The sequence below is a fragment of the Gasterosteus aculeatus genome, chromosome 15 (genome assembly GCF_964276395.1).
Source record: "Gasterosteus aculeatus chromosome 15, fGasAcu3.hap1.1, whole genome shotgun sequence".
NCBI classification, from domain to species: domain Eukaryota; kingdom Metazoa; phylum Chordata; class Actinopteri; order Perciformes; family Gasterosteidae; genus Gasterosteus; species Gasterosteus aculeatus.
In genome coordinates this window covers 8,406,437-8,689,659 of record NC_135703.1, presented here as the reverse complement: position 1 = coordinate 8,689,659, position 283,223 = coordinate 8,406,437, and the positions used below count along the sequence as shown (strand labels likewise).

Sequence of the window (283,223 nt, the reverse complement as noted above, 5' to 3'; positions counted from 1 at the left end):
ACAAAACTCAGACGCCACCTTTTTAATTGGAGGGCTAGAAACTTAGGGAGTGGACTTGGGAATGCAAACCAAATCTAAAAAGGCAGTGTTTCAGTTCTGTGTAGATTCCTGGCTCGTTAAAGCTATTTCGAGTGGCATGTAGGGGGGAGTGCTGCACGTCAGGCTCAGTGAGGAAAGTTTCGAGACCGTATTGGTTTGCCAGAGGCTGTTATTCAGTTTGAATCAAGTTTCGGGTGTCTCAATGTGAGATAGTATTGCTCCAACCTGAGAAGTGAAATGAACATAAATAAATCACTCAAGGTCGCACATGACGAGACAGACGGTTGTCTCGCTGACTCACCTGTTATCCTTAGTCAGGCCGTGAGAAGACTGAGCATAACTACTATAACCACACTGACGCCTACTGTGAACCTTGTGACAGGTTCAAAGACAAATGACGCAAACACGAATCAACCATCGATTCGGCAATAATGAGTTCCCACTTTTTTTTTTTTTGCTAACTTGTACTCTGGACGTTGGCGGGCGGGAAGGCTTGACTGTAGTTGGATTCAGCAATGCTGATTATTTGTTTCCTTGTCATCTGATGCAGTCTCTGGAGACGGACCACACAACTCTGCAGAGGATGAAGAAAATGATCAAAGCTATACATTCGTCTGGACTCTGTAAGTAGACATTGGTCACGTGATAAAGTCGCTTGTGATTTCATCAACAGCACTTTGAGGTCTTCTAATGCACGTGGGCTTGAAGTTATGCATGAAAGTTCATTCTTGACTTTGACCAAACGATTTCTATTACTAACTCGCTTTTACAAAGCTTCTATCAGGATCAGAAGAAAGCTCCACAAAACCGCTCTTTTACCAGGTCAAGAATGGACTCCCATCTTATAATTTGTAATGTGTACATTACTGCAATGCAAACATTTGACAAGTTCTACAATCCACGTCTCTCCCTAAGCGTGTCAGCCCGACATCTAGTTTTGAAGTAAAAGTCATTATTGTTGCATGAAGCTGATCAGTGTGACCAACACTTGAGATGACATCATGAAGTGTTTATGAGGGAGGCCCTTTGTTATGGCACCAGAGTGCATGGAGTCATTGTGTTTATATCGTGTATGGTTTTGTTGTGCAAATAGCGTGTGTGCTTTTAGCTACAACAAGCCGTTGGTGTTGGTGTGTGTCTGTGGCCGCTACAGCACGTTGCTATTACTCGCCGTCGATCTATCAGAGGTGAACATTCCCAGGATGTGAGTGTTTCCCTCTGAAATGCGCGGGAGAAACAGATCCGTAAGTTGTTATTGTGGCCTGCCTTTACAAACTTCCCATTTCAGGGATACAGCTCCCTAGTTTTAGATGTGTCAGAGGCGGCTTCCCAGAATCCATCGACCACATATGATCGTCAGCGATATTATCTACGTCCTTGCTTCCCCTGTGTCTAACCGGTAATATGACTACTGGTGTCATTATGTTTTTAACCAGCCCGCTCGGTCCCTCCCCCACACTAGTCTAATGGTCCGTCACTGTTTCACACACACACACACACACACACACACACACACACACACACACACAGACCTGGTGAGACGTTCTCCTCTTTCGATGTCTATTCCCATCAACTGCTAAGTACCACTGCTCTGCCAAGACTCGTGTGTTCTGGCAGAGGAGTCGAGGGGTTGAGTTCTGCTCTGCTGGTGTCCTTTTCTAAAGGTCATCCTTAAAATCCTCCCCTCAAGCTCCTCAGCGGTTTGTGGTTTTGATAGTTGATTGTGCGTTGTTTGTTATTTATGTTTCTTTATGCCGTCACCGAGGCTCCGTTCTTTTACTTCCCCTTTGGCTTTTGTCTGCCTCGGACACATCTGCAGATTTCTGCCCACATGTGTCTTCACCACTTCCTTAAGTGTTATGCAAAACAATAATTGAATTAATTTAGTTTTGCCCCTAATGTTTTGCATGTTTTTTCAAGGTCGCCTGAGGTGATTTCCGTGGGGCTTGAATTGTAAATTGTTTTTATTGACGTCCTTATCTGAGCCTCACTTTAAAATAGCAGTAAAACTGACCGTAGTGAAATGTGGGCCAATGTGAAGCCAGCAGGAGCTCGGATTATTTCCCATCAGCCTTTTTCCACATAATTGAAACAGATTGAGAGTCCATTAAGGGGACGACCCATGGGAAGGTGAAAGATTAGTCCCTTTAGGGTAGAAATCAGTATTCCCTCATCTTGTCACATGCTCGTCTAGTTGAAATACTGTCGCTGCAACAGAGAAGGTTAATCGGCCTTGTTAAGAAACTTCCCCACACGGAACTCAAGTTGGAGTCGCCATTAACCGTCGATGTCTCTTGGTGTCCGTGTGTGTGTGTGTGTGTGTTTTCAGCCCACGTGGAAAACAAGGAGCAGTATGTTGAGGTGCTGGAGAACCTGGGGAACAGCCACCTCACCCAGGACAACAACGAAGTCTCCACGGGGTTCCTCAACCTGGCTGTGTTTACCAGGGAGGTCACGGCCCTCTTCAAAAATCTGGTGAGGAAAAGAGGAGACGAGTGCCTCGGAAAAAGGGGGAGGGAGAGGAGAGCTGTGGTCCAATTGGCTGTGCTAAAAGTTAAAAGCACATGTGCAATATCCGAAGGCCGTAGGCAGCAAGGGAATTCAAAAAAAGTGTCAACAGCATGTAAAAATACCCCAACAAAAGATATTGTGCGTGTGTGTGTGCACCAGAAATAGGAAAGGATGTTTTCAACAGCTGCGCGCTCCCACCTCTTGACTCAAGAAGCCGGGGCCGTCCCGGAACCCTCCCACTGATAGTTTCTATGGCGATGATAATTCATCCCAGACCTCCACGTGTGAGTCAACACACACGGTCTTGCACACTCCCTCCAATGTGTCAATCAAGGCCACACAGGGGAGACCGGGTCTCACAGATGTGAAGGGGAAGTGGGCCCAAAAGAAGGGTGAATTTAGGAGTCGTACCAAATCAACCGGAGCGTGTCCCCTAATGATACGCACGTGTGATGTGTCCCCTGGCCTGATTCTTTTTTTTGTTTTATCATACAATATGTTGACATCATTTAACTTGTTCCTTTTCTAAATACTTATTGTACAACACATGCATGAGGCAGTCAGCTAATCTGTACATTTCTTCTACTTATTGCACTATATGTCAACATGACCTCAATCCTGCTGGTTGACCTCGATGTTGCCCGTTGTGTTTTCATTCTTTCCTGTTGTTTTTTTTGCCCATGATTTCATAATAAACTGCAGGGTTTTTCCTGCCATTGGATGTTATTGTTAACCAACCTTGATAGTCCATTGATAGATTTGGTTGTGTGGTTTTAATTATTTAGGTTTTATTTATTTAGAATGTTTTGACCCGCATTCAGTGGCATAAAGTTATCATCTTAATGTGAGAATGATATTGTTTATTGCAATTCTTTCCTAAGCAGTGTATGATCCAACAAAAGGCATTATTGTCATAGGCGTACTGGTTCCACTGTTCATACAGGCATGCGTCATTTGTCAAAATGTTGACACTTTGGGAGTAGTTTGTGTCAGAGGGCCACGTATTATCTATTCGTTACCTCAGGTTTTGGATGCCAACCAAAACAATCCTTCCTCCAGGCCTCTGTGTCAACATCTGAAGGTCGGCTCTGCGGTCGATTCACGGAAGTGGGTGGACATTATTTATGTTAAAGAGCAGGAGGCTTTGTGGTAAATACGTGTCACTATAAAGCGCCACCTGTAGGTGTAATGCTGGTTGTTTTACGATCAACTCTCCCCAGATCCACAAACGGTAATAAAAGTCAATGCGTCATCTAGATGGTGGCTAGATGGTGTAGATTAGCGTTCAGTGTGTTTTGATTTTCATGACCCACTAGCTGAAAATGACGCACTCGCCCTGATTTGATTTAATTTATTCCCAGAAATGGGGGTCCTTAGAGAAATAGGAGGGTTTTAATAGCATGTGCACATGTGTGTTTGCTTATACTGCAAGACAAGGGCCACATGTAACATCATTACATTCTTTTGAACCTCTTTCCCCATTTGCTTTGTACATGTTTCAGGTGCAAAACCTCAACAACATCATGGCCTTTCCTCTGGAAAATGTGCTGAAGTCAGAACTCCGGGACAGCAGACTAGTGAGTCGTCTACATTTGATTATAAACGTATCAAATACTAATAAACTGCTGCTTAAAGAGAAGTGAGAGTGCACCTATTTACTGCTCACTATTTCGCAGTTTTCATTTATGAACTTTAATTGTCAAGCTCTGTAGCGAATTAAGGAACAACTATCAAGACGGCACCCGTGATGAATTAGTTTGAATGTGGAGCTTTTGTTGCCCCTCTGGAACATGGTATAACATATTTGTACCATTTGTAAAATCCGTTTTAGGGTGGATTTCCTCATTCAGCAGGTAATCCTGTCTGTCTCCGTCGTGGACGGAGCTGATCCTGCTAAGCTATTGGATAAGATAAGGGTGTTTATGCAGATTAATGATTAAGACTGAGCTATGTTCCAATACTGAATCTGTCTCGCTCAGTGTTCTTTACCTTTTGCCTTGGCGACAGACTATTGGGAAATAATAACAAGCTTAAGCTTCAGCAGGCTGCCGCTACTGTCTCCCGTCTTTGAAACAGCTGATTCGACAGCTGAACATTGCTTTACTGTAACTGCAAACAGAGGCAAAGCGCCGCTGGAATCTTGCTCAGCCAGATAGCAGAGTAGTTAGCATAATGTGAGTAATCATGTCTCCGTGCCTAACCTGTCTGGCTCCATCCAGATCTTTGCACATAACCAGTTCTAACCAGACTATTGACGATTTCATCTAAGCCGCTTCTCTTTTATTCTCTTCTTTTCTCTGCAGGAGCTCAAGAAACAAATGGAGAAAAGTTGGAAGGAGTACGACATAAAAATGTAATTGAGTTACCTCACATTCATATGGCGCCTTCAGTCTGATTTCTCCACGAGAGAAAACGAATTAAAGCCTCAGACAGTTGTTTTTGCCTGAGAAGAATCGCGTGGTACATATTCAGTTCTTGCCAGTGTTTTATGGCATCATAGACGTTGATGTAACCGCAGAGGTTAATGGGATAATAGTTCCTTCCCCATGGCCTGTATCTATTGCATTGCTATGAAATAAAAGGAGGTATTGCACTTGCAGCCATTATTTGATCTCATTGTAACGGTGCGCAGGGAGTTCGCCGCTCCCCTTTTCCCCCCCCTTCACCTCACCTCCTCTACTTTCTCTCTGTAAGGCGAACGAGTAAGAGATAGCAAATGCTCAAAAATGGAATCATTACAGAAAGAGAGACGATCACAGGGGTAGAATAATTGTACACGTTGCACAACAATGACTCTCTTTAATTTTTTTGACTTACTCTTTCCCCCTCACTCTCCCCTCCCCCATCAGAGGAAAGCTAGAGAAGGAGAGGAAGGAGAAGACCAGGCAGCTGGGCCTCATCAGGACCGAGGGCTCTGAAGGCGGGGAGGACATGGAGAGAGAGAGAAGGACCTTTCAGCTGCAGATGTGTGAGGTGAGGGATTAGTTCCAGTGCAAACATCCATACCCAGACACCCCTACTGTACCTGAATGCAATGATTTAGCTCACACGGGTGGTCCTCCTTTGTGGATGCCATTTTCCATCCACGCTCTGCCAGTGCTTCAACATACAGCTTCGGCTTAATGTGTTGGCGCACATTTAATCCTGACCGAGACCAGCTGTCGAGACAAAGAGGAGAGGCTGGGAAAAATGGAATTTCCACTTGTTGCAAACCGCTCCAGCCCTGCCTTCTTTCACAGTGCGTACATACTCGCAAGGACAGAAACACTTCACTGAGCCGGGCGCCGCATCAGCTGCAGAGAGCCCGATGGATTGAGACTTTGAGGTTTTGCGCAGCAGAGAATGTAGTCGTTTCTTCCACTCGGAGAAACAATTCCTGCTCTAGTGTGTCTGTGTTATCCGACACAACGTGAAGAAGTGACCTAGAAAGTAATGAGCTACGTATTCAAAACACGCATGATAATTAAAGCTGTGTCGTCTTAGGTGACCCATAAAGGGGCGATTTTAGTCCTGGTTGATATGGCAACGCCCCATTTACCGGTTGTTTCCGCAAAGGCAGTTCCAGGCTCACCGTGGCCGCTGCTTCTTGTTCCATTTCTCCCTGCAATATTTCTTACTAGAACTTACTGGCTGTCAACCTCGCATCACATTTCTATGCAGAGCTGCCATTTCTGAATCTTGTTGTTTATTCTTTCAGTATCTCCTGAAGATCCAGGAGCTCAAAGTGCGTCAGGGCCCGGATCTTCTCCAGAGCCTCATCAAATATTTCCAGGCCCAGCTCAGGTCAGTCTCAGCCCATGTTGCCTTTATGTTTTTACCTTCTTTCTTTTTTTCCTGGCCTGAAAAGTGCACAGACATCTTTTTGAGATTTTGCTTTGAGTTTGAGTTTAATTCATGTTCCTTTACACGCTGTTGTTAACCATTAGCCTGTTTTTAATCATACCATCGGTTTTATGTGGGGACAGAGTTGCTTATGCTGCTTGGGCATGTGATGTTTTTCTTGGCGTGCACAAGGATGTTTGGACTGTTCCATGACTCTGCATTTTTTTCTTTCTCTGTTCTCAGTTTCTTTCAGGATGGACTTAAAGCTGCAGAGAATCTCTCTCCTTTTGTTGAGAAGCTTGCTGCTTCTGTTCACACGGTAAATACACGGAAGCTGCTGCTTCCTACAATATACCACAGAGTGTGTGTGGTTATTTCCCAGCTTTGTCACGATTTCAGAAGAATATACATCAGGATTAAGAAGGCAACGGTTAGGGTCTGTGGTAACTGCCGGTGCCCTGACTGGCTCAAACAGATGTTTCACAATTCACTAGACATCTGCTTGTACTGTGCATATTAATGTTGCCCTCCCTCCCACTTTACTGGTTTCATTTGTCACCCTCCTTCTCGGTCTCAGTAGTCACAACTGCGTTTAAGAGGCCAGTAAGAGTTCCTGTAGCTCATAGAGCCCCCTTTCCTCTGTTACCCTCTCACCAAAGCCCAAACCTACAGGCAGAGAATCCTGTTGCAACGTATTTCCAGACATGCGTCCAAAAAGATGAAACCGAAGGCATCCCTTCTTTTCCTTCCTCCCCCTGGAGCGCACCAACGTCTCCAACCACTGCGCCGCGTTTGCAGTCCCTTTCCTGGTTGCAGACCGGGAAACCGACTAACTGTGACACTAAGAACGTTAGAGGTTTTTCTGGTTCCGCGTAGGCCGAGAACAGACCCGCTGAGACACGCCAGTCTGAGGACTTAAGAAGGAAATGTCCCACGGAATCTGTGTCCTGGCTCCCTGGAGAAATGCGGACATCCTTGGGTTAGACAGACTCATGTACCATGAAAAAAATGAATACAACACAACCTCCTAGGACGACACACCCCTGCACTTAGATCTGTTCTGCATTATCTAGGCCATTGCACAAAGCTCTGATGTCATTCCACACCCAATTCCTGGAACAAACGAAGAAAAGAAAACCTGTTGTTCCTCCAATAACCTTTTTTATTCTTGCAATTGAATAAAGTGACTTATGTGTTGTATGTTTTTAGGTGCGTCTGGACCAGGACGAGGAGGTTAAACAACTCACTCAGTTGAGGGATTCTCTCAAATTACTTCTACAAGTGGAGGGGAAAGAGGTGTGCTTGGTTATAACGTATCTTTGCTATGCACATTATATATAAAGTACCAGAATTAATAACTTTAGTGATACTGTTTTGTATAAATAAACAACACGTGAGCTCTGAAATGTTCCGCGGCTTACGGCTTTAATTGATGCTATCGGATTACTTTGAATGCTGGAAGGCCAGCTCAAGACAAAGTAAATAAAAAAGTAAATCTCTTTTTGTATCCTAGGAGTATCTGAACAGGAAGAACTCTGGCAATGGGTACAGCATCCACCAACCGCAGGGCAACAAGAAGTATGGGACGGAAAAATCTGGCTTCCTGCTCAAGAAGAGTGATGGGTGTGTAAAAGCATTAGTTACAGTGTTCAAATATCAGGTCACAGCCAGTCATATTCCAGTATTTCATTTGAATGAAAAACACAAGTATACAAGGTTTGAACAACATCAACAAGCGCTGTAAAGCCAACAAAGAAATTCTAACTAAAAAAATGTAGGAATTGTAAAGTATTCAGTTTTACTTTTATGTCCAAAGTGATAAACCTTTCTGCGGCGAGCAGTAAGGAGAGAGGATTGGGTTATCCAGACTTGGTCTACCCCACCTGGTCTTCATTATTGTGAGATGAAGACTCAAGCAGGGGCCCCTCCTGTGGAACTTATTGGCAGCCTCGCCAACTGAACGGATCCAGCTTTTGCATCATGCGCTCGCACACACACACGCGCACGCACACACACGCAGAGCATGATCCCGGTGTGATAAGGAGAGGGGATGTGGTTCAGTAGGGTAAATGGAAGACGAGGGAAAACTTTCCCCAGGCCACTGACATGTTCTCAGCCATTTAAAAGGATTGAATCAAGATAATGAAAACGTAATGAAGGGCTGTGAACAGAAGTGCGCTTGGCCAGCACAATTATGCAAATCAAGGCTGCATGGGAACACTTTCATCACTTAAGGTACGGCACAAAAACCATTCAGCTCTTGTCCTCCCCTTTTTTTTTAAACCTTTTCCCCTTTGGTATGTTTTGCTGCAGGATCAGGAAGGTTTGGCAGAAGAGGAAGTGTGGAGTGAAATTTGGCTGCCTGACAATCTCCCACAGCACGGTGAGGACTCATGTGCCAAACCGCCACCAAGCGCTACGGTTCAGATTCAAGCGCGCGATGACCTGAAATCTGTCCAGCTCTCCAGCGCTCACACTGTCACGTCTGTGTCCGTCTTCAGATCAACCGACCGCCGACCAAGTTGAACCTACTGACCTGTCAGGTGCGGCCGAACCCAGAGGACAGGAGGACCTTTGACCTGGTCACTCGTAGGTTCCCTCTGAACTTTTGGCCTTCCGCATGTCACCGTTGAAGACTCTCCAGAGTCATGTGCTTTGCAGCTGTGTGGACGCTCGCCAATTTGGTCACCACATTAAATAGAAACCGGGACCAGACACATTTTATGTGCGATGGATGCCAGAGATTTCTTATAATTGATGTGCTGTTGTGACGTGACAAAGGGAGGATTCTGTTTTATGCCTTTTCCATTTCTAAAACCTTTTCATGGCATGACACTTTTTATGTCTCTCCCCAGATAACCGCACATACCGTTTCCAGGCAGAAGAAGAGCAGGAATGCACGATGTAAGCGAACGCAATTCACTCTTTTCTTTGTCGAAGCGAGTTGTTACAATTTAATGCTCCTCTCGTCTCCATTTGAAAGAAGTATGTGATGAGAAGGCACAGAAATTTACTGCAGATGATAATACAGGAAAGTATTTAGTCTTACCGTTGTACGCAGCAAAGAAGAGAAACTGAAAGCTGAAAGTGCTGTCCTCTAGGAGGCCCCTCGGCCCAGCTGGGTTTGGGTGGGACTTCTCTTTCCAGAGACAGCAAGCAAGGGAACTTGGTGTTTTCTGATGTGGGGATTGAGGGGAGTGCATGTTGGGGGGGGGTATTCTGTCCTACTCTTCCCTTGCACGTGGGCGTCCGGGCAGATTGTTTGATGTGCTGTGTGGATTAATGGACTCAAGGGTTTGAAGGGAAATAAAGAACTGGAGCTCCACGAGGGTCGGGAGATACAGAGTGCCAGAGAACCCTGAGAACACTGAGGAAGTGAGAGCGATGATGACTTGTCACTAGACAGCGAAGCAAAAACACATGGTTTGGCTATTTTTAATCGTCTGAGGAATCGTCTAAAATCATCAATCTTTTGGTTTCACTTGGAGACTAAAAACTCTGCGGCTTTTCTTCAAAGTGAGCGTTTCAAAATCTTTTTAAAAACAACAACATCCCTTTATAACCCGTTGATTTCTGTATGTCCGTGCCCCCTTTACTCCAGCTGGGTGTCAGTGCTGCAGAACAGTAAGGAGGAGGCCCTGAACACGGCATTGGTAGGCGACCAGCTCCACCTCCAGGACAGCGGCCTCCAGGAGCTCTCCAGGAGCATCATCGCCGAGCTCCGACAAATGCCCGGCAACGAGGCCTGCACTGATTGTGGAGCACCAGGTCGGCCGGTCATTGTTGTCGAAGATCGTTGTGCAACCAAATAATGAACCACTTTAGTCTATGTCATCAGCATGGCCGTATTCACGGACTACATCAATTCCAGCTGCGTTTTTGTGGTGGCGGTGGTGATGATGGGTTTCACGGGCTCTTGACTTCTTTGTGTCTGTGTAACTCAGATCCAACGTGGCTGTCGACCAATTTGGGGATCCTGACCTGCATCGAGTGCTCTGGCATCCACAGAGAGCTGGGTGTCCATTACTCCAGGATCCAGTCACTCACCCTGGACCTGCTGAGCACCTCTGAGCTCCTGGTACTAAAAAGATTCATGGAAACAAACCATTCACACAAAAGCAGACACAGTCAGTTTAGCCTTATCTGGTTTTTAATTGAAATGCTGGCTAATATCACACCTCTGCGTCTGAATTGTTTGTCACTTTTAGTTGGCTGTCAGTATTGGCAACACCAGATTCAATGACATCATGGAGGCGGGTCTTCCAAATGACTCTGTCAAGCCACTACCACACAGTGACATGTGAGTCTATGCTTTCCGTTGAGATAACAGTCTAAATGTGTCAAAATGCATGAAAGACGATTGCATTATTTCATAAAAATGTGTCAACATCTAGGAATGCCAGAAAAGAGTACATCGTGGCCAAGTACGCCGAGCGTCGGTATGTCCTGCGTAGAGAGGAAGCCGACCCCGGCCGGCTGTATGACGCCGTGAGGAGTCACGAACTCGCCTCCCTCCTGCAGCTCTACGCCGAAGGAGCGGACATTTCCAAACCGCTCGCGACGCCCGATGGACAGGTGAGGATCATTTACGGCCGCCAGTGGGATTCCGCACCAGCATTTCTTCCCCAGGGGTCTCCTGTTGGGCTGTGTGGTAAATCTCCTGAAACATTGTTGTCATTTATCCCTCCCGAGGGGGGAGGCCGCCCTCCGGGCTTGTTTGCGGTGGCTCCTTACGCGTTCATGTCATTTCAGGACGGAAATGGCCTAAAATAGAATCAAATACAGAATGTAGGTGGTGTGCGGATAGTCAATCTTCCCCTCTCATCTCATCCACTGGTCTGGTTTCCCCGGCCTTCTGCCGTCCCTCCTCTACTCCTCTTGTCTTTAATCACGTTCCACCCGGCCCGTCGCACACTTCCTGCTCAGCTTGAGCGGTTTGCAGCCCGGGCTGAATCCACTGTGCGCCTATGTGTGTGTTTGTTGGTTTTTCGCTGGGCCCTCGTTTATTATTTCAGCTTTCAGGTCAGAGCTCGCGTCTCTTGAGGCAAAGCGAGACGAGCTCATTGAGTTACGCAGGCCCTTCTCGTCCTTTTGCACTTCACACACATAAACAGTTAATGCTCAACGCTCCAGGTATGTTTTCACAAACGCAAATTAGTTTGTTTCACGCTCACTCAGATTCTGGCTCGTCTGGCGTTGTAGTTGCATTTACTTACACTTGATGGTCAGAAACCAGAAGCAGCCACTGGATGCACCACTTCAATTTAACCTTTTTTTTTTAAGGGGCCAACAACTTTGCCTCATTCGAGCTCTTTTCTTCCCGTCTAAGGGGGTCAAAGAGACGGCTCTTCATCTTGCGGTGCGTCTGGAGGAGAGAAGCTCTCTGGCACTTGTGGATTTCCTCTGCCAGAACAGGTCAGACACTCACGAGTAGTCCGGGGAATGATTTGTATTTCCTCTGCATGTAGAGGATTAAACGCTTTCTCTCCGTATTGTACATTAGTGACACATTACATTACATTACATGTCATTTAGCTGACGCTTTTATCCAAAGCGACTTACAATAAGTGCATTCAACCATAAGGTACAAACTCAGAAGAACAAGAAACAAAAAAGTGCAATTTCCTCGGTGTTGAGACAAGACTAATGTGTCCTATATATATGTGTCATATCCGTCACTCCACAGCAACTGTCTAGAGAAGAGAACGGCAGAAGGAAACACCGCTCTTCACTACAGCGTCCTGCATCACAAGCCCGAGTCTCTCAAGTTACTGCTCAAAGCGAAGGCAGCCCTACACACAGGTAACGTGCTGTCATTTTCCTTCGACTTGTATGAAAATGAAATGAATACTTCAACCCTTTTCCTTTTTCTTTCCATCCTCTGTAGTGAACTCTGCAGGAGAAACGGCCCTCGATGTTGCGCGCAGGCTGCAGCGCGCGCAGTGTGTCGAGCTGGTGAGACTCCACTCTCACCGCGTACTTTAATTCGGCTTTAAGATTTATTCCTTTTAAATCTGAGAACATCCACAGTAAGGAGGTAGACGAGGTGAACTGAGGAATTGAATCGCCACATTAAAATGTCTTATCAGAAAGCCAAATGCTAGAAACAAAACAAGAGAAGACTTCCACGGCTGGAAACACTACCTTGAAATAACTCCCCGTGCAACAGAGCTATGCGAAGGACCCGCTGCCAGCACACGGAGTCGTATCCCCATCAGGTCGCAGTGTGTGTCATTCATAAAGTATTACTATTTTCTTACCGGCCATCAGCCCTACTGAAACCGATAATACATAATACACAACCTTTGTTTATACAAGCTAGTTGTTTAGAGATCACACAAATGCTGCTGAACTTGTTTTTATCATATCATTTAACGCACTTTGCATATCATTTAACTAACATCTGTTGAGGTCACACCGTTGCAATCGTTGGCAGTCACTAGTTTCCTGTTCATAGTTTTTTCCCAGATTGCAGAAGGAAGTGCGTCACACTTGTTTTTAAAGGGTTTGTGCTTGTGTTTGTATTTCAGTTGGAGTTGGCCCATAGTGGGAAGTTTAACTCCCAGATTCACGTGGAGTTCATGTGGGAGACGCAGTCTCAGGAGTTTTACGACAGCGAGGATGACCTCGATGAGCGGGTAAAAACACACACACTCACCCACTGTCAAAAATGCCTTTTATAGTGTATTTGGGAAGAACGTTAGATGGGTTTACCGCTACAATTTTTCTATACTAACGGAAATTAAGCCAATACACATAAATGAAACAAAAGTAAGTTGAAGAGAAACTAAAATTGACCTTGTGCTCCTTTCCACTTTTTTTTCTAGGTGAGCCCGTTGCCCAAAAACCGCTCTCCTCCATCCTCAAATGGAGGGGGTGGAACTTCCTTTTCCCGCTATAGCGTGCTTAATGGTGCCAGTGGTACTGCTGGGAGTAGGCCTTGTCAAACGTACGAGAATCTAGACTTTCTATACAAAAATCCTCCCGCCAACAGCGCTCCCTCTGGGACGTCATTGGCTCCACCACTGCCAGCTAAATCCATTCAGAGAGGTAAACTACTGCAGTGTGTGTGTATATATGACATGTACAATTCAAATAAAACACAACGTACGTGGTCGCGCTCCTTCAAATATTTCACAGTGCCTTGTCCATGCGCAGGTTGCTCGGACCCCCAGATTTCAATCACAACACAGGAAGGCAAACCCCTGCCACGAAGTTGCTCCATCCCGGCCTCCCACTCCTCCAGTCCTCCGACGCAGGCGAGACACGGGCCCCCTTCGCCCAACACAGAAAACCAACGGTTGAGACCACCCAGGTCCCCGCTCGGCCAGGCGACTCTGCCCAAGGCACAGAGGCAGACTTGGGATGGCCAAGCTGGTGTCCCGCCAACGTCCACTCAGAGCTGCATAGGGCCGGTCAGGTGAGACCGCGCTGCTAAACAAGCCCCTGGATAAGACGGAGGCCTCGCTCGATCCCTCATATTTTCGTGACTTCTCTGCCTTTCCAGTTCAGGGAAGACGACGTCATATCGTCGGAGCAGCAGCGGCGCAGGCGCACAGGGGAAATGTGGTGTGTTGTCTCCGAGTTGTATGAGCAGCCAGGAGGAGCTGTACTGCAGCCTGGTGGGGAACAGTCCAGGCCTCACCCCAGCTGCTGCTGTCCCAGCACCCCCGTCCTCACCTGCAGTGACCTGTATCTCACGACCCCGCAGGAATGCTATGGTAAAAACCCATCGTCTCCTTCCATTGCATTCGGCCTGTCGGTCAAGTTCTTTCGTGTCACAATCTTCAACTTCACCAAGCGTTGTATCCCTGTGGATTATTGAAAAAGAGCCCGGGAGATTTCACAGTCAATACAAATCTATAACGTGTCTCCTTCAGGCCTCTGGCAGCAGGCCACATCTGAAGCGTGTCAAGGCTTTGGTGGACTGCAGAGCAGTAAGTTCTGAGCAGCTCGCCTTTTTCAAAGATGAGATCATTGTGGTCACAACCACTACTGACGCCTTCTGGTGGGTAAGTACAATGACAACAGTTTGACTTTTTTTCTTTGGAGACTTGTAGATTAAACAGGAAGGATTAGTCCATGCAACATATACCTATGTGATCACTTCATGAGTATTCGATTGCTCACTCGATGTCACATCATCCGCGACTGCACTTCAACTAGAGTGTATTAATGTGTTGGGCAGTTTAATGTTTAATCCTTAGCGTTGCACATTGTGGATGAGTACTGTCTTAAGTTCTTGTGCCCATTATCTTTGTTTTCCGCTCGAACCTTCGGTATTAATAAAGTGCTCTTTTTGTCTCTATCCTAACAGAGCGGTCACATAGAGGGGGACCCATCCAGGTGTGGGACGTTTCCTGTCAACTATGTCCACAAACTAACAGACTGAAGCGACAGGGAAATAAGACGCTACTGTTCATACACAACAGAGGAACTGAACCAGCATGGGATGCTTACTGCAAGTCACGCCGTAGACTTACGGGACGGCGTTAATCTCCTTCGGAGCAACGCGAGGAAGTTTTGTTTATTTACACGAGGATATACTAGACACAAGACACCTCGGGATAAGTGGAACTGTTTAAGGAATTTTCAACTCATTCTGGAAACTTCCAGAGCCCCATAAAACCTCTCATTCGAAGGACAATGCAACCCCCACCCCCCCTTACCTGCAGTTGTCTTAACACCACCATTCACTATTAACAGGTACAACGTTATTGGTGGTTTCTCTACAAACTTTTTTTCTGTGTGCATTTAACTATTAATTATACATTACATTGAAGCTGTTTTAAATTGTCTATTAATCTGGGATTTTTCACCTGATGCAAAATTTACCGGCAGGTCCAAACCATCGAAGGCGCTTTAAACTCGCTGAGGATAAATCTTCTGGCGTGTTGGCAGCCTGGTTAATGTAAATACTCAGAGAGCTGCCTGTTGAGTCGTAGTATACTGAGACTTGGATCTGTGCCTGCCAGTCTGTCTCTGACACGGGCGGCGCCTGTGCAGAGATCTGAATACTTTGCCCCAGCCATCTTGACTCTGGGCACAGCTCACTGCCAGCTGGGGGGGTGAGAGGTCCGGTTTCTTCTGACTGTAGGCTTCTGTCTCGGGGGAACCTGAAATACAGACCGCGTGTTGGAGAGAAACAAAAGACTCACTGCAGAAAAGGCACCTAAAGTTAGCTTGTTAGCCGCATTAGTTCTTTCAGACACACACACACATGGACACTACATAAGGTATACAAGCACACTCGCACTTCCATCACACAGTAGAGAAACTTACAAGATTTAGAATCCTTTAAGGAAGAATGGAGGGCTGGGAAAAGGTTGCCCTTTTTTTTACATTACATTATGCTATTACACATCATTTTTGTTGTATAAACATGTATATAAATGCCCACTGCTGTATAGTATATATCTCTTGTCTGTCATGCGTTATAAAGGATTGTATTACTACAGTGGGTTTTTTCTGATCATCTTGGTCTCGGTTGGTAATTACATGTCCTCTGTTCTGTTTCGTTACTTGTCTAAATGGGTGTTTGAGAGAAAAAAAAGACCTAGTTGCATCCACAGTATTTAGAGAGGATTCCGTTGTAGGAAACTAAAAAACGAAAACTGACATTGAGTAAATGCAGACAGGAAGCATGTGTTCACTTGTGTTGAATCATTACTGGAAGTAAAGTTAAAGTGTGTAGCATTTAAAGCATAGTTGGAAGTTTATCATAGTTCATCACCTGCTAATTACAATCATGTTTATGTTGCCTTAGACTTATCCCTGTGTGTTTTTGCATTGACCACCCGGCACACAGGAGATATTACAGCTGGTTCTGCAACTTCAGCGGCAGATGCCACCTGACGCTTCCATAGCTTTGTTATAGTGTTGATGTATTACGCAAACTCCATTTAAGTCCATTTAACTGTGAACAATGGTAAATCAATTAATTGTAGGTCTTATTTGTAAATAGATATACATGTTTAATAAAGTGCCAAACAGTCCTATAGTGTGAGGTGATATTTTCCTAATTTATTGTGGCCGGCTTTAAGCGTAAGCACAACTACAGACCTTCATCCTCAACACAACACATTGCTTAAATGATTAGTGAATGAGGGAACATTTCAATTTACTTCCTATAAATGTGCATACAACTTCTGTACTAGTCTTTGATAGAAAATCCATAGACTCAAACTAATTTATGAACATGATTACAAATGGATTATAAATGTGCTTGAGTTTATACAGATCCTATGTAGTCTCCTGACACCGGCGACTGTGGGTGAGTGGGGCGCACGGTCGTCCTCCAATCACAGGGCTGACCCGCATGTCGAAAACACTTAACCCAACATTGCGGCTGTCGCTGCGACTACAGTGCGTGAATGTTAGTTATTGATGGGCAGGCGGCTCTGTGTATGGTAGCTCCTGTCCTCAGTGTATGAATGATGTCATGTAGTGTCAAAGCGCTTTGAGTGGTCGGAAGACTAGTAAAGCGCTTTACAAGTACAGTACATTTACCCCACGTACACATTCCCATTAATACTCTGATGGAAGAGGGAACCCTACTAGGTGCTCATCAGGATCTGATGTTATGCTTATTCATGCACGCACACACCCATATGAAACCAAGACTTACAAACTAATTTGGTATGTATATGTAACGTGATCCTCTTGCAGGAAAGCCCTAAACCCAACACGAAGTCGCCATATTGTGTTTTATGACGTATTTTTGCTGCATTGTACTTTTGCGAACTCCTAGAGATTGAATCTGATTGTCTTTATATTCAGTCGTTATGATCTTGAGACCAGTGGGGAAAATATACATGGCGGGGAAAAAAACATTCGCCATAAAACAGGTTATTGTAAGTTGCCTGTATTATCTCAAAATGTCATAGCAATGTCATAACCTCGGGATCAAACATTAATATGACCATTTAGAATTGAATGTGCATCTTTCACATCCTCCTCACAGATGAATTTTGTTTAGTTTGGCTCAATAGCGCCCCCTACTAAATCTTGACAAAGCAGCTCTCACGTTCCCATGATTAACCCAGATATACAAATGACGTAGGCCCATGTTTACTAGGTAGAATTAATAACATAATAATTTCGAATTATGCACTAAACAGCCAGTCGGCCCATTTGTATTCCTGTGCTTTAACTCCTCGTAACGAGGTAATCGGATCACCCCCAACTTCGATCACTTTTCATCACTAAGGCCTCTAGATTGTACTGACCAAAGGTTAGTCGTTTTGTGAAAGGTTGTTGCTGTGGCGACAAATTAAGATGTTTTTGGAGGGCTTCAAATGCTTGAAACAGAACTAAACATTCCATACACATTTAGTCCTAAATGTAGTTATTTCTATTTTTATCTATGGTTTTATTTTTATCTATGGTTTTATTTATAGTATATTATACAATATAAATGTCACAGCATAGTACGTTACTTGGACTTTTCATGGCAAAATGAACTTTGACTATTTTTATGCATCATGGTCTGTAATCTGTTTAAGACGTTAACATTATAGAGGATGTTCTAGTTTTCTAATAACCTAGATATTCAGATCTGAAACCCATCTACTTTAGTAATGGCTTTCATTAAGTGAGCAAAAACAACAAAAAAAAAACATCGGCTTAATGTGTACTCACAAATCCTGGCTTGCATTAATGGATACTTGGAAGTGAGATGTATTTCCAGTAATTCTGTGTTTTTCCATCTGAACAGGCTTATTCAACCTCCATGTTACCAAATAGTCAGCTGAGAAGAGCCATCGATGGGCAAGCACGTTACTTTAACGTAGCCTATGTGCATGACTTTTATTTTTTGGGTATTTTCACAGCTATTTACAACAATGAGTAGTTTAGTACTGATCAGACTGAGCAGGGTTGCAGCAAGATGACCCTAATAAATCCCACTCCTGTAGCAGGGATGTCATTTAATATATTTCAGTTTGCAGTTCCTTGAAAAATCCCAAGGAGAGACTCCAGCCTAGTTAGGATTTTCTCTTCAGTAAAAGACATGAAAACAAAGAAGCTTGAGTCACTGTAATTTATTTGAATGATTCAGCATGTATCTTATGAAACCTGATAATATTCTAAATGAAGTGTATCGTTTGATATTTGCTAGTATCTGCTAGACATTGTAGCTCTGTGGTGAAATACATTTTAGTGTCAAGAAACTGAATTAGCATCAAATATAGAAGAACATTCATTCTTAGCCGGTGCAGCAGAAAGAAAAGCATTTACAGAAGCAGTGTTAGAACGCACACGATGTGTGGATGACTAACTTGCAATGCAGTAGATTTTCTTTCATTTGAGTCCATTTCAAAAAAAAAAATCCCTCACAAACGTTGAAAATTAAGGCGTTATGCTTGGCAAAAAGCTGTGGCAAACCAAATTGACTTAATGTTATTTAACAGTTGCACACAAAATTAAATTTGACCCAACATTCATGAAATAGAATAGACAATTCACAATCAACAAAAATATCAGCAGAGTGTTAATTAGGGTATAAAACATCTAATTTGAGGAACATTTTCTGCACAACATAAATAAATAATATATCCTACATGAGACATTAACAAACTAAATAATAGAGTCTAAAGGAATAATAAAACCGTTTTTGGACCTGTGTTTGGCAAGCTTGAGTGCCATTAAAGGGCTGTGGTTGCTGTGTGTCTGGATTGCCGTAGTTTTTAGTTCTCCAACAGTTGTTTGTTTGGGCTTGATGGTTAAAAGGACTTTTTATATCAATACAAGGCCCCATACACGAATAAAAGAGGATTATTTGCCAGCCACAGGTTCAAACATTGGATGTATGCTTACATCTGTGTTATAAATAAATGGATATTAAATAATAGTTACATTCAATCTGCTAGTGGCCTCCAAGATCTTTGGGAAACTGCCTTTTTTATTTGTAGAAAAAACACAAAAAGGTGCAGTCACACTTTTCCTCCATATGATTATGACCTATGATGGTCGAGAGTTCAGCTGTTTAGCCCTTCCTTCGTAGTCAGTACATCACCAAATCATCACTGCCGTGCACCAACACTGGATAAGGCATACGAAAAGAAATATATAGGCCAGCTGTATATTCAGTTGTAACTCTAGCTATATACATGGACCATCAATACCCGTCTGAGGCCTACGAGACCCTTTTAGGCATTCTGCCAGCAACTGGCTTGACTGAATTGAGTTTGGTATCGATGTGCTCAAAGAAAACAGCACTTCCCGTGGCTATATGGAATAACATTCAATGACAAGGTCATCGTGGCTATTAGGAATATGAACGCTGATAAAGTTAACATTGACACAACGATTCTGTGACATTTCCTTTGCTTGAAGCGGTAGTCTACCCCGGCAATTTAGTACTGCGCTTCTCTGTTGTTGGGGGACCCATGGGACATTTTAAATGTCGGATCCAGACAAAGTACCCACATTAGTGCTGTGGATACATCCGAGAAAATCAACTCATATCACAGTGCCCATTCTCTAATGCATCCCAAATGATGCAGTAACATGTGAATCGTGTGAATCACATTACAGTTTCAATATAAGAGTTACTTTATGCTTCTCTAAGCTATAATTCTACTATGCGTCAATAGCCTCGCTTTTTTTCGTCAGTGAGATTATTTATGAGCAAGCCAAGCTTCACTGAGGCTTCTACAATGGTAAAAATCCCTGTTAATTCAAATTAGCTCACATAGATGATTACTAACATGCACTCACGTGGATTGATGGGATTTCTCCCAACTAATGCTGCATCCAGATTGAATGCCTCTCTGCCATAATCATTGAATGCCAAAGATAGATATTCCTGTTATATTGGCGGTTCTTTCTACACACATCTGTACAGTTGAAGACAAAAAGACAGTCATTGCTAATCCCAAAAGAAGAGAAATAAGAGACGAGAAGAATTTTTTTTCGAAATGATCTATAAGAATAAATCGGGTCACTCTGTGCATATGGAGCAACGACACTACTGTGTATGTGAAGCAACAGAACAGCTTGATCTCCCAAATCTTCCCTAAACCACAAAGAAATAAAAAAAACAACTGATAATATCATCAGCGTTGTTCTGCACTAGACAAAAGTGCCACTCTTCATTCATAACAGACCGTGATGGCCTGTCATAACTTCCCTTGCTCCTGCATACATGGCTCAATTTCCAGTGCAGCCCCTTATCAAAATAATGAACAGGTTGAACAACCGCTTTTGTCAAGAATATCTGACTATAAAGCCAGTTCTAAATGTATCCCAAATAAATGCAGCAGAATTATTAGTCCCTGAACCCTTGATAGGACCTCTACGGCTGTCTGGTATTGTTGTAGTTACAGCGCTCGGCTGGATACATGCTGTCGGTTGGTGGGATCCGATTTAAAACAGAGATGAGTGGTTGCTAGGTGACTGGATAAAAAGAGGCCACAGGTGGAATCGTCCCAGTTTGAACTTGTTTACCAGCTCTCTCGGGTTTTGCAGATTACGCTGCTGAAAACAAGGCTCATGGTAGCGGAGGAGCGGTCACAGAGAAACCAAAGCACGTTTTCTGTGCAAGCTTTAGCCATTTTAATTACACATCTTCTTTCTCTATTCCAGACTTCTCTCCCTTTCCAAAACCATACAATGCGTGCTTAGCTCCACAGCTCCACCTCAGATTCCCTTTCCCTGCCCTTCAATTCTCATGAAGGAGAGACAGATGGTTTAGTATTTTTATTCCACCTGATCGCTTTGCCTTTTTAACCTCACTCACATTACATAATTACAATCCTGATTGCTGCGTAAGTTAATCGCACATAAAAACCAAGCTGTTTGCCTCACTGGCCGAATGCAACCTCTCCCCTTACATCCCCTGAAACAAAAGCATCTATATTGATACACAATCTCTCCCTGTGAAAATCTAACACTATCAACAAAGTATCTGTGAAAGTAAACTAAACAAAAAGCTCCTTACTAGCATTTCTGATAATTGCAGGCACTCTAAGACCCGGAGGACCAGCCTCAGGATACAGGATGCAGAGTGATGGAGACTAAAGAACAGCCCTGTCAATGAGTGATAGCTGAAGTTCGGCGGTCTGTCCTCCCGTTGATGTGAAGCGCATTTCGGAAGCGATGGTGGGACAACGTCGTCCTATTTGAGCTTCACGGGCCAGGGGAGGCACGTGCGCAGTCCCAGCATGGAGGAGAACACGATGGTGGGCCGGTGTTTCTTGAACCTCAAGCCTTTCTTCAGCCGTTGGCCGTTCTCCACCGCGTACACCTCCCCCTGCTGCGCCGCGCCGGATATCCGCGACACCACCTCCCCATGAACCACCACCTCCTGCTCCGAGCGCACAAACACCTCCCTGAGCTCCTCCAGCCGCCGCTCCATCTCTCGGACGACCCGCTGACGCTCCTCGACCTCCAGGAGCCGTCGTCGTGCCGCCGCGAACTCCATGCTCGAGCTGGGGGTCACGAGCTTGGAGGAGGGGGCCGTGGCGGCGGTGGACGGCGGCTCGGAGCCGGTGAGAGGAGCCCCCGTCACCCTGCGGAAGTCTCCCATAGAAATGGATCGCCTGGTGGCCGGTGAAGCCGGCCCCAGGAGAGCGGAGGCCGACGTGGAAGGCGCCATGGCTGACTGAGGAGGAAGGGGAGAAGACGACGAGGGAAAAGGTGAATCCGGTGGGTGGATATCAGGATGGGGGTCCTTGTTTTTAGTGGCTGCAGCTTGGTCCTCGCCATGGCGGTCCGTGTGTCTTTGTTGTCCCTTCATGGCAATTGTTTATCTCTTCTGGTGCTGCTGCTGCTGCTGCTGTCCTTGTGGTTGCTATGTCCCCCCCGCCCCCTCTCCTCCTGTCCTCGTGTGCCACAGTGGAGCTCAGCCGAGCAGACAGAGCAGGGATGTGCAGTGATCCAGCCTACGTACTGCTCCATTCATTATTAAGTGACCTGAGCCGGGCTATTGCTGCCTCTGCATCCGAGTGGTTGTGCTGGGGAGGAGCCTGCAGGCAGCTCATTGGTTGCTGAACTCAGGAGCACGTCAGCTGATGATTGGGTGGCCCGGCCTGCGAGCTGCTGATGCTGATGCTGGCAGGCTGTCGTCGTCGTCGTCTTCTTCTGGAGCTGTGCTTTGATCGAGCGAGGCAGAATGAGTCAAGACACGCAGGTTCCGCTCCGCTTTGCTGATGCCGTTCGGCTCGCTCTGTCATGCGCTCTCTTCATATCCCTCTTTCTCCCCTGCTCTCGCTCGGATGGTTGCCCTTAGCAACACGGTGGTAAAAGCCGGAGGGAGAGATGACGCTCACATTTCTCCCTCCCCTCTATCACCTTGGTGCTCAGCGTTACCACATTTTCCCGGTACTCACTCTCGAGCACATTCCCGCCCCCTTTTGACCCATTTGGCAGCTCAGCTGTTCCTGCAAGCTATATTTTTCCCATATAAGTAACACTGGTTCACAAAAAAAACAAATACATGTCCAAGAACCTACAAGTGTAACTGTGCACTGGGCAACTTGTCATTTACCTTTGTACTCAAACGGTATGCAATAAAGACTCACTGTTGCTAGGAAACTATTTGCAGAATATCTGGGGGTTGACTCTGGCACAACACATTACATGTGAAGTGAAAGGTGGATCTCTACTCTCACAGAGTAGTGATCTCACAATGCACCTTTTTCAAAAGGCATTTTACCAAAATTAAAAGCGTGCAATCCTGAATCCTGCTACTCCTTCTGTAGCCAATTGAAGGTGAACAAGTACATCTGCCTTTGGTTGTTCAATCCCATGCAGCAACATGAAAAAAACAAACCTGAGCTCATGTTTCATACCTGAATGGTCACATCCATTATGATCTGATCTCATGTCACCATGATGTAATGCCTTGGTTCTTCCATCATCCTTCTCTCTCCTCACTATAATACTTTCCACTCCATTAGCAGCCCGTCGAGACAAGTATTGGTGTTGTGGCGGCATTGCAGAAGTAACATGATAAGAGTGTGAGACAGAGATATAGGTTCTCACACACACACACACACACACACACACACACACACACACACACACACACACACACACACACACACACACACACACACAAGGATAACGCTGGTAAACTAACAAGTGATGTTTTAAATAACTGCTTTTAGCAAGTGTGAATCCAAACAGTGGTGCTTTTAGAAGGGTCAGAGCTCGTTCTCTGCACTCAAGCACACGCATATTTCAGCGTCCACTTACCCCTTTGCTTTTATCGGAGGATTGACATCGCATTAGCGGCAGCACCAACAGCTCTCCCTCCTCTTGGAGCTAGACTGATCCTCAGACAAACGGAAGCGCAAGGAAGAGAAATACAACGAAATAAAAATGGACAAAGAAGCAAAAGCAAGACAAACACCAGAAAAGAGACCTTTGCTTTCAAAGGATAAATATAACGCAACGTATTTAATGACGTTTAAGACCCATGAGGATGTTGAGCATCATGTTATGGGTATTACCACCAGTAGTATCCACTGGATTGAAAGGTTTCCCTTAGATTTCTAAAGTTGTGCATGCCTCTTGGGAATTTGGGGATGAAGACGAGATGCTTTAGTGGAGCACAATGCCCATTTCTGGAAGATTCTAGTGGTTGCGCAACATCCCGCGGTTAGAACCACTCGCTGTTAACTAATCCCACTTGGTGCCTGCAGAGCAACACAGAGTTCCATCGGCATTGGCAAACACGTGGAGCAGCAAAGACGCTAAACAAATAAACCTTTTGTGATGGTAAAGTGGTAAACATTTTCCAACATTCAAAAGCTGTAAGTGTGGGGACGCACACACACACACACACACACACACACACACACACACACAGCAGAATTAATAAAAGGCTTTATCCTTCCAAAATACAATTATCTCCAACTCCATTTACATCTATTCCTCTCCCTTTAGAGCTAAAAATGAGCTGAAAGCCTGCTGTTAATCTCTCCTACCCCAAACTGTTCCAGATTACTTTAATCTGTGCGGTATGTGTGTATTAGACGTACACGTGGAGGAGTGATGCCATCTGTGTGCCTTCAGTGTGTGTAGTTCATCAAGTGTCAGGTTTTCCTTCACTTATGTCATAAGCATCAGAGTTGTGTGTGCGTGTGCGCAGTACAATTGTGTTGTAGTGCAGGGTTAGAATGAATCAAGGGTAAGCATTGTGTTACCATAAAAATACATTACTTTGGATAGAGGAGGAGCAAAAACAAGTTTCAATCATTTTTGTGTATACATGTAATTTAACGGAAACACAGCAGCATCGGCCAGAGAACTCAGAACAATCAGAGAAAAACTCAAACAACGTTGCATTAAAAAATTCAGCCCAGGAAGGTGTCCTTTTTAAGATCATATCAGACGAAGATCGGGATCCCTTGGTATCTTTCACCAACAAAAACCCAACAGAAGTCTGCCCCAATTCAGCAGAGATGCATCACCAAAAATCTGCTGCAAACTGGACAGACCCAAGAATAAATCTGCAGCGCTTCTATTTAGAGCAGAAAGCCGTTAATGGCGACGATGCCAGGTTGCTGCTGTTCTCTAATCAACTGCAGGTGCCTTGTGCTGCCGCAGGCTGAGTCAGTGATATAAGTGCGTACGAGTGTGTGCAAAAGGGCAGGAAGCCGGTCATTGCACGTGCATTCCTGGTAGTACGGTGACGTCAGAGTGCAGATCCTAATGGGAGTATGAATGTGTGACTATATAGACAATGTAAGACTAAAGATGTGTACAGTTTATCTTCATCACATGTATTATCAGTCGTACACAACCACTGTTAGTTGGTACTGTAAAGCGGAATTTGGTGCAATGGTTCATTGTGCTACTGTTTGCATGCTGTGGGAAAGAGATAGCAGGAGGAGGATAAAGAAAACAATTACAGCCAAAAGGTTACAGGCAAGAGGCAGATGGCGAGGCTATGAGTCATTAACATACAGAGCCTGTAAGCGGTCTCCGTTGTGCTTGTACAAACATAAATCAATTTCCATCCAACATGACAAATTGTGCATCAGTCATGTTAAACTACCATTTCAAGCGGAATTTTAAGCATTTTGAATGAGTATATTACCGCACGAGTAAAACCAATAGTTAGAGAGTAAAAGACTCTGCTTTAACAGTCATAATCAGAAAAGCATTTAACTTGGTAGCCACGTTTTATTTTCAGCATTTGAATAAAGCATGAACTTTATCTCCCTCCAGTGACCAGCTGTGTAAATACCCCCTGCTGCGTGTCCTCAATGAGGCATAAGGAGGAATGGAAGTTGCAAGTTGATCCATTTTGTGGATATAAGTCAACCAGCACAGAACTACTACTGATCAAATACCCCGGGTCTCCCCTTTAACGCACGGCTCGCCTGGGGTATTTTTCATGAATTGAAAGTGAGCTCAAGGACGGGCAGGTTGGCACATTGGTCCAGAGTCCGTAAACCGGCAGGAAATGTCACTGCAGACCCTTCACACGCTGTTCCAACGTCTTTCCCTCTGTCCAAGAAAAGATACCAGGCAAAGGCCTTAGGCCCTCACTCTGACTAACAGCTTCCATCGATCAATTTATACATGTGACCAATAAACCCAAATCAGATTAATGGGACGATTGTAAAGGACAATAGGTCAAGTTTGTTAGTGATGTTGAAAAGCTGCAAGAAGTGACACAATCCACTTTGGCACATTTTATGCAAGCGATGATAATCTGACTGGGCACATACCTGTTCTTCTCCTTGTTGTTGTACGGCTGCTCAATTCTCTTTTAGAGGTCCTCTGCTGTGTCAGTTTGGGTAGCAACTTAAGCTCTGCTGAGCGTGTCCTGTATCTTTCATGTTTGGTAACCCTCTCAAAAAGGATTGAGAATCCACATTAAATGTGACATTATCATTGTTGTTATTTTACAGCGGTTTAGTATCCAACATGTCATTATCTTCTTTAAGAGATGGACTTTTAAATTTGTGATATAGAAGAGAACACATTCGGTCAAGCGTAAAAACAAATGCTAACATCTAATGAAAAAATACGACTTGGCAAATAAGAGAACAACGGCAAGTCTAATTTAAAAATCAAACTGCAGTTGATCAGCAGGTAAGTGGTTACAAGTGGTTTCAGAAACTCTGACATCCCATTTCATTAACTAAACTGTAGGTCAGTTCTTTTTTTTCGAGATATGGGACAAGTGATACATAAAACAATAATCATGATTATCTAAATGACGCAGTTCCAATTGAAACCTTGAGTCGCTCTTACTGGAATACAATATTTAGGTGTTCTGTGGATTTCCTAACTTTATGAAAAGTGCAAAACTGAATAACTTGAGTGAGAGCTATATCAGATCAAGCCAGACGGTTTGTTGTAGCAACTGCATTTTTAATAGTTGTAAGATATAAAAATCTTCATCTTTATCATACAATAACATTTTAACATAAATTTAGTCAAAAGGAGGGATCGTTTTTTGCCACCAAACAATAATCATAACTATAGACCGCTGGTTCACCGATCATTGAGCCACACAGGTCTTACCGCCATGGACACGAGTTCAGGCCTTTTGGTTTTTCCAATGTATGTAACATACAATGTATGTAACAATGTGAGCCCAGGCACCGAGCGGAAAGCAGGACCCATCATGAAAAGTCACTTGCACAGAGACACAATTACTCTTATTTAGGATGCCTCAAATTGAAGGTCAATAAAATGAAACATGTTATCTAATCAACAGAATTCCAATAGAATGCATGAAAGAATTACACACAAGACTGCTGAAGGTCTGTGTGATATTAGCAACCAGTGATTTGACCGTTTTTAAGGGTTAGAAGAAATGTTTGTGCTGGAGTGCTCAAGTAAAGACGGAAGTCTTTCACGTCCCAAAACAGAAAGAGAGACCGGTACGGCTTTAAGTACACAGACTATGATGTGCTCAGCGTGTCTTTCATTATTTTATCACCACTTTCGTTGGACAAAAAGAAAAACAACAAAACAATCAACAACAAAAGCAGCAAACACAGGAAACATTATTCAATATGCATTACCCAAGAAACACAGATGGAAAAAAGAAGAAAAACCGAGACAAATAAGCAAATATAGAACTTTAACATGCCACATTATTCCTTAGGCAAGTTTTCTCTTTCACAGAAAGCCACCTATTTTACTAGTTTTGTTGTAATAAAAAGAATAGTCGATTCAAATAGATGCCAGCAAGGTTGACCAAGCAGAGAAAAAGTGAGCAGAGAGAAACGAGGAAGCCACATGACATCATCACATCACCGGACCATGCACATGACCCTACAGGCTCCTGCAAGACAGCAGACATACACACTGACTGCAAGTCATGCGACACACACACACGCACACACACGCTTTCTGTTAAACATAATTTGACATTAAACAAAACATCAGCATTTGACATTTCCCAGAATCCACATGTCCTGGCTGTACCAAAGCCAAAGAGGCATTTGTGGCAGAAAGGTTTAATATTCATTTTAATAATGCTCTTTCCAAACAGCAGTTGGACAGTACTGTGGTTTAGTGCTGTCGGCACAGGTTGATTTGGCAGCACAGCCGCTAATATAAAGCTCATCAACTTTGCAAAGAGAACGGACAGACAGACAAGAAAACAGGCAGACTGACAGGCGTGCAGCAAGCCAGATGACGACCAATCACAGCAATAATGAGAGAAAACTGAAAGATTGTGGCTGCATCCACTCTGCGGCAAGTCACACACACACACACACACACACACACACACACACACACACACACACACACACACACACACACACACACACACACACACACACTTTTTTCCCCCTCATAGCCTCAATTTATTTTCTCAATCTTTAGCTAGTCTACGGAGAATGGTTTGCAGCAGCTGATGAGCCCAAAGGAAGATGATCGCCATAGCGGGACAACTGATTTCACAAGAAGGGGGGGCAGGACAACAGTCAGTGTTCCTTGGCTGGTAGACACTTGGATCCCCGTGCAAGCCGACAGCGCGCTTGGTCTGGTTCAGTCTCCCGTGAGCCCGTTGGTTGTTGTTGTTGTCGTCGAGTCTCTACAGCGAGGTGGACGGAAGCTTCTTGACGCGCCTCTGAGCTAGGAAGGAGCAGTCGATGGACTTGAGCTCCGGGGTTGGCTGGGAGTTCTTCAGGGCCGAGTAGGTGGCCGCCATCGCCCCCTGTGCACAAACAGTAGCATGGTGATATGAGCCCAAACCACCAGCTGTCCAAATTGGGGGGCATAACAAAACAGAAAGCCCTTCAGCAGCACATTGTAAGACATCATAAGATCTGTCACCTTGACCAGTTTGGGGTCCTGGTGTGGGAGCTGGCTGCTGGGTAGCTTGTCTCTTTGGACGATCCAGGGATGTTTGAGGACCTGCTTAGCGGTCAGTCTCTGATGGGGGTCCACGTGTAGCATCTTGGAAACAAGGTCCTAAAGGGAGTGCATATAACAACATGAAATTGTGACACAGGGAGGGAATGGCATTTAAAAAGGAGCGGTCAGTGAGATTTGTGGCTCTACCTTGGCTGCGTCAGACACAGTGTCCCAGTTAACTCCGGTCAGACTGAAGTGGCCGTTGCCTATCCTGTTCAAGATCTCATTCGGGGTGTCCTCAGGTCCGTTGGCAAATGGGGTAAAACTGGTGGAATGAAAAGAGTTGACGTAGTGAGTTTGAAGAACAGTGAGATAACAAACAAAAAAACAAAAAAACAAATAATCTGTGCAAGGAAAAGGGGACGCTATTCACCCGGCCAGCATGGTGTAGAGCAAGACTCCCAGACTCCATATGTCGCATCCTTCATCATAGCCCTGACGCTTCAACACCTGCAATGACATTTAACTCTTTAACACGGCTTCGATTCCACATCATTCAAGACGCAAGACTTTAAAAAAAGGGACTCTGCTCACCTCAGGAGCTACAAAGTTAGCAGTGTAGCACGGCGTCATCAGCAGGCCGTTGTTGGCACGCAGTTGCTTAGCGAAGCCAAAGTCACAGATCCTGATGGACTCCGGATTCCCCGACTCGTCAACATAGAGGATGTTGCTGGGCTTCAGGTCTCTGTGCACCACCTGGATACAAACAGGACGGGGGGTGGGGGAAATAAATAAAATGCAGACGACTGAAGCACAACAAAAGGAAACTGATGATGGAGACTGATAAGGTATTATATAAAGCTCATTGGGTTGTGATATTACGGATTTTAACAGGGACGTTGTTAGAGGGGATTTCCGAGCAGCGGTTTGGTCCGGAGAAGACACCGTTATAGTAATTCCAGTTGTCCTCACCCCCTGGGAGTGCAGGTACTCCGCAGTCTTGGTGATGGTGTGAAGCACAGCGCTGGCCTCCCTCTCCGAAAAGGACTTCTGTTTAAGGATCCGATCCAGCAGCTCTCCTCCACGCATCAGCTCCGTCACCATGAACACCTGCTTACCGTTGTCATACACCTGAGAAAAAGAAAGCCGGTTTCTTAACACTCACGCTGACACTTGACACACCTAAAGGCCACTGCAATTTTTAGTGTGATACGAGTGCTTTTGTACTCACATCCTTCAGCGTTATGATATTTGGGTGCTGGCCGTATCGAAGAAGAATCTCAATCTCCTCAGAGGGGTCTGTGCTGGTCTTGTCAATCATCTGTCATCACCATATAACAATCAGATTACAGTTCTACATATGAAGATGAGGCCATGATTGTTGTGTGTTTTCCCGGTGTTCTTTTTCTCAGCGTGTGTTTGTTCGTACCTTGACAGCGTATTCAGTGTTGGTGGCTTTGTGGATGCATCGCTTACAGACGGAGAAGGAGCCCATGCCGATGTCTTCCTTTAAAATGTAGCCATCACTGAAGAGCAGATTCTTCCCGTGTAATTGCTGCAGAGGAGGGAGAGCGTAGTAAGTAAAGGTGTTTCTACAGCCGTGTGCATAAGCAATAAATTTGAGCAAATCTATAGATCTTTTTAAACTTGAACCGGATCTCATTTTAGTCAGTTCACATGAAAAAAAACACAGTGAAGTCCCTGCATGTCCTGACCTGGACCACAGGGTGCGGCGGGGGCTTGACAGACTCCACCGAATCTTCCTCTTCCAGCAGAGTCGAGGCGATAAAGCTGAATCCTCTGAAGAGCTGGTGAGCGCCAGCACTGGGGGGCACGCCAGGGGAGTCTAGAAGACAACGATAATTGAGTCTCCATCCTGTATCGATGTTTATAAGCACAGACAGGAAAAATACAACCACTCCCCAAGGAAGAGCTTTCAGGGAAGAAATGGAACTGGAGCCAATAGTTAATAGCTTCCATTCAGATTTGATCCCTGACCTTTTGGGGTGCGGGAGGTGAACTCTGAGTCGAAGTAGAAGGTGTCGTCCGGACGGGCCACCGCTGGTTTGAATGGAGGTTTTAATTCTCTTCTGAAGAGTTTCTGAAAAAAGTGAAAAATGTTTTTGTCAATCACACCATAAAAATGGACCTCCTCACACTAAGATTGATTAATAATGTAAATGAAAACAACACGCGTGTTTTATACTGTGGCTATGTTGTTACATCTTTGACCGTCACTCACATTCCAGTCGATGGTTGAGAAGAAACCGTGCCGCTTGATCTCCTCTGCACCGTCAGCACAGGATCCTGTAAAGAAACCCCATCTAAATCTCAAGCAATGACGAGATGAAGAAACACAGGCAGAGCACACAGGCTGCCATTACTGAACGTTCATGAGATGATACTAACCCAGTCTGTTGGTGGGGTTCCTCTTGAACAAAGCCCTGAGCAGAGACTGGGCCTCTGCACTCAGGAACTGAGGCATTCCCAGACGCGCCCTACGGGGAGAGACAGGCGGCGGGCAGGCAGCACAAATTATTTAGATAAAAAGGCAGTTTTTAACAGCAGCAGTGTCCGGCTACTGGCTTCTACGTTGCATTGTTCTTCCGCCTTGAGTAGACTTACTTCAGGATCAGGCCCATAGTGTCTTTGCGGTCCTTCCCTTGAAATGGCAGCGATCCGGTCAACATCTCAAACTGGGACAAAAGAGATCCACGTGAACATAAATGCACAAACCATTGTCGTGTCAGGGCTCGGATCAATACAAGCACTGATTTATGTAGTCAAAAGGTTCCTGCTCACCATTAATACTCCAAATGACCACCAGTCGGCGCTGTGGTCGTGTCCCTGCCGGTTGACGACCTCCGGTGCCATATACTCAACAGTACCACAGAAGGAATACGCTTTCTTCTCATGATCAATGGCCTCTTTACACAAGCCAAAATCTGGAAACCACACCACACAGTCCGCACATCACTGAATGAACACTTTGTCAGCCTTTTCCCCTCGGTGAGAGTTACTGTATTAGGCGCCTCGATAGTCTGAGGACACCTTTGATTTAAAGGCGTAGTAAATAAAAGGCAGAGATTGTGGATGAAGGTAAAAGGAGATAAAAATTGTAATAATTAATCTGGGGAAGGAGAGGAAGGTGTGTGGCAGTGTGACAAGAGAGACTGGGTGTGAAGGGAGGAGCAGGAGAATCACCTGTGAGTTTGATGTGTCCCTCCTCGTCCAGAAGAATGCTGAAGAGAAAACACAAAATGTTGAATAATCAATCTCTCTGCAATCAATCCTTAAGACATCACAGACTACTAGTGATGATATCCATGACAACTTAAAAAGGTACTTTGTAGGAGCAGCATATTAAAATGGAGAAGGACCGCAAGCTGATGAATACAATGCAGGGTTCCCCATTAAAAAACGCTTTGAAAAATGTTTTATGGATGCAATTTGGCAATTATAATATTTTTATGGCCTAAGGAACATGAACAAAACACTTTGATGAGGAATGGTAACTAGATTTGGTTTAGGTGTTAATTGAAAACTTTATTAGCTGCATTTAAAGTCAGAAGAATGATCCTTCGGATATTATATAGAACTTTGTTTTGTCAGTGATGATGTTGTCATGCACAGGACTAGCGCTCCATGGTTTGCGATCCTACAGCTATGGTTCATCAAAAATGCATTGTCTAAATATGTTCGTCTGCGCTTACTTTTCAGGTTTGAGGTCCCTGTAAATGATGCCCAGGCTGTGGAGGTGGTCCAGCCCCAACGCCAGCTCTGCTAGATAAAACTTTACGTCCTCCTCTGTGAACATCACCTGGGAGGCATCAGATTCAGAAACGGGGGGAATGAACAAATGAGACTGAACCACAATACTGAGACGATGGAGAAAGGATTTCATACATTTTCATAAAGTAAGATAAACGCCTGGAGATTTTGGATCTGCATAAAACAAAAAAAATCCGAAGTATGACTCTCACCTCTTTGGAGAGTCTGGTGAAGAGATCGCCTCCTCTTAGAAAGTCCAGGATCAAGTACAGCTTCCCTTCAGTCTGGAATGCTACAAATAAATACAAGGTTTCACTTTAAATCGGACAAAAAGGAAACACGGATGGAGAAAAAGAGTAATGCATTATGCAATATATGCATTATGTCAATTTTAAGAGGTGAAATGAAATAAATATTTAAGCCGACTCACCATAGTGCAGTTTGACAACAAATGGGTGGTTGACATCGGCAAGGATATCTCTCTCCATCTTGGTCCTCACACGGTCTCTCACTGAACGACGAATGACAACCAACAAGTTAAGTGCTGAATGTAATGAACAAAAGCCCTCCATTAGATTCCTATTTAATCCCTGTGCTCTTGTGGCAAGGCCGAGTTAGGTTAAAAAGATTTGGTTTCTAATTGGCTTCAAAATAGATCGATCGATACATGGCTGAATTATAATTGAAGAGGCTGGTCGGCCCACGCAGAGTTTCCAAGTGGTGAAACTAGAGCACCTCCATTCACGGGACCACGTGAACAGATCTCTTGCTCTGATGTTTGTAAAAGGAGAACGAGACCAAATGTGAACAAAAGTTAACAAATAAAAAGAAGCTCGGTTTGTCTTCCTACTGAATAATTACATACTAAATGTATGTAATTACAGGAAGAGGTACATCAGGGTAGTGCCCCTTTTAAACAACAAAATACAAATCAAATGTATACACCCAAACCGCCTACAGACAACAGCATTAGTAGTTGCAGCATATAGTGAATGAAAACAATGCTTTGTATCAACCTGATCCATTCTAATATGTAACTCTGTCTGTTCTTTATGGAGAGACTGACAAAACGGTTCTTTGCCTCCTCCTGCTTCTCTGCTCTCAGATGATCTCCAGAGAATCAGGCCAACAATAGGTACCTTTTTTCTTCATCAAATGGTCGATCTTATTCCTATCCACAGCTGTAATGCTGCCAAACCAACACAGACTGCAGCATAAAAAAAGAAAACGTGCCAAGATACCGTCCCTTGATAAAAATAATTAAAAAAAAAAACCTTGCTTGCTCATACTCATTGACTCGTTTTTGTGAGCACGGGATCAACGTTTATAATCAATACATACAATTGATGAGCGAACATCCGTGTGTTGGGGACTATTCCAGCACATCACAGGCTGCAATACCTTTGAGCGTGGCCTTCTTGAGGACCTTCATGGCATAGAGCTGGTTGGCATCGGGGTGGGTCACCTTTCGCACCAGGAACACCTGCGGTTATGGGAGACCAGGGATTGAGCGTGTGAGAGTGCAAAGGCCGATGTCGCCCAGAGGGAGGAGCTCAGGCTGCAGTTACCTTCCCAAAGGATCCTTGTCCCAACACCTTGAGCAGCTCAAACTGAGAGGCATCAGCCTTCTCGGAGCCCTCTTTGACCACGTGGGTAATGTTGATCTCCTTGATGTCTCCATCTTCCTGAAGAGGGCAAAATAGAGAGGATCAACCCGGTGAGTACTCGCAGAACAAAAATGGCTAGAACAGAGAGGATGCGGCGTGTTTGTGAGGATTCCTCGTGCCGAGGATGCTGGAGAGAGATTGTTTGCTGTGGGAAATGAGACGTTGTTTCATTGGAGTGTCTTCTGCTGCCAATAATAACATATGAAAGTAAAGACGCTTCAGAAAGAGGAAGTCATACAAAGTGTGATGTGTTTCTGTAACACTGAGCAATGACACTCAGTTTTTCTGGTCAATGTTTAAAAAAAGAAAAAAAAAAAAAAAAGAAAAAAGGAGTTTCTGGAAATGATAGTGACTACGTAGAAAAGCTTTTCATGTTCTTGCCTGGGTGGAGCATTTCTACAGCTGACAACTCAATCACACAAAAAACACACTGCTGACCTGGTGTTAACCTCACCCACAACACATCTACTCCCTTCAGAACGCATCAACGCCATGAACCACCATGAGTCCCTTTCTTCAGATACCTGGTGGAAAAACATCCATTTTTAATTTGTTTTTTTTACCTCAGCCCTGGAGGGTTACAAAGCGTATTTTCAAAACTAGGGACTGCAAGGTTGGACATCTTTCCTAAGCCTAACCTTGTGCCTTAAATGTGTCCTGTGCAGACACAAGATGCAACCTTATCACACATAACCATTTTACTTGATACATCACTACTGACTACTACTTTTTTAACTATTTATTTTTATTTATTTACTAACTATTTATTCTTACTGCTTCTTACTGCTCATTCTTACTGTGATTAATCATGAAATCGATGAATGAATTAGTCATCTAATTTAACAAGGAAACCCCTAAAAAACATTATCTGGCAGGAGCTTTAACATTTTACTTTATTTTCACAAAAATTGATTGTGTTTTGTTTTGATACTTTCCTCAGTCTTCCTATTTGTCAAACCAAAATTGCGAAAGTATCTGACATTTAATCGACAAACAACCAACATCACACGCTACTTCAGCCGAGGGCTTTATCTGAAAACAGGAAACCAGAGTTTCTCTGCTGCACCTTGTTTCTAAACAACCACAGACGACAGCGAGCAATCGAGTCTCGTTGGTGCTTTGCAGCAATATTAATGCAAACGTCAGCTACTTTATTTATTTTTTTAAAAGTGTGCAGCAACAACATAAATGGTTTTTTGCAGACTACCCTCATAGTTTACCAAGATGCCAACATGAGGAGGTATCGCTTTACCGTCCAGTGGTTCCTCGGCACCGGTAAAGTGTCACAGCTGTTTCCTGTTGCAGCTGCTGCTCTGCAGCGGTTACCCTGTGCAGGGCCGTGGGCCAAAGCTTTGTCCTTTTTGAACAGGTGGAGGGTAAGCAAGCGGCTCAGGTTGAACTTTCTCTTGTCCTTTTCCATCTTTAGCATCGCCGAAGCCTCTCCTTCATCTTCCTCCCGCTCACGTCCATGAGAAGGCAACCGCCGTACGAGCCGACATAAATCATCGCAAACCTTACCTCATCTCACTTTACACTCATCCGGGCAGCCAATGTCGGGATTAGTCCTCTAAACATTGAGTAAATATGGAACAATCGCTCAGCCGGTGCCCTTTAATCTATTCTCTCTGCAGTGGCCCTCAGCTATAACTCTTCATCTTCTCTTGCATTACCCCTCTGGACCTCCCTCTCTCCATCGCTCTGTGTCCCTCAGTGACGGCCTGCAGCTGAAGTGAACTGGAACCAAAGAGGGCAGGAAGGAACAACGTGCGCTCACTCACAGTCCTGCAGCCACAAGTCTCGCACAAAGTCGACAGTTAAGAGAGAGTGTGGGTGTGTGCGTGCGTGCGTGCGAGAGTGCGTGTGCGCGCGCACGATAGCAGGCGAAAGATGATGTGTTGAAATTTAGACAATACGAAAGATTTGAAAATACTGGTGCGTGCGTAAGCCCGAGAAAGATTAAACGCAAAGATGTCAAAGTAAGCAACAGCCTGAGTGTTTGGCGCGGATTGCTTTGCTATAAAGCAGCTGTACAGCAGAAGTAGTCCGTGCTTACCTTGACTCTAATATTGGCAAAATCCCTCTCTATCCAGGTGATATGAGACTTGTTCTGAGAGGGGAGGATGGTTGGGTTGGAAGTTAAAATGGACATAGACATACTTGTATTTAGTCAATTTTAGTACAAAGGAAAAAACTAATAATTCATGTGTACACAAATAAAAGGTTTCCTTGCAGGCACAACTCAGAAAACACAACTTCTCTCTCATTCATTAGAGAGACGAGGGAGCAGGGCCGAATAGTGATGGTTGCCACACCAGTGACAGGAAACTTCTCATCCCACCTTGTTCTCACTTCCTCTTTTCTTAAACTGAACTAATTTCCTTCCTGCTTGGCAATTTAAACAAGTGTCTGCTAGCAGCTGTGTGCTTGTTTCACAGAATAACGGCTGCTCGGAATAAAAGTAGGTTTATCTGACTGATCACACGCGAAGGCGTTTAAGAATGTGCAGAATAAAACGTCCTCGGCACTTGCGAATAGTTCGGATGAACTGCTTTGATGTTGCGTTGCTTTGGCTACGTCGTACCTCATCACACTAGCAAGCCGAAACGTACGGCGAGTTCCTGGCAACTTAAGGATTGAATTTAAAAAAAGGATAGAAGTTTGAGCTCAGGATCCCATTGACCTGCACAAAGGAAACCGTACAGTCCTCTAAAAAATACCAACCACACACACACAAGCTTCGTGCAGGTCCTTTGTGTCCCTAACATGCACAATCCTCGACCCATGCTCTCAACAACAACTTGAGGTTAATGACAAGCGAATATGAAGAAATGCCACTTGCCTCGTGTGTGCGACGGGTTTTGGTTCGGAATATTAGCCTCCACATGGCCAGATGTTTCCATGTCACTGGTGTCAGTGAGTCGTACAAATCCCGCACGCAGCATCTGTGTCAGAGTTAGCTAACACCTTCTGTGTGCAATACCAAACTATACTGTAGTAGGAAGTATACTTAAAAAAAAAAAAGAAAAAGGATATGAGCAGCAGGGTGAGTGGTTGGGGATAGCGATAAGAATTAAAGAGTACAGACCTGGTGTTTTCTTACAGGGAAAAACACAGCAGCAAGTGGTACAGTGACAGAGGAAGACGGGGAAAAGAATGCATTGCCGGAGCGCCGAGCAGCTCCTGACAAGTCTACTCTGCAGCATTACACACTTTGACGGGAAAAGCATAATTAAGCCCTCTGTGTGATTGTACTCGGTTGGAAACCGCAGGAGTTTCCGAGGAGGGAAGGACATCAATTGCATGCTGATGCATGATTGTCAAAACAAAAAATGACGGGAAGAATACATTTTTCTATTTAGGTTGAAGATCAGTTAAAGCTCGGAGCTTCCGTAGTCTCCATCTAGACGGCAGAGGCACCTCGTGTCGGACCAACATGGTGTAATGGTCTTTAATAAACACAAGGGGCCAGTGGAAGTGCACAGACTGGGCCTCCAAGGAGGAGTGACATGACAGGGGAGCTTTAGCCAAGTAAGGGCAGGCTCACATTTTTTGCACATGCCTCCTCCACTGTTGGATCAGAGATTGACTACAGACACAAGGTGGAACTGATGGGAAGCATTTGACAAGAGACAGAGGTTGACCTGCTGTACAAAAAAAAAAAAGTCCAATTACAGCAGCACATGAAAGCGCTGTGACTGCAACGTCTTGTCCTAACTCCTCCTCTGAAAATGAGGTCGAGTAGAGTAAGAGGATTTGAAGACCGTAGAAAACAGAAGACAATTAGAGTATTTGTCTGAATGCAGCTTCTAGTCGTCCTGGGAAACAAAGCAGGAGCAGCAACCGCACGTTTTCAAACACACGGCGGATCTGACTGCAGGAATGGAGAGGAGAGAAATTGAGAAAGCCCAGAGTGGGAGAGAGCATGAAAGAGCAGTGCACATTTAGGGGGGCCGTAGTCTAAACATCTAACCCAACCAGCCGTGCTTCAGTCTCATTACTATGAAAACAAGGGTTCTACAAATAGACGTTGTCCGCCTGCGCAGACACACAAAGAGCTGCAGTGTTGAACAGGATAAAGAATTTTTGATTACTTCATTAGTTGGAAATTGTGAATGTTTGAAGCAATTAAAATTTGCATCATGTGATTAGATACATCTTCTGTCGATCGAGTAATACTTTAATGAATACATTCATTATTCATTCATTCATTCATTGTTGCTCCTCCAGAATGACACTGGATTTGTCTTTTGTTCATAATCCCCCTGGATGACAATCCAAACCAGTCTATTATCAACTCACCAATATTAAAAACCGCAGACTTGGACTGAATTCAAACCAATACAGATTAAACCACCCGTTTAATCCCTGTTGGGTAACAGGTTATTTTGCTTTTGGTACAGAGTTGTGTTGGGTGTCTAAACATCTCCAGAAGTGTTTGTAGGGAGGCAGCGGAATCTGTCATGCAGGAATGTTACTCCTCCCTCTTTACTCCATCATCTGACGGCATGGCGGCTATACGTTGGTAGGCGGGGCTCACTAAGCTGTTTATTATCGTTTTCTTCCTTAGATGAAAAGTCTATTTGTGCAGCACACCTTCTTTCCACTTTTGCCAAAAACTCTTCACCTGACCAGCCTCACCCCGTCCCGTTTACTCCCCCACGGGCTCTGCTGGTCGTCTAACCACGACTGACAGGTGGGTACGAAAAAAGGAAGGAAGGAAGGAAGGAAGGAAGGAAGGGGCATTGCTGCAGCTGGACATTGCAATCCTCAGACGTCCCAACGTTGGGCTTTCATACTAGTTCGGCTGGGGGCGGGTCACATGAAAATCGATTTAAAGAATGTCATAAAAATAGAGACAATGAGAGAAAAATATAAAAAATATGGTAGTTTCTGACTGAATGAGAACAAAGAATTAAAGCCCAGCAAAGACTTTTAGTCTTAATCCCTCACTACTTAAAGTGATTATCTCCTCCTCTGCCGGTGCTGTTACCCCACAGATAAAAAGACAAGGTCTTCATTTATACAACATAATATAGTAGAGGGAGAGATTGTGTGTGTGTGAGTGAGTATGAGCAACACGTTTTGGGGGGAATCAGTGCAATTGTAAAAAAACATATATAGATACAGAAGATGATAATAAAGAGGTTATTAGCTGTGAAAGGTGGTTCATGACTAGTCACAGGTACACAGGCAACATGTTTTGATCTTTGACTTCTTTAAAGAGTACGTCTGGAGTTAATACACTTCCTTTAGCAGACCATCTGTTCATGTCCTCATCCAATTACACCATCAGGGCAGCCGCACACACTGAAACGTACAAGCAACCAGATTTGTAATCTAAAACCACTACTGCACAGAGCAAATACCAGCGGATGTTTAATGAGCGGGATTTCTCGACCAGCACAGATGATGTGTTTATATAGACAAGTTAAAGGTGGACGTTACAGGGTTAGCACAGATGCTACAGGAAATCCTGTCTTGGCGTACGTGCTATTAATATCCCCAGCAAGGATAGCAGTAAGATGATCGGCAGCTCAGTGCCGGGTAGGAAGACATGAGGCCGTAATGGCCTTAGTCTAGTATCCACAGTGGTAATAAATAAATAAATAAAAGGAGGGACAGAAATGGCAGCAGGGACTAAGTAAGGCCAAAATACAGGGATAGAAAATAGGCCTAATTGATTTGGCCAAGATGAGGGGATGACTATTGACTTTTAATAATATATTCACACAATTATTTTATATTTTAAATAATTTATAATTTGTACAATATTATATTGTATATTTGTAATTTATATGATAATTTCTTACAAAAATGTAAGGACCCATCCATCCATCTTCAAAGCGGTTATCCTGCACACAGGGTCGTGGGGGCAAACCAAAGAAAAAAAACAATCTGGTAAATAAGATAAGTAATTAAAAATCACATTAGCCTTTAAAAGATGAAAAAGATAACATTTTGTATACTAGGATATCCAAAATCTAAGATGATATCTAGTCTCATATCATGGTATCCGCATAATATCGCTATATTGCGGTGGAGAAAGAAGGAGTGGGTGCTGGTAATTAAACATCGAGGTCACGGGAGTGAAGCTGGCTGACTGCACTGATGTTGCACTCTACATCACCATTAACAAAATAACAGTAAAATCTGCAGATATACAAACGACAACAAGGCATAAACAATCCCGTTACGTGAGCAACGTTCATTTTTTCAACCTGCTCTATTTATCTTTTTACTTACCAAACCGTTCCCTCTCAAAGCCAGCCAAAAAAAGCAGCTTCATATCTCAGTCAATACTTCCTGCTTCCTCCTGCTCACGGTTAAATATCGACTAAACTTTGAGTGTGCCAAACACGCACCCTACATACAGATCCAGCTATTAAGAGTTACAATAATATTCGTGGTTCTTCTGGGCTCCTAATGAGATCATTTCACCCCCTTGGCTAGTCTTTAACTTTGTCTGTCTGAGGTTTTGTTGCCAGGCCTGTGATTTAAACAGGGTTTATTATGAAATAACCAAAACAGTTAAGTTGTAGGACATCAAACCACAACATAAGCTAAAAAAAAAAAAATACAAAGGAAAATGCTCACCGCGTCGAGTTTCACAGTAATTTGACCCACAGCTATAGAATTGATTGGTGCAGATTTGAATAAGTGGTGCAGATTTGAATAAGTGAAAAATAATGATTGTCTTGCAGAAAAAAAGAAGCTTGCTGTTGCTGATAAATTGAGTTAAAAAAAAAAAATGAAAAAAATGGATGATTATTTGTTAGAAGCCTTTTTAGATATAATGGGGCCAGACTGAATTTAGAGGCCTTTTGCTGGTGAAAACAGAGCCCTGCCATTGAATATGTCAAATGCAATTTCCTGTAATGCTGTAGAAACTGATGCAATGGCAGCGAAGGTAAAAGGTAATATGATAATGGTAAAACTGCTGTGAAACAAACAGATGAGAGAGAGAAACGAACAAAAACATGACAGACGGAACGTGCAACTGTAAAGATAAACCTTCAAAATGGACATTGAAGAAAAATGCAGCAGGGTTTTTATTAAATCAAGAGAAGAAAGGGCAGAGATAACAAGCAAGCATCAGCATCCATATTAATAAGAACTAAAGGATGAGGGGAAATGGTTGGAACATTTTCCTTAATCGACCCTGAGAGGGCGATGCGTGAAACTATGGCAACTGTTTCTGTCTCCAACACCCAGCTTCCTCTTTGTATAATAAGAGGTGATACAAGCAGGGCGACACACACAAAACATTGTTTTACACAATACAATACAGGCAACAGCTTCCATCAATGCAAAAAAAAAGCATCTTCTGTGCCTTTCTACTGTACTGCACAATTTGAGATTAGAATCGTCTGTAAAGAAAACCACGCAGCATGAGAATTAATTCTAGGTTATATATTTCTGTTGGCAAAATAAAATGTGACTCTAATATCAAAGACCTTTCAGACTTATGTGCAAGTTGACACACACATGCACTGTAGGATTAACGGGGCAAACTCTCTCGGTGTGTGTGTGTGTGCGTTTTATGCTGAACCGACATATGAATGAAAATCCTTCACAAGAAGCCCGGTGAGGAGGGAATGTTGGCGTGTGCTTGTGTGTATTCACACTCAAACCATTCTTACCCGGCACTGTCAGGGCTTTGTGACGGCGAGGACACTGTAACCATGACAACTGGACCCATGATAGCCATGAATGGAGGGAGGAAGGGGTGAAGTGAATAGGGGCATCTGGTTTAAGTAAAGTAGGTTTTTAAGTTTGTTCTTGGATGATGAAGCACTAATATTTGAAAAACCAGTTCTGACACACCCATTTAAAAGCCTTCTTTGGTGGTGTTAGTTCTACATTCATACATCTACATCATTCCAGATAAACACTCTCTGTGAAATCATTTTTAAAAAAGGGAAATACTGGTTTCACACCAGAAATGTGTTAAAAAAACATTGCTGAACTTTGGGAAGTTAATTCAATACTTAGGGCTCAATAGATTATTGAGCCCAATGTTTTAACAATACTTAAAATAGGTTAACTCTCTGTTTCCCCTACCATTATATCAGGGGGGCGCCCCACCCCCTTGAAATTATGACCCCACCTCTTAAAAAAAGATTTGACTACCCTGTTGGGGGGTGCTAGTAGTCAAACGTTAAATCCATTCAGGGTAAACTGTTATTGTCTCAGTGCTCCGGTTCTTTGCCAGGTTGTAGTTATGTTGCAGTCGACCGATCCGAACCACACGTTTTGTGAATACAGGAGTATCAAAACTGAAAGAATTTAAGATTCAAACTACAAAAATATGAACCAAAAACAACCTTTAATGAACGCTTGTAACAAAATGTACTCTGGCATGATCAGAAAAAATTCTTGATGGAAAGAAGAAAGATGGTTTAACAGCATCCCACGAAGGAAGAGAGCAGCGAGGTGAACTGTATGGCCAAGCGGAGGTTACATCGTGGACAATATATGACTTAAAGCCCCTTCAAGCACAAAGGCAGGCTGGGTAATTGGGCTGTAAACCATCCTACCTGGTGCCTGTGTGTCAACCAGCACACAAAAGCCACCTGAACAGCCGCCGCCATTAACCATCAGTTTCTGCTGCTGATGAACTCTGATAGGAGGATCCCCATTTGACAGGGGCGTCAATCAAACACTACCCCCGAGACGTCACACCAACGGCAAACTGCACTGAAACATCACTGACAATTACTCATTTCCCCGTGCGTTCAAGCTCCACTGCGCACGCCGGACGCACACATTAATATACACGCGCGCACACACATCCCTCCCAGGCCTGCAGACGCAAACACAACCATGTCTGTTAGCTGCTGCAAAGAATAAAAAGGGACAATTGAGTTTGCTTCCACTTCTGGAGTGGGTCAATTAACTTGCAAAACCACAACTCTATGACTCACACTTGATAAGCCGTACATGATGGAGCATATGTGTGCTTTTGTTTGCTTCTGCCCGCATGGTGATAAGACTAATAGATTTTTATCTTTTTATTGTAAGATTGTGTGTGTGTGTTAATATATGTGAGCGCAAAGTTCGACCGGCTTGCGTAATGAAGCGGATTTTCCATTCTGCTGTTAACTGGGTAACTTGCCGTGTGAGAGAAGGAACACCAAGCAGTTATTTGTATGTAATAGTCTTAGCCGCGTTTGGTTCATCTATTTAAAAAAAAAAAAGGATGTTTTTGAAGGCTGTCCTTTGAGTTAGTACACTTCACAGGAAGGCTCGGCTCAGACACTTTGCAAGAACAAAAGCTACCAGGATAGAAAGGGCCGCAGTACAGTCAAGGACACGAGCAAGCCTTATCTGGACTGCGGGACGGGGGCGACGCATTGGACTTTAACGAAATGTGCAGAGCAGCTTGATGGAAGATAAGAAGGGAGAGGAAGAGAAGAGGACGACGCTGCACTGGAATGTACAGAGTAAAACGATGACAGAGGGCATCTTCAAGCATCAGTGCCTTTTCTCATTTAGGGTGTGTGCGTCATCGGGGTTCCCTTGCCTGCTGTCATCTAAAAATGAAAAAAGGTGGCTGGAACACCAGAGTGCACTCGACGCGGCTCTTTGACAGAAACTAAAGGATGTTTCCACTCCACAAATTGCCAGGATTTGTGTTGTTTGAGCAAAGAATTAAAAAGGCAATAACTGGCGGGCCTGGTTGTTTCACGTCAGCCTGCTCGCAAAATAATCCAATAAGCCGGGCACTGCAGGGTTTGAAGCGATTGAAATCGATTGCATTATCACGCGGGACGTACAGTAAGTAGATGGAGGGACTGCAGCCGGGAAGGTAACCAAAACCGAGAGTATGCAAGAGAAAAGAGACACAGCGGAAGAGTTCGGGTCGAGTGTCGACACCTACGTCAGTAGCATCGTAATGTCAAGCCTGCACGATTGGCTAGAAGACATGTTATCAAAATGACCGTATAGTAACCCACGTGTAGAAGGCTCTTATGTTAAAGAAAAAAAAATCTGTTAAAGATCTTCCCTATTAACCCATGATTTTTTTTTTTGAATATGTCCTATAAAAAAAGCTTTTACCACCAGTTAGTGTCTTCGGCTGCAGAAGTCTCTAAATAACTTCAGGTGAGGCAAAACTCTTAGATAAAAAGTGCACGTCCCTCTGCAGCAACAATATATGCAGAGAAAAGTCCATTTTGGTGGGTTGAAATGTTACGGGTGATAGATGCTGCATTGCTTTGCATATTTACAGTGTACACGTTTATACCAGCTGCTGCAGTTTAAGGAAAGATCAGTCGCTCTTGCACTTAACAAACAATTAAAGCACTTAGTACATGGATTTGGCATGAATGAGGACATCATATTTATACATAAAGCACCCGAGCAGACTGACAGAAAACAACCTTCAAAAAATATATTCATCATGCGTATACAGCTCTACAAAAGGCAGTGTAAATTAAAAATATTCAAAATAATATCAACTCAACATGATTTAAGCGTAAAGACTAACCATTTTTTGTTTGGACTCAATAGCAATTCCCTTATTTGTCTTTCAATATTCTATATTCACACGACGAATATAATAAAATACCTCACAACCCTTTAACAACTGCAGCACAAGCCCCATTAACGTTAAGAGATATAAAAACAGCATTAATGTGCTTTGCAAATGATGTGCTGTGAGGGCAGAGTGAAGCGATGAATGAGGAATACCAGGCTGGGTATGTTAGCGTGGCCATGTTAGCGTACAATAATCGAGAGAGACTCCATCAGTCCTTCTGACTCTGAGGTCCTTGATGTGCACGGCGTTTCAGACTAATTACAGAATAATCATTTCCTATTTTTTCTACCGGCAGATGTTCCGCCACGATGACGACATTTAGTGGCAAGTCAGGTTAATTTGGGGGTTGTTGACACCCATCTATGATTAACGGTTGCCATGGGTACCATGTGTATTTACATACAGCTTTCACTTTGATCCAAGGTTAGATAGTCAGACTGCACTTCAAATGGACACTTTAATCTCTAAGTTCAATTTAGTGCAAATATAACCCTCTTATATTTCATCAAAATAACACTCAGTCACAAAAACTGCCATATTCTTTAAAAATGTAAGAGCAAACATTATGATTTAAATTGCGCTATAAAAAGTAGGTGGTGTTAATGGTCACGTTGGAAGGGAAAGACAGTGGACTATTATATCGGAGTATGAAATAATAAAAGAAAACGTGATTACATTGTGTGGGAGTCACTGCAGGATTTCTCCCAGGGGTCTCAAAGTGTGATCGCAGCTCTCACCTACTGATCGATACATTGACTGCTGTCAGTCATCAAAGAAATGCTATTAATTATTAAATCAGCCTATTATTGCCTGAAGAATGTTACGGTGGTTCCACCAAGACCGTGGATTAAATCACTCCAGTTCGGAGGACTTTGCTCTGGCTTCTAGTCCACTAAATAATGTACTTTACAATCCTGCTGACAGTTTATAAAGCACTGAATGGTTTGGGGGCCAAAATAGATTTCTGACCTGCTGCCTCCTTACAAACCCTCCCGACCCCTCGGGTCGTCTTTGACGTCCCCAGTTAGAACCAAACACGGAGAAGCACCACTCCTTTTCTGCTCCACGTATCTAAAACCGCTGCTTTTAACTGAAGCAGACTCAAGGATGTTGATATAGTTTGTAAAATGCATTAATGCAGGAAATGTATTTTAATTCTTAAACGGCAACTTTTCTATTTTTAGCCCGTTTAATGTTTTAATGAATGTTATCAATTGTTCTAAAATGTGCAAAATGTTTATTTTGCCTTATATATTTGATGCTGTTAATGGCTTTATGTGAAGCGCTTTGTTGAAATGTGTTTTACACATTGTGTGTACACATGTGTGGGCTAAAACCACATCTGCGATGGGCACAGCCAGAGTCACCTCTGAGTCTCTGCGACACAGTGCAGACGTCAGCACTTTCCCCCCCCCTTTACAATGTAAAGGTTGACATTTCTTTCCCCCAGACTGCTGCACTCTGTTCAGTCACCGGGGAATATACATGTGTGCAAGAAATATGCAACAGAAAAGATTAACAAAAGCTCAGACAGCTTCGACTCCAGACCACTGCAATATTTCAGGGTTTATCAAAGCAGAAAATATCAAATTAATATATTGCATATTTGAATACAGTCACATTTTCCTTACAAGTTCCGCTGCTTTAAGGACAGTTCATTATTAACAGAATCTGATGGTTAATGGCGGCGGCTATTAAGGTGGCTTTGGTGTGCTGGTTGACACACAAACACAGGCACCAGAGTCCTTAGCAGACATTACCGTATTTAGTGCATGTTAGACTACATCCTGCAGCCCAAAGGGATATAATCAGTCGCAGACCCTTTCTCCAGTTGCCCCTCCCTCCAACCCTGCAGTGGAATGTGAAGAGTTTAGCTCTGTTGAGGCGCGTCCAAACCTTGTTAATACAAGCCTCTGTTCACCAGGGATCACAGCCAAGCAGATGCCGGCGTTATGCATTACTCCCCTGGCGACATTCAACACACTTTTCCAAGATGGAGGTTTAAAAATGTTAATGAAACGACTGGATGTACAATGCAGCCATGCTGTGATCATTACGCCTTCCTGAAACTTTTATCACGCTTTTTAAAAATCTTTTAATAAGCTTAAGTTCCTCTGGGCAGGTGTGCCCTTTTCCAGGAATACCCACTTGTATGCAGATACAGTTTTGGGTCAGTGTGCATAACTGTAATTTGTGATTGGACAACTGAAATGACAAAAGGTTGAATCGCTCACAGGGATTTTAAGTTATTGAGGCCAGAGGAAGCAAAACAAATTATATATATATATATATATATATATATATATATATTATTCAGGTTGATATTTTGAAGTAAACTGATGAAGGATCACAGCGCTAGTGAAGCATCATTAATATTAGATAATATGTTGATATTCCTTGGCAAAGAGGAGCGGCAGATGGGTGAGAAGTAGTATCATAGTGACATAGCGGCAGGTTCTGCTTCAGACTTCATTAAACACTACAAGAAATTTATTAATGTGTTCCATTCGCGATATCCAGCTTTCTCGCACTTCAAGTTGGCTGACAAAAACACAAGTGATTTTTGTTCTGGAAACAGAACATCCTGGTGAGAATACGAGCTTCGGCATGAGCTCGAGGCAAAGAAAAAAAAAATCCAACAAAAGTAACCGATGCATACATAAATCATTAGTCAGCAAAACCCAAAAAAGGACGAGAAAGTGGAGCAGTTGAGGAATGAAATGATAGGATGCATCTCATCAGAGAAAAGGAGATAGTTGAAGTAGAAAGAGATGAATAAAGGAAGAACGTAGAAAAACAATTCACATTTTCTTCCTACTCTGACGTTCAGCCTTTGGGCCATCTTGGGATGGTTCAGTGAATTTACCAGATTGAAGAGAGCAATACCTGTTGTATATCAACTAAAAAGAGCGCTCCCCATCACAGACAGACACGGGTAGCAAAGACTGGAGCGGACACACAGGAAGTAAACCCGCATGGGGAGACTTTACTTTTAGAGGACGCTCTACAGGTTTTCTTGCTGAGACATTGAGAAGTTATTGATGCCACACATATAAAGCAAGCTGCTGATTGGCGTAGCAAAACAAACGGAAACAGGTGAAAGAAAACTATAACCTGAGTATTTTATAATAACATAACACAATAACAATACAATAACATGCAGGAATAAACTGCAGTTTTCCATAAAATTTAAGACATCGGCCATTTAATTATGATTATTTATGATGTGCTTTATAGTAATAGTTTTAACTCTCATTGAAAGAATTGAAAAACCATTAAACCTTTAGTTTTGTTATTACTTATTATATCAGGTTAAGCTAAATACATGTACACACATGCATGCATGACTTTTCTGCCACTTTCCATGAAAGTGTGGGGGCACAATTTCAAAGACCAGAAAGAAATTCCCAGTCACACACCCTTGATTTCTCCCGTTTGTTTCCTGCAGCATTGAGATATGCAACAATCTACAGTCTTAATTCGTGTCATTGGCAGTAACGTAGCAACCAAAACCACCAATAAAAAAGGAAGATACAGTATTTTTCTCACATAAATCCAATGCAAAAGAGTGAAAGTCCTCCATACGACTTCAAAAAGCAATCACCTCAGGGATCATGCCAAGACAGGATGGTAAACCACGTATGACTAAAAGGAGGTGCAGGATACCAACGCGATTATTGCTGCGAAAAGATTGCATAACATTTTGTTTTAAATCACCCAGACAGCCTGTGCTTAATCTTAAACATTTTTTATCATAAACAATCTGATAATATATAAAAGGAATTGGATATTTTGGGTGTGTGGCAATGCCAGAAGAACCAAATGCAAGGTCATGTTTGAAAACGACAGCGAAAGCAGTTGCCATGCCTACAACATGCATGTGCACACAAAGAGGCTTATGGCTGCACATGCCGCGAGGCTAGGAAGCCTGACTCGCTGGCATTGCAGCGCTCCGCGATAGCCCGGAGGTCAAAAAGCTCCAGATGCAAGTTGCCATCCCTGCCTACACAACGCTCTCCACTGGTAAATATTTAATCAGTCCTGGAAACACTAAACACCAAGACTGTGCGGAGCCCTCCTTGTGAACATGAACAGAAAGTCATAGATGCAGCGCCATGTGAAAGAGCTGCGGTCTGGGGAGTGCAGCGTTATTCTGCCCCTTCCTCCTTTTGGGTTTCCTGCGTGCCGGGTCATTCTCCAGCCAGTCACGGACTGCAGGGGGAACTATGCAGAGGCGGCCTACTGTTTCCTGTCCTCGCTTTCCTGCAGTCCTCCCATGTCGTTTGCTCCCCCGCTCCATTTCCCCCTCCGGCCACACTCTCGACAAGTCTCTCGCTGCCGTCTCTCCCCCCTTCCCTGCGCTGTGCACTCTCACCACTCGGTAAGATCACTCGCTCAGCACCTGGCTGCAATAAACAGACATTATGAGGGTGTACTAATTGAACCAATTGCTGGTTCACTCTTTGCTGGTCGCCTTATATGATATATGAATGAAATATGTGTTTATGTTTGTGAAATACAGTATGAAGACATCACTTTCGGGCTTATGGCAATGCCAAAAGGTGTTTAATATTTGTTTTGTTTGACATTCTATAGAGTAATTGTTAGACAACATAACAATGGTTAAATAGATGAATGATAAGAATCATCGTTACTCGCAGGCTTAATGACAAGATGGTCCTAGTAATGGCTGTTAATAGCAGCACTATAATTCTACCCAGCCTTCGTGGAATTGTGAGCTTTAAAAAAGTATACATTAAATCATATACTTACCCAATCAAGCATCATTACCAAGGATACTTAAGAAAAAAGCTTTTAAAGCAATTCAATTCACCCAATTTACTTGACTTGAAGGTTGTGGAGGAGAAAATATCTAAAACATCCAAGAATCTCGTTACAATCACTCGTGCAAGCTACGTCCACCTTCCATCCACCGGCGGTTTTTTTTTGCAAACCGTGGTATGCAGGCCTGTATTCATTTTTTTCTCTTTTTTATGCTGAAACATACCGATCATACCATTCCTGTCGTAACCCTCATGCAGAACCATGCAGAGCCAAAATGTCAACCAGACACCGGGACATCGGACCTTGTTACACCCATGAGTATTATCCCTCACAAAGTCTTGGTTTGGTCCTTCAACACCATGTTTATAATGAAACTGGTTATAGTGCCTCGTGCTTCCCCGTTATGTCTAGAATAGCTGCAAAGGCTGTGTCCTCAGAACGTGTCCTCCACTTTTAGGAACAGAGAGAAATCTGGAATTACTTCATTATAATCCCACTTTTCCTGTTGGTGGGTTGGCTGTCAGCTGCTTTGGTGTGAAACCATGACAACCAGTTCTCCTCACACAAGTTTTTGAGGTCATGTATTAATTTTATGTTGAATTAAAATGTGTAAAAAAAAGCAATAATCTATCTAAGTGGCACTTTGTGGAAAATAAGACAGAATAAGGACAAAAGAAAAAGGACAAAGCTTGTCCTGAAACCTTTGACAGGTAGTGTTAATCAAGCAAAGTTAATCTTTTCATGAAGACATCAACTGTGATTTAAGCTTGAAAAGCAAAAGATCCCTTTAACAAGTTCCAGCGGCTGTTTCACACAGGCGATAATCAGGAGTTGGAAACAGTCATGAGGAAGCAGATTAGCTCAGGTTATGAGGGTAGCATTCTGAATACATTGTTTCTGACCGTCCCCGTGGCAGGCAGGCAGGGAGGCGCACACGCACACGCACACGCACACACACACACACACACACACAAAGGACTCCACCTCACCAACCAAGAGAAACCCAAATAGAAATGAGAGACTATCGTTGCTTTCTTTGGAACGTTGGTTAGTGAAGGAAACTGATGTACTTGCTTGTGTACGTTACAACAAGGCTGAATAAATCAGCTCCTATGAGCTTACATACAAGTTCTATGGACGTAAACATGAGTGAACTAACTGATGGAGGTGTAGAGTGTGATATTCGGGTTTGACCGTCATAAAGTCAGCACTAATCACATGTGGATTATTCTGTGATGTTGTAGCCTCATTATTGTTTAAATCCCCATTATTAGTTCGTCCCCATTTAAGATCCAAAATCAATTCTGGTGGAGAGAATCAGTGGGATATCCTCACTGTTAATAGTCTGAAAATCATTCATGAGTCCAAGGAGGCAATAATAACAATAAAAGATTTACAAATACATTGAAAAACAGTCAAAGCAGAAATATTTTTTTTTGCCATTTTGCTTGAAAAACACATTAGATTATGAAAATGTATGCCGATCCAGGCTTTTAAAAAAAAATAACTCCGTAAAGACAGCAGCAACCAGATCTTACAAGAAAACGGCAACAGAGTCCAAATACAGTATGGTTGTTTGCCTCATTCGTGTCCCTTTTGCCTGCTAGGCGGATACATCTTCAGTGCACTCAGAGTCCCGAAGGACAGAGCTGAACCCTCGGTCTCCCAAAAGCACCTCTCCAAAGACATTCCGTCTGGAAAACTGGGGCTGTCACAATCATTGTTTCAGCTTTTTGAACAAATCGTTCTCCCTGGTAAACGCGATGACAATGAGCTTGATGCAATCTATTGCAGGAAATAGGCCCATTTTAAACAGTAGCGTGGGAGCCAATCATTGTGAGCCTCGCGTAGTACCGGGGAGTCAATTGTTGGGTAATGTGATCCCTCTGTGATGAGACCGATCAGATGAAACTCCTCTGGGGGAGACGGTCTGATCACCCAATCAATGCGCCTCACACCAGGCCACTTTCCTTCAACAACGACTTTCTGTCACAACCAGATCCAAGTCCTTTCCCAAGGTTTTTATCGCTTTTAAAATCATGATTGATGTTTAAAGAACTAAATAAAAGGAATGTGCAATACAGAGTAGGAATGGCAATTATTATCTCTTCCTTTCACATAGTGACAAAGGCCAAGAATGAACCATTCTTGGTTTTCCTTCATTATAAACCACGTTTTGGACAAAACAAGAAATTCAAGGTAAACATATTGTGTTCTCTTAATTCTCTAAAACATTGGCTATTGTGATCATTAATTATAAAGCAATATATGTCTGTCTGTTTTCATAGACTGCAAGTTGTCAAAGCTCTAAAGTATTTCACAAGAAAAACAAATCTTAAATGTAAGTACGTTTTGTGTGCGAGACCACCAAAATAGTTTGCATTTATTTCTTCCCTACAATCATCTCTAAACCCTTAGATGGATTTCATAATCTCCTTTGCTGGTCCCGACTCTGCAGGTTAGGAACCACTGGACCAAATGGATGAATAAAATCAGTCAATGGAGAAAAGAATGAACAAAATACAAAAACACACAATTACCGGTATAACCGGTCTGCACTACACAACTTGCTTTCTATTTGTATTTGCTTGCCGTGCTAAAACAAAACAACAAAAAGGCCGAGGCGGAGGGTCGTAACCCTGCGTGCAGCGGTCTGCCAGCGGGGGGGGGGCTCACCTACTGCTTCTGGTCAATGGCCCAGAAAAAAAGCCTGAGAGAACCAAGAGCAGCAACGGTAACAGTGGAGCAACCCGCGCACACGTATTCACCGATTGTGTGAAGAGTATCAGGACACAAACGACAGCTCATTAGCGCTCTGGATGTCTAGAGGACTGAATTCACCTCACCAACCTTGTCTTTAAAGGGTGTATATGGACTTAAACGTTAGTTTAGCCAGCAAGGGCAGAAACCCTCTCGGCATTCTCTTGGTTTCAATCGTTAATCCCGTCCCAGTCTTTCAGCAGACCCCCCCCCCCACCACCCGGTTTGCTGGAGCCATTTAACTCCCAAGGCTGGAGCAGATAACAGTCATTATCAAATTGCCAGCGTTTCTATAAGGAGGTAAACATCGATCGCTCAAGCGCTTTGTTAAAAACATCTCTGCCAGTCCGGGGCCAGAACAATCCGGCGGTCTGAGGAGTCAGTGGGACGTCGCTTTATACAAAGTCATCCACAAAATAAATCATATAATAAGAACAACCAACATCTTTCTTTTGGTGCGAGTAACATGAGCAATCCTGTTGCAGAGAATCCCTGAACCCATTTACAGGTCACCCTCATTAACAACATCAACGGATTAGATCGTTAAAATAATCCACAATCAATTAGCAAAGATGTAATGTACATAATTACAAAACCGCCCAGGCCTGAGTGAAAGTCAAATACGATGCACTTTATGGAGTCACGTTGTGATATGATGTGATTATGGATGCATCAATCCAATTAGCTTGCATCCGCGCCCACACAGAGCGCATCGAGTGGATCGGGTATCTGCGATGATGCGACCAGTCCGGTTTCTTTCGGTTTCAGCGTCACTTCTATGGTCGCGACAAGCGGTTAACTCGGTTTTTATTGACACAGCCAACCCCGGCATCATGTTGCCTTGCAGAGAAATGATTCCCAAAGACCTCACAGTCCACAGGGGAGGTTTCTGGGAAAAGTGATTTTCAGCTGGAACTTGTACTCTACTGCATCACCAGAGAATCAGAGTAGAAATAGCAAAGTCACTATAGAGGGGGAAGTTGTCCAAGTTAATGATTCTGAGGAAGTTGTAAAAACAAAAATAAGTCGTCGAAGGGAGACGTCATTTTTCATTGGGGATTGACGAGACTTTTTCAAAACCACAATAGCAAGTCAGTCAGTATTCAATACCAGTTTACCTAATCTGTATTCATTATTTTTTCATTATTTGTTTTGTTTTTGTTTTCAAACTCTCCGTGTGTTTTTATTGTTAGCACTTACCGGTTTTATCATGTAGCACTTTGAGATTTTCTTAAATATAAAGTGCATTACAAATTAAATGTATTATTATTTTATGTGTAAGGCCAAATCGAGACATTGCTTCCTTAACTAATAAATACAAAAACATATTTACAGAATTTTTATTTATTAAAATAATGGTATTTGCTACCTGACCTGCATAGAACATTGTTCGGAACTGTATGAAAGTACTACAAAATACTCCTCAGTGTCTTTCCCCCTTGAGAAAAAGTAAGGGGGGGAAAAAAAGGCTAAAGGAAGAGGGAACATTTGCTTGTCCTCTGCTACACGGCTGGAGATTAATAGTCTACAGATGGAAACAGGATCACGTTTCAGAGCAGGACAATAAAGCAAAGAGGCCGGCCAAGAGGCTGGAAAGAGCTGACTGGATGATTCTCAGTGCTTTTCTTTTGTCAGTCTGTGCGCACAGGCGCTTGCGTGTATTCGTCTCTGTGTGATGCGGTTCACAGGACATACAAGGACGCGGCCAATACGTAACACTTTGGCTGTATTATATTGATCCAGAGACATTACCATGCACGGTAGCCGGTCTGCCGCTCGATCACACACACACGATCGAACACAGCCGGCTAATGCCCGCGGAGGGCCGTCGGTGCAATTGCAAAATAAATATATCAAAAGCACAGTCACACATGTTTCACGCAATAAATGCCTGCCGCTGCTCGCCTTCGTGGAGAAGAACAAAACTAAAGCCAACGAATGTTGTCCAATGTGTCAAAGTCACTCTCATGTATTGGCTGTGAAGATGCATGAATGTTGAGTCACATTTAGGTGTCTTTGCATGCGTGAGCGAGTGGATGTGCGTGTTTGTGTACCTTGACAGCAGCCGTGTCTCCGTCCTCAGCAGTGCTCTGCCCATTCTGTCAAAAGAGCAGATGTGAGAAACAGTCAGAGTATGACAGTGCATATCTTGTGTGTACGTGTGTGCGTGTACAGAGAGAGCAGACACATAGAGAGTAAGGTGGGGGGGGGCGAGAGTGGGGGCTACGAGGGAATATCTGCAAGACTGTGGGGGTGGCAACAGTCCGCTGCATCCAGCACTTTGCTCCTCTGCTGGCAAACCTAATAATCTAGTGCTGACACATAAATGCCCTTCGTCCATCTGCGCCGCAGTAGGTGAGTATTGCACAGAAGGGTAATCATTGTTGTTTGTAAAACAATACCTCGCTGAGGGCTATTCAGAACACCAACATATTGTTCATGTAACACTTCAGAAGTGGGCGGCTAACTTTGAACATACAGTATAATTTCCGTCACAGTGCATGATTATATGCGTTTTCATCCCGTTGCAGACGACGGAGGAACAATAATGAGTATTATATGCACAGGGTACCTGTGGTCTAATGAATTTGAAAAAAAAAAGGGAAGCGGCCATTATCATGTAAAGTCAAATTAGGATCCCTCGGCATTGCTCATGTTGCCCAACATTTTCAACCCCCCCCCACACACACACCAGAGGATCTTCAACTTCCCTTAAAGCAATATAGTAATGTACAGTTGTAACATACAGTTGTTTTCACTGCCTGGTACCTCAATGTGACCATTACATTGACCTCAACATGTAAAACACGTGTCCTTTTAATGACGTATGGCATCATCATACCTCTGAGGCATGTGCAGATAAATCTAAAATTATAACTGACCCCCTTCCAGGGATCAAAGGAACACTCCTGGTTCCGGAGTCATGTATTTTCCGGGCCGAGTGTGAGAACACCCTAAATAAATACTCCCTGGCCTTTTCCGCTTTTTGCATTGTTTTTTTTCCCCCCATCACAGAGGGGCGACGCCGAGGTTGTTCACTTCCTACATGACCTCTCCCCGCTTCCTATTCCTTTAGACTGCAGGCCGTGTACACAATGACAAGCAGTGGCCTCAACAATCAACCATTAAAGATAAAGTGCAGCGCGAGACGGGATGGAAGCACAGGCAGCGACATGAGTGCGGTTCCTCCATACTGAAAGAAAAAAAGACCATCTAAATCAAAAATGAATTAGACTGTGGATCAGATTTTCTGAGATACCTCACAATACATTCTGTGCAGAGAGACTGGATGCATTTTGGAAAGTGGATGTACTTATTTTTTTCCTGCTGTGAGCAATAACCAACTGCTATAAAATTGGATGGGCACTATAACCTCAGGCACTATTAGAGACCAGCAGTTCGTCTGGTTGGAGTTTAATCATCTACTCAAAAGAGGAAATGCAATTTAGCAAAGTTGTGCCAGTCATGGCAGCTGGAAATGTGAGAGAACAGGAGAAATGGAGACAATTTAGTGGCCAGATGCAGTTTGAAGTCAGGTTTTAGTGGTTAAGAAAACCTGGAGGAAGTTCAGTGCATGTTCTTACAAAGGACTTGGCAGACTGAATCTCAAAGTGAAACCGTCCCACTTGCCTCCACGTTCTGACTCTGCCTCCTTTCACCTGGCCGTCAGTGAGGCGTGTTTGGTAAAGTGTGCTGACCAGTGGTGGGAATCCTCCAACTGTCTCCTTTCTGTGCGTGTGGTCAACAATGCCGTCCCCAAAATTGCAGTTCAACACATTGAAACCTCATTAGCTTTGCATGGCTGATTCAAGTGGCCCAGTTAATGGTGCTTTCTCTCCCCTGGGCTTCCTCCATGAGAGCACAGGAATGCAGGCGCACGTACAGATGAATATGCTCAAACACCGTTTAGAAGGAAAAAGATAGTGTACTTGAACTGTAATGCACACATTCAACAACTATTGGAGATGCACACAGGATCACTAGAAGAAAATTACAGCCCACAAGCAGGCAGTGAAATAATTTACCCACCAGCCTATTAAGCCTGCTGGAGACAGAACGTGGAATTTCTCACAGGAGTCCTGCATGATTAAGCAAAGTAAACGATATCAGAGCACTGAAGCTGTGTGCGTTTGATTCGTTGTTTTAACGGTGTTATTTGAGCAGCTACCGTCCCGTAACTAGGCAACAAAAAACACAATAACAATTCCTTTTGTCCGAGCCTTTGATTCTATCCGACTAAACGTCCTGTAATCTCTCCCGTCAGTATTGACGACAGGTCAAAGTACCACTGCAGTCTTTTGGATAATTGACTCACTTACAAGTTAACTTTTTACTTTGGATTATAAAGAAATGAGGACTTTTCTTTCTCGGGGCACCTATCAAGCGAAGGGATTTGTTATCACATGCCGGCCCCGCCCCGCCGCTCAGGTGTTCAGCAGGTTGCACCCAGATTTACTGCAACCAAGCAGACTGTGCGAACACGTACGCACAAAGCACGTATGAACCGAACCGCAGCGAGCACAAACTCACAAGTGCTCGAGAGCGCCTTGCTGACCGCGCCTAGCTCGCAAACATGGCACACATTCCGTGTATCGACCTGGCTTTATCCTCTAGATGGAACATTACGTAAGGAGTGAATAGTTCACGTCTTTCCGCACCATTTCTCCAAGTCTTTGCTTGTGCAATCCTGCATTATAAGTCTTACTTTCTTTAGAAATACACTTTTGCTTTTTCCCCCATTTGCTTCCACCTCGTCTTCGAAGAAATAGAATTCCACCCTCATTCTGAAAACGCGAGGGGAGCATAAAGAAAGAGTGTGAGAAAAAAAAAAAAAAAAAAGAGACTTTGCCTCTGATGGTGGACTGGAGTGCAGACGCTGGCCGAAATACAATTTCCTCCAGAGAAGGAACGAACAGCAGTTCAGGTTGTAAAAGGAGAATCGAGGAAAAGAAAAACGCATGGCTAAAATAAAGCACCTAAGAATGAGAACTTGTATACTGAAATAATTGAATCGAAATAATTGCAAAAGAAACAATTATGAAGAAAGGCCCAAGAGCCATTGTGGAAAAAAAAAAACAGATTGGAAATACAAAACTATTCAAAAGTCTCTTATCAAGTTACAAAACAAGAAAAACAAACAAGTCAAAGGAGGAGCAAAAGCGAGAAAGATAATATGGATGAATATTAATTTTTTTAAAGAGGATTTAAGGGCCTGCTTACAAAACGGTCTCCCTTCCCTAATTGACGTTTTGGCATGTTTTAAGAACCTAAAATATACCCAGCAGTGCTTGAAGCTACAGTGAGCATTACGATCAAGCCGTAGCGTTTTACCACGTTTCAAGGCAAGATACAAGATCCCCTCTATGGATCCGTGCAATCTCATATCATACGTTTCAGGGTTGGCACTGGAGGGATTATTCATTAAGAGTTCAGATTTGCAATAGATAAACATTGACAGAAGCATGACTCAGCTCTTCTGGAGGACCTTCACTGACCCAGTGATGACAGAGGCCAACGCAGGCGGTGGTCACTCAACTGAGAAAGGGCGGGAATGATTTGTTAAAACTGTCCTTATCGAAAAGATGAATCAATGAGAAATGAATTCATAACAGAAATGGTTTTCTGAATAAAAAGGATCAATAAAAAAAACACACACTTTGAAATAGCTAAATTTGCACATTTCTGCTTGCTTTTGTCACAGCATCGAGCACAAAAGCAAAATCTGATTTCCATTCATGGCACCTTCCAAACGCAAGCACTGACATAATGAGTGGCTGGTGAAAAAAACAACTGCCACATAACAACTCCCTCTGTGTTGAAATGTCTTTGTAATACATTTCATCCTTTATTTTCAAAAATCGGCCAAAAGTGCATCTCTGTATCCATCCCATCTGTCTGCGTGACACGCAGACCCACGGCTCTGCCTGGCGTTTGACTCTCCCAACATGTTTGCTGGCATGGCCTCCGGTCGCACTCGCTGTCTCTGCTCAATCAATCTGAGCCCCCGAGCTGTCTCGCTCTGCCATCGGGAACCAACGCGTGCAGCTGGCTGGTTGGTTGGTGACGGAGATCCATGGCAAAGATCCCTCTTTGACTCTTGGTGACTTGTGCGATCAAATCAATTACAGACGCAGTACTTTAGTGAGTGTTAGGCGGGGGGGCTCAATGCTGGCGTGAGAAAATCTCTATACAATTTATCCTTACGTGTACATGCTGATATTTACACACACAATATTTTTTTTTGCAACGGTGTTTTGTTTTTTTTAGGAAAAACTTTACTCAAAACCTAGGCTGGGTATGTTTCACAGTATTAAACGCACTCTTCACAGGCTCGGCGCTACCATCTGTTCAGCTGTGACATGCTACTCAGCCAACTCATATGCTGGAGAATGCTGTAAATATTAGACTCTGCGGGTAACCCGCAAGTCACGACGAAGGAGATTTTTTTTTCCCCTGCATTATTTGCACGTTTTTCCATTCATTGTAAGCCTCAATAGCACCTCTACAAATCAACCGTAACTCCCAAGTGCACATCAGACGGCGTCTAGTCCAGTTGATGCTTTGCATAACTTAATGAGCCGAGACTTCTCAGCCTGTCTTTTATAAAAAAAGACCTTGAGTTTGATCAGAAAACTCAATTGTTTTTAAATTGTTTTTCACAGAATTATTACAAATTCTTTCCTCGGCTCCAGAAAGCAGAGAGGCTATCGAGGCGGAGAGATGGACAAATGAGTGTCATTATGAATGAGCGCTCATCTCTTCATCTCTCCTGAAGCGGATTGAGGACACGGTTGATGAACAGCGCTATCCGTCAGCGAGACTCGTCACACAAAACGTCGGTCCAACAGGCCTGTCCTCGCCTGCTCAATTGGCTGCCTGATTGAAAAGAGACCCTCCAAGCATCCCATTAGAAACCGGGTAAGCAGTGAATTTTACGGTGTCGCCCCAATAAGACACAGGTTGCTTCGAAGCCGCTCGTGTCTGCTCATTGAGAACACAATGTTACACATGCATATTCATTGAGCAACCTGTCTGTCCAAGAGACGATTGAATCGTTCATGAATAATCATACTACATGAGAATGAGCCGCTCTCCCGGTCCGTGCTCAACAACGTCGTCATTCACCTGCTCCGTGTTAAATCAGGCACTGCTCACGAGGCGGTTTAATAAAAAAACCTGCAACATCAGAAGTGCTTTTGTAAATGACACCGGGAGAAAAAACTCCATGAAATCATAAATGCACCAGTAAGTTTGATGGTCCACATGGGCCAGGTAGATTTCCTCTACCTTTCATTTTTGATGACATGTGTGAAAAGGCATTTGACAGAATTCACTGGAAACCACTTTGCAGGTGAGAGCTTCAGTAGAAGAAGTGACAATCTGCATTGAGCTCTGAAAAGTACTTATCTTACATGAATAGGTAGTGATGGTCACGCCAATCGTTGCCTGTAAATGGAATTTAAGTGCCAAGTCCTCCAGAACATCTGAACTAGTTTTATTGGAGAACACAGGATTGTGACGTATGACGTCCCGAGCTAGGTGTGGTTTGAAATAACTTTTTCTAGAGAAGGTGGTGACATGAACACCTTGTAAATCGAGTGGCGATGTGTTTCTTGTGCGCCATGTTACCTGAACGAAACCAAAATGACATTAAAAAAATGAAATAAATGAAACACAGGCAGGCAAACACCACGTCGACATGATTCCACCTCATTACCTCGGTTTCCAGCTGCAGCAGTTCCATTGTGGGCCATGGCTCCGCTATCTGAGCAAGAGGCATTTTCGCAGGGTTTTCTGGCTCTTCGACCCCCACCAGCACCACCACAGTCCCCCCCCCCCTCCCTCCTCAGCTGCTCAAGTACCGAACTCGGTCCCCCCGAGACTCTGTTGGTGCCGCTCCCGTCAAGCGCAGTTCACCTGGCGGCTCCTTCCTCGGGTCAAAAGTCCAGGTGGAGAAGATTTCTCAGGGAAAAAAAAATCGCTCTCCACCTCAGGAGCTGCGAGCACGACACCGGCGGCTTTCACCTGGACACGGAGCCCCCACTCGGCCCGACTCCGGGGTCGGCTGCCGGCCACTTGCGCGTGAATTGTTGAAAGTGAGAAGAAAAAAAAAAAAGACACCTAACGACAAGTCCCCTCGTCCTTCCAGGTTACGCGCGGCGGCTCCTTCGGGCGCGAGCGGGGAGAAGAGCGCGGAGAGCCCGGCGGTGCGGTCTTCTGCTGCACGAGGTCTGCTGCCCAACGACACAACCGACGTCAGCACGAGCGCGCGCCGTTCTTTGCCAAATCTCTCCACGGCTTCCTCCCTCTCGTGCTGTCTCTCCGGGTTGTCTCTCGCAGCGGTGTGGTGGTGATGCGCGCGGAGAGACCTCGGCTGCGGCTCCGTAGTACGAGCAGGCTCCGGGCGCGAGCTGTTATTGGCGGACTCCTGCGGGATTCCCAGCCCCCTTTCCGCGCTTGCACCGCCCAGGTCCGATCGTGCCATCGTCTGGCGCAGAGGTGAACTGCAAATACGTAATGCCAACTGGATCGATGGCCGGCTCGGCCTTCTGTTGTGATGCGTGTGGTGCACACGGGGCATCGGAGGAGGATTAGATCCTGTGCGGTTCAAAGGCAAAGCTGTCAATCAAGTCATGAAGGGGAGGGAGTGGCGTCCGAAGAGCACTATGTGGCTGCTCCATGTGCACTGTGACCTTCCATCAGATGGAAATGGAGGGTATGGCAGTGAGAAACTGACTTTTCACCCAGCTGCATTATATATATGTATATATATATAAAAAGAAAAATGAAATATACTTTTGCGCACAGTGCCTTTACATAAATACCACCGTCTGCTTTTGTTCTGAAAACAACACACATTTGAAAAGAATGATCCGCCATAGATTACACGATACACTCAATGTGAAGATTAACTGAGGCCAAAATTGGGGTTGTGACCGGTGCTGGTTGATTCCACCCGGACATTAGATTAACGAGGAAAGCATTTCATTGACAACAGCTCTGGTCAGCAATGGTCCTTGAAATCTTCAGTGATATAATAAAACGCTCTAACACTTCTCTGCTTCATTCACTGCCGAGTGGATTTTGCTCTTTGGTTACTATTGGCAACTGGAGAGCATCAAACCGCCTCACAGCGGATGGATTTGATTTGTTAGAATTCAAATTTAGTTAATAGAGACATTTTGTGGAAACAAAAATGCATAAAAGGAATTAGCAATTTAGTGCCGTTCTTTTGATGGATGCATTGTTTACCAACATTACATGCAAAGGGCTTCTGCTGTTGCTGCATTTATTACACCTATTTATCAAGTGTTTTACAGTCTTTTACAGCCTTTTTTCAGTCTTTCTGGAGAGGGAAACATTTCCTTTTGGATGTCATTGCATGTTCTTAACACACCTTTGCCTTTTGGACTTTGCATCAAAGCAGTAAACAGGAAACATGTGAAAAAAAATATATATATTTCATCCTGGTTTTAAGATATTAATATGTCATTTTTATGGATGATTTGAAAGTATATTTAATGATCTATTATTTAGTAATCTAACAGATGTATATTAATGCCGATATGTTGGCACATTTGCAAACACCGGGGAGAATCAAGTCAATGGGACGAGAGTGCTTTTAAGGTTAATGTATGATTTATTATCTGACAAAATACCACCAAAGGGTTTGAAAGATAAGATTACTACATAGAGGGGGAGGGTTCTCCATCACGTTCACATTGTATTGCATATCTTCAAAGCCACTGCCCTCCCAAAGCTCACATTAACCCATCGATTCCCCTCCATGATGGATCAGCAGCTGCAAAGGGAACACTTCTGGCACGTCATAATACTACCTCAGTCTTTGTCATTTAGTGAAGCAGGGCAACAGACCACAGGTCCAACAGGCTGTTTTTTTCTCTCTCTCTCTCTCTCTCTTCATCTATCATCCTCTTTTCTTTTGTTTGTCCCCTTTTCCGTTATGCACACAACGTCTGCAGCTCATATTTCCCGCTGCTTACAGCTCCTTCAGCACGATATGAAACGTCACCTATGTTTGGTTTGATCCTCTGGTGAAGATGAAGGCTGTAATAAAGATAAGTCATTGGAACAAGTGAAAAGCAGGCTCGGGTAAATCGCCTTTTAAAAAGGGGATGCTTTCCAAAAAGCAATACGTTGCTCGCCATGCTGGCCAGAAGGGACCCCCTCAGAAAGGCTGTGACTATTGGAAGACATATTGAGGTATAGCTGTTGGATCTGAGGTCCACTAGTAGTCCGACCGCATCGAATCTCTTCTTTGAATCATGACGCTCCAGTGACATCACAGGTGACAGCGATGACTCAGAGGTGTCTCCCACCCAACGACAGAGACTCCGGGGATACCCTACCCCCACCTCCGGCCAGACAAGAAGCATCATGGGTAATATGACTCAGTCCAGTTTGCAGTGCATGTACAAGGAGGAATACTGCAACCTGAAATGTTGGTGAATTGACGCAGGAGCGAAGGGATCTGAGTTCTGCCTAAAATGTAGATTTGGTCCCCAAAAAACTGTGCAAAATTATATGAGCTGATGCAAAGAGGATACTGCTGCCTCACTTCATTTTTAGTTCCAGCTGAAACCCCAAAGGTGAAGTGAACGGAGAGTGATGATGCATATGCACAAGGAGAAACAATGACTCATACGTCACCTTTTCTCTAACTTCACACAGCAGTAAACCATGCTATCTAAATGGAAATGTTTGCATACTCAAGTTGTGAAGTGGCTGCCAGTTCAAAGACGGCATCTCAAAGTTCATCCGTTCATTTACTGCTGCTTTTCTCTATTTACTGCTTTTCAGGCTTTGCCAATCCGTCACGTGTATATTTGTTCAGCTTTGTTTCCTTATTTTTGTTCTTTGACTTTAGTGCTTACGTTTTTGATCTTAGTCCACTTGTTTCTGCTTTTTATTTGTGATATTTAATAGAAATATTAGCATATTTTGTGTTTGATCATTATTCTGTTTTACTGTTTTATTTGGGATAAGAATGAGAAAACCTGAACCGCATCTAAAGTACATTTAATATAGTTGATGCATCAAGAAAATTGTTTAGTTAATTCAAGGGATTACTTTGTAACACGGGAGTCAGGAATACACTTAAAGACCAAAACATACCAGCATTAAAGCACAACACTAAATAACCTACAGTGCAGATAAATGCAGCATGCAAAGACTAATGGACATTATATTTCTAGTTAGAGTAAATTTAACTCAGGCTTCTACAACATTGCTTTAAGACCTTTACTAGAAATTCCTTCTGATCTCATGTCTCCAGTACAAAGATGAATGCCTTTAGTGGAGCACAGAACCAATTAATTAGCTGCATAATAGTGGAACATGGGCAATTATTAAATCTCTGCTGACTACGGCGGCGCAGTATGGCATTGTAAGATTAAAAATGATCTCTGTGTCGTGTAGAGATGATGACCAAATTGTGTTATTGCTCTTCCAACAAGAAGCATAATCATTTGTCACAGAAGTGAGATGAGGTTGCAGATGGAATCGGACGACAATATTGATCGGTATTAAATAAAGAGAGAGGGAGAGAGGCTAAGAGTTTTACACAATTCTCCATTGTTGCTTAAGAACAACACGTTGCAGTTACAGCCCCCAAAGCACACGGAGCCGGCTACCTCATCGGCTTATGACTGTAATGGGCGTGCTGTCGAGCTGATGCAGCATGTTACGGCTTGAGTTTGTATCTCTGGTATTTGGGCTGGGCAAAAGGGCAGATCAAGCACGTTGCGTTGTCAAGTTGTTAATTGTTAATAGGAAACGAACGCTGATCTCCAATCCAGCAAAAATAAACTACTGTATCGTTGTGTTATATTGAATGTCACTGAGTGACAGATCAAGTCATAGTTGAGTTTAAAGTGAACATTCAAAGTAATGTACAATAAGAAAATGAGTGGCAGAAAACCTTTAGCAATAAAATATGACACAAAGTACTCCTGTAAGTGGAAAAATAACACAGAACTAGACGGGACAGGAGCAAGGCTACTGCTGGAGACTTTGAGTATGAATGGAACAGAACTTTCCAATCCATTGGTTTCCCAAGAATACGATCAGACTTGATTTATCAGACTAGCGCATTACATTCAAGCGCAGTTATTTACCCTGCAGCAGAAAACATCTTGACTCAGCAGAAGATCAATACTGATGCAGTCAGAATTCTCAAAGACCAAAACCCTTTTCCACTTTTCAGTATCTAGTTTCCTGTTTGGTTTTGAATGCAAAACATATCCATGACTAATGCTGGGATGATAAAAGCATTTTTTAACCCACTTTAAATCCCACCATAGGAATAAGAAATGAATATATTCTCAAGAGATATCTGAAAATATTGGCATTAAGAAAATATAAAAACACGCATGGCGACAACATACCATGTACGTTTGACTTTTCCCTCCCTTCTCTTATTTCAAAGAGAATAACAGCAGGGGGTGCCAGATATCGGAGGGCAGCTCTTTCAATACAGCCTTTTCATCAGGCTTTGCCCTTTCCTTGCAGTGAAACATTCAACTTTGTCGGGAACTGTTTGGCAATCTATCCGACATTAACCATAACTTCAAAGAGCAGCTCTGCTACCTGACAGCATAGATCCGTTCACTGAATCCCCAGAGGTTCCACTCAATGTGATAAGCACGAATGGAGCAAACTGCTTTATTCATAGTCTCCTTTAAGAGTAAAGGCATAATGTTGATTTCTATGGAGGTAATTATTCAACTTTAAGTAATAACATATAACCCGAAGCCTGCATTACTGGGCATATGCTGCTTATGAAGAAAACATAACAATGAGTTTTGCAAACAGCTCGGCCACCAAGAAACCATAAACCTAAATGAATAACCACACAAAAAACAATATTATATTTGAAGAGTTCTTTCTTTCTTTATACACTGTGTCATTAATTGTTAATGAATTATTCCCCCAGCAGAATGCTTTTGATATCTTCATTAACACTTTAAATAATTCAGCAAGCTGCAATGTTCTCATCCTTTAAAAACATCATTAATACAATATTGATAAAGTTGAGGCGATGTATTTATATATGTTTTGGAGCCCAGAAGTCAACACAGTTCAAGGGATAAAGAGGAAACATTTTCAGGCAAGGTCCCAGGAAACCAGCCAACCAAGACTTGGAAAAGAGGATTACATCCGTCAGGAGAATAGTTATTTATCCCTCTAAGTCTGTTGACATGGCATGCGCTTTAAAGGAAACGGAAAAGGTGCACCACAAATTGATAAACAAAAGTTTTGTAGTGTACCTTTATTTTTCTACCAATAAATATTTCTCCAGTGGAAAGGTATGTGACGTTGAGAGTGATCTTATAGGGTTAATGGGGACATTGGCACCATTGTTACAGGGTTATTGCATTGAATTACATTATACTGTACAGGTAGGAGTGGTACTGCTGTTGTCTGCGCCTTTGCGCGTCGCCTGATCGTGCGCAAAAGTTGACGCAAGTTGTTAGGCCTTTAAAAGCTGCAACACCTTTCTACTCCTCCAGGTAAGGAGGAAGGAGGAGGGAGGAGGGGTGGAAGGGAGGGGTCCTCGCTCCAGGCCGGGAGCCGGGAAGCTCCACCATTGGCTGGCGGCGAGGGGGGGGACTCTCACCTGTACCTGCGAGAAGGAGTGCCAGTCGTCATCGTCCGATTCCAAATCAGGATCAACTTCTCTTTGCTCGAGCAGCCCATTGAGGTAGAAGTCAGCCAGGAGGGCTTGGATCTGAACCAGCGACTGCAGCAGGCTTCCGAGCATGGAGCCTATCACGTCGTGGAGCGAGGAGAGAGTCGGCGAGTGGCTCCGAGGTGAGGAACATATTGCGCGCTTGTGCTGTTTTTCTCTTCTCTTTTTTTTAGTACGCGTTGATCGCCTCACGGACACTTTGGCACGGACGGTTCGAGTCGGAAATAGAGGCGTGACGCAAATCCTCTTGGAAGTAAAAGGTGGAGGGGTAATGAGGAAATGGCCCGGGTGTGTGTGTGTGTGTGTGTGTGTGTGAGAGAGAGAGAGAGAGGCCGCGGACGTGTTGTTCTGATCGGTTCCAACATCTCAGGTGGTTGATCGGAAAAGAGCTTCTAGAGAGGACATGTTGTGTTGGATCACACCGGTTTATATTCACAGGCAGCATTGTATACTAGTACTCTAAATGTCGCGGGGAAATATTATAGCCTACTATGCACTACATTTATTGAACATCTATCACAACTTGCTTGCAAAACACATTTTAAGTGTATGAAATATGATTCATGGTTACAAATTAAAGTGTCCATCAATAATATGAAATGGTTATTATTAGTTCTACTGGGATCTACTACGACATTAAAGCACCACTTACATAGTAATACATCAATAATAAGTGTTGAGCTTAATGGCTTAGAAGGGCCATTCTGCACAATCAGTACTTTTTACTCTCGATATATGTAGGATTAGTACGGTACAAGGAGTATTCTACTTGACAAAATATTTTGAAGACTATACTTCAACCACCAGCTATTACCTGAAACCGCATTTGATTTTGTTAAGCCCTTTTGGAAGTTGTCATCATTTCAAATACGTGCACATTTAGGAGAAATTATATCCCTGTTATGACACCATCAATGACAACATCATCAAATATTATATTAAAACGTTTACTTCAAAATGAATTCCATAAGTCACTTGTGTTTCAAAGACACATCTTTACTGTTTTCCAACCTGCCGAATTCTTTTTACATGCTGGTATTCTGCTTCTGTTAGTCCATGTTCCCTCTACATGCCCGTACCTGTACATGCACGTGACTTGATGACTATGTGTGGGTTGCCATTTACACCCGTGTGTGCACCTCGTGTCACTGAATCCTCGAGCTTTGTGCTTTTGTGTCCCGCTGCCAGGTCTGGATGCCCCCCTGACTCAGTACGCCGTCTCTGAGTGGCGTTTGTCGGGTATGGATCTCCTCCAGCTGACCTGTCAAGACCTGGACAAGTTGGGAGTACATAAGATCGGCCACCAGGAGCTCATACTGGATGCTGTGGAGAAACTCTGCTCTCTGGTGAGGCGCTAAGCGGAAGCATGTTTGTGTACAGCATGTGTCCATAGCAGCGCTCTGTGTAGCCACGGTGGTTTGTTGTGTGTCGTTGTGCACTGGATATTTGCCGAGCAGTCATCCTCTTCCTTTGCTCTTATATCTTAGAAGTTTTAATATCACCATCAGTTGTTAGACCCTGCTCTTGTTTGCACAGTGCAACCAGCAGTTGTTGGACAACCTTTTGCAATTCCAGGCAGGATGCACAACACTGCTTCACACTCGTAGCTTATAGCAACATGCAGCAGGTTTGAGTTCACTGCATTCAATTTGCTTTCACATAGAAATCCCCCACAGGAAAGCATTGCCATAGTGAAATAGTTACTTTAAGTGTTTGCTAACATCAAAGAACTGCTTCAATGCAACCAAAGCAGAATACAAAGCTTTCACCCAATGATTTATATTCCAATTCCAGGGAAGGTTTGTCGTCAGCTTAAACTGCTCTCGCTTGGATTCTTTATCCCTTTATTTTTTTTCTGCCTAATTAATTTGACTCCTTAACCAATTTTGAGCTTCGGGACACTTTAATAGTCTTGCGTGTGGGGGTGTCTGTGTGTCCTGGGAGGGACTCATCGAGCAGGACAGTATTAGGCCAAGTTCCCTCCCGGGTGCTACAACACCGCCGTGACCATTGGGCTAAAGCACAGGCTGCTCAACCGGCTCCCCGTCGAATTGTTAAAGTAACAGATATGAATAATTTTCAACAGTTTAAGCCACAGTCTTTATGAATGAGATAATGAATGAAATAAATGAAATGGTTTAATATTTAAATTAGAACCTATACACACAGATTGACATTATTCAACACTGAGCACTGAGAGTGCATATGTGTGTGTTTGCTTCTCCTGGTCTCTGTCCTGATGCTCCATGAAGCGATATGAAGCGATAACACTGAGCTCATTCATAATATCAACCATCACATGCTCACATGGAGCAGACCAAACACATTCAAGTACACTGTTACATAATTATCAATTACAATATCAGCGAGGATATGAATTATGCATGGACACTTAATAATAATAATGTGGGATTGTTCCGGCCGGGTTGATGTGTAACGACAAAGCATGACGGGTCCAAACCTCTTCAACGCCAATAAGTGGATCACGACAGTAATTTGCTTCTTCTTCAGCGGTTGTGAAGAGTCACGTCTCCCCCGTCTGGGGCGAAAAGTTCGACGACGGGCTTCAGTTCTGTTTATTTTATCCCTTTTGCTGCAGTTTGTTTTTTATGACTTTAGTTCATTTGTATGGGTACAAACACTGAGAAATATTCTACTGGGGTCAATCAAATATTTGAAACCCCAGTCAGTTTTCAGATATTAAACTAAAAAATCCACATTGTGATGAAAGGGTACCTATATACTGTTCATAACGCTGTGCATTTCCCTTTAATGTCTTTGGGGGTATAGTGTGATTCATCAGATCACATTAAAACAGTGATATTGCAATCACCATACAGGAAATGTGTCTTCACAAATACACCCTTGCATTTTGTTTAGTGTTATAAGAGGGTACATATTACATTAAACACCTTACATTTTGTATAATACGTTGGTAGTATTTGGAATAGACCTTTATAAAGTTGTGTGTGCTTGTGTTTGTTTTGTGCGTGCTCTCCAGACGTATGGCATAGGAAGCGAGAACCTGCACGGTTTGACGGGGAAGTTGCGCGCCGTTTCCCAAACCCTGCAGAAGGGCATCCAGGCCCGCTGGCGCCTCAACTCCTACGACGGACGCAGCACCACCCGGCTGCCCGCTGCCGTTCTGCAGATCGTGGTGGAGCTCATCACCTCGGCCAAAGGACTCTTCTCTCTGCTCAACAGGTTTGTAAGGAGGGGTGTTATCTAACCGTTGCATGTACAGTACTCGAATTTCTATTTTAATTCTGAAGTTGTTTTTTTCCACTCAGAAAATGTTGCATCTGCTACGTCTTGTCAGTGGCTGTTGTCTCTGTTGTAGGTTTTATGTACTAAGGGACAAATTCTTTGGGACAAATCAATTCGAGGTGAAGCCTTTGTATGGGAAGGCTTGATCTTTTTAATTGTCTCTTTGTGTGACTTGAAAGTGAAATCCTACCACTCTGTATCCAAGCCTACTTGACATAATAATCCCTGTCTTTCCAGGTATCAGTTTTCCCAGCTCAGTGGTTACACCAACAGCAAGAACATCTTCAACAATTGTAAAGAGCTTCGAGACATTGTCCACAAGGTTGGTCCCTTTATGGTTTTATGGCTAAAACAACTCTCGATTGTGATTTCATGTATGCTTTTAAAAGAAATATATTAAGAGGAACAACACAAACTAATAGCCATGTTTCTAGGCGGTGTTGTTACGCACACTAAACCTCCAAAGAGGAACTACAACCCGTTTTGTGATTTATTTTTTTACTAACCTGACTACCTGAAAGCAACAAGAAAAAAACGAGCAGAAATAGACTCCCTGATCCTCGGTTCAGCCCGCGTAATGAATTCTTTATCTTTACATTCCTGGCATATTTGGAGGCGGCTGTACCTTGAAGAAGCTTAGCTTTGCCAAAGAGAAGGGCTGCAGTTTGTTAGTCTACTCCTTCATGGCAGTGTGAACCAAACGGGAGAAGAAGTAGTACTCCATAACTGGATGTAAAGAGAGTGAGCAGTTTTTACTACGTAGTAGAATTGACAGGCCTGGATATGTTGTAGTGCCTAGGATGGGATGGGAGGGAGGGAGGGAGGGAAGGAGGCTCAACAGCACGCAAAGGGGAAGGCAGGGAAAGAGGGAGGAGACTGACAGACGGATTGCACTGACTTCTGGGGGAGTGCATGTCTCTGAATGAAGTCAGAGCAACAGGCAGAAGGACTCTATTGAGTCTGAAAGGACGCTGTGGTGATATTCAGGATAAATATCCTCACAGCGGAGGAGAAGACAAAACGATAGAGCTGCAGAATGGGAGATTAAAGAGATGTAGAAGGAGGGATCGGAGGAGCTGTGGAGGAAGGAAGAGGCTCAGTATTTTATATTTAGCCTTCTAAAGAAAGCTTTGGACGCCTGCCCGGCATCAACAGGTACAGTTCTCACCTGCAGGTTTGGAAAAATTTCCACGGGGTGATATTTCCTTTGCTGCTCTTGCATTTTCTTAAAATGGCTCAAGCGGCTCCCTACATGTAAACACCCCTGAGTCTATTTTTTGGTTATAAGTCGGAAGTGTTTTCTTTTCTCTACGGGGTTATTAATAATGGGGTCACTCAAATATAACTTGACAACTATACCAATACACGATTGGTTTCAAGCAGATTTAGCATGTGATAAATGCTCTGTGCGTAAATGCTCTGTGCGCGAGTAACAGTAACATTATTCGTATGGACCAGCGGAGAAAGGAGGAAGTATTGATTTTAGACATTTATTGAGCTTGATGACTCAGATTGGATGTTTTGGTGACAGTGAGGTGAATCATATCTGGGTCTGCTGGCTGTTCCCTTCATTTATTGTCCACTTGACACTTAGTAAGTGATTAGTAAGTTAAAGCCCTCACTGCCTCTGCAGTTGGTCCCTCACAGAAGTTGATCATTGTTCGCTATTGTTGCTCAATTCCTGTTTTTGAACTTGTGTGCGCACCTTTGTCTGTGTTCGCAGGTGTTTTAAAGGAAATAATGAAAACGCACAACCAAGTGGTCTTATAACAAAACTATTTTATCCGGCGGTTTGGCACAAGCTGTTTTGTTATTTTTTTTAAAAGAACAGTGAAACATGAGCTAAAAGCTCTGTTTATACAGATGAGACAATTTCCTTTCATACTATGTCAGTTAAACTAGTATTATAAACTATGGACTGTCACAGTCACCCATCCAATTGTGGGTGTTGTCGTTTTGAAGCCTCAAGTCTGACATATTCATGAACTGAAAACATCCTGTGAAAGTGGTGAAGTTCAGAGACCAGAACTCGGACGCCTCCCCGAACCAGATAACGTCATGGTAGCAACCTGTCAATCACAAAGTAGCCCCACCTTAAAGCATAGCCTCTTTCAGAGTATATTTTACTCTAAAATTGACCACAAATAACCACATAAACATCATATTCTTATGAAGAACACTTAAAACTAGCGACTGAGAACACACAGTTATTACAATCTTTACTGAGGTAATAAACCTCAGTTAAAAAAAATATATATACAGGTTTTAATCAATCAGACTTATTTATGCAACCAGTAGAATCACCCCCTCTCAAATTGCTGATGTCACTCCCTGGGATATTTTTAACGCGCTGTCAGGAGGTGATCGCTTTATCCCGACGTCTTTTTCTTGGCAACTGCTTCCGCAGAAGCTTCACCGCATCCTTAACGCAGAAGAAAGGACTCTTATTTCCTGTGTGCATGTGTCTGTTCCAGCACCCTTAGGCCAGTCAAGGTCAGTAGTCAGCTGGTGTTTTTTGGGATCCCACAGCAGAGTAGTTGCACACACACAAGCGTGTGTGTGTGCTTTGAACCTTTGAGCCGGGCAGCAGGCGAAGTCCAGGAGGGAGAGACGGGGAGGGCTCTGAACTGGGAACTTGGATATGAGAGCAGACAGGGATTCTGAAGCATTACGCAAAGGTATGTGAGTTTAACAGTGATTCCACACAAAAAAAAGAAGAGGAACATTTTTATGTTGCAAAACCTTTAAAGCGTCTTTGACATAACAACCATCACCTGAAAGTATAACTACGAGTCATTTAATATATAACCTACACTTGAATAACTAGGAGCTACTGGGGCAAATCTTGGAAAAGGGCACATGCTGGTTGTGTAATGCTTTTCTTTGAACAGAAAGATATCAACAACCTAAAACTGCCTCTATTATTGATCAATATGCAATGATCCACCTCTCTCTGTTATCCTCATGAACCTTGTTGCTTAGGCTCACGAGGAATTACTAAAAACCTGGGAGAGAATACCAAAGAGAGTGGCCTAAAAATGAATTCTGTGAATTAAGAAAAAGGCCTCACCTATGTGAGTAGCTGTCAGGAGTGAATGACTATGACTTATTATTCAGGGTGCTGATGAGAAAGAGAGCAGAGAACAGAAAGCCAGCGGCGAGAGATGGGAAGGTGACAGGCAAGGAGGAGAACGCGGACAGTGAAGTTGTTTGGAGTAGGTGTATCAGTGATCTAACCTAGGTATGTCTCTCCCGTATTTTTATAGTAAGAGTACTGGGTTCCACGACTTGGTGTCAAATAGAAAATATCCACCCGGGCAAGTTGGAGAATGTAAACAAAGCGCAGAGACAGACAGAAGATGACAAGGCCTTTGATTTCATAACAGAAAGACAGGAAACCGGTTGTCTATGTGTGAGAGCCGCAGCCTTACGAGTGTCCATTCATGCCTGCCTGCAATCTTGTTGTGGTTTTATACAGTGTTACACCCACATACAGCTTTTCTTTGTTTCCTAGACAACTGTAGTGAGAGAACAACTTTCAGGCACAGGACACTTGTGAGACGTTTGTTCACCGCCTGATCGACCAGCCTTCACAACAAACAACCTTTCTTCTTATGAATTGAGGCAGATGCAAGTTTCTGGTGAACATGTTTTCTCTGAATTTCTGGTGTCATCAATACATTTGGGCGCAGCACATTCTGCATGGTATTTATGGATGGTCTGCAGTAAAGCTGTGGCTAATATGTAACTAGCGTAGCTACAATGAATTGGAATAAAAGGTCAATTCTCAACGTTGGACTTTCAGGCTTGTGCTGTTGTTTGGGCACGCAGCGGCTCAAGGAGGTTCATTAATAAAGTTATAGTTTTTTCCTCGAAGGCACTGCAGGAATTGGGAGCTATAAGTAGCACACTTTGCTGGACTCGTCCACGAGCTGCGTGGGGTTGAACAGTGAACTTTGACGCCGTTGTTGTGCATTACTTGTTAATGACAACTAAAAGAGGTCCATCTCTTTATTAACTCAACTGTGTGATGTAACAGCTCGTGCGTCTTGTATTGCAAAACCTAAGGCATTCCTTAGAAAACAGAAGCAAGGCTTTCAAGTATTTTGGTCGGGAGCCATGAATAAATGAATGACCCACAGTTTCTCTTCTCACAAATTATTCTCCTTTCCTCCCCTTTTGTGTCCCTGCCTCCACAATGAAACGCTGTGACCTAAATGTACAACCATCATATGCTTCATCTCCATGTGTGTGCGTGCACAGAAATGGAAATTGCAAATGCACTTTAAGACTCTTTGGAATTTTGCAACATCTATAGAATTTTTTTGTTTTTTTCATACTCTTAAATGTTTTCAGGCACCTTTGCGAAATAGCTTCAATCAAATGTTTGAATATGTGGTTGCACACATAATGTTTCAGGGCAGAAGTGTACCTTTTGGCCATCGCACATACGTACGTACGCGTGTCGTTTCCTGTTAAAAGGAAATGCAGAACAGGTTTGACTGTAGTCTGGAAGTCTCCAAATTGAACTGAAAGTTGAGGTGTGAATGTTCCTGTAAAAGCAAAGAAGCAATGGTGAGATTTTTGAAAAGAAAGAAGTGTTACAAATGAAGTGAAAGCAGGAAGGATGGCGTGTGGTTAGAGGTAGCAACACTATTCAAAACCCAACTAATAATACCACAACTTTCACCAAAGTGTCCCCCCTAAAAAAAGACCTGATCACGTCATACGGTTCCGACATGTTCTGAATCCATCGTGCCTGTAAATCCTCTCTGCATCTAACTTCATTTTTATTTCCATAATTTGTAAATTATTTGAAAGATGACACAATAGTTTCTAAAGACATTAATTGTCCTCAATAGAAAAAAGGCCACTGGCTTGACTGACTAACGGTCCTCGGACTTTAAAATAGTCATTTCAGTGTGTCAACAACTATATCAACACACACAGACAAGATGGTGACCGTTGCTCATTGTAACAGCATGTTAGCCTTTAGCTCACAGCATTACTGTGACATAGCACAGCCTGTAAATAGCTTGGCTTCCGGCTCTTCCATGAGATTGTATTACGTTTTCCTGTGGTGGCTAAAATTAACCCTAACTCTGGGTTGTGCAACAACAAGGATTCATTTTAAACCCATTTAAATCATAGTGTCTTAAACAACAAACAGTTAAAACATATTACAGTTAAACCTGTCTTTGAATGTTGTGTTGGTTTCTAATCTAAACCTGAACTGAATTATGTTGCATTAAAACCAAATCAAAATATGAAAAGACATTACTGCCTTTTTAGATGGATTGATCAGGAAGTTTGAAACATCTGCTGTGAAGGAAGCACTAACATCTGGCTAGTTTATTAGTTGATTAAGTTAGTAGCTTAAATCCAGTGTGACACGACCACATTACAGCTCGAGATGGGGTCAAGAAAACGGATGGGAGCAGCTTTAGGTGTTTTCCTTTAGTGGTGTGGGCGTGTAAATCAATATATTGCCGTCAGCCATCAAACACTACGCTGCAACTGAGGAGCAGTCATGACTCCCCCAGTCGTACCGGCAGCCGTGTGTCACAGTCCTTAATTAGCCCAGAAACCAAGCCGAGCTCACTGTTGATCCCTGGTTACATTTCAACGGCAATAATCTCCCTTTTATAATCCTTCGCGCAACTCGACGCTTCGCCAAGTGCTGCAAACGGCGGTTTGTGACGCTCGTCTATTTATTCCTATGCTGTAAACGCCCGGAGGAGCTTTGTGGACACCTCCCTCCAAACCACAGATTAAAGCAGTTTAATTGGGCTGCTTCCTTCCTTCCTGCAGCGTACACACACCTGTGCTTGTGGGGACTTGCTCTAAATGCAAATGTTATTGAATATTTCAATATTAATATTAATATATACATTAAATGTTGGGCTGCACAATTTTACTTCTCCGTTAGGGAGGAATTGTGGAATTGGAATTACAATAATTATCAATCTTTGTTATACCGCCAATCATATCGCAGATGCCCGTCAAAGGGGGATTCTGTGTTTTTTTCAATATCATTCAGTCCAGCCGGGAGTGATGTCTCTCTGCCCCCGGAAAGCCTTTGACCTTTCCCATCCTGGCTCAAGAGGAAATAGGTCATGAGTTTTGAGTCAGATTGTCCCATTTCCACAAATCAATTACGGCATCGTAGAGAGCGCTGTGGTTTCATTTTGGTGCATTGTTGGGGTGGAACTCACGTTGTTTTGTTTCACTCATTCAGCACGACACGCCTGTCTATGAGAAGGAAAAGGACATCATATCTGTAGTAAGTACTTGTTTACTTCTTCCTACATTACTGATAATTAATAATTGATACTGTTAATAAATGGTGCTTTGTTTTATGCTTCAGTGCCGTCAGTTGGTGTCAGTTTGCGATGAGATCCTGAATTCCAGTCCCGACGGGCTTCTTACCCGCACCGCTCAGCTGGAGAGAGTGGACCTGGTGCCGGTGTCGCCCGGGGATCAGCTGGTAAGACCCACTTACTCTTTGGAACTCTTTGTCGTTAAATGCACAACAAAGGAAAGCTATATTATTGTGTCGGCGTTTGGACCAATTTCACGTAATGTTTAATAAATTGTGACCATTTGTTTTTTCTTTATTATATTATATATAATAATTTAGTTTTAGAAAATTTCAGTGTGGCTCATTTTATCGATTTTTAAACTCCTTTTGCTTTTGCTTGATTAGTTTTTTGTCATCTCCTCCGCACATCATCTGTATGTTATTAATCATCTTAAAAATCAACTCACTATTTTATTGCTTCCCCAGCTTTCTTTTAAATTAACACCTTTAACCTCTTATTTCTTCTCACTATCATTTTCAGTATTCCTTTTTCTGCTTTCATCACTGCCTGCAGTTTCCCATCATCATTGGGTGCAACTCACCACCTCTTCCAATTCACTCAAGGTTCTCCTTACACCCAGTTCTCTTATTATTATTCTCTCAAAAGCAACCTCTTATTTTCTTTTACATCCTTCAGTCGGTACAAATGATGCAACAATTTATTCATACTGTACCTTCTTTAACTGTTGTATACTTCTCATCTTTCCTTCTCCTTTCTATACTCAGCCCGTTAGGGAAATTATCACATATTAAATGATAATTGCAGTCCAGTCTCCATGTGCTCACCCACTCTCTTGAGCGGTCTTCCTAATCATCTCCACTGTGTCTCAAAGGCGGATTTTCTAAATCATCCGCATCACCTCGGGTGCTGTAGTTGTTAGGCAAACGTTTTGTTGTCGCCATGGACACATATTTGCGTGTGTCTCTAGGTGGCTACAGATATAAATTGATTGCCGCACATCAGAGGTAAAGCAGTCTTTCCTTCAAATGGGAAGTGGGAAGTAAAGAAAGAGAAGTACATCATGTACATTTGCTTGATTTCTCAAATACACCTCAAAGTGAAAGCTTTATTTTCCCCCCTTAAATTTTCCCTAAATTTAAATCTATTCCAGTCAAAAAGGAACAGGTGGACACAATAACGAGCCAGTAAATCTCAAAAAGCTTCATTTATGAGGAAACGATTTCTTAGTCGCTGCCCTTTCCAGTCCAAATTTTGAATACCTTCAGGTTTCTGTTGCTACTTATTGATTATGTCATCTGGGCTTTCTGGGGTGGGATTAGTTGGCTCGTGTCCCCACGGCAACTTTGATTTCAAATAATCAGTGGATCAAAGCCGGCTGAGGGTTAATTACCGGCTGAAACATCAATACATCTGGAGGCGGAGATCAATATCTCCACAGACTCCATCGGCGATGACAGTAACAACATGCCTCCATGATGTTGCCAGTATTCTATCTCTCCTATTTCACGCCTCTCTCTTTTTCCCTTATAGGGTATCGAAATATCATCTACTGGCTCCAGTAACCACTTTGTGACTGGAACCGCCGCTGAGGTCCGTCTTTCTCATTCTGTTTCCCTGTTGGCACAGCTCAATCATTGCTAAACCAGTCCTGTATTGTTAAAAACATTTCTGACCCGCCGGAGTATAACAGATTACAAACCATGACTCAGGACGAAGTGGAAATGCCCTTTGAAATGTTAAACTGCATGTCCATATTCTTTGGTTCGTCTCTCCGTCTTCAGCCTTCATCGGAGGCCTTCTTGAAAATCTTAGCTGGGGATGAAGTGGTTCAAGTAAACGACCAGATAGTGGTGAGTGTTACATTACGAACAGTAAGTGCAGACAACCCCTGCGTACATGTCGCAAAGCTCCCGTGTTTGCGTGGTCCACACGGCCTCAGGACAAACGTCCGTACGCTCACCGTTCCTTCAAAGGGTTTCTGTGTCCGAAACGATCACCTTCACACTGGAATAATTCCCTGTTTCTCTGCACCAGGTGGGCTGGAGCAGAGCTAATCTTGTGAAGAAGCTTCGGGAGAATCCCAGCGGAGTGACTCTGGTCCTGAAGAAGATTCCTGGGTTGGAGCGACGCAGAAACACAGTCCGGCTCTCCTCCACACAGGTCAGGGATCACTTTCCTCATCATACACTCTATTTACCTTTCTGATTTACAAAAGAAACACTTTTCATTTGTAGTACAACACAGGAACTTTGGTTTTGACGTATGAATGATCCTCAGAGGACGATGTATTCAAAATGAATTTCCAGAGAAGACGTTGAGAATGTGTTATTTCCACTTTATCGTATCTGGGTATTGAATCAACAGTTTGAATCATTACATCATCCATGTGTCACACGCAATATCTCCACGGCCCCATTCTGACAGAAGATTAGGAGAATACGCACAGTGACTCACTCTGAGACTCAAACATTTGTCAGGTCTGACATTCGTGGCCATTAGAAGAGATTCCCCGCCGATAGCGTTATTGTTACACGCACACACACCGTATGTTCTAGCGTGTAGTTTTAGTTTTGGATAATTACACCCAGGGTGGAAACACCAAGTCAAATTTCAGAAGCTGGATTGCTTACACAGTTTATGTCGAGGCAACCTACGGCTTTCCTTCCACAAGAATCCCCTCCTCGAGTTCTGTTTAAAAACTCCCTCGGGATCTGTTTCCATAAACGCTCACTCTTAGTAGTCACTATGGCGACTGTTGTTCTTCTCTGAACTACACAATGAATTACAAACTAAGTGTGAGACGAGCACACACACACGCACATTGAGCATTTCACACCCCCTTGTGACTGCCATGTTAATCTCGATGCAGCCGCAGGGTGAGGAAACACATGAGGAGATTGGAATCAGCTCCTTATTGCCCTTTCTCGATGCCCTTCGCTTAGCAAGACTTGTGTGTGTGTGTGTGTGTGTGTGTGTGTGTGTTGTTTGTGCAGAGTGAGTGGATGGAGACCTGAGGAAAAAGCTGCTATCACAATCCACATGACATCCGCCTCGTTTCCCCGCTGTCACCCACAACTACACGCACAGTTCAGTGTGCACGACCCCTCTTGTGTTACCGCTGATTTCTTTTCAGACGGAGGAAGAAGAGCGGTCAGAGGACGAAGAGGACGAGGAGAATCCGAGGCACTCCATATTTGACAGGGTAGCAGCGTCGGTCAGGTCCCTGTCTTTCAGGTGAGAGTACAACTAAGCAGTCACTCTCAGAGCATAAATTAGCTTTTTTGCTAAATGCCCCTCGCTACCCTAATGTATTTTTCCTGCCCCTAATCCAACATGATTAAATGTCTCGCTTGTGCCTGCGCAGCTTACCCAAAGTTGGAAGTTCAGCCCAAAATAGACGCTGAGCTTCTAATGCATCGGGCCTCCGGGAAAAAAGGCGCTTTGATCAAGCAAGTGCTGTTAAATTGGGCAATTTTAAAAGGTCTGTAGCTCCTTGTAGGCGACCGGACGCTTTTGGGCACTGTTTTGGGCACCCCGGATGTAATAAATAGTCGATTTTAAATCTAAAATGTTTGATAAAGAAATGCATTTAGCATGTATAGTAACTTTAGTTGACCAGCAACCTGAAAAGCTTTGGTTCAGACTTGAACGCAATTCTCTACATTTTTGCAACATGACTAATGAAAAGAAGGTCAGTTCAAAGGTGGGATTACTTTGCATCTCAGAGCAGGTTGGCTCACTTTACAGGCAAAGATTTACTCAATAGGGCAGGCCTCCCACAAACCCTTTTGACCTTGTGAATGTGCCAGGACCCGGTGTGTTTGTGATGAGTTCACCCTGCTAACGCCATAAATTCCAACTTCAACAACGCACGGCTGACTGGAAATGAGAGAAGTGGAAGAGACGAGAAAAAACATGAATAAATGAGTGAGGTTCAGGGAGAGATGAAGAAAGACTCCAACGAGGGGGAGTGTGATAAACAAAAAATGATAGAAGGGAGGAGAAAGAGTGATGGAGACGCAAAAGCAGACGGTGTGAGCTGATGGGTCGCAGCCGTGTTCTGACGAATGGAGGGAGTAGGCGGAGTTGGTGCATTAAGGTCGTAAATATCTCCGTCACATCCAGTTTTAGGAAAGAAACTTTAGACTACTGTCATATTTCACCTCTTTAAAAGTCAATTCAGATCATTTTCACCTCATACCCCGCCAGGCGTCTTTTTTTTTTAAAGCACCAGAACGCACCGCTCGTGAGTTGTTTTTTGATTGGTGTTGTCGTTGGTTTCAATGTGTTTTTCGTCGCTGCAGGAAAGCCGTACACGGTCCAGAGATACACCAGCAGCCTATGGGACAGGAAGAGTTCTTTTCTGACCGGCAAGTGGTGGGGAGATCGACTTCATATCACGGCCAACAGGGGGGGCTGTCCCCAACGGCAGCCTCGGGTAAGCAGCGCGCAGGGAGAACATCTGGATTTAGTATGGAGAAATATGAAAGAAGAACTTAAGGCCTTAGAATATATCAAATCCATCATACACTACCTGAATATTTTCATTTAAAATTCTTCAATTACTTGTGCAGCAGTAAAGCAATTTGAAGTACACATAACACCCCGAGATCTGTGTGCAGCGCAGACTGTGATCGGTTATGTTTGTTACAGAGTGTGACATTGTTAAAAGGATGGATTTGTAATGGATTTACTAGCACTTCTACCGTGCGCATCAATGAGATGTGTTGCCTAGATACAGGGATGTCGTTTGACGTAGATCATTGGCTGCTGACACAAATTCAATGTGCGTTGGGATGCTGTTTTAAATAGTCATACTGTGACATATTATGACGTGCACGTTCACAGCGGGGTTACAGAGTTTGGAAAGCTCGAGGCTCTCCCCAGGACTAAGACGGGACCGCTCTTCGTCACCCAGAAGTCCTTCTCCCTTTACATTTGGCTCATTGAGAAGTCCCTCACCTCAGGGACTCGAGCAGGAAACAGCCAGCATCAGCTCCTGCCCTGAAATGGTGGGACACACGGTGAGAGGAAAAGAGCCTTTTCCATCAACATTTTACAGTCAAATGTTGATGTTATTTGCATCTACATTTGAGTGAGTGTTCACATTTGCACATCTGAATTGTGATACACACAATCAGTAAAACTGATCATCGGCTTATCTTTTCAGGGCAATAAGGAAACAAAGAGGAGTACTACAAAAGGTAAACGTTCATGGTGTAATTCTACATTAATGCACCGTCATGAAAACAGAGGAAACTAATAAGGATTTGGAAAGGAAAATGTTTCTGGTGATCTTTGCTTTTCTTCTTCTCGTCTTTTTGCATCCTCCCAGGAATGTCGACCGCCATGAGCCGGCGCCGGGTGTCCTGCCGCGAGCTCGGTCAACCCGACTGCGACGGCTGGCTGTGGAAGAAGAGGAAGGAGAGCCACTTCATCGCCCAGAAGTGGCAGCGCTTCTGGTTTGTCCTCAAGGGGCCTTCCCTTTATTGGTACACCAGCCAACAGGTGGGAATAACACTATGAGAGTAGTTCATCTCTCTACTACCAAATAAATGAGGTAGTGCCACACAGCCTCATAGGTTATTATAATAGTATTGTTTTAGTACTGTATTGACGTTTAGTAAACCTTTTCTTCCGGTCTTATGTATAACTTTATTGAATTGTTTCTTTATACAGGATGAGAAGGCAGAGGGTTTTGTCAATATATCCAGCTACAGCATAGAGAGTGCTGGAGAGCACAAGAGAAAATAGTAAGTATGAACTTAATGATGGATCACACAACAGGCTTTTTAACATTTCAGCCTGGAATATGTTAGGATCTATAGTTTGTTCAATTGGTTAGCTCAGACAACATATCTGAAAGAAAGGAGATGGAAAAGTAGAATTTATTATTTATTATGTCAGTGTGTTTTCATTTCACTGTAAGTAGAACCTTCATGTTTTGTTCCTCCATCTCTCTTTGTTCTCTCTCTCCCTAAAAGCGTATTTAAAATGTGCCACCAGCGATTTCACAACTTCTTCTTTGCAGCTGATAATGTCACCGACATGAGCAAGTAAGTCGGATTTATGAAGAAGTAAGGCCTCGGTCTGCCTGTATTCATTATCTGCCTTTCTCTTTTCCCACAACCTACAAATGATGGGTTTAGTAGGTTCAGCTTTCAGTGCCACATTCCTAAATAAATAACCATCTTAGAAATGCATATAATGGTAGACTAGGTCCTTCAGCTACAATATATCATTGTCACGACTGTAGGTTCTCGGGGCGCAGAGACAACACGACAGGGTTGGTCGCAATACAATATGTTTTTATTGCAGTTTTCACACACACACACACACACACACACACACACACACACACACACACACACACACACACACACACACACACACACACACACACACACACACACACACACACACACACACACACACACACACACACACACACACACACACACACACACACACACACACACACACACACACACACACACACACACACACACACACACACACACACACACACACACACACACACACACACACACACACACACACACACACACACGGAGCAGTGAGGTCCCCGCGTCTCTCTCTCCTTGTCGCCGCTCTCACTGCTCTTAAAAAGACACAAACACAACGTTAGATTGGCATCAGCTGTGCAGATGCCAATTGCTCCCACCTGGCACCGTTCCCTGAGCCACTCCCCCCTCTCTCCCGCTGCAGACGAGCCAAAACCACGCCCGCCACCACAATCATGTATTTCATTCTTTCTGCAGTTAAAGGTGCTAAATCATACTCTAACAGGTGCTGGTCTGTACTGCCCTCTACAGTTCATTGTTCAGGATCCTGCTCCTGTGCTGTTAAAATCAATGGGAATTCAAGATTAGATAATACTTTATTAGTCCTGCAGCGGGGACAGATTACAAAGATTACAGCTGCAAAGGTCAAAGTGCAAACAGACATAAGAACTAGTATTATAAATAATAAGTGAGAAAAAAAGAGTAAGAATCAACAATAACTGAAAGAGGAATAATAAGGTATGATAAGGTTTTAGGACTTGTTTGTCGTCTACTTTCTAATTCAAATCCCAATCCTGAACGTGACTAAGATAATAATAGTATTTGCTTTGTCTGTGTTGATTTAGCTTGTTATCTTTCTTTTGCCAGGTGGATTAACTGTCTGATCACGGCCATACAGAAACATAAGAAGTTCAACACAGGCCCAGATAGTGAAGAAGGTAGGCAAACAACCTCCTGTATTTCTGATCCCTTAAAGTTATACACTTACTGTAAAAAGTATTTAGTAGTAAACAAGGTGTCCCGGTGCCACAACCAAAGTAATCTCCTCATCCATTGTTCAACATCAGCTAACCTCAGTCATACTGTGGCCATCATCAGCTTCTGGCTATGATATTTTCACCAGGCAGAGTTAACTGGCAATACAGCCAGAAGCATAATAACTGTTCCTAGTGATTTTAGTTCAGCCAGCCAGTTAGAAACAATCAAGAAAGTTCTGATCTGCCCACCAAATATTGTTTATTAACTGTGATGTGATGTGTTACGGGTGAAATTTTTAATTCAACACCTTTTTACTAACAGAATGTTACAGTGAGACTGAATCAGAAAGCGAGACATCGCCTTCACCCCGCAGAAGAAACAAGGTGGCTTCAGTAAGAGGTTTACACTTTCATAAACACACAACGCCACCGTGTTAGAGTCGCCTTGAGGTCATTTCCTGTTTTATTACGCGCCTCAGAAAGTGCAGTCCCACACGCTGCCGCGCCCCAAGGGGAAGACGGCCGCGTCAGTATCGAGTCTGGTGACAGGGGGCAGCAAAGCATCAGGTAAGCGTTGAATAACTGCCTCGTGCTGTTTTCTAAATTTCCCTCTCGATGATTCATTACTTTAATCTGTGAAGACTGTATCCCCCTGATAGAAGTTTATAATAAAACATCAAATATGTGAGAGGTAAACGTGTTTTCATCTTGACATGTTGTTTCCCAGCGGATATTTAACCCAATCAACTGTCCACGAGTTATTTTCAACCAAACCCCACAGCTTGTTTTTTTTAATTAAATGAAAATTATTTTTTCCTTATTTGCACTACCCTGTGTCTTCCTCCCTGGGAGAAGCAGGACCAGTGGATGAGATGGGCATGATGCTAAACAACATTAAGGAAGGAGGAGTCTCTCTGATCGGACAAGAGCAGCCATTCACACACGACCACTTCAGGAAATCGTTCATTCGACGCAACAAGAACCCCATCATCAATGAGAAGGTGCACACGCTCCGAACCAAGCAGAGCACCCTGAAGGTGAGGGTGAAAGTCCTGTGGCCCGTGGGCCTGAATATCCTTTAGGTTAAACACTCTGCCGACTTCAATAAACCACGTTTATATAGCGTCGGCCAGTTAGCAATCCCTCAGTCTGAATTGTGGTTTCTTTTCTTTTAAAGGAAATAAATAAACTTGAACAACAAGTTTTTTGGTTCTCTGACACTCCGAATCAATAAGTATCATATCTGAACAAACAAACGCATTCTCTCTGACACAAACCTTTTCACGCTACAGGCCAAAGAGGCGGAATTGCTGCAGATCAACAAGCTTCTAGAGGACTCTAATCTCTCAGCCTCGACTTACCGCCAGTGGAAGGAGCAGAACGAGGAGCTACTTCAGGAAATCGAGAGAACCTACGCACTCGAGGCCGCCAAAGAGGCGGACGGCACGGCTTTGCAGGACCCTCCCACGGAGGCGGTTGCCTTGGAAACCGTCGTCAAGGAAACACCCGCCGGAGAGTTCGAAGGTGCATACAGACTGAGCCTCAGCGACGGGGAGCAGTTGGTGGACGCAGAGCCGTCTGACGTCCTCCTGGAGATCCCACCGGGTTCACCGAGCGCCAGTCCACAGTTGGAACTCTCCCTGGGATCGCTGCAGGACTCAATAAACAAACAGCTGACTGAAATGCTGGAGAGCGGCGAACCCGCAGAGAACTACTTCTACATCTGACGATGGAAAAGTCACTAAAAAGTTGTTTTTTTTACTGGAATCGGTGACGTGGAAGACTTTTTTCATGCAACCAGTGGACAGAGCTTCAATTCACTGAGTCCCCTGTTGTCTGTGAAAACCATTGAGTGCAGATTTAGGACTAGACAACCAAATACTACTAGTCTACAAGAGAAGAGAACAATATGCCAAGTGTAAATCCCAGTATGTATTTATAATATTCTAAGGCCGTCTGGTTCTTCTGATGACGGCAAAAAGAACTTCTCTTAGGATTAAATGAGAATGTTAATATAAGTCATGCCTTGTGTACTGTGATTTGTAAATACAGTTCTACTATAAATCCTGTATGTATTTGATTATTGACGTTGCCTTAATAAAAGGCAAACATTTGAAATATTTTGCAGAAAATTTGCTTTAGAAATACTGTCGCATGTGTAGAGGATTTGGAAGAGACAAAAGATTATAAATGCCTTACTTTAGTGCACATATTTATTGTGTTTCTTGCTCTTTGTGCGTGAACCCCGGGCAACATATTTGGTCAATTCCAGTGAATAGATCATGTGGAGATTGTGTCGCTGCTGTTTTTGATCACCAGGTCATGCTCGCTGCTTTCAAATTAGTTTCCGCGCGCAGTCCAAACAGTTAATGAAATCATAATGAAATATTAATACGAGGTCAATGCTTTTTTACAGCTTTCCCCTTTTCCCCATTTTGTTTTGTAGCCTTCAGCTAAAATAGTTTGAATTAGTTTTCCCTTATTAAATCTACACCAACTACCTCATAAATACAAAGCAGAATACGTTTTTTTTTTAAAAAGATAGAAAGAGTAACACATGGAACACTTTCCTGTGCCTTAATTATAATGTTTTGTCTTCCCCCTCAACACCACCCTGCTGCTGCTTCTGAGGTCTGCACACATTTCCTTCTACCTTTTTCCTCTGCTATGCCTTGTTAGCTGTAAAAACCTTATATCGATAGGCGTGTACCCTTCCAATGCACATCCAATTAGTTCAATTTACTGCAGGTGGACTCAAATCAAGGTCTGACAAAAACAGGCACCTAAGCTACAGGACAAGCTTATTTTTTTAATTAACATTTAATGTTAACATTTGCCAAAAAAAGTTACCAGTATCCAGATTGGTTTCTCTGACTCTCACTCTTTGAACGACGTTGTTGGCCAAAATAACTTTTCCCCAGAACCTGGTTTGGCTCTTTCTTGCTAATTCACTGAAGTGACCTTGTTCACAGAGAGAGGGACTTTTTATTTAAAGCTAGAATAATCTTTCCTCTCAATGGCAAAAAGCAACAGCAGCATGGCTGCAGCACACAGGGATACATTGCTGAAATGCTTTATTTAATACAGAATACAACACTGTGATAAGTTAACACCAACAAATATTTGATAAAGAACAAACAACACCCCTTTGAACACTCCTCTAATACTTCACGTCTCTTCACTACTCTGGTTATTACATTAGGAATATTATTTATTGGATGAATTTTCCTGCAGGCTGAAAAATTGGTGGATGATTTGTAATGTTCTTACACTTATATTACTTCTAGAATTGGTCTTTTTAATTATCTCTAGCGACTGCATTGAGAAAATTATAAAAGATTGCAATTAATGAAAAATTAATCCAAGATTGTTCTCTCCAAACCTCCAAACCACATTTGCAAGAACGAGATTTCTACAAATGTAAAACCAAGGAGATCAAATCCAGTTTAATGACTGTGATCTGTAACCGGATCCAACACAAGCTCGTTCAATAATCTTATTCAAAGCCATAACATTATCTAAGCAACTTATATATTTATCACAAATATTTCACATTTCACAGTTTTTCTCGGACACAGACACAGTGAACAGTACAAAGGCACGGCTACGATGTAAAAGGCAGCACAAAGAGATACGACAGTCATGTTTCGCTACATGTCGTAGTTAAAGGCAGCGGGAACTTGGACTTTTTTCAACCATAATGAACCTCTCTCTTCAATCCATTTACGCTTTGATTCCCTCTCTCTTTGATTTGAACTTTACACCCAACCAAAGGCTCGTCTACGTCAACATCTAATCGCTGTACAAGCATCAAGTCCGTTAAACAAGAAGTAGTAATGTCCTGTGGTTTGCAATCATTGATGAATTGACTCATTTACTCTGCGGGCAGATTAATCAGCTGATGAGTTGAGAGGGACTTTAGTGCCTTTCCAGATCTTCTCTTATTTGCCCATGTTTTAAAAGTAGATTCACATGGTTTTATGTGGATGTCCAATCATTGCCGATTGCAAATGGAGTCGATCGGAGCAATAAACTCCTCGGCGTCTGCTATTGATCGAGAAACCTCAATTTGTGGCTGCAAAATCTATTGTTCTATCTGCATCCAGCGTGTGGCGAAGTGGCCAGGGAGAACTATACAGCAGTTTGGATTCCTCTTGTGCTTTAGATGCTGCTCAAAAACAGAACTTTGTTTTCTATGCGTTTAGTGTAAAAAGCCAAAATGGCCTCCCAAAGTGAATAGGATCTATGAGATAAGAGAATCACGATGAATGATGTTAAAGGATGATACATTTATAGCTTTAATCGGCCACATTTACAATCAACGCCGATTGGATCCACATAATAAAATGCTGACTTTGACCTTGAAGGTATTTTTTTAGTTCTACATTCTAACAGCTGACCTCATATACATCGTTGTCCGGCCTGTTGGGGATCTCGGGACATGGACGGCATGCGGGGCAAACCCGTAGCTTCAGGCACGACGGGCAATCTGGGTACGCGGGTCGCTTGAAGCTGAACAGCAGAGCGCTGCCGCCCAGCATCTGCAAGCATGAACCCAGCCACCCGAAGTAGAGCGAGCCGGCGGGATGCAGGCTGAGGCGCGGGAACCTGGCGCTTTTGATCGCCTTGCTCGGATCCGCCATCCCCAGTCTCGGGAGGTTGTGGGTGTACACGGAGAGCGCAGTCAGGCTCAGCAGCCCGGCGATCACCACCAGGAGCCCCCCCGTGGCTGCCACGCCTCTCAGAGGGGTGTCTGTCCAGCACCGGACGCCAATACACGCCAGCATAATGCCGGTGCCGCACAGGAACAGCGAGGTGAGGATGAAACCCTGTGCCAGGCGGACCCTGGGGTCTCTCCGATACGACCCCGCCACAGGCCAGCACTGCTTCAGCTCTGAGTTCTCCACCTGCAGGCAGCTCTCCCAAAGCCCATCAGAGCGCAGCAGTAGCAGCGCCCCCGCCGACGCGGGCCTAGCGCCCCCTTTCCCCTGACCTTTTGCCCCCGATCGAAGAGGTGACCCCGGGCCCGACGCGCCCAGCCGCGCCTGTCCCTCTCTCCACTGAGGGGTGATGGCAGCAGTGAAGACGAGGACCAATCCCAGAGGGGCGAAGACGATCCCCGTCACCATGGAGGCTGGAGTGTGCATTGTGAGGGGTGAAACTAGGATTCTACTCCAAGGCTTTCAAGACGTATAAGTAAAGAGACCAGCCGCACAGAAGAAAGGAAACGTTTGATGCTGCTTGTCAGTATGATTTGTCCGTGTCTCGGGTCCCGCCAGAACAGTGCGGATCTGTTGAGAAAAAAAAAAATGTTTGCACAGAATCAAGTTCAGTTCAACATAAGTTCAAAATAGAAATGTATCCATTACCTCTTTGTCAAACGTCTTTTAGCTGCCGATTCGTCATCGTGACTGAGATGAAAACAAAAGAGGTGTGAAGTGTAGCCGAGCGCTCCACAACACGGGAGCAGAGGGAGGTTTGGCTTCACGGCTCCGGTGCTGGACAGGAACCGATTGAGCGGTCGATGTCTTTCCCTGTTGCTAGGATACAATAACCTGCCCAGTTTCAACGTGACAGTGTGTGTTTATTTCTTTATTTCTCATAAAACCTAGTGGGATTCCTCTCTGTACAAGTCCTGATCCGCTCGAGTACTGGCTTGTAACCAATACAGGCATAATTGACTTCATGCGTACAAGTGTGTGCGTGTGTGTGTGTGTGTGAGTGTGTGCGTTGTTGTTCTCTCAAAGCGTACAATTGATGGTGAGCAATGACCTTGCAAGAAATCCGTCATGTCTCTCATTGCGTCAGACCAGCGTCTGAATGCAGATTGAGTCCATCTACACTGTCTCGGTCTGGAGGAGGGAAGAATGCCCTCTGGGACGAAGGAAAAACAAACAAACACAAGCAATCATTATCAGTAAACTCCGTCAAAGAAACACACAAAAGCAATAACAAGATGATGTCTCAGATAAGAAGTTGCTTTGTTTGTTGTTTGTTTTGCTGTTTCACAGTTTCCTGTTTTTTTATTGATTTAATCCTAAAATGTAGCATTTGCCAGTCACATATATATATATATATTCTCATTCATAGCTCATTTTTCTCACCGGTGATCTGGCAACACGTGTGTATGGATGGTGGTGGAAAATACATTTTCAAGCCAATTGTTTTGGTTCAGTATGGTGAGATTTAATTACTCTGCATTTTTTGCAATTCTGCAATTTTTATAAAATCTGACTGGATATCCGCCAGGATTATCAAAAATAGATAGAAACGATGTACTGAACAATGCCAGAATGAACATGAATGGAATACACAACACAATACAATAAATACCACAACACACTAGAATAGTAAATGGAATGGAGATGTGCCATGCGAATGTATGTTTGTCTGGATGTTGTGTAAATCTGTGAGTAGAGTGTAATTTCATAAATACATTGTAATGTCGTCATCTTTGTCTAGAATCAACAGTGTGTGTTAACTTATGATATGAAACTAGGCGTTATTTCCTGTGGCGCTAACACAATGTTTTTACTTTGGGAGGAGAGTGAGACGGTGGCACGTATGAGGATCTGAGATCTAACCCAGCTCTCAGGGCATCCACTGTCTCGGTTACAGGTCTGCTTTCAATACGCAGAATTTGTGTTAATTTTTCAATGTTCACTTGAAGACAGAAACTTCACCAGATGCCGCATTCAGATGCAATGAGATGGCAGAGCGGGGTGTGCTATGGGAACATCGGCTGAGAGGCACAACATCAGAGAGATGTATGATGAATTGAAAAGGATGGATACACTGTGCGGTTATTAATAGCCCAAACACATTCTCTCATGCTGCCACATTTCTCGCAGATGCAAACACACACCCGCAGTCCACATAGTCTCAGTTGCTTACCATTCAGGGAGGATTGTTGGTTCCTCACTGCAGATCTCTGGCTGCCTCCGTGCTCTCATCTGAATGGTGAACATGTTTCTCTCTCCCAGCGGGGGGGGGGGGGGGACGTAGCAGCCACCTCTTTGTTACTCTTGCTCCGTCGTCCTTCCCTGGTTTTGTCCTCGCTTCAGCAGTCTCCCCGTCCGTCTCTGCCTCTGTTTGTCCTGGTGTTCTGCGCCTGTTTTTGTCTGCGTGCACCGGCCGTCTGCCTCTCTGCCTCTCTGCTTCACACTGTGTGTGTCAGTGTGTGCGCGCGTCTGTCTTTTACTTGCTGAAGGATGTCTGTGTTGCAACTGGGAAAAGGATTGACTCTGTGCTGTCAGTGTCCTCTAATAGGGGAAGCTTTTCTTCAACGCACGTGTGCAGCCCGGATGGGTCGCAAAGGGCAGCTTGAAATACTAGGAACGGAATTTTAATTTTTGGTGTTTTAATTGTTTCGATCTACATATGACCCCCCCAGCACTCATTGAACGTGCACACACTATGAGTCATACAGATGCAAAACATAAGACCAAAACCCTCCTGTGCAGAGGGAATTAAGGGTTTTTTTTAACTGTAGAGAGCTGACAAAGCAATAAGCTGTTTCTAAAATACAAGTAAATACAATCGAATTGTGCAGACACACACCAGTAATAGTTGATTGTGCTGTGCATGGTCCCGCTTTTCAATCAGATCTCTATGGAGAATTAAGAGACAGACACAAAATCTATTATGCATTTTCTTTATTTTGTTAGAAAAAAGGCATGATGGGACTAATACAACTAGAATTGCCATGATATAATAATGAAATCTTACAGGGATACATGCTTGTTTTGAAATGATGCGTAACGTAAAAAGGGAAAAATAATTCTACAACTTTTTACACACTCACACACACACACACACGCATAAAATGAAAATCCTTTGGCGGGCCTCAGGGACTGACGGGTTTGAACTGTTTTTTAACTCTGTGGTTACACTGTAGTGGAAGGAAATGTCCACAACTCTAAGCTAAGTTATGGCCAATACTAACTATTGTGTGGTTTTACGGGTGGAAATGTCTGACTTTAGGTTCTGAATGAAACCATTGGGGTTAGTGGTGAAACTAACAGGATCCTGCAGGAAGATACTCCATGGCAGTGAAAAAACATCAAAAGTAGGCCGTGGGTGAGGAAACGCAACATAGGCCCTTTTTAGAATAAATGACGGATACATTAAAAGCAACAAGAATAGGAACCTCTGAAAATGCTAAAAATGGATTGTACACAAAACTTATGCAGAGCTCTGTAAAAAAAAAATTGAAATACATAGAAATATGTGGAAAATGGATTTCGACACACACACACACACATGGCTAGTTCATAAAACACTTTCATATTAAGTTCTATTTACATGATCTATGTACAGGTTGTTCATCATAATTGCTGTTGAGTTACAATTCAAATAACAAAGTCGTGGAGTATCTACATCACCGGCAGAAAGCTGTACAAACGCGTTCTCTCTTCAGCTTCTCTCATTGGTTTCGGCAGTCTAAAGCTTACATTGTCTTTGACTGAGCAGTGCTATAAGAGATGGTCCAAACTGCCAGCTGGGAGTAGTTACATTCTTCAATGGAGCAGGCGGCTGATTGGACGCTCGCTCTCATACTTCAATGAGGGTGACCTGGAACTGCCCGTTGACGAGCTCGGACATCTCAATGAGGAAGGCCGACTGGTTGGTGTAATGTTCGATGATGTTGTCGTCCATGTTGATGAAAATCCTGGAAAGGAGACGATATTAAATTTATATGAAGATATTAAATTAGGTCAATCTAGTCCTTCTCTACCTAACATTTAATGTGCATTGTGCCTGCAGCGACAGGGTTGATTGAAGACCAGAGTGAAAGAGGAGGGAAGGAACAGCAGCGAGAATGCAACCCAACCTGTTAGCTTAGCTGCTCCCCGGAGCAGTGACGGATGCCAGCAAAAGCAAGAAACAGGGCTGTCAGAACTACTTATTTACATTTCAAGAAAAGCCTTCTGATCTCCTTTGTTGGCTCAGACCATTGTCAGTTTGACAGGGGTCCAATGTGCCAGTTAAAGTCGATTAATTCTTTCGAAATTCTGCTGCGGTGTGGCGGCAATCATTTTAACAACTTTACAAGAAGATCTGTGGGAATAATCCGTCAGGAAGAGAAGACGACTTCATTACCACTCAAGTGCTACTTTTTTTTTAAGTAACTCTAAATCAAATACATTTAAATCTTTTTATCCATGAATCCAAAAGGACTGAAAATCAGCGACGGAGAAAGGCGACGCTTGCAAATCTATGTGACCCGTTTGAAAATTCAGTGAATAGAAATGTGACGTGTGACAGTTTAAAAGAAGATCAGAACTCGATGGACAACCTTCAGCTAATAACTGGAAACCTATAGCTTTATAGGTCTTTCAACAGCGCAGTACTTCCCGATGATCCGTTTAAGTTATGAAAACACGAAGAGATCAAATGGCGATGACTCATCAACATGACTATTGAAATCTTTGCAGTCAACCTCATCCGTCTTTCTTTTGGAGAAGCTACAATTAACACATTCCAGGAGGCCGAGCCAAATAACCTACCTACCCGGTCTGTCGACATGAGCTTCCTTAAAGGAGAATGAGATTGAAACCACAAACTGAGGCCTATATTCATGCACCATGTCTGTGTCAATTGCACTACTTTAAACCAACTTAACACAGAAGAAAGAAGAATATGAATAAGAAACTTACCCTCTCTTGCACTTTTTGTAGATTTTGCCAATGGTCTCTAGCTGGATACCGTACTTTTCTGAAACCTTAGTAAGAAAAGGAATGTGAGAGTTAGCAAGATCTCCAGCTGAAGACAATGTACGTACGCTAACATATCTGACCATGTTGTAAAATGATTTCCGACACTTTTGAGGGTTTGTGACTTACAGCTTCCCGTAGGCCCGACAGTGTTGGCGTTCTGAGCATGAGCGCGTCGAAAGCCTCGTCGGTGTGCGTCCTCACATACAGCAGAACTATTCGAAATTGAGAGAAGGAATTTAAACATTTAGCATTAATAAATACGGCCAATGGGCTCATTCTAGATTGCATCTTCTTCTTCTCTTTTGTATTTGACTTTTAGTCCCATGTACCTCTTTGTGGGTCTTCTCTGCGGCCCTGTTTGCTAGGTGGAGAGCTCATTTGTTCTCTGTCTGGATATAATCTCTTCAAAGAACTCCTGGGAAAACACAGCAGACGTTCACGTTAGACTAAAACAGCCGCTGTGTGTTTGTTCGGACAGAAATGGTTGCGATGTAAAGCTGTTAATGTCGCCGTGTCTTTTGTAAGCTCACCTTTCATTGTCGTCCATGGGAGGAGCCTAGAAAGACAAAGGTAAAAAAAAAAAGACAGCAGAGCAGAGATCTGATTAGACACCACTCACACACTGATAAAAGCATTGCTTGAATTCACCTTCCCATTCATTATCTTTTGCGTAACACTGCCGTAGAAGAATGTTATCATTACTTTAAGACGGCATTTCCCGCAGCCTCTAAACTCCATAAGCGTGGACCCTGATGGAGAGACACTGATAGGACCATCCTTCGCTTTATCGTCCCCGTCAATCAAAGACGTTTACTGCCTTTCACGCCACACACATGCATCAGGCGTCATGTCACCGCGTTGTTATGCAATCGCAGGTCTTCCTTTCAAACCGTCTCCCTCACAGTCAATTAAGAGAGTTGTATCTAAATGAAATCCCTTGTTTTCCCCCCTTTACAACGCTGTAAAAACACACGCTATTGACTCCACGGTGTGAGTAGACTGACCTGTCTGAACAGCACACTCTCAACTCACTGTTTTTGCAATTGTGTGTGAAAAAAAACCCCTCCAGAGAATATGAGGGTGGTGCACACTGCATGTCAGGTGTCAGCGAGCTGTTGCATCAGGTGTGCGTGTGTGAGTGCTTTTGTGCGTAAGCCCCCATGCTTAATCGCAGTGTCGGCACTTGTGTCTGGTTTCGACTCCAATTAGCTCATCTGATCCCAAGTCTGTGTTTTTACCCTCACTTTCGCTGACACCATTCCCAGCCTCTCTTTCCCCCCCTGCATACTTTCCCACAGTTCTTTCCCTGCCTCTCACGTACCCGTGCTACTGCCTACAGGGATACAGTGGTCGGTAACATGACTCACTCAACACTAGGAAAAAAAAGGGAGAGGATAATGGGGGACCTACCATGCGCTGTAAGCTGGAGAGGTGTGTTTCTGGGATAAACAGAACTGGCTGGGTGATGTGATCATCCAGGGTTTGGAAGAAGGTACAGTCGCTGCTCACTGAAGACTTGTTGGCTGGAGACAAAAGCAGAAGTTAGAATACACGCTTGGAAACGGAGGGAATATCTTCAAGACGTAGATACATTTCTATCGGCAAAACTCACCGTTAGCATCGGGCTTCGTCCTCCTTTTGCTCCTCTTCCTCTCCTCATCACGCATTTTCCTCTCAGCACCCTGAGGACCCACAATCACATGGTTAACGTAAGGACTTTGACTACACAAAAAAGATTTTTTTTGTGCAAGCAAGGCCATTTTGAAAGGGAATGACACAAGTCACGTACCTTATCGCAGAAGATCTTGACCTGGCAGGCGGCTCTGTGTAGGAGCTGGTTGGTTCCCGAGCTGAAGTCGTACGTGTCAATCTGCAGGTTCAGAGGAAGGCCTTTAACCCCCTTCTGGGACGAGAAGTCGGTGCTTAGGGAGTTAATGCCGATGTAAACCTGTGGGGAAAGGTGTCGGAACGTTTGTCATATTATTTTAATGGATACAATTTAAAAGAAAGACACAAACGTGTTTCTGTGTGACGTCCAATTATTTTTTTGTAATCATCGGAGCAGTCTTAGACCTCTTAATCCTATCCATTGATAATTACTCTAATAATTCTTCCTGGTTCTCTCCACCTGCAGCAGGTTTGGTGGCCCTGCCCCAGCACCTTTGGGCCACAGAGAAGCTCGTATAAGCTTCTCTGTGGCTCTCGCCCCGGTGGCGACAGGAGCCTCGGGGCCAAACACATTTCTGGGATTCCTCCCCACCCTCTTCTGCCACTCCTTCTCCTCCTCTGCACCTCCCTTTTCTACCTGTCCTCTCTTTTCTTCAAAATCCTCCACCTGTTTTGTTGCTTCTCTCTTCAGACTACTGGGCTCACAGAGCCAGCTTATATATAAAAACACTCTGCGTGTGTGTGTTTACCTTGGCCTCCTCATTGGGGTTCCAAACGAAGGAAAGAGCGTTGAAGGCCAACTCCTCCACATTGCTGATGCCGCTGAAAACTTCTTTGTAGTCTGCTGTAAGGAGGGAAAAATAGATATATTTTCAATCTTCTTTATTTGGTAATTGATAATTGTTGATTCCCTTTCATGTGATTGGTGTTGGTGTCTGTTAACTTGTGCGCGACCTGAAGTTGCATGTGTATTTTTGTACTATTTGAAAAACACATACCGATGTCAATAACCCTCTGCTTGGCAGTGGGCTGACGAGCGTGCCAGTGATTCCAGAAGCGGAGCTGCATTTCTGGGTTCTTGTCGTTCTCAAACAGAGCCATCACCACCGTCTGGAGCGGGGAAAGAGAAAGGAAACGGGAAAGCCGACCATTAGGAACGTTCGCCTAACTGAGCGCAATTCTTTCAGCGGCCGTCGCGCCGAAGAATCTCCATCCCGTTTCATTAATCACTCCAAATCCCCCTTTTCTCAGGACATTGTCATCACTTATTTGCAGTGAGCGGGTGTGTGTTTGTGTGTGTTCTTATCCTCTGATTTGCTTGACAAAGAAAAAAAGGTTTGTGACCTGTGTTTTAAATCGACACCACACTACACCTCCCCTCCGTCCACTCCTTCTTTTTTTTCTTCCTCCACTTTGTCAGGGAGTTGAGCGGAGAGCTCCGTTGCCCTCTGGCCTCGTTACGCCACCGGCAAGAATACAAACTACAGGGCACCGTCATTTCAACGGTGCCACCCCGGTGTTCAGGGTGTCAGCGGGGAATTAGTCACAGGGGAGCTGACTCCAAGGGAGGGCCAGCCAGTATATTTGGGAAGGGTTTGGCTAGGTGGCACGCAAGTCATTTATTTAATAATGCGTCCGTGAAGAAAGCCTGACGGGAAAAATGCTTCCAAGAACAACAGACAACAGATTTGTTTTTTCCGTAACTAACCGCAGTGAAAACAGCGACTCTGTTACCGTGACTCACCTTGACTTTAGTGGCAGCGTGGCAGGCCCGGCTGTCGACCCCCTGGAGGGTGATGGGGTAGAACTGGCCCTTGTTCAGGTAGACCATGGGCAGCTCACTGGACTTGCAGGAAGAAGCCAAGGGAGCTCCCAGTGAAAACTGGAACTCATTCCTGAATCTCTCTGGCGGGGAGCCGCCGTAGGAGCCCGAGTAGACGGGGCTGGATTGTTCGTCCGGGAAGGATCCGCTGTAGGGAAGAGTCTGAAATTCACAGAAATAGATTTGTTAGTGAAAGAGAAGAGGTGCCATTACAGATACTATATAAAAGACACCGGAAAAATAGGGATTTCAAATGCTAATTCTTTTAAATTTACCTCTGTGCTAGGATCGGGGAATGGACCGGTCAACAGGGAATCAAATATAATGTTGAGCTCCTGCTTGTCGTAATTGTCTGCCACCACGCTGGTTAGGGTGGCGTAGCTGTCTGAGGCGGCGGTGGCAGGGATAGCCAGCGAGGCGTCCTGCTTGGATCCCAAAAACTCCTGGGAATGACTCAAGGGGACGTTGGCGGACGCCTCCAATGAATCGAGCTCATTGGCGTTGGTTTGATTCCTGCCGGAGTGAGGAAAAACAGTCAGTCAGCCTGTGCAAACATATAACAGTCAGCAAAAGCACACACAGCTACTGCAAGGTGAACTCGCAGAAAGATGCGGTGGGGAGGCCCTGGTATTTGTCTCTTAATCCATCTCTTTTTTTTCTTTCCTTTAACTCGCTGTGTTTGAGTTTCCCAGTTCAAAATATTTGAGGTGACAACACGGCGCCCCAACAATAGCCGTTTCTCACCCACCTAAAAAAAGGTGCAGGTTCGGAGAGGCAAGCGAGGACCGAGGGAGGCCTGTTGCGAAAGACGCAGACGATGATAGAGAGCATATGGATGGATGGGACGACTGAAAAGGTTAACGATAATCCCCCCGACCATGTTGACTTGGGGATTACTCACTCACTGGTTTAATGCCTCCCAAAGCCGTGCCTTTCTTTTTCTATTATAACACTTTCTCAAATGTTTTTTTATTCAGTGACAACAGGGGACATTTATATTGGGCCACAAAGCTTTTCTTGGAATGACTGTTGAATCTATTGATTCTACCACAGTAACAGTTCGGTGAGCTTGTGTCTTACCTCTCTGTTTTGCAGATGTTGCCGAGGCGGTTGCTGGTAACCATCTTCTGATCTTTGTGGTTCTGGAAAAATAACAAATTTAAGAAATGCAAGTGGCCAGAGTTAGAATTCCTCTTTGGGTTAACACAGAGGTCATTTTGGATGGTTATTCAGTCCCACGTGTCCTACCTTGCACTGCTCATAAAGCAGGGTTAAGGCTGTTAGGTCTTCTCCCGGTTGGAGTCTGGGTTTGGGGGCGGTTTGCTCGAGGACGGGGCTCTCCAGGTAGGACCAGGAGTCCATGGCGTAGCTGTTGTAACGGTTATAGATGAAGTTCTCGCTCTGATGGACCAGTCCCAGAGTCCTGCATTGTGGAGAAAAGAGTTGACAGTGAATGATTAGATTGACGATTAAAAGTATTCTGTAAACGGAAAAACAGACAAAAAAGTGTAAAAATGTTGAATTGTGTTTATTTGACACAGAGGGTTTTACAGAATGACAGTATGTTTCACGGTAGTTCCTGAGCTGCGGGATGATGCACATACTTGCCCCTGAGCATGGAAGGTTTTGATTGCAAAACCCTGGAACATCCCTTAAAAGCAGTGGTGTCAAAAAGGTTTAAAAACCCACCCATTAACACCCCCCCCCCCTCCTCCCCTCATCGCAGACCCACGCACCTTGTTTTTTGTGGTTTCTGGAATAGAAGGACAAAAAACTACTTTCTTGAATCCTCTCTCATTTGAATAAGCCTTAAACAACAAGACAAGATGCTATTACTAAGTAAATGCATGGCCACAAGTGCTGACTTTGGGCTTTTCATAGCATATGTAAAAAAAAAAAATCAAGGTGAGTGGGGTGGTGGGGGGGTGAGAGGACTGGATTTGTCTGGAAAGACTCATGGTGACATTTGATTGTCAGGAGAATCCCCCTTTGGAGTTTGGCCTGAAGAAGCTAATGAACAAATAGCTGCAGTTTACTCTGAGCAAACAGCTAATTAAAAGTGCTGACAGGAGGAAAAGACCACAGGTGTGCCGGATCCCTGCAGCAGCCCCACAGCTTCGGTAGAAATGCAGTGATTTCCCACCGGCACCTCACAAGAAGAGGAAGTGCATTCAAAACACTAAAGACCTGGAAAACTAGACCTGATGTGCAGCGACGTCACAAAAACTAAAGCTGCTCCAAGATGCACCTGTCGCTCCCTCTCACACCGAGCGGCCTCAACAAGCACCACACAATCCCATTACTTACTCTCAATTGCCCCCTAATACCCGGCGAGTGCAGACGTTTCTACACAGACAAGGAGGCGGTGGACTAGGGGGGTGGGGGGGGGGCAGTTGGTGTCTAGGGTTTCGGCATTACGTAATGTACAATGCATTACACGCAGACATCCGTCTGTGTCCGACACACTCAAGAGAGGATTCTCATTTCCCGACCTCCTTTTGTGCGCTGTGGCCCCTGGGTTAGTAACAACGCGGGCTGAAACAGACCCACTACCAACACAGGACAACTTGTGCGTGTTAAAAGTAGCCATATCAATTTACCCTGCAAAATACACATATTTCACATCACTAATATAAAGAAAGGGGATTTCTGTCCCCCAGAAAAAAACATCAACTATTTACTGATTCACATGAACTGAAAATGTTGAAATGGGGAAAACATACTTTGGAAAAGTAAAATCATGACAAAAACCCAAGTTGCAAGATATGATAAGTTAAGATAAGACAACTCACTCAGTCTCTTTGGTCATGTCTCCAATCCAATCCGCCGGAATAGGTTCCTTTAATTCAACTCTTTGCTGTTTGTAGGAGCTTCTCTCTCTGCGTGTCTCTCAGTCAGGGAGTGAATCCGTACAGCAGAGGAGATCAGTGACACTGATGAGTCAAGTGTTGTGATTCCCTCTGAACCGGGCCCACGTTTATTTCATGCCAGCAGTGAGTTTCCCTCTGCTCTCGGATTGGCTGAGAGAAGTGAAACAGGTGTCTGATAGGACAGGTGTAGGATTATTAACTCTTCAGATGCCAGAGAGAAACTGGCTTTCATGTGTATGAGCGTGTGTGCAGCCAGGAGGACACTTTGCAAGACAATCTGCGGCAGGAGTGTTTTGAATCTCATTATGGTGGGACTAAGGAGAGAGAGAGTGGGGATCCCAGAGGTGTGAAATGACTATGAGAAAAGCCTGGAACTCAGCTTTTAAATGTTAATACCTTTTCAGTATCATTTTTCACTCTCCCCCTTTATTTCCATGTCATGCACAGGTTTTGGTTTCTTAGTTTTTATAGGGATCAAAGATGCAAGAATTTTAAGAGGTATAAGCTTTAAAGGAAGGTTAAATCACAAATGAATGTTTTACAACCAAGTGAAAGAAAAATGTGTGAGGGTTTAAAATGTTGTGCATTTAAACAGAAAAAAACTAATTGTAGCCCCCAGATAAAGACGTGTTGTTTTTCGTGATCGTTTTACTGCTGTGCTGCATGTGTTCGATATGTTACTTTAAATTAACGATATGATTAAAGGTGCCTTCCTTGTCAATTCCTTATAATGACTACAAAGCAAAACATAGACTCCTTAACAAACAACCAATAAATACGATTTGATGTATTTTACTCTAATCTAAAATGATATGTAAGTAAATGTACCTAGGTTTTATTTTAGAGGTTTGTGCCATAATAGTATTATTACATGTATTATTATTATTGATGTGTACATTCTAAGGCTTAAATCAGTCCACCTGCTGCAAATTTGAGCTACTTTACTTGGTGTTAAGGGTTTTGATGTATACAAACAGTTTTATTAAATGATCAGTGAAGTACAAAATGTGGTAAATTTAAAAGCAGAATGTTTATTTAATATTCATTAATATATATACCCATGGGAAGTGGTTAGATTTGAAGCAACGTTAGATTGAAGATGGAAACAGACTGTGACAAGTTGACGGTTTATCTGCAGAGAAATGGGGACCGATTTGACGATGTTGACTACAAACTGTGATGCGCATTGATTGAAGATGTGTTCACTTTAACAATGACTTCACAACAAAACACGTACACACACACTTAAAAGCACGCAAAGTCAAAGCTCAAAGTTTTATCAGTAATCTAAAAGCAGTTGGACACGTACGGTCTTCATTTTAGTAAAGTGTCTTGTCTTCCACCCACACATCAACATTTACACAAACACACACACACACACACACACACACACACACACAAATGCACAAAAAGAAAGTAATGTGAATAATTGCATGTGTTTTTTTTATCTGTCAATTGTGTGTGTGTGTGTGTGTGTGCGTGCGTGCGTGCGAGCGTGTGTGCGTGTTTTTGGCACATGATGGAATGTATCGTGGTAACACACAGGGGTGCGTGCTGTGCAACTGGCCCACGCACATGCGCGCACACACCCTGATGATATATAACACGCACATGAACGCAAACACCTACAGGGCAATTTGGCCTCGGATCAGGATTGTTAAAAGAAAAAGGAAAGAAACTCGGTCGGCTCCTCTGCATTACTTCACGCCACATGTTGTGGCATTTACACAATTCAATTATTTAAAGGACGTTCTCATGTCATTGACTAAAACGTGATATTTCAGATACCTTGAAGAGGGAGAAGAGAAGTGCACAGGGAAAAGGGCGTAACGTGGACGTGTGTCCGGCCCTTTCCCTTTTCATAGGCTCGTGAACGGTTTGTGGTTTCTTTCTAGTGCCCCATCCTATTTTTCTCTTTCCGGCTCTCATTAGTGCTCAGAGATTAACACACTAAAAGGTTAAACAGAAACAAACATCTGAGAAGAAGAATCCAGGAAGGGATCAACACAACCAACCCTGGTTTCTGAGACAAATGTTGCTTTATTGTTAGAAAGTTGTTAAATGCACGTGAAGGTCAAGCAGTAATTCTTAACTGGTTACATGGGCATTAAGTATGTATGTTTAGTCCCAAAATAAGCTGGAAAATATTTTTTAAAATATGACTTAATATGAATTAGGGTGGGATTGGAATAATTCATAGAGATTTTATTAAGAATTCCAAAAATTCTACTGAATGTGACTAATAACAAGGCAATAGCAGACACAGTTTCATCAGACAATTTGGAATGAATATATGTAGATTATTCTGTATATTCTTTATAACAGTTATTTCAATAAAGGTTAGTACTTCTCATTGAAACAACTGCTCCATTTAAATTACAAATACTTTAATATTATTATTTCTTAATCAAATTGTTTTTTCCAGGAAACTTCTTTGGAAATTATCAGTTATGAACCAGTAAAACACTGGTGAAAATAAAATTATAAAATAAAAGTGGCACCAATGCGACAAACCCATGCTGACACTTTCTATTGTTATATGACTTTTTTATTTTATTTTAAGATTTCAAGATATCTTCGCTACACACACTGTCACTTCGGGGGGGAAAAGGACAGCTTTTCATCCTAAAATGGTAAGAGTGGCCCCTCGGAGATGCCCGCACAAATCCAAAGGTGGGATTGATGAGGAAACTTTGATGAATGTCAAAAGACGTTCAAACGACTTCCTCTCAGTGTGTTGAAACTCACCCCTCTGAGTAGGCCACCGAGACCCGAGTGTCCTTGAGCTTTGGCCTGTTGTGTGACTGTTTGTGTGCGTGTGCATGTGAGCACATAACCATGCATGGTTGCACACAAACAGAGATCAGCGCTGGCTCTACGCACGACTGCTGCCGAAAAAGGAGCTCTCTCATCGCCTCGCCTCCCACTGCGGCTATCTTTCTCTTTTTCGTGTCTCCCATTGACTCTTCCTTTCACCTAGCCTACTTTTCCTGCTCCTCCTTTGACCACCGAATCCCATCCTGCTCTTACTGCTGGACAACATTTCCATCATGAGTTAGACCCTAAACACAAAGATCCTGCTAATTATTCTCTAAAACCACAATAATTATATTGTGTTTTTATCAGTTTATTACGGTGAAGTACATAGATCTGTATTCTTTTCTGCTTCCCTGTATACCTCTGTAACTGCTTGGCTGCTTGGTTTGTCGTGGAGGAATGCAGGCTGAGGGTTGACGGAGGTATGAGGAGCCCAGGGCATGTTTCTCTCAGTCTGCTCCTCACACTGTGATTCCACTGAGTGATGCACCTGTTACCGTAAAGCCCTGATGGGTTTCCCAGAACAGCAATGCTTTCCCTTTCAACAATGAGCCTACTTCCTCCTAAACTTATTTATTTTTCCACATATGCTTTTTCTGCGAAAAGTATGTATGTAATGTTTAAAGCTCGCCCCTTTATCAGCGTGCGCGTGACCTTTGCTCCTCCGAGTTGTGATAATGAAGTGAAGTGTGAGATGTCTTCAGCAGAATGCTGGTGTGCCTTTGTTTGGCCTGGACTAGAGAGGCTCCAAGAGTCTGGACAAACTCTGTAGCCCCCCCCCCCTTTCCCCACCACCACGACCACCACCTCATCAGCCGCATGGCTTTTTAATATTCCACCCGCCAAACAGCAGCAGCCACTCCCTGAAACTCCACATTGTCCTGAGTAGGATCGGGGCTGGAGGGGAGGAGAGGGGGTTCGGGTGTAAGAACGGGGGAGTTGGTGAATATGAAAACACAGCAGACTGCAGGCCGTGAGGGACGGGACAGGAGAGGAAACTGTGAGCTGAACGGAAGGGAACGGTGGAGATTTTAAGCTCTACTTACGCATTTTATTAGGTTGGGACGCACCTGTGGCAAGAGGAAGCTGCAGGGGAGGATCTGTTGGTTGCATTGCTCAACACAAATGCATTTCTTTGAGCACTGCTAGAGGGCAAGGAGTTGACAACGTAGCCAGAAGGGTTTTTTTTTGAGAGGAAAACATAACAAGGAATGTAGTTCCAGCAAATCTATCAAATGAGCACAACGTCTTAATGAACAAATGAACAAATGAACGCATCGTGCATGAGGCCGGAAAAAAGCTTTTCCAGGCATACGTGTTTTATATCGGAAAAATATATACTATTTACTGTATGTCTGCTATAGAAGACATACAGTCATATTCATATTATTTGCCATAATTAAAATAATCCACGTGTAAAAATAAAAAGATGTTTACGTTTACAGAATTAAGCCGAAATCAAAGTTACAAAAAGGTTTTACTTTGGATCAGTTTGAGCCACATGAGCAAATGCATATTTAGTTTGCAAAACATTTTTAGAAAAAAGGATATATGCTTGTTGAGAAAAGTTATAGGATTTGGTCCACAAAATATTTTTGACCCTTGAACTTTTGATCTTTTGTCTGAAACACTAATTTTAGCCCCTTGAGACATTTGTTGAATTGTCACGAAGGACGCAGTAAAGTTCGCAGTGCATGAAAATAGAGTTCATGCAGTACGCATAAGGTCTTTTGCAGAGTTTCTCCTTGTGAATATGTCTCTATAACTTCTGCATCAATACCTGTTGTCCTATGTTTGTTTGTTTTTCTTCATATAATTTGGTTTGAGGGCCGAATCCAAAGACCGTATGTTTAAGATACTGGAAAGTCTGTTGGCGTTTGCTGTCATTCCTCGCTCGTATCCTTTGGAAATATTTGCTCTATTATTTTTTGGAGGATTGGTATGAAAACAACTGAATGAGTAAAAATAACAACCGCTGGAGAATGACACCTGTAGGCTGAAGGTACACTTTTACAATACCGCAAGTATGCAACCGTTCCTTCTTCGTAACAATATAAACAAGAAGTCTCCAAGTACACACACACACACACACACACACACACACACACACACACACACGTGCACAGCAACAGACACATACACAAACTTAAGGGGTCACACAAGACACATGAATGGCACACAGGGAAACATCCGCCAAGGAACTCATTAAAAAGGAGCGTTGCAATTTAAATAAAAATAATATCTGGTAGGGTATTTATTTAGTATTGAAACTGGCAGCATGTGACATTTGTTGATGTTGCAAACACACACACACACACACACACACACTCTATGGTGTTGAAGCCACTGGACGTGGTCCCGCCCAAACAGAGAACTGGTCTCATCCATATCAGGTTTAATTATGAACTCCTCAGGCCAGAGATAAAAGTTCCCTTCACAGAAGACGCTTATCTCCAGCAACAAACAACTACAAAGAAATGTGCATAATTGCAGTGAGTCGGGGTTTGGGGGAACATTCCCAGGTCATGGCATGCATTACAAAAAAACAACAACACACACCATCTTGCTGTCAAGTAGTTTTAATTATAGGACAGCTCCGTAACATTATATCATGAATGAAATATAAAACAAATTAACCAAAGGTTGTGAAAGTTTTAGCCGATTTTCTCATCCTCTGAGAAAATATCTTTTTCTTGGTGCAAGCGTTGGTAGCATGCAGTAATTTCATAGCCAGCACAAGGAGAGCGCAGTGAAAACTGAAAACGGAGGGAAACAGCCGTCGGCCTCTAAGCATATTCAAAAGGTCAATAACTAACATGTTATATTGCATTGGTTCATTCATACAAACGCCAAGGTGTGAAAACAACAGGTAGTGGTTTCACAGCGAGTATTTTGACTGACTTCTTTTTATGTCGACTAATAAACCCGGCAGCGACTACGCCCGGCCATTACACAACGTGGAACACAAACTACTACTTGACGTTTTTACGTTCAGCACATTAGACAAACAATGCAACACCTTAATTGGTTTGCTATGGAGGTTTGGTGCATTGCCGAGATATCTGTTTCCGGTCGGTATGGTGAGCGAAGCTACCAGCTACAGCTTCATATCTACCATATAGATAAGAGCGCGGTATCGTTCTTCTCATCGTATAATGGCTCTTATCTGAGCAAATTGTAGACCGGCTTATTTGATGGAATTGCACCTTCTTGTTTCTTGTTCTTCTGGGTTTGTATCCTTGTGGTTGAAATGCACTTATTCTAAGTCGCCTCTGATAAAAGCGTCAGCTAAATGAGATGTGATGCAATTAAAAAATCAATCAACAAGGGTCAGCCAGCCTCTAAATATAACATTCGCAGGCTGCAAACGTTCACTCTGTCGCCACAACCGCAGGCCATCGACACCCTGGAGAATAGCGGAAGATATTTTGGCAAAAATGTCCTTCAGGCAGAAATACTAGATGCAGACAGGCCGGGTTCACAGCGGATACAGTGCAGCTCATGTTCTCCACGAAACGTGTTATTGGCATCAACAGTCTGCTCTTGGGATGGAACGCTGTCGCATTTAGACAAACTGTTGTGGTTTGTAGGAGTCAGATGTGGGCGCATGTTTCTTTTGTGCGGTTGCCTGTTGCCTTTTTTTTTGTGTGTGCGCATGAACGGTCACATCTCAGCATGCAGTTCTAGTGTGTGGATGTTTACATGCGGATTAAATTCAAGTGCAAACTCCAGAAGGTGAAGGCAGCAGTGAGAATATTTTCCTGGGAAATGTCACTCAAACAGGCATGCGTGCAAGATTGATAAATTACAAGTCATAAATGAAGCTGGGAACGCCTCCCCACACATCTTTTCCTTTCCCCCGAAGATAAACATCTCTCTTCCAGCCTCCCATTACACCTTCTCTTCCCCCCTCCTCATTATTTTCCCCATCCACCCATCATCCCTCTCTGTCCGTCTTTCCCTCTATGGATGAGTGGTGATATTCCCGTGGGATAGTGGAGGAGGAGAGCTTTCCAGGGTCTGTTGCTTCATCATCTCAAATAAGTAGGGAACATGTTCAGACCACCTCACCGTGGTTGATGAAACCCTCAGACAGAAACTCATTTTTTGCAGACCTGCCCTCTTTGTACATACATTGTCTGTGTTTTGCGTTGTGCAGTTCTGCACTAGTTCACCGTCTCTCTCCTGGTTCAATCTCCTTCTGTCACCGTGTATTTGGGTTTTATGCCTGTTTGATGGATTCTGTTATATGGGTGTAAATATGAACTTTTCATCTACACTGCTTCTATGAGTGTTATTCCACACATTCCTTCCACACACATCATAATATGAGAAAGAGGTGGTAAAATATCCAACCCTCTGAATAAAGTTTACATTTACTGAGCGTAAGTCCTCCTCTTATTAAAGTGCAGGAAAAACTTTCCATGTTCACCTGTGATACTTCCCCATAATCTATTTCTCTATCTCTCCCTCCCTTTTCCTTTCTTCGTCTCGCGCCCAGTTTCAGTCTACGTGTCTCAGCTCGTCTGAGTTTTAGAGGAACCACGCACTTCACTTCTCCTCAATCCTCGGGAACAATCGCGGTGTGCCCTGCTCGAGGGCCGCGGCAGGGTGCGCCCAATTGCAGAGCAGGGAACACGGAAGATTGACGTATTGGCGTGCAATCCCTGTGACCTCTTGCCTTCTTGGTCGACGTGTCTGTTGCTAAGGAGATACATAAGTCAGTTTTTCCTTGTCGATTTTTCTTTTTCAACACAGGAATGAGTCCTCAAACTCGGAAATGATTCAACATTTCTGCCCTACCGGTTTCCTCATTTCATAATTCATTTTTTTTCAAATGGATTTTAGCCGGATGTCAGAAATATAAAATAAAATACCTTTTGTTCACACAGGCTTATGGGATTTCAAGCATTTGATAATAATTTGATTTGATTTTAATAACATACATATATATTTTAATAAACATCTTCATAATACAATAATAAAAGACAAAATAGACAAAATAAAAGATTTGTCTTTGCTGTTGACTACAATATGTATTTCTTCCACCCTCTTTCTGTGGCTTAACCTTCTAATAAAGGCCAAAAAACTACTAAAAGAGTCACTTAAAAATTAGATTTAGAAAGTGCAATAAAATCCTCATAAACTATAAACTAAGCCAGCATGGGTCAACATGAGAAGCAGGTTAACATAATGTTTTTATTGCAAAATGAATTCTGGTTAATTGACTTTTGCCATTGTAATTAACTAAAAAGGTCAGAGAAGGAACAACTGAATCAGAATAAAGTTTAATTTGAAAAAAAACGAGATCTGCAGAATTTATTGTCTTCCTTCTTATTAAGTCAACATGGATTGAGATGCTTTGATTAGAACATATCTTAGTGTGTACTTTCTCTTCAAAATGTATAATAGGGTGAAATGTTTAGATGGTGCAGTTGTTGTTGGTGCAGTTGCTTTAATTTTGTTAACCTTTTTAGTCTTTACTTGAGTCTCATATAAATAACTTGTTGTTGTTAATGCAATACTTTTTTCTAAATATCATAGGAGTATATGGAAGTATTTTCCACAGCTAAAGTCTTACTTACTGAAAATTACAGGTGTTTCGCAATGCCAGTGCATAATGTTACAGACTGTGATTTTATTCTGAATTAACTGCTACGGAACTAAACTGAACAGTGAGGTAGCTGCGTGCAAATCACACACTTAATTAAAATTGGACTAAATAAAGTTTTTGTCTTTTAGAGCCCCATCCGGCAGACACGCACCTGCTATTGTACGACCTAAGCCTCTTCTGTGAGAGAATTCACCTGCTGGCGCAAAGGGGGGAGGAGAGAAGGGTAGGAAGGAGAAAGGAAAGGACAGAATGACTATTGGAGGCCGGGAGAGACGGCCATACCTCAGGACAATCAGGACAAATGCGGCACCCGTTTAAAAAGAAAATGCAAATCAAGCAGAAGTATCAATGGAAGACTGGAGATGGTGTGAGGAGGTGACGAGGAGATTGGGAGGGTGGAAGAAGGCAGAAAGAGGGGGGGAGGAGGGAGGGAATTCTCGTCTACTGCAACAAGTTTAACCTGAATCCAAAGCTAACAAGATGCCGTGATTGCGAGGCGCTGAAAATATATGAGGGAACAACTAAAGACAACAGAGGAAAAAAAAGAGATAGTTAAACACTGGCTTTTGTTGGCTCTGCTTCCCTCTCTCTCCTCAGGTTTCAGACAGACAAGAGCTCTCTCCTTCTCTCTCTCTCTCTCTCTCTCTCTCTCTCTCTCTCTCTCTCTCTCTCTCTCTCTCTCTCTCTCTTTCTCTCCCTCTCTCTTTCACTCTCTCTCTAATACAACCAAACCCCGATTGCCAAAGAATATCGGGGTTTTTTATTTCCGGGCAGGAAGAAAATAAGGCAGAGAGTTTCTGATGTGGCGCTGCAAGGCCGGGCAGTCAGCAAGCAGAGCAGTCCTGCAACCGCACGCAGTCGCACACAAACCTGTGCATTTTCACTCCGAGGAGCGCTCCTTACGCGTTTTTGTACAGTACCTTATTAGACAAAGACAGTCGCATGAACTCTCGTTGGAGAGTCAAATCCCAGCGTTTCAAATTTTACAAAAGAAAAGAATGCGTGTGCATGAGGAATGCAATGCTCACTGTTGTTGATGAATTCATGTACATTTCTAAAACCCAAAAGTATGTTTGCCCATAGAACTAAATCAATGAACTAAATAATGTAGACTAAAGACTAGTTTATGGTTATGCAGAGAAACAAAGGGACACGCAAGAGCCCCTTGCGTGCTTTTTCACCCCTTCTTCCGTGCTCGCATGCTTGCGTGCGTCGAACCATTTTTCTAGACTAGCGTCAAAAGCTACGTAAGCCTCCTGCAGCCCGCAAGGCTGTGATCGGTCTGCTAACTACATCCTCTCCGGACTCTCGCATTTCCGGTTTCATAGCACAATACCGCCATTTTTAAAAGGAAGATTTTTGATGAGAGAATGAATCAGATTGGAGAGCTTTTGTCGGAAGAAATTCAGAAATATGACCACTTATACAACCCGTCATACTATAAGGACGTGCAGATATCATTGATATATCATTGTCCTCTCTGCCATCCTTCAAGGTGTATGTGGACAACAAGACCGGGTAAATAAAGAAACCAACGACTTCCCCACACAAAGACGTCATTCTCTACGTCGTCTTCGACTTGCTCGCCAACACACGCGACAATTTTAGAAACATGAATTAAAACGAGTCTATGGACACAACTGAGCAAAAATCCGCAGCTGCAGTTGCAGAACCATGCCAGAGCCTTAAGTAGGAATTAAACTGAACTTAAAATAATTTAAATAAAATATAAATAAAAATAAATTGTACAGTTGAGATCTAAAGAAATCTTCCACACATCTTTTACACACCTGAACCGGTGTTCGGCAAAAGTGTAGAGTTGAAATCACACTGCAAAGATTTGATTCAAGTGTTACAGAGTCAATTGTACAAAAGAGCTAGAGTCATTATCCAGTGTCAAAGGTTATAACTCTATATAGTGTGTATTTAACACTGATCAGATTTATTCGCGACACTTAGTAGAGTTAAATTAACTCTTTGATTTTTTAAATGTTTGAAATGTAACTGTACATAACTGTCACACTTCTTGGTGTTGGGTTTAACTCTACGTACAGTGTATTTAACACTGAGCAGATTTATTCTTGACAGTTATCCATCCATCCATCCATTGTCAAACCGCTTATCCTGCACACAGGGTCGCGGGGGGGCTGGAGTCCCAGCCAACTTCGGGCGATAGACAGGGTACATCCTGGATTGGTCGCCAGCCAATCGCAGGACTACACAGAGACACACAACCATTCACACTCACATTCACACAACTACGGGCAATTTAGAGTCACCAATTAACCTGATCCCCAGAGCATGTCTTTGGACTGTGGGAGGAAGCCGGAGAACCCGGAGAGAACCCACGCAGACACGGGGAGAACATGCAGACTCCACACAGAAAGGCCACTGGGTGGAATCGAACCCAGGACCTTCTTGCTGTGAGGCAACAGTGCTAACCACCACGCCACCGTGCCGCCCGTTCTTGACAGTTATTCCGAATTAAATTGTTAACACTTCCTTGAGTGTTTATTTAACACTGACAAGATTGGGACGGAATAAACACCAGCTTAGAGTTAAAATTGAATCTCACAGAGATAATTTAACTTTTCTTTTTGAAATTTGCTGTGTACCCGCACACACACACACACACACACACACACACTGTGAGATGTGTAACACATACAGTGCATCGGGGTCAGCAGTTGAGACCCAAGTGTTATCTTACTCTTCTCATAACTGCGGGGAGAGGAAGGGGGGGGGGGTAAAGGACAAGGCTGCAAACCATGAGCAGTGTTGAATGTGGGTTCTCACAACATTGTCTAGGTGACCGTTTCAAGGCTTGCTATCCATGGTTCGGCGCGGTTGCATGAAAAGTCACACGTAATTTAATTGTTTTCACCTTTTTGTGTGTGTGTGTGTGTGGGTGTGTGTTTGTGATCTTATGACTCCTGTCTGTTTATCTGTCTGTCGCCAGATTTGTTCTACCCGATAGCGCTTCAACTGTGCAAGATGCAGTCACAAAAACGTACAGGTGTGGAGTTGAGATAAAAACAAAGGCAGAGTTTGAAGGTGGGTGCGGCTCAGAGGCCAGAGGTAGGGGTGGTGCGAAGTGTCGGGGGCCATTAGACGCCGGGCCATGATGGCTTTGACGGCTGGAGTCGTACGCAGTTTAAATGTTGCTCTATCACATGTCACTGAAAGATCAGAAGAAAATATGAATGAATTAAGAAGAATTTATTAATATATTACTACCTGATGCATCTACTACTGAAGCCCTGCGTCATAATTATGTAGTTTATTTCATCCTATCATCAAAAATGGTATCAATTCTGTCAATTTTATGCATCTAGCCCCAAAAAGAGATGTTGCAAAATGTTACGAGAGCATTTTGCAAAAATATATTTAAAAAAATGGGTGGAATAAAAAACATCATTGAACTTATAGGTTGAAGTGTGGAAATAATTTGTTTCTAAAATATTGATGAATTAATTGTGGGGGATAAATCCCTTGTCTCTGCAACCACAGAGCATTAGTGTTTTAAAATTAAACTTATAGCAAGAAAAGTTGTGTGCGTGTGTGTTAATCCATTATACCATTTACTATTCATAAAACGATCCCATTTTCTTGTTTTACTTTGCATTAGCGCTTTGTATTATATGACATCTGACAGCCACATGGTACAAATGCTGTGTAAAGCAACGATAAAATAAAATAACATATATATGATCTCAATTTGTTTCCTAATTATTCATGAATTCCACTCCATCAGACACAGACACAGCTCTTTAATGGACTGTTGACCTTTCAGGCAACCAAAGTCACTAATCCTAGGCATTAGCACACTGTAATTCTCGTCTCAAACATAATAGCCAGTTGTGACACAGAGAATAACTGACGACTAGGCTTTCATGCACCCGGCCACTTTGGCTAAAATGGCGAAATCCATGTTACGTTTTTTGTTACACATCATCCTGTTTGGCCGATGGGCATTTGCACAGACAATGTCATCGAAACCAGAGTTCTGGAGGGAAGCCCGAAAAGCATAATTGTAGGTTGACTTGTTAATGATAATAAGCATTACACCCACAGTCACAAACTGTTCTCAATGAATAATAATGATGTAATACGGCCTTTATTTATAATCTTGTCATTGTCACCTCGGACGCATTGGTAGAAATGTTCCTGACAAGCCTCGACTCGCAGAGCATTTAGGAAAAGCCTGCTTTTCCACCACCACTTGTCAACGTGTTAACATTCCTTCGCAGGTTGGAGTTTCAACTCAACTCAAATGACTTCCTGTTGCGTGGTGCCATATAGTGATGAATACGTCCCCTTCATTCCCTTTTCCAATCTAACGTTCAAGCATTCCTCAGCTATTACAAATGGATGCTGGTCTGTTTGGTTTTTAAAACAGACCTGGCAGTTAACCAAGTCACGTGGCCATGCTTGTCGCTAACGTCCGTACGCCCACGCAACACAGGTACCTGCACGGTGAATAGAGACAGAAGCAAAAGATATTTTATTAATAGTAATCAAATAGTGGTAACAACAATTTGTGTCTTTTACTGTGTGAGGACGAGAATAACATTTGTTTGTGGATCGACAAAAGGTGTTGAAAGGTAAGAAACCTAAATTATAGGACCCATTTGCTGGAAAAGCTCCGTAAATGACAAGATACAAAAGCACTTCAACTTGTCACCAGAAGAGTAAAAGATGTCCACTGAGGAAACTTTCCATAAGCTGAAGTAAAAAGGCTGTGACTCCGTTCTCCTCATCACGTGTACCTTGGAACAGGCGCATGGGGAAGGCGGGTTGTGCTTGAGCTGAAACAGTTATGCAATTAAATGAGTGGTTCAAGATAACTTTTAGCAGTTCAAATGTTGATCATTGATAAATCATTTCTTTAATCAAAAAATGACAGAAAATCTGCAGTTGTAGCTTATGAAATGTGTTAATACTCTCTGTTTTTCCTAATCTAATTAATTGATTATAAGATAACAGGTGGATAATTGATCATGAAAAAAAGCAGGTTTGAAATACACTCACCTAAAGGATTATTAGGAACACCTGTTCAATTTCTCATTAATACAATTATCTAATCAACCAATCACACGGCAGTTGCTTCAATGCATTTAGGGGTGTGGTCGTGGTCAAGACAATCTCCTGAACTCCAAACTGAATGTCAGAATGGGAAAGAGAGGTGATTTAAGCAATTTGGAGCGTGGCATGGTTGTTGGTGCCAGACGGGGTGGTCTGAGTTTTTCACCATCTGCTCAGTTACTGGGATTTTCACGCACAATCATTTCTAGGGTTTACAAAGAATGGAGTGAAAAGGGAAAAACATCCAGTATGCGGCAGTCCTGTGGGCGAAAATGCCTTGTTGATGCTAGAGGTCAGAGGAGAAATGGCCGACTGATTCAAGCTGATAGACGAGCAACTTTGACTGAAATAACCACTTGTTACAACCGAGGTATGCAGCAAAGCATTTGTAAAGCCACAACACGCACAACCTTGAGGCGGATGGGCTACAACAGCAGAAGACCCCACCGGGTGCCACTCATCTCCACTACAAATAGGAAAAAAAGGCGACAATTTGCAAAAGCTCAACAAAATTGGACAGTTGAAGACTGGAAAAATGTTGTCTGGTCTGATGAGTCTCGATTTCTGTTGAGACATTCAGATGGTAGAGTCAGAATTTGGCGTAAACAAAATGAGAACATGGATCCATCATGCCTTGTTTCCACTATGCAGGCTGGTGGTGGTGTAATGGTGTGGGGGATGTTTTCTTGGCACACTTTAGGCTCCTTAGTGCCACTTGGGCATTGTTTAAATCCCACGGCCTACCTGAGCATTGTTTCTGACCATGTCCATCCCTTTATGGCCACCATGTACCCATCCTCTGATGGCTACTTCCAAGCAGGATAATGCACCATGTCACAAAGCTCAAATCATTTCAAATTGGTTTCTTGAACATGACAATGAGTTCACTGTACTAAAATGGCCCCCACAGTCACCAGATCTCAACCCAATAGAGCATCTTTGGGATGTGGTGGAACGGGAGCTTCGTGCCCTGGATGTGCATCCCACAAATCTCCATCAACTGCAAGATGCTATCCTATCAATATGGGCCAACGTTTCTAAAGAATGCTTTCAGCACCTTGTTGAATCAATGCCTCGTAGAATTAAGGCAGTTCTGAAGGCGAAAGGGGGTCAAACACAGTATTAGTATGGTGTTCCTAATAATCCTTTAGATGAGTGTAGTTTATCAATCAGTACGTCATTTTAAAAAGAAATAATGAGCTGCTAGTCTGACAGAAAATCTGACTGCGTTTTGGACTATTTGGACCATTGGTTGAAGACATTTTGAAGACAGTGGCTGTCTCAGGCTGTCCGAGGGGCAGTGCTGCATGAGGTGGGTAACCAGCACGCACAATGTGTTCTATCACGTGGCCCGACGGCCTCACGTATTCTCTGTTGGTAGGGCCCCCCCCCAGAGGACACGTCCTTATGCTTTCTTGCACACTGGGCCACCGTAGAGGAAACACACTTTATTCCCCTTCCACTATTTAATCCGCGCATCCTTCCACAGATCAGCCTGTTGATCCATTCATTCATCCTCAGGGTCGCACAAAGCCGCCCCACAGGGACACACACACACACACACAGGTGGCAGTGAACAGGTTTGTCAACTATGCCGGATGATCCGATGCCTTGAGGGAGGGACACACCTTTACTTGCAAAGACGTCTGACTCAGAAGGGACAAAAAGACCACAAGAAAATTCCTGCAACTTGGAATTACATTTTAAACAAAATTCAATTGTATCTAGAGGGATGATAAATAGTCATACTGGGTATGATAAGTATTAAAACTAGATGCTTTCTGGAGCATTTGCATATTCAATTACATTAATACACAATATATGTAATTTCTTCATGATCCTGTATCAGAAAACACATGAGAGATAATTTCAAATGAGATACATTTTTGTAATGTATGCATTGAATCGCTGCACTGTATTATGTTGAATCCATATTTCAGATACATTTTAGACCCTACAGATTCATCCATTTCTTTATAGCAATTGTCAGTTTTAAATTAAATTATCTCTGCATCAGACTATGTTTCTATTAGCTCTGTAATAAACCGAATAGTAATCTTAATCAGTTAAATTCCATTAAAGTATAACCAAACAAAATTCAACAAAAAATAGATGTTTATTAAACAATAATTGTGATATCTGGATGTTGAAATCAGTTGATCAACCTCTGTGTTCACTGCAAAGGGAACTAAAATATGACGTCAAAGCCGTACGCAAGGTGTTAATGTATCATTTATTTGTCAGAGGAAGTGAACTCAAAGGTGTATTCACCATGAGTAGTATTCGTACTTCCGTACGGATGAAGTTATGCAGTGGGAAAAACATTTACCTTTTTCAACACATTTTAACACAGTAAGAAGCACCTGTTTGCGCCCCAGGACATTAAACAAGACCAGAAAGGAGTTGATCTATGCTTTATGTTTTCTCTGCATGAAAAATCAACTGAAGCTGTATTTTTTAAAGGCAAAAAAATATATTAAAGAGCTGCTGTTCTGACCGGACACATATGGCACATTAGCAGAATTGTATCTAACTACATATTGCCCTGTATGTCGCTTTTCTAGTTTAAATGGCTTTTATGTCTGGTGGAAAGCACTTTCTGTTGCACTTTCTGTTGCCTTGTACCAACTTGTCATACTCTAAAGAGGTATGCGTTTAGATGATTAAACCATGCTCCATAATACATTTATACATTTTATATCAGAATACGTGTATTGTAAAAGTATGACCAAACTGTTTAAATAAGATGTACAGCCACGAAAAAATACATATTTAATTCATGGTGAACATTGTTGACTAAAAAGAAAATCTCAATGCCGATCAAGCTCACATGTCAGAAGAGAATTTGGACGGCTTGGCTTTGATTTGAGAACGATGGGACAAAGTGACGGCACCCAGCTGTGGTCTTTCACTTCCCCTAGTGGCCAGTGAAGGAAATGGGAAGAGCAGGCGTTGTTTGGGTTTGTGTCAAAAATGAAAGAGCTCATTTCATACATCATATCCAGTACATGTTGTGTAGTAGTTAACACCTCAAACGGGACGAATCCACATGTCATATTCATTTGTAAAGTGACAGCTTTGGTTTAAGTTCAATTTGTTGAAATTTAAAAAGCAGTGACACGTGGAAAAATCCACTAGTCCTGCCAATATCGCAGGTGGAAGCAATGACTCATCAGTTAACAACATGATTGATGGCATCTTCTTTAACAATACGAAGAACGAGACAGACTTAGTTATAATGGCTAACACCCTCCATTGATTCAGCAGCTCCTGCAATAACAGTGTTGCTAACGTACCTTATTGTTACTGTACCGCGTCCCTTCAAGCTGCAATGACACAAAGAGAAGAACTCAGTGTTTGTCAAGATTATAATGTGACGCAGTCTTTCTTGAGTCATGAGTCATGATGTTCCATTCGTTTGGGTTAGGATTGTTTCAGAGCTAAATGCTTAAGAAATAAGTTTAAAAGTGTCACCAAATTCAGGAACCTGTAGTCCGACAGTAATGGTTTTGTTTAAAAGTTACAATAATAAGTACGTTTGAATATTTCCTATGTGTCTAGCCAATAACAAAAGGGACACTGCTTTGAGAACACGTGCTTTCATTTTAATTAATTAAATGGATCGCTTTGAACAACATCTGCTTAATAGCAGTAGCTATTAAGTACCTAGTGGCCGTGAGTGGTACTGCACACTCCAGTAAACAAAAAGAAACGCATTCAAACCCGAGCGCTGTGATAAGAGGTCATATTATTCTTTTTGTCCAATCAAAATAGCAGTAGTGCGTAATAAGTGACGTCACGTGAACGATCACGCTGGTCAATAAAGACGCGTCGCTCTCCGCCGGCACGTGACTCGAGGCGTAACGCGCGTGCGTCAGAGCGTAGCCCGGCACAGGTGGAATCAAAATCCGGAAGTGAGCGATGCATCCTCGTCTCAAAGATGGTGGCCTCTCCATCGTAGCGCCACATAAACAGTAAACAAAAAGGCAAATATGATCGATGGCGACGTCGCCAGGTGAAATGTCGGGTTTTTGAATTCGTGTCCGGTGGCGGTAACTGACGTGACGGCGGAGATGATGTTTCTCTACGGAGCCTACGGAGGCTCCTACACGGTAGGAAACACAAACTGCCTCTTCTTTTCCTGCGTCGGCAGCTGTTGGAACGCTTGTGTAGAGGAGCGACGCGTGTCCATATGTGTCTTTTCACGTTTACGACGTCTACATTGTCGCAAAACTTTTCTTCAAAGTTCTTTATTTCTTGTAGTTGGAAGCCGATGGAACGGAAGTTACATCAATGATGCACTCGTTTAAACTACGCACAGTTATAAATGAAGACAATGATTTGTGAACGTAATGTATAATCCCTCCTGCCTTTCTTCTGTAGGATAATCTCATCGGAACATTGCTTTCTATTTTTGGAAATGTGCTGGTCAGCATCTCCCTAAGTATTCAGGTACGGACCTTGTCTGCTACGTCATCAAGCGCCCTGGTGTTAACACATTATTTACGTCATCGCATCCACAGTGGACTCATTACATCCACAGTTCAGCATCTCATTTATGTCCTCATGTCCTGCCATCAAGAGCTCGGCTGTTGCACATTAGTATCAACCTTCAATAGGAACATTAAATAATATAAAGTTATAACTCATTGTTTTTGTCCCGTTTGTCCCAGTCATTTATCTTACATTACATTACATGTAATTTAGCTGACGCTTTTATCCAAAGCGACTTACAATAAGTGCATTCAACCATAGGGTACAAACTCAGAAGAACAAGAAACAAGAAAGTGCAATTTCCTCAAATGAGCCAATTTACAATTTGCTATAGATGAGTGACGTTACAAGTACAATTTAAGTGCTACAATTTGTTATCTCTACTATAAACTAGTTTTGCCTCCTTTTTGCTTTACGTGTATGCTTCGTTTAAACAAAGTAGAACGTCAATCACCTGCACGCCTTTCACATGCAGAAATACAGCCACGTGAAGTCTGCAGGAGCCAAGGACGTGCGTGTCTTCTACCACACCAAAACCTGGTGGAGTGGTTTTGTACTGATATGTCTCGGGGAGGGAGCCAACTTTGTTTCCTATGCCTTCGCCCCCCTCGCTCTCATCACAACTCTCAACGCTGTGTCTGTCCTGAGTGAGTATTTTGTTCTTGTAAAACTTTCATGGGGATTATAAAAACATCTCCCTAAAACAGCCGGCGAACTGAAGTCTCTGAAATGTATACATAACGCTAGTTCAAAGGGGGAATTTGTATTAAATCCTTGCTTTACTTTTGTGTTTTTTCAGCAAGCTCAATTTTGGGTCTTATTTTCCTGCGCGAGAAATTGAGGCCAAAGGCCTTTGCAAGTAAGTTCAGCGTGTGTGTGTAACATGAGACTCTCTCAATTATCATGGAATTGGTGCTGTTGTATGCAAATATTAATCAAACTTCTACTGAACTTAACAAACGCTGTACTGTGCGTGTGTGCGTGTGTTACTCCAGAGCGCTATGGGCTGTCGTTCCTGGGCTCCATTCTGATCAGCGGGGGAACATTCCTCTTTGTAGTTTTTGGACCAAACTCTCATGAAAAACTCAAAGCAGAGAACATAGTGACACACCTTGTAGGCTGGCCTGTTCTCTTGTATATGGTAAGATGCTTACACCTGTTTGTATTAGCAAGTTGATCTCGTTTGTGTTTGCCACACATGTTTATTCACCATCCATGACTGCAGCTTGTAATTTACACACCAGGAATGCACCAGCAAGAGGCGTGGAAATACCAAACACTAATTCTATTGCATTTAAAGCCATTTTACACCGTTATGAACAGGATAGATGGTTCCTCCCTGAACTGCTGATTGACCAGTTACAAACGTTGCCTGACGAAAGACTAAGCAGAGAGGAACGGTGACCGAGAGACACTTTGACATTGTCTTTCAGTCCCAACTATAACTATAGTTTGGCCTTCACCATTAGTTACAGACGGATATCGGCCCGTGTCGTTATTCTGCACAGATCTTGGACAACTGCTGTGCCTCCTTCTTTGTTTATTTGATATTGATTTGGTGATTTTTATTACTTTCGTCCTTATTGACAGCTCCTGGAAATCGTCACGTTCTGCCTGCTTCTGTACTTCTACAAACAGCGCAATGCGAACTACCTCGTTGTTATTCTGATGCTTGTGGCGCTGCTGAGTAAGTGTTTGGCATTAAAGACCCGTCGATCTCATACGATCAACACGCTATTACCATACATTATTACACAAGAGCACTTTTTTAATGTTCAATATGCATTTAAGTTACTCTCGTCTGTTGCGTAACGAACGGTGTCTTTTTTGTTCTGTGGCGCGCAGACTCGGTCACAGTCATCACAGTGAAGGCGGTGTCGGGCATGTTGGTTCTCAGCATCGAGGGCAGCATGCAGCTCGACTACCCGATCTTCAGCGTCATGTTTGTGTGTATGGTGGCTTCAGTGGTCTTCCAGGCCAGGTGAGTGACAGGAACATGAAGGACAGAGTATTTACTGTAAATTGTGCTGACCTTCTGCTGACAGTTGGCTGTGGTGGTCAATAGTGTGCGTGTTAACGGAATACTTCACCCACAGAGATGACCTTTTTTTTTCTTCTATTAATTACTCAAACTGTGTAAGCTTGAATTCTGCACGAGGACTTTGTCTTGGAACGGAGAATAAGAAATAGAAAGGTCATTTGAAGCAATCAAACGGCAAAAACTAATAATATGAACTAATAATTCAAGTCTCATTCACCCAGTCATAATCCCAACCCTACTTCCCCGTTTTCTGCTTCTCTGCTCAGAGTGGAGGGATGCGGGGGAAAGAATTCCAAATAACATCTGATTAATTGATATCAGAGAATTTATATATGATTGCTAATTTTTTTGCGGCGATGTATTTCTTGTAAAGAAAAACATTGGCTAGGTATTTTTGCTAGTTTTGATTCTTTACCGGTGAACAAAGTCAGTGTTTCAATATATTTTTTGTTTTTTTACTATGTATTTTTATTTGCTGTTTTAACATTTTTCTGTGCGTAACGTCCTTTTTTCAGATTTCTCTCCCAAGCCTGTAATCTCTATGACTCCTCTCTGATAGCCGGTGTCAACTACATCCTCTCCACTGTCAGTGCTGTGGTTGCTGGTGAGTTATGAAATATTTCCCTGCCGATTTCTTTTTAATTTTAATAAGTCTGAACTATTTGCTGATGAATGCACTTCCTGGCACATTAGCGAGCAGTTTCCCCCTGGAGCTTTATATGCAGAGACCTAAACCTCTGCTACGCTCCTGCTGCACACCTAATTTTTCTGTTGTGGATTTCAGGCGCTGTGTTTTACGTAGAATTTAAGAATGAAGACGTCCTTCACGTTTGCATGTTTTTGTTGGGGTGAGTGATGTTTCATTATATGCATATACTGCAAGAAAGTTTGACATGTCGCAGCAGGAACACCTGAGCTTTTCACAACAAAGTAAAAATGTCCGCTGGGAAAAAGAGCTGTGGCATTATTTTTCAATGCCAAATTCCGACAATAATACCACATTTTGATGTGAATGTGTTGACTTGCTGTTCATTAAAATATTGGAAAATGTTTTGTGTTTCGTACAGATCTGCTTTCTGTTTCCTTGGGGTCTTTCTCATCAGCAAAAACAGGAAGCGGACCAAGACCTTTGAGCCGTATGTCACTATGGATATGGTTAATGGTTTGTACAAACTTTACGTGACATTAAATTTATTACACATTTTATGTAAAACTAATCAAGTTTTCAACATGCAGTTCCTTGCTTGAATCCTCCCTATTCTTTCCATCATCAGGTGTCCCGACCATTCATGACAGGGGCCTCTTTGTTCAGCCAGACTCCAACGGTACTTTCTCCTACGGGGCCCTGGTCAACAACGACGGGGCGGCTCCTGTGACTCTACCAGTTGACCCGGAGCAGCCGCCAGTCGCCTCAATGCGCATCGATCCACCTTCTGGCCGCCGTGACCTGAAAGAAGATTGAAGTTTTTAAATCTAAATTGTTAGATTTGTTTCATCCTTCCATCTGTAAACAATATTGAAGGACTTTTTAGAAGATCAAGATGGGTTAATTTCTTTTCACAATTACACAACCTCCAGCTCAAAAGGGGAGTCCACTGGGCGTGCACCCCTCTCCCATCGGATTTCCCTTTTTAATCTCCAAACCAAAACGTGACCACGAGAAGCATTCCGTTATTTGACAAGATGTCACCTGTATTTATTCCAAAACTGAACTGCTGGATGTTGTAGTGGATTCACGATGATTTGTCAGCAGAGATGATGTTGTGCCTTAGAGCTTCCTCTACTTCTCGCTTCCGTGACTCTTAAGCAATTTATTGCTCATTATTAGGCACATTAAAGGTTCTTCCATTTGAGGATTGTGAGGATTCTCCTCAAACCTTCTCACAGATATAGAACGTTGCTCTAGACTTGCCAATGAACATGGTGACTTTAGATACCTGCCTCTAACTTTGTCTTCTGTGAGCGGGATTCCCTCCACAATGATGTTACTAGTTTTCCTGATGTGACCGAATGTGGATGCAAATCTTTAATTTATTGAAATGTATTTATTCATTTTCAAGTTAGCTTTTAGTGTGCCTTAAAAAGTAGCTTTGCACTGGACGAATTACTGTAAGGTGGTACATAAATAAGCCAGGAGTGAAGAATCACTGTAGAAACTTTAATATCGCAGCACCTTTTGGAATAACGACCTAAACTGTTTTGAAAAGTAAGGTGATAGTAGCACTTTGAATGACTCCAACAAAAGAAGTGAATAGCGCATGCATCGTGAAACAACTGTTGGTTTTAAATATGTGCCGATGAGTTAAAAAAAACCTATTGTATCTAATCTATTGCAGAAGATGTGCTAAATTTCCCCTTTTTAACCTGATGCCTTTGACGTTTCTGAAGAAATGCATCCACGTTTTGATGTTTTAAGTACAGGTTTAATGATTCAATTTGATTGTAAATTAAGATGGATGTATGCATTGGATTCACTCTCCAGGTACATATGTATCAGTACATTCTTACAGTATTATTAAAGCACAGTTCCTTTCCTCGGTATTCAGTAACTTCATTTGTACCTGTGGTTTGTTGTGTTTTGTGTATGTGTGTGTTTATAGCCTCATTACTGTGTAAACCTGTGTAAACTGAAGCCTCTTGTTAATACAACTGCCAAGTAACAAACCTCAACTGATGTTGTGAGAGTCAAAACTCTTTTGCCATTAAAAATGAACTTAAATTATTTCGGTTGTATTAGTTTGGTCAGAATCTGCAGGAAATGCAGTTTCAAAATCATTGGTTGTTGAAAAAAAACAAGCTGCTAACAAGCAAGTGTTTTGCCACCAACCTTGAAACGCAGGGCCCTCCCCTTCCTGCAGCCTGATTGGTTCGCGAATGCCTGTGCCGGCATTTCATTGGTCAGAGCCGCAGGCACTTACGCACGAAGGAGGCCGCGTGACCTAGGAAGTGTCCAATAAACCGGTAATAACAAACACCGACGCGTCTGGCGTTTGTCTCGATCAACACCGGTGTCGCTTCTATCCGTTTGACACAGTCACGTGACAACCTTTTTGTTTAGTCCGCTTTTTTCCCTGACAACAGTTGGGTGAGTAGCCAGCGACCACGACTCCGTGCTAGCCCGTGCTAGCCCGTGCTCTAATATGTGAGCTTTAAAACCCCGTGGACGGTGACGCTGTTGACGTCACGCTCTTGTCCCGCTAGATGGCACTCTACCGACAGCACCGTGTCTGTGTCACATCGTCTTCATCATCATAACCACTGTCATGGCGAATAATATTATTTGTTTCAGCGAATATGAAAAAGTCACCGCATGCAGCCTTTTAAATGTGAATGAAAGGCTTTTTTTTGGCTTTTTGTGGTGAATTTTCTCATAACATATAATCACTGGCAAAATCATAATGCAAACAAACCCCAACCAGACAGAGTATTGTAACCAGGGACACTGTCCTACAAGTAGACGTCTACATTAAACGTCCCGCAATTTCCTTCTGTCTTTCTCTTCTATCCCTTTTTTCGCTTGACTCATCGTTCTTCAGCTTCTATTCCAGAACTGAAGTGCGCTATCGTCTCACGCTTAAGGCAAACCACCGTAATCTTCACCATCACCATTGTCCCACCACCTCATTCTCGGTGCGGGACATCCAGCCACTATATTCACCCACTGTCTCCCACCTTCCCCCAGCCTCGATGGTCCCCACCCGCCTCTCAGCTGACTTCCTAAATAAAAAAGCCTAAGCATGCTGCCAGGGAGCTCCTTGGCGTGCAGCAACTGAGGAGGAGGAGGAAGAGGAGGAAGAGGACATGGAGTTTGGGAAGAGCCATCAGGACGCCACGGCGAAGGATTTGATGGATCTGAGCAACCTGCCCACGGCGCTCTTCGCATGAGGCGTCCACAAAGCAGCTTAAACAAGTGTTTAAGGAGGACGTACACAGGGTGATATGGAGCAAACTCACCTTCTTGGTTAAAAATTGGCGTCGTGCGTGTGTATGCGGCACTAACCCACATACACACGCATGTACACATGTAGGTGGGTTAGTGCGTCAGTCTGTGTGCGTTTGAGTCATGTTGCTGAATGTGTCAGCTTGTTCAAGATTGAAAGACTAGCAACACGCGCATGATGTCATCCACAGCTTTTTGCCCCTGTCACAAACTCAAGCTGCGCTGCTGATCGCTCAACCCCAAATACACACACTCACTCACATACACACACACAGATACACACACCTGATGCTGTTATTTATCTGCCAATAAACATGAATGCAAGGCAGCGGATTACAATATGAATCACGAGCGATCCCCTGTTTTAATCTCTGTGCATATCAATCCATCGTGCAGTGTGTTATTCCCGCCCACTTACAGTTGTAGGTGTGGCGACATGCCTCTTACACGTGTACCCAGGCACTTACATGCCGTATATCTTCTGTTATGGCCTCTCTGGGATGTGTACTTTCCTGCCATCTCAGTTTTATCGGACTCCTCGAATCCTGTTTTTCTGAAGGAGTAAAATACTTTTAATTTTCTGCCCCCTTAATCCAATTATGCTGTCCCACGATCACTCAATCCTTTCATCTGGCATGCCTCGCTCTCTTTAAGTCTCCCCTCATTCATTCTCTGTCAAGTCTTATCCATCCAGCTCACCTCTGGAAGCTTTCTGTTCCACAACATTTTCCTCTCCCCTTCCGGACTTTCTTCTCCTTCCTCAATTCTTTTAATATCTCCCTCCCGTCTCTCTCCTGAACGTTCTTTATTTAACCTCTCTATGTCTCCGAGCGGAGGGGCTAAATCTGGCGCATACACAAAATCCCTTTAAACGAATCAGTCCTTGCTTTGTGCTCTCGTTATTTGTACACCCGTTGCTCCTAGCGATGGAGTCTGCCGCCTCTCCTCCCTTTTGGCGCCCCCCCCCCCCCCCCCCCCCCCCCCTCGCTTCATTACAATTCCAACACCACGCTTTTAAGTGGCTACGCCGCCCACGCGCCCTTCAGTCAGAGCATGTCAATAGATTGTTCTTCTCTATGGTTCAATTAAATGAGCCACGCTAAAAATAGAACTTCTGACGTTTGCTTAAAGTTTGAAAATGAGCACAAGGAGAGATGAGGCATGAAAACTTGACCTCTTTAACCCCGCTGTCTGCATCCTCAGTACACGTTAACCTATATGTTTGTGTCTTCGGGCTCTTGGCTCCCTCCCGCCGACATTACCTTCTGTTTCTGTTCTCAAAGTCCTGCGTGCAGGAGGCCGGGCGGCTTCTGCAATCAGACTGTGCTCTATTAGGGATGGAAGGTGGGGACGTATTTACAAGAAGCTTTTAGCAGGCTGTTGAAAGCCTTTCCTTTCTTCTGCGTTAGTGAAAAGACAGTAGAACCTAGTGGCACACTTTCTCTTTTATGTGTGTGTTATCATCCGCGACCAGCTTTAAAGTAGAATGTAAAGATAGTTAGGGTGAGATCAGCCCACCTATCCACTGAAATGACTGGGTTTATTTTACATTTACTCACTCAATGCAATCAAAAATAACTGTAATGATGTGCAACCACTTTTAATGATTCCAATGCGCTTTCACAGAGCTTTAACCATCGGCCTCTCAATTGAGAGGTCAAACAGGAAGACTATCATTTTGAATTCACCCTGTAACATTATAACAGACGGATGCAACATGTAAATAAAGTTGGCAGGACAAATTTTTAATGTTATGCCAAAACTCTCTCTCTCAAAACCCCTCAGGGACCGATGGAAATAAGCAATGACAATGATTATCTATTGTATTTAAATAATTCCTAGAACGACGTCATTCACTAACCAAACCGAACAAGGGAAAACTTCCCCCACCCACTCGTACCTCCCGTTCGCTTCTTACGACGGCTTTCTCATTGAGGCCCGACAGACGATCGGCTGCGCTCCGCGGATGAAAACAATTAGCAGCATCGCCGAGACTGAGCCGGACTTCTAGTTCCGACAAGACCCACGGTCTGTAGCGCCCACGGAAAACAAGTGTGTGTGTGTGTGTGTGTGTGTGTGTGTGTGTGTGTGTGTGTGCGCGCGGAGCGAGGGCGGGTGGAGACAGAGGTGTGCACGGGCAAAGTAACGAGGCCGGGTGGGTTCCGTGCTCGTCGAGGGAAAGGTCACAGCAGCATTGTAAGTCGTCCCTCATGGCACCCGGTGTCTTTCACCGCTGCTGCACAATCCATTGCTCGGCCTATTAGAATAACATGGATTATTGGTTTTATGTATGCAAGGTGACCAGGAACATGATTTCTTTCACCTGTGAAAGTAAAGGGACAATTATACCAATTTAAATGAATTTTAGTTGACGTACTAACAACATCGAAGCGGGCAATTCAACAATAGGTCTGAATGCTGGGTGAGAATTGTCAATATTTTTGCCAATACCAAAAATAATACTTTATACTGTTTGATACCCTACTCGGCTGATATTCCATGCATCCTTTACTGTACTCTCCTTGTAATTGCATGCATGTGGAGATTAACTGCTAACAAAGCTATCCTTTATAATAGCTGAGTGAGGCTAATGTGCTCCTAATAGCAGAGTAACAGTTAATATACTGTTGTAATAACCGATGAGTCACTGTGTTGTGCATCTTTCACTAATGACACTTTGTTTCTTCTTGACGCGACACTGAGAATCCAGGTTTATTTTTGATTACCATAGGGATCAAAGCTCTTCGTTTAAATGTTATATTTTCCAGGGTCGTAATCACCGTGATTGAGTTTCAAATCCATATCCTATTGGGGCGGCGCAGAGTTGAGCCGTGACACACATCGGGGACTAAAGATAGCCTGCCGGAGGATGTGGAGAGCGAGAAGCGAAGGGAGCGCCGGTATTTGTGTTCTCGTGCGCGCGCATCACTGACCGTCCAGCAGTGGTTGGGATACGTTTGCATGCAGTTCAGACTGTACGGCCTATTTTTGGTGCCCCCCCCCCCCCCCCCCTCCCCCTTTAGGGCGGGTGAACGTGAGGCAGCGGGTGCTTCGGGAGGCTGAAGGTCAGACATGATGCGGCGCGGAGCGACTGGGGGCCCTGCAAGTTATTCTGGTAGCGCTGACCGAGGATGTCTCACCGACCCGGCTCGCTCGTTTCGCCTTTTACTCACCCGACGGGAGGAGAAAAGAAAGAAAAAAATGAAATGAAAAACAATTTAAGTGAAGCAGACAACACTGGAAAGCGGTTTGGTGGGATTGAGCTGTTGTGGCGCTCAGGGCGGCAAAGTGTTTTGCACATTTGACAAGATGACAGTGTTTTATTCTGCGATGGCAGTTTTCCTTTTTTTTTTTTACACACGCTCCGATCTCAGGCTGTTTTCCAGTGAAACGTGAGCCCGGAACAAGACCTTTGTGCCCGTAAGAGGTCAAACAGGGAGGGGGTGAGCCTGTAAGACCCTCCACATCCATGTTGGATCGGTTTGTACAGCGTGGGCCGGAGTAACATCATTTCCATTGTTTTATTCATGAGGAACAAATTACAGCTTAAGTATCGTGTGTGTTGTGGGGGACCAGAGTGAATCAGAGTAAATAGGTTGTGGTTTCCGATAAATGCAGGTGTAACGAATATCATTAATTACAGTCCTGCTGCATTTGGGTGGTCTGTCTGTCTGCTATTGTGCATTCTATTTCACTGGTTGTGACACTATCAATGGAACATGACCATTACTACATTTATCAGTTACATCTGGGTTTACTTAGCAATGACGTGACAAAAGGGCCTAATTCTCATTATTCCACGGAGTCCGGTTCCTTAATTCGGGATGTAATTCATGCAAACCTCCAACGGATAATTCCAAATGGATATCTCTGACCTAGTAGAGTTTGTTCATTTATATTGAATTATTCATTTGTATCTGGGTCTGATTTATCCCATACACAAGCGCAGGGATTCCCAAAGTGGGGTGGACTAGTAATAATAATAGCAATAATTCATATTAAATATAATTTGTAAAAAGTCCAAATTTAAAATAAACAAATGTAATAAATAAATACACTACAGCTATCTGTTTCTGAGACTATGCATGTGCCACCATTTGTCATTTACGTAGTTAACTGTGTTTAAGTGATTTCAAATTCCCTTACCTCTGATGATCAGTCGTGATGCTAATTTTAAATAATTTAGCCGTTATGTGTGGTTGATTGTAAATGGAATATGAGCCTGTCCGTGTGTCCTCGTCCTTCTTATTGCTCCTTTAAAGACACGTAACTGGAATTTATAGAAACTGTGTTTCAGGGTATTTATGTAGTTTTCTTGCTTTATTCTGATTCAGAATGAATACAATGTAGCAGTTGCCCCTTTGTTGCGTCTGTGTTCGCACTGCAACATTTAACAGCGGACGAAATAATAAACATCACGCGTGAGCAAACTGTTCTGTTATTGGTCCAATTTTAATATTTCCAGCGACTATTCAACCCATCAATCAAGATTAAGTAGAGTTTGAGTTTGAACAAATGTGGGTATTTCTGCATTTGTTTCTTTTATATCATTAACTACCGTTTTTTTGTAAATTTATTTGACAAAGCATGTGTCTTGAAGTCTCTAGGAATTTGTGTTTGTTTTTGTGTCGTTTTCTGACATTTTACAGACTAGCTTTGGCCCCTTCTGTAAAAGCTCTTTAGCTGTTATTATCTCTGTCAAAAATAATCTACAGCTTCCACACATGAAAGTAAGTATTTGTTTCCTCAAGCTTTCTTAGTTGCTCTGCTGCTACTTTTTTTTTTTGCATATTTACATGCTGAAGAATATAGTAACATGAAGAATATCTCTTTGACTCATCCTCATCGTGATTTCATAGTTTGCTCTTCTACACGCTGATGCTCCTACAGTAACACACCTTCAGCGATGGAGCTTTGATGTGCGATTACAATTGGTTTTGTGTATCATTGATTTGAGAAGACATCTTGCCCACACAGCCATCTCTCCCCAGCCTCTCCTACTAGACAGGGTTATGAAACTCTACACGATTTAGCACGCTCCCTAAACTGCAGCGGTTTTTGTTCTTAGTCGTGCTCCTGTGAGTCTATTTAAACCGAGATTATTTTTCCGGTTCAATCAGTCTAAAAAAAGAAATGTTCTGTGTTCGGTTTTTAAGAATAGCCGTCCACGATCAACTGAGCGTGATCTCTTGTTTGACCGAGGTATAAATGGATGTCGTTTAGGCGTAACAGTAAATCAGTCGGTGAATTACGAGAGGCTCTGCGGATAATTGCTCTGTGAGTGTGTAAAATGAGAAACCCACCGTGAGGATTTAAAAGAACAAGTCCATTTTTCTGGTCGGCCTGTCTGTACTTTTAACACCGGTTGTGTTGTTAAAACAAAACGGAGCGTTTTGGGTTTTTTTGGCATTGCAGAGTCTGTCGATCTCTGTTGTACTTTTCACTGTGTAGCTCGTGTGTGTCGTTTGGCTTGAATCCTCCCTTCGTTCCCTTTTCTTCTTCCTTCCTGTTTACTTTGTTAACGTTTCAATGTTGTGTGTCTCCTGATTGTGTGGCGCCTGCCCCCTGTGAGGCTACTTCTTGGAGTTATTTATGCGGAGAGAGATGGGGGGGGACCGACATCCAAATCAATTTCTGCCGGTTGTCATTCAGAGAAAAGGACTATCGACAGCCTGTTGTTTCCCTCTGCGCTTTTCTTTCCCTGTTGTTGCTTTGCTGGAAAATGGAATCGCAATTGTGAATGTGACTCTCCCCGACTTAATTTGTTTGTGTTTGGTTCCACTTTGTTCCTGTTTTTTTCTTTAGATCTTTAATTTGTTCCCACCAGTGTGCTTCTTCTCCCCGTCATGTAAGTTGGTCTCATTCATGTTGCTCTGGTTCTCTGAAAAAGATATGGAGGCTTCAGCATAACTCCCCCCCTCTTCCATTCTTTTACTAATTGTTCAACTGAATGAAAAGCGAGCTCCCCAATTCTGTCTATCGCTCTTGTTTCCCTCTTTCATTTGCCTCCATCGGGAAATGGCACCCAGCAGCCGTGTGGTGAGACCACCACCTCGGGCCCTTTCCAACTGGTGGTGGTGGAGATGAAGAAGAAGAACTTCATCTTCTTCTTCTCCCTCTTTCCCGCCCCCTCCTTTTTGTTGTGCCTGGTGTTCCGTGGCGGTGCCCCCATTCGGGTCGGAGAGTCTGCGCCACCAATCCAAAGGTTTGACCTTATTTCTAAGCTCAGCAATCAGCTCGTGTCGCTGTGTGCTTCCTCGATCATCCCCCCCCCCCTCCTCAGCCTTGTGGCGCTCACACGGCTGCACGGCGGCTCATCTCTCCGGCTCCTAAGCCGCGCGACTGTATAGGTCAGAAAAACAGTAAACAGCTGCTGCGGTCCCACTAGATGTGGGCCTTGAACCAGAGACGTACGGTGCGGGCCATCTCTCATGTCTGTAAAAGCAGCTTTTGTCATATTACTTGTCTACGCGTCCATGTCATTGAAAGGTGGCTCCAGAGTGCGACCAAACATTCCAGTTCCAAAACCACAATTGGGAAAGACGCCTGTGGTGCAGCCTAAGATTGCTGGATTGCATGTTAGTGAGTACGTAGGTCTACACAGTGACCACAATTACAACTATTTATCAGCTCATTTTCCTTTAAAGAGGAACAACATCCTACAACGCGTGTCACTGGCTAACCAATCTGAACATCCTGAACACTGTGTACTGCACATGTGCAAACTAGCACCGCACACACTCTCAAACAACGTAGTCATATCTAATCATTGCCTGAAGGGGTGTTTTTTGGTGTTGGGAAATTGAACATTCTACCTGTGCAGCTGCATGTGAACATTTCCCATGACGGCACTTTACTTTTTGTTGATTAAGGGAAAAGAAGTCAGTGTCGCATTTGGCCTCTGGGAAATGTCTCTGTTGATTAAAAGCTTGATGCCCGAAGTCGTGTAAAAAATCTCAAATCCAAACCACAGGATAAAAAAACAAAACATTCCAGGCCTTGCAGGAGAGTTACTCGTGTGCTCGTCATCTACATTTGATGGCTGACGCCTGCTCCTCGGGTATTCATGGTGTTTCTTGCACCTGACAGATCCTCTCTCCCTTTCTCTCTCTAAGTCTCTCACTATTTTCCCTCACTCTCATTGTAGCTCTCACAGCCACCACGGCTCCTTGTGCTTTTCTGGTCCCCCCCTCGCGCTTTGCCACCTACACTCTGTGGATCTGTCTCTCTCTCCCCGTAGACACTCTTTCATCCTCCCATTCTGCTGTCTCCCCCCGTCTCCCTGTGCCTGTACTTGGGTGCCTGCTTTATAAATAGCTTGGCCTAGATTACAACAGCTGCACTGGCGCTGGCACGGGGGGTTGGTTTGGCTGCATGGGCCAAGAGAAGGAGCCTGGTGCAGCAAGAGGTTGGCAGTGAAGAGATGGTGTGTGTGTGTGTGTGTGTGTGTGTGTGTGTGGGTGTGTGTGTGTGTGTGTGTGTGTGTGCACCTAGAGCCATGTGCATTGCAACAGTCATCATTCCTTCCAATGCTTCTGTGAACAGTTTTCCTACTTTGCATGTATCAGCCAACCGTGATGATCCACTACCCGGATACCTACACACGCCTGAAGGGGTTAAATGAAAAGAAAATAAAAAATCTGACTTTTATTTCCTTATTCTAACAATCTCCTATTTTCTTTTTCATGTGCATGACGCAACAAACGTTATGGCCACTTGGCTGTTGGCTCAGATGAGAGATTGGTGTCCAACTCACAACAAAGATGCATGTACAGTGTAGCAGTGCACATTGTAAGTGTATTCATTTATTCCAGACAAAAGCATCAAGAATTTGAAGCGATATTAAAATAAAAGACCTGCTGATACCGTTATTAGCACGTCTTAAAAGGTCTTGCGGTAAAATGTTCTTATCGTCCGCATTCTTTACGCATGTTTCGGACGCTCGTCTCACTGATGCATCCTCGTTTAAAAGGGATAAAGAAAGCGTGGTGTTGCTTTGTGGCGTGCCGACCGCGGGTTTCTAACGGAGGGAATTGTGAATGAGGGGAAGAGAATTGAGAATGAAGAGGAGAAGGCGAGCTGCAGGAATGAGGCCACAGAGGAGGAAAAGTGCTTCATCATCCACAGTGATCCATCCTACTCATCAGCCGTGGCAAAAAACGAATCAGAGGAGTGCTTTGATAATGAAAAACATTTCCAACGAGCTGTCCTGCAAGTCTGTGGCAAGTGCTTTACACCAGCGGCTGCCAACCCTTTCTTCTTCAGACGTCAGCCCAACCGTCGGGCTGGCGGACGGATTTGAATGTGTCATTTAAGGTGCTTTACACCGGATCGGGAACGTTGCTATTGCCTCTCACCCGCTCTCAAAGTGGCAAGGATAATGGTTCTAACAACTGTAATGGTAAAAGGACCTGCGTTGTCTTCGGACCACTCGGAGCACTTTGGACCGCATGTCAACATTCATCCTTTCATACACAGAAGGCAGAGGCGGCCATGCACGTTGCCATCCTGCCCACAAGGTTCAAATGTAAAAGCTGACATCACGCTAGTTTGTAAACAAAATAAATGGGCATATCTTTTTTATTAAACCCTCATATTTTTGGGGGGTAAATTAGCTGAGCATCTCCACGATCTTTCTACATATCCCATGGCAAATGCAGTTCCCCTGGTTACAAGTGCTCAAACAGCGAAGCACTAACACTCGAGTGGAACAGGCTGAACTAAATCAGGTTGGACTTGATTTCCCTCATCCAGCCTGAATGCGAGGTTGAGCACAGGCACAGTGGCCTCCAGTGAAGCACCTGCTGCAGCTGGCGTTTTTTGTCGGCATGGCGGTGGATCTCTGCCACTTTATGTTGACCTGAGACTCTGAAGAGAATTTTCCCACAGGCCCTAAATCACAGTGTTTGTCGAGCAATTACATTGCAGAAAAACTGGGGTGGATTTAAAAGAAAAGGTGGCACAGACGCTCTGCTGCATCACTTCTGAGCTTTTCATTTTCGAGCTCAGTGTGTGATTTTAGAAATTTGAAACTGCCAAGTTTCTGCCAAAAGACAGATTTTTCCAGACAGGGTGACTGACAGATGCTGTCGGGTGGAGGAATGTCACGGTCATCCTCCCACATCTCGCTCATGTTCTCCGTGTGCACAGCGTGGACAATGCCTGAGACACACGGACGTAAATAGCACTCACCGTCAGGAGCCTTGATATTGGTGGCTTACAGGGGACTTAGCTGCCTCGGCCTTGCAGGCAGTTATTATTGGTAGCGAGATGGTCTGAGTGATGGGGGGAAAAAAAGATCTGAGTTAGGTTTTTTGCAGTGGTGAAATGTTCTGTAGAAATGCATTAAAGGATTGGCCTTCAGCTTCACACTGTATCATCAGAATTAAGGGGAGAAAAGGAGCCGCGGCAGCAGCGGTGCAGTCGGCTTCATCGGCTGCTTTATTACGTGTGATAACGAGCAACGATACAGTTAATCTCCAATCAACTGGTCAGCACTAAAAGTACAGCAGAAGTCCTTCTCAACAGCCACAAAAGCAAGACTCCGATGTAGTAGACTGGCGAACGAGTAGTAGCGGTAACCAAACGGAACAACAGCACCGCATGACATCAGCACAAAATGAATCAATATAGAAAAAAACAACGAGGAGGGAACCGTCACCACCATTCCACACATTCTTGGTGACTTGCGCTGATTGGAGTCCGCCAGTGTTGCTTTTGAATGAAATCGTACGTGTCCGTTAATAAGCAAGGGTAGGATAATTAGCATTAGCAATTAGCGATCGATCGTGATCAATAATCGTTAATTAATTAATTTAATACAAAGACCAAAAATGTTCAGCTTCTCAAACTTTAACTTCCTTCTCTGTTTTATAAATTGAATATTTATAAACTGAACCGTTTTAGATTGTTAGTATGACGTGAAAGTCTTTTGACTCTATATGATGTGTCTTTTTTTTACTGTTCTATGACATTTCATTATAATAATTTAAGAAAAAAATATTGATCACAAGACTGATTTTTAGATGCATTCCTCCTTAGATATGACCTTGAAATTTTCGGTATTTGATGTGAATAATTTAGGCTTAGTATGGTGTGGATTGTTTAATCTATAGTAGGCCTATAGTCTTGTGTTAGTTTGCATAATTGTAGAATAAGTATTTCTTCCACTGACCTTAAGGGCCTCATACAAATGGCGGTTAATGCAGGGCGTTTACATATGACGTGTATATTATATATGATCCTGGTATCTGTCGCCACTGTTCAAAAGGCATGAAAGGCAACTAACTGGTCAGACTGACACTGATGACTTAATGATCCCTTTTGGCCCCGTTTAATGTCCCCGAGCATTTGACTCTGTCCGGCAGCTCGGCGAAAATATACAAGAAAAAGCGGAATAAACCGGACGGTGAATTCTGCAGTGCTCCTTGCGCGGATCGTCGAGCGCCGTAGTGGCGTAAAAACACAACGAGCGTGGGGATGGTGATGACGTCAATGAGGGGCCGGTGGGGGGGGAAGTAGAGAGAGAGAGAGAGAGTCTGTGCGGCTGCTGCAGCGGCATCACTCTGAGCAGCGCGTCGGTGCAGCCAGGAGTCCAACGCGAACAGGAACGGGCTGGACTTTACCTCAAGTTCCCGCAGGAAGAACCCGGCGGAACTCTACTCAATCCGACCAGAAGAAGAGGAGGAGGCAAAGACTGGAGGAGGAGAAAGACGTAACACCCAGCCTCCCCCATCTTGCCCCACAACCCCCCCCCCTCCCCAAAAAACAAACTAACCACTGAAGGGAATGCCATCGATAAATATGAAACTGGAGATGGTGACCATCATCGCCTGCGATGTGGACATCGAGGTGTTTACCTCGGACAAAATGCAGGTACGGTTCCTCAGCGCGCGGGATGGGGGGGGGGGGGGGTAAAGGGGGGACGTTGCCTCTAATCGTAACGGTTGTGTGTCATTTGTGGTGTGATTGTGCAGCATGTGTGCTGAGGACCCACCGACTGACCGACTGACTGACATGCTGCCCTCGCGGGTGCATGTGCTGGTGACGGGGTGACGGGGGGGGGGGTATTTATTTATTTATTTATTTTCATCAATGGGAGCTTTGCCGAGACTCACGTCGAGCGTCGCGCGCACTGCACAGATGATTGACGCTCGGTGAATTGCAGAAATGGGTGTTAGACAAGCGTGGGGCAGCACAACGCGCAGGCAGGCACACTGACGCACGCACAGGCGCGCACACACACAATGCGATCTTTAATGCACCAGTTGTTTGATCGCTGTCGAAGTTTTTTTTTTTTTTTGGGGGAGCGCAAGGTGCCGGCAGGCGATGCGTAATTTGAATGGGAGGGCGTGAAGCCTCGAGTTGTCCATTCAAGACACATGTGGGGATTGAAACGAGGCCGCTTTAGACGCAGTGGTGGACCGGCATCCTTCCAGCACCTCTCTGGCTCGCTTCTAGTCCCCGGCAGCACTGCATGTCGGATAGGGTACACAACGATCCAATGACAACAAGTTAATGCCGACATACTGTAGTAAAATAATGCAACGTTAACCTTGATAGTATCAATGGCTTGGATCGGTGCCATAAGGAATGTGATGTTGAGTAAAAATGGACACAATTGGAGGTACATTAGGGTCGCCACATAGTGTGCTGACTTGCACACATGCAATATGCCTGTAAGTCACAGAGCAGGAAATCATTTACACTCAAATGTGTTGAAAGTGAGCCTGGGGGACTTTTGGCACTGGCACCTGCCAGGTTTGGGTCTTAAAAGGCCAGATGGTCCACCGAAGCTCGGCAGATAATCCCATTGGGAATTCCATGTCAGAATATCTTCCCTCACCTGCTGGTCGCTTGTCTGATTGGAATCCTCACCAAAGAGACACACTCTCAAAACAGATGTGTTAAAAATAACGCAGCATGAGAGAAAGAAAAAGGAAGGGAGACGGAATAAAACCAAGGTACAGTGCAGCTCAGGAATACAGACCCTATGGTGTGGCTCAATTCAGCTATTTCCTGCTTCCAAAAGATGCAGTTGCAGCTTTTGAACACCGTCATCCCCACAGCACCTTTCTCAGCCAAATTTCATCCCTTTTTTTGCAACTCCATGTGCATGAGTACTTCCACCAGCCGCCTAGCGGGATCTGTGGGGTTATGCGTTTTTGTGTCTCTTATGGCATGAATGGCACTTAAAAAAACTGCACATGAATGTAGTTTTATGTTACTGACAGCTACCCTGCGTATATGGAACAACAAGCGTGTCACTGTGTGGGTCCGTGTCCTGTTTTATTTTGTAGTTTCCTGCCACTTGTGTCCCTGGTTTAGCTTCACTTCCTGTCTTCCCCTGTGATTGTCTGCTGTGTCCCTGATTGTTTCCCCCTGTGTCCAATCACCTGCACCTTCCCAGTGTATTTAAGCCAAGTGTGTCTCTTGTCGCGTCATTGAATGTCGTCACCCTGGTTGTGAGTTCTGGGTCCCTGTCGGCTTACTTTTGTTTGGAAATCTGCGATTGAGTTCTGGTTCCGCCACCTCGACGTGCCAAACGGCGCCCATGTGGTCTACGTCCTCCCCCAGTGAGGCCATAGGCAGCGGCTGCTCCCCAATCTCATTACACTTTCCAACCACCGCAGACCAGTTACAGGGAAGGACACTAACGTGTCACCCTGCAGTTGTCCTGCAATTACAGGATAGCGGTCGTAATGTTTAACTTCCAAGGGACTCTGGGTGAAAGGAAAATAGCTTTCCTGGGAGGCGGTTGTGCAGGATTTCTAATTCATTCGACTGATACTGCCGATCATGGCGGTGAACGCCTCTTTGTTTACAGTTTTGCTGTCATGTTGCAATGGGGGTGAGACTCGGATCCCACGTTCTATTTTATTTATTTTGGATTTACTCGCATTAGTCAAACCTGGTTTTGTCCTTTTAACATGATTTGATCGACACAGCCGTGGGCAGGAGAGTCTGATCGCAGCGCAGTTGTCACTGCAGCTCTTGTCAGCCCACCTCTCCTGGATTCACCCAAAGAAGAAACAGGGTCCCTGCACAATTAAAAGAGCAGACCGAGGACTGACTTTTCAATGTTACAAAGAACACCATTAATCCTGGTTTCTGGCACGCAGGGAGTGTTTGACAGGGCAGATTAAAGCAGGACACGGGGGGGAAAGGCCTCTGATTGAGCTCACCTCTCTGTCACCCTTCTCTTGTTTTTGTCATCATTCGTCCACATCTGAGTGAGGCCTTTTCTTTCATTAACATCTCTAAATGAAAAGCAGCAATCTGTAATCTCAAAATCTCCTGTGTTGTTGCAAAGCACTTAAGGTGAACCAATATGAGGACTGCTGCTATATATAAACCCGTCTTGGAATCATTGGGCAACGGCAGAGGTGCTTGAACGGGCGACATGAAGGAAATAAGTCAATGACGGGGTTTTTAATCAGAGGAGATGCTGTGCGACTGGCCGTGGTGGTTTGGAGCCATTGTTTTGACACGGTTGAAATGGCTTTTTCTTGGCTCCATCCCAGCTGGTTACATCACTAATGAGCCAAACACAGAGGCTGTGGAACAGAGCAGGTTGTTGTCGCACTAATGGCCGAGCCGGTGGTACGGAGGGCTTTCATACCAGAGTGCTTTTGTATTCGTTTTGGGAGAAAACAAAAGGCGCATTGTCGCCCCGCGCGGTTTGCCGAGGCCGTGGGCCGACGCCGTCGTACGTGCGCTTACCTGGAAAATGCAGCGGCATCAGCGGACGACGGCACAGGACACGCGGCGAAGGTCATAGCGCGTTGGCTGGCACTGAGTGCATTAACGGAGCACCGAGTGTGACGCGAGGCTTTACAGTTACCTTGCACGCTCAATTCGATGATGGCCTCTCATTTTATTTTATTTATTTATTTACTCTCTTGTCAGTCGCCCATTTATCCGCTCTTTTATTCGCGAATGAATAATGAATCAGCCTGTCAATCTGCTCTTTCTCTAGATAAGTGCCTCTCCGGCTGCAGCCCGCCATAGAATTAAATGGGTTTAATTAGATGGCGTTGGGATACAACATGGTTCTGACATTGTAAGCCATTGGCGCGCGCTATTGTCGAGCAGCGCGATCCAACGATGGGGGGAACGGCAGCTGTTTTCCACTTAAGCCCGGCTCTCCCACCCACAGACGACTGTATAATACTGACACAGTCACTCACTCGACAGTCACACACTCCAACCACAACAGTGAGTCAGCGGCCTCGCAGACCTACAGACAAACGCCGCTGTCAAACGTACACGCGCACACAAAACTGGTCGCAGAGGATCCCTGGATAAGTTTCCGTCCACTGGGTGACTTTTTAGTTGTCCTCCTGTCCTTTGCATGTTTCTCTCGTGTTTCTCTGTTGTCAGGCTCTGCAGACTCTGAAGTTAGGATTTTAATGAGGACGGGCGAGAGATTGAGGGATTCATCTGCTATTTGCAATTGTAGAGTTTTTGCTGACTTCCATGTGATGTTTTTTTTTCCTTCCCACCTGCCTCTTTTTATTCACACTCACCCAATGACGGGCTGTCACTTGAATTTGTGACGGTTATTTTGAGCGACAAAGGAAGGGAAAAGATTATTGCGGTTCGTCATCGGTTGTCTGGTTAGGCTGAATTCATGGTTTTGGAGAGGGTGAAGGTTCAATGAATGTTTATCATTTTTTTTGTATTAATCCTCAGATTTCTATATAAATACAATATAATATATCCTTAAACCCACGGTGACATATTCCAATTGGCGTTATTTTCTTTCCAACCATCTGTCTAAAAGCAAGAGATAACACAAAGAAAAGCAGAAATTTCTGGCCTTTAAGAAGATGCTACTAGATTTTGTTTGTCATTTTCTGCTTGAAAGCTCAAGTACTAATCCGTAAATAAAATGTTTGTTAATAGGTTTGCTTCAGATAGATTCAAATGTTTCATCTTTACAGCAGATATTTGTTCTATTGTCTGCATTTGAATTACATTTAAGTATCACCTTTGGCAAGTCCTTGACAGATATATTAGTTGCCTCAATGGGCGGACTTAATCCGCCATTATCAATTGGTGGCCATTTATTTAGTAACCCATTCTCTCCGCAGTGTTTTATTATTTAGAGAAAGGAAAACAACCGACCCCTCACTCCCTGCTCATCAAACATAAATCCGGCCTGAATTTTAATATGATACAGGGCGACCGTTTTTCAAAACACTGTTGTGATGCACTCTAAGTCGTAGTCGTAGAGGTGAAGGCAGGAGGCAGAGGAGCAGAGGCAGGACGGAACGGGACGGATGTAGACGCTGACCGTATCGTGTTCTGTGCTGGTAGGAAACCAGATCGGCATCTTGGCAAGGTTGAGCGATCCCCGGGCCAGAGCGGTGGGTTCAGGTGCGGCTGCTCTCCCAGTCTGGGCACAGGGGCAGGTGGACCAGGGCGGCTCGCATTGGCCTGAAACCTTAGAGAAATGCCGGGGCTCAGGTGTCAGCAAAAGGTTAGCGCTGTGTCCGTATGGGTGACTTAGAACAAAGGAGAGTCTCTCTCTCCCGGCTGGGAGGTCCGGTTACCATGTGTCCAAGGCCACACGACTATGAAGTTATACGATTAGGACCAAAGAAAAATGCCTCTCAATGGCGTCTACAGGCCAACAATATAGTGGCTAAGGAAAAAGACGCGGAAACGCTCTCCGTTTCAACACAAAACGGAGAGCCAGGGTAGAATAAGTGCTTAAAATAGTAACGACAAACCAATTACCTTAGAAGAATATAGTGGTGCATCTGATTGTTGAGTTTACAGCATGCTGCAAGGCAAATTCTTTCTATGTTGCTTAAAGCAAAGTTTGCTTTTTTTAAATATAAAAGGGGCGAAACAGTCAATCCGCAGAAAAATGATCAACCACAATTTTGGTGATTTATCATCATTTATATGATAGTGTAGTTAGGGAGCATAAATTATTATTCTTACTGTTTTCAACTTATTATAACATGGATAATGTGGTGGCCTGTATCGTAAGAGCTGTAGTATCGCTTCGTCACCTGGTGTAATGTTGTGTTACTGTTTGGATCGCTGTCGTCTCTTCTTGGTGGACGTACTTTACCGTTAAGAGTGGGTGAAAATGCTTCTGCGTTTGTTTGTTCACCAGAGGCCAATGGGCTACTGACCAGCTCCTGCCTCAATTCAAACCATAACTGCCATATTGTCGGTAATAGAATGAATGCGTCCCCTCTGATTTCAATCTCACTGCCGTGGACACACCGTCCCCGAGGGAGCTGCAGTGTAGCTATTGATCCCGCTTTTGACAGCAGCCGTGTTTGTCTGTGTATCGTGCACCCTGCAGAGGAACTGCTACCTGTGCTAAAGGTAGTTTCTGGGCTACTTCTGGACATTTATCTGAACCGCTCACAGGTTCAGTGAGATGTCTGCAGTTGATGTACTGCAGGTAATGGAAACAACTTCATGTTTCTAGTATTGGGTTTTATCTTCTACAGTATTTGCTTGGCAGCAGAATGCCGTGTGTATTTTTAACATAACACTTTTTTGTTATGAATAGTTGTAACTGCATGCAGACGTAATCTCAATGAAAAGTTGGCTCTGTTAAAACATAATGGAAGAAATGAGGAATGTGATCAGACATTCATGCATGCGGGTGTGAGGTTTATCGTCCTGCTGTGTCTGTTATCTTAACAATCTGCCCGTCTTGTTTGCCCTCATTAGGCTGGATCCAGTTTGGCTCTTCAGGGAGGACTGTAATTAAAAACGAAGGTTCACACACTTAGGAAATGAATATTCTTAATTTTTTGCAACATTTTTAGTGTAACACTGTCCCTGACTTGCCCCGAGGCTCCGTGGCCTAGTTTGTTAGTTTTCACCCAAATCCCGTTGGAGCACGAGGCTCCGGATTAGACTGTGCTGAAGCCACGCACGCAGAGAAAGATGAGTGATTCGAGTAAAAAAACAAAAACAAACACTGAATAAACCAATCTTTTCATTTTGATCCAAAAGGCCAAATGGTGTTTTTCAGCATAAAATTGGACTAGCTTGTGGATTATAGTCATGGATTTTGGTATCCGAGTGCCTGCCAATGTGATTTAAATACTGTACTAGCTTAAATGAGAAACCAGATCAGAATTAGTATTGTGATTCAGCGAGTGTGGCCGCAGATTCACACAGACACTGAATTGGGGCTGGAACTAATGGTTATTTTTATTGCTTATTAATCTGCTCAGTACTCTCTTTATTATGTGTTAATCATTTGGTATATGAAATGCTGGAAACCAAAAACCAATCAGTTTATTATCATTAAAGTCTAAGAATACAAATCCTTCAAGTACATAAAATATTCAGCTACTGGATCATCGTCAGAGTAAATTAGACCTCTACATTTAGCTGTGATTCCAACAATGCGCAAGCTTTTATTTTTATCAAAATTGGGGTGATTCTTCTGGTGCCTTTTTATGTGTATATTTAGTATATTTTCAGTGAAATAATTGATCAAAGAAACAATGTGATATGTCGGTGTGTTTCAGCTGACGTCTCACCATTGACAGAGAACACACTGAATGACACAGTGAGGTGTCAAAAGACAACACAGTCGACAGCACATAGAGCACAGCTCTCGAAATCAAATGACTGAGAGCACACTCAGAAACGTGCATTTGTTTCGCCGTTTTTTTTCAGTGCGTGTTGGTCCTTGTGTTTACCGTATGAAGTGAACAGGACGGACCTGGAGCTCTGCTGATTGTAAGGGAGACATCAAAGAAGAAAAAAATAATCACATCTCTACATAAAATGGGAAACACACGCATTGCCGACTAATTCATTATCTGGAAGAGGTGTGGCGTCGATATACTGTAAATACATTTGAATTCCGCTGCTTTAGCTCCTCTCCTCCACACTCTGCTGTCAATCACTGCTGGTTATGCTTTTGCTGGCTGATTTTCCCTCTGATGAAACCCTTTTGACAACGCTCGATAAACCTGCGCCTCGTCCCTAAGCCAACTGATCTTTTGTTTGGATGATTGTGGGGCAGGACCACTTGCCCACTCTGCATTTGTCCCCCCTCCTTCCCCCTCTCTCGTGCCGCTGAATGTGAGTTCTGTCCTGGTGCCTCTAGCGTGAAAGCCTTTCCATTGCAGTCAGGAACATAACTGCCTCATTACCCAAAAGGCAATCAGCTGGAGGATGGCCCTGCAGTCCACTAGCAAGCTTTACATCTCTTTACATCGGATTGTTATTGTGGGGCTTCATATATTGAAGTAAAGTGAATTTAAATCGTTGCGAGTGGTGAAATGTGCAAAAACGAACAGGAAACGGCGCCATATTGCAGATTTATGTTGCGGGTTGCATGGACTAAATTTGTTGAAATGCCCCCCAGCAGCGAGCCCGAAATAAAGAGACAATCCAGGACAGGAGAGGAAAGAATGTACCCTGTTGAGGTGCGCCAAGGGTGTTACGTTAAGGTGACATTGAGAAACAGGCGGTCATCAATAACGACAACAACTTTCCATTCTGATCAAGCCAAATAGCCATCTATTAGAGAACTGTAAAATCACTCCAACTACAGTAGTAGTACATCAGGCTGTGTCCTGTGTGTGTGTGTGTGTGTGTGTGTGTGTGTCTGGTATAGGCTGGTATAGCACGGTATACCGGTTCCGGTATAAGATTTCCGTTCGGTGTGAATTTCTCACGTACCATACCGCCGTAACAACTGATGTTGCTCTATGGCGGGCAGCAGAATTTATTTTAACACGTCCATCACGTGGCGCCCAGCGGCCGGAGTTACTTGTCCTACGTGTGTTGAGATTGAGTCATGGTTATGACTTTATAACAACAATGAATAACCCACAACAAACACTCTTTAACAGGGTAAAACAACCCGACACAACAGCTTGTGACACATAAACACAGGGCTCTCAAGTGTCTGTCACGCATTTCGGTCTGTAGTCACGCACTCCCGCCACACATCCAATTGCTCACGCTAAAAAACAAACGAGAAAATTTGAGAGCTCTGTAAACAATTTGTTACACTAATAATTGTACATTTATAAAAATGACCCCGCCGAACAGCCAACACAACTTGTCCCCAAGAGAGGAGCTGCGTCTGTTTGGAGGGTTTTTGTTTTGAAAAATCCAACGTAAGTTACGTTAGATCCCACAGCGATTTATTGCAAAGTCTGTCGAGCCTCTGGTGGCAACACTAGCAGCCACAACAAGCTAACATGCTAACTAGCTAACCAGCTAACTCGAGGCGACAGCTGTCCGGGTAGCCGCGGAGTTGATGAATTAATGTGTTTACTTGAAAAAGCAATACCGTGATATACCGGGATACCATCAGAATCTCTTAATAATAATCTTCTTAATACCGTGATATGGATTTTTGTCCATACCTGCAGCCCTAATGCACACGGTAAAACCCGTCCATCTCTGGACAAATCAGTCGTCCTTCAGCTGTGCTCAGGTCATAATGGTGCTACCTGTGACATTACTTCATCATGCAGACATGCCCTTTGTGTGTGTGTGTGTGTGTGTGTGTGTGTGTGTGTGTGTGTGTTGATACCTACTGGAATAACAGCTGACTAATTGTGGAAACACAGCTGAACACGTGTGTGTGCACATGCTGACTCACAAGTCTCTCTCACACACACACACCAAAGACATGGTCATGAGCACGCTCGCACGTTACACTCCAAGCGGCCATTTGTGTCTCGACGTCAGTGGTTCCGAACAAACGGCACATGCTATTATGGGAACACAATCTCGGAGCTTTACCGCATCTCTCCTCATGCCAAAACATTATTTTAGGTCAAGGAAGCACCCGCTGTGTGAGTTGGTGTTAGACCCCCTTATCGGATATCACACAGTTTGAGGACATGTGAGTCATAGTAGCGAGCTGAGGATCATGGAAAATTCAATATGAACAAGGGCTTAAGTGGGCTCTGCACATGGGCACCACAAGTGCTTTGTTGTAATTCTCAAGCTAATTGCAAATAAGCCTAAATCCGAGGAATTTGCATGCAAACAATGGCTGGTTGAGTGCTCTAACATGATAGTAGGAGGCAGATCTATTTGTTGATTATTTACCCCAAATCCTAAAAACTGTAATCAATGTTTTTGTATTTGCACGGATATAACTCTATGCAGCCGTTTAGCATTTTTAACTAACATAGCCCACATCCGTTTTTGTCGTCTGATTCGCTTCACAGTCACAGTTCTACTCAACATATTCCCACATTTGTGATGGGGCTGTTTTCTGGGGTTCTTTGCAATGCACCTTGTACAGCAAACTAGAAACTTGACTAAAAATGGTATAACGGAGGCAAGTCGGCTCTGAAGTCCAACCAGATGCGCTTAAACAGGGAGAAGTACTGGAAATAAAACATGAGGGAAAGCGGCAACGATTATGAGTAGAGTATTGTGCTTATTCTTGAAATGAGAGTTGTTTCACCACAGTGTCGACACAGTATTACTGTGTTTCACAGCTTGCAGTCATTGACAACTCTGCATGCGTCAGACAGGTTGAGATGTGATTTCTCAGCAGAAATGCAGAAGACTCGATGTACTGTGAAGTGTATTCTCGTAATAACTGCTTAAAAGTAGTTTAATAGATGTAAATCGAGGACCGGAAAGTAGTGATACTTAAATTATATATCTTTAGAAATGTATTATATATAATATTGTCAGTTTATATAGTTTCTTGATAACAAAATACAAAAAGCATTATGTCTGTTGGGATATTTTCGTGTAGTAAAGCAATTGTATTTGTATGTGTCATCAGAAATTAGGAAACATTTATTGCCAAAATATGTCATACATACAAGGAATTTGACTTGCCGGTTGGTGCGTGACAGTAGACAGTATATATAATATACAATAGACAACAAGACAGCAGTGCACGAGTAATAAAATAAAATAAAATGCTAATGCAATGGGTTAGTAGAATAAAGCTATGGGTTAGTTTAAAATAAAATAATAAAGTTGAAGTTAAAAATATTAAAAAATTAAAAAATAAAGTGCACTAGCGAACAGGTGACAAAAGTGACAAGTGAAAATTGACAGGTGAAAGTGACGTGTGCGGAATGAAAGAAAGTGACCGGTAGAATGTCAGTCAGTGGGGGACCGGGCTCTGTTGATGAGCCCGACTGCCGACGGGAAGAAACTGTTGGTGTGGCGGGAGGTCTTAGTCCTGATGGACCTCAGCCTCCTGCCAGATGGAAGGGGCACAAACAGGTTTTGTCCGGGGTGAGAGGGGTCGGCCACGATCTTTTTAGCTCGCTTCAGGGTCCTAGAAGCGAACAAGTCCTGCAGGGACGGCAGATTGCAACCGATCACCCTCTCTGCAGAGCGGATGACCCGCTGAAGCCTGCCCTTGTCCTTGGCTGTGGCTGCAGCGTACCAGACGGTGATGGAGGAGCAGAGGATGGACTCGATGATGGCCGTGTAAAAGTGGATCATCATCGTCTTTGGCAGGTTGAATTTCTTCAGCTACCTCAGGAAGAACAACCTCTGCTGAGCCTTCTTTGTGATGGAGCTGATGTTCAGCTCCCACTTGAGGTCCTGGGTGATGATGGAGCCCAGGAAACGGAAGGAATCCACAATAGTGACGGGGGAGTCACACAGGGTGATGGGTGAGGGTGGGGCTCTGTTCCACCGGAAATCCACAACCACTGTCTTCAGAGCGTTGAGCTTGTTGTGGCTGCACCACGACACCAGATGGTCAGACTCCCACCTGTAGGCGGAATCATCCCCACCAGAGATCAGTCCAATGAGGGTGGTGTCATCCGCAAACTTCAGGAGCTTGACGGACTGGTGACTGGAGGTGCAGCTGTTGGTGTACAGGGAGAAGAGCAGAGGGGAGAGAACGCAGCCTTGGGGGGAACCGGTGCTGATGGTCCGGGAGGCTGAGACATGTTTCCCAGCTTCACGTGCAGTATATGTACGATGTCATTGGGCGTTAACATACAGTATATGATAACATATTGATACGTTCTTACATTCCATTTTTGTTTTTTACATTTAGTTCCTGCCTTACTTTCCTGTTCTGAAGTTACATATTACAATATAGTGTTTAATCATTAAAGTCCAAGCAAATATTTAATGGTTACAGATTCTCAGATCAAAGTTCTTGTCTCACAATGTTCTGAAATTGAAACTTTAATGACATGACGATTTTGAGGTGGTTTGTCCGTAACCCCAAAGCAGTGCAAAGCTGCCGACAAGAATCGGCGGCGGATTTAGAAATGACTTGATGGCATTGTTAACACCAAATGTACAGTACGTGCGCTCCCATTTTCAAGTGTGTTCATGCAGAGGAGACACACCGACTGAACAGAACACTCCCTTCAGTGTGCTGAGCTTACATATACCTGGTGTCGGCCATCATTAAGCCATCGCTAATTTGCTTTGGCCGAACGGCCCTGCGTGTTCCTCCGGGCGACACGCACCCTTTCCATCCGGGTGAGAGGTGCCGTGTCAGCGAAACAAGGTGGAGAGGGGGGGGGTGATATGGGAATATTTCAGTATTTTTTTCCCAGTGAATATAGTGGCTCCCTTAATCACCGTTAACCAATGAGATGATCAACGGAAAGATAATCAAGACATGTTTGTGAATTGTTTATGAAGCAAAAGTATGTTAGACAAAAAATATTTGCCGCCTCTAGCTCTTCAAGTGTTAAAGTTTAAAGTTCAATGTTCAAATCTGAAAAACACAGATGTGTCAATATTGAATTTATTAACAAATGCCTGCTATTGATACCCGTGTTTCTGCTGTGTGTGTTTTATCCCAAATAATAAACTCATGATGGGTTTTTTTTCTGCTTTTGCAGGAGAGGTTCGAGGCAGTGTTTAGGATCTACGATGAACAGACGACTTTCCAGATGTTTAAAAGCTTCCGGAGAATCAGGATCAACTTCAGCACCCCAGAGGTCGCTGCCCGCGCTCGCATCGAGCTGCACGAGTCCGAGTTCAACGGCAACAAGCTCAAACTTTACTTCGCCCAAGTGAGTGTCAGTCCAAACCTCTCTGGAAGAGGATCAAACCCAATAGTTCCAAAAAATACCAGCTACTGAAATAGCACCTTCACATTCCAATCATCATTTTTCCCCTGTGTAAATAATGTGTTTTTACAGAAACCTCGCCTGAACTCTCTGTACTAAAGCCTCTCTAGATGTGTTCTGCTTCACTCCAATAAAGTAAAACCTTCCACAGATACTGTCCACAACCTGGGCTTTTGACTCGCTCGGTTTCTCCATGTTTTATAATGACGGATACCCTGCAAGTTTTTTTTTTTTTCAGGCAGATTCTGGAAATGTCATGGCACTCACAAGGGTTCCCCTTTATCCTACAGAAAATAAATTGTCAAAATAGTCAAAGTAGTTATTATACTTTGTTGTTCTCACACTTCCTCTATTTAATTCTCTTCTCTGGCCCCACCTGTCAGAGCTCATCATTCCCACGACTGAACACATGGATGGATACATTTCGGATTCGTCTTCCGTTCTCGCTGTGTGTTTTCATGTGCCTATCTGTTGCCTTTGCAGAAGAGAGGGAATTTAGTACAAACGCAAAACAAGAACACATACATATACAGTACTGTGATGTAATTGTTACATATGAAAGATCATGGCAACAAAAACAAGATCCACATAAACTGTGGGTGATTCAATGTTTGGTTGCTTTGGTTTAAAGACGTTTTGACATCTAACTGGTTGAACACAACCATTTTAATCACGTTATGCTGCTAATCCCTTTGATGTGCTATGCGGAGCTCTACAGCCTTCATCGGTTGTCACCCTCTCTCCGACAGGTCCAGAATGGCGACGAGGACATCGACAAGTCGTACCTGGCCCCTCCCGCGCCCGTCAAACAGTTTCTGATCTCGCCGCCTGCTTCGCCACCTGTGGGCTGGAGCCAGAGTGAAGACGCCACACCGGTCATCAACTACGACCTGCTGTGCGCAGTAGCCAAGCTTGGACCGGGTCAGTGGGCTAAATGTTGTCAACAAGCTTGTGCAGTATGCTCCTACGCACGATTCAAATAACCGGGCATACACATAAACAACGCACAGGAGGTGTTTAATAAATCCAATTTGAGCCAGATGCAAACTCACAAGATATTTCCATGCTCCTCGTCAGGCTGATGTAGAAAGGGTTTTTGTCTAGGAGGGAATTTGACCAAAGGGTTGTGTGGCCTTTGTTAAATCTCAACCATTTTATTCTTGACTTTTCGTGCATTAATTTTGTCTGTCTGCAAAGCAGCGTTAGGATCTAATTCACCAGATCACAATTTTGTGTGTATAAAGCTGCCATCACAAGCCAATATAATGACATTATGAGTTGAGTGTCGGTTTAAAAATGTATCTTTCTTTGCAAAGTGTTACCATGCACATGTTCGCTCAGTCAGGCGGCAACATAAAGAATAAATAAATCCGCTTGAAGCCCATAACTTGCACAAACAGTGCCGGCCACCATCCGTCATTGTCAAGGCTGCTTAACCTTCACTGGCTGCTTCCTGACATCTCTAAGGAAATATGCACCAGCATCAATATTTGTGTGTCCCTGTGCGTGTTTGCTTGTGGATTAGCATGGTCTCTTACAAATAGGCTTTTAAGAAACACAAACAGAAGTCAAAGACATTTTCTGAAATGCAAACTAAAATGAGTTAGCATGTTTAGTGTGCTAAGTCAACAGCTCCTTTGTAGTGCTTTTTATTCAATTTGGGGAGGTTTATACTCAAGCAACCAACATGATTTGAAATAATGTTACAAAACAAGAACAATGCTTCTTCTTTTATTTCTGTATACTTTGTATGAGGCTTTTGCTTTTCAGGTAGCTAGCTAGCTAGCGTTAGCACAGCTACAGTCGGAAGGTTTGGAGGTTTTGCCAGCTTGCTCGTTGCTCGGCCAGCTTCTCCGCTCAGAAATAATCACTCCTCTGCCTGCTTTGTCAACGAGCTTTTAGATTGCCGCAACCTTTTATTAAATGCCACCCAACACACAAAAAAACGTGTGTGACATCTACAATGTCTGGCCGTGGTTCTGTATGTTGTGTTGATTCTCAACCAAAAGGTTTTGCACTGAACATGCAAAACAGTATTACAGTTTTAAACACACTGACTAAATGAAGGAATGCAAAGGTGGTCAAACATGACAAATATGGTATTAACTAGGGTGACTTGATTTGAGTTTGTGAAAAAGAGGACACTTCGTCGCGGGGGGCCGTGGCGGAGGGGGGGGTAGTGTATAGCATGCCAAATGCATACAAATGTCACAAATGAAATGACAGAAATGTGCCTGCTCTGCATGTCATGCACTCAGCTGCCGAAGCATCACGGCCGAGGCGAAAACATGGGTATTTTTTTTTTAGTTCGTCCGTAAACATTTACGTTTCGGCATGGCTGCAGATGTCATGTGCTGTAAACAATGCAACTAGTGGAGGCGGCAAGGTGCAAGGTGTTGCCAGAGTGGAAAGGGTGAAGTATCGTGCCAAAGGCTCAAAATGGTCTTATTTGGAGGATAGTTATCGTGTATCTGGCAACAATGAGATTGGTCGACCAATAACTGTTCTCTCTACAGTCAGAGCTCGTGCAAGAAGGTGGAACGTAAGGGAGACACCATTTACAACACTTAAGGGCGGAATAACTAGTTTGTGAAAGACCCAGAGGAACACAAATATCCGACGAAGCAAAATGCCGGACGTTTTTGGAATCCCTGCTGGACGCATTTTTTAGGTCTCAAAAAGAGGACGTGTACGGGGAAAAGTGGACGTCTGGTCACCTTATATTAACAATAGTTACGTGTGAAATAGTAGGGAATTAATATAAAATAAGGTATTTCCGGAAAGGGCCTCCAAAGTATTTCAAATTTGTTACCAGATCCACGACCACGTGGCACATTTCTCAAGTTTCAGGTAGGACACGCCGATCTTGAGCCATGAGAATGTTCAGATCCAGTAGTTTCCTTCCATCACAGCAAAACTGGAAAACATTCTGAATCTGTATTCAATTGACCACTTTTACCTTATCCTTTGTCATCCACTAAAACATGAAAATACTAACAAACTCACAGACAGTGTCCAGACTAGAGACACATTCTGCCGTTACCGTAGCAACACGCCGAATCCGGAACTTAGTCTTTTGTCCTTTGCTCCAGCATCCTGGCATCAGATTAGCGGGGAGCTGCAGCGCGGCGCGCTGACTCCCTCTGTCAACTCCCGGCGGTAACAGCAGGACTCTATTCACCGTCCGTCCCTCCGTCTGGCACCACAATGAAAAAGATACTAGACCAATTTCCTCCTGTCTGCCGGTTGTCTGATATAATCTCCCTGGCAACTGCAATCTCACACAGTGTATGTTTGCAATCTGAGTCTGCCGAGCTTTGGCATTTGGACAAACAACTATTCAAAGGAAAGTCTCTTTCTTTTTAGTTAGAAGCCATGTTCTGACATTCACAGACAAACATTTTGTGCTGTAAAAAGACCCCCAATGTACAATAAATACATAATGTAAAGCATTATTTCAACCAGACCTGCTACACTTCTTATCAGAAAGTGTTTTGGTCAATAGTGATAGTATAAATATTCACATATTTTCCTTTTGATTCTATTGATCCTTATTTACAAGTAAAATGATTGCATACTTAAACTTAATACATGATCATTCTGAATACCACTAATCAGCTGAAGGTGCTTGTTTATTAATTAGGAGAAGGCACATGTTATTCAGAATCTCAGATGATTATATATATTATGGGAATATTATAATCGATGCCTTGACAAATATTACATTGATAGTTTAAACATTCCCAGTGAATATGAAGATGGAAAGTCGCATAAAACGTAAAAAGCTTGTTTTATGGAATAATTTGTTACGATTTTTTTCCCTGCTTGTTAGAAATAACCAGTACTAAAGTACTAAAAGCAACATGCCTGCCCTGTATATTGCCCGAGGTATAAATCTAAAAAGGGGTATTTTTATTTATTAAAATGGCTAAACACCTGAAGGCCATATTCAAAGGGGAGTTAACTACGCATTTGTACTGTACTATTTTAAGTCAACCCTTTATACATATTTTGCTGTCTTGCGAGTACTTCACCTAAATTAAACGGCTAAAAATAAACTGCTGTCTTTTGGAGAACGGTGGAGATCGCTGGCACAGAGGAACACATTGTATCAGGCCTCATATCAGGCCTTAGCTTCGATAGGATCACTTCACTGCTGCTTTTAATCTTTTCATGAGATTTATTGACAATGAGAAGTCTTACGTGAATACATGTCTGACTGAGAGTATATTTCATGCAAAATGTTCTTTAGTAACTCCTGTTCTTACCCCCCAGGTGAACAGTATGAGCTCCACGCGGGGACAGAGTCCACCCCCAGCGTGGTCGTCCACGTGTGCGAGAGTGAGACGGAGGAGGACGCGGCGGCGCGGCCAAAGGGGCAGATCGTCCAGACCAGACGTCCGGAGGGACCCCCCAAAGTCCTCAACTAAAGAGGCCTCACCCCCCCGACACCGGCGCGGCCTCCGACCGCCCCTTAGACCCGCAACACCCCAGCCCTCTCTCTCTCTCGTCTCTGCATTCACAGAGAGCGTTGCCGCCCCTCATTTCAGTTCAACTACAGGCAAAAACAAACCAACGAACATTGCTGAAGGACGGTGTTTGTGTGGAGCGTGGCGATGGAATGAGGCGGCTTGAAGGGGATGGATGAGAATCACACACACACTCATCGCATTCTGCGGACGGCGTGGGGAGCGGCGGGCGCGCACGCGCCTCGACCCCCACCATCCCACCTCGTTTTTCCTCAAATGGGGTGGAGATGCCAGTCCCAACGCAGGCACCTGTCACTTATCACACACACTCAGCTCTCATTGCTAGTCCCGTTCAGTGGCTTGCTAACTAGTTAGCTCGTTAGCTTGTTAGCTCCTTAGCTCGTTAGCTCTTACCTCTCCCTTCGTCTCACGGCCGTGTGTTCAATGATCTTTGGTTAAACAAAGACATTCATATTCTTTGCTTTTTTACAATAAATGTGTGTTGTCTGATACATAAATATATTTATGTATATCTTTTTCATCCATTTTCATAACTGATGGTTTGTGGCTTCAGCTTGTATCAAGATTGAGTGTGTGATGTTCCTGCTCTTGTCTGCATGTATATACTGTATTAAAAAAGATACGTACAGAAACACAAATACTAACAAAATATATCAAGAAAAAGGAACCTATTTAACATCACACACAGCACGAAGCGTCATGTGTGACTAACAAAGTTGTGGTGAATGTTTTGCTTTTTTTCTGCTTGTTTTGTCTTGTCTTTTTATTTTTATTTGGAGAGGTGTTGTTTTCTGCCTAACTGCTAGAAGTGTATTCTTACAATGTATTTGATACCCCCACACTTTTTGCATGCTTACTTACTTCTGTAGATGATGAGCTGAGGTGTTTTTTAATTGTTGTTTGTGATGACAGGGCAACAATATGAGGATTTTGACGCGAGCGGAGCTTAAAGTGACGTTTTAGGTGTGTGAGGAGCCCAAAGGTTTTCTCACGAGATCGACAGTTCAGCCTTCAACTCGATGGCAAATTTTCTTCTGTCACTGTTGTTGAGATCCAATGAATCAGAGACAGTTTGTCCCCCTCGTTTTCTTCAAGGGGCTTGGGATGTGGATTTTTATTTTTTTTTTCTGACTCCGTTTGTTGTTCACGTCTCTAATGTTTGGGTTATGTTGTTTGATCAAACTCACTTTGTATGTGTCGGGCTTTCTTCTGAAACCTACTACTGCTTGTTTTGCACTATCTTTTGATATCTCCGAGCAGTTGCGGATGCTCTCGACCGCCACCTGCTGCGCACCATAATACGGCAACTTTTCTCGCTGTAAATAGCTGAGCGGTCTGAAGAAGTAGTCCTTTTAGATTTTGTAGTTTATCTGAAAGCATTTTGCTGAGAAATGGCAAAATTGGGAAGCCCCACGAGATATCAACCAAAGCATTCACTTTGCCCATATTGTCAAGACAACATTTAATGATTGTTGTTATTCACGTTTATTGTTGAAGTGAGGAGGAGATCCCATTTTCCCGACAACCTTTTATTGCATTATTTGTATTTTATATTAGCAGATATAATTTGCAGTATCTAGTTCAGTGGAAATATGAACAAATGTTAACTAATGTCTAATAATAAACCTTAAATATTCCCTATTTTTGGGGGGAATATTCTCCTCTCCGTTCCGTGTCATATCAGTGTTTCACCTTCTCATGTTTGGTGAAATATTTCAGTGCTTTAGAAGCAACATGAACAAATGTTCCTTACAGGGCTTTTGGTTGTCAGTGGTGAGTCCAGACCTGATTTTTCATTGGCAGCATGAAATCTAAACTACTTATTTTGCTATGTAACAATACTGGTGAGCAAAAGACTGTCTGCATGTTAGCACTTTACTGTGTTTGGTTTCCTTCACATAAAATAGTCCTTCTTGAGACAAAAGTAGGAAGCACATTGCATTTCTTCTGTTTCTTGATTGTGTTTTTTTGTCATTTATCTCAAGCTGAACACCTGGTTAGCCTTTTCACCAGCATATTGCAGTGAGTGAAACGCTCCACTTCCTTTTTGCTAGTGTGAACCTTTGAGAATTTCAGGCCTTTTTGGTCTATGGAGGGTGTGGAGTACAGTTACAGCTTTTGAAGGACGCAGGATGACACTGCAAAATAAGTAAGTGAAATTAACGCTATTTTCGTGTTGGTCTGCAAGAAGCGTTCATCTTATCTGCTGAGAAAGTTAAACTTTCTTTTCTTTTTAATGCAGGCAGAGTGCCGTTTTATTGGCACTACAGCAAAGCTGTTGCAGTAATCTTAGTAGGCAGAATATTGAGGAAACTACTGAGGTGTGTTTTGATAAAGAGGAAGCAGCGGAGCAGAAGGATGACACTCGTGAAGTTCTTTTTTTTTTTTTTACTCTCTGTGGTCATGGTGTTTAAAACCGGGCGCATTTTGGTCACAGTTGAAATGAAAATGTATATTTATGTACATATGCCAAGTGTTTTTGTCTTTTTTTGTTGTTGTTGTTGCTGAGGCCAGTCCCAGTATGCAGTTTGTTACAGCTTATCTTGGCAATGTTGTAATGGGGGAAAAAATACAAAAATATGTAACTCAGTCCTAAAGATGCTCGATCAAAAACCAATTGTCTTTGTGTTGTGCTCAACATGGACTCTGTTTGAATGTTTCTTTCATTTCATGGGAACGTCTACTAAAAAGGTCAATGATACCGTTTGTCACTGTTGTACCGTTTCTGTTGGAATATGAATAGTGCGTCTTGTGTTGTAGGAATCCAGAAAACAAAGTAGCAAAACAAGCAATAATTTACAGTTCTATAATACCGGTATGCGTATTTTCATGTTCTGTACTCTCAGAGATGGTCTCTGTCTCTTACAGTATCCGCTTCTATTTGTGCAGTATAATAGCCATTTGTTTCACATAGAGAAATACATAAACGTATTCTTAAAAGCAATGTGTTTTAGGTTTTTTTTTTTACTTGAGGCGTCTCGCCTGAGATGCAAATATAGGAACGGAAAACGAATCTCACGCAAATTTTCAAAGGCCATGAAAATGCATCACGTTTTTGTTTTTTTATTACACGTCCGGTTCTTCCGGCAGGAGATATGTTTAACTACAAGTAACTCACATTTTGAAGATCTGACAGTACTGAACGGTAATGCATACGTCAAACAAAGATGGCAAACATGGTTCACATCAGGCACGTGCACAGACATTTCGGGGGGCAGGGGCTCAAACCAAAGCAAAAGGGCATCGCCAAAATAGTCAGGAAACTAAAAATATTACTACTAAAATAAATAAAAAAACACAGTAGGATATATTCCCTGTCCATCTGCTGGATGGAGTCTCTCTTTATGCAGCAAAATGAGATAAATCAATGTTGTGCATGATAATCAAGAGTGACTTACATAATCTCTATAAAGCCGACACACATTTTATTTTACTGTTTTCTGACATAGTTGAAACATAAGCAGCATTACACTAATAATAACTACAATATACCTCACTCGACTGGCATGTAGCTCAACTTAAGACCTACCTTTCATTTCAGTAATTGATTAAATTAAACAAAACTAGTAAACTTGTCTAATCTGTAGAACAGTAAAACTGCCTTTAAATGATCTGCCTGTCTGTCTACATCTCTCTCTCTCTCTCTCTCTCTCTCTCTCGCTCTTCATTAAACATGACACAGTCAGTAGACAGCTTGACACGGGCTTTTGTTTGTTCATTTTTTTGGAGGAGGAGGGAGGGCGGGGCTTATGAGTGGCGTGGAGCATGTCGGGGCAAAATTCTCACAAGAACTCAAATAAATGCCCCGTCAGATATCTAAACGCATTGGGGGGAACTGATTACGGAAACAGTCATTTTTACTCTTCAATATTGATGAATGAAGAAAATGCAGAAGGGGCACTTTTATCATCCGGGGCAAAAGGACAGGTGCTTGACCACCCTCCACATTGTACCTGAAAAAAATCCTTGGCTCTGACTCAGATGTGATGAGAAATTAAATTATTAAAGACTTAAAGTGTCATGTAATTGTATAATTATATAATTACTCTCATTGCCGCACATTCCCGCACGGACACAAGGAATGTTGTTTCTGTGATACTAGACGCTGGTGTGTCGCAGCACTTTACCACCAGTGGGACGTACTTACAGTGAATCCTACTTTGAAATGCTGACATGGTACAACAGTGGCACTGCCACTTGCACTCATATTTCCCTCAGGGTCCTAACAATATTTAATATTCTGTATGAGTCAGAGGCCCGTGTTAAATGCTAAAGTCACAGCAAGGTTGTGTTAATGATTATTTTACTGACCAAAACTGGGCGTGAAATTTATTAGATAAAAAGTGTGGCAATATAGCCGTGACTTCCTGTTCAGCAGAATGTCATGTTTCCTTCTGTCATCCATGAATCCTCGAACGAAAGATTTCTCTCATCCATTTCCTTCTGACTGACTTCAGTACATTACGATGGGAGGTGAGAAAAGCACAAAGCCAAAGAGGTTGCACAGTTCTACTCGTGATTGAGCAAAAACAGGACATTTACAACAACAGGTTGGAGAAAATTCATCTACATTAAGGAAGTCTTTGTTTGCTCTCTCTCCTAGAGGATCTAAGGTCTCCCTGATGAACTAATTAAGGACCTAAAGGTTCAAAAGTAGACGGCTGTCAGTACATTACAGGTAGAGAGGGCTGATGTACAGCTGTGACAGGAGGCCCACGTTGTCGCCCCGTATCCTCCTCACTATGACACAAGAAGACGCCTCTTCCCGGTGGAGGGGGTGGGGAAGTCCTTTTTACAATGACCCCAGAACATGAAGATGCACTGTAAAAAAAGATTTGTGAAATACACGGTAAATTACTGGCAGCTTTACCGTGAAAAATAAAGTGACACCGTATAAGACATTACAGTATGTTTTTTTGCACCCGTAAAATTCCCAGTTGAGAACCGTTTTGTTTACAGTAAATGATTATTAAAAAAACGGACATGCGCACCCGGGCACCCGGGTGGAACGTGTGCCTCCAGATTCCTTTGGAGACCCCACAGAACTTTGGTCTCAGTTGCTCAAATGTGGATCTTTAAAAAATGAGTTGATGAGATTGTATACAATGGATTTGAAGTAAAGTGCACATGGCGAAGTCAACAGATACTATAGTGGGTTTATTCCCTCAAATCAAACATTTACTTCGGATTTTAAATCAAAGTCACTTAATGCATCACTTAATAAACAGATAAGGACGGTGAGTGCAAACAATTTTATCTCAATAAGGAAATGTGATAAAAGATTGGCTGCCACAGTAAAAGCAGCTCAAATCTCAGATGTATCATCTTTCTTTTGATCAGAGGCAATAAAAAATGGCAATTTCCTTTTTCTGGTTTCGAGGAAATTATGACATTCCTTCCTCAAAGACAGGTCAGAGGTCGGTCTTTCCAAGTTCCGACACGCAAAGATAAAGACTACTCTATGGAGGCCATCAGGGGAAGAGAAACAATAACTGTATGAAGATCAGCCACACTTTCCAACAAATGTGCAGCACTGACTTGTTCTATAGTCATGGGCACCACCAACCCCCTCGAGGGTAACGTGAGGCCCGATCCTGATGTCTAGTTTCCATTGTTTCGGGAGAGACCACCACACCGGGTGTGTTACAATGACAGTGAGACAAATAGGGCAGGTCAGGAAGATTACTGCCAGTAAAAATAGCTATTCTTGCTCAGACATATTTTCACATACAGTGTTTTCATAGTCTTATTAGACAATAGCAGACATGGCTGCAAACACACCCTGCTCACATTGTTCGTGATTCACTTCATTCTTAACTACATACAGAAAACGTCCAAATGACTTTGTGATGCGTTTCAAATCCAAATACTTCACTCAAAACATGCAGTTATGCGGCCTCATTCTCCAGAGAAGAAACGATTGGATTGATTGAGAGACACAAAAGACACATTCAGCGTACGCGTGTTCTTAGCATTTTAGATGTTTATCTGAGTTACTCTTCATCTTCTTCTTCGACCAAAACGCGAAACGCGGCGCTCCGCGTGCCAGACGCCGCCGGCGCGTGACCCGCGAGAGGCGGGAACACGGCGTCTGCGGAGCGGCTTCTCCGTGTGATCAGCGACCGCGGCGGAAGGACCTGAAAAACCAGTAGTGTGTAATGTCCCAGCGAGGGAGTCTCCTCACGCTGCTGCTCCCTCCTCCCCCTTGTTCCTCCTGTCCACTCTCTGCTCCGCTTCGCGTTAACGCACACAGCGGCCCCCTTCGCTTGTTGTTTAAAACGGTTTTTGCGGGTTTGTGTCCGTGCCGCGTGTGGGATTGTCACCTGGGACCTATTTTCTCTCCCGGTGTGGCCCCGACGCTTCTGCTCCTGCTTCCACGTCCCCTCTCGCGCCCAGCACAGCTGCGAGCCGCCAGCGCCTCCACCTTCTGGACTATGCCCCCACCCGCCAGCTGAGGGAGGGGGGCTCTGCGCTGCTCGCGCTCCCACCTGGACGAAAGGCTCAAATCAGACAGGAGACGGTTCGGTAAGTCTTTGTGTGTGTGTGTGTGTTTTCTCCCTATAAACTGTAGTGTGTTGTGGTTGGGAGTAATCTTTCAATGTGTGTGTGTGTGTGAGAACAAATGTTCTCCCAGACACCGCCAAGGTGAGTCTACAGGTGAGTGTAGCTCACATTCCAGAGCGCTGTGCTTCTCGAGGGAATATTGCATTTCAGCACCCGTGTGTCTCCTATTGGTACGTGTTTGTTGTTGTTGGTCCACTTGTAGCTTTATTTACAAGTTGTAGTTATATTTAACAATATAACTCATGTAGCTGTAGTGTGTTTTTATTTAAATGCATGTAATTGCATAGAAGCTGCATTTAAAAGGCTGAGATTGCAGCTTGGATCCCTCTGAAATGTCAGTGGGACGGCTGAGTTAGTTATGAGACAAAGGGATCAAGGTAACTTTTATTAGATAATAAAAGCACATAAGAACATGAATGGGATTTAAAATTACAATCAGCCGGCTATTGCCTTCTTCCATTCATGATCCACGATATAATATCCACTGATTTACATTATGGAATAATAAATATATGAATGCGGTTATTATGAGACTGTAACCACTAGAAGTAGAACTGATTTTCACATGTAAATGATGCTCTGTCTGTCTGTCTGATGATAATCACAGAGCTATTGTTTGTACTTTCTTTTGTTGTCATTTTCTTCTTGGAACAGCCCTGTTTCAAAGGAAAGCTTTATTATCTCGCCATAGAAAGCCTCCTGAACAGAGTCTCCACCATCACCTCTAACTGGTTACGCAGTTATTAACAGTCATTCAGCACACTGAACCTTTCACAGAAAGTGCTCCTTTCAGCAGCAGACATCTTCACTATCAAATGCTGATTGTGAAATGGAGTTTCGGTGGGTGAAAAGTACTACAAAGGACAGCTCTAAAGAAAAACCCGGCTCTACCACATTACTGTATTCTGACTAATATGATCTCCGTATTATTCCTTTGGTGAGCTGTTTAGGGTACTGCTGTTATCATTGGATTAAAACACCATTGGGAAACCGGAATATCCTGACTGGAAAATCGAAACCTCAGACTTTGAGCAGGTTCTTTGTCCTGGTAATATGAATATTAAGGAGATGAATCAGATTTCATCAGGTCGCATGCTTTCAAAATTCATATTTACATTCTGGTGTTCTGACGCGCGTAGACGGCCCTGAAGACATTTCACTCCAGGGCTTCAAGTGGTACAGTTTCGTTCGGCTTGACACCCCCCGGGCGTTGTGGCTACAGGAAGGGGTTGCTGGTCCAAGTCTGGAGTCTTCCATGCTTTTAATGAATATGTCATATGTCATCCAGACGCTATATTTAAGGAATTAAAATCATCTACCAAATACTGACTGCTTTAGCCACTAGCATACAGTATCTTTGCTTTTAGGATAAACAACGTATTTGCCCCGTAAAAATGGATACAGACTACAGTTACTTGGGGTAACAGGAAAAATATTGCTGGCATTATTATTTAGCATGAAATAATAAAGGTAACCAGTTTTCCGATTCCAGAGTACAAGCATTTATTGCATATTTTCAAACTAATGACAGTTCATAACCTACTGTAACTTAATCCTCTGGCGTCTTAGACCTGGAAATGCTCATGTATCACAAGTTAAAGTCCCAACTCTGCCACTGTATCACTGTCAAAACAACAATGAAACATGTTTGATAGCCAGAAATATCACTTCCACCGTATCCCAGCCACCAGTTTTGACAATGATTGGATCAATCGAAGGCCTTTTTGAGAGAAAAACGTGTTGTTTTCTTGCCCTCACACCACAGCGCTTTCGCTTCAGCTCCTGTTTTCTGAATGTCCATTTGTCTTCCCTTTTTTATCTCGCAAACAATAGATTGTAAGCGAGAAGCTGTGGCGCAAACCTGCCGAACCCTCAATGACAAAGTAGCTTCCACCTGAACCCTGTTGTGTGGTTCTTGATATTCATCTTTTTAGAATAGGATATCTATACTAGATCTAAACCATAGATCTTTCAGCGATGTCCCCGGTCTGTACTTTTCACCGCTACACGTCGAGTCAAATGTCTTAACAATACTTCCTCTGTACCACACGCTTTTGTGTTTCATTACATCTCTGATATCACATTCTATCTTATTCCAATTTCAGCTGTACGCTGCGCCGGCGACATGTGAGGGAGGTTGCAAAGTCCTAATTAAAACCCTCTCTTGGAAATCTTGAAAACAAATTTGACGTGAAAGGTGCATCCGACGGCGACCAGACTGTGTTGCGCTCGCTGAACTAACAGCTGCACCTGTGTTGTGTTAACCAGCTTCTTAATGCCTCCTCAAATATTGATCCCGACTGTTGCCTGATGAAGGTCCCGCTTTGAACGTGTTTCATGAATACGCGACCAGGAGCCTGCGTTAAACACGGAACGGGGAAGAGCGCTGTGCCGAGGGGGCAAAGAGGGCTGATCAAAAGCTTTGTCTGGTTTTTCCTCGTATGAAAAAGAGGAAACTAAATAGTTCCTGTTTGGTGTCTGCTCTCTGAAAAGCAATAAACGATGTGTTTACTGAGGGCGGAAGAAAGGATATTGAATCTGCCATGTTAACGAATTGCTGCAGTTTGTGGAACAACAAACAGAACTGTTACTGCAGCAATGAGAAGGCAGCCATTATGATGTCAAAGTCATCGCATTTGTCTCAGTTGTAAATTCCTTCGCTTATGAACATAAAATCTATGTATCCATCTATCTGAAGCAGGCCAATGGTCAGCAACGTCAAATGAAAAGAAGGAGATCCGTAGTTCGTATCAGTTTGTTTTGTGCTTTTTGGAAAATGTTGTTCTCACAATGTGACCCGTTTCCTGTCACGATCCTTTACTGGCATTTAAATTTCCCTTTTGTTATGGTGAGAATACAGGATGTAGGTTTGTTGTTTATGGCTCGATTATCCATTAATAACTCAGTTGACCGGTGGATCATGCTGTTTGTGGTTAGCAAACCGGCTACAGTATGGACACCTGCCGAAGGGGTTCTGAGCTTTGAGCTTTGAGCTTCAAGGAATAGTTCTAATTTGGATAAGAAGATAAATGTGAAGAGTGAGAGTTGAATGATTTTCCCTTCAACCCTTTTTTTTGTCACCTCTCGCATAGTTTTCAACTAAATTTGGGGAGGAGTAAAACATATTGCATTGTTAAATAAATGAACATACGGTAGATTGCACACTTCTCCGCACGTACTCTCCAGAAGAGGTTGAATGCATCTGTCCTATGTGTACTTTGCCAATGACGTGAGCAAGTCTCCTTCTACTGCGTGCTTGAAAGGGAACGTCCTGTTAAACACGATGTTTATGCGTAACGCTGCTCGGGGTAATTATGCTATTTGCTATTCAGGCTTGTGGTTTTCCAGGAGGTCCGGTTGGAGTCACCAGGATTGCGAAGTGTGAACACCTAAGGTGTTTCCTCAGCTGAAGGGCTCTCCCCACCCCAACGTCACCTCCGCCATTGAAACCCTCCCGGAGTCGACACACCCACCCATTACTGATGAAATGGTGTCATGCGGCTGCTCGCGATTCAATACAGTAGCGATTTCAGAAATTCTTGTTCTCGTTAGTCACTTGGAAACGAAATACTGTACTGTTAAGCTTTGACGTTACAAATTCAACACCCGCCTGTTTTTTATTCCTGGTTCTAATCCCTGGTTCTAATCCCTGTTTTTTATCCCGGGTTCTTATCCCGGGTTCTTATCCCTGGTTCGTGTCCCTGTTTCTTATCCATGGTTCTTATCCCTGGTTCTTATCTCTGGTTCTTGTCCCTGGTTCTTATCCCGGGTTCTTATCTCTGGTTCTTATCCATGGTTCTTATCCCTGGTTCTTATCCATGGTTCTTGTCCCTGGTTCTTGTCCCTGGTTCTTATCCCTGGTTCGTGTCCCTGTTTCTAATATCTGGTTCTTATCCATTGTTTTTATCCCTGGTTCTAATCCCTGGTTCTTATCCATGGTTCTTATCCCTGGTTATTGTCCCTGGTTCTTGTCCCTGGTTCTAATCCCTGGTTCTTATCCATGGTTCTTATCCCTGGTTCTAATATCTAATTCTTATCCCTGTTCTTGTCCCTGGTTCTTGTCCCTGGTTCTAATATCTGGTTCTTATCCCTGGTTCTTGTCCCTGCCCTCTTCCATGTCCAGGTATATTTAATCGCACAAAGTCCCTCTGGTCTGTACATTAAGGAATATGGGCCCATTGATGTAGGTCGTCTCTGTGTTCATTTGGGTTTTATGTCAAAACGTTACTTTAGGCGTGTTTAAATGTCTCTATACGTATATAGTGAAAGGCTAATAGCTCTTCTGTAAATATATACACAGGACTAAACGTCATACCGTCTGTACTGTGCAAAGCTATCTTCTGGAGATTAGTGGTGTTAGATGGCTCCGGCGTATTACAAAGCAGCGGCGTTACCAACTTTACGCTGTATATGATTAGTCATTTATCAGAAACTGTCACCTCTGCAAACAGAAAACATGATATATGTCTTTACTAATCTTTACGCCTAATAGTGTGTGTCAACACCGGGGGAGTTGGTTGAGCAATGTTTGCCGTTGAGCAGGACGCTGGTTGAAACGCACAGTACACAAGTAATAGCTCCGAGTGAGGTTATGATTCATGACCCATCAAACGAAGGAGTCAAAATGCCGCGGAGTATTTTTTTTACCGAACCTTCGGCGTATTACAGGAATGCGTCGTGTTCCTCGTCTCTTCCGATGGCCACAGCCGCGCGGTTGTAAACGGTCCTTTTGCAAAGCTGCCGGGACGTGCGTTGCTCGCAGAGGAAACGTAACCTTTTCTGCTCCATTAATACCGAGGGGTTGTGTACACAAGCTGCCGCTGTATGTTCCCATACATCATTAAGAAGAAACGCAGTATATACTATGCAATAAACTAATATCATTTGCGAACAAAAGCGCATATTAAGTGTAGAAGGTGTTTTGTCATTTATTAAGGTGACAAAAACCGACACAGAACTATGTCATTTATCTTTGTTAGTTGGTTCTGAGAATGACCGATCGAAGGAGCAGTTCATCTATCGTAACTGCTCTTTCTTGTTCCTGTGTTTTTAGGCCCATTCAGCGTCAATGTCGATCGTAAAGCCTGACATTCCTTTGACACTTTGACTAAGTAATAATATTTCAACACACTGGGTGATTTTTAAATTAGTCACTGAAGCTGGAGACAAGCGACAGTGAATCGGACAAAATGACAAACTCCCACACATTTCCCAAGGTTTAACTGAACCGCCTGCAAATAAAGAAGGAAAGATACTTTGACGAATCAGGCGGCACAATGGCAGCTGATCCTTTTACATAAGAATGATCCGCATCTCTGGATCACGCTTCAGTGACGCAGTGTCCTTGTCCTCGGTGCAATTAGAGGATGAGGAACTCCCACACTTGTTGACACTCGTTCTTTTCTGGTGTGGTGGAAGCAGAAGAAGAAAGGACTAAAACAAAGGCTTATAATTATAATGAGGCTGAATGTAATCATAATGTACTTTTGTATGGTGTTTGTTATTCGATAGGAACTTTGCTGGAGTTTTGATCTCTGAGCACGCAAAGGAGTCCCCACTGGGCTGAGGGGGAAGTATCAGTTACTGGGACAGCCCTGACCTACAGCTGTGTGGGGATTGTGTCCTAAACGGGACCTCCTAAATGAAAGAGAATCTCTGCACGAACCAACACAATACACAGATAGATACGATAAAAATGACACTGTTAAGATGAACACCAACACAATAAAACTGCCCTGAAGCAATATAACATCCCTTGGGAAAGGCATTGTTGATGGTGTAGGATTAAACGAGGCGTGACTGAGAGGACACGTTTCACATTGGTGCATCTTTACATTACGACATATTTATTGTGATGGTTATGGGAATCCTTTTGTGTTTGCCAACGGTGCGTCTGTTTGTATCGCATTCCGCAGCATTCAGCACCAAGTGTATCGTTTTTTCTCCATCAAAAAGAAAAGGCTCATTCATTTTTTTTGCACAATCACTGCAACACTACAGGTTTAAACATGGTTTCCTGGTTTGTTCTGGCTTGCAGCATTGTGGGCGTGCACATCTACAACCAGGAAGGTTTTCCTAATACCTCCTGCAAATGTAATGCTGTGCACTTATGTGAGAATAGTCAGTTGACCAAAGAGGTTTTTGTTTTTTAATGTGTGCGTTTGTCTTTCTGTGCAGGTTGTTGCTGAAGATGCAAGCGTCAACTGTCTCACCTGTGACCAACCCTTCAAACACAAGCATCACGAAGACCAAAGAACAAATACTCATCCAGAGTAAGGATGTGTGTGTGTCTGTGTGTGTGTGAGTGTGTGTGTGTGTGTGTGTTTTCACATGTCTGCTTCATCTCCTTGGCATCTTGAATTGGATATTGTTTAAACACACCCTCGTTGAATTTGTTGTTTTTTGTCGAGGATCAGGTTTTGAATCTGAACAGTGATAACAGAACAAAACATAAGATAAGATAAGACAAGCCTCATTAATACCAAACTATTCTATGCGTCATGGAGTCTAACCTCGAGGGTGTGTGCTGGAGTGTCACCCGCGCATTTTATAGGACATATTTACCATGTTGTGTTTGTCTGTGAGTGATGGTGTTGCTAGGCTACGACAAACTACTTCATGAGAATACACAGAATCTGCAGGCGAATCGCACGGCACAAAGCAGATTTGGCTGACTTGAAGACAACCTCTTAACACGTTCATTTATCATGCCACGTGTCTCAGGTTCGGGGGCAATGATCGCTGTCATCGTCTTGGGAATCATCATTATTCTCGCCATTCTCCTGATAATCCTGAAGACGTACAACAGGTAGGGCCCCATTCCTGTGTGACAGGACAATTACTGCAAATAAAAGGTCACTGTTCCTGAAGCAAGCAATGCTATTTTTAGGCTGTTCAAGGAGGCGCTTGCTGCTGCTTCTAGTTTTTTAAAGCTGATACAAATAATTGTCCATATCGACATATTCCTTTAGTTCTCAAACACATTTAACTTATTTTTTCAATGCTGTTCTGCTCCTAGATTGTAGTTTCAGTGATTTGGCCTGAGCAAGTAAAACTTATTACCTAATTTGGACAATATTTCTCTAAAGTAGAAGTATAAAATAGATCAACATGGGAATACTTTGTCCCTTCTTGCCAAATAAGATTTCCATCAGATTGAATATCTGAGACGTTTCTATGAAACTACTAAGGAAATCTCACGAGCAAACAATTACTGAACACCACATGGAATGTTTCTGATTAGTAGTGTGAGTGAAGGGACATCAGGCTTTTTATTGTGTTGCCAGGTGGACACATGAATCCCGGGTCCTGGGAGCCAGAGCCAGCTCCAAACCTCGTCCCAAGACGTCACAATCCACAGTTCACAGCAGCATCCCGCTGAGCCCCGTGGACATCCACTCTGTGTCGGGAAGCATCTTCAGCTCAAACCCCATCTCGGAGAACTCCTTGCCGCTGCACCAGGCGGAGCTGAGCAGCTTGGAGGGAAACCACATGGAGCAGTTGAGCACCATCAGTGAATCCAGTGGAATCGCCACGAGCGATTCTACATCAGCCGCAAACACATAGCGACCAGACTGTGGTTTAGTCTCACGAAATGCACCCAGCGGCGTCCCCTCTCTGTCCCACGACCATATATACTGTATGCCGACTGAATCCTGTGGATACTCCCAACGGGACGTTGGGGTTGTCACTGCCAATCTCCACCAGCTGAGCCTCACTGCCACCGTCCCTACGATGACACCGAGATGTACTTGTGGTGTGCAAAAATAGACGCTATGAGCAAAATGGTAACTTAAACAGACACGATGGACTGCATGAAGGATGTTGCATGATGGGAGGCTAGAGACTTTATTGAGAAGAATTGCTTTTTGGATACTGTCAGTGTTCAGAGTAATGACGGCTAAGGTTTCTCCCCAATGGTCCACGCAGATCAATAGTAAAATAATGAAGTAAATGTGGATTAAACACAGTTATGGCTTGACTAGATTGCTCTTAGTGTGTACATTTCTGTATTAAAGTTGACCACATATGGTGATGAGTAAATGTAGGATTAATATAAAGTCAGAGAAGACAAAAACAGGATGAAATACACCATCTAAGTGTGTGATGGATACCATTATGTTTTTTTTAAATGTGTTGATATTACAGCATTCATTCTAAATCTGCTTTACATGGCATTATACTGTCTTTATCTTCTGCTCACAGATTAGAAAGATTAGTTTTCATTAAAGAAATCTTTAAATTGTTTTTTACTTGTATAACAAAGAGACCATAGAAATATTTTTAGATATATGGGTGTCAGCTTAACAATGTAATGTAAATCCTTTTTAGTTTGAAACAAAGGATTTTGCACTTTATTTCCATTTCTCTCTGTATTTGTACTGTTTGTTGTTCTTTAAATTAAATAAGCTTAAAATAAATGATATTGCAAACTTTTGTCAAAATGAAATGCCATGTGTATGACACGAGGACGCAAGATATAAATTATTTTAAACCTCAGAATAAAAAATAAAACGGCAATGAGGTAATGTTGCACATCAGCGTTCAGTTGTTGGTGTCAGTTATATCGCCCTCAACTGGTACTTTCTGGTACCATAACAAACTGAAGCTATATTCAAGATTTCAAGAAACGTTGCAAAAATATTGCGGTTAACGAATGAGTCATCAAGTTGTCTTTTGCTTTATTTAATACATTTTAATATTCTGATACGTCATCTCTATCAATACATGGTTACGGGAGCGTTACGAGAATAGACAAACAAATAGGTTTGAAACAGTTCAAAAATATTCCCCGTTGCGTGATTTTTTACTTCAAACTGAGTTGTCTTGAATGCACCCTGAATCACTAACGAACGATGGTGACCGCAGGTGAGTGGCCAACAAGCTCACTTACTTTCTAAAATATATATTTGCCAAGTATTTTTAGCCCGAATATATAAGTAGTCCTATGCGTTCCGCTCAAGCTTGACTAAATATTAAGAGGACTAAAAGAATCACGGCTAGCGCTACGGAAGCACGCTAGCGTTAGCCTAGCCTAAGAGGCTATTCCGCTGTCGTCATAGACCACTAGTTGGTCATTATTCCACACATGCAGGTGTGATGGTGTGTGATGGTTGTGCTTCGCAGTGGAGCTGCTGAGTCTCCTGCTGGTGTCGGCGCTGTGGGGCTGCACTAACCCCTTCCTCAAGAGGGGCACGGAGGGAATCGAGCATGTGCGACACAGCAGCAGAGTGTCCCAGCTCCTGGCGGAGGGCAAGTTCCTCCTCCTGAACCTCAAGGTGAATCCTGGCATCAAAGATTTCCTCTGCCAGGGTGCCATGTTTTCATTTATAATCACTTGAATTGAACTTCTTTCTCCACAGTACCTGATCCCATTTCTCCTGAACCAGAGTGGCTCTTTGGTGTACTATTATACACTTTCCACCACAGGTGAGACACACACACACACACACACACACACACAGAAAGAGAAAGACCCTATACTTATTTGTTTCATAAAAATACAAAAAAGGATACTATTTGACAAAGAAGTATCCATTTACAAACATGGGTCTCATTGTACTAATACTTGTGTAACATTTTGACTCAACTCTGGGTAGTTTTCCACTGGTATCATGCTGGAGGTGTAGGTTTGCATATTGCATTTTGGTAACAAAATATTATATCTTTATATTTTACAATAATATTGTATTCTGTTATGCAGAGTTATCTCTTGCTGTTCCCGTGGCCAATTCGCTCACCTTCCTTTGCACTCTGTTCACTGGCAAGCTGCTGGGTGAAGAGTTTGGAGGCAAACGTAAGTGACTCATTTTCTTACACTAGTTTGCTTTTTTTCTGTCCCGCACTTACTGACACACACGAGGACACATCTGGGATGCTACAAGCTTCAGACATTGGCTTCTGGAACATGTTCGGAGAGCTCACATACGCAATAATCAAGTAATATCAGCTTAACGTTACTTGACTGGCACACCAAGACATAAATGAGCAGTTGATTTCCTCATCTTCCCTTTTCCTCTCATTGAAACGTGACTGATGACAACCTACTGGTTGTGTGATTTTTAAGATGTCATTCTTCTAATATTCTTTCGCCTTCATGTCCTTTACTCCTGACTCTCTGCAGAGGCCGTTGCAGGAATGTTCCTCACCATGGCCGGCATCGGCCTTTGTGTTCTAAGCTCCATCGAAGACACAAAAACTGAGATGCAGGCCGACATGAGGATTTAAACAAATTCTCCTGTACCTTCAAGAGACTCCTCAGGCAAGGAGGAAAGATTCCCAAAGCGTAGCTGGACCAGGACTCCTTACGAACAGGAGAAATCCAACGCAGACACGGGGAGAATACACACAGAGAGACGAGTAGAGGTGTGTCTCGGTGAGGCTGCTCACAGGCTGCCAATCACCGAGCTGAGGTGGGGGGGGGGGTCATTTAAGCTGATGTTTCAGATGCGGGGGAAAGTTAAGGGATTTGTAGGAGAGATACAAGGAGACGGAGAGTTGGCAGAAATGCATTTATAGACCAACCACATGTATGAATACTTCTACGGAAAAGCCTCAAATTAAGGTGTTCTAACCCAAAATCTTGCATTACTGTAGCGATAAACTGTTTTTTTTAAATGGTATGTTCAGATATTGTTTTCTCCATTAAACTTAAGCCTATCCCTTTCCTTAAGTTATGCAATAACATATGAAATGATGTGTCTTAAATAAATTTATAAATTACTAAAAATATTTTAAACATGAATCTGAAAGTGCTCATTTTGAGGTACTAACCATTAAAAAAAAACTGCGGAGCAGACTGCGAAAAGGTCCCGTCAACAAAGTCTTGACTCAGCGTCAGCTTTAAAACCTTTGTGCAGAAACGCTCACGCCGAGCTGAAGGGGACGTGGGTTCATGCAGGGTTCACCTCAGCACCAGACTAGATTTATAGCGCTTGCCTCCAAGTTGCCGGCTGTTAGCTTTTACTTTTAAGCCCTCGGCTGTCTTACCATGGGACCGCTGTTGGCATAAATGCCAGAGGCCTCAGACAAATACCGCTGGGGTTTGAAATGGAGCCATTTGATCAAACTCTCTGGTCGGCACACTTCTACAGCGTGAAGAGGCTTTGGGGAAGAAGGGACGCAGGAGAGTAGAATAAAGCTGCTCTTCATTTACTGTACTTAGTTTTTCCTGCTGACTTGTAAACATTTATTGCTGAAAATCATAAACCGCTGTTTTTATTTCTTTGTAAGATTAACATGGTTCTTTTTAACTTTGACGTGTAGGGTTCAGATTTTTTGAATAACGAAATTGGACATAGTAATGTATATTTTTATTGTCCCAGTCTTTAATGGACCCATAACGCTGTACAGACAACTTTATTATGGTTTTACCTATTCAGCTTGAGATGTGGCTGATATTTTATTATTAAATTGTTGGCAAAACATGATGGTCTCCATCACTGATTTCTGCAGATCGGAAATACATTTAGGAATAAAATGTCCCCAAAAAAAATTATGTTCCTTTTCCACAAATATAAGTGTATCTATATATAGATGCACAATATCTGCATTAGAATGATCCCTGTCTTTTAGGAGCTAAAAATGTCAGAAAAGTCCAGTTTTGACTGACTGTATTAAACATAGTGTGTCCATCATTTGTTATTTCTGTTCTTATATTATCCGGACACTTTTGACTTGTAATTTATTTCGTAAAAGAAAACAGCATAAATGAATGATTTCACATTTTCATCACCACAGTCGAAATATCTCCAATGTAATCAAAGACTCATTTAGCCGCACATCTTCTGCTTGTTACGATGACGTCTCGGAGGCGTCGTTTGTGCTTATTGTTTTAACAGTCCTCCTGATTACGTAGGCTCTCCTGTTTAATCAAATTATTACAGTGTAAAAGAAAAGGCAATCAGGCGCACATGGACACGTCAAAGGCAACAAGCTGTGAGGAAGTAAACTTGCCTTTTCTTCCCCGTTCTGTGGCGCGGTGGCTGATGGCGGAGGCCGTGACTCTGGAGACGTTTGCTTCAACTCATGCACCTTTTAAAATGAGACACGCATCTCGTGTGACTACTTTGTGTGTCTGTTTACTTCTGAGTGGAACCCGACTGTAGCGTGTGTATTGGTACCGGTGTTTCCGCAGCAGAGTTTTCCGTCTGTTTCACACCATCTTGTTCAGGTAACGGCGCCTGTCACAGGAAAAAAGTTTCACCCAATTAAAAAATGAACTTTTCTATACCAAGACACACATGTAAACACCCTCTCATATGTTACGGACATTTTCCATTGTGTTAGTTCGCTCCCATTGTGCTGCTGTTTTTTTCCCACATATAGAATCAAATTTATCAAATATTCGTGTTTTAACTGCATTGACTTTAATTTATGAAAGACAGCATAATGCATGAACCATCAATTTATCATCGGGGATCCATGTTGTTTCCGATATATACCCTCTTAAATGTTTGGGTTAGGGTTCCTGAACGTGACAATATGAATTTCTCCATTTTGTGAAGAATGTAACAAATTCACAAAAAAACAAATAATTTGTTTTACCTGATGTATGTGTCTGCTGTTGAAATCCTCGTCCTCCACTATTTCTGCAGCTTTCTTTAGACAAACACGAGAGTCGGGTTTACAGACGTCCTCGGCTCTGAACATGAACATTGAACCTTTGACATTTCATTCTTTCATTGTGCAACGCGGTGACAAAGACCCCGATGGTGAAGCGCACCTGGTCAACGGGGAGCTCCGTGGCTGTGTTTTCATCCTCGTGCACCTCCTCGGCCCCTCGCGCCTCCTCTCTTCTCTTCCTCGCGGCTCTTCCGAACACGCTCGGCTGGACTGGAACGCGCAGAAATGAGAACGCCACAAAAGAATGCATCAAACCCCGTTTTGAACGTTGCAAAAGCTCGACGTAGAGTCAGAACGGGTGATCCTCACCGGGCCCGCTGCTGGCCGGGGGTCTCGGCTGTTCCCCGTGGCTGCGGATCTTGACCGGCCTGGCGAAGAACGCGGAGGCCTCGTCGGCTGCCTCCCTCCTGCTCCTCTGCTGCGCGGCGGCTGGAGCTGCCGCTTCGTCCCCGGTCGACTTCACCCGCCGACCGTCTGACTGAAATTGGCAGGGATGGAACTGCCTTAATGTGACAGGCACCAAGCGGCCTCAGCACAGTGTGTCTGGTGGCGCTCTATTAGCGGGGAACAAAAGAAAAGCGAGCGGGTTGTTTCTTACCTCTGGGGAGTCGAGGAGGGCCGAGTCGCTGTGCTGGTCTTCCGGACCGCTCCTCGCCTTCCTGTACTAATAGAAACACGAGACACGAGATCCAAATGTACTCAAGAACAGCAACACTAAGACTATTTCAGGACACACAAATATTAACTCTACACTCACAACTAAAGGTACCTCATTTCTCCTTAACAGCCTTCTCTTTCCTGGATTATATCTACAAAATAAAGAGAGAAACAATATTGTGCAGAGCAGCCAGCAAAGAGGCACATGAACACACAAAGAGTCTTTGCAAAACAATACCTCTCTGTGGCTTTTGAAACCAAAAGCTCCACATATGGAAGTTTCTTGAACCTCTCGGTTCCCACGGCAACGTAGCAGTGTCCTGTCTCCAGCTCCACAGCCGAGGACACAGTTACCCCCTCCAAGGTGCACAACCTGATAAAGCACAGGACTCAGGGATGATCTATTTGTATCCTACAGCGGGCGCATGTGCACGTGAGTGTGTGCAGGCGTCACTGACCTGCGCACCGCTCCGGTTCGTAGGCTGACCTTCTCCGTGACCAGACTCAGGATCTTCTCCAGGTCCTGCTGCATGCTCCGAGGAATGATGAACCGGAATGGTGGACACAGGAGATCTCCATTGCGGAAAACGCTGAACAGAAAGAATGTAAAAAATGTAAAAAACGATCCTGTTTGAAACAATACAGTACAAGCTCATATGTACTCCTGTCTATAGTGGCCATGACAAAACGTTCAGGCAAAGCAGGAAGCCTTCAGCAGGATATCTTCCTCAGATACAATCCTTTTATTGTCAAATTTCCCTTGACAAATAAAAAGTTTGATCTGATGTTGTGGCACTGAATAAATAAATATTCAGAGTTACTACAGTTACAGAGTTATTTTCAAAGTCATTACAGTTCATCCTGAGGGGAACTTTAAGGGAAGGATTAATTCGGGGAGGGGGGGGGGCTACCTTGTCTAAACCAAAATGTTGGACAGATAGAACAAATGACGGGCCTACGGTCATGGAGCTGGTCATGGTCATGGATTCTTGTAAAGAGTAATTCATTGTGTGTGTTATCAAAGTTTGTCCAACTCACTGTAAAATGCAAGGTATGGGTATAAACTTCCTCCATTTGGCTGAAACATTTGGCCTCTGGGTTACTTTTGCCTGCAGAAGATAGTCAGAAAATCACATGCATGGCACTGAAAAACATTATAACGTTGACATTTTCTAAGAGAAACTAGAAAATCGTTTTTTACCTCATTCATGTCGTGCACTTCAATTACCCTGCACATCCGTCTCAGAAAAATCCGCCATCCTAAATGTGTCATGACTGACTAACTATTCTGCTCATGTCGGATTGAGTGCGGAAACAGAGAACCGGCACATTCCCAGTCTGACCTGAAGGCTCCTGTCAAAGTGTCAAATCAGTGACATCTGAAGCCGTCATCAGTCTGCCTCTAAAATAAGCTCGGAACAACCATCATTTTTTTTAAAAATCTGGAGCGGCAGTAGTTTACTGCGCTTCCAGTGTCCCCTGAGCGAAGAAGGAGGCGTGCGTTGGTGAATGTGGTCACTGGGCCGGTCCAGACAAGCACGGAGCTCAGATGACTCCGCGTGGAAGCATCACTCTTTGTTCCAGCGGCGATTAAAACACCACTCTCTCACGGACACACTTCCCGCGTTGCTCCAAAGCAACCACAACACCGGCATGCAGAAGCAAAATGGCAGACCCCCCGAGGCACACACAACCGCTCTGCGCCACTTTTGTGTCTTTCAGGAAATGTGAGACGCCAAGCCGTCACTCGTCAGCACGAGTGGATGCTCGTGTGCTCGTGTGACATCTATTCAGTGTGAATCGATGATGTGTGCACGGTGCAGCCTGGGCGGTGCATTCCTCCTGCTCAGACCGGGATTAATCAGTGACGGGCCGTGCCGTGGGGCTGAAAAAGCAAGTCACGTGACAAAACGAGAGCCTACCTGGGTTTCTTCACGTGCAGCGGGCGGATTTTTGCCTCTGGCGTTCAAGTAACTAAACATCAAAACAACAGAGAAATACATCTTCACACCTCTTATTCAAATACAAGCATTCATTCTAAATTCATTTAGAAAATTGTCCTATTGGAGGTCAAATGATTTCTTATATGAGTACAGCAAGCGGCGCTTGTACTCACTCCAGTTTCTTGAACCTTTCGAAGCCAGCAGCGACATACTGGGCTCCCGTCTGAAGCTCCTGGAGGTCTATGACCTTGTGGCCCTTTCTGGGGGTGTACAGAGTCCTGACGGCGAGCGGAGCCCCGATGCTCTGGGTCACCTCAGTCAGAAAGGCCTCCATGGTGGCCACCTGTCTCTGGTTGACCACGAACCTCCGTCCACTGTAGAAGGGGTCTCCGTTCTTGTACACCACCACGCTCTTCACCGGAGGCCGCGGCGTCGTGCCCGCGGCGGCCGCCGCCATCGGCAAGCCGGGAATCACTGTCGCGGAGACATTTTCCAGAAAAGGGCCGTGTTTGAGTCCACGTACGTCAGCGTCGCGTCCACATCGCTCGCTACAAGCCTGCAGTGGCATTTACCGAGTACCTTCACACACCAGACACACTCACACAGCACATGACCTCAGGTCACACATTAATAAAGATGTTCAGGGACTCACGCTCCAGGCGGACGAGGAAGCGAGGAAATCCTAGAATTGAAGGCAAAAGGTGAAAATGGGCCCGTCTGGACTCCGGCTTACTGCGTTCTGTACTATCTACCCCCTGAACGCACACATACACACACACACACACACACGCACACACTCTCCACTGACGGCGGTAAGTATTTTCTGGTCGCCATGGCAGCGTGGCCAGCAATGACTGGCTTTGTGGGCCAAACCCTCGGCAGCAACCACAACAAAAGAGACGGACAGAAGGGAAGAGAACGGGTCGTGAGCTGAATCAATGAGATAACCTCTTCACCCTGTTGTCTGTATTTTATGTAAATGTATCATTATTATTAGCGGTAGTATTTGTCTTATATGAGCTAATAAAATGAATACTTTTAGAACTAGGGCCCTGCAACTTTATCTCCAATGTTCGTCTTGTTCAGCCTCCTCCTGTTGGTGCTCTTTAAAAGATAATGATACCAAAATACAACAGCAGTTTCACAGAGTTGAGAATATTTTGTAGGATAATCCGCTTATGTGATGAGAGAAAGACTCATTCACTGTGATAGAAATGGGAAATTTGAGCTTCTTTGAGTCTCAACAGAGCCAAGAATGTCTCCTGTGAAAGAGCGGTCCTCCCACACAACATTAGCTACCTTTGGATGCAATACCAGCGAAGCCACTGCTGCGGCAAAAAAAAAAAAAGAGCAGAAAGGAGAAAAAACAATTTATTCACATTTTAAATTAGCAACAAATATATACAACGTACAGCTTTCGTCAAACACATCGTAAATACCACTCTATTTATGTTGCGTTTTTTAATGCATAAAATTTCAGTTAGTCCAACATTATCGAGTCCATTTCACGTGGCTTCTGTTGTCACGCTCAGCCGGTCCTTCAGTGACAAGTACTGTAGAGGAGGAGACAGAAGAGTCATTAAAAAAGGTTCACCTGGGGTGAGCAAAGTCCCCTGCATCAGTAAGTCCTGCTTTCTCTGATGCCAGCTGAGGTTTACATCATGTCTTCTTTGCGCACACACGGATCCACACCGTGGCACCTTCACATCCCCGGGGCCCCCGGAGCTGCAGGGGACCAGTGACGGAGGATACGTGACAACATTCCTTTTGTTGTAAGATAAATGAAGGGATTTAATCGGTACAAACGCTTTGCGCAAAGGGTGCAGGTAGCAGAATATGCTAAGAAACTAAGAATTTAATAACGAGTCTAGATGGTAGAAAAAAAGCAGAATCTAGCACATGGCCTCGGTATACTGGTGCTGCTTCACCGCCTCCAGAACATGTCGGCCGTTACTGGGAGCTACTGATGCTGCTGATACACAATGGTTATTATTTAGGCGCAGATACGTAATGCAGGCATTTTCTATTTTATTTTGAAAGAAGTTATCTTTTGAAGCAGATGCAATCTTCTCCCAGCAGGTCACCGCGACTGCTGAATGAATGGAGGGAACAAACCACTTCCTTCTTACCTTTTTTCTGCTGTCAATGGCCTGTTGGAGCCAGACCAGCTCCATGGTGAGGGTGTTTCTATGGAGACGGAGGCCCTCTGGGGTGCAAGGCACCTCCTTAGCCAAGCACAACAGCCGGGGAGCTGGAGGAAGGATGGCAATTTAAAAATGAGCGATAAGACATCTGCCCTGCCCGAGATGAATCTGTTTTGCAATGATACAAGTATACCATGTGTTTGATACAAAAAGGTCCAATTTGCCTCGATATTCTTTACACTATTTCTTTCATTTATTTGTCTCTTTTTAGTTATTCTAAAGTGAAAACTATTCAAATGTGGGGAGATTAATGAGCTTCAATACTATGAAATTGCTCCCTTTTCAGGTTGATTTGAAGGTTCTGAAGCATATCAATATTTTAAATAATTAAAACAAACCAAATCACAGCTAATAATGTATTCCATCCTCAACTGAGAATTTTTTCACACAACAAGACTGGTGCTCAAAAAATTAAGTTTCATCAATCGTTTAATTTGATTTCTTTAAATCAACTTTTTTTGTGATCAATTACCAATTGATGTCCCTTATTAAGGCAAATGAGTCAACATTTGCTGTTTCAAGTCTGTGCAGATCTCCTTTTCACTATAATATAACTGTGAATGACAGTGAAAGCATCTCATTGAGGGCTTGGAAGTTGTGATTGGCAATTTTCTTAGTTTATAAAATGTCATTGCATGAAACGATTGGGAACCGAATTATCAGTCGAAGCCTCACACGACACGCAACATTTCACCTTTTACGACGGTGATGTTCATAGCTCTCACCTTTTTGAGACCGGTCCAGCTGCAATCGGCTCTGGACCGTGGTGGAGTCTCCACCATCCTTCTCCACCTCTGCGCCGTCTTTCTGTGACCCTCCACCGACTGTCACACTACTGCTCTGGATACAGCGCCGAGGAACGAAAGCCTGTCCTGGCCTGGTTTGTGAATCGTCTCTCTCTGCTTCCACGCGACGACCTCCCCTCTCCTCTGACAGCGGTGCTGGTGATGGTGGCAATGGTGATGGTGTTGCTGGTGGTGATGATGGGGGGGGACCGGCACAGGGAGCTAGTCGTGGATTTGAAAACTTGCCGGCCGAGTTGCTGGGTCGTAGAAAGGGTCTGTCCTGGAAATACATGGGCACGAGCATGAGAGAGAGCGATAGAGATGCTGTTAAGTTTCACTTAACGCTAACCTACGGTGTCTGTGAAGTGGGGAATGGGGATGACCATCTCCTTCCACACCAGGTGGGCCAAGCCTCCATCAATCTCTTTCACGATGTCCTCAAAGTCTTCTCGCCCACGACGCACTTGGTTTCTCACCAAGAATCCCCGAGCAGATGCCTGTCGATGAGCGGAGAGTTGACGTACACAGCAACGTTGAACTAACGAGACGCAGCACGTCTCTAGTGTAGTTTTTGGTAGCGTGAATGCTAACAGCTGTAGCACAGTCCAACGTTAGCAGCCATTTTTTACAGTTTAGTTAAACTAAAAAAAAACCGACTTTGAACACCATCATGAGGCTTTTCGGCTTGAGAGGAGGACAAACGGCGTTTGAGAAATAGTTACCTGAAAGCAGGTGAGTAACTTCTCCCATTCACGTCTGTCCATTGCTATGGTAACGTGACAGCGTTACTCGGGGAGCGCGGGAGACGAGCTCAAACTTTGCCTTTTCTTCCGGTGTCACGCACACAAAAATAAAAGCCTCATTGTTTACGATGACAACGTACGGGTGATGATTTAGCGCCTAGCTTGATTTGTCACCGTCAATATAGTACACAGCTTCCCCCCGAATCTAAACTGTATGTAAAATGTATCGAAATTGCTCTGGAGTAAAACCATCGTTACGTATGTGGTGTTGTAATTTGACAAAATGCGGGCGGAAGTGACCCCGTGTTGTTGTACCCGGTAGTCACTTCGCAATGCTGCCACCGCTCGTGCCATGGCCCTTCTTCTCAAGTTTTTCCGCCACAACAATAGAAAATGAGTAGTGGCTCAAACCAGAGGACGTTGTTCCAGACATGGGGCGGACCCGTCTCTCAAAACAAAGCTTTTCCACCCAAGAAAGAGGTCAAGAAAGCCGCTGGGCGGCGCAGAGCTAACGTCGCCCCGAGCAACGGCGCCCAGGTAGCTAACGTGACAACACGCCTCCCCTCTCTTCCCCCCAACCCTCTCTGGCCTCAAATAGGTCACGGGGCGAGGACAGAGGACCCCCCGCCTCTGTATGAATATGACGATGACGACGACGACCTTATGGTGGTCGCCGTGTCCGAGGCGGAAAAGTGCCTACAGCTTAATGATGCGAACTATTTTCGAAATGACGCCCGTGTATCAACCGAGAGCGCTGCCCTCGGTCCCTCCGCGTCACCCGGGCGGACCTACCCGGACCTCCCTGGCTTCGACGGCTCCTCGGCCAAGGTATGGATCTACCCCACCAACTACCCCATCCGGGAGTACCAGGTGAAGATATCGGAGGCCGCCCTCTTTCGGAACACGCTGGTGTGTCTGCCCACGGGCCTGGGGAAGACGTTTATAGCCGCCGTGGTTATGTACAACTTCTACCGCTGGTATCCATCGGGGAAGATCGTGTTCATGGCGCCCACCAAGCCTCTGGTGGCGCAGCAGATCGAGGCTTGCTACAAGGTGATGGGGATCCCTCAGGCTCACATGGCTGAGCTGACAGGTGACGACCACGCTTCTAAAACCAACAACACACACACGCTTTTTTTTTTTTTGCCTTTTGTTAACCTGTATTAGTTGTCTGTCTCCAGGCACCACTGCGGCGAACCGCAGAGAGGACGTGTGGAGGACCAAGCGCGTCTTCTTCCTCACCCCTCAGGTGATGGCGAACGACCTGTCCAGAGACACCTGTCCCGCCCAGCAGGTCAAGTGCGTGGTGATCGATGAAGCCCACAAGGCGCTGGGCAACCACGCCTACTGCCAGGTGAACGCAACCTGCGAGCGACGGTGGCCGCTCGTCATTCCGTACAGCTTCTGCGTTAATGCTGACCGTATTTTCAGGTTAGATTGCACTTGCCACGTCAGATTCTGCTTAGGATCCTGCAACAAAGTGACTTTAAAGTTACATTCATCCCCAATGAGGTTCTCACCCAGAAAGGTTCACTTGTGAAACATTGTCATGTTCGCCTCGACAGCAGTTTGCAACTCTATTCCCTTGTTATTAATTTAGTTATGTGACCAAATAGCACAGCCGAGGAGTCTTTCCCTGTCGTACATCTGTTTTTTACTGCAAGACCACTTTGTTCATTAAGAAGTACAATCATTTCTTCCAAAGTGTAGGAGTATGAAGTCGCATTGAATGGAGGACTCATGTGACGTAAAATGACCAGGAAACTGTACAATCACTGAAGCGCTGAGAGTTTTGATTCGACTCCCACTTCTATTTACTTGTAGGGGATCTGTTGATTTACATTCTTGCACTTTTACTTCCCAAACTGTTTAAACGATTGCCGTGAAGTTCTAACAATGTTGTGTACTTGCCCTTCTCCCCGTTACTCAGGTGATCAGACAACTCTGCAGCCAGACTTTGCAATTCCGCATCCTGGCCCTTAGTGCGACTCCAGGGGGGGATACAAAGGTCAGACCGAATAATTAAATCCCTCCATTTAACTACTCTACAATGAACGTGATTCATCCTCCTCTTCCTCTCTCGCCCCGCATCTGCAGTCGGTGCAATCGGTGATCTCTAACCTGCTCGTCTCCCACATCGAGCTGCGTTCAGAGGAGAGCCCCGACATCCAGGCCCATTCCCACGAGCGCAGTGTGGACAAAATGGTGGTTCCTCTGGGAGAGAGCCTCTCCGCGCACCAGGCGCGCTACCTGCAGGTAGGCACAAGCCACTTAAAGTCACATGTAACAAAAACTCCTCCCTGTCCTTTAAAGCTCAACAAGAATGTCTTAGAATGGTTATCAAAACGGCTGAACCGCAGAGTCGATCCACGGCCCACGATGGTTTTACTGTGTGATGCATGTCGGTGATAAATGCAACACATCAGTGGACAAACTGACGCAAACTTAGACAGACGTTGGTTTACCTCATGCCATCGGTCCAGTTTATGTACAGAATGTGACTTTCTTTGTTTGCTTTTGCGCCTGGCTGCCACCTTGTGGTCCCCGTTTTCCTCCCAGCTGCTGTCCTTTTTCTCGGCCTCCTCTGGCCTTGTGCTTCGTACCGGGTCAGTTAATACTAAACGGATTGATTGGTCTTGAAAGCACCTGGTGGTCCGGCCTTGCATGTTCTCTCTGTCCTCGCCACAGGGTCAGTTAACTGTGTGTGCGTGTGTGTGTGCTTTGCTGTAAATGTGCAGCAACACTCAATGTGCAGTCCGTCTCAGCTGGCTGGACAGCCGGAATGTGACCCCTGCGTCTGAGGGTTTGGACCAGTTGAACACGAGCTCCGTTGGGTCTTCCTCGTCTCGTTTTCTCCCCTACGTTCTTTTGGGATCTTTTGTAATCCTTAATAATTTTGCTATTCTTGCCTTGTACTTGAATTTTTTTCACTTTCTCATTTCACCTCATTATATGAACCCCCCCCCCGCCCCCCGCCCCCCGGCCAGATGTCGCCTGCAACCTGCTCATTAACTTCCATTTCACTCCGCGCCCCTATAATTTGACCGGACGCTACACCAAATAGAGATAACGCTGCCCTCGGGTGTAAAAGGACCATCGCTGCGGCCTGTCTGGTGCAATTTAATGATTTTTGAGCACATGTGAAAAATGAACCAGTCATGCGGAGAGCTTTTCGGGGCTCGGTTAAATCCTTTTCCCGAGCTTTTGTCTCATTTTTCTAATCACAAGCACCAAATAGAGCGACTGTTGGTCTTAATCACTCAAGTAGCTCCACTCCGTGTCAACACCTGACCACCGCTTGCCAAGCCGCCGCTGAGATACTCGCCATTGCACTGCTGTTGGGTTGAAATGTGCTGAAATTCACGAAGAGCAATCTGTACTCAATTATATATTTATATTTTTTCGTATTTATAAGACCATTATCTGAAAGCAATGCCTCGGTTGCAAACTAAAAGCCGTAGTGAATGTTTGTTCCTCTATCAGAAACTATATACAGACTGATGTGTTGGGCAAGATGCTGCACTCTGATACACAGAGTGTGTGTGAACCTTGTGTGAACTCATCACGTTACTTCAATAGCGGAGCCCCGGTCGTTGTTGTGAAATGGGTTTTACTATATGTTTTAAGGACAAAGTAGGATGTGACCACTTTTCCACATTTGAGTTGATGAAGCCTTCAGCGATGTTCTTCAGTACACTGTGTACAGTACTTGTTGTTTGGTATGTATTTATCAGTATGAAGGCAGAAATGTTTTTTTAAAAGGAGCACAGTTGTAGCTTAAGTAAAGATCTAAATTGTTAACTACTTATTAAATATATGTCATTATAAATAGTTAGTAATTATGTAATAGTAATAGTGTGTGTGTGTGTGTGTGTGTGTATATATATATATATATATATATATATATATACATATATATATATACACACACACACACACACAAACTTTGTCTTGTCTCAAAAATTCAGAATGTTCAGGTATTTTGATGCAAACTGTATGTGCGAGCCCAATAAAACTCAGCAATGCTGTACACGTCAAAAGACGGGAGACAAGCAGGTTTTTATTGAACAGAGAAAAACCACAATAGCTCTTGCTGCTGCACTTGAATTTTCACAGAACACTTTCGCAAAACACTAAAACAATAAGCAAAAAGAAAGGAAAAAAACTCACTTTTGATGTTCCCATATAACCAAAAGGGAAAACCAACCCACGCACATCATGGCTTTGTAAGTGTTTACTTTATACTACAGTTGTCAGAGTATCTTATCAACTATACAATCATATAATGCAAAATAAATTCTTTGGATTTTAATGTCTTGACTTTAACACTGGGCGGACTTTCCAACCCAACATTAACTTTATTTACTGATAATGTCTATGTTTAACAATTTAATTCAGATTCAGTAAGATGAAACCAAGCTCCTCACCCATTTCTTTACAATTCTAAACCCATTTAAGATTTCACTAACAGAATGCCAGAGCATTTTGAAGGATGCCTCTGTTAAATCACACAGTGACAATTTCCAAAGCATCGACATCCCCCATCAAAGTGAACTCTAGATGTAGCTGGTTTAATGTGTATCATTTAGTTTTATATTAGTATTGTTTTAAAGAAAAATATAGTGAAGATAAACATATATCTTTAATTCTGACTCTCCTTAGATCAGGTCCATTAAAAACAGTTTGAGTTTAGCTTACATTTAACAAAAAGATCACAATCACAGGAACGATATTCTCTGCGCTCTCTTTTCTTGTTTGCAGCATCGGTGTTTGCAATTCAACTGTGAATTAATAAAAGGCCAATTCCGTTCTCTTTCCCCCCCCGAGGGGTAAACGTGTCCGCACAAGGTCACCGCTCCGCGCTACCTGAGCGCGCCGCACCTTCCTTCCAAAATCCAGTAGTTTTCTCTACCCGAGAAAAATTAATTTTCTCGAGGAGATCTCCTGATCTACTTTATTTTCTTTTTTTATCATTCGTCTTTATAGGAATACAAAGAAAGCCGAACGAAGGCAAACTCCTGGCCGACGACGCGTTGGCCGCTACCAAGTGGTGCGGAGAGAGCGCGTGTGAGGCTTAATCACAAACACTTACACAGGGTAGCAAGCAGACATGGCATGAGAAAGAGGTACATACGTAGATATTTCCTTCCTATGTGTGAGTAGATTTGCACTGAGGAATGCATTCACTTTTTCTGAGGCGTAAATTACACGTGTAGTAACCGTTTGATTGTCATTCAGCTGTAATAGCGTTTTTTCAGCGTTTGGTTTGTAGTTTGTTTGTGTCCTTTTTTTGTGTTTTCCTCCCTGCAGCTTTACATTCATGGAAAAACACGTGAGCATTTCTATGTTCATATGGGTCTGTTTTTTTTTTTTTTTTTCAAATGAGTGTTTGCTTGTTACATTGAGCTTATCGACTGTTGAAGCCACTTGTTCGGGCCTGGATGTTGTGTATTGGTTGTTGCTTGCCGTGGCTCCCCCCCTTCCCGGGCCCAGCTGAACCAACCTGGGGATTGCGGTTTGGGTTCGTGGCCCAGCGATTCTGACACTGAATATTGCACTTGCTAGTAAAACATGACTGTTTTTGCAGTGCAACCGGAACCACGCTGTACCGTGTAGTCAAACATTTAGTCCACAGATTAAGAAAAACACTGAGCTGGAATCACCACAGCGAGATGGAGAATTGAAAAAACTGTTGACTTGTGCCTTGACCTTTACCCCACATGACGAGACGGAGTAGCAGTGCAACAAACGGAAAGGGGGGCACGATAAGGCGGCTGCATTCTCCTCTCAGCGATCAGTGGTAAAACTATTTTAACTTTTAACTAGAGAGCACTGCGTTTTGGGAAAGGTTCTTTTTTTTCTTTTTTCGGCATCTCAATGTAAGAGCAGGAGTTCAATACCATGTTTCACCACAAAGGCACAACGAGTAGGATTTAAAAAAAGACTTATTATTAAAAATATTTCCTATCTTTAATCATTTGTGAGCCTCTAGAAGTGCGTGGCGGTGTCCCCCCACCCCCCCACTGACGCAAATATAGCAAGATGAAAAGTGGCGAATGCACGGTCCAAAACGAGAGTGGAACCGGGCTCTGCTTTCACCCCTGATGAGCTGAGGAGGAGAGGGGGCGCACTCTGAACGTTGTGTTCACTAACTCTACCCGGCAAATCCTACTCATTGTGTCTTTAACAGCAGGTGGGGGGTGGGGGGTACAGCAGTGTTTTGGTTTGGTTCTTTTGGGTGAAACAAGGTTCCGACTAAGCGAACGAGAATGAAGGTTCACTGAGGGCGGAGTCGGGGGCGAGTGTATTTCTGGCCCCGACAGTTCCGGAGTGTGCTGGGGGGCGGGTGGGTGGGGGTGTCTGGTGGTGTTTTTAGGTAGAGGAGGTGTACATAGATCAGGTTGCACCTGAGAATGCGTCTGAGCTGCGGCGGTGTTGCGGGAGTCTTGGTGAGGCTTGAGATGATGATGCGCGGCCTTCTCGGGCCTCAGGGCCGCTCGAGGAACCAGATCTCATTCTGCCGGTTGACGTGAGCTGGGTTGGTGTAGCCGGCCACGATGAACGAGTTGTTGGCGCCGGGGGAGTCGAGCTGCTCGGCCATGGCGTTGATTTGGTTAACGATGGTCACTTCGTTGGTGGGACCGGTGAAGGGCCTGAAAGGAGGGAAGGGGGGGAGCAATTGATTTGGGAATACTAAGTGATTTAAAGCAAACTGAATCCCACGTTCTTTCTTTCTCCACTGACCTTGTGTAGACCGTATTGGCGGGCCAGATCTCTATGGCGATCTCATTGTCGTTGGGTTGTGGGGGCTGAGCCTGGTGCTCGACGGGAAGGAAATACGCCACGATGACGTCGTTGGAGATCACAGAATGGTTCTCGTCCGTGCGCACCACGGTGACGATGGGCAGCGTCATGCCCAGGTAGTTACCTACAGATGTGAAGGGAGCGGAAACTGTCGGGCCGGCCCAGAATACCTTTTTTTTGTATTATTATAAATGGTGGGCTGCTGGTGTACTTACCCAAGGAGTTCTGCTCGCAGATATATCTCATTAGCTTCATGAAACCATAGCAGATACTCTTCTCGTAAGTGTCCTCACGCATAGTTACACAAGCCCAGTGGCCCTTCTCGTAATGGCGTTTCTCCCACAGCAGCTCGCCGCACTGAAAAAGCACAGATGCAGACCGAGTGAGAGCTGTAGGCTCCCTGAAACCGCGTCCTATAGCGGTCGTTATCGTAGCCGGATAATGGAACGGAGAATGCCAGCAAACGCATTACTGATTGAATCCTGTTTAAAATCGGCTCCATCCGCAGGTCGTACAGATGCTCCGTCCTCCGTCACTCACTGTTGAATACCCACAAAGGGACGGGAGCTCCCGATCTGTGGGCTTTTCTGACCATTTAAATCGATGACTCGGCGATGACGATGATGATAATAATAAGATAAAAATGACTCCGACCCCGTCCCGGGTGTGTGACCTGCTGTTTGAAGTCAGCATCCTGTCAACACGAGGCCCTTTCAGTAGGCGCTGAGACCTGCTCTAAGAATAGGGTCCCATGATTGTCCTTTGTTTAACCTAAGTCTCCAGCCAAGTTTAATGACTAATTAACTCACGTTAAACCAATTAGCTTTTTGTATTTATACACCCCCTTAAGGAGTTTAAATGGCTTATTGTATAGGGGGACACGACCATCTAGCCGAAAATAAATATCTGACCCATTCTCTCATAGAAGAGCTAACAAATTTAGAACATAAGTATGCATAGTAATGTGTATTCGTACACCTGTACGTTATTTTCAAAGCAGCAAAAGTGCGATAGATACCTTCTCTTTGCGTGCGAGGAGCGTGAACGGGATGAGCTCTCTGTTACTGCGTCCTTGGTTGTTGCTGGTTAGCTGTTGGATGGGCTCCGCCATTTCTGTCAACAAACAAGCGACACTGCATCAGAAATAAAGTATAGTCTACATGGGTGAAACAGTTTTTATAACCCTTACGACGTGCACACTGTATACATATACATACATACCACATTCAGTATCTTCTCCTTTGCTCAATGTTGTATAGTTTTTTTTAAACTCTTAAATTTGTTTTACCATTGTTTGTCTTTTTTTTTTTGTAATATTTAAACAAAGATAACTGACTTTTCTCCACTCAAATCATATCTTGCCCAGCCGCGTGCCGTCTAATCTGTATAAAACACCCTCCGTCCGAGTAATCTACTGGCAGGCCGTGTTGGTAGTCCATGTGAGAGACGGCAGCCAGATGGGCAGAGGACGGTGCCAGGATGTCGCACAGAGTAATGTGCATTGGAGCTGGTGGAGAGGACACTGAGTAAAGCTGCCAAAGGCCAGATATATAGACTGGAACTACAGCAGGAGCCAAGCCTGTTAGAAATGTTCTCCAGGACAGGAATGAGGTTAAGCAGCATTTTATGTATCACAGTAGTGTACCGCCTATTAGAAACTTGGTATATATCATTTTATTAAAAGTGCGTTGTAGACGTCCTATTGCATAATATAATGCAGAAGCAACTCATCTAGTAAGTTGTCCTTGCAGTAAACGTCGGCAGCCTCAGAACATCCCACTGTGTAAGGATGACGCCTGTGTTGTCAGATTAAACAACGCCATTATATTGCATCGTTGAACTGTCAAATGCAAGTCACACGAGGTGAACCCAATTCAATCAAATTCTGTCAATCACCATCATGAGGGACCACGGGGTCGGAGGGATCTGGGGTATTTGACAATAGTGTGAGTGTCTCTCGGACCGTCTTACTCCACGGTGCCACCACTTTCCAAACAGGACGTTTAATGCATATTCGGATCAAGTTAGTGTGTGTGTGTGTGTCCGAGCATATGAATAACATAAATACTGTACGCAAGGACAACAATGGCGTCCATTCAAAAAGTAGCTTGCCGTGGTGTTGAGAGTGGAGTCTTTGTTTGTGGCTTGTGGTGTGTTAAGAAGTAAGAGAATTACCGTGCGATGTAACGTACAATAGTTAAACAAAGCTAACAGAACTACGGGCGTTTTTTAAATGTTCCCATGCGATAAGTTTATTAAGTTCAAACTTTTTTGCATCATAAGTGCCTACAAGCCACAGCAAGGGACAGTTAAGGTGGAGACTGACTATTATAAACACCTGCTTTCTGATTAAAAGCATGTAGTTTGGTAGAGACATCAGAAACATGCCAATGCTTGTTTTCATCTGCGGCAAACTGGAAATATTCCAGCATGGTCTTAACCGATTAGTGTGGTTGAAAGATCGGCATGCAGTTGAGTGCCGTACGTATTATTTGGCGGAGGAGCACTGCCGTTTCTTATTTGGGGGGGGGTTTTATTGGGTTGTTAATATTTATGAAGGGAGTCAAAGACGAGTTCCATTTTGTATCTAACCTTTCCCTTGCTGGTCACATGTGAAGTTAAAAACTCTTTTGAAAGCACACTGGGAGCAATGAATTCCAACTTGTTTACAAGTTAGCAGAAGCCTTTTGTGTATCTGTATCAGTGGTGGATTGCTGCTCCTTGGACCCGCTTTTACTTTGCAACGCCACATTGTGAATATCCACGAGAATAATACGGCCTTTGTTTCCAGCAAAGACCTGCATCATTTGCCAAAGCCCCCCAACTAAACTCCTGATTTCTAAACTGTATTTTCTCGCGAGTGCCAGATTGGTGCTGTGGACGTAGGAAGAAGGCTCAAGTTTACTGGTTTATTCATAGAGCACATTTTACGACATCAAAAGTGGAGCCAATGGGTGTACAGTATAGAAACAAGAATACAATGCAAGCCGTCTCCTGTTCCTGTTTAACCACTTTCCCAACCGTGGCTTTTCTCTTACAGTACTGCAGTCAAAGATATAAAATGCTGCAAGTGATCGCTCTCTGTCCACGGCAACCTACATCCATTGCCATGGATACCATTTGGTCATTACAGGTGTGGCGTTTAGCAGTAAGAGTGTCTACTCGGCAGCTACAGTGGAGCTACGGTTGCATGTGGTCTGATCAGAGCTCGAACATCAACCCCGTCCACTGGACTTCATCCCATTTTGAGCAAAGAAGTTTACTACGGCCATGACCTGCGTCCTTAGCGACAGTATTGTAATCCAGGGTTTATCAGCAACAGCCTCAGTACCAGTACAGGCGAGGTAGCTAATCCCCCCCCCCTGAGTCAGAAAGCCCCACTAAGTGATTTCAGTCTTCAATTAGTGCTCTAATCCTCAGGTGGTGGGAGGAGAGTGGGCCAGTCTGTGTCACTGGATTCTGAGTGGGGACCCCGAGAAATCTCCTCCGCAAAACTCAAGAGCTTAATGGGTACGGATCGACTGACTTGGGTTAGTTCATCAAATCAAAGGAAAAAGGCCGCTCTGCCTTTCTTGATTTTTTTCCATTTGCGTTTGTAACACTGGGGTTCCCCGTTGGTCTGGCGTTCCACCCATGCGTGTCTCCCCATCCGTGGACAGTTTGAACCGCTCTTCATTTTGCCACTTTCCATCTGAAGAACCCCCCCCCCCCCAAACAACCCCATTCTGCCTGCCTCAGTCACAGGCCGGATGTACTCCTACGGATGTCAAAGTGTGAGCGGCTAGTTTTCATCACCGGCTCTTTTATTTATCACATTATCGTCTTCATTGGCTGCACCTTTATCTTTATTAGATTTAGCTTGAAATTATCAAATGATTTAATCAACTCTGAAGCAGATGCCAAATTACATGTTGCAGTAAATATGCATATTAAGTATGCTAGGATTATCACATTAAAAAAAAAACGGTCTCGCAAAAATGGCTGTGCCTGTGTTACTGGTTTGTAAGTGCACCCCAAAAAACTCCTTCACAAAATATTGCTATTTTATTGTTCTAAACACAGGTCAAAAACAGAACACTTTGAATACCGCAGGAAATTACTGTTTTTCTATCATTTCTATATGATCATTTATTTTCTATTGAACTTGTATCTTATGAGACACACCATATTAGTATACTAGTATTACTATATTAAAAGCCATACTATTAATGCTTTAGTATTAGACCATATTTCTTGTGTGACCATGGGACTTTTAGAAAGGATTTTTGTTAATTGATTAAATTATTTATAGAAGAAAAATAACACCGCTGACGTCTGCAATGTTTTTCAGACAAATGAGGGAGAAATTCAACCATTGTTCTGTTAGACCCAACTGCAGTTCTAGAGGCCACTTCAGGAAACACAACCTGTTGTTGTTATTAATGTAGTTTAGTCTTTTTATTGTCAACTTTTCGTTTCGCCTCGCATAACGCATCCCTGCTTTTGTTTCTTCCTTTTTTAATAAGCAACGATCTGAGTGGAAGGACAGCGATGCGATGTCCCCGGGCTGCCGTGTCCCTGCAGAAAGTCGAGACAAACACGTCTTGTCTGTTGACAGTTGTGTCTATTTGTCTCCCCTAAATGAACAACCCCACGCAAACTGCAGCTGGAAGTGTTTCTTTATTTGTTTTTACCTTGAGACACCTCCACCTGGTGTCCTCTCGCCACGTCCTGCCAGTAGTGCAGCAGCCGGTCCTCCTCCATGCTTTTCGCGTCTTCGTCGAGGCTGTTGCCGGAGTCCGACATCTGGTCCTCGGAGAAAGACTCCAGGTCCTCCAGGGTGATCATCCCGCTCTGCTCGGGTTCGTCTCCTCCGCCGCCGCCGCCGCCGCCGCCATTCATCTGGCAGCCGCCTCGATCCATCTCTGCCCGTCCGGCTAGCAGCTTCCTCACAATAAATAATATAAATGTTCGACTAAAAAGCCCAACTCGTCAAACTGTCCTTTTTTCTTCTCTTTGGGGTCTTCGGACCGCGGCGAGTTGCTCGTCCAGTTCACGGCGGCCGTCAGTCGGTGGTCCACACGCCGGGCGCCGCGCAGCTCTGCTCGACACATGTAGCCGCTCTCATGGTCGCGATGTCACGTCGGACTGAGCCGAGACATGTCCCTCCGTCCTCGCACGCGACATTCGCTGAAATAAACCCCCGGGAGGAGGAGGAGGAGGAGGAGGAGGAGGAGGAGGGAGCGGAGCGGAGTGACTTTCTCTCGCTGTAATGCGATGTTTACAGGGAGATGAGGGAGGAACACGTGACGCTGCGGGCTCTGACAAGCCCCTCCCCCTCCCCCTCCTCCTCCTCCGCCTTCTATGGGCTTTAAAGACCCGTGGCCCCCACCCGCGTACAGACATTTCATCCCACACCACTTCCAGAAAAACAATAACAAAGGCCTGTGGTCTCGGCCAGAAGCATCTCGGCAGTAGTGTGCATGTGCGCTTTTGGGGTTATTAAATCCACAGTGGGCACGTGGCTAAACAATCGTTACCTTCGTCAGTTCATCTCCAGATACATTGTAAACCATCAGGAAAAAGCATGACATGTCTGCTAGAAGTCCCAGAATCACACAGTAGCGACCAAGGATCCCAAATATTTTTAAATATAATTATATATATTGATAAAAGTCTTCATCCAAGAAGCTGCATTGGCATTTGTCTTTTTTTGACAAATACATTCCATTATCAATTAGTTTTCCTGATAGTTTTCTGTTCAATTTACATTTAACATGTAACACCCTGCGTACTGCCACCTGCTTGCACGACACATGTGTCTGCTTGCATTCTGACCCTTGGGCGGCCAGTTTTAGAGCATGTGTGCGTGTACACATGTCTGCGTGACATGCGAGGGACGGAAGTGCATTTTCAAATCAGTGTTGGGATGGAAAAAAAAAATGAAAATGAAGCCCACTCCTAGGAGGATTATTAACAAATTTGAATTTGTGTGCTCGGGGACAGACTAAGAAGGATTTTTTCTTCTCTTTGAATCGCTGCGGTTGTCAGCCACCATGTTGCAGCCTTCAACTTGCACGTAGCGAGGACATCCTCTCAGTTAAATACACACACACACACACACACACACACACACACACACACACACACAGAGGCACTGATCCACAAACCCAACAGTACTCTACTCATAGATCCATCATCCCCCTGCCTTGCTATAGACCTCCACCCACACCAATGCAATGCACTATTTACCAACACACAAACATGCACCAATAAGTCCCTCCTATTGTTTGTATGCAGTTGTGAGAAGTCAGCTTAGTGTAGGTTTTGATATAAATAACTGCCCACAGGCAGTCTTTTTCAGCAATTCACCACGTCACTTAGCTCCATGTCCCTCAACCAATCACCCGTTTGCGCCTACTGAGCATGCTCAGTTTGGCCAGCATCCACCCTCCCCTCCTCTTCTTCTCTTCTTCTCAGAGCAGTGGTATTATGAATGGTTGTAGTGAGTTATAAAAATGTTACTTTTCAGTGTATCTTCTTTAAATGTTATATTGATGTTAATCTGGAATTTGTCCAACAACATCTGACCTTTTTCTAATGCTGTGTTCAATGGTAGGTGAATAAATGAGTATAAAACATCCGGTTATTATCCTTAAATGCAAGATTTAGGAAGTGCAATAATGTATAATAATACATACTTTCTACTATTTTCATAGTTTATTGCAAGTAAATATTTTCGATGCAGCCCCAGCTGAAAGTATCTGACAGACACGCAGCAGAGGGCATGCAACAAGCAAAAACACCAGTTATGAAATGTAGTTGAGCAGTTTTTCTTTTTGCCCTTTGTTCACATTCCACTTAGACAACAGCAACCTCAGTAATCTGGTTCTGAGTAATCCCATAATCTGGACCTGACCGCTGCATACCTATTGCCTCATTGAGCTTCACCTGTAGAGAGGGAGAGAATACAGTTTACTATACAGGCTGCAGAAGACTCCGCACTAACAGTGTTTTTATTGATTACAACAACGTTTGGGATTGTGATTATAGTAAACCCCCAAAACAAAAGAGTGATAGGTTGATCATTTTTTCTATCATTTTTTCATCTTGGATCCCAAGGATGTCAAGTGAGTCTGAGTGCGGCGGCAGAGAAAAGGACATGATGTATTTAAATGGCCGGGTCAGACATCCATCGGCCTTACGAACAAATACGCACATTACCAACGGTTTAATGTTAAAGCGCTGCCATCTGTGATGCATTATGCGTTGTAGCTTGCATCCATACAGTGACTGTGGGCTGTTAACTTCTGGATATTTTGCTCTCTACGTGTGCTAGACCAGACGCTTATCCAGTGTGGAACCAGCCTCATACCCAAGCAGCTGGGACAGGCTCAAGTCCCCCATCGACCCACTGGTCTGATGACCAGCAGCTCGCTTTAAAGCATCAGCACATGCCAAGACATTGCTTTGGTCCTAGTAAAGTATTATGAGTGTTTGTCACCATTTTAGTAAACCTTCTTAAAATTAGCCTTGCGTTGTGTGAAATTCAACCTCAATCTCCGTCAGGGGTGTGTCATTTTCTACCCTTATTACAAATATGAGGTTTAATTTTAAAAAATAGCAATATTCCCACATGCAGAAATCATATACCTTTTATCATTTAAGTGAATGAACTCTCAAAGCATCCCTCCACTGCACACGTAATACATTGAATAACGGCATCGTATCCTTTTTGTTAATTGAGCTTTGCTAGATGATTTTGGACCCGTCTTTAGCCACCACCTGTTCAGTGATCTCTTATCAAGTTCGAGCCATATCATATGTGATGAAGCACAATCCTGACCAGATGGGCTGGCCTCCTCTCCCTCTCATGAAAGAATGTTTAGCTTTTAGGGGATGTAGCTGTTGATGATTTCTCAGAGGTCAGTGGAATTAAGCGTTGTAATTTTACCCTTTCGCTTTTTGTTCATATAAGCTCTGTAATGCACATCTGCATTTCACCTCAAAGAAGCCAGCTGCCGCCGAGCAGATACAAGACAAGCGGACGTCTCCGTTTCGCTTTTAGAGGGAAACCTAATTAAAAAATATTCTCATAACCGGTAAAGTAGGTTCTCTGTTCTGTTATATTGTTACCGTGTTATTTGTTGAGCTGTGAGACCAGGTGTAAATATTTTATACAGAATATGTTGATAGGTTAAACACAGCTACTTCTACCTCTATTGATGAATGGGAAGATTGTATATATTTATATTTATTTCTTATATAGTCCCTTGCATTTGAGTTATACATTTTTAAAATTATTTTCTTTTTCTTTTTTTATGTCATTTAAGCAATCAGAACCCTATGAATGATAAAATCTATGTGTTATATCTTTTTGAATTTTAACACCCAGCTTCAAAAAAATCAGAACCATCCCTTTAAGATACATGATCGTATGTACAAAATATGCTGTATTTTGAAATGTATGTATTATTGATAGTATAGCCCTGTCATTATAAAACCATTAGAGACATAATTATGTAAAAACAGATTTGTTTAAGTTTTCCCTACTTTGAAAATATCACACTTTACAAATAAATACAACTCAATTGCTCCTCATCTATTTCAAAATCCATTTTTCTTCACCAATTTATGCCGAAGAGCAGCCCACTTCTTATTTTATAGCCTTTTGTCCTTCTCAGTTTGTAGAGCAGCAATTCCACACAGAAGAAATTGAAATTGCGATGACGCGGTCTCCCATTATCTGTGGTCGTGAGGATGAAAAGATGTTGTTAAAATTACAAACTGCTCCCATCTCTGCTCCAATTGTAAGGAAATAATGGCAGGAGAAGGAACACGTTCAAGGTTTTTCCAGTATTATGTGTCTCTTGTTGAAGTAATACCTCCATTCACTCTGCACAAGCAAGTCTTTTTACCAATAGAGGTGTGTGTGTGTGTGTGTGTGTGTGTGTGTGTGTGTGTGTGTGTGTGTGTGTGTGTGTGTGTGTGTGTGTGTGTGTGTGTGTGTGTGTGTGTGTGTGTGTGTGTGTGTGTGTGTGTGTGTGTGTGTGTTGACTCGTTGGTGTTGCATTAACCCTTGGCACAGGAAAATGCTGTGCTGGGAAATTACCGATACCTTACCTGTCCGCTTGGTTATTCTTCCTGCCAGGTGCTGGAGAAATTCATGTCTCGTCTGGTCCAGAACCGGGTCATGGCCCGCAAAGACCTGCGGACTCTCAGCAAATACCAGATCATCCTCGCCAGGGATCAGTTTCGCAAGAACCCACCATCAGGCATCAAGGCGAGGACTCTGCTCGATGAATCTTTGGTTTCTGTTGTGCAATAGACTGTGTGGTATAGTACGCACTTCTGTGATACGCAGCCTAGCATAGTTTGATGAATAAATGCAATTATCAAATACATTATTTATGCATTATTCATCATCTTTTTGGCGCTAAATAAATAAAAAATAACCCATTTTTACACTCTTTTTAATGTTATGATTATTTAATTAACTATATTGTTATTGCAGCATGTTACTATTTCTATTAATTGTGAGGCTTAATAAAGATGGGCCCAGGGCTAAGGGAAATATCCATGGACGTTGAAGATTTGTGAGGTCTAAGCGGTTTGAAATAGGACCCATCTAGATGATTAAAGATGTGTTTTGCTTTGCTTTGAAGGGTTTAGACCACTTTCTGGTAGCTGGATGAACATTTATGGGTTTTCTATCCTAGTTGAAATATTCCAGATAGTTATAAAAGTATTTGCTTTTAATCTATATGCTACAGTTCAAGTTAAACAATTGAATACAAGTTAAATATAATTTTGGAAGGAACCTTAATACGGCAAATGCCAATGAAAATCGTGCATTTGTTTATTTTGTATTGCATGGAGTATATATTACGGCATTTCATTTCAAAGGCTTTTTAAATCAAATTTTTATTCCAAATTTCGGCTGACATGCTCTCCTGCTCTCTAGGGTCCGCAGCAGGGAATGCTGGAGGGGGACTTTGCCCTTTGCATCAGCCTGTACCACGGCTACGAGCTGCTGATGCAGATGGGGCTCAGATCGCTCTTTTTTTACGTCCAGGGCATCATGGAGGGATCCAGAGGTCGGTCGCGTTACCTCCAGACTCTCAGTGTATTTCATTGCACTTAAACCATATACACGACATCACTTCACACCCCGAATGGAAAAGTGACACTTGATAATGCGTTGTGTCTGTGAACGGTGTTTGACATGAGCACCCACCATGCCTTGTTTTTTGGTTCAGAGATGCCCAGGGCCAGAAATGAGCTGCAGAGGACCCCTGTCTTTGTGGACCTTTACCACGAGATGCAAGCGATGTTCGTGAAGCCGTCTGCTGGTACCTGAGAGCTCATTCATACCATAGCACTGAAATTCAGGAGCATTTTGTTACGCATCTCAATGGGGCATTTTGCCGGGAAGTTCTTGATTTGGTTCGGACAGCTATCAAGGGGCTTTAAGAACTCTTTGACTAATATCTGCTGTGGTTGATTCTTCTAGGTCCCGATGAGCCTTTCATTTACAGCCACCCCAAACTGAAGAAATTGGAGGAGGTGGTGCTTCAGCACTTCAGACGGTGGGCTGAGAGCTCTGAAGACAGTAATGGTGAAGTGCTCCTTATGGTTGTGCTCTGACTCGGATATGCGCAGTGATTGCTTAATGTTAGAAATTAGATATTTATTGTTTGGGGTTCAGAATACAGCAAAGCACAGTTGATCTTTTGGATATGCTTAACTTAAAGTTTCAACAGTGGATAAATAAATGTTGATGAAGGGATGTTTACAGTAATCATCCAACACCCTTGACTTCTCAATGTCCAGGTCCTCAGGAGGTAAGCACGCGCGTGATGATCTTCTCATCGTTCCGTGAGAGCGTACAGGAGATCGCCGACATGTTGAACCACCATGCCCCGCTGATCAGGGTCATGACCTTTATGGGCCAAGCTTCAACAGGGAAGGCAGTCAAAGGCTTCACACAGAAGGAACAACTGGAGGTGGAGTTACTTTTTGCATTAATCAAGTGCAGATTTACAGGAAGCTGCAGCATATATAGTTAATTAAGAAACATAAAAATGTATTATGGTGGTAACATTCTCGAGGACAACTTATTAATTTAATTCATTTTATTTTGTATAGCCCAAAATCGCAAGCATCTGAGGGCTTTACAGTGTGTACATAGGCGACATCCTCGGTCCCGAAACCCTCACATCAGCACAGGAAAAAAACCCTTCCATGGGGGAAAAAGGGAAGAAACCTCAGGGAGAACATCAGAGGAGGGATCCCTCTGCTGGGGTGGACATACTACAATGGATGTCATGTGTACAGAATGAACAACGTAACAGATGTATAATACATTCAATTCCTATAACAGAAATGATTCAAATAATTGCAAGTAGTAAGCCACGTGTACGGCAGGACCACTGCAGTGACCACCACCACCAGATAGAACCACCATCCACAGAGGCCTGTGGGGAGGGAGAGCACAAAGACTTTAGTAAAGGGTAATGTTGGTTTATGATCACAGTAATATGATTAATATTTAAAATAATATTAATGTTAATAATAATAATAAGGGCCACGGCAGGAGGCAGAAACAGGGTCCAGATATAATCGTAATCCATGGAAACCTGTGTGGCGAGAAAGCACAAATACTAATGATAACAAAGAATTACAGTAATCCAGTCTAGTAACCAACGTATGAACTAATTCTTCTGCATCACTCCAAGATTCTTGACGGTGCTGCTGGATACCAGAGTAATTCCATCTATAGAAAGTGTATCACGTGACAGCTGGCTTCGGAGGCGCTCTGGGCCTATCAAGATAACTTGTTTTCTGAGTTTAGCATCAGGAAGATGCAGGTCATCCAAGTTTTGATGTCTCCAAGACATTCTTGAAGTCAAGCTAGTCGATCTCTTTTAACTTGATCGACAGATACAGTTGAGTGTCGTCTGCATAACAATGGAAGTTTATGCTGTGTTTTCTGATAATGTCGCAAAAAGGAAGCATATAGAGGGTAAATAACATCGGTCCAAGCACGGAACCTTGTGGGGCTCTGTGACCAACATTGGTGGTCTTTGAGGATTCACCGTTTACAAGCACAAACTGGAATCGATCCGATAAAGAGGATTAAAACCAGCTGAGTGGAGTTCCTTTAATACCAATCAAATGTTCTAGTCTCTGCAACAGGATACAATGATCAATGGTGTCAAATGTGGCACTGAGGTCCAGCAAGACAAGAAAAGAGATGCAAGTAGAAGATCATTCGTAACTTTTACCAGTGCCAATTCCATGTTATGATTCACTCGAAATCCTGGCTGGAAATCCTCGAACAAAGCATTGTTTTGTAAAAACGTATCATATTCTAAATACCAGACCAGATCCTTAACATGACATTTTATTTTGAACATCCTCAGTTTAAGTTGCGAGCACAGGTACGATTTAACATACTACATTTATTGTATACACTGATGGGTTTTTCTCGCGCGTTGCAGGTGGTCTGCAGGTTCCGTCGGGGAGGCTTCAACACACTAGTGTCGACTTGTGTTGGGGAGGAGGGACTGGACATCGGAGAGGTGGACCTCATTGTTTGCTTTGATGCACAGAAGAACCCCACCCGCCTAGTGCAGCGAATGGGGCGCACCGGGCGTAAGCGGCGCGGACGAATAGTTGTCATCCTGGCCGAGGGACGCGAGGAGAGGGCGAGTGTTTGAGTTGCATCTATGAGAGCGAGGCGAAATGTAAACGTAAAGGCTTCTCCAAGCTATTCTTAACTTTGAGACCTTTTTTGTTGCAGACGTACAACCAGAGCCAGAGCAACAAGCGCAGCATACACAAGTCCATCATTGGCAACAAAATCAGTTTCCACATGTACCCCAACAGTCCGCGCATGCTGCCGGAGGGGGTGAACCCCACCATGCATAAGATGCACATCACCTGTGGCCAGTTCGACCATCAGGAGAGCGGCAGGCGGTCCGTCAGGGGTCGACGGTCCCATTCTGGGGGTCGGGCCTCACTCATCCACCCTCAAAACCTGAGTGAGTGATCAGACGGGCAGAATGTGCTCATGCAAAATGCAGAGAAGAAGAGTTTCCTCGGTGAGAGAAACTTTACATTCCTCTGTTTGTCTGTGCCCGATGTGGTAGTTTGGCAGGGCAGCACAAAGTCGGATGGGTTTCTGACCAGTGCTGAATATTCCCTCTGGGCATCCACCATGAGGCTGGAGGAGGATGAAGCTCATCCGACCCTGAAACCGTCCCGGTTCATGTGCCTGCCCGATGATGCATCACCCCAGGTACCTTTCTTTCGCCGGTGTTGTCTTGAAAAGAGGTCTGAAGAATCAAAAATGAAGATACGGTTTATTTGAGCTGATTTTAAGGTTAGCATATTTATACAGGCCATGAGTCACACGTAAGAACCTATAATAATGACAAAGAAATCCATCAACAGCATTGATGGATTAAATCCCCATGGTATAAAGACACCATGTTTGCATAGTAGACTCGAGCAGACAAAGACATGAAGGGTTTCTGTCCAAGATATGATGTCACAGCCTGCTGCCGTCTTTAAATATTCCAAGGCGTTATGGTCTCAATTAAATGACACTACCTTCAATGTGACTTAATGTAGATAAACATACAACATATTTTATAGTATTTTTCATATATATCATATTTCTTATATTTTCAATTGATGTCTGGATTTTCATATTAGTTGTAGCCATTCATTTCACTTCATCTGTTGTTGGGTCGCCTCCTGTTTTTGACGATGCATAGTGGCAGTGACTTAGTTTGCTGTGATTTCAGGTTTTATTTGCTAAATTCTAAGCCAACGATTTAAGTACAGTACCAGTCAAAGCTTCAGGCACTCTTTCAACTCAATGATGTTCTTCTGTCTATTCTATTAAAGCTTGAATATATTCATATTTTACTTGCCTTCATGATGTCCTGTCCCATAGGAGGACGTTTCCAGAAGTGGACCACCGTCCAGAGACCTATCTCTGTGGGAATGGAGACACTGGCAGCACAAAGCACTTCCCACCCACGATGTTGACCATTCCCTCCGCTGCCACCACTTTATTAAGGTGATGGAACTCGTGGACGTCATGAGAGAGGAAAATGAGGTGAGAAGAGGAACAACGAACAACTGACTTTCTTTACTGTATTAATTCTGAGCACCAGGATAGAAGCTAATATAATGTACTACTTTGTGGCATGAAGGACTCTAACTTTGGCCTTTAGTGTCTCACAACAAAGCTCAATAAGTTAGTTGAATGAGCATTAAACCCCTAATTCAAGGTGTATGCAAATGTATATTCGTCTAGCACAACAACAGGAGTCTGGTTACAGGAATTTGTGTTTTTGAAAGGAAGACCTCACTTTAAAAAGTCACCACGATGAAAGGAGTCAGCTGAGTTTAATGAGAACAGATTGTGGTTTGTATTGCGTGACTGAATCCATCGTTTGGCGCTGGAAGGCAAATTCCTGGATCGACACGCTCCATCGTTAGAATAGAGATGATGGATATATATTGTTCAACCGGTTGTTTTGTGGCTGCTGCTTCTTTTTCTCCAGTTAGAATGTACTCCATTGGACGTGTATTTTGAATTTTGATCAAGATTGACTTCTACTGATATATTTTTTATACTCAGGCAAACTAGTCTTTCTCCCTCCGTCATAAAGCTGCAACAAGACCATTTATCTTTGTGCTGACCTAATAGCAGCTGGGCTGCTGGTCTTCCGGTAGTTTAATGGATCAGTTATATCACCAAGGATATCCGATATAGCAGAAGCAGCGCCACAGGTATTATGTGGAATCTTCTTAATGTCAACAGGAAATATGTTTTACGTAATCAAAAAGCTGTTGTGGTCTTATGAACAGCACCTTACATCTCTTCCCAGTATGAATCATATCAATTCCAAATGTTGTTTTTAAAACCATTTGAGACCCCCTTGTGTCACCATTCGCTGTTGCACAAGATTGTATTATCGAGAAAGACCTCTAAGATTGTTCAAATCTTTGAAATTAGGTCAGAGATTATAGTAAATTTACTATTGGCTGAACTAACAAGTGGGCTTTTATTCCCAGGCGAGATGGCAGCTAATGTCTTGCATGGCTTCATTGATGAATTCATGTCATGAAATTCAATTAAAACGTTTGAGCAGAAAAACTCTTGGTTCAACATTATTTTAACCTAAAACTTTAACTTGAACACTATTATCATTATTATAAATGTTGTTATTGTCAATAATCCTCTGATTTACATGCTGAAATAAATCAATTAAGGGTTATCGTTTTAATTCATCAGTTAAGTGGATTAGTAAGATGTACCCACAGGTGTAAGCAGGCCCATATCTTTAAATCATGCTCAGCTCACGGCCCTGTCAGCTCCTTTTTGGGTTTATTTTCCACAGAGAGACACCGTTGATAACATTTGTATTATATTCACTCCAGTAGTGAGCCTCGCCCGTTGAAAGTATTTGCCCCGTATTGAAAACTGTGTTAATTACAGCTTAACCCGGCCCAACCCAGTGTTTGCCTCCAGGGTTGTTTGTCTGAAAATGACAGAGGGTGGCACATGCTGTGAAGCGATAATTGCTGGTCTGTCTCTTGCTTTTCGTCTCTTTTTGCTTTGTCACAGTAAACGCAGCAATGTTGGTGGACAATATGTATTATTATGTACATTCTTTTTGTGGGAGAGGAACATTGTAAACACACTTATGTAACGACAGCATTTTAAAACACTGCTCATGAGGCGCTACCCTTCATACCAGCACCGGGCCTCAAGGTACAAACCTGCTCATAGCGGAGAGTCGGTTGGTGGTTCCACCACTTTGGGCCGGACTGAATGATCTAAAATCAATCAGATGGATTGCAATAAAACTTTGTACAGACAATTGTGATGCCCAGAGGATGAATTTACTTGAATATCTATATTTATCTATAATCTATATTTCTCTCTCTTTCATACATATATATATATTTGTGTGGATATGTGCACGCACATACTACATAAATGAAGTATACTATACTATACCCGAGACATTCTCTATTATAATGACTAAAACCAGCAATTTAAACATACTCTTCCATGTAAAAGTCCAAATCAGTTGGGTTGAAGTTAAAAAGATTATCGTCAGGTAGTTTGTATCTTAGAAATTAACTACAACTGTCCAAAAAATGTTGTCTAGGGAAATGTGGAACACATTAGCTATAAACCGTTGAGCACAATTACTTAAGTAATGAACTCCAGACTCCAAATCTTGACCTCAGATGCCTTCCTGCCATCAACAGTCTTGCACTCCAAAAGCTATTAATCTAATTTGAGGCCATTTCTTTGCCTGGGCGGCTGTGTTTTTCCCTGCACTGCCCCTCTCTCTGTGCAGTGAGGAGACATTACGTAACGCTTCTCTGAACGGTTACATAAAGCCAGGAAGCTGGAAGTAGGTTGAGCAGCAATGGCCTACATATGTAGCGTACGGGACCGGCGAGCGGGATATCGGTCAACAAATGCCAAAAAAAAAGATCAAAGGGGACGCTAAATTATAGACTGTAGACTATGGACTAGAGCTGTGGGGGATGGAATCGGGACATTGTCTATCAAATCTGCAGTAGAACTCATTCAGCTCGTCGGCCAGGCGGAGGTCATTCATGGAGTGGGGTTTTTTGGCTTGTGGTTTAATGTAAACAAATAGAATTGTAATACATTTTGAGACGTAAGCATCATGTGTCTCATTTCCTTCTGTCTTGATGTTGTCTGAACGGCTTGACATTGTTGTGAGTCAAGTATCCTCCTGCTTACGTCAGAAGTAGCTTTCATAAAAGCCCGGAAACACTTCAGATCATCCTTTTTATCTGAGAATCATTATAGTGGTTCTTGGGTTGTCATGTAACCAGCAACTCCATAACAAAGGACGCCAGTTTTGTTTTAGATCGGCGCACCTTATATATGTTTATAAACTGCAGGATTTGGGGGGAAAAGTCATGCAAGTTGAATAACACAGGCGATGCATCGTCCATGAGCGCCATGTGCTTCCTTCATCGTTATGTTTGAGACAACAAAAACCCTGTGATCCGCTCTCGCTGGCCTTGTCATAGTTTATTTTCTCCATCCACAGACTCAATGTGACCATTAATGCATTGTTTGTCAGGGGTGAAAGTTAATCGTTTGCGAATCCAGTTCCAGTCGTTAAGAATCTTCAATAAATACCTTTTGACAACTTAAAAGATTATAAAATATGTTTTGTGTTGATGCACGTTGAAGTAAATATTCATCAATTCAACAGTTACTATTAATAAACTCGAAGAGAAATAAATATTGTTTATTTTAAGAGCGAGCTCGCCTGCATACGGAACAGCCGCTAGTGGATTATTGGTTTGATTATTTAAACCTCACCGCGCCTCCTTAAACAAGGAAATTAAGAACTAGTAGAAAACAATGAAATTATCATTAAATGGGAAGGAATTTAGTAGTAAAAGGCCCAATTGGGGACAAAAATAAAAATCTGAAAACACAACTGGAAACTGACGTACAGGTGTTGTATTACATAAACTAAGTATTGATTGATTAAATAACAAAAACAGTTATTTATATTTCCTAATGCAGTTTTATTTTACAATGAAATATAAATTACGAAAGCCGGTTAGTCCCCACAATTGAGATTTTAATTGTTATCCGTTATTCAAAATGTTTTTTATATGTGAATAATGTACATGGTCAAAAATACACATCAGGACTAAACATTTTTAAATACAGGTTTAGGTAAGTAAGTAAGGAGTAAAAAATGTAAGTGAAGGAAATTTGATTAAACCCAGGTTAACTATTTAAATTAAAAGTAAACCACAATAACTTTATAATTTAGCAAATTCTGCTTGTGAATGGCAATAAGACATTTGGTTTAATAAATATATTAATTTGGAAAAAAATATGATCCTACATTATCAGTTGTTTTTTTCCCCCAAAAGTGTACCAAATAAAAAAATTATCTAGTCAGGTTATATAATAATGAAATAAATGTTCCTAATCAGACATACTTTGTCCCATGCTGTACAATGTGTGTGTGTGTACTAACACTGCTGATGAGGCCTTACTGGTCATACCAGTAGATAAATCCTACTGACTTTGAAAGAACAATTGACGAGGATCAGCAGAGTACAGAGGTTTTCTAACTCAAAAGGGGATGAAATTAGGACGTTATTAATTTAAACCCGGTAATTATCAACATGGTAAAGGTTTGCGTCTTGGATTAAATCGAGTTGGTACTAAAAAAATATATCTGAGAAAGGTAAACAACAGCTTGACAGCAGTTCTTGGAGACTGATTGAGTGACTGTTACTGTTGACAGGTGACATCAACATCAACTGCTGGACCTAGTCCCCCGTTGGTGTAAAGACCCAGCAGAGTCTTACCAACTCTGGATCAAAAGGAAAGCGGCAGCTCTCCAAGCGCCACTGATGCACAGTTTCATAACGTGACACATGTGGAAAGGACTCTTTTATTCACACTAAGAAGCTTTGTTTCGTCCCATTGTTTGACGATGGTGCCATTTGTTTCCATTCAAATCATCCCCACTCTTTGTTGGGCAGCTTAATCTTATGTCACCAGTTTAATACGGTGACATAAGGTCTTCTTTGATCTATTTTTATTACCTTCTTCATAAGCAAAGCCAGTAGCTTTCCCTCCACACGCACTCCTTTCCTGCCTCTCACTAGGCCACTTGTTTGCTCTCATCTGTTCAGTGAGCATCTTCGTCCGGCTGGTCACGGGTTCGATTGCACCCCGTCGGCCCAGGCGGGAAACCACTCTAGATGAATTACTTTCAGCTCCGATAGCTTACGAAGGTGACAGGTGCTGGATGATTGTGATGTGTGCGCTTGTGCTTAATATACAGCTGGAACGAGGTGATCGATATGGGATCAAGTCTTTGGGTTAGACTATTCTTAGTGGTATTATTCTTTTAAGATCATCATCCAATGTCTTATTGCGACAGTACGAATCCCAATGTTTGGCAGCACAACAAATAACATCTGAATAATGTTTCTGCGGTGTGACAATTCTTCACTGCACATTGGCTGATTAGATTACTGTGTAAGCATAAAGTGGCGAACCAGCTGCCTCGTGTGTCGGGTCCAAAGGCCGATCACAGCTCGCTGACCTTGGTTCTCCAGCTGAGACGTATTTCCTGTATAACTCTCGTCTGTGTGCTTTGTGTTCAGGGGGAGTGTCGTTATGAGCAGGAGCTGCTTCCTTACCGCCACAAAGCGGACGCTGTTTTCCACGGGAAGAAAGGTCAGAAGAAGTCGAAGGGCACAAAGACCTGCACTAAAAGTGCCAGAACCATAGCCGAGCCGCCCCCCTCTGCGTTCTCTGATGCAGAATACTTGGACGCCGACGAAGAAGAAGAAGCTGATCTAGGACAGACGCGAGGGAGGAGCACAGGTTTCACATCGACTGTGGCTACACAGGGACTTCCTGTTGCAGACCACACCGCGGCGTCTTGGGATGACATCACGGGTCACCCGGGACCCGAGGCGATCTGTCCTCTTCCCTCAAACAATGACCGCCCCGAAGCGGGCGTGGACGACGACCGTGTCTTTATTAACCAGGACGCCATAAAGTCAGATCAGGCAGTCGGCGATAGAACGTCACAGTTGATAACAAAGATCGACGACGATGAAGGTGTTGAACTTCAGGCGATGTTTTACCTGCCTGAATGCGACCCAGGACCTCCTTCGTTTGCTAAACTCCCGGCAGCAGATCCGAGTCTGAAGGTCATTCTGGCCAACGTGGCGGAGCTCCTGTCCAGATCGCCGCCGCCGACTTTAGATTTAGCGGCTGACATGGCCCCTGCGTCACTTCCCCCCTCTCCTCCCCATCAGCCGTTCCAGGTCACCTTCGCTCTGGATGTCGACGACGAGGATGACGAAGTGATGATGATTGACGACGTCGCGCCGGACGAGGAAGAGGACGGTGAACTCTATTCTCTTCGGCCTCGCCGGGAGCAGCGACGGAGTGGCGGCACGGGCAGCGCGGCGGCGAGCAGTCCGACCTGGGAGGAAGTTTTTGGGGAAGAAGAAACTAACGACGATGGGGACGTAAGGGATATCGCCATGGAGACGGACAATGACCTTCTCGAGGAGGACGAAGGGGTCGGCGGGGATGCTGAGAAGTTCATGGAGATAAATATCGGGAACGATGGCGCGACGAGTCTGGGCGATGGGAGGCAAGAGGAGATGGCGGACTCGACCCGTGGCGTGGAAGACGCCCGCAGAGCTCAGATGGACGCCAGCATGGATCTGTTCGGGGACGACGAGGTCTTCCTGCAGATCACCATCCCGGACGTCTCTACACCTGGCGCCGCACCCCGGACTCCCCCGACCACCGGAGACGTCGCCAATAGAAGGATGGCCAACGCTTCGCACACACTTACCCCGGCGATCTCGTGTCACGCGGACGAGTCGTCGCGCCCAAACCACAGGACTCCCTCTCCGCGCGCCCAGTTAACAGAGACGAAACCCTCTGCGGCACCGAGTAGATCCGAGCCAGGCGCCTCAGAGACGGGCGAGGGCATCTCGGCTCAACGCGAAACAGTCGAGCGCTCCCACGTGTACTACTCCGTGAACTTCGACCTCGGCTACTCGCTGGAGGACTCCGACGAAGCGGAGGAAGAGGCCGCCGCGCCATGTTCACCGACTTCCCCGCAGCACAGAGAGCCGGCCGGGTCCGCGGCGCCCCGGCCGGCCGCGCCAGACTCTTCCACTCCCTGTTACGGCTTCCGTGGACACAGAAAGCCTCTCCTGTCCACCACATCCACGCCGGACGGGCTTTCACTGCGCAGGGGGGGAGGAACGTCGCCTCTCCCAGCTTCCGCCGCGGTTCCTGGAGGCGGCGCACTTCCGTCTCCGATCGCATCCGCAGGCAGCAGGCGGACGCTCGTGCCCAGCGGGCCCGCGGCTCCGTCTTTGGGCGTCGGCTTAAAACGGAAACGACTGGAGAACAGGTTCCCTCCTCGTCCAGGTGTGTTAACCTTTTAAAAAAATATCTGATTCCTAAAACTAAAAGCTATTTGTACTGGTATAGTTTATTTTGCTCTGCTATAGAGCTTTCTGAATTTTTCTGTCTTATTTAGATTCTTTCTTAGTGGAGTGCAGCAGTGACAGCGAGGAGGACGTTGCGGTTCGTAAGACAAGACATCAGAACAGGGTGAAACCCTTCTCGTCCCCGGACGTGGTGAGCAAGGCCTGTCGATGCGAGAGCTGCAGCTGATGTTTGTCATCACGTGACAAATATGACGATTTGGTTCGAGATTAATCATTTAACTTCAAGGATGTTGTGAAAAATGCTAATCATCAGAGCCGATGGGGATGTTTTCAAATGTCCGCTGATCATCAGTCCAAATATATACAATTTACCATAGCAGAAGAAAATATTCACATTTTTAAACCGTTGTTTTTTAAAAGAAAATCTGCCGATTTGACTTTCAAATATATTTTTTTTTCTTTTCATAGTTAATTCATTATTGACCTAAGATACATTTTTTTATCCTTTTGTGTATATAATACAAATACAAAATGTAAGTCGAAAAGAAGTCAACCTCTGTGTTGTGGCACAAAAATAACCAGACGACTCAGGCTGCCTCTGGCCAACCTGCAGTTGTCATGGCGACGAGTCTGCAAGCAGCGAAGAAGCTCGTAGCTCCTGACACGTCTCAACATATGTTGAGAAATATTGACATGGATAACATGCCTCGCGCTGTTTACAAGTGATGTGTATTTACGTGAAACGTGACGTGTTTTGTCTCCGCCAGTCAAAGACCTCCAGTGACGTGGACTCACCGTCCCCGGTGGTTGTGAAGAAGAAACGGGCAGCTGCACTCAATACTGTGAGATTTACTTCATCAGCAGTAAATAACGCCACATGGTTTTAACCTGTTCGGACTGAAGTACTTTCAGTTCATGCCTTAACTGTGACGAATAATGAAGGATCAACACCTCATTAATAAGTGTTGGACTCATTTGTTCTCCAGACCGAAGAAACAGAGGCTGAAGCCGTTTCGGTTTCGGATGATGATTTCCAGGATGAGTTTGGGTTCACGCGTAGAACCGCGGCACACGTTGCTGAGAGGAAAAGCGCCCAACAAGGCAACGCCAAGGTCCGTGTGTCTGGAGCGCTGTGATCTGAATCCGAATGATGTCGTTTGCTTCCCATGTTTTCTAGTTATGCAACTTTGGTGTGTAAATTAGAATATGTGTCAGCTAATATAATAACTCCGGAGGTACTTGAATGTATATCATATATCATATATATATATATATATATATATATATAAAACGTATATGACCTTTTGTAAGGGCCGTTCTCTTACATCTGATACATGGAGTGAGCACTGGGTAGCAACACAACCACAACATTGACATATCATGACAATTTAAGCTTTAAGCTCCAAGCATATCCAGCATTTAGAGAGCAACATCCCAGTCGTTGGACAAAAATGACACTATCCTCCCTCCATTGAAATGCCAAGTCTATAAATATCCCTCACGGACACATGTAGCATCTGTCAGATTTGACATTATCCCCCCGTTTCTTTCCCCAGTACCCCGCATGTCGAAAAGGGCACCAGTTCCTGGACGTAGAAGCAGAGATGTCGGAGGACGGCGGGGCAGGCGTGTCGTCTGACGAAGAGGATGGAGAAGAGCAGAACCGCTCTCTGGAAGGCTTCGTGGTTGACAACACACACCTATCACAGGGACTGGATGGTACAACGCTGTGTTCATTCCTACAACCCCCCCCCCCCCCTGCCCCCGTTTTGCATCTCATTCACCGACGTGAGTTGGCTGAACTTGTTTGTTCCCTTCTACGTCAGACTCTGAGATGCACGGCGTTTACCTGAAGTCGGTGAAAAGCCCCGCGCTCCAGGGAAGGTTCAAAATGTCCTACAAAAATCGTCACAACATGGACATATTTTCTCAGGTACGCTGTCTTATTACATTTATTCAAAGAAACACCAAACACCAAGAAAGTCGAGCTAACTTCGGGTGCTACTATTGGCTCCAGGTGCCTGAGGTGGATGAATCCTACGCCGAGGACAGCTTTGTGGTGGGAAGCGAGGTGGAGAGCAGCGAGGGGGAAGCCGAAGACGTGGAACTCATGCCCGAGGAATCCTACGTGGAGGGGCGGCGGCAGTATGCGACCAGGCGGCGCGTGTTCCTGCGCAGAGCGAGGGCAGGAACCGGCGCCGCCATCACAACCGGAGCCCCGCCAGAGCGGAGCGCTGAGGCGAAAACCAAGCGCCTCCGTGTCATACGGCTCGACGACTCCAGCGAGGAGGAGGAGACGGGGGAAGTTGGTAAAAAGGCGGGTCTTGGAACGGAAGCGGCCGCCGACGTCCCTCTGCGGCAGAAGGCCGTACAGACGGAGCCCAGCGGGCTGCAGCAGCAGAAACCTTCGTCCTGCTCGTCTTCAACCATCGCGTCCAAGTTCTCGTCCCTGAGCAAGACCCAACGGTGCTCCGTGAGCGAGGAGCAGCAGGAGGAAAGGTGAGGACGTTGTCGTAGGGAAGCAAATAGACATCCGTCAGCCACTAGAGCGTCCTCTTTCTTTATCTCACAGGTGGCGACAGAGGTTGGATGATCAGCATTTGCTCTCCGATGAGCTCGATTTCAGAGAGGGGAGAGCGGAGGTGTCCTCCAAGAAAGAGCCCCAGGTTTCAGCGAAGACACACGTCCATAAGGTCCTACATTGCATTACACTGTGTGTGTGTGTGTGTGTGTGTGTGTGTGTGTGTGTGTGTGTGTGTGTGTGTGTGTGTGTGTGTGTGTGTCGTTAAACCAGACTTATTGACTTATGAAGCGATAAAAACCCTAAATTCGACCACATCGGGGTTCTCCTTCAGATCCCTGCGCCTCCTGCCACCTCCTCAGCTCCACAGACGTCCGCCGCACAGGACTCGCCGGTCGGCCGGCCCGCCGCTCCTCCCGCACCCGTCTGCATTCTGGTGGACAGTCGCTGCATTGGCAACGGGGCGGAGCTGATCAGCAGCCTCCGGCGGAGCGCCGGGGCCACCGTCCACGTCTGCTCACTGGACGGCGGCTACTTCATCGTCAGCGGCCGCATGGCGGCGGAGAGGCACAGCCAGTCGGACTTGGCCGCCATGCAGAACCGCAAGCGCCTGGCCGAGAGGGTGAACGGCCTGCTGGGCTCGTTTGAGCGCGTGTGTCTGATCGTGGAGAAGGACCGAACCAAGCCAGGTCAGTCGGGCCGGCTCATTCGAGGGCTCGCTACCGAATTTGAAAGGGGGCCGCGTACAGTTCAGACCTAAATGTCACCATTTGCATCCGTAGTGGGTTGGCAGGTCCCAACGAGGATGAAATGATAACAAACCGTACAGGGTGAAAGTAATATGAGCTACAGAGTGGCACAATAAAAGTGAGTAGTAAAGACCATAATTGTTTGGCTCAATAAGTAAAGTGTGAGAATAATAGATTTTAGGAAGCGACTGTACAGAGTCCCGAGGAGGCGCCCAAAACCATTCCAAATGTTATGGATGTTATGTACCGTTTATTTTGAAGTTGAGCCGTTTCGTTTATTTTCTGGCATCCTGTCACATGTTTTGAGTTGTATCTAATTGTCACAGGCGAGGCGTCGCGTCCGCCTCAGCGAACGCGCTGCTACGACAGCACTTTGACAGCGCTGGTGCGCGCCGGCGCGCGCCTGCTGTGGAGCGACGGCGCCGAACAGACGGCCGGCCTACTGGTGGAGCTGGCGCGCCTGGAGCAGCGCAAAGGTCAGGGCATCACTGTGCCGTTGGAGGTCAAAGGGCAGCACAGGCAGCAGGCCCTGCAGCTCTACTTGAGCCTGCCCTCGGTGAACTACGTGCACGCGCTCAGCATGAGCCACAACTTCAGGTCCATCGGCCATCTCGTCAACAGGTAAAGGAAGCGTGCGTGTGATGTCCGGTGGCTGAAGAACAGGCACCTTTGTTCCCGTCTCGTTTACAGAGTATGTCGTCTTTTGTTCCTCCCGCAGCTCCGTTGAAGCCATAGAAAAGGGAGGCTGCATGAGTCGAGCCAGAGCCGAGGAGATTTACCGCTTCCTGCGCTACTCCTGCGACTCAGTCTTCATGAACACATCCAAAGCAGGAAAAACCAGCTGAAATCTATACCTCCCTTCCTTTATTTGTCCACTGCTTTCTTTGTCTTCAGGGCCCCCGCCCTTCTTTTTGTCGTCGGACCCACAGTAACCCATCGGTCTGGAGTTAGTTGAGTCTCCAAGTACCTCAGAATGATAATTCAACCTTCTTGCACAGGTTGAAATGGAAGCACCATACAACCACGCTAGTTTTTCCTCAAAGTACCCTGGTGTAAAGGCATACTGGTTTTATGCTGTATTTAATTTGAAGTGTTTCCCTTTAGACTCATGTCCCAACACTAATCCAGTCAGGTGGTGTTTTGATCAGTGTTTGATACTTGAATAACTTATTTTTGCCACATCATGTATACATTTGTTGACAATGCTACTCTATAAAGTAAATATGGTATCAAATTACTTGAATAAAAAGCACTATTTTTTTAATCGTTAGTGTCAAACTGTTTGTACAGTAAGCAGACCAGTGATGCCCATCATTGACCACTAGAGGCCAGTGTTTCATAAATCTTACTTGTACACACACACATCAATCCAGTCTCAACACGTTGAGGTAAAACTTAGTGTTTCATAAAACAATGATTTTTATTTCACCACTTTCAAAGTACTACATATCTTGCACGCCGGTTTAGGTGCACGATATTAACATCAAGGCAACAGACCGTCGACGATCATTCATAATCCTGCAGTACAGTCAGACAAAAGAACTAAAAGATTAATCAACGAAAATCAAAAACCTATTAAGATTTCACATCTTTAGACTATAAAAATGAAAACTAAACCCACCAAATTCACAGTATGTACAACATGTCATTGGACAACCCCAAAGCACTTTCAGATCAGTCAAACGTCTTCCACAAAACAGTATTAGACATGAAAATGTGGAAAGAATTCGCGCCAGACATTTGGATACTTGTGTCACCTGAAGCTTTCAGAGGCCTTTTTTGTGCATCCAGTTTCATTGTTACATTTCCTTGGTTTAAAAAGAAAACTAAAGGCATTGGTGAACTCAGGCAGCCGTTGACCGCTGTCCTTTGAGCGGTTAAATCCCTCAACATCACTGTCTCCCTGTCCTATAAAGACGATCATGATTAATATTGAGAGGGAAGCGCAGGTGTCCCAACTGTATTTGGATTTTCCAAAGATTATGGACCGCGATGAACATTTCAACATCAAAGGCAAACGCTACAAATATCAGTCTTTAGTAGTGGGCACTGAACAGGGGACTTTTTCTCGTTAACCGTGTGTGGCCTGGCCGTCAGATATCTGAAAAGGTCATCACAGGTGCATACAATACAGCAGTAATAATAACAATGTGCTTTCTCAAACCTGCAAAACGGTAGTTACAATCTGCAATGAGTGACCTATTCCTTCCTTGGCCTCTAGGTGGCGCAGAACTCATCTGACGATGCCAAACCTCCCTCTTGAGGAGCATGTGGAGCCTGACATGTGCAATTAAAAGAAGGCACAAGGATTAAAAAACATTTTGAATCTTTAAAAAACCCACTTTTAACCAACAATCGTTGCTCGACACAGAATCTTGTACCACGTGGAAATACAAAAGAGCGCGAGAAAAAAAAAAAAAAAAATCAAATGGCCAAAAGTGGTTTCCAACCACACATGTAATCGAACCATAAGGTGCTTTCTTCGGACACTGTAGGATGTCCACAACAAAAAGATTAAAAATTGCATTAGGTATTTGGACAATGATTGACATATTTTAAATGATGTTATCACACATGCATCTCATACTGCAAAGGGCCAAAGAGGAGCCTGCAATATTTCCACCAATTAAAACTTTAAAAAAGCAGTCTGACCCATTTTCATTGTTTGCTAAATTTAACGCCAAACCATGTAAATTTGTCTTCACAATCATGCTAAACTTTGTGGAACTACTTTTGGTAATCAATAACTGTCAGTGAATACAAGTTTAGGCATATCGCATATTGGAGAACAGTAAGTCCTCCATTCTGACCTGAATGCAGCATTAGAGACAAAGTGTCACCGCAGATCAGTGACCATCGTAACAGTTTCTTAAATGACCTAAAACTCCTACTTAAAGCCAAGGGTTATTAACCGTACTATATTTACAAGTGTAGCCTTTAATTTAAATAAACCATCGGGGTCACGTGGCTGAAGCCGAGCTGGCTCACATCGGATCGGTTACTCATAATTGACAACAGCTAACAGATCAGAGACCTGTATGAAGCTGCAACTTGCTGATGGCTGTAGTAACGCTCTCTGCAGCACTAATGGCTCACATGCTGGTTGGCTGCGTCTGTGGCTGCAGAGGCTGCAGCTGGACTGACTGTGCCTCTGGGTCCTGGATGCTACACTCTTCTCCCTCACGCATGTACATTAAAAACAGAGTCACGGTGGCAAACGTGGTGGCATTGACTGGGAATGCGCGGAGCAAGGTGGACGTGAGTCCGCGCGTGAACACCCGCCACCCCTCTTTCTTTAAGCTCTGTCTGACACAGTCCTTGATGCCGCTGTACTGGTGGACGCCGCCCACGCCGTCCGCCTGAAGGCGCGACTTGATCACATCCACGGGGTAGGTGGAGATCCAGGACGCGATGCCGGACATCCCCCCAGCAAACAGCAGCTTCGGGATCATGTAAGGATCCTCGGGCTCACAGCCAAGGTAACGGGTCCACATGTCATAAGCCAGAAAGTACACACCAAAACCAGGCGCCTCACGCAGCAGGGTGGTCACCATGCCTCGGTTGATGCCTCGGATTCCCTCCTTGTTGTAGATTCTCACGAGGCAATCCAGAGAGTTTTTGTACAGCTTCCTCTTTGACTTCTTCTCTCCGGTCCCTTGCAGCTGCATGCGCGTCTTCGCCAGTTCCATTGGGCAGCAGATGACACATTGGATGGTCCCTGCTGCGGCGCCGGCCAGGAACTGGTTGAGAGGTGTGTCGCGGCCAAGCTTGCGCATGGCGTTGCCCTGGACGCCAAAAACTATGGCATTGATGAAGGTCAGGCCCATCATCGGAGAGCCGATGCCTTTGTACAGGCCGAGCATCTACGGACACAAAGACCCATTAGAACTTTTTACAGATCGCGGCAGGTAATGAGCGTTTGATCATTTCTGCACACAACCCTAATGAGTTTAGCTTGTATGAATTATTGTAGCAAACCAAATAAATCCATTTTCAGATCGGAGCAGTGACAGCCGTTGTCATTGAGGAGCTGGTGTTAATAATATTGAAAACGTCATTCATTCATTCTAAAATGAACTCCAGATGTGTTTTTCCCTTGAAAGACACTTTCAGCTGCCGGGTACACACATACAGCGGTGTGATACAAAGTGGATTTATTTTCATTTGTAAATGATGTCCCCATCAGATAAGTGGTTGGGGACCCTTTAAAATGTGCATATTGTACAGTAGTACAATATGCATGACCTCAGCCACAGTGATTTCACTGAGAGCAAGCATACTCCACTCAGCTCAAATGGCCCGATGGGCTTTATTTAGCCTATGCAGAAGAAAGCACCTCACTGACCCGGGCTAGCAGGCCCCTCCCCCTCTCAGCCTTTACACCCCATGTTGGGCACATGCTGGCCGATCATGGGCTCATGCATGTATAGAGATGGGACTGTAACTGGACACTTTAATTAGAGCATGGACCTTCCAAAACCTCGGCGGAGTAGACGGCACACGATTAAAGACACTCATTACTTTAACAGCCACAACCGGATTGAATGCAGCCTAAAAAAAAGCAAAGGTATAGATTAATAGAACATACTTACCGACTCTTGCCGTGCGATCGACTGGAAGCAGTGATAAGTCCCACGGTACAGAGGTTTGTCCACATTTTGAACTTGAAGCCTCACCTGTGGAAGACAACCGTCATGCCAGAGTCATACGATAGCGTAATAAGGCCAACAACTAAGTCACGTGTTGTAACACAGATTTAAAGGGGAAATGGTTCTTTTAGGGTAAAGCATACATGTTAAAGGGTGCAACATAAGGGGGAGAAAAAAGAAACATTGAGAATGAAGTTTGATGAAAAAACAGACTATCTTCTGTGCTTGAATTTCTATAGATAAGAGATCAGACAAGACATTGGGTGAGAGAAAAAGAAAAGCCGTGACCGTACTTACTGGGTCATACTTCCATCGAGAGGTTGTTTATTTCTCTCTCTCATCTACAACAAAGCCACACTGTTGCTGTTAAGACAGCCTCCCCAAGACACGAGCTCAGGGAGAAATGACACTGAAAGCAGGGTAGAAAGAGCGCCATCGTAACCATTGACCATCTGTGTATGCCTCCAAAGCAGATGTTGCAATTTCAAACAATTGTGTAAAATATTTAAGCATCCATTGTCCTGCGTTTTTGAAAACATTATGTGAATGACTTTGAGAAAACCACTTGTTCAAACTTAAGTTTTAGAGAAAAATGCTAAATGGCATGTCTGAAAACAGTGTTTATTTTAACGAGTGGCTTCAAGTCTGCTGCATAGACAAGTCTGGCATCTGTAGTGAGTACAGTACTTCATGTGACTGTGCGTAGTTGAACACAATGTCTGCAGAGCACCAGTAACTGAATGTCCCCAAATAGCCTCTGGCAAATGAAAACACCTTATCCAAAGGGTAACTGAGTGTTCTTGTTCTGAATGTCAATGTAACCTAAAGTTAAAAACAATACATAGAACACAATCTCCATACAACGAAACAAAAAATGTCAAACATAATTAAAAAAATAATAGCCATCAAGATTTTGCTCAAATCTCAGTCTACAGTCGCCTCAGATTATCTGGGTTCAAATGCAAAGTGGTCTGCTTTAGAAGCACTGTAGCATCATGCCATCGCATTGCCCAACATGAGCAAATAGTGAAGATGAACAGAAACCCACCTTCACGGTGTCAAACGGATGTCCAACCAAAACACCAGCTGCACCTGAAAAACAAAACGGGGCAGTATTTTAAAACATCACATTAGAAATAAAACCTATACAGACATCTATATTATTTAGATAAAAACTCGACGTGCCCCGTCCTTGACCGAGCACCACATTCATTATACAGTAACTTCTGACGTCATACCAGGACGGATCAGCAAAGACGCTTCGACCCCCAGAGGCATTCAAATCTTGGATGAATGCACCGGTCGTGGATTTTATTTAGTGAGGCCAATTATAAACAGTGAGACACAATAACTAAATTATTGTGAGCATCGCATAGATGCACATAGGAGTGCAAAGCAAACATGATGTTACTCTTAAAATAATTCATCCACCTGTTATTACTAAGGCGTGAGCAGTTTGCATTGGGACAGGAGGGTACATATTTCAAGGTGGAGGAGGAGGAACGAGCTTTTCAAGGATGTCAACATGCCAATAGCATTCGCAGGCGAGTCACCGGTTAGCAATGGCACTTTAAAACGACACCCGGGTTTTCCAAATATGTTGGGGGGGGAAAGAAAGTACAAATATAGGCTTTTTGAATCTTGTAACTGCCATTGCAAAGTTTGCTTGCTAGTATTGTTTCAGTCAAAGCAGCCCGCGCGTTTACTGGACGATATAAAAAAAAGAAGAAAAAAGAAATGTGCCGCCGGCTGATGCTAATGCTAACGCTAGCTTCAGCTAGTTAGCCTCGCGAGCTGACGTCTGCGGCTAATTACTCACCTCCTATACAGCCCGCAGCGAAGTCCAATGCCATTCCCTCTAGATGAATCTAACGACCGAAACGCGTCGGGCTAACTCGGTGGCTGACAGACGTGTTTCACACGGTATTTTTTGTGGGAACTTTTGTTGTGGGTCTCAGGGGCTCGCCGTTTAGCCGAGCCGGGTCGGCGCTGAGCTTAAGAGTTGAGCGGAAGATTTTTTCGCTGCGGGCAAAACGACGAGTGCAGCAGCCTGGTTCAAACCTCGGCACGCGCTCACTACTCAAAAGTGCTTCTCTCTGCCAGACTTTTCTATATCTGTACCGTGGAGGAGCAGGAGCAGGAGGAGGAGGAGGAGGAGGAGGCGCTAGTTCAAAGTTTAAAAAAGAAGAAACGTGTTTGTAGTTATTTAAAGGAAAACCAATAGGATTAGTAGGAAGAAGACAACTCCCCTCTAGCCGGGGGGGTCCGCCCCTCGCGCTCATTGGCTGCTGCCGGGCGGAGGCGCAGGGGTGTGTCGGCGGTGACGTCATCAGCGCGCGTACGTGTCCGACTGGGATCCTTCAAATGTGGGTGATTGGGTGGCTGTGTAAAGCATACTCAAACTAAACCCCCCAACAGCTGTGTAGTTTGGCGAATTACAACCAAACTGCCTTACAGAAAGTTCTGTTTATTTGTGTAGCAATTGTACGTGTTTCGCTCTACATGTTTAACAGGAAAAGGGCACCACATTTGTTTTAAATATTCATAATATTAATGTAAACTATCTATAGGGATAAAAGTATACCAAGAAGGAATTAGCCCCACCAATGTGTTCTGCATGAGTTCACTTTGGCACTATATACATGTATATTTAGATGCTGATACCTTGTGCTTGTACTGAAGTAGGATTTTAAATTCCTGGCCCAACAAGAATGAAATCTTCCTCTCAGGTCTGACAGGTTTCTTTCCCCGCCCAGGTATGTATTTGTGACCTTTGTCTGCATACTGTAATGCTGTACCAATGTTTTTTAGAAGCACCCTCATTAACAGTACTTGCACATTTGTGGTTTCATTGTTTATTTTTTATTTGCAGCATCTCGAACCCCCCTCCATATTACTGTTTATATCACTATATTACATATAGTGACTGTTTGTGTTGGGCTCTAAAACACTTGATTTGGCATTTTATTAAGTCGGGACCAACTTTACATTGGTTTTTCTCAAATCACAATGTAATCTACATTATATTTGAACAAAAGACCTGGCCTTGAAAGGAATATTATATCATGGACTATGCAATATAATGTGCATTCATTGTTCAAATCACTTCTATGAGCAGCAGACGTTTTGACTTGTCATAGCAGGAAAAGCACAGGTGTGACTAATAACATTAATGCTAGCTATTTATAACCCTGAAACTGATGAACTTAATGGAATAGCGCCATCATTAACTATGTATTCACTATGACATTTTGAGCTGTCCCCGGAGAAATAAAAAATACTTGTGTTCCTAAAACATGTGATTTCGGTTGTTCAAGTACAGTTTATTCTTTTAGTTTATGCATAACTTCTTTATCTCTTACAACATGCCCCTTTTGTATCACAAAGTGACAGTCACTGTTTAGAGGTCAACATTTCCCCGTAAGCACATTTTACAACAATGAATATTTGTATCTTTAATTTTCCTGAACGGTTCTCCGGATAAGGAGTCGGGCTCATGTGACACAACAGCAGCGCTGCAAGCACACTTCATGAGAATAGATGCGTGCATATGGGGCAGAGAACAGCTAACAATTAGCATGAAGGCGAGCGTAATGCATTTCTTATTTTGACATTACTCTAGTACTTTACATTTTCCCCAAGTCCTGAAGCAAACTGTATGAGGAAATCTGTGTATTCCTATTACAAGTTCCATTGAAAAAGATGGATTGTTATTTGCTCTTGCACAGAGATCAGGATGACCTTTGCCATCTCCGTTGCTCAAGCGGGCTAAAAGTTAAAATTTAAAGGCCTTGGTGTCATGAAATGCTTCACTCTCTCATCTGTGACTTTTTTGCGTTGCTCCTGATGCTGTGAAATGATTGGCTGCAGAGTCTCGATCAAAAGCTTCTTCAATTCCCCCGTTAGAAGAGCTCCACTAATGTAATCCTGGAGGGGAGTTTAAAGAAACAGAAGTGCATGGGATGAGTGTGCAGAAAGGAAGTTGAGGAGTTCAAGGTAAAAATAAAATAAGGTAAAATAAAGTTTGGAAGTTATCATTAATTTTCTCAATCCTCTAAATCCCCACCTGTCTGATCTTTTCCAGCTGTTCATCATCCTCCAGGAAGAAGGTCAAATACATAAAGGCGACGTCGACATCCGGGTTTCCACCGTACTTCCTGTGCTCTTCCACAGTGTCTTTTCCTCCAGAAAATGCATGTTTGTTGACCTGTGAGTGACGATAACACCCGTCACTCAGCAATTAAAGGCAACATCAATTTCAATTAGCAGTAACTAGTAAAAGCCGCACCTTGTTTTTGATCTGCTTGGGTGTGTCCGTGAGGAAGATAGACGAGTTGGCGTCACTGGCGCTCATCTTGGTCTGCGCTCCCTGCAGGGCTGGGAAGAAGGTTGAGTGCAGCAGGGCTGGTTTGGGGTGTCCGATCCTTGGAGCTACATCACGGGTCATCCTGAAGTAGGGGTCCTGGATGAGCGAGGGGTTAGATACAGGCACATGTCATAGGGAAATATGACTCTCGTATTGTCCTCTATTGCTCTGATACTGTCCTCACCTGGTCTATGGCACAGGGGATGAGACATTGTATGTCCTTTCTGCCTTTAAAGATCTGTGGGAAGGAGTTACTGAATGATGGGGCGGCCTGGATAGCTGGGAAGCTGATCTTTCCTGGATGGATAGAAAATAATAAACAACATGAAGAATCAACGAGGTACACAATATCACTTGAGCATCAGGAAATAATGTAACAAAAACAAACAGGATTACACAAACATATTTGGAAAAATAAAAACATTAGTGCATTTTTCAGCTGCTGGCAAGGACTATGAAAACAAAGAATGATGTCACGTGTCCTTTTTTGTCATTGAACATGTTGTACTAACCAGTTGTTTAAGTGTCCTTACCGATGCAGTCACTGTCTGTGAAGCCAAAGATGCCTTTGACCTGGTTGAATGTCACGTGTTTCTGGATCTTCACCACGTTTCTATAGAATTCAGGTGATGCACTGCAGAAGGTAAAATGAAATTCACATATTTAATAAAACTAGACTAAATAAAGATACCATTTGCTACTAACTGAAAATAATAATACAAATGGTACGGCTTATGTGTATCCCAGAAGGCCCTAGCAGTATAGTCCATCAGATAGGAATATTTTTTACCCCATGTATTCAAGGTCAGAAAAGATGAAGGTTTTGTTCACATCAAAGCCACAGGCAATGATGTCCTTGGCATTTTCCACAGCGTAGCGGTGGCACTCTTCTAGCGTTAGATCCTTCCACAGGTACTTCTCATCATCAGTCAACTGGATCACCAGGGGGATGTCAAATACATCCTGCAACCATCTGCAACAACAGGGGAAGTTTTCGTTGAGACTAATTCATTTGATACTCCCATAAGTTGAAACTGTCGCATGGCTGATTTAACACCTAAATGTGCCTTTAATTGCTTTGGTATTAATAAATATTATAGAGGGATAACTTACTTGGTGAAGATGAAAGGAATGAGGTGACCAACGTGCATGGAATCTGAGGAAGGACCTCTGCCAGTGTAAAGGTAGAAGGACTTGTGCTTCTCATACGCATCAAGGACCTGATGCATATCTCTGGCAAGAAGAGAGATATGAGGAAAGTGATATATTGATGTCTCATTACTCTAATAACACTCAACATCTGTTTTACTTAATGGGAAGTTGGAATAAAGAGGTGACAGGCGGTCAGAGTTGACGTTATTGTAGTGACGCCACCCAATACCGTGCGAGATTTCCATTAACAACAAATAAGGAAAGAGGAAAACATGAAGATATAACATTGATGGCATATTTTTAATACCTAAAGTGCTGACCTGTGTGAGAAGAAAATTCCTCTTCGAAGAAAGTGATGAGGCTTCTGTCCCGAAACCTTTTCTATTCTGTCCACCAGCTCCTGGTCAATTTTACTGCTGCCAAACCTCACTAAAGAAATCACATGATGCCCTCAAATCATCATGAAATGATATCACTGATATAAATGTTTAGATAAGTTTAAATAAAAAATAATATTATTACTAAATATATATTTGCTTTGTGTGAAGGCTACGCTAGAAGCGCATTTGAATCTTACCTATGAGTTTGTCGTAATCCACTCCCTTGGCGTTGCTGGTGGATACGTTCCACGGGTCAACTGTGTCTTCATCATTAGCGCCATCTGCTGATGGCCTGTTGTCGGGGGCAACACAGGTTTCTGAGGGCGGACAGCCTGCTTTGTAATCCTGACCGGTCAACTGTTTGTAGTCTACTTTCAACTTTAGCAGCAACTGGACAGCTGCATCAATTTCAGCCTGAGGAATCCAAACAGTACGGTCAGATAAAGTGGAATGAAGTGTCAATGTCAAAGCTATTCTCATTATATTTTGAACGATTAGTTCAACCAAAATACAAACCTATGCAGATGGTTTTTGTTTTCACCTCACAGTTTCTAAGATTTTGCTATAGGATATTTATACAATGTAGGTGAATGGAAAATCATGTGTAATGCTTACAACACTTAAAAGGACATTTGAACAATTAGATATTCAATAGTAAAAACATCAAGCTAATTGCAGAAAATCTATGGACCTCACTATACATTTTTTTAATGGAACAACGTTATTGTTAATAATGAAATGTTACATTTGCTATTGTCAAGTTACGAATAGATTAGATCAACCAACCCTTTTAATGACAAGAGTTAAATGAACGTTTTCCAACAGTAGATAACAAGCACATACCTTCTCTGCCTTAGCAGTTTTCAAGGCCCTGACTTCTTCTCCTTGTGCTGTCAGTTTCTCGTAGACCTCCATCGGACTATTGGTTCCTTCGCCGTCTCCTTGGCAGTCTGTCATCTTCTTCACACCGACCAGGTAACTTAACAGTAATAAACAAGTTTAAATAGATTAACGTTACTGACCAAGTACACAACATGACTGAAAGGCCGATGCTCTGTATAGAATTTATTTTAACTGTATCTTCCCCCACAAGTTAATAGTTAAACATCCTCCCATATGTCACCGTAAGCTATTGAGCTAGCTAATCGTCCGGTAAGTTACCTCTATGTTTACATCACGCTGCAACGTATCATAAATGATACAACCATTCCGATTATATTTATTAACAGCGGGGCTAATGTGACTTATGATAAATAAGTGAGCAGCCGGCATACCGTATATTCTTCACACACACACACTGCCGACAGCTCATACAACTTGCATCAGCCTGACTGACGTTGTGTTTGGATCTAATTCTTCCCCGGAAAATACGCTTCTTCAAAGGTTCCGTGATTAATTGATGACCGCAAAAGTGCCACAGTGTGAATGTTGTTTAATGGTTTCAGGAGGTTTATTTATCTTTTCGGTTTGATTTAATAACCAATCCAGGAGTTAAACTAACTGTGAGTACAATCAATACGCTGTATACCGGGGGGAGAAACACGCAGCAGGACAGACAATTTGGTTCCTAGCAGTGGCTTTCAAAATAAAAGCTTCTACGCGTGAGCATGTTGTGGCATGGGAAGACATTTCAAAACATTATTTTTATTGCGAAACGCTGCGTAATTTTTATTCAAGGGCAAATGTTTGTTTCTTTCAACCACGGTACCGTTCGGCAGTCAGTGATTTTTGTTTAGCGATGTTGCAGGTACGACATTTGAAGGCAGTTCCGTCAGAAATGCAAACGAACATTCTTTAGCTAATTTTGCTAAATTGATTTCAGTTGGGACACATCTTAACATTAGACCCACGTGCAAACCCGAGGACAGTGTGTTGTCTGTAAATGCACGTAACGTTACGTTTATAGTAATAACTTAAGAAGGTAATCGGGTCTATTCGAATGTATTCAGATTACTACAAGTGACGTGAGTTAGCTCGCTAGCTGTTAGATTGCAATCGTGAATAACTCGAAAATGTCTATCTTTGCAATAACATGTCTGATTAGCGGCCTCGTGGAGCTGGCTGCGTGTTTTTAAATTGCCCCCAAATGAAGACAATACATTCCCAAATAAACATTTGTAAATTAAACTTCTGCTGCTGTATCAAAGCCAAACAGTGCAGTCAGCATACTTTGAATTTGCAGAAACGCAATCCACCACAAGATGTCAGCCAGAGGCCTCCAATGGATAAATGCTTATCTCACCTTCCGTATTCTTTTCTTTACTCACATTACTTTAACGCAGGGTGTCGTCATGTGAAGATGTCGTCATTAGTGGCTTACGAAGATTCCGAACCCGAGGATGATTCTCCTAAACGAACGGAGGAGGTGACGTCAGCTTCCATCCAAACGGGATGTTATGAACCAAACCAAGGAGTCAGGCTGTTTGATTCCTCTCGGACAATACCAAGCCCTCCCTGCTCCGCCACACCTGACCCGGACAGGTCAGTGTTGGTCTATCGTGGAGATGTCTCCGAAAGAAGGAGTTCTTCACTGTGTCCACAACCGCAGCCGCACAGCTGTTTTGGCTGGGAAAGCAAACGTTGCCGTGGCGGCACAGCACGAGATGAGCGTTTAAGAGATACCGCAGGTCCTCGGAGTCTACCTGAGACTCGGGGGAAGATCTCACCCACACAGTCACACAGTTTTGATGGTGGGTTGAGCCCAGCCAAAAGAAATCCCACTGTCCGCTCTGGTGTCAGGCCGTACGTCCCGAAGAGACAGAGGCCCGCCGCCTCATCCGGGACGGTGGACCCGAAGCACCCAGCAGAGCGGGTCCCGGGGAGTCTGATCAGCGAAAGCCAGATTCTTTTGGACGTGTCCGCGAGAGTGAAGCCGTATCTCGCCCACAAGGCCGGCGCTTCAGGGATACCGAGGAGGCTTCTGATGAGCCTGGGGGGCCACCGGGGTCCAGTCAACACTGTGCAGTGGTGTCCTGTGCCTCACCTCAGTCATCTGCTGCTGTCCGCCTCCATGGACAAGACCTTCAAGGTAAAAAGCGCTTCAATCGAAAATAACTTGATGACTTCAGAAATGATGCACATTGAGACATAGCTTTGGAACCTAATAATATATTTGTTGATCGGGTAGTGAAATGATGAATGCTTTCTCAAAGCATATTCATAAAAACTGTATTCTTAGTGTTTTTTTTCTTCTTCTAAAATCCATCCTTCAGCATAGTTTCAGGCGGCTGCCAAGTGCACCGGGAAGGTCCTGGTGGATAATCACTTACCTGACATTGAGTATAATTGGCACAGAGTCACAAGCCGTGCGATAACATCGGCCCTGCTGCCTCGTTTTATAAATGTGCCACAAACCACTTTCTTTACAATGCTATCTGTCGCTTCCAGTTGAATGTATGTCAGAGCCCAGGGGGGGCTTCTTATCTCCCCCTCTCTCTGACTCCCTTATCTTATTCCCCCTCCTTTTCTGTATTTCACTCCAGAAAAATGATCCTTCATTTCCCTACTGTAAAGGTCAGGTCGTGCAGGTGTCTGCTAGGGACTAAATATTTCTATCCGCCCCCCCCCCAACCCCACTCAACATTCTACGTGGTTTCTGAATATTTAATGATTTCAATGTGCACAATATGATTTGCATAACCATACAAGTGCAGCAGTATGGCAGCCACCTCTTCTGGCACCTGGAAAGGGCGGCTTGGAGCAGATGGTGGAGAGAAGGAGCGAAGGGGAGGAGACGACATGGTGGTTTGTATGCAGGGGATTTCTCTTCTTCTCTCTCTCAGCCAGACTAACCAGCTGTTTTCAGTGATATCATTACATAGAGGAGCATGTGCAATACTCTTTTTATCTGTGCACATGTTTATTGAGCCGTTTTTTAACAATTTCAGTGGACGATTTTCAACAGGTGATTCTTTTCTTTCACTGCCGTCTTCATTTGACACAGTAATTCGAGCCCAACTATGGCCCATGCGTGCCTGAACTGCAATCCGAGAGGATTATCAGGTGATCAGGAAGAACAATTTTATCCTCATGATAGTGAGATGCAAAGTTTATTGGAAAGAAAAGTACATGATAATGACGTCTCTCTCTGCCTTTCCTCCTACTTCACTCACTGACTTTCATTTTAGTGATATTAAGTTTCCAAAAATAGTCCCAATACAATGAAATGGCGACTTAACATATTTCTATCCCACTATTTGTGAATGTTAATTAGGAATGTTTATGGAACCCCAGTATGGAGAAATATTAAAATTCATCATCTTTTAAATGGACATAAATATATTGCATACAGAATAACCACTTAAGTTATTTTTAGTTTATATCAGGCACATATTCATACACTCGTTCACGTGGCACTTTTCATTGTCTTGTATTGTAACGTACTGCACAGCGATACTGGCGGTCTGTCAGCACTTCAGCGATTCGCTTCCGTTCACTTTGACTGCAGACAGGACGGACGCGCTCGCTGACGTCTTGGCTCTTTCCTTCCCTTCCCTCCATCGACACACTTAAGGCTTCCTGCGTCTCTTCCTGCCTCCCGTTCGTCAGGTCCTCAGTGGCAGAGTCAGACTATCAATATTCCAGCTGGTTTGTAACCGGTGTTGCCATGGCAACGGCAGGTGAAACGTTGCCGCTTCAAGTTGATGAGACAAACACCAATTTATTGTAAATTTAAAGTGAGATGATCCCAATTAGTCATACTCAAGGATCCACTGACTTAAACATTGGAATTAAATGGGATGCAAATAAACAAATTTCCCCTTGTGCCCAAGTGTCTTGCTTGCTCTCAATTGCTTAGGCGTTGAATGGTGCCTTTATGGTAAGAATCATCATCGCTATAGTCTTTCATTTGAGACAGGGCGTAACCGTTGAAGGCTTTGGCCTTTTGAAGCACTTTTTTTCTCTTTATGTCATAATTGCTTTATTCTAGCTTTCCAATTTTGTGTGACCTTTATCCTCAATGACTTTATTTCATTGTTTTCTGTTCCTGTTTGAGCCGGAACAGAAAACAACACCTACATGCAGCCTAAGCAGTGTTAATGAATAGAATAGATGTTTTGATTGCATATTTTCACACACTCTCGGGGGTTAGGGGCGTTTTTAAAGAGACAGACGCAGCCAACCAAGATTTCCTTTTGTCTTACACAATATGCAAATTAACACACTTTCTTAGTCTTTTCTCATATATATTTTTTCATTCTTCAGATGACAAGAATTACATCACTAACATCGCCTTTAGAAGTGTTTTTGCTATGGTGGCTATTTCCTATTATACTATATTAGAACCCCACTCGGTAGACCCTTGTATGTTAAATACTATGCTGAGGGTTAAGTAACATGTCAAATATGTTAGAAGTCTGGAAGTTGAATACTTTGAGGCTCTATTGCCCATGGATCCGTTTTTTTTTAACCTTGAGATGGCAGTGTAGTAGCAGATAAATGCTATGCATCAACAGTATGATTCTCTTTCTGTCCCTTCATTCTCACCCTTAAGGCATCTCTTGGATTCTGTTTGTTAAACTACTGGCTGCCGGATTGATACGTCGGCACGTCCGGCTTCTCTGTCTCTCTCCCTTCCATCTGTCTCCTGTGGGAGCCGCGTTCGCCTGCAGAACTTCTCCATGCGGTTCTTCTCTTTCTCATGCTGTATGGAGATCTGGGCTTTAATAATGAAACGCAGGGGGAGGCAGCGAGGGATTGGCAGCGCCCCACGGATCTTCAAAGTTCCTCTGTGGCCAGGGCAACGCCGGGGAAAGAGGAAGAATAAAACGCTTCATCATTAGTGTCGTATACCTCAGTAGCGCCAAATCAGACCCCGACTGGATTTAAGGAGATACTTTAGTCTTTCAATGTGACAGAAAATCCGTCTTTCAGTTAATCGTTTAAAAAAAAAAAAAGAAGCACGTCACAATATTGACCAACCCGAGAATCAATGCCAAAATCCAGACAAGAGCAATCTGGCAGGTTCTGCTTTCTAGGCCGCTTCACACATTCTATTTACCCCGTGATATAACGTGTCATGCCAGCAAGGTGTTCAGTGGTGCAGTTGCAAACAAGCAACACACGGGTAGTTTCTCTCTCCTGCTCTGTCTTTAATCAGAGAAGCCTCAAACAATACAAAGTCATTAAAGCCATTACTCCTCGCAGGAAACTGATTGAAGGACCACTTAAATGTAATTAGTTTGATTAGTTCACTATAATGGTTGGCTTTTAATTCCAGAAAATAAGCCTGTTTTTTGTGCTTGTTATGCCGATTTATTGAGTTGCACTCGGATGACTGATTTAATTTTGTATGTTACAATAGAATTCACGTGATTAAGATTTGCGAGGATTATCTTCATCTTCTCAGCTCTCAAAGTCATTCACCAGATCCCACGATGTGTAGTGCTAGCGGACACATAGAAGGCATCGTCCTGAAAGGCAGAGCAGTGGCCCGCCAAAACCGACGCCGGGGCTGTTCGACTGTCGCTGGACTGCTCCGAAACCTCGTCAGATCCTCTGCGTTTGAAGCCCGGCACAGTGCGTCAGTGCCCTGTGACGCCTTCTCTCCGTTACACGCTATGCCGTTTCATCTGGTCTTTTTTGCGGCGCCTTTTAACCGCATCTACAGAACGATTCTTTTTTTTCTTTTTCTTTTATTCTTTTTTTTTTTAAGAGCACACAGAGGAGGAGCACATCTTACCAATATAATCTTTCATTCTAGATCTGAAAATAGCTTTAAACCTGCAGAAGCTGCCTGTCAATTATAATTGGAGCCTGCTGTCGTGCAGTAGAGCTACAGGAGCTCGTTTCCAGAGCGGTTTGAGCCTGTCAGTAACGGGGACCAGGGGTGTTTGTGTATTCGGCTTGATGCCATGTGCTCATCTCCGGCAGGTGTGGGATGGCGCGGAGAGCGGCCGATGCCTGAGGGTCTACGCCTGCCATTCGGGGGCCGTGCGGGACGCCCGCTGGACCCCCTGCGGGCGCCACCTTCTGTCTGGCTCCTTTGACAACACGGCTGTGATCACAGACGTAGAGACAGGTGAAAAGCGACACTTTTATCTGGGTCTGATGAACACAATGTCACACGACAAACACCCACAAAGTCACTCTTAACGGAAATCTACATGGGAAAGAATTCTGTGTCGACCAGTCAAATTTCTGGTGTTGCGGGGAGACAAAAAATTTTAGTTCTGTGAAGTAAATACAAATGTATAGTCATTTATGTGTAGAGGGATTTTGGATTGCCTTTGGGCCCAGAGCTTGTTATAAATTCATTGTGCAAATTGCTGATCTGCTTTTCTCTTCTGTCATGAGACATTTCAGTGGCGTCCTTCAAAATCCACATTTCTAGAGCAAATGCCTCCGAACTGGGCCGCCATGCCTTTCCAAAGATCCCTCCAAGTGCCGCCAAGAAATGTTGCCTTTGTTTCCCAAAAAGTCAATGAAACAACCACCTATTCCCTGTAGTTGGTATTCCAAAATCCTTTTGAGGTCCAGCCACAATGTGACGAATATTACTGTACAATGTAAATTATTACATTCATTTCTTGTACCATATTTTATTACAATATTTTTTATCATATTTTCTTTTTCTTTTAATTTGTATTAACAATAACTCACAGCAAAATTGTGTTTGTCAGCCCTTTGTGGGACGATAAAAATGATTCAAGGTGACATTCACAACTAATCAATAATCTGGTTTGCTTTGGAATTGCTCTTTTCTCTCCGGCCGACATAAAATCCTGGCACAGAGGATGAGAACTAGTCGTCCAAACAATCTGCAGCATGGACGCTGCTTGTTCAGCCCTTCTCTCATTCAGCGTGGTTACATGGATTCGAATAACTGGCTTAGTCCGACTGAAATCGAATTATCCGTTTCATGTAAACACCTTTGTCCGACTGTGCGGTCCGACTACGATCCGACTAACAACCCTGGATAACTCGATCTGATCCAGTTGATAGTTCGACTATTGCGGCATGTAACGGTGAATCGGATAAGGAACTGGACTTTGCGTCTTTGCGCATGCTTGAGATCATGACGGCGTCTTCTCTCCGTTATCAAATCAGCCAATAGCGCCATTCGCTGTACTCCTATTAACATAATGCACACATAGTAGAGGGATGTAGCTTCACCTTGCTCTCCGTTCGCCATCTTTCTCGTAATGTTTATGTTGATGTTGTTGTTGGTAGTGGTGAAGAGGTCAAGCGGAAATGGCTGTATCACAACTAGTTGTAATGAAAACAGCGCCACCTATCGTATCGGATATGACATGCTTTTGGCCAATGATTCGATTTATTCACTGCCATGTATATTGGGATAATAGCACCTCCCCCCGAAATATAGCATAGTCCGACTAAGCAAAGATTCGAATTATACCATCATGTAACCACACTGAGTTACTTCCACTGAAGCGATTCGGGAATGTAGCAAGATGTTGGTCTGATCAAAGAGTCACAGAGGACACTAAACATTTTCAACACTTTTTTCCCCCCCTGCTGTCCCCTCATCAACGTTTATTATGTCGCTGTGGTTATATATGGAGAAGAAGACCTTGTTTTGAAGCCCCTGTGGCCTCCACATCTCTAGGGTCAACACACTGCTCTGATGACTTGCTGCCGTTTTCACTTCCCCTCTCAGCGTGTCTGTCAATACTGCCAATAGAGCCTACGGATAAGGGCTTGTCAGCCCTATTAAACACACAGGCTGCTCCAGGAAGGGGATCAATAATGGATACATCACCACAGGAGCAGCGGCCGTGACCTTAGACCGGAAACATAACAAACCACAACCGTATACAGCCTTAGATAGAACAATATTTTGGTCTTTGGCATCTGCGGTTGTCGTGCTCAGCACTGTAGGATGATGTCCTAGTAGGGTCAAAAGAACAGCTCTGAAGCTATTTACTGATTTGTGTAAGAATGTAATACGACCCATCTTGTCCTGAGGACAGATGCTGCAGATGTGTGCTGGCGTCACACAGCAATAAGCATTCCTATTGCAGCGCGAGGTGAAGAACACATTATTGAAAACGTATTGATTGCCTATAAATATCTGAGTGCACGACCACGGCACTGGCCCTTTACAACCACTTGTCTTCAAGCAGGGGAAAGAACACGGATACCAAGCTGCATCATTTGCATCCATAATTTAAGTGCAAACTGATACGAGGTTCTCGTCCCATATTTCCTGAGGAGTACTTATGCGAGACTCACAAAAGGCAGACAACAATGTTCTGGCATCATTACAACAGTGATATCTGGATCCAACATTCATGCATCTTCTGTGTTGATACTCAATCTGGCCTGAGTGATGTGCCACTCAGGCAGCTGAGTGTTTGCCACATCACACTGGCATGAGGATGAATGGGATCTTTACACTCCTCACGGTAATGCAAAGCCTCTCCACTCAAACGAGGAAGACAGCTGGGTCTATTCTGCTCAATTGCACTCTATCCTGAGATGTCTGCAAGCCCTTCAATCATCGGTGGGAGTCTTACAGGACACCTGACCCCCTATTTTACCACAGCGTACCTATCCCAGCGCTGCACGTTGAGGTATGCCCAACGGGAACGGTAAAGGAGGATTCTGTGTGGAACCATTTTCCTCGGTCATCTCTACAGCCGCTCTTGTGTCCAGATAAATTGATGGAGTGTCGTATCCACCGCGGGCCACAGGCAGGCCGTCACAGCTGATCGGCCAAAGCAGAGGGAGAGCAGGTTTAGGGGCATTAGGCAAAAAGAGAAGAGAGGAAGGACGAAAGAGAAAGGACTCTAGAGAGGCTAAACACATTCAGAGAAAGAAACGGAGAGAGCGGAGGTTTGGGAGTGGAATACCTTTGTTTGATGTGAAGGGCGTCTGTGCGAAGTGGCAGGCGCCGTCCAGGTTTATCATCGTGTCGCGGTTGACGTCTCGGTTTGTGTATGCAGAACTCCAGTCTTCTGTCCAGATCCGTTCAGGCGAGAGCAGAGCAGAGGTTGTCTTTGCTTTCCGAAAAACCGTAATACACAGATGTAGCGCCAGAAATATTTGTCATCCTTGTTGTGAAAGTCTACACTATTCAGTATTATTTGCAACCCTTCTGTCATCAGCAACGCTTTATGGGACTCGAGAGGGAAGCTGCTGCCAACTTGTGCCTGATCAGCAATCCAAGGATCCAGAGGTTGCAGAAAAATGACCCGACCCCTCGAGCCTATTTTAAGAAATATTATCTGGAGACGACTTGTCAAAACCAAGTAGTGTGTTGCCGACCTTTGCCCGCGGTGCGGTGACCTGCTTTGATGGATCCGATAATGAGGAAGGATGTTCAGTTTATCCCAGCTTCCTTCTCGTCCAGATCTCGTCCCCCCCCCCTAATTCCTTCTGCACCGTAGTCGTCCAGTTCGTGTGCCAGCGCTTAACCGTGATCACAGTTCTTTTAGAACTATAAAGTGATCTATTGTGAGTGGAGGGACCGATCTGTGCAGGCTTCCCTTATCTGACCTCTCAGGCAAGCTAATTAATGTGGCTTAACTAAACATGACAAGGCCCGATTCATTATGACGAGCATGTTGCTATCTCGTTGTCTCGCATAACTTGAGTTTAAAATCTGGGTGACAGATCTCCGTATCGCTGTGGTTAAGCCAATTTAGCAGGAAGTGTGTGTGTGAATCAAATTACTTGTTAAAACTTTGGGATCAATGCAATTTAACTGGGAGGCATTCTAGTCTGCCATTAAAAGAAAGAGTCCACTTTTGCTGCACTTTCTTCGCTGTGACTCATGCAGCTTCTAAAACGACCTGGTAAGAACATACTGGAACAAGAGGATAACGAAGTGCATTTTGTTGTGGCTTAGACTGTTTTGGATTTCTTGTTGTTTGTTCTGTGAATTAATGAGGAGCTGTTGAACCCCGAGGTGGTTTGGATTACGTTTGACTACTGGCTCAAATTCCGTCTTAGCTGTTCATGTAGCCGTTTTCTCAGGAAAATAATCTTGCTTCGTACCCTCTCAGGTCTAATTGTTTTTAAGGCCCCCGATGTTTTTTTTAGCATGAGATTTTTAAATTGATTGTTAGATCAAGGTACTTCAAACCAAGACAGTGTTTCCTATTCTGGGTTCTCATCTCTACGGGTCTTTGCGAGCTTAGATTATTCTTTTTGCCCATTCAATCAACTTTGTGGATCCTTATAATTTAACATTTTGCAACCTGCACAACACAACAAGCTGTGCAATGTATCAGATTTCTCGTCATCGCCTGCCATCACTAGGAGGAGTGACAAACGTACAGTCTAATGATATGAAATAGTTTCTATTTTTTTTATAAGAAACCATTCATGTTTGATATCAAGCTCTTTTTAGTGACAAAGACATTTGATCAAAGGTCAATGGGTCTGTAGTCTGTACTGATCAGTTAGTCTTCAAAGACATTTTGAAAGGACATTGAGTTGGGAATCTAATCTATGGCAACAAATTACAGAAATATTCAATGTGTCTTTTGCCATTGAGCTTGTTTATGAATCTCTGTGTAGCAAAGGCGACGATACAATTTAATTATACAGAAGAATCAAACGTCTTTTTGCACGGAGGATTGGACACAGTGCGCTCAATAAACCAAAGACAAGCAGAATTCACTTCATTTCTAATGTGTTCAGTTCAGTCGTTGCTGTGTGAAGAAATGTGTAATTAAGCTTTTCATGTAGCGCAAATTGCAACGGGTTGTCTTAAGTCATTAGTTTAATAGTCCGAGCATTGTATTCCTCGTACAGAAGAACACACGCAGCATGTGCTGCCTTCTCTTTCTTCAAAATGGCAGCTTAACGGCACTCACAAAAGCATTAACGTAGACCTGACTGCGTCGGAGCACAATAGCGGCGCACAACTTCCTCGAGAAAAACCGTATTCCTTATGTGTGGGTAAACTGTGCTGATATGGAAACCCACCAGTTAATGTACGAGCTGCCGACTCAAGCTACTCCATTGTGTTTATGTATTTGTGAATGTGACTGAAGGAGTCGCTGATGTACTGGTTCATTCAGACAGACGTGTGCAGCAGCAGCAGCAGAGATTAAACTCCTGCAAGTTAATGGCTTTGGCCGCTTACACAACTCTTGGAAATGTCTGAGCCCAGAGTGGATCGAAACCAGTCAGAGTTGAGCTGGAAATGAGTACCGTGGAGCTCCGGTGTAAACATCGGAAGCACTGCATGCTCTGTGTGAATCAGCTCAAGTTGCACCTGAGTTTCTTTACAAGGGGCGTTGTGAAAAGCATCTGCTTTACTTAAAATCTCTCATTTTTGCGGTTTATTTGAAAATATTTCAAATCAAAATACCTTATATCAGGAATGAAAGAAACTTGACGTATGAGCGCCGTACAACTGATCATTTAACTTGTCTATTTTTCCCTGCAGGGCAGCAGGTAGTGGAATTGGACAACCAGTTCAAAGTGATGCGCGTGGTGCCGCATCCCAGCAGCCCAGAGGTGTTCCTGTGTGGAGGTCACAGTTCAATGGTCAATGCCTGGGACTCTCGCAGCTGCAAGGTCAAAGTTATTACTGCCCCACGGTAGATTTATCATTTAATTGCCTCTGGTTCACAGTGTGTTCTTTGACCTTAGAAAGGTCAGACTGTAAACTCATGCTTGTCATCCACAGCTCAGAGCTACACATTTAAGCCATGCTTTATTTCCCTTAAAGGATAATATTGCTCTATGCATAGAAGCAACGCTGCGTCATCGCACTTATTGTTCATAGTAAAACTTTAATTGAAATGTGGGACTCATAAATAGCTGCTGTGATGCTGCAACCTGTTATTGCTATTACGCTTAATGGACTGTTTTATATGATAACCCTTTTCACCTCCTTAGAAACTGAGTGCTCTCACGTCATTTTATTCCCTCAAAGCTAAATAGTTTCCCTGCAGGCTTTTTAGATTCAATACAACAGCGATTGCTTCTGGTTTTAATGTGAGTTACAGAGAGTGTCTACGAGTCCTCAGGAAATAGCTTCCTAAAGTGGTTGCATCCCGGCTGCTTGTCAGTCTGAGTGCTGAGCCGTGTTCTTCTTGCTTTGGGGGGAAATTATCACCCTAGATACAAAGGGCCTACAGGCGCAACAGTGTAAACTGTTCATCTGAAGTCTTTCCAAACGGGCGAGTGAGGTCTACTGTGTCATATTAAAACTCTACTGAACTTCCAATGATAAGAGCGGGAGTTTAAAGTTTGGTTCAAGTTACAAAGGATGACCCGACAGAACCTTTAAAGGCAGAGGACACTGAGACACTACTGCGTTTGCCTTCTTTTAACTGCTATTTGAGCCGAGTGTCGGCAACTAGTAGAAAACGATAGAAGCATCATGGATGGCAGGAATTCTAACTAAAATAACAATAATTGTAACTAAAACTAAATATGTTATAAATAACTACATGAGATTCTTCACACAGCAACTCTTCCCACTGCTTCGTAGATTGAATAAGATGTCTATAGGAAGGCTTTTAAGAGAACTCGATGCTCCTTTGTGTGTCTCCAGGTGGTGAAAGTGTACAAAGCCGGCATCCAGCAGACCCTGGACATCCTGTTTCTAAGAGGCGGAGCGAGTTTCATAACAAGCTCCGACTGCGTGAGCAGAGACTCCGCCGACCGCACCCTCATCGCCTGGGACTACCAGACCACAGCCAAGGTCTCCAACCAGATCTACCAGGTGATATCAGCGTGAATGAGAGACAAATACACCACCTGAGTAAAGTGGCGTGTTTGTCGTGCGCGTTCAACTGAGTGACCTTTGTGCTGCGTCTGTTTGTGAATCAGCATTTCCGCATTTGAATGGAGGATTTGTTTGAGTAGTAGAGGAAATCTTTGGAGTTCTGTAATTTATTCATGCTATTGGACAAAATAACAACAACATCGGAATGTCTCGTGTAATACAACTCAAACCGTGCCGTCAGAAATTAACACAGTAGACCAATTGCCAGATGTGACAGGATCTCAACATAACGCCTTTTCCAAATAATAATAGTTTGACATGTAGCTGACTTTGTTGTTTACTAATTCCCCTACTGGACCCCCCCCTCCACTCATTTGGCCACCAGGAGCGATACACGTGCCCCAGCCTGGCTCTCCACCCACTGGAGGAGTCCTTTGTTGCCCAGACCAACGGGGACTACATGGCCGTGTTCTCCTCCCAGCAGCCCTATAGAATGAACAAGAGGCGGCGATACGAAGGACACAAGGTCAGTAACGAGTGTGGCCTCGGGGGTGTGGGGGGGGGGTTGGTCGGGGTTAACGAGGGCCTGATCGATGCAGGATGTACGAACAACCTCTGCTACAACCCGCGTGTACACAACACTGTAGAAACACAGACGCAGCCTACACGACATATCGCTGACGTCGCACCGCAGATCCATCGCCGGTTTCCTCGGCAACAGGCGAGCTCCCCCCAAAGCAAACGCAATAAGTACAAAACAATATTTCCACCGAGTAAGGCAAACAGAGCAGATTATTGCTGGCAAATACAAGTGAAAGCATGATGAGCTGATACAGTGGTTTGTTGATTCAAGACAAATCCAGAGGGACATGAAAAAAAGTGGTGTCTCACATTCGACTTCCCGTTTCTTTCCCTTCTAACAGATTATATGTGTATGACAAAGCCTTTCATGTCATTGTAAATATTTAATTGCTTATTACAAATTACAGATAGTGTCTATTTGTAGATTGTAGGTCATATACAGACTAAGATATTATTCCTAATTCATTTATAGGGTAAGAGAAAGCCTAACAAATGATGAGGCCGTTGCATTATGAGTTAAACAAACTTAATTTTTCATCTTGTAGGTATAGAAAAGTGAGTACAAAAGGTTGTGCAGAGAAGTACATCAACACATTTACAAGCTGAGAACAGACACAAAAACAAAGGGCATATGCTTACTGCGGAAAATAGCGTAGGTGTGTGCGCCTTTGAGTCCATTAGATATTTCCATCCATTGAGTGTTTATTAACGTTGACTACTAATATGGGATATAGTATACATTTTCAATTGTCATTTTCTGAAACTATTATATATATTTGCTGCACATGGGCTTTTGAGCGTTATAACAATAATATAGACTGATGTAGACTTATCGATCTAATGGTCCGTATCATTTTATGTCATCATACAAGTGCAGCCATTTGTATGACTCTACTCTTGATCTTTAAACACGCTAGAGGAGATTGCATGTATTTCTATACAAAGATGCTAAACAACGTGGCAGACTGCAGATGATTCAATTTTTCCATTTGACTTTGTAATGTTGTTGGGTTTTTTTATTTGCCGTAAACGCATACTTCCCGGAAATTCAATTGAAAACCTGTTTTCATGATTAAACGCTCCCGGTGGAAGCCTATTGCATTGTAATTGACCCTCACTGCATATTCCCCTTCTAGGTGCAGGGATACGCGGTGCAGTGCGAGTTTTCTCCGGATGGAACCATCCTGGCGTCAGGAAGCTCGAGCGGCTCCGCTCACTTCTACGACTTCCACAATGCCCACACGCTACACACTCTGCGCGCCCACAGCCAGCCCTGCCTGTGTGTTTCTCAGCATCCCGTCCTCCCCGCGACTGCGGCCACCTGCGACTGGGCCGGCGAGATCAAGGTCTGGCACTAAGCCATGTGAAGGAACTGGTGAATATGGACAATGGCAAAACCCAGGCATCATCTCTAAGATAATATTCATTACCACTATGAGAAATGAACAGAAAGCTCATTTGTTTTTTTTATGGCTGAATAATAAATCTGCATTAAATAGACAGAGGAGTGGCTTCAATCAGTTATGAGAGTCAACTGGAATCTTAAGAAATAATAAGGGGAAAAGATATCCCTCGAACCCAATGACGTATTTCCCAACACTCATCTTTATTAAGTAAATAAACATACATCAAAAATATATAACCATGCATTGGACGGACAGGCATTTTGACATTTAGTCAGCTGGCCTGTTGTTCCTGGAACAGGGCTGGAGGTAGAACAGGACAGAACCGCTTCAGCCCCCTCACTCTGGCTCAAAACATTCAATAAATAAAACTAAAACTGGATAAAAAATAGTCATAATGTAAAAACAACTGTGGAACTATTTATCTTTTTATACATTATGTCCACAACAAAAAATAACCATATATCTTCTCAACCCTCTACATGTATTTAAATATAACTCCAAAACTATTCAATGTTTTTTTGGATAGCTATACATTGTATGAAGTAAGACTATTGAAGAATTTTGTGGTGGGCTTTCACCTACATAACCTGCCTGGTCAAAAAAAAAGAAGCTTTTTGAGCCTTAAGCCAGTTTCCAAATCTGCAGGAATGGTAGAGGTAGAGGCATGGCCTTCCAGAAACAGTAGCTTATCCCATTCCCCACTCCTCCCAGATCTATGGAGCTACGCAGGCAGGAGGAAATCTTTCGAAGACACCGTGATGCCAAAGGGCGCACCGACGTCCCAACGTTGTCTTTTTGTCCCTCTAAACTACCCACTGGAGCAGATGGTCGCCTGGTTGTTGGGCAGCAACAAAAACTCTCTGCAATTCTGTCTTTAACGTAAGGCTTATTATAACGGGACATCGTGTCTTTGCCACTTTCTGTGGTCGCATGAACACACACACACTTATTTTCACAGTGTTTCCTTTCAAATAGACACATTTAGCATGCTGGTTTGATAACAAAAAAGTGTTGTGCATTTTTTGTCTTAGCACAGAACTGCAGCAGTTACACTTTGTCCGATTGTGTTCCGATTAATCTTCTCCTGGAGAAGATCCAGCACTCGCTCGTTTTGGTCTCTTATCAGTTTTCAAGAGTTTGTGTGGGTTTGCGTGGGCCAGATTATCAGACAGGGATAAAGCTTCCCTTTGTCTTTCCCTAAAAACACATTTCAATGGAAAAAGACTGAAAAAAGATCCCTGTCTCAGAACGGACTTAATCCTCTTCCAACAAACTGACCTTGTGACTGTTTTGTCCGACAGGAAGAACCTATGCTGTAACAGTAGGGTAGACGAACAAGAACGTACAGTATGTGTGCAGTTGTTGTAAAGGAGACCAGTCTGTCCACCAAACAGGATTAAGGCGATTTCACAAGTGTCTTCGTATGAGGGTGCAGCTTCATTTTGATACAAAAATAAGAAACTCCAGCAAAAAATCCTGCAGTTCTATTTAACAATTTCTACTGTGTCTACGTTTTTTATTTTTTTTTGGTTACCTGGCATTGTGTTGTAATTTTATATATAGGGATTTTAAATTTCAAATAAACAAGTGAGACAAGGAGGAACTCCAACATCCATTTAAAGTAAGTGTATTGCTATAAATATTACTTAGCTTTCACATAAAACAATAAAACATCCTTTTTAGTTTGTGGCAAAAAAAAAGAGATGTCGCAATGATAACTAATTCAGCTGGACATTAGTTTTTCCATCTTATTTCAGAATTATACAGCATGCATATTGTTCAAGACAAAACGGAATGAATATATATTTTTAACAGTTCGCAGTCCACTAAACATAATCCCCAAAATGTCCCCCCAATTCACACGCTCCAGTCCTTTATCTGAACTCTGTATACTAGAGCAGAATTGATGGTGTTTTGCTGGTTTTAATAACAGTACTTTAAAAAAGAGAGCAAATTGCACAATATTTTCATTTTTCTCGGCCTATATTGTAGCTCCTCCTCTAGTCCCACCGGCTGTAATAATCATCAAACAACACCATAGTGAATAGCTGGTCTCCGGTAGCTACGCAGTCTCCTGACAAAATAGAAAAAGTCTTGCGGACTGCGTGAAACGTGCCTTGGCTGAAATATACATAAAACATCAACGTCTTAATACCCAGTCACAGCACGTCACGTATGTGTTTGGTGCATTGATCTTTTGATACATACAGTACAGTAAGTTTGTCATCGTCATCATGCATAAAATGAAAAGGTCTCTCTCTCTCTCTGGTCAGTTCAGCAGCGTGCCATAGAGCTGGGCCTTGGTCAAACTGTCTTTTCTCGTCAATCCCGCGCTACCAAACTTTTGGTATCTCGGAGAGGACTTCTTTGGGAGCGCGGGGCCGACGCTGAGCGCGGAGCTGGAGCTCGGGCGAGGCCGGACGCTCGGCCTGGGGCTGGGGTAGTGTTGAAGGCTTGAAGCCTCCAGGGAGCTTTGGTGTAAGGACTCAGCGGAGCTGTCTGCACTCCGGCTCACGTAGTCCCTTTGGCCACCGCCTGCCGCGCCCCCACCGGTCTCCTTCTCTTTAGAACTATCCGAGAGAAACAAACTGCACTCGGAGTCCTGGCTGTCGTCCTTGGCTCTGTACAGCACCGACGTTTTCTCCGGCTTTCGATGCTCCGTTGGTTTGTGACAGCGGCTGGGCGACGGGGGGCCCGCGGCAAAACAGTGGTCCGGCCCACGGCGGAAGACGTCGTCTCCTTCTTGAAAGCTGCTGTAGAGAGGCCCCTTGTCCTTACTGGAAGGGCCGATGGCGTAGTGGCGTTCTGAGAAACTGTACGGAGAGACCCGCCCCGCGACGTCCCGGTAGGAAGACGAGAAGGCGTTGATGTCCTCTACACTGAGCTGTCTCCAGCGGTTGCTTAGGTCGTCCTCCTCGGGGACCTGGACGTCACCTCGCCTGTCCAGAGGTCCTCCGCGAGCCCGGCCCAGTCCAACTGTGGACCCCGCGGCGTGAGAGGATTCCAGGTGGGAGGTGCTGGAATGGTACGGCTCGCTGAAGCAGGACGCAGTCCTTTTGTACGCTGGCGAATGGGCCTTCTGTGGGCTCCTGGGCGTCACAATGTGCTGTACGCTGAGAGACTTTGGGAAGCCTGGACTACATTTATCGTAAGAGGACGTGCTTTTGCGATCGTAGTCCGCACCTCCCCCGTCTCGCCAGTCCATATAGAGGCCCTGGTGGGAAGACGATAAGGTGCCAATGGCAGTGCGCCCACAACCGCCACCTCCTCCCTTCTCATCCGACGCGAGGCTGAAGCTGGAGTAGGAACTAGAGGGGGGGAGGCTACCCGTGGCAAAGTCATCGCGATGGTGGAAAGACGATGATGGAGGCTCATGGTGGGAGAAGCTTCCAGATCGGTAGGCATCTTCGTCTGGGTTGCTGTCGGTGGAGTTCTGCGAGTGTAGCTGCAGCAGAGCGGTGTCGTGGAGGTCGACGCTCTGCCTGCGCTCCGTATCTTGCCATCGTTCAGGACAGTAGAGGGCCGTGTCGCTGCAGTACAGGTCAGACGTTTTGGAGGCGATGCGACGGTTCAGTTGGTCGGTGCTTCCTGTCGCTGGGTGATAGAGCCTGTCCCGTGGCTGCGGACTGGGTGAGCGTGTTGCAGGACAACTGCTTCCAGGTTCATGCTTTGCCAGGACTTTGGCAATTACGGTTGTGGGGACGGCGTCCGAGTAATTGGAGTGGGACATCGCGACGGTGGCTTCGCCACCCCACTTGTGTTTCTCCATGTGGGAGCTGATGCGTTCTTGGAAATCCAATGGCAGCTGCAACAGACGAAAGAACGAAAGACGAAAAGAAGCGCCATGAGAAATATATCCAGATGTTTCTGTGACAGTTGTTGAGCCAGTCTTTGAATCTAGCTAAAAAACAAAATGTAGTGCTTTTCAACTTGGATCTCCTGCATGCAGGGTATTCTTGAAGCCATTCCTCATGATTTTAATCCATAGTTCTGGTTTAGGACGTAACTAACTCTCGTATATCTTCATAGTGCAGAAAGGTTGGTGTATCTCAGAGGTTTAGCGCTACTTGGACCGCTCTAATCAACTCTGATGAAAAATGCCCAACACTAGCTTTTAATAGCTTTTGTTCTTTCATTTTCCCAAAATAAATCTTTCTTTTTCAACTTTTCAACTGTAATTTTAGTAGGGATATTCATTTTAAGAATTTCTTTTTGCACAGTATTTTTGTCTTTCCAAATAATGATGTTGTTCTCCGGTCCATCTGTTTCTCTGCCGCTCTCTTTTGCTTCCTCTCCTGTCTCCCTCTGGCACACACAGACTGATAGGTTTGGTTTGGCTAATGTTCGAGAAAAGTGTTCCTGTCAATTACAGCTTGGTTTCTTTGCGCCAATTAAAGATGGTCAGGATCAGTAGGAAATGTTCCTGCCACACAGATTTCCCTCTTTTCTCACGCCTTTGTTTATCCTTTCATCTTCCTCCTCCTGCCCCAATGCCTTCATTGACCGAGAAGCCACTATTTCTTCCCCCTCTTCTGCCCTCTTTCTTCTGTCTACCATCAAACACGTATCATTTCCACAGGGAACGGCTTAGATTCAAATTAAACTAGTGCTCTGGGTCCCCAGCTGGGAATAGAAAAACAAGGTGAAGTACTGACTTGGCTTTGTTAAGAAATAGAAACGTGCTTTGGCATAAAATAACCTGCATCTTTTAAGTGAGCTAAATATAGCAGCCACTCACTGCCTCCCCCAGAGGGAATGGAGATGGTAAGTAGGTGAGGGTATGTTGGGTTGGGGGGGGGTGTATTTACAGCGTGTGCTCCAAATGAGCTAGCTCAGCATCGGCTGCTATCCGTGGCAAATCTTAATTAACTGTCACACAGTGTTAATCCACGTGACAGCCAACACATCTGCATGTCTTATTCCATCTACAAAAATTATTTAGGATTAAGGGTGTTGGAACTGGCACTTATTGTTTTAGTCAGTATAGAAATTCACTCACTCTGTAACGGCTCTTTCTTAAAAATACTTTAGCATTAGACTAGATTTGAGCTTTTCTAACAACTTCTGTAATTGCAGTGATTTTTTACAAATAGATATTTGCATAAGTTACAACAAACTAAGCTTATTTTCAGCCTTCATTGGGGAGTTTTGTCAGTTGGAAAGACAATGGTCCCTAGCGACCAGTGACAGAACTACGAGAGGATTTTTAAAAGCGCCTGAAGCTTTTTAATGTTTCCTCGTCACTTATTTTAATGTAGAAGGGTCTTAAATATGCCCAAGATGGCTGTAATGCTACAGACACGCCCCAACTCTCAGTAAAACATTAACATGTCCATCTATTTGTTCGATGTTTTTAAATGCTTTGAACTTACTTTAAAGTCCAAAGGTCGTCATTTTTATTGCAACACAGAGATGGAATTCACTGATGCAGTTGAACGGGGTGTGGGGGAGCTCACCTCAGACAGCTTGTGCGCTCTGTAGTGAGGTTTGGAGCACTGCAGCAGCTCGGCGGCCAGGTTGCAGTCTTTTCTGTAGACGTCCTGTAAGGGGCAGAAAGAGCATCTGTTACTAAACAGAATTTCATGAATTCATTCGTGTTCATTTCGGCAGCCAGCCCTCTATTTGGGGGGAAAATCATTTCAGGGTACAGTGTCCTGTATTGTTACTGTGATTCTACAGCAACAAAACAACAACAACAACAACAACAAAATACATCAATGAAATAACAGACATATTGTTAGAGATGTTGGTAGTTTGACTATATTGACTATATTATTTAACTATGCTTTACATTAGAGGATTGCAGGATCTTTTTAATGTGTAAGACTGAGTATATCTGCCCGGTAGAGTTTTTGTAAATTGTTAAATTATACATTCCTTCACCTCACAGCATTATGTTTCTCTTTCTCGGTCTTTAACAAATGATTTTGACTTTCTTTTCCTCTCCCTCCTCTATGAAATCCCTCCTCTTGTAAAGGTCAGGTCTTGCTGCACTGTATTCTCACTGTGCGTCTATCACCACCCTCACGATGCTTCACACAACATCAAAGCTTTCTCTTTGACAGTTCCAACTCCCCCACCAGTTAACGCTGACTGATTTTTGAATGAATTTTTTCAGGTTTCCTGTATCTTCTGTGGACTTTTCGTGGCACAGGGGTTAGAGACGGTGTGCTGGGAAGCACAAGGTTGGTGGTTTGATTCCAGGCTGCCCCATGTTCCATGTCGAAGTGTCCCTGAGCAAGACACCTAACCCCTAATTGCTCCCCGGGCAAAAATGTGAAAAAGCCGTGGGTTTAAAGTGTAATGTAAGTCGCTTTGGATAAAAGCGTCTGCTAAATGACCTGTAATGTAATGTAAACCACCGGGGCTTTGACAATGTCTTAGTTAAAATTAGTTGTGTGATGGGATGAGGTCTTAAAATCATGTACACATTATGATTCTTTGAACAGAGTAACGCAAGTTTCTTGGGGCTTTGTTTAATGTCTGTGGAGTCACAGAGCCTTGCATCACAAATTAAGGGACTATCCCCACCAAATTTTTGAAAAGAGGATTCAGGATTCAGGACAGTAACCGTCCTAAAGCCCCAAATCTCCTTGGCCTTTAATGGCCCAGACCACTGCTTAATTTGTGTGCCTGAAGGTGGAATATGATTTGGGCAAACCTTCATCAGAACTTAGTAACTGAAAAGTTAGTTTACTTAGTTAGTTGACCCCCCCCCCGAGTACTCACGTTGTCCTCTGTGAGTTTATTTATTGTGATCTTCGCATCCATGAGGTGGTTGTTGAGGACAATGATTTCCCGGCCGAGGGCTCTCTTCTCCTCTTCATGGTGCTGGGACTGCAGTGTAGGAGAAGAATGGACAAGGGACGAGAGAAATTAAGTAAAAAATAAAAACCTAGCAACATAAAACAAAAACAAAGGAAAGTTGCAGGTTGACCGAATAGATGGTGAGTAGTGAGCAGGAAGTTAAGAGGTCAGAGACAAGAGCCGAGATAACAACAGAAAGGTGAGGAAGTTGAAGCTACAGGAGAAAGCAACTGAAGAAAAATACGATGAGAGGAGAGGGCAAGAAAAATGAACGGAAGGGAGCCGTAAATCAGTCTGAAGATGGTGCCAGCAGCAGGTCTTAATTAAAAGAAGATTACCCTAGCCAGCGCCTATATCATATCAATTACTCAGGGGGTGAGAGAAATAGAGGGGGTGAGAAGAGGGAAAGAGGAAAACAAAGAGGGAGACAATGAGAAAGACAAATGAAAGGCTAGTCCCATTTTCATTACTGTCGACGAAATGCAAAATGACTGTGCTGGAGTGACATTTTGGCTCCCGAAACACTGGAGTCTAATGACGGCGATGTCGTAGTTCGCTGCTTTGTCTTCCTGTCTGCCGCTTTAATCTCAACAACTGTCTACCACATTGTCCTGCCGTTCGGCGCTGACATCCGCGGCGCCCTCAGGATGATTCTTTACACTGAAACTAATGAGACAGATTGATTGAGAAAAAATGTGCTTGGTCAAAGAGGATGAACCATTTCTGTTTTTCTAGCACCACCCTCGGTTTGACGTTGAAAATATTTCCCGAATCAACTGAGCCCATCCCTATTCCCAAGGGTATAAAGCCGTATTTCAATCACACGCAGGCTTTGGGCATGTCAAGAAGAGCCGTGACTTGAATACAGATGTTGTCATTAGTTTGTTAATTGTTCTGTGCCACAATTTACCTTTTAAACTGAAGTCAACATTGCAGCTTCCAGGGGTCAGCAGAGGGTTTTGTTGACTAAAAACAATTTAAAAACTATTAAAAAAAACTATTAATCTTATTCTCTCTGACACACACACACACACACACACACACACACACACACACACACACACACACACACCATTAATCGCGAGAACTGTCACACAGCAGCAGCCGACAAATGATACAGCTGTGAGAAATCGCTTAGCCTGCTACCCTCCTCTCCTCTAATCTCTCAATGCCGGTGATTGTTTTGAAATGGTGTGCCAAGCAAATCTAATAGGTGGCAATTAATGTCAGTTTAAGCAATAGGCCAGCATTGATATTTAAATTTGGTAAGGATTTCATCAGTCGGCTGTCATAATGCTTGATTTCCATTCAAATGTTTTGTTGCTGATTGTGTGGATGATCACACGCGGGCACTTTATAGCTCAGACATGCACTTTCTCCCTGTTTTTGTTAAGATAATGTTTTATCTGATCAATGATAATTTTCCCCACAGAGGTTTATACGTTTTTTTAATGTTATATATTAGTCTTGTGCTGTTTAAATACAAGGGTAATGTAAAAGAAAATGACTTGCATAAAACCCACTTCATTAAGCCAACTAGTTGCTTATGTTCAAATGTACACATTTACATCCATCACTATCTATTTGCTGCAACAGATCTTTTAGTTTGAAAAATAAATCATGAAACAAGTTGTACAAGTACAAATACTGCAATAGAATGAAAGGACCTGAATGATGTTGCTTTAAAAGAACCTCTAGTTGTTTCTTGCTTTGCCTTCCAAGATCTCAAGAATTATTAATCATAATGAACAATGGTAAAAGCAACAGAACAAATTCAATTTTTAATAGTTAGGCTTGTTTTTATGTTTCTGCTTTGAAGCCATGGTTGGTAACGTGAAAAAAAATCAATAAAGCTCAGCTTTTAAAGGCAAAAAACTATCAGGTTAATAATTCCCCCCAAAACACATCAAGCTTGTTCAGCCTTCATATGTTACCTGCCATCTCTAATATCCCTGTAGAAAACAAATCAGACTACATATAGAAAACAATTAAACATAGAACAATCATAATATATATATATATATATATATATATATATATATATATATATATATTAACATGATCTTGCACTGTACTCCGCAGAGAGGGAGAAAGTGATATTTTAATCACAGCGTCACGTCTAAAGCAAAAATCGAAGCTGTACACACAGATCTTCGCTATCTCCTTTTGTCACACTGAGTTGAATACACATGATATCACAAAGACGTTCTTATCAGTTGCTGCCAAACCTATAAGAGAAAAGCAACAAGGACAATTAACATGCAAATTTCTTCTTCTTATTTTAAGATTGACCCGCTGGAGGGTTTATGCTGACTCACCGTTGATCTGTTTTAGAACTTGTTCAAAAGGATTTGATAAATTGAAAGCACAGTGAATAAAAAGTAAAAAATGTCAATTAGATCTAAGTATTCTGCCGGAGATTTGACCTTTTCCACTGAACAAATGACACCTGAATCCCATGAGATGCAATTACTGCAGACCGTCTTATGGAGAAGAGCAGAAAACCTCATTCCAGTCAAACTCAGTCTTACTTTAAACTTTTTCAAACAAATCCCATTTTCCAACTAACCAGATTTTAGAATCCCGATCGCAAATATAAGCGGCTTCCTGAATGAAGCAGGATCTAAATATTGTGGGTAAATTGAAATAGACCGAGAGAAAATCAAATGAATTAACAATGGAAAAGAGATGCTTTGTGTTGTGTTGTCTTAAAATGGTCGCATGTGTACAGATTATAAAGCCCGTTGGCATTTGTGGTCATGGGCTTAATAATTGAATTGTATTGAACAGAACAGAACCATAATGATTGCTAAACTAATGGTGATCTATCCAATCTATATAGTCAGTGCAATATCTCCAATACATTTTGTTTCAAACATATTGTTCCTTAAGAATACATACAAACTTTTGGTAAATATAATGGACCAAGTTATTGATTAGTCCATAGTTATTTTGCTGCTGTGTTACTTCCCGGGATTCTCAAGAAAGAACAAAGAGTGTATTATTATGCACTGTTTCAGTATGATACTCTCCCATATGTATATTTGCACTTTTTCGTTGATGAGTTATGATGAACTACTGTCATGTTAAAGGGACCAATTAGTGCACTGCAGGCATCATTGAAGGTCAAAGAGCAACATATTTGTACACATGCATAACCGGCTTGTATGTTCCTCCTTCAGCAATGATTCACCAAACATCGTTCACTTGGTGAACGTAGATGTAGAAGCCATTATTATTTGGCCATTCTGCTGTGCGTAGACACGAAAAACACAATTATCCTCTCTCCTATGTCCTCTTGTATTTTCTTATACTTCTCCTCTTTTCCTTGTACTTACATATATTTTATGTTTCCCTGTTTTAGATTTGGATGTCAGCTCTGCAAACATTACTATGATGCTAAAATGCATCGATGCTTAATCAAATTCCCATTGATTATCTTAATGTTCTTTTATATACTGTTTGGCCAAGAAAAAAATAGAGGCCCCAGAGAGTAGACTGAGTGTCTGTGTTTCATAAATAAACACATAAATAATTAGATTTAAGATGAATACGTCTGGGTAGAGATGTAATGTACACCAATAACAAAGGTTCAACATGCTACAACTTGTTCTGAGTAGCAGCTAACAATTCATTTTCATTATTGATTGAGTTAAGGAGCCATCTATGCTCAGATGCTCATCAAATACCCTGTTTTCTTCTTCCTGGAACATTTTCTAATTCAATAGAATCCACAGTATTTGATCCCTCCGAGCATGTTAATCAGCTTAAATGCCAATGTTTAATGTATTTATCTTTAGTTATTATTTATGTTAACTTTTAGTTTTTCAATATGTTGCTTACAAGTGATTTACAGCAGAACTGTGTGTAGCCTTATTAGGAAGACAGTCATTGAGTTTTATTCCCAGCACCACGGACAGCTCCGCAATCAACAAATCAACATTTTCTAAAATCTTTCAACGTTTTCGGTCTCATTTTGTCCTTAAAAACTGTTTCTCTAGAGATCAAAAGTAATACTGTTAAGTTGACCTTGTCGGTTTGGGTCTTTTAATGACACGTCCGATTTGAGCTGCTTTTGTCACTGCCTTGCTTCCCGGACTGTCTTCTACAAAGGGACATATTTCCCCCTTGAAATGACACGGCATGACGTGACATCAAAAGAAATGACAATCCCAATGAGCTCTGCCTAACCAAACTGTCTCTTTCCCCAAAGACAATTTGACACACAAAGTCTCAGTTAGACAGACAATCCTTTTGAATGTCAAAATAAAATTCCCGTGAGCAGAATGTGATGTTCTGTGTGTAATTTATGAGAGGAATGATTCGTCTGAGGCTTCCAGTGTATCCATGATATTACAAAGTCTCATGGATCACATTGGAGCATCGTCAAACAGTTATGGCTACAAATACTGCAAGACTGATGCTTCTGACTATACAGTGCTATGTTTCATGTCTTGATTGCTTCATTACAAATGTTACGCCTTACTGATCCACCAGCATGCATTAGTAGACAGTGAAATCCACGCAGCAAATCGAACAAATCGAAATAAAGCTATTTACATTAGCTTATGCCAGTTTCCAATTAGTACCTACGGATTGTGAACATGCATGCGTATAGAGTAAAATGTGAATATACCGTAGACCCATGAGATGCTGGTTTACTCACTACTTCACACAGTCCTCCTATATTAGTGTGTATGGTGGACAGAAAAGCCCCGTGGATCAAACTTCTGATGAGATCCGAATCCACTTCAATCATTATATTGTAAATCCTCATATCTCATATTGTGCTCTGATAACTGTCAAATAAATACTTGAGCAGAGGCTGTAGGAGGAGGACACATGGGGAACCTGCCTGATTTGCTGCTACTGAGGTGTGCAGCAGTTTGCTATAATGGTTATCTGACAGGGGTTGCATTGCAGGTAAGACCAATTACTTTGGACATTGATTGCGCTCTCTATCTTTGATCATGTAATTGCTTTGAGAAGCGTCTGCGGCTGTACAGTTAAAATCGATGGTACTAGTCGTTGTCATCGTTAGAGGGGAAAGAGCAAAGAGAGTAAAGAATTCCATCTCCAAGAGTTTTGTTTCTTATTGCGTTATTTATTCTGATCACTTTATTGGCGCATCTGAAGCTTGCTATGCATTTGTCCTTTAAGCCTCTCAATCATATAACGGCTCCGTAAATGGACCCTCGTGTCCTACTGTATCATAAAATAGTAAAAGAAAAGTGATATTGTAATCTGCCCATAGATGTAAATGTCAACACTTCTTTTAAATATGTAACAATAAATGTCACAATTGAAAATGAATAAAATCTTTCATAGCATTTACCAGGGTAAATATGATGAAATATGTAATAAGAAAAGGGTAGTATAAGATATTCATAGTAATTGTCGTAAAAATGAAAAAATAGTTTGCAATAGTATTTTTATAAAACGAATAAGGTCTTACGTCATAAAAAGGTCAGGAAAACATGCATATTATAGTAGGCTGTATGGTATGTCATTAGAATGTAATTAAAATGTTAAAGTAAACAGTGACTGTGTAATACAACAAAAATATTTTATGACATATAATATGTCAGAAAGATGTCCTTAGTATGGTATGGTATGTCAAAGAATAACAATAAAATAGTATAAAATACCAAAAAGGGAAAAACAATGCAGCATGTTGAAAAACGTTATGGAAGTCTAACAAATTAAAAATAATGAATTGAAAAAGTCGAAACAAGTCATAATATACGATAGGGCATGAAAAGCTTCGTATGTTAAAGTCACACAAGTTATATTCTGGTGTCACGGCATGATTTTGGTTGAGATCAGACAGATATTTGGTTAAAACTGATATCGTAGTTTGAGACAATGTGAGGTTTAAATCCCAAACTTACTGTCCTGTGCATCTTGTCCTCCAAATCCTGGTTGATCCTCTGAAGAGCTGCATAGCTGCTCTGGATCCTACAAGAACAGAGAAGAATCCGTATGGCCTCATTTAAACACATGAAACTAAATACACTATACTGTAAAATAAGCAGTAATAATCTGCCTATAATTCTAGACAAATAAATGATATGATTTCATTCGATAGGGTTCTTGCTAACTTTTAAAAAGATCAAAGAGAAACTTAGTAAACTACATGTTATGTAAACTTATTATTCTATTCTGCTTCTATTAATTATAGTCACTATTGCTTTTTGGTTGCCCTCCAGTCCATTAGTGAACTTAATGGATCTGGAGCTCTACTCGATTTGTAATCTAGTTTACTGGTGTTTTTTCACGTTCTTATCACATTTTCAAATGGCCCCATTTACCAAACAGATGTGCAGAGTTGGCAGTGGCGTCAAGAAGAATAATAACACATAGACTGAGAACACATAGTAAGAGATTTGAGTTGCCACAGAATAAAAGGGAAATGAAAAAGTCCCACTTGAAGGAAAGTGTTCACTCTTGGAAAACAAACCCAACCAGAAACTTGAGGATGTCATTCAGGGTGAGCCTAAAAAACTCAATTTGTCTTGCACTTTCCACTTTCTTCAACAAGCTTTGCCTGTTGTTCAGATGGTTAAAGTTAGGACAAGAGGGCTGTGATTAGGTCTCAGTCTGCTTTCCAAGCTTAAGTGATGAGTTTAAAGGTGCAAGACCCGAGATTGGAAGCGTTTTCGATTGCCTCTCAACGGCTGTCAACAGCTTCAGCCTCGTTTTAGCCGACAGTGCAAACTGCAGCAAAAGGGCTGACAGAACCAACAGTGTTTACCTGATGGGGAACTGGAGGGCCGGATGCTGCACTTCCGACCACCACAGAGCAGAGCCAGTCAAAGGTGTGCACTCTAATACACACTTAATTACCGTGTTGCTAATGAGCTGAGTGTGACTGTCATGGCCTTTAATGACATTTCACAGCAACGTTAAACCCATCTTTCAAACATCTTTCACCTCATTTCCTCCAGGACGCATAATACTGGGTTTCTTCCCGGTGGGGGAGTCACAGTTCTGCATTACATAGGGAGGCAAGGCCGCCCACTGTGGTCACACACCTGCGGAGTTTCTCCGTAAACTTCTCCAGTTCCTCCTGGGCGCGGCGCAGCTCCGTCTCCAGGTACTGCCGAGTGGAATCGAACTCCGTCTCCACCATATCTAGTTTGTGGGTGGTGTACGACAGGCGCTTGCGGAGGTCATCCTTGTGGTCGTGGAAAGAGCTGAGCATGCAGCAGAAAGAGAAAACAACAAGAGGGACACAGTCACAAAACTGCTGCACTTTCATTGCTGCGGACAAACACAGACGGAAAGAAAATCCATGAAAAAGAAAATAGAACGCGTGTTTGAACGGGGGAGGGACGTAGCGAGGCTGGAGTGCATTCGGTTTGAAACAGGAGAAGTCCCAGGCAGGGGGTAAGAAATGGGGAGGAGAGGATGGATGGAGAAGCAACACTAATCATTTCCCATTCACAAGGAGGGAGCAAAGCTGGGGAAGGAGCTCCCATGGGCGTACTGCTGAAATATATTACACAACCCACTATCGAACCTCTGAGAGAATAGGAAAAGACATTTTCCCCCCAGACACAGACCACGGGTGGCTCATAGAATAAGAAAACGTAGAATGGACCACAGTCTTGTGTGCTAGTGAGCTTTAAAAGAGGAGGAAAGAGACAGCGAGAGCATTCGAGAAAAGACACAATACCGATTCAACACCACCACCAACAGCAGCAACACAACAATCGGGGAGCAATAATTTTGTCATTTGATGCACGTTTGAGTTTGGGAGATGAGAACACACGGACTGGGACTGACGGATGGAAATATTGGAACGCAGCGATGGGGAGCAGGAGGGGGATTTAGCATTTTGCCAGAGGATACTTGGCTCACAGAGAAGTTTGACGTCTCAACGATGCCAACCAGCAGCCGCAAAGAAGTGTACCTCGAAATTGACCATACTGCAAGAATAGACCACCTTTTTTCCTTCGGTCGGTTAAAGATCTCCACGAATCAAGTGTTCACCAAGCGTTGAGAACTTTGAATACAAGTAGCCAAGCAATAATAAGCACGTTAACGTAGCCTTTGGAATAATAAATGCTCATTAGTCACCAATACCATTTCAGCGTTTGTTTTCAAGTGCCCTGACTCCCTTCTTTCACTTTCAATCAGCACCCACGTCCCTCTAGTGGTGTTCACGCCCATCTCCCCTGCAGCATATTCCCTCATTATTCCATCACTATTTCGCTCCACTCCCTTGCTCTTGTGCCCTTGCTGGATTAGCGTGTGCATTCCCGTGTTTTCTGCCAAGCACTCCAGCGTTATCCGGTCTCCTGCCTTCCCGATGACTATTTCGACCACCGCCTGCCTGTTCTGTGCCCTGCAGGGCCTCCGACTATGGACATAACGCATTTCTAAAGCCCCTGCGCCTTGTCCGTGTCCCTCCGACTACATCGACTGCAGCCCCCTGCGCCTTGTCTGCAGAATGGTTTGACAGACACGCGCTAGAGTCATTTAAGAGTCGCGAAAACCAATGAATAAGGTTTGCAGCTTCAGCCTCACGCTGCAACAAATGCAAAGATTCCTCAACATCTTCGCTGTTGTAAAATCACATGGCAAAGGGTCACAGAACTATTACAAACAGCTAACATGTGAAAATTGCCCTGGGCTTGCATCACTATGTAATGCCAGTTTAATTAAGTGATTCCACAACCATTGGTTATTTTTTGTATTTGTGTCCAGATGCGTGAGTGATGAAAGATGGGAAAGAAGCGATGCAGCATTATGCTTTTAATGGCTTTTAATGGCCAAGAACCTCCTGACGAAAAAACATTTCCATTAGTCAAAATGAATGAATGGGAATGATGTTTAGAGCTTAAAACATTCCCCCGACTGACTCATCTTACCTTCTTTTCTGATGTTTGCAACCATTTCTCTGTGTTTTGAGAGCAGTTTTGCCAATGTATATCTTTTTCATAATTTTCTCTGTGGCTCGGCTCTCATGTATGTATAGTCGCCTCGGCTGCTGCTGGTCTGCTGGATGTTGACGCCAAGTTTGAACTCTAACCACAAAGCAACAGTGAAAGCTCTAAGTGTGGCCTGGGGAGGCAGATAGGAGTTGGCTATCTGTGATGACCCTGCCAAGAGAGCAGAGAAAAACAGCTTTGAAGTCCCACAGATTTAGCAGCACATTTAGTTCTGTTGACTCCAGACAAAAAAAACAGAGATTTCCGGGTGCATTCAGAAAATGAGCCAGTTAGGTATAGCAAAGCCCAGCCGGGGGCTCAATTAGATGAGTTCAGTAAACAAACTTGAATAGCATGCAATTCTTTGAATTATTGCGCGTCCGGTCAAACTCTTGTTTCTGCTCTTCCCTTTGAAAGATGAATGCACACAGAGCTTTTTCCTAGAATTCTGCAATCCATTCAAGTATGTGTACACGTTTATACATATATAAAAATGGAATAAAATAAAAACTAAGACATTGCAACAGGGTGAAAACCTCTAGTTACACTGCTGAAGTAAACTAACTGATGAAAGATATGTTAAAATAGCCTCATTTGTTCCTTATATTACTTCTCTCTCTTGTTGGGAGAACAATTGACTGCAGGACCGTATGGAATAATGAGTTATTGACCAGCGGACCAGAGATGTTATTCCTCGACAAACCTGTGTTATAATGAATGTGTGAATGTTTCCATTTTTCTCCTTCATCTCTCAGGCTAGTTGAACTAACTGGTCTTGTGCACTGTAAGAACTTAATCAATTAGCTCGCCACTAGCAAGCATTTGATGCCAGAATGATAATTATTCCTTTATGCAGGTGCATTTGAAGGGTCTTGTTGATATCAATGCCCATTAGCGATTGATGTTGTTACAAATCATAAAATGTCAAATAATTGCACCTGAAAATGTCAAATCGATTAAGAGAAAAACAAGTCTACTCGCCATTATGGCCTGCAAAGCTCTAGATTCCTCTGTATGTTTATGCAGCCAGTAGCGAGCAGTAGTAAGGGATATGGGATTTTTAGCCTTTCCAAAGCCAAAAATACAAATGAGAAAGTTAAGGAAATGGATCGAATACTGTTCCTATCTGCTCCCTTGTAAGCTTCAAACACGAGCACGTTAGGCTGACTAATTCACTGCAGCGACCTAATCAGGCATTACTTCCAAAGAGGGATTCATAAGTCGATTGCATTCCGTTTAGTCAGGTTACATTGAAGGTCCATTCACAACTAGCACAACCACGGTGTAGTATTTTCTGTGCGTGGAAGCAGGTCCCAGATTATATCAGAGTAGGCTCAGGATCAACACTCTGAGGGGCCCTTTGTTAAATTTGTGCAAAAACCCTAAGGCTTTTTCTATAGCAACGTTTAAAGTGAATATTAATACAAATTAATGTGATTAATGTGAATGTTAATATTTTAAATACAAACAATAAAGAATAATTCAGGGAGAAATGCTTGTCAAACTGTTTATCACCAAAAATATATAATAAGTATAAGTGCATATATTTTCAGCGCCTGTTCTTAAAAAGCTGGGTGAGCCAAAATGTATAAATAGAGACCATCAGCATATCTTGCTAGTCACTGTAGCAGTTCAACAACAAAGGAGAACAAATCTCTTGTTACATCCCACAATATCTAATGGAGCAGCCACTTATTATTTTTAATCTCCCTCTAACAGTGGCTCAGGAAACGATGGCAGCTTGTGGAAACAATGTTCATATGGTGGCAGCAGCCGTTGTGTAAGTCACATAGGGAAAGAGAAAGAAGTGTGGTTGCTCGCAGCCCATTCTCACTTGTACAGCCAAGGCCACACACCTTCTCTATATCTTATCACCTCCTCCGTAAACAGCAGATCTCAAGTTTAAGATAAACACAACATGAACAGAATAAATCTAAATCCTCAGAGAACCTCGCGTTAGCCTCACTGCTGCTTCTTCACTGTCAGAGACACTCAAAATAGCAACAAATATGTAAATCAAGCACACTGTCCTCTATGCAGTGTCCCCTCGTTGCTTTTACAGTGTGCATGTAAACACAAGTATACCATGTCTACTGGAAAAATGGCCTCATTGTGTTGCACCGTGTTATGAACATCAGACAATGCACAATGCAGGGATAACAACAACCTACACCAGGCGGTTTCCACCTGCTACTCTGTATGTATAGTTTTATTTTCTCATGGTCCCACTGTCTAGTAACTCCAGTTCAACAAAACAAAAGAAAACCTGATATGGAACCCGCTAAAGGTCACAACCAGCAAGCCTCCATCTGGGATCTACAATGTGGAGCCACTGATGGTGCCCGCGGGTTGATTTACCAGGAGTGAGCTGCAGGAGGAGAGCGAAGCATCCGCTGCCCACCACTTACACTGTTGACAATGACCAAGTGAGGACATTCAACTTTAATGGCTTCTGTGGCGTCCCCACTGAACTCTGCTGTTAAGTGAGCAGCTCACAGAGACACGGTCACCATGACAACTGTAAACGGTAAGAAGTCACTTTCCAGTTCAAAGTAGCGTTTCTCCAAACCTTTTTTTTGGGGGGGGGTCCACTTTTTGAAGATAACTATTCATTAACCTTTTTATAATAGGCTTCATCTTTAAATCATAATGTAATGTAATTTCTGTATTGCTGACACTTCCCGACCATTTCACTCCCATTTCCGTGTCACCCAATATCATCTTCAATAGTTAAACCGCAGGCATTTCAAAGATAGATGTTACAAATTAACATGGTATCTCATTCATTTGTTTTGTTCTCTCCAGTTTAACAAAAGGTTTTTTGGGGCTTTTTAGCGGTTAAGACTAATCAAGGTGTGTGTTTGTTTCCTGTTTTATTTTATAGTTTCCTGCCTCTTGTGTTCCTGGTTTAGCTTCACTTCCTGTCTTCCCCTGTGATTGTCTGCCGTGTCCCTGATTGTTTCCACCAGTGTCCAATCACCTGCACCTTCCCAGTGTATTTAAGCAATGTGTGTCTCTTGTCGCGTCATTGAATGTCGTCGCCCTGTTTGAGTTCTGGATCCCTGTCGGCTTTTGATTAAAGTACTTTTGTTTGGAAATCTGCGATTGAGTTCTGCTTTCGCCACCCCGCCGTGACACTAATCAGTTGACCATTGGGGGTGGAATTGTCAAACCGGCGAAATTTCTTAGCTTATTTTAGGCCACTTTATGCCATTAACTTCCCATAACAATCCCTTTTAAAATTAAATTAATGTAGTAATGAGGTAAGAATACTGCACAGATAAGATCAGAGCTTCAACAAACCTCAACATTCATCTGAAATGCTGCGTAAATCTCACACCGCCTCCAAGTCAAAAGAGACCTACCAAGTAGTAATAATTGGCAACATTATTTAACTTTTTCTTTTCCTTTGCATGATCTACCACAGTTGAGGCTTTACTTGAGTTGTGTACTCTTCCTGATGCATGACTCCAGAAATACAACAGTCCCTCGTGTACGCTCCACTACCAGCAGCCAGAAAAACGCTCTGTGGATTAAGTCACCAGAGCAATGAAGAAGACACGTCAACAGTTTACTGCCCGAAGACGAGCTGCAACTGAGGAGCAATCCCTGTGCAGTCTCTCCCTCCTGTAGCTATTACCAACAGAGACTTAACGCACAGTGTGCAGATGGAAGAAGTTGTTGGCCTTGAAATTAATACAGATTTTAAAGTGTTCCAACTTCTTAAACTGCCTGAAGTATCAGGCATCACTTTTCATTTGCAGTTTTATCAAATCATCTGTTGTTGATTACATTTGCTTTGATTAACCGCCGTTGTGACGAGGGTGTAAATGAGGTACAAAAACAGATGTGCAAGATGTGCAAAAACAGACCGCATCGGACCTGACCACGTTATACAGCACGGGTCAGAACCACACGGCAACTAAGTTGGACTTCACTCTATAGGGCAGTGTGCCCATAATCCTGTTTACCAACACAAAAATGCTCCTGGGGATGAATTAAATAATAAAGCGTGGTTTCCCGCGCTGCGCTGGGACTCCCTCCAGCTTCCCCGTGTGACTTTGGCCCTTTTAAAAGCACGTCAGTCCCTATGAAGTTTCATTCGCGTTGAGTAGAAGCGTCTGTGTGCGCACATGTAACGAGCTTCAGAGGAAACAGCGTTCAATCACATCTGACAATTCGTTGGCAATAATTTATAACATTCCCGATAAATATCTCACCCCATCAGGGGTCCGCAGCAGGGGGGGCTTTACCACGTCTTAATGCGGTGTGTCTGTTTTGCTGATCAAAACTAGTTTGACTGTTTGACAAATTGAGGACGTGGAAGCCGCACATCTTAGACTTTGTCCACCATCACTCACACATACTGTCATTTACCAGGAGGCTCAATGCACAATATATATAAACACCTTATTGTTTAATGTAACAACAAAATACACCATCCTCAAGATAAAAAAAATTGCAGGAGAAAATTAAATCTTCAGATTAGTATTTTCTATTTCAGTCCCCAATAATTGAGTGAATACCATTTTCATCAGTGTCTTTAGGCTGAGTGACATCAAATGTGCCAGTAAACTAAATTAGTAGATTCTATTCTATAATTGTCTTCCATTATGTCTAAGATTGACACAACCATAGACTTATAGATTTATCTTTTAAGTCACCTATCATACGAAATATGTATCCCTTATTGTCAAGGAAAACAACTTCCTATCAACACATTTGGCAGGAACAGAGTAACACTAATTCCAACGTGTTGCTCCTCGTCCAATATAGGCTGTACTTTTGGCTCTATTTTTAGTCTACAAATCACCCACAGAAATATGTGTGCCTTCAGCTGATAATGACTCCACTATGTTCACAAGCTGCCTGTATGTTGTTTGCGTCCTTGGGGGAGGAAATGTACAGTGTGTCTTCAGAGCGTTCGTCCACTGACGATGGGAGCGGCGAGACGGATCAAACAGACAAAAGCGAAGCAAAACAGTGAGCTGAAGGACACTAAAGATCTCTGAAGTGCTGTCGGGAGCGGCAGCAGGTCAGGCAGTGATCAGAGTTATTATTATTATTACTACAAGCAACTCCTCTCGCATGTAAGTTATTATGTGATTGATTGTTCAGTGCTGCAAAACAGCAAATTAACTTACGTCATACTCTTGTCTATCTGCAATGAGAAGCTTTTTACGGCAACAAAATGTTACAGAGGACGGAATAAACAACTAAACGCAACTTCTCAATGTAAATTCAGAGAGTGCAATTTATAGGACCTTGCCACTCCACAGCTTACAGCACTGCAGAGCGCGGAGTACTCTGTGCTGTCTTCGCATTTTTTCCACCTTAAAGGCTTATTTTTTTTCTTCATCACAGCCCATTATGGACATCTGCAATTCCACCATGCACTGCAGGAGGCTGCCAGGGGACACATACAGCTGCATGCACAACCCTTCAGGGGCCAATCAAGTATCTATTGAGGTGTAGTGGTTGCGATAGTTTTTTCGCCGTGTAGCTTGTGAAAGTGCAATGTTTGGTCTTTTGCTTCGTTTAGAGAAACTGCATGTTTTATTGCATCCCAACTCACACAACAGAGGCCAAAGGAAAAATAAGATTGTTGGTGTAGGAGGAGCACTGTTTGAACCATGACCCTGAACGAGAGGGATCGGGACTGAAGCGAATGCATTAATGAGCTACGAGAACAAAGAAAGAAGAATTATTCAGAGCTAAAATAGCCTGTGTGGAGACAGCGAGGTTTAAACCCATCTATTAAAGAGCTCTATCCTTTGTGTGTTGTACATGACATTAAAACACAGATCTTCCTTTTGACTTTATGTTCACTGTATGGACGACCCAGAGGCTTTGCTGCGTTGCTCCACTGACCGTGTCCTGTTGGTTTTGACATAAATGCTCTAGGACAGACAGGCGTATCTCCAATAGGCCAGAGAGTGAGGAAGGTGGTGAGGTGGCGAAGCGTTAGAGAGAAAGGAGTCTCAGGCTAAGACTCAGGCACGTGACTGAATCAGAGGATACAGAGAATACCTTGGGGTACCGTTCAAGGCAGATCTCTCATCAACCATTTCCAGATGCTACCTTAGTCCACCTTCACAAATTACTCCAGCATAAATCTCTGATCTCATCGTCTCTGAAATAATTAGACAGAAGAATGAGGGAGTGGGGAGGTGGTAAATTACCCCGGGCAAACCTGGAGGGAGCCTTTCTGCATATGGATGATATGTATGTAGCTAAGGGGAAATACGAGAGGGATGAACAAATAAAAAACACTCTTATCTATATTCCTTAAAGTCTGAGAAAGGCCCAGTAGGCAAAAAGGATCATGGGTAGATACATCTGATGAGGGTTGTTTGAAACATTTGTAGAGACCTAATTAAAACTCACAGCAAGTCAAGTGAATTCCTAACTTTTTTTTCCTCAATGCATTATAATGATCTGGCTGTTTTACATCTTTTAATCGCCTTTCTGTTCCCGGTTTATCCAACGCTGAACTCAGCAGCTATAGTCCGTGCTCCTGTATGTAAACAAAGAGACTTCCACTACCCTTCGGCTTTTAGAAGTGCAGCAAAATTCTTTGACACTTGAACAGAGATAATTATTTTGTCTTGCAAAGATAAACTTTAAGAGATGTGACTTTTTCCAGAAGCAGTTATCGAAGGGCGTTTTAAGTACTTTTTTATTGTCTGACTGTAACAAGATAAGAGAGCAACAAACCACCATGTTAGGAGAACACTGATCGCCTAAAGAAAGGAATAGTATACATTATAGTAATCTCCCAGGCAAGGCAGAAAGAAGTACCGCCGTCGTTGAAGTACTGCATTAATTTCATCCCATCATAGTGCAAAAATAAAAAACGTTATAAAACGCTAAGCACTCATTTTCCAATTTTCTTTTAGTTTTATTTTTGCACAAGATCATACAAGCTCTTCCTTTTGCAGAATAAGTCTGAACTGGTTTCAAACACCTGAAGTTTCCCTCAGTTTGCTTTAATTATGTAACAGGGAGCTGGGATAATCTCCACAAATCCCTGTTTCCGCACTTGCTGGAGGGGTAAGCAATTGACTTATGGATGTTGTGATCAAGCTATGCTAAGATGCAGATTATAAAGACACCTAAAGGCAACATGTGGAGGAAGACCTTATGATTCACTCCATGCAATATTTTGGAATCCAATTGATTTAGTAAAATATAACAGGATTCCCCTTCTCTTGATCTATACAGGGTGAGGAGTTTGGTTTAATGAGAACAACTTTTTCTCTCATGATGCTCTTGTTCAAGCATAATTGCCTCTCTATGGTATCATCATGACTGGTGAATGAATATGTTAATTGAGGGCTGTGAAAACATTTGGCGCCCCATTATTCTCACGCCAATACAATACAAATGACAGCTGAAACCACTGAGCAAAAACAAATACAGATTTACTTCAACCAAACCGTCTTCAGTAGCCTCAGTTCTAATGCTGCAGCGATTACTTTGACAAAAAGCTTCAGTTTACTCAAACACACTGCGCAACATGTACTCATATTCTCAAAAAACATGCTGCACTGTTGAAATCCCAGCAGTGAACCCATCCCTTCTGTGAAAGCCCTCAGACTATGAAACACATGGACAGAATGGCACAGCTACTTCTCACAACCATTATTTTCTACAAGTGTGACAAATCAACTGCACGTACATGTCTTAGAGCTGTAAAGAGAACCGGGCATGCGCTTCTGCTCCTCCTCACCTTACCGTCTACATGCTTTTTGCTTCATTTTCTTCAGATGAGATCACAATATTCATGTTCCTGTTCGTCCCCTCAGAGCGGCATGCATTTAGAAAAAAGCCCCTCTAATTCTGACTGGAGACAGGCTGGTAGGCAGAGAGGCAGAGAGGGAGAGAGAGAGAGCGCTGAGCATTGAATGGAGCAGGAGGAGGTGTATGGGAAGAGGAGGGGTTTTGTAGTGATGGAAAGAACAAGAAGAAGGAGAAAGAGGTGTGGTGGTGGTGGTGGTGTCACTACTGGTAGGCGACGAGGTAAAAGTGAAAGTGGCTGACCTTGTATCATGCTGCATCTTTCCATCAAGTTCCTGGTAGGTAGAAAGAAGAGAGGGTACATGATTAGATTTATTTTTCAAGCAGATTTATCTGGCGTCACTGCTGCCATTACATGCTGAGGAGTCACTCTTATCTGGTCTATAACGAGCTCTCAGAGCTGCAAACAAATAGATCTTCTCACTCTCCTATATACACATATATTAGTACTGAGAGCATTAAGTGACAGAAGGAGGAGGGAGACATATAGACCAAGAAATGAAAGATTAACAGTGCAAAAGAAAAATGCTGTGTGCTGCAGAAATGAAAGGAAAGTGCCTTAGGAATATAAGCAGTCTTACATACAGTGAGAAAAACATATAGATGATAGAAAATGGAAAGTTGTGGGAGGAAAAGTAGGAAGGCAAACCAGCCTGAATAACTGATGTAAGTCAATTTGAAAATAATGAGTTATCATTTTAGACCTCTCTCATCTTTTTACTTGATTATAAAGCTACCCCCGAAAAGCCTGTTAGCTTAGCATAAACAATAGAAAAGGAGAAACAGTTAGCCTGGATTCAGTCAACGGTCATCTCTTAACCCCAAATAAATGAAAAACACAAATATTTTGAAATGTGTACGGCAAAAACTCTTAATTTAAGACTTACAACATGTGAAATGTCAACTCCATTATCCTCCAAGTCCTCATAAGTGTATCCTCTTTTAGAGATAATTGTGAGAACAGCTCCTTGTTTGCACACATTTGTTTGTATACATGAATTATGCATGTCACGGATTTGACAAGAGCATTCACTATTCACACTTCCATTTCGGCTGAATTCCTTGGAGCAGAACCAATTACTCCATGCATCCCCTAGACCGGAGTTGACCTGTTGTAGCATGTATGAGCAGCCCAGAACAAAGAGAAAATATGTTATATTTGTACTCTACTGTTAAACCACACTGCTAAAATGTACTTGAGATCTCCGGATATCAGATACTGTGTGTTGTTGGGGCTCCAGAGCGTTTGTTTGTGTGCAGGTGGGTCGGCCAACCTGTGTGCAGTTTTTAGGATTCATAGCAGAGGATTCAGTGAGGTATTATCATTGTTACACATATTCAACATACGAGTTGTGAAAGTGCAGTGTGTGTATTTGTGAGCACATGTTTGCGATGTTGTGTAGGATGTTACAAACAGTGTGAGTTATACAGCAGGATGACTCATACAGCTATTGAATGAGACAACGCTCAGTAATCCCCTCTGTCCATCCCAGCATCCCTCCGTGCGGGGAGGGCAAGCCTGAGGGGAGAGAGAGAGAGAGAGAGAGAGAGAGAGGATCGAAATTCCTGGAAGGCGTCACTGAATGATAATCTGAAGCTGCAGCTATGGATGTAAATTCATTCAGGATTTTCTTTTACATGTGAGTCTTTACTTTGCTGTTGCAATGCATTACAGGTACCATACTAAAAAAGTGTGGCCACAATCACGAAAGGCTGGTGATTGTTATTTTACACCACTAATGGTTATGGACGCTCCAATAAGACAAGCGGACAGACACGTGTTGTCCAACACACACAGAATATCCAATTTTCTTTGTTTTGTTTACACAGCCAGGCTGTTTGTACGAGCTTGTTAGTGCATGCTGATTCCTGGGTGTATGTCCCTCTGTGTAGCTACTATCTAGCTATGAGCGCCACCCCGCACTGCTACTGCTGCTCATGGTGTTCCAACACATGGCTTTGACGCCAACATGTAGCGCAACCCCCCCCGGTTACAACCATTTGTATGACAGGAGCTACCATTAACATTCATGCTATTCACACACCGTAGTCTTAGTCAACTTGGCCTGGCTGAGCCGGGAATCGAACCGTTGATCTGCACTGAGCCACAGTTGCCTGTCTAAGAATGCAAATCGTGTACACTCTAATGTGATCACATACAAGGCAAACATATTTTTCAACCTCGCTTGCACATGCAAAATGAGATCAGAGAACAAACTCCTTTTTCCCTTCCTTCTCTGTCCAGGTCACTAACTGTGTGCAGCCGTTTTCTCTCTCTTGATGGCAAATATATTCCTTTCAATGCGTATACACCCACTCAGTGGCAGAACCGTTGCTAGGGAGCTGCCCTTCACAGAAAAAAAATGTAATCAGCAAGCTACATCCAAAACATGCACCTTTGTCCACCCAGTTAACAACAAAGTAATGGTACAGCAGTGTAGCAGGTCGTGAGAGGCCGTAGAACTGAGCGTTATTTCTGAGCCTGAGGCTCAAAATCACAATAAAAGAGGGAGGACAGGGTTTGAATTATTAATGTATTAGCTACCTTCACGCTATGCAGCCAGGCAGGATAGTAAAACATTTTTGAAACCTCACCCATCTTCTTTCTTTTCCTCTGGGCTCTGAGTAAATATGCAGTAAATAAGTGGATGTATTTTTAATGTTGAGTGCAAATTGACCGATACCTTCCCTTTGCTGTCTTTTTATTGGATGTTTGGAGGGGAGACAGATGCTAATGAATTGAGAATCAACATCACCAGAGCACTCCTCTGAATACGTTCCTGTGCATGAACATTATAAATGTAACTTTAAAGAATAATCGTGTTTGCAAATGTTGTTGCGTGTCAAGTCTGATGTGTCATACACAATTAAACATAACATCAAGCATTATCGACTCACTTGTAATAAGTCTCAACGATTAAACACTTCATCCATTCCATCAAGGGGGAATGTGATGCAATACACTTCATCAGAGTGAAATCATCAGAGGTTTGAGTAATCATATTCATTTTGCTTCCCGTTTCCATTAATATATATAATTATATTAATTGTATATGATTATCACAAAATGTATTGTTATATCTGCAGTCATCATCTTGACCATGTGTGTTGAAATTAAAAATGTAGTTCAAATGACATTTGATTTAGATGCTTAAACTTTCAAATTTCTAGCAGTTTTTTTGCTCTGAAAATCTGACAATACAATTTGTAGCTTTAAAAGCATCTGTTTTTTTACTGTATTCTTTAGTATGATGATACAATATATGTTAATCCAACTCAGGTGCTGGTTCACAGGACCAAAGAATCGGGTTTAAGACTTTATGTTCTTGGGCACAAACATCCTCTATCAAGCTAAATGCATCATTAGGCAGCTTAATGCACGCCAATAAGTGACGGTAGCAGATGCTTGTTTACATCCTTCTATTGCCAACTGAGGTGTTGAGAAAAATAAATTAGCGAACAGAAACGGTTGAGTTGGTTGAACAGAGACAGATATTCACAGTAAGCATTTCTACCAAGACCTTTTTAACAGGGTTTTCTGTAACCTTCTAACATCCAATACCAATATCTTAGAAGGTTTAACCAAACTTTCAAGTCACCATCTGCTTTTCAGTTTTGTTGAAGGAAAAAAACACGTTTTGCAATTATTACAATATAATGATAACTACTTGTTGATAACTACTCAGAATTGTATTGGAGTGTGAAGCATCCAATCAACATCGCATCAACATCTAATAGAGTTTTGTGAAAAAGTTGAAACAATCCCTTAAATGTACTGCTACTCACAGTGATATTAACAGGTCTGGGCAGTGAAGTAGATCTGTATGACATTCTGGGAAAGCCCTCTGGCCAGCTGAAGACAGGGCAGCGGTTATTCCGTCCACTCGAAGTTAATTGAGGAGGAGGCAGCTCATTGCCGGTAAATAGACTTTTCTTCTCCTTCTCCCTTCCTCTTTCCATCCACCTGCCTTTCTCCCAGCAAGGCCTCTCTCTACCTCCATCTTTCCCCTTCTCTTTCTCTATTCCTCCGTCTCTCTCCCAGGGGCTCTCTTTTCTCTTCTCCTTCCCTCGTTCCATCCCCGAGCACCCATTTATCTCCCAAGGAGTCCTGTTTTCCCTCCCCGTCCCTCTCTCCACATCCTTTTCCATTGCTTTTCCGTTCCTCTCTTTCCCCAGGAGGCCATTAGCGGCCAGTTCATCAAGTCGCCTCACACTGTCAATGTCTGTCTCCAGATAAAGTCTCCCGGTGGAGGCCGCCTGGATCTTTGTACATGGCTCCAGGTCGTGCTCTGGGTACACGGCCCTTTCCCTTTTCACTTTGCTCAGCACGTCCCCGGGTTCCAGGATCTTACAGCTGGGTAATGTCTGGCTCCATTGGTGGATGGAGCTGTTAATGTCTTTGGAATTATACTCCTTGATGGTCTGGAGGTTTGAGCTGGTTGGGCTGTACCACACGTTTGTTGGTGGTGTTGGTGGTGGTGGCGGTGGGATAGTTAGGGTCGAATGCAGCGTTGTTGTTAGTGATGGGTGAGATGGGGTTGAAGGCAGAGGGGACGAGTGGCAGTGTCGAGGTGTGGACTGTTGTTGAGAAAGGCCGCCGTTGGATTTCAACACCCTACATGTCACCTCGTTCAGAAATTGCGAGAACTTCCGCCTGTCATGCCGATGTGACGACAATGTGGGAGCATTCTCGCCCGGGCTGGCGGGGGACGCATTTTGGGTCCCCGCGTCTTTTCTTAGCTCCGTGGAAGTTCTCTCACCATCTCCTTTACTTTCAGTTTCGCCAGCAGAATGTGAGAAGATAAGATTTTGGTAAATGATCTCAGGCTCTCCCGTGGCACTAGCAGCCACATGCTCAGTGGTGTAAGACTTTCCCCCTGACGCCTCGGTGCTATCTTGCTTGACAGGAATCCGTTGCAGGCAGGTTGCACCTGAGCTCCAGCTATTAGTGTCCCAACTGCCGTCATCATCGCTGGAGCTGCCATTGCCACTATGTAGGCTGGGGCTTGAGTTGTCCAGGCTTCCAAGCGACCTCCTCGTCAAGCGAGACATCGATCCCCTCAGGCTGGATAAAGAGCCCCGGAAGCTGGCCAGAGATTCTTGGAGACATGGCAATGATCCCTGGAGGCTAGGAGGGGGACCTTCGGGGTCTGAACTGATAGAACTGTGTAAACTTGAAAGAGAACCCTTCAGTATCAAAGGAGAAGATTGGCGGCGTAGCGGTGGGTCTTCTTCATGGTCACTGTACGGTTCAGAGAAGACAGGGCAAGACGCGGTGGAAGAGCAGGAGCCGCGGTCCTGCCGAGTTCCTGCCGCTCTGGCTCTTGGTTGGCGCCGCAGTGTAGCCATTTCAAGCGCTTTCCCGCCTCGCGTAGTCTTTGGTGATCCTTTCTGTACCGACTCGAGCCTGACACCATCGTCTGAAATGGTCACACACAAGTGAACCATGTCAGGCTCAGTACAACAGTTTCCCAATAGTTTTCTGTCCTTTGGATTTGCCCAATTTCAATTGTCTGTCCTCGGTGCCGAGGCCACCAACACGCACGCAGGCGGCTACAATGTGACACACTTTTCCTGCCCAAGCTCAGCACACAATGAGATCCCAAAGAGGTTTGCGCCGGATAATCATTTGGATGTGAACCAACCTACTTTCATTAACATTTAGAAACAGACACTGTCAATTCTCTTTTTTCCCTTTTTAAATAACATTATGGATTAGCAGCTGCATCATCAGTGCTTTGCTTATAGGCATCATCTGTAATGAATTTGTGTATTGACAAGCGTGGTGTTGGAAAGCAGCTGGATATCCAGGTCAGGGATATTGACCACAGTTACCACGTGCAATCCGCTTTGTGGGCAAGCAAATTGGCTCCAGATTGATTGGTTACACATGGTATTTGTAGTGGTTTGTTGTTGAGTTCATTATGTTAAGGTGAAGAGATGAACTGACAGGAGTATGCTAAATAAGTTTAATTTGTTCCTCAAGACACACTTGATATTATTCATCCAAGTCTTTTGCATCTGCGTAATTGGAGAGACTCTTAATTTAAACGACAGCGTAACTCGATTTAGTGCAGAGTCCTATGAACTGATAGGAGAATTTGGGTATATACTGAAAATGGACGAATGAAAAGGACAGAAGAAAATCAAAACCAGTATGGGAACAAAAGGACAAATCCCCAGAATCTTTGGCGTTTCTGACTCTCAACATTCACAGTGCGACCATATGGGCGTTTTATCAGTGGAACATCGATAGCATCCTAAGCAGTTCTTCAGTCTTACGTAACTCCAGCAGCTAATTGCATTGTTGGCACAAAGGTGAAACCGTGCCTCTATAAATAGACTCTTGATGGAAAGTCCCGCGTCACATTCCAACCTTTTAAATTCATGCTTGAGGTTGATACTTAATATTTTAATACCAGTGAAGGTAAAACATATTTTAGTTACGTGCAATTAATTGTTAGAGTAACTTAAACTTGTTCAGTATTAAACACTTATAAATTCAGACAGTTATTGTGACAAAATGGCTATTCTGTTACCACTATTTTAAAGGGGGCCGGGATGTAATTTGGTTTTAGACTGTCAGGTTAAAGCGGTACTGTTTTGCATTCAAAACTATTTTGAATGTTTACCTTTGCCATATCACTCTCTAACTAAATTGCAGATTGTCGAACCACTGATAAAAATCCCTACACCTACATCCCGACTCTAAAACAGGAGTGTGTGAAAGCAGAGGGATGATGGAGAGAGAGAGCCAGCGAGCTCTGGCCCGGGAAGACCAAAGTAAACCTGCAGCACATTTTTACAAAGTAGTACATCATCAGAGGTGCTCTGATGATGACAGGCTTTATGCTTTGTCACTGGAAACATATGGCAGTACAGTCAGTCAAAACATCCAATCATCTCCCACAGAAAACTGAATGAGTAAATGAATAATGGAATTACTACAATTAATGTTCCGCCTTAAGACAAGTTTTAGAGCGATATACATATTTAGTATTGACAACTAACGTGAGCATGCTTTTAATAGATTGGATTTGAACGCTGATCTTCCCATCAGGGTGTATTAATGATTCACCTTCTCACCAACAATGCAATTAGCTGCATGGGGACACAGAGTCAGAAAGGTCACAGATTGAGGGGATCTGTCTGTTTTTTTTTTATTTTGATGCGCTTCAGCAATACTGTTTTATTAATGTTTAGCACTTATAGGAAGTAAAAACACCACCATATCTATCTACTTTATATCTGTTAAAGCTCCCACTAAAACATTGTGCGGCAGATCTCATCTTTCCAATTCCTACCTCAGTTAATCTTTTACCCCTAAACCTTGAGACCTTAAACCTTGTTGTTAAAAGTTGTTGAAATATATAAACATTTTTCCTGTTGGATAACTGAGTGGTACGAAATGAAGTTGCGAAATAGATATAAGATAAGTCAAGTCCAATTCTGTTACTATGACTGTGTTCTCTTTGGGGCTCTACTTGCCTCCAACTAATCAAATTAGAAATTCTACCGTAAGCAGCTTTCATTACATTTTGTTTATTAGCCAAGACGTACTCATCCATCACCAACTTGAAGAGCAGCTCCTCTGTTTTCCATCCTGGCCCAGCTGATCTTTACAGCTACAGAAACAATAACTTCTGCAGCAGGTTTTAGCTGAGCCAGTGTTACCAAGGCTCATACTGATACTAATATTGTTGTTTGTTGTTGTTTCATTAGTTAATCTTTACCACTCTATTATCAAACAAAAATTTGGAGTTTTCGTATTTTATATTTTTTTTCGACATTTAACATCCATCATTGAAGAGAATCTCCGGTCGCTAAATCAGTAGGATAATGATTACCTAATCAGATGGAGCGTCTGTAACATCCCCCCCTCCTTCCACCTCTAGCCCTGAATAATGCACACTGGTTTCGCTAATAAGATCTCTGCTGATTCATCATATCCTCGATCTGATTCCCCAAAGCCTCCACAACAAGATCAGATGCCTCATTGCATCCCTTCATGCCTTTGCCTGATGAGCTCTTCAGAGATATGCGTTGACATCTTTGTAACACTTTGGATTCACAGATCGTTTAGTACCTACGCTGCTTAGCATTTGGTTTATGTATTTTAACCTTGTTCACTTCAGTACCATGAATCAAAATGTTTGAAAGGTAAACAAACTGCTTTCAGGGTGGTTAACAGTCAAATCTTCAGGAATAAAAGAATCTATTTGCAATGTATATTTTTAAATGCATTTTTGACTCTCTTCTGCTGTGTGCATTAATACTCCCAAGTCCGACTCAATGAAGCATGAGAAAATTTACCCCAATGTCTGCTGAAAAAAAACAGGCAACAGTCATTTGACTTTAATGGAATTTGAACCATTTTCGTAAGTACCCTAATGATGTATTTATAACTAAAATAAAATAACAGATCCACTTTTTTCCCCCCAAACGGTCAAATTGTATTTTGTCACAGAAACAGTATTTGGATTTATCCTCTTTTTTTTTTTCAAAACTGTGTGCCAGAAAGATTCACATAGCTCGCCCTCTAAATGCCACGGCAATACAACACACCCTTAAAGAAAATGTCAGCAGCACTGTCTGACCAAGAATACGGAGTCTGAGAGCCAGTCTGACAAGCAATATTTTTCATTTCAATGTCAAGCGGAGCCATGTGGTGGCGCATCTTTTACATTTAACGCAGAAAAAGGCAGTAAGAGGCAGCAATTGAAACAAATTGCACTGCTGTACACTGAAAGCTTTTGGGTACGAGGTTAGGCAAAAGGTCATGATATGATTTATTGGAAACACACCAAATTTTACACCCACTTGTATGTGTACATGCTCAATGAAGTCACACACACCGACTGTTTGTGTATGCAACAGTGCTCTCCAGTGGTCGTGCAAAGTAAAACAACATACATTAGATACACTTTTCTCTGCTGCATATTTCATTGAGAGGAATCGATTACCTCCCACCCCATGCTGACACAGAAAAAATCTGATGGCTGCGAAACCGTTTGGTGAAAAAACTCATGCATCAGATGCCTGAAATTTTTATTGGGGAAAAAATCAGGCTTTTGGAGGTCAGTGAGATGCTTAGAAACATGAACAGTTCCAGACCAGGGTCTTGCTTTTAATGCTGCTGAACGTACGGGCAACGGCATCACTGCCAGCCGAATGAGAGAGCAGTGCAGACCAGCAGTGGTGAGCTAACCAGTGGTGCAAGCTGACGTGCGTGAACATCCTTTATGAGCACATGACCAAGTAAACAAACAAGGAGGTCACAACACACATGGGGGGAGGACAACTTTGTTCTCTGCGCTGGTACACATTGCTTTGCTGGTGCACAGTTTGATGTTTTAATAGCTTGAAACGTGTATTGAAGGACTAGTTGTGGATGCCCAGATGCACCACAGATGTGCATTGTCTATTTCATCCATCTTGTGTTTAAATGCATCTTTTACGTTCGTGTAATCATCCCTTTTTTAGTTCATCAGCTATGTTTTATAGTCAGACTAAGTCGGCTCCAAATCACAGTCGTCATGGAAAATGAGTTAGTTGGTGTTTTAATTATCATGGTTGCAGTATGTCTTTTATATGCTGTCAAATGGGACTCCGTAGTACTTTCTTGACTCGTATTGGTGAGCAAACAGACTGAGATGACTTACACATTCAAAACAATGTTTATACAAAGACGTTACGGTACAAGTCAGATGTGCAGAGTACTCACCTGTTTGTGTGTGATATATCTGCTGCAGATTTGGTGGAATGTGACACAATACAGATGTAAAACATGTGATAAACAGTCTTCTTGTGTGAAAGTGTATGAATACGATACAACGTGTGGATTCAATGTATAGACATGTAATAACGTAATCATGTGGAGTAGTGTAACCCAAGAGAAGATGGAGATATAAATGTGGAAAATTAAGAAAAGGCAGCTGCCATCAGTGTTTTCTGCCGTCTTGTACAGCTGCTAATATTTCCTTTATATGTCTGAACAGGATTCATGAATATTGATAATGAAATCGTAGGCGGCACTTTCACGTGATGAATTTAAGTGTGGGGTAGATGTAAATGACAACGATGTGACAAGAATCTGAAGACCTAAGACCAAGCCACGCCGTTCAGGCTGAATGCAAATGTTGAGGGTTGAGATTAAGGATGTTTTGATTAGTCTCCACAAGCGCTGAGGTGCATCAGGGTCTCATAAAAGGTCGGACAAATTATGCGGAGCAAAATAATTGTTCAATGAAGACCTTTCAGATGGTTTATGCACAACGACCAAAAGCAACAAGCAATGCAATCCAAACGTTCCAACAGTCTGATAGAGATCAACAGTCCTTAAAGAATGTTCCGTCACTGTTTTCTACGAACAAATAGGTGTATTCTGAGTCAAGAGTTCCTTTTAAATCACAGATCCACATGTACAGTACAGTGAATGTAACTCAGTAAATGTACCTGCTATTCAATTTTGTGGCGCACGTACTTCAGCAGGGAAGAAAAAAGTGAGGTAACTGAGGTCAGTCAGTCAGTTGAAAGAAAAGAATATTCCTTGTAGTTGATTTCAATTATTTTGTTATTACTCCCCCTGACAGTGGATCAAACAACAGCTAATTGTTGATATGAACAAACACCTGAGCTGGTGGTTGAGCTGCGTGTCAATAAATAGCACAGGTATTATGAACCAGGATGAACTGTGGTATTTTAACAAAGTTAGTCAAACACAAATCAACATATTCCCTGATTGCTAGTTTGTTCTTTCTTCTTTGAATTCCACAGATGGCAACCATTTGCATATCATTATGAGCACCTGTACATTGGTATGCATACCTTATTATCTTTTCCTTAAGTGCAGTAACCTAATCACCTCGGTGCTGGAGTGAGCCGGGTCTCATCATGCTTCGGCTTTAGAGGATTTCTCTCAGCAGTGACCTTCAGCTCCTCAGTCAGAGCAACATGCAGAGATTAAGTCAACTCCTTAACCCATATTAATCACTAGGGACATTTCAATTTTTTTCAATCATTTTTTTGCCAATGATTGCGTTAATGCATGTGGCATACACATTTGGCAAGAATGAGATTTATTTTTCAACCTCACAAACTGCGAAGCCAAAAAGCAAACACTCTTATGGACAGAAATAGTCAAATTGAACCCCATTCATTCCAAAAAATGATATCCTTCAGCCATTATCGAATAACATCATGCATTCTATTTGATCAGGCTTTCAATATAAAGCCCACTCTTCAAAATAGATAGTTTTACTATTACTGTTACTATAACTGTTTAATTGGGGGGGGGGATATTAAAATGCTGTTTTCCTGATTGTCAATGTGGGCATTGCTGCTGTGTTATGAGCCATTGCAGGGTTTTAATTCATTTGAATTAATTTTTTGTGCTAGGAGAAGATGGTACAAAACATTTAACTGAAAAGGTGGGTGAAAGTATTATTGTTTCATGCTATTGCACAGTTTTGACTTTTTTTAAAGCAATGAAAAGGGGTTGATATCCTGAACACGCTACAGTGTGAATACGCTTTTATGTTAAAACAAAAGAAGAGGACGAGAAAGAAAAATGAGAGTATGGGTTGCAGATACACACAGAGAGAGAAACCGAGTGATCTGGAAGCTTGTTATTGATGTACTGTATGTTCGCTCCAATAACATTGGGGTATCAATGCAACTCTCAGTTACCATGGCTACAGCAGAGTCTGTATCGGTGAATACATAGCAGGACGACTGGTGGGCAGTCACAGAGGGACCAATTAGGAGGAACATGCTGCATTGTCACTGTGCTTACAGGGATTTACTTTAGTTAAATTGGTAGATTGTAACGGTGCAGATTATGGGACCATCTATAGAGGGAGAATAACGGGGAGAATACACGTATGACAGTATTTTGAGAATTCAGGCAATCATCTTGTGAATGAATAATGTCTTGTGTGTATTATGCTTAAAGTTACGTTTGATATGTTATTATTGATATTTGCAAAATGTGTGGATGTGGTGAAATGTTTTCCTGGTATAATAAAGTAAAACAAATGAATGGCTCTACACACATTAATACAATTATATAATAATCATTTAAAACAACTTATAACTTCATATTCATAAAAAAGACACCCGGCATAAAACGTCAGGCTTCAAAAAAATTTAAAGTGATGGTGTTTAATTATCTTGATCAGCATTTTATAGAAATTGCATGTCATAATATGACAGCTGTACTATAAAAAACTGTTGAAACGTGACATTAATTGAGAGGGGCAGCTTCAATTTTCCTTTCAGTTGATTGTGTTGTAAATTGTTGTGGTTTATACGTCTTAAAAATAGCAAAGGTCTCCTGGAATATCTGCTGAACTTTAAATATTTAATGCATCTTGTTATGTTGACTGATTTTTTTGTAAGAAGAACTCTCAGCTCTACTCTTTCCTTCACTCTCTATGCTGATGGTGAAACAGTTTGACGAACTCAGCGATTCATATGTAATTGTAGACATATTTAGAATTATAAATATAAATGTGGGAGTTGCCCGTATAAGGTCAATATCCCCGTAGAAGAAAATATATAGAATCCAATTATAACAAGAGTTAGTCATGGGAATAACCAAAATGATTTCCTAAAAAAACATTAAATGTTTGTACCAAATTGCATTGCAAACCATTCAATAATTCTCAACAACTTTCAGTTTAAATACAACAAGAACAAAGATGCAAATGATGGCTGATGTCTCATTGATTTTTTTACAACTTGACATGCATTGGAAGCCGAAGCCATTGGAACGACGGCAAATATCCACCGGGTCGGCAGGTGAACCCAGTGAACTGCATAGGTTCAAAGGATTAAAAGGTTTGCATCGCCGCACTCAAGCCTCTCCGACTGGACGATGAAAGCTCTCTGCTGGATTGGGAGCTTTGATGTTTGAACCAGAAAAAGCGCTGTTAAACGGGCAAGCGGGTTCACCTGGGTTGGACCACGGCCCTGAGCGTCTGGAAGGCGCACGGAGGCTGCCGGCCTTCCCTCCTCGACAGGGTCTTAACAGAAGGAGCCTCGGTAGAGTATCTGCAAATACTCGGCAGGTTTCTCTTTCAGCTGGGAACAGTGAGCGCAACGGACACGCGACAAACGTTGGGAAAATCAATTCTTTTTTGTAGGTGGGTGTCTGGAGAGGCCAGTTGACTGCTGTCACTCACGGACCTGTTGAGAGAAATTAAGAGGTGAATTGTCTTCCACTCTGCATTCCGGTTACAACCCCCAAACATGCAGAACCAGTACTGAGCGGATGAATTAGTCTGCAGCAGAAATTCCACTTGCAGGATGTAAGGTCCTTTTTCAGAGGCAGTTTACGGCTTTATGGCAAAAGTACACAACTGCATCAGTAAGGCAAGTACTTCTTTTAGTATTTTTAAGTATTATCTTAAACCTGAAGTGAAGCTATTATCGCATTCACAGTATCTTTATTTGATATATGATGTTCTCTTTTTCACAGTAGCTTTTCACTTATCTTCAAATTGTAATGTATAAATAAATGTGCTTATACCATAGTCACTTGATTTATTATTTAATGAGTTTTGAAACAAAAACTTTTTCACACATTTTGCTCTGGTTAAATAATACTCATGTTATTTAGACTATTCCTCAAACATTTCATTACATGAGAAGTCAGTTGTTTCTCAGAGGGTGGGGGTGGAGGGAGGGTGGAGATTACCAGCCGGCAGCCACCTCCGGTTTTCTGTCAATAACACATCACTTATCTCGGTCTTCTCCGGATTTTCTTTTTTTTCTCTTCATCGCCTTCTCATGCAGTTCTTTAGGATTGCACTAACGCTCTGGGAAACCACGAGCCCCTCCTTTTCTTCTTTATTTGAAGACACATGTCCCCCACAGGTCGTTCTTCATGTCCTCCTCCTGTTTGGCTCCTTTCTGCCCCTCTTTGTTTCCAGCCTCGCTGTGGAGGAGTTTGGCATCTTCGTTGGTTTTCGATTCCGGTGCTCGATCTGTAGCTCATCTGCACTTTACTTTCAACGCATTTTGGTCAGAGACTTGTTGTTTTTCTGACTCATACCTTGCAGCCCCGTTGTTATACTCCTGCTTGATTCGCGCTGTGCAGTTCTCTTCTTCTTCCCCCATGTGGAGTTGGGGACTTTTCTTTCAGATGGTTGGATTGAGATCCGCTCTCTTTTTTTCAGCTGCAGACTCCTCCTCTATTTGCTGTGGAAGCTCCTGCAGGTGGTTCAACATCCATGTACCTGCACCCACCCTGCTGCATCAGTTATTGATGCCTTATTGAATCCTGTCCCAGCGTGTACTTGGCAATTCAAATGCTAAATGTGTGGTGCTAGAAAAATCCGGCTCAAAGGGCCTATTTTTTATTTTTATTTTTTACTCGACACCGGTTGTAAAATCATTAAACAGGACATTTCCTCAAATACTTGCAAGTAGAAGCAGAGTTGAAACACGTACAAGTCATGCATCAAGGCTTCAAGCAAGGACGTTACCAAGTGGGAGCCGGCCGGTCTTTATCTTTAGGAAGGCAGCGGCATGTTATCTCTCTAAGTGAAGAGGCGCTGGTGTCAGCTTAAAACCCCAAACCCTCCAGGGAAGCTGTGTAAATACTGATGTACAAAGCAGATGTACCATCTATTCAACGTAGATCACCAGAGCTATGTGATGAAGAACAGGGCATCGTGGTGTTGTGTGCCTGAACAAGGAGCTGTTATTTAAACTTAAGGATCTCTATGTTTGCATGCAATTGCAGTTTCCGTTGCAATAAATTTCCGTCATGTTTTTATATCAGTGAGTAAAGTGGAGGGAACAGCAGTAGTCAAAATGCCCTTTGGATTCTGCAATAAGCTACAGTTATCTTGCAATCCTTTCTACTGCTTGGAAGAATCGCCATCGCCTGAGGACTCTCACAGATTATCTTGTTAGCTGTTCGTCTTGGTCTGCAGAGAACATCCATGTGGTGTCAAAATGGAGAACTTAAAAGGCTGCCAGAAATGCATATGCTGATTTAAAGACAGGCCATCACGCATATACGTGAATAACTGTTAGTTATTAGTTAGTTAAAAGCCTCAAACAAAGTCATAACATTACATTATTGTGCCACGTGAACAAAGCATTGACAGCAAATACTTAAATGCAGCTTCAGACAACTACATTTTTTATTTCTGCATTGCATTTAAACCCATTACTTACGTTTGGCAGTAACATATTAGTGTTAGAGTATTAGTATTAGAGTATGTACAGTATGTAAAGGTTCATTGAACAAGTCTTGAGATGTTCCGATCATCTTCCAACTGGAAAAATATGATTTTAAAAGCAACAATTCATTCCCAGCAGCATTGAAGCTGAACACATATGAGAAGTTGTTTAAATGTTATTTTAAACACAAAACTACACAACTTTCAACACAGTTACGTTGTGGTGGAATCTATTTACAGGGCGTTGAGTAAACCTGCATTGAGTCTAAATAACTTGATTGTGACCAATGAAGTGCATCAAATGAGCCGCAAAATGTGAAACTCAATACAACATTACCTGTGATTTGTCTCTCAATGGTAGATGACATATTGATAATGTCTCTCCTTTTCCTCAGGTCTGCACCTAATCACAGTCTGTTTTGCTCTTTCTTTTCTCTTCTGTTTGCCCATTATCGAAGTTTCCCTAATTTCATACACACTTGTAAATAATGGAGAAAAGCAGTACGCTTTTACAATGTATTGTTTGACAGATTCTTGTTTGAGTTGAGAGCTGGATTTTTTTCCTTTGGAAAGAATAAAATCTGATCTCTGGTCTATTTTGGGTGTGAGTTCTATGTGTGTAATTTCTGCCCTGAGGCGACAGTTTGTGTAAATGCAATCTGTACATGAGAACACACTGCATGGCTTTCATCACGCTGTAGCCACCGAACTGAGGCAACGTTCTATTGGCTAATTTGCAGTGTTTCTTTAAATGAGTTTGTATTACCTCTATTTTTATTTCACTGTGATTTAAAGGAGACATCATGACAACTCTTCAGCGCTTGTGTGCACAAATTTGAGCCTACAGACAAAATATGCACTTAAAAACAAAGGGTTTTAGACAAATGGGGAATAAAGGTATATTCACACAGCTATCAGGAAAAAACAAAAAATCGTCCTTTTGTTTTTCACACCTTTACTATTATCTCTCTGTATAGAGATATTGCAGTTGACGCAGCACTATAAATCTGGGTGTTTCTTTGCGACAAGATGATTTCAACTCGACGGGGATGATAATGAAGTTACGTGTCAATCAACCAGTCTTTTCATTTAAGTCCTAACACGTCGACGTGCCAAAGGAAGCGACACTCTGATCATTATCATTTTCTACTTTGGCGTGAAGCCTATCGTATAGAGACAATGAAATCAAGTTAATCGTATATATTAATGTAGAACTGATTGAAGTCAGTATGGGGGTTCAGTGTGCTGCGGCTGTGATGTACTTTGTGTTCTTCTTTTCATTCTGGTACTAATTCAAGTAACCCGGAACGCTTTAGAAATGTGATTTCCTCATTAACCTCAATGCTACAAGTGGTGTTTGAATACATGATCTAAAATTAAATGTAAAAGCAAGTTGACAACAAACAAGACATTTAGTTTTTCATGCCGTGTCGCTTAATTTGTCCACAACACACAAAAACAACTTCTTCCCGGGTTATTCTGCTTTGCCGTGCCAGTGCTAAAGAAGTATTCAAAGGCCACTCAGTGGGACGCTTTGCTAAAGATAGGCGCCACTTGCTGTGATGAGAACATGATTACACACAGAAACAAGCTCACACCTGAAGGATGCACGTGTGCTGAGAACGCAAGCAACATTCTTACTTCTTACTAAGTTATTTGGTTTAGTACATTTATCTAATCACCTGAACTCAAACGCACCTACGTAGTGGTCCTCGTGAGGACGGCATTGCTCTGCATGATACCGATTGAATATAATAAAAAGCCTTTAGACTTTAGCCTTTAGACACATAACCCTATTGTAGACAGCCAGATGATGTGAAAACAGATGTTTATAGATTTATTTTTTATTGTGCTTTTCTGGAAACATGTTAGTGTTAGTTAGCGCTAGCACTATTAGTGTTAGTTATGTTAGTGTTAGAACTATTTTACTAATGTGTTGCCTTTGGCTCACTGTAAGTAGCAAAAGCTTTTTTTGCGAAAACATGTTGACGGTCATGTTTTGTCGTCCTCTCAGGGGCCCTGATTGATTCCAGTCTGCAACATCTCATGAATGCTTATGAAAATGTAACAAGCATTTTTACAAGCAGAGGGTTAGTTCTGTATTCACGTCCCACGGTGTCCCACGGCGTCCCACAGCGAGGAGAAGCCCTCTGCACTGTTGCTCTTGACTGTGGAATTCTTGTGTCTGCAGTTTGAAGGGTCTAATCACGCTCCACTAAGCAAACTTTCTTCCATCAACAATCCTTCTGAATCCTTTCTGCCGCCCGGTCTCCTGTTCCATCGCCTCCTTTTCCTCATTTTTTCATCAAAATCCTCCCGTCTCTGTGGCGTTATGGAACAACAACTTCTTCCTGTACCTTCTCACCTCCCTTTCAGCCTCGATCTATTCATCAACCATTTTCCTGCACTTCTTCCATTTTCAGCAGAGGGGAAAGAAATCGTTAGTGAAAGAAAACCAGAGAGAGGGAGCGGCAGAAAGTGATAAAAGCAGAATAAGAAGCGCAAGGTCAGTAAGTACTTTTGCTGTTAGCGTAAATCCGTCTCTCTCTCTCTCTTTCTGTCAGTTCCTTTCAATTTAGTGCAGTTTGTGGTTTAGATTTGCAATTTATTTTAAAGGCTTTTTTTTCAAGAAAGAAACTGGATGCTTCGGTTGCCCACCTCTGAGCTGCGTTGCTGAATCCAATATGTATTTTATGCAATCAACATTTCCAGTTTAAGTATTCTACTCTTTTTAGAAGGTCTCTTCCCTACAAGGCAATGTGGAAAAATCAATTCAGTCGAATGGCTGTCTCCATGGTAGGTGGGGAAAACGAGCGAGGGAATTAGGTCCATCGTGTTGGCTACAGTTGGAGGAGCAGTGACATGATGGAGAAATTGATGGAAGATTTTTAGAGAAGTCATGACTAGTGTGGGCGTAACCGGGCAGCGTGTCATTCACAGCTGCATTTCAAATATGATAATAAAACACAAAATACACCCAATGAAAGCGGAATCGCCGTGGACGAAAGTGCTTTTGTGAGGAACGCTTTTTAAACAGGAGCTTGATCTAAGAGGTTGGGTTTATCTCCTCCCACGCTGGCCTCTTTTCAGCTGTGACAGTGCACGTGAATAATTCATAGGGAGGAAATGTAGGGAGTGAGAGCGAGCAGAGGGGGCAACATCAACACTGCCGCAACCTTGGGCTGACAGCCACAGGTTTCTAGTGAAAGGTGAGATTCAATTAGATGAAGAGAGGAATATCTTTTGCTCGATTCTTCCTCACCTGCTGCTCGACACAACCATTAGGAAGTGAGGTTTGCAAGGACAGCAGATAATCAATAATACAAAAGAACACTATTTTGTGCATGAATGTGGATGTGGAATTGTGTTAATGTTTTACAGTGCGATTGATTTGCAAGGGTGCTAAAATCAATTGAAAAAAATGAATGTGCACATTTTTTTCTGTTAATTAGAGGGTGTCCTTCAAGTATTTACTAATAAAACTTGACTTACCATTTAAGTTAGGCAGTGACACTGAGGAAGGGAATACTTTTTTTGTTTTTTTTATATAAGTATTTGATTTTGAACAAACATAAGTACTTAAATTATGTTTTTTTTGTTTTTTTATATAAAATAACAGAAAATGCAGTTCTGGTAATATGTAGGTGATTGACAAATGGCGTTGGTGTTGTAATTCCATAAAGAATGTCCAACTACCATAATATCAAACTAATAACATCTGTATCTGTTCACATACGCTGACAAAAGATTTAATACTGTGCAAGAAGTCTGAATTCCATCCACGTGAAAAGATCTCATTAAAACCAAAGAGTCTGCCGAGCCGGAATTCTCAGAAGAAACTCAACATTTGATTAAACCTGATGAGCAACACTCACATGCTCATAAATTATGGTCAATTTGTGTAAAGAACGGATAAAATGCTTCACTGATTACTGATTGCACCTTCCGGCACAAGTTAGGATTCAAACAGCTCAGTAGAGACGCGTTAAAGTGAAGCTTTGTGTCAAAGTATTACTGAGATTTTTCGTCATCATTGTGACAACAGCACAATTAGCAAACAATCCTCATTTAGGGATTTGCTCATACAGCTTACTGATTACATTTTATTCTAGTTTTTATTTTCATGTTGTCCTAAATTTGACACACACTTCTGTCTGACACTTTCAGATGCCATCGACCAGCTCTGCAGAGAACAATCGGTGATCTTGAGGCAATCACAAGCCATCACTGAAGCAGAAGGCATGGAGTTTTTTGCCAGATGGCCCGCACTCATCGCCGGCTTTTGAATACCTGCGGGTTCGTGGATTGTCGTTGCCTCAAGCTCAGCTGCCAGGATGATGCTCGAACGTGTTTGACTAACCCGGAATGTGTGAAAAATGCTCCGGCCTGCATTCGATCAGGCGATACAGAGAGGAGAGAAAATAAAAGGGGAAATAAAAGCTGTCATACATCATAGCTTTTAATACAACTTCTAACGTTCAGCGCTTCTCTCTCTCTTATTTCTTTTATAGTCTAGATGAGAGAAGGCGTTACGATATTCAAGATGAGTCACTCACGAGAAAGGGCCAAGCGGATTGGATGAGTGTTTCCTCGCTTTAACTACCATTGTAGGCAGTGAGCTATTGACGCGTTGGCTCGGGTCTTTCCTCTTTGTCTGTCTGCTCTCCTCCCACTCCGTCTCTGAATAGGATGCAGGCTTATAGAATGGATAGAAATTGAAAATCCAGGAGTGGGGGGAGAAGACACGGACACACAAGAACACCGTTAATCTCTATTATATTCAGAGACAAACATATGTGTGTGGTAGTGGATCTCCGGCAAGGCACATGAACAGGCTTCACACGGATAAACCACAACAAAAGGGTGTGCAGACACACGAAGGATTATCTTTCTGGTTTAAAGGTTTTAATATATTTGCCAGCAAATTACCTGACCGAAACCAATCAGTTGGATAAATAAGAAGATGTATAAACAATGGTTGTTTGCAGCAAAAGGTTGTGTTTTATCGGTGCGTGTTAAAAACAATATAATAGCAGACTCAGTCAGCAATTTGTGGGCTATTTACCATTCTGTCCGTTGGCTCTGGTATTTGTTTACTTCAGCACCTGTGCCTTTTCGCTCTGTGCCTCGGGTTTTCTAGATATGCAAAAAGGCTTGGAGGGCAGCTTAACGGACAAACACTTTAACATTGATGCACTCTTGCAAGGACACTACCATGCGGACCGTACACTGAAATATTAGTATATTATAAATATTAGTCTGAAAATGACAAAGCAGAGAGAAATCAAAGCAACTAATAAAGTTCATAACATTCATTTATTTTTGCAATGAGGGGAGGTCATCTAGTAGAAATTCTCACATCAGCGTTGATTTTAAACGATGGATCTACTAACAGCGAAGCTGAATTAAAACTAATTATCTGTGTAAATTATGCACAATAAATGGATCTATTAACTTAATGCCAACGTATACGCATTCCTTAAAACCCAAGCAGAGAGCGCGGCAGCCTTATTCCGCTTTATTTGATGCAGCGTAAATTTCCTCTTTGGTGACCCTGTAAAACTTTTAAGGCTCAGAAGGTGGTGTGTTTCTGACATACTGGTGAGGCAAACCCATGGCGAGGTGCAACATAAAATGTCCCTCCGTTACCGTGGTAACGAGACATAAAATAACTGCGATCAAGTGAACGTGTGAGAGTTCCGGGACAGAGGATGTCGAAAAATTTGTGATTTGTGATTTTCATCTACACAAAATAAGTTAAATTGAAAGGGATTAAATCAAATCTGGCATGAGGGGAGGTCATCCCTCTAAATCGGCCTTTTTACCATCATTGTCTTCCTCCTCTCTCTTGTCTCAATCTGTCTCTGACTACTCCCTTTCTCTCACAAACTATCAGTCCATCTGCTTCCTCCACTACCTCAGTGCTTTGCTGACAATGAGAGGCTACAGTTGCTATGGAGATAATGGCTGCACTTTCTCCATTAATGAAATGTAGTTAACATCTCTACACACAGACTCAGATCTGAGCAGATGGCAAATTCCACAAATACCATCGTTTAGTTTCTGCCTGTTCGCAGGTAGTATTTATAGCTCCAGCTTGTGCAGCAGCCATAAACACAGGGGAACACGTCTTTTGCATTAATCATTGTATATTTGTTAATGCTGGTGTAGCTATTTCGAATAAATCACGATTATGTTAAACAATTCCGGTTTCACTGTTTGAATGTTCCCCTTTTATTATCACAATGTATGAGATCCAGCTTCTAGACCTCTGTTTGAGGTCAAATACTCATCACCAGAACGGTATTGCCTGTGATTCCTACATTCTTCACCCTGGACAGAACATATTAGGTTGCACCGGTCAGTCGATTTATCTCATTTCTTTGCACTTTATAGACTCGTCAAAAAGCCAAAGAACCATCAGTATGTGAAGCATCAGCTTTTGGGATTAAATGGCCAGGGATTAAAGGAGGTGTTGCAACAGAAAATCAAAGTTTTCTATCCTCTTTTAGGCTAGAGGGGCAATTTGTGGTGGGCGGAGCTAAAAATAAATAAAAATAAAAATCCCTTCAATTAAAAAAAGATTAATCACACAGTGTTAACTTCCAAGTGATGTAACAACAGTGCAAGGGAGGCTAATAAAAAGTGACTTTACAGTTGATGTGCGTATAATTGATTTGAGGGCATAACCGCTGACAAGACATCAGTTAAAGGAACTGACATTATGTGACATTAAAAATATTGTGTGAAATATCAGAAGCAGGGGACAGCATGTGAGTAAAAAGGTTAAAAAAAATTAGAGTCTCAATCCGTTTGCTGACGGACCCTTTGAATGCAAATAAAAAGATGCCTTTTTCTTATGTGACAGTATTTCGGGGGCAGAATCTGCACGGGTTTGAAAGCCGAAGCTGAGGTTGCTTGAAGTTCTACCGACGGCGTAGAGGCAGCAGAGCAGTCCGCCCTCAGGACAGTGGAAGGAAAACGCTTGAAATACCACCAGTCAGCGGGAGAGAGAGCGTCTCAGCTCCACCTTCCACATAATTGGTAAATTTGAAAGAGAGAAATGTGCTCTCCGTTTACAGCAACTATCAAAGATATCTGCAGGGGCACTCAGGCTAAAAACAGAAAGTGCTTTGTTTTTAAAGGGAGGGATGTATTATGTGAGTGCACCTGGGATGTGATGTGCATTCTGTCTTTGTTTGGCACTAAAAGCTCATGCAGATTTACCGTAGGGTCTAATTAAAGAAGATTGTGAGTCCCCTGTATCCTTTCTGGTAAACACATGTATACCAGAAGTGCCAGCAATTTTCACCCTTCACCTAGACGCGGAATTAAATAAGCCAATCGTCCCTGAAGGCAAACGCAGTTGGTTACTTTGCACGTATTTAGAAGTCGAGCAGGCCAAAAAATTTGAATTCTCCGACATGTCACACAGATCTTCTCTCTCTCTGCCAGTTGGCCACAGAGACGGGGCTGAAGCTGACAGCGTCCTGCAGTACCGGGCCATTGTGCAATTGTCATTCTGATGAAAATTGGTATGAAGGGACCAAAGGGACTGAAGAAATTGCTTCTGTCTGTCAGGCGTAGGAGACTCTCCTGTGAGATTCAGTCTGCTGAAAAACTCACTGTTTTGGCAGCAAAGGAGTTTCCGGCCTTTTGCTAAATTGGCTGTATTTCTCAAGGGAAAAAAATCCTCCCATCAACAGTAAGATATACAGCAGGTAGATGTTGGATAATGTTTCAGATGACTGAAAAAATACAGCTACTAGGCCACACTCATATGTGGCACAAACAAAATCCAATAGATGGATCGGGTATCTGACCAAAACAGGTTGATATAGTATGGAATAATGTTATTTCCATAAATACTAATTAATGTATATATGTATTTATTGGTTGAATTTTCTTTTTACAGCTAGAATTAAACTAATCATGTTTTAATTTCTTTCTATGTCCCCCTAACAACTTCATTACCGATGCTTACTGGGTCGTAACCATCACTATGTACCATAAAGTCTTGCCCTGGTGCTCACAATTTGTTGCCTGTAATCCAAAGCAAAACCTGATGCTCCAACCAAAATTAAACTGCCATCATTTCATTTGTATGCACTTGAGTGTGTTGAGCTAATTGTGTTTAGAATTCAGATCTATTTCCTGTATTGTAACGTGGTTGTCTAAGAGTTTAAATGAAGTGATTTGTAACCAAACCCTCGCTGGTGTATGTGGACTGAAGGAGGAATTTAGGGAGCGGTGAAAGACGGTGAAAGACGGTGAAAGACTTTGTTGCATCTGTGTGTTAGAATTAAGATCATGGATATATTTCACATAGTTGACTTGAAATGAAATAATGTAGACTGGTGATACACAGATCAAACTGTGCTCCATGGCATGTCATGTTTCATCACCTGTGGAGATCAGTGTGGGAATGACCTTCACAGAGATTGGAAATAAGACTCCTGTATCATTGCGATCAAAGTGCAACGCCCCATTCCCTGCAGATGAATAATTAGAAATGAATGATGATCGTCACATAGATGCACACTACAGGTATGACGATTTTCCCTCTCTGTTAATCATATTCTTTCTGTTTAGTGAATACCAAATCTTCCCGTGGATGGTGAACATGTAAAGCATCATATTGCTGAACATGTTAGCAGTGCCAAGGTGAACATGAATGCAGATTTCAGCATGTGGCTGAATGTCCTGCACAGAATCACCTGAGATGTTTCAGCAACAATACAGTATGTTTACACACATACAGTGCAGCAACCAAATATAACCTCAAATTGTCATAACAAACACACACACACACACACACACACACACACTCTTTCATACTGACCAATTTCAACCCGGTGTAACCGCTGGACTGGAGCAGATAAAAGAGATACCATGTGACATGAATTTGTCAAAGACAGTCAATGGCTGACTCCTTCAGTTTAATAAAGCAAATACTAACCTGAGATTTTTCATTGTAAGGACTGACTCGTGTGGATCTGACAGGTAGCCGTTGCAGGGAATCACATCACAGCTGTGATGTCACGCCCCCAGTTTTGAGCTGCGTCTCTGGGGGGTTATAAAAAAGACACACAGGCCAAATTGAAGCGGGAGATGTGAGTCTGGAAACCTATCAACAGATGATATCAACTGTGAGGAGACTTGTAATCACATCTGCCTGTGCTGTCTGTTTATAACACGTGTGGTTGTTTCTGTCTGCTGCCAAATGCAGATTGATTTTGTGTGAGAAGGAAAGGGGGTTCTTTCTTTACCCCCATTAGATTGAAAAAATGTAAAATTGATTCTCTCACTCATTTGCATTCACATTTATCCCCTGTGGTCTTGTTGTCTAGACGGCAGAATCACTCACCCGCATGTTTCACCGGGAACCATCAGCACAAGATGACATATTTGCAACATTAAGCAGGGAAACCCATTGATGTCTGGAATTATACACGAGGAAAACATATTCACCCTGGATTTCTTTCACCAAAGCCAACAAAACCTGTACAGGACCCAGAGTACATCTCACATTCGTGCAATCAAAGAGATAAACAGTGGTAGATTTCCCCCGATGGCTTCTCCGCCACCCTTTTCTATCTTTATTGAGGATTTAATAACGTCTGAGAGAAGGGAAACTCATAATTATCTCCCTTAGAAGTTATATACTTTGTGAGAAGGAAAATATAAATCCCTGGCCCGGAGTAGGCAAAGGGGCATTGTGGGCAGCAATAAACGAGAATAATATTGGGGATTATTATACATGAAAGGTAGGCGCTGTGTAAGCAAAGTCATTCAATTAAAAATGGGGGATGGGTGATTCTGAATTCCTTCACTACATTTGGTAGAGCATTGGTCAGTAGAGATCTGTGGTTATTTGCAAGAACATTAACTCTACAATTTTTAGGTACTTTGCTCCCTACAACAGATCTGACACATGTTATAAATCATATTTCATGTATTTTCATCAATTAAAATCCAACACTGCAATGAATAGAGTGAAATGCACAATGCTGATGCATCATGCATACTTTTTCACTCAACGAATGACAGAAAATTGAGTATTTTTACATTTCATGATGCTTCTTTTAACTCCAAAAAGAATCAGGGTACTTCATGGATAGATAGAAGTAGCCTATGTGTTTTAACAAATACTTGAATACAGCATCAAGACAACTATAAATACTTGCACCACTTCCCTTGAAATACTTTCCCCAAGGTGTTAATACAATGTTCTCCACACAGGCAGCGCTCTGGGGGGGTCACGCTGGTGCACGCGCTCCTTACCGCATCAGGTGGGAGGAGCGTGTTGCTGCGGGACGCCGCGCGCGCGATGCGCCAGTCCTCTTAAAACCTCCCGGTCCGACCAGCCGGACCCCTCCGAGCACCTGTAGGCTCACTTCACACAGCGCGACAGCCCGGATTTACAAAGTCAAATCAGTCCAACATGACCGAAGCCACCTGGAAGCGGTGCCCCGCTGCGACATAGGTGAGGCGACGACGCGGATGCCACGTGATTCTTTAAGTTGAAAAGGGGTTTTCGAGGTGTAAATGTTCGTTTTCAAATGATGTGGCTATTCTCTTCTCTTATTTTTCTTCTGCTGGTGCGTTATGCCATTTGGGAGAAGACGCGTTCAGGTGCGTCAATTAGGTCCATTATATTCTCGAAGAAAAAGGATAACGGATTTTTTTTTTCAAAATGATTTATTAACAGTGTGATTTTTCACATGACGACCTACGTTTTAAAGACATTTACAAATACTCCACACGATCTTCATTAAATGTGCCATCTTCATTGGATGCTTGATTTGAGGTTTCTTTCCTTTTGTTTAAATTAACTTTTGAGTAACGCTATTTAATATGCAACATGTAAAGACATCGCTCATTCACAGAAAGAGAGCTATTTTTTGCAACTTCCTCCTTTATCATTTTGCAGGAGGAAAGCGGAGGATCTTGCGGGATATAACGATGCATCTCACAGCCGTGGTCGTCATTTTGGTCGCGACGGGAATCGCCAAAGGTAATCTAACATTTTGATCATTCCACTAAGTCATCTGTCACAAACGCACATTGGAGAAGTCTTTCTGAAACGATTTTTACTCCCTGCGTAAAACGAAAGTATAACGGATGAATATAGTGTTTCTGCGAGTGTTTAATTGCTTAATGGCTTTTTTTTCTTCATGCAAACAGCTGTTGTTGTTGCTGTTGTTCTTTCCCTCTCTAAGGTTGGGAATGCAGCGCTGGTTGCAACACAATAAATGGGTTCTGTGAGAAGCCGGGGAAGTGCAGGTACTAATATGACTCTTTTGATTATTGTGTAA

General features: G+C 43.3%; 19 protein-coding genes and 1 long non-coding RNA gene across 50 annotated transcripts in view; 10 read left to right on the top strand and 10 right to left on the bottom strand.

The window, feature by feature from the left end:
* asap3 (ArfGAP with SH3 domain, ankyrin repeat and PH domain 3) overlaps positions 1-16,367 on the top strand; it is a 19,132-nt gene extending 2,765 nt beyond the window's left edge. Inside the window, exons 2-26 of the mRNA XM_040198619.2 lie at positions 590-662; positions 2,369-2,514; positions 4,053-4,127; positions 4,854-4,903; positions 5,400-5,523; positions 6,248-6,333; positions 6,616-6,691; positions 7,582-7,668; positions 7,886-7,995; positions 8,686-8,755; positions 8,874-8,961; positions 9,228-9,276; positions 9,974-10,140; positions 10,317-10,450; positions 10,581-10,672; positions 10,767-10,947; positions 11,702-11,787; positions 12,059-12,174; positions 12,260-12,327; positions 12,903-13,010; positions 13,200-13,422; positions 13,531-13,792; positions 13,880-14,093; positions 14,253-14,384; positions 14,690-16,367. Of these exons, the coding sequence (XP_040054553.2) occupies positions 590-662; positions 2,369-2,514; positions 4,053-4,127; positions 4,854-4,903; positions 5,400-5,523; positions 6,248-6,333; positions 6,616-6,691; positions 7,582-7,668; positions 7,886-7,995; positions 8,686-8,755; positions 8,874-8,961; positions 9,228-9,276; positions 9,974-10,140; positions 10,317-10,450; positions 10,581-10,672; positions 10,767-10,947; positions 11,702-11,787; positions 12,059-12,174; positions 12,260-12,327; positions 12,903-13,010; positions 13,200-13,422; positions 13,531-13,792; positions 13,880-14,093; positions 14,253-14,384; positions 14,690-14,764 (2,892 nt within the window). The 3' untranslated portion in view covers positions 14,765-16,367. The remainder of the gene's footprint in view (positions 1-589; positions 663-2,368; positions 2,515-4,052; positions 4,128-4,853; positions 4,904-5,399; positions 5,524-6,247; positions 6,334-6,615; positions 6,692-7,581; positions 7,669-7,885; positions 7,996-8,685; positions 8,756-8,873; positions 8,962-9,227; positions 9,277-9,973; positions 10,141-10,316; positions 10,451-10,580; positions 10,673-10,766; positions 10,948-11,701; positions 11,788-12,058; positions 12,175-12,259; positions 12,328-12,902; positions 13,011-13,199; positions 13,423-13,530; positions 13,793-13,879; positions 14,094-14,252; positions 14,385-14,689) is intronic.
* Positions 16,368-18,398: 2,031 nt separating this feature from the next.
* LOC120832402 (uncharacterized) lies at positions 18,399-22,581 on the bottom strand. The gene has a single exon (XM_040198625.2). The coding sequence runs from the start codon at positions 22,109-22,111 to the stop codon at positions 21,491-21,493; it is 621 nt and encodes a 206-aa protein (XP_040054559.1). The 5' UTR covers positions 22,112-22,581; the 3' UTR covers positions 18,399-21,490.
* A 4,104-nt stretch (positions 22,582-26,685) lies between these two features.
* rps6ka1 (ribosomal protein S6 kinase a, polypeptide 1) lies at positions 26,686-60,610 on the bottom strand. Of its 4 annotated transcripts, XM_040198621.2 has the most exons (23): positions 59,891-60,610; positions 54,228-54,272; positions 36,142-36,195; positions 33,990-34,106; positions 33,823-33,904; positions 32,852-32,932; positions 32,634-32,713; positions 32,364-32,470; positions 31,855-31,892; positions 31,453-31,595; positions 31,276-31,346; positions 31,060-31,148; positions 30,893-30,957; positions 30,649-30,751; positions 30,366-30,496; positions 30,080-30,205; positions 29,882-29,971; positions 29,623-29,781; positions 29,245-29,406; positions 29,084-29,160; positions 28,858-28,975; positions 28,630-28,767; positions 26,686-28,510 (listed from the first exon to the last, which is right to left on the bottom strand). In XM_040198621.2, the coding sequence occupies exons 1-23, from the start codon at positions 59,951-59,953 to the stop codon at positions 28,388-28,390; spliced, it is 2,262 nt and encodes a 753-aa protein (XP_040054555.1). In that variant the 5' UTR covers positions 59,954-60,610; the 3' UTR covers positions 26,686-28,387. The 4 variants fall into 4 exon arrangements, with proteins under 4 accessions (XP_040054555.1, XP_040054556.1, XP_040054557.1 ...); XM_040198622.2 differs by lacking the exon at positions 36,142-36,195 and having other exon boundaries at positions 59,891-60,592; XM_040198623.2 differs by lacking the exons at positions 54,228-54,272; positions 59,891-60,610 and adding an exon at positions 36,928-37,528.
* Positions 60,611-65,667: 5,057 nt separating this feature from the next.
* Positions 65,668-84,964, top strand: cnksr1 (connector enhancer of kinase suppressor of Ras 1). Of its 4 annotated transcripts, none has more exons than XM_040199858.2 (21): positions 65,668-66,006; positions 67,073-67,230; positions 68,886-69,088; positions 69,389-69,473; positions 75,390-75,434; positions 75,519-75,638; positions 77,005-77,064; positions 77,256-77,324; positions 77,509-77,634; positions 78,608-78,708; positions 79,779-79,912; positions 80,323-80,498; positions 80,645-80,678; positions 80,810-80,982; positions 81,154-81,227; positions 81,459-81,530; positions 82,647-82,717; positions 83,079-83,149; positions 83,236-83,323; positions 83,612-83,793; positions 84,049-84,964. In XM_040199858.2, the coding sequence occupies exons 1-21, from the start codon at positions 65,955-65,957 to the stop codon at positions 84,481-84,483; spliced, it is 2,529 nt and encodes an 842-aa protein (XP_040055792.2). In that variant the 5' UTR covers positions 65,668-65,954; the 3' UTR covers positions 84,484-84,964. The 4 variants fall into 4 exon arrangements, with proteins under 4 accessions (XP_040055792.2, XP_040055793.2, XP_077946146.1 ...); XM_040199859.2 differs by having other exon boundaries at positions 65,768-66,006; positions 83,615-83,793; XM_078090020.1 differs by having other exon boundaries at positions 65,829-66,006; positions 83,079-83,140; positions 83,615-83,793.
* An 849-nt stretch (positions 84,965-85,813) lies between these two features.
* On the bottom strand, positions 85,814-90,051 carry cldn23l (claudin 23-like). Its single transcript, XM_040199861.2, has 3 exons — positions 89,651-90,051; positions 88,126-88,630; positions 85,814-88,047 (listed from the first exon to the last, which is right to left on the bottom strand). Exon 3 carries the CDS (start codon positions 87,901-87,903, stop codon positions 87,145-87,147), a length of 759 nt encoding a protein of 252 aa, XP_040055795.1. The 5' UTR covers positions 87,904-88,047; positions 88,126-88,630; positions 89,651-90,051; the 3' UTR covers positions 85,814-87,144.
* Positions 90,052-90,396: 345 nt separating this feature from the next.
* grhl3 (grainyhead-like transcription factor 3) lies at positions 90,397-98,933 on the bottom strand. Of its 2 annotated transcripts, none has more exons than XM_040200423.2 (15): positions 98,758-98,933; positions 97,214-97,388; positions 97,046-97,107; positions 96,241-96,478; positions 95,888-96,127; positions 95,142-95,253; positions 94,893-94,987; positions 94,265-94,423; positions 94,088-94,157; positions 93,886-93,998; positions 93,006-93,031; positions 92,805-92,890; positions 92,602-92,687; positions 92,416-92,480; positions 90,397-91,427 (listed from the first exon to the last, which is right to left on the bottom strand). In XM_040200423.2, exons 1-15 carry the CDS (start codon positions 98,772-98,774, stop codon positions 91,310-91,312), a joined length of 1,662 nt encoding a protein of 553 aa, XP_040056357.2. In that variant the 5' UTR covers positions 98,775-98,933; the 3' UTR covers positions 90,397-91,309. The 2 variants fall into 2 exon arrangements, with proteins under 2 accessions (XP_040056357.2, XP_040056358.2); XM_040200424.2 differs by having other exon boundaries at positions 94,893-94,984.
* Positions 98,934-116,162: 17,229 nt separating this feature from the next.
* On the top strand, positions 116,163-121,427 carry nipal3 (NIPA like domain containing 3). Its single transcript, XM_040199229.2, has 11 exons — positions 116,163-116,463; positions 116,735-116,803; positions 117,321-117,492; positions 117,645-117,704; positions 117,841-117,986; positions 118,436-118,532; positions 118,691-118,826; positions 119,402-119,490; positions 119,671-119,734; positions 119,954-120,048; positions 120,161-121,427. Exons 1-11 carry the CDS (start codon positions 116,425-116,427, stop codon positions 120,346-120,348), a joined length of 1,155 nt encoding a protein of 384 aa, XP_040055163.1. The 5' UTR covers positions 116,163-116,424; the 3' UTR covers positions 120,349-121,427.
* A 351-nt stretch (positions 121,428-121,778) lies between these two features.
* On the top strand, positions 121,779-123,168 carry LOC144388441 (uncharacterized). Its single transcript, XR_013452834.1, has 2 exons — positions 121,779-121,971; positions 122,569-123,168. It is a non-coding gene; the product is annotated as an uncharacterized LOC144388441 (long non-coding RNA).
* Positions 123,169-133,322: 10,154 nt separating this feature from the next.
* Positions 133,323-153,302, top strand: rcan3 (regulator of calcineurin 3). Its single transcript, XM_040199235.2, has 4 exons — positions 133,323-133,701; positions 145,638-145,811; positions 146,618-146,789; positions 150,144-153,302. Exons 1-4 carry the CDS (start codon positions 133,615-133,617, stop codon positions 150,296-150,298), a joined length of 588 nt encoding a protein of 195 aa, XP_040055169.2. The 5' UTR covers positions 133,323-133,614; the 3' UTR covers positions 150,299-153,302.
* A 3,103-nt stretch (positions 153,303-156,405) lies between these two features.
* ncmap (non-compact myelin associated protein) lies at positions 156,406-165,342 on the top strand. Of its 4 annotated transcripts, none has more exons than XM_040199236.2 (4): positions 156,406-156,883; positions 163,100-163,194; positions 163,646-163,730; positions 164,209-165,342. In XM_040199236.2, exons 2-4 carry the CDS (start codon positions 163,113-163,115, stop codon positions 164,486-164,488), a joined length of 447 nt encoding a protein of 148 aa, XP_040055170.2. In that variant the 5' UTR covers positions 156,406-156,883; positions 163,100-163,112; the 3' UTR covers positions 164,489-165,342. The 4 variants fall into 4 exon arrangements, with proteins under 4 accessions (XP_040055170.2, XP_077946143.1, XP_077946145.1 ...); XM_078090017.1 differs by lacking the exon at positions 156,406-156,883 and adding an exon at positions 156,958-157,003; XM_078090019.1 differs by lacking the exon at positions 156,406-156,883 and adding an exon at positions 156,972-157,015.
* A 204-nt stretch (positions 165,343-165,546) lies between these two features.
* On the top strand, positions 165,547-168,346 carry tmem234 (transmembrane protein 234). Its single transcript, XM_040199237.2, has 5 exons — positions 165,547-165,790; positions 166,049-166,200; positions 166,285-166,351; positions 166,626-166,718; positions 167,046-168,346. The coding sequence occupies exons 1-5, from the start codon at positions 165,778-165,780 to the stop codon at positions 167,147-167,149; spliced, it is 429 nt and encodes a 142-aa protein (XP_040055171.1). The 5' UTR covers positions 165,547-165,777; the 3' UTR covers positions 167,150-168,346.
* Positions 168,220-172,933, bottom strand: dcdc2b (doublecortin domain containing 2B). 10 transcript variants are annotated; one of them, XM_078090013.1, is made up of 14 exons: positions 172,799-172,933; positions 172,320-172,620; positions 172,126-172,177; positions 171,242-171,312; positions 170,662-170,793; positions 170,442-170,576; positions 170,316-170,355; positions 170,145-170,210; positions 169,856-170,024; positions 169,647-169,756; positions 169,469-169,522; positions 169,045-169,104; positions 168,878-168,955; positions 168,220-168,785 (listed from the first exon to the last, which is right to left on the bottom strand). In XM_078090013.1, the coding sequence occupies exons 2-14, from the start codon at positions 172,601-172,603 to the stop codon at positions 168,756-168,758; spliced, it is 1,281 nt and encodes a 426-aa protein (XP_077946139.1). In that variant the 5' UTR covers positions 172,604-172,620; positions 172,799-172,933; the 3' UTR covers positions 168,220-168,755. The 10 variants fall into 10 exon arrangements, 9 of the variants coding, with proteins under 9 accessions (XP_077946139.1, XP_040055158.2, XP_077946137.1 ...); XM_040199224.2 differs by having other exon boundaries at positions 170,304-170,355; positions 172,320-172,852; XM_078090011.1 differs by having other exon boundaries at positions 172,320-172,852.
* A 568-nt stretch (positions 172,934-173,501) lies between these two features.
* iqcc (IQ motif containing C) lies at positions 173,502-176,646 on the bottom strand. Its single transcript, XM_040199233.2, has 5 exons — positions 175,858-176,646; positions 175,489-175,632; positions 175,076-175,415; positions 174,276-174,397; positions 173,502-173,699 (listed from the first exon to the last, which is right to left on the bottom strand). The coding sequence occupies exons 1-5, from the start codon at positions 175,897-175,899 to the stop codon at positions 173,652-173,654; spliced, it is 696 nt and encodes a 231-aa protein (XP_040055167.2). The 5' UTR covers positions 175,900-176,646; the 3' UTR covers positions 173,502-173,651.
* On the top strand, positions 176,187-208,243 carry fancm (FA complementation group M). 4 transcript variants are annotated; one of them, XR_013452832.1, is made up of 24 exons: positions 176,187-176,971; positions 177,060-177,232; positions 177,809-177,886; positions 177,976-178,134; positions 191,813-191,944; positions 192,626-192,758; positions 192,921-193,013; positions 193,175-193,279; positions 193,495-193,667; positions 195,165-195,371; positions 195,467-195,707; positions 195,816-195,964; positions 196,628-196,792; positions 201,886-203,686; positions 203,799-203,899; positions 204,477-204,551; positions 204,696-204,821; positions 205,266-205,428; positions 205,536-205,642; positions 205,727-206,208; positions 206,282-206,375; positions 206,593-206,919; positions 207,306-207,600; positions 207,698-208,243. XR_013452832.1 is itself a non-coding variant. In XM_078090007.1 (24 exons), the coding sequence occupies exons 1-24, from the start codon at positions 176,272-176,274 to the stop codon at positions 207,822-207,824; spliced, it is 6,255 nt and encodes a 2,084-aa protein (XP_077946133.1). In that variant the 5' UTR covers positions 176,187-176,271; the 3' UTR covers positions 207,825-208,243. The 4 variants fall into 4 exon arrangements, 3 of the variants coding, with proteins under 3 accessions (XP_077946133.1, XP_040055143.2, XP_040055145.2); XM_078090007.1 differs by having other exon boundaries at positions 204,483-204,551; positions 206,282-206,402; positions 206,565-206,919; XM_040199209.2 differs by having other exon boundaries at positions 206,565-206,919.
* Positions 179,907-188,009, bottom strand: soul3 (heme-binding protein soul3). Its single transcript, XM_040199232.2, has 5 exons — positions 187,356-188,009; positions 183,701-183,795; positions 182,898-183,039; positions 182,623-182,806; positions 179,907-182,531 (listed from the first exon to the last, which is right to left on the bottom strand). The coding sequence occupies exons 1-5, from the start codon at positions 187,582-187,584 to the stop codon at positions 182,366-182,368; spliced, it is 816 nt and encodes a 271-aa protein (XP_040055166.2). The 5' UTR covers positions 187,585-188,009; the 3' UTR covers positions 179,907-182,365.
* A 137-nt stretch (positions 208,244-208,380) lies between the features above and the next one.
* slc25a29l (solute carrier family 25 member 29-like) lies at positions 208,381-213,908 on the bottom strand. 2 transcript variants are annotated; one of them, XM_040199230.2, is made up of 4 exons: positions 213,448-213,908; positions 212,677-212,720; positions 211,572-211,655; positions 208,381-210,842 (listed from the first exon to the last, which is right to left on the bottom strand). In XM_040199230.2, the coding sequence occupies exons 1-4, from the start codon at positions 213,479-213,481 to the stop codon at positions 210,072-210,074; spliced, it is 933 nt and encodes a 310-aa protein (XP_040055164.1). In that variant the 5' UTR covers positions 213,482-213,908; the 3' UTR covers positions 208,381-210,071. The 2 variants fall into 2 exon arrangements, with proteins under 2 accessions (XP_040055164.1, XP_077946142.1); XM_078090016.1 differs by lacking the exons at positions 212,677-212,720; positions 213,448-213,908 and adding an exon at positions 211,926-212,045.
* A 1,022-nt stretch (positions 213,909-214,930) lies between these two features.
* wars1 (tryptophanyl-tRNA synthetase 1) lies at positions 214,931-219,900 on the bottom strand. 3 transcript variants are annotated; one of them, XM_040199221.2, is made up of 11 exons: positions 219,769-219,900; positions 218,370-218,505; positions 217,724-217,940; positions 217,467-217,575; positions 217,108-217,227; positions 216,785-216,967; positions 216,528-216,628; positions 216,179-216,291; positions 215,917-216,090; positions 215,695-215,835; positions 214,931-215,555 (listed from the first exon to the last, which is right to left on the bottom strand). In XM_040199221.2, exons 2-11 carry the CDS (start codon positions 218,481-218,483, stop codon positions 215,397-215,399), a joined length of 1,431 nt encoding a protein of 476 aa, XP_040055155.2. In that variant the 5' UTR covers positions 218,484-218,505; positions 219,769-219,900; the 3' UTR covers positions 214,931-215,396. The 3 variants fall into 3 exon arrangements, with proteins under 3 accessions (XP_040055155.2, XP_040055153.2, XP_077946136.1); XM_040199219.2 differs by lacking the exon at positions 219,769-219,900 and adding an exon at positions 218,801-219,065; XM_078090010.1 differs by lacking the exon at positions 219,769-219,900 and adding an exon at positions 218,688-218,878.
* On the top strand, positions 219,102-233,262 carry wdr25 (WD repeat domain 25). 2 transcript variants are annotated; one of them, XM_040199217.2, is made up of 7 exons: positions 219,102-219,273; positions 219,809-220,554; positions 224,400-224,547; positions 229,891-230,021; positions 231,007-231,177; positions 231,566-231,706; positions 232,899-233,262. In XM_040199217.2, the coding sequence occupies exons 2-7, from the start codon at positions 219,826-219,828 to the stop codon at positions 233,118-233,120; spliced, it is 1,542 nt and encodes a 513-aa protein (XP_040055151.2). In that variant the 5' UTR covers positions 219,102-219,273; positions 219,809-219,825; the 3' UTR covers positions 233,121-233,262. The 2 variants fall into 2 exon arrangements, with proteins under 2 accessions (XP_040055151.2, XP_077946135.1); XM_078090009.1 differs by lacking the exon at positions 219,102-219,273 and having other exon boundaries at positions 219,826-220,554; positions 229,899-230,044.
* Positions 233,263-233,351: 89 nt separating this feature from the next.
* Positions 233,352-262,277, bottom strand: begain (brain-enriched guanylate kinase-associated). 4 transcript variants are annotated; one of them, XM_078090008.1, is made up of 7 exons: positions 260,498-262,277; positions 256,955-256,986; positions 247,010-247,171; positions 245,867-245,933; positions 239,898-240,005; positions 238,625-238,708; positions 233,352-236,973 (listed from the first exon to the last, which is right to left on the bottom strand). In XM_078090008.1, the coding sequence occupies exons 1-7, from the start codon at positions 262,157-262,159 to the stop codon at positions 235,438-235,440; spliced, it is 3,651 nt and encodes a 1,216-aa protein (XP_077946134.1). In that variant the 5' UTR covers positions 262,160-262,277; the 3' UTR covers positions 233,352-235,437. The 4 variants fall into 4 exon arrangements, with proteins under 4 accessions (XP_077946134.1, XP_040055146.1, XP_040055147.1 ...); XM_040199212.2 differs by lacking the exons at positions 256,955-256,986; positions 260,498-262,277 and adding exons at positions 248,852-249,082; positions 256,649-256,803; XM_040199213.2 differs by lacking the exons at positions 256,955-256,986; positions 260,498-262,277 and adding exons at positions 248,852-249,082; positions 256,644-256,755.
* Positions 262,278-282,117: 19,840 nt separating this feature from the next.
* dlk1 (delta like non-canonical Notch ligand 1) overlaps positions 282,118-283,223 on the top strand; it is a 7,731-nt gene continuing 6,625 nt past the window's right edge. The window contains exons 1-3 of one of the 2 annotated variants that reach the window (XM_040199854.2): positions 282,118-282,391; positions 282,839-282,922; positions 283,128-283,191. In XM_040199854.2, coding sequence (XP_040055788.2) covers positions 282,133-282,391; positions 282,839-282,922; positions 283,128-283,191 — 407 coding nt within the window. In that variant the 5' untranslated portion in view covers positions 282,118-282,132. Of the gene's footprint in view, positions 282,392-282,531; positions 282,541-282,838; positions 282,923-283,127; positions 283,192-283,223 lie in introns of those variants that run through there. The other variant, XM_040199856.2, reaches the window with a different exon arrangement.

Bases quoted from the DNA above. Each gene is read 5' to 3' on its own strand.
- dcdc2b (XM_040199222.2), bottom strand. From the start codon at position 172,714: ATGCCACTGCAGGCTTGTAGCGAGCGATGTGGACGCGACGCTGACGTA. The intron at 171,313-172,125 runs GTAGGCTCTCGT...TATCTTCTGCAG, and splicing joins CTGCACGTGAAGAAACCCAG to GCAAAAGTAACCCAGAGGCC. The intron at 169,105-169,468 runs GTAAAACAAATT...TTCCTGTGACAG, and splicing joins ACAGCAGACACATACATCAG to GCGCCGTTACCTGAACAAGA.
- rps6ka1 (XM_040198620.2), bottom strand. From the start codon at position 35,517: ATGCTAAAGATGGAAAAGGACAAGAGAAAGTTCAACCTGAGCCGCTTG. The intron at 30,958-31,059 runs GTTAGTATCATC...GTTTCTTTACAG, and splicing joins GAACCCCACCAACAGACTGG to GATCCTGTGCTGACGGTGCA. The intron at 30,752-30,892 runs GTGAGTGACGGT...CACTTTTTTCAG, and splicing joins TCTCAACCATCGACTGGAAT to AAACTCTTCAGAAGAGAATT.
- cnksr1 (XM_040199858.2), top strand. From the start codon at position 65,955: ATGGAGCCTATCACGTCGTGGAGCGAGGAGAGAGTCGGCGAGTGGCTC. The intron at 67,231-68,885 runs GTGAGGCGCTAA...CGTGCTCTCCAG, and splicing joins TGGAGAAACTCTGCTCTCTG to ACGTATGGCATAGGAAGCGA. The intron at 80,983-81,153 runs GTGGGAATAACA...TTCTTTATACAG, and splicing joins ATTGGTACACCAGCCAACAG to GATGAGAAGGCAGAGGGTTT.
- begain (XM_078090008.1), bottom strand. From the start codon at position 262,159: ATGGTTCACTTGTGTGTGACCATTTCAGACGATGGTGTCAGGCTCGAG. The intron at 256,987-260,497 runs GTGAGTAGCAGT...TCTACCTACCAG, and splicing joins CCAGACCTGTTAATATCACT to GAACTTGATGGAAAGATGCA. The intron at 238,709-239,897 runs GTGAGTACTCGG...TGCCCCTTACAG, and splicing joins ATAAACTCACAGAGGACAAC to GACGTCTACAGAAAAGACTG.
- tmem234 (XM_040199237.2), top strand. The intron at 166,201-166,284 runs GTGAATCCTGGC...CTTTCTCCACAG, and splicing joins TCCTCCTCCTGAACCTCAAG to TACCTGATCCCATTTCTCCT. The intron at 166,719-167,045 runs GTAAGTGACTCA...GACTCTCTGCAG, and splicing joins TGAAGAGTTTGGAGGCAAAC to AGGCCGTTGCAGGAATGTTC.
- LOC120832402 (XM_040198625.2), bottom strand. From the start codon at position 22,111: ATGAAGGGACAACAAAGACACACGGACCGCCATGGCGAGGACCAAGCT.
- ncmap (XM_078090017.1), top strand. From the start codon at position 156,981: ATGTTCTCCCAGACACCGCCAAG. The intron at 157,004-163,099 runs GTGAGTCTACAG...CTTTCTGTGCAG, and splicing joins TTCTCCCAGACACCGCCAAG to GTTGTTGCTGAAGATGCAAG. The intron at 163,731-164,208 runs GTAGGGCCCCAT...TTGTGTTGCCAG, and splicing joins ATCCTGAAGACGTACAACAG to GTGGACACATGAATCCCGGG.
- grhl3 (XM_040200423.2), bottom strand. The intron at 96,479-97,045 runs GTAAGACACAAG...TCACTCCGGCAG, and splicing joins AACATCTGCAAAACAGAGAG to GAATCAAACCAACGCCAATG. The intron at 92,891-93,005 runs GTGAGCTTACAA...GTGTTTTCCCAG, and splicing joins CCCATGGACGACAATGAAAG to GAGTTCTTTGAAGAGATTAT.
- cldn23l (XM_040199861.2), bottom strand. From the start codon at position 87,903: ATGCACACTCCAGCCTCCATGGTGACGGGGATCGTCTTCGCCCCTCTG.
- soul3 (XM_040199232.2), bottom strand. From the start codon at position 187,584: ATGGATCGAGGCGGCTGCCAGATGAATGGCGGCGGCGGCGGCGGCGGC. The intron at 183,796-187,355 runs GTAAAAACAAAT...GTTTGTTGACAG, and splicing joins CCAGGTGGAGGTGTCTCAAG to AAATGGCGGAGCCCATCCAA. The intron at 182,532-182,622 runs GTCAGTGGAGAA...CCCTCCTTTCAG, and splicing joins GCCAATACGGTCTACACAAG to GCCCTTCACCGGTCCCACCA.
- rcan3 (XM_040199235.2), top strand. From the start codon at position 133,615: ATGCCATCGATAAATATGAAACTGGAGATGGTGACCATCATCGCCTGC. The intron at 145,812-146,617 runs GTGAGTGTCAGT...TCTCTCCGACAG, and splicing joins TCAAACTTTACTTCGCCCAA to GTCCAGAATGGCGACGAGGA. The intron at 146,790-150,143 runs GTCAGTGGGCTA...CTTACCCCCCAG, and splicing joins AGTAGCCAAGCTTGGACCGG to GTGAACAGTATGAGCTCCAC.
- slc25a29l (XM_040199230.2), bottom strand. From the start codon at position 213,481: ATGGCATTGGACTTCGCTGCGGGCTGTATAGGAG. The intron at 211,656-212,676 runs GTGGGTTTCTGT...TGTCTTCCACAG, and splicing joins ATCCGTTTGACACCGTGAAG to GTGAGGCTTCAAGTTCAAAA. The intron at 210,843-211,571 runs GTAAGTATGTTC...TTGTGTCCGTAG, and splicing joins CGATCGCACGGCAAGAGTCG to ATGCTCGGCCTGTACAAAGG.
- fancm (XM_040199211.2), top strand. From the start codon at position 176,272: ATGAGTAGTGGCTCAAACCAGAGGACGTTGTTCCAGACATGGGGCGGA. The intron at 176,972-177,059 runs GTGACGACCACG...GTCTGTCTCCAG, and splicing joins TCACATGGCTGAGCTGACAG to GCACCACTGCGGCGAACCGC. The intron at 204,822-205,265 runs GTCCGTGTGTCT...TTCTTTCCCCAG, and splicing joins CCCAACAAGGCAACGCCAAG to TACCCCGCATGTCGAAAAGG.
- wars1 (XM_040199219.2), bottom strand. From the start codon at position 218,838: ATGAGCTGTCGGCAGTGTGTGTGTGTGAAGAATATACG. The intron at 217,228-217,466 runs GTCAGCACTTTA...TCTTCTTGCCAG, and splicing joins GGAATTTTCTTCTCACACAG to AGATATGCATCAGGTCCTTG. The intron at 215,556-215,694 runs GTGGGGATTTAG...ACTCCCCTCCAG, and splicing joins AGCTGGAAAAGATCAGACAG to GATTACATTAGTGGAGCTCT.
- nipal3 (XM_040199229.2), top strand. From the start codon at position 116,425: ATGATGTTTCTCTACGGAGCCTACGGAGGCTCCTACACG. The intron at 117,493-117,644 runs GTGAGTATTTTG...GTGTTTTTTCAG, and splicing joins CAACGCTGTGTCTGTCCTGA to CAAGCTCAATTTTGGGTCTT. The intron at 118,533-118,690 runs GTAAGTGTTTGG...TGTGGCGCGCAG, and splicing joins GATGCTTGTGGCGCTGCTGA to ACTCGGTCACAGTCATCACA.
- wdr25 (XM_078090009.1), top strand. From the start codon at position 219,826: ATGTCGTCATTAGTGGCTTACGAAGATTCCGAACCCGAGGATGATTCT. The intron at 220,555-224,399 runs GTAAAAAGCGCT...CATCTCCGGCAG, and splicing joins CCATGGACAAGACCTTCAAG to GTGTGGGATGGCGCGGAGAG. The intron at 230,045-231,006 runs GTAGATTTATCA...GTGTGTCTCCAG, and splicing joins AAAGTTATTACTGCCCCACG to GTGGTGAAAGTGTACAAAGC.
- iqcc (XM_040199233.2), bottom strand. From the start codon at position 175,899: ATGGACAGACGTGAATGGGAGAAGTTACTCACCTGCTTTCAG. The intron at 175,633-175,857 runs GTAACTATTTCT...GCTCATCGACAG, and splicing joins AGTTACTCACCTGCTTTCAG to GCATCTGCTCGGGGATTCTT. The intron at 174,398-175,075 runs GTGAGAGCTATG...TCCTTCCTCCAG, and splicing joins GCTGGACCGGTCTCAAAAAG to CTCCCCGGCTGTTGTGCTTG.